Source organism: Aedes albopictus, chromosome 1, assembly GCF_035046485.1.
Source record: "Aedes albopictus strain Foshan chromosome 1, AalbF5, whole genome shotgun sequence".
Taxonomy (NCBI): domain Eukaryota; kingdom Metazoa; phylum Arthropoda; class Insecta; order Diptera; family Culicidae; genus Aedes; species Aedes albopictus.
The window spans coordinates 65,780,204-66,068,561 of NC_085136.1; the positions used below are offsets into that span (position 1 = coordinate 65,780,204).

At 41.1% G+C, this 288,358-nt stretch overlaps 6 protein-coding genes and 1 long non-coding RNA gene across 16 annotated transcripts in view; 3 read left to right on the forward strand and 4 right to left on the reverse strand.

Moving 5' to 3' along the window:
- Positions 1-9,958: 9,958 nt before the first annotated feature.
- Positions 9,959-12,088, reverse strand: LOC134285056 (mucin-19-like). The gene has a single exon (XM_062845054.1). The coding sequence runs from the start codon at positions 11,796-11,798 to the stop codon at positions 10,827-10,829; it is 972 nt and encodes a 323-aa protein (XP_062701038.1). The 5' UTR covers positions 11,799-12,088; the 3' UTR covers positions 9,959-10,826.
- A 38,212-nt stretch (positions 12,089-50,300) lies between these two features.
- LOC134284981 (uncharacterized) lies at positions 50,301-60,933 on the forward strand. Its single transcript, XR_009996042.1, has 3 exons — positions 50,301-55,840; positions 55,880-60,506; positions 60,803-60,933. It is a non-coding gene; the product is annotated as an uncharacterized LOC134284981 (long non-coding RNA).
- Positions 60,934-63,624: 2,691 nt separating this feature from the next.
- On the reverse strand, positions 63,625-156,090 carry LOC109401910 (adenylate cyclase type 9). Of its 2 annotated transcripts, XM_062844705.1 has the most exons (6): positions 99,205-99,480; positions 98,719-99,066; positions 71,740-72,020; positions 70,497-71,681; positions 66,750-66,850; positions 63,625-66,687 (listed from the first exon to the last, which is right to left on the reverse strand). In XM_062844705.1, exons 3-6 carry the CDS (start codon positions 71,988-71,990, stop codon positions 63,635-63,637), a joined length of 4,590 nt encoding a protein of 1,529 aa, XP_062700689.1. In that variant the 5' UTR covers positions 71,991-72,020; positions 98,719-99,066; positions 99,205-99,480; the 3' UTR covers positions 63,625-63,634. The 2 variants fall into 2 exon arrangements, with proteins under 2 accessions (XP_062700689.1, XP_062700688.1); XM_062844704.1 differs by lacking the exons at positions 98,719-99,066; positions 99,205-99,480 and adding an exon at positions 155,826-156,090.
- LOC134284979 (uncharacterized) lies at positions 133,549-138,765 on the reverse strand. Of its 5 annotated transcripts, XM_062844694.1 has the most exons (4): positions 137,775-138,765; positions 137,645-137,715; positions 137,520-137,591; positions 133,549-137,458 (listed from the first exon to the last, which is right to left on the reverse strand). In XM_062844694.1, the coding sequence occupies exon 4, from the start codon at positions 137,377-137,379 to the stop codon at positions 133,549-133,551; it is 3,831 nt and encodes a 1,276-aa protein (XP_062700678.1). In that variant the 5' UTR covers positions 137,380-137,458; positions 137,520-137,591; positions 137,645-137,715; positions 137,775-138,765. The 5 variants fall into 5 exon arrangements, with proteins under 5 accessions (XP_062700678.1, XP_062700677.1, XP_062700681.1 ...); XM_062844693.1 differs by having other exon boundaries at positions 133,549-137,591; XM_062844697.1 differs by having other exon boundaries at positions 133,549-137,591; positions 137,645-137,711; positions 137,767-138,765.
- A 33,696-nt stretch (positions 156,091-189,786) lies between the features above and the next one.
- Positions 189,787-196,938, forward strand: LOC109401894 (clusterin-associated protein 1). Its single transcript, XM_019674504.3, has 3 exons — positions 189,787-189,959; positions 195,486-196,649; positions 196,716-196,938. Exons 1-3 carry the CDS (start codon positions 189,938-189,940, stop codon positions 196,841-196,843), a joined length of 1,314 nt encoding a protein of 437 aa, XP_019530049.3. The 5' UTR covers positions 189,787-189,937; the 3' UTR covers positions 196,844-196,938.
- The window catches only part of LOC115266760 (uncharacterized), a 147,222-nt gene continuing 55,562 nt past the window's right edge, over positions 196,699-288,358 (reverse strand). For 3 of the 5 annotated variants that reach the window (XM_062844706.1, XM_062844708.1, XM_062844709.1), the window contains 4 exons: positions 235,491-236,517; positions 235,232-235,341; positions 198,355-198,622; positions 196,699-197,585 (listed from right to left, as the gene is read on the reverse strand). In XM_062844706.1, the coding sequence (XP_062700690.1) occupies positions 197,079-197,585; positions 198,355-198,622; positions 235,232-235,341; positions 235,491-236,426 (1,821 nt within the window). In that variant the 5' untranslated portion in view covers positions 236,427-236,517 and the 3' untranslated portion in view covers positions 196,699-197,078. The remainder of the gene's footprint in view (positions 197,586-198,354; positions 198,623-235,231; positions 235,342-235,490; positions 236,518-288,358) is intronic. The other 2 variants (XM_062844711.1, XM_062844710.1) reach the window with 2 other exon arrangements.
- On the forward strand, positions 218,465-221,841 carry LOC109401893 (protein phosphatase 1H). The gene is made up of 4 exons (XM_019674503.3): positions 218,465-218,651; positions 218,791-219,094; positions 219,542-219,756; positions 219,814-221,841. Exons 3-4 carry the CDS (start codon positions 219,624-219,626, stop codon positions 221,430-221,432), a joined length of 1,752 nt encoding a protein of 583 aa, XP_019530048.3. The 5' UTR covers positions 218,465-218,651; positions 218,791-219,094; positions 219,542-219,623; the 3' UTR covers positions 221,433-221,841.

Consider the following 288,358-nt stretch of genomic DNA (forward strand, 5'->3'; position numbering starts at 1 on the left):
CGGTAATCTCGTCCAGGTTTTTACACTGGAGAGTTGCCTCCGCCGTTAGGGCTCTTACCTGCACCTTTTCGCCAAGTACCTCTTGGGCTAGTGCTTTGTAGAAAGTACCTTTACTGGCTGCTTTTTTCTTCAGCACTAGCATCATCTCTTCCGTCCTGGTGCGCCGGATGCTTTTTACATCCGCGCCCAACGGTGAGAGACGATTCTCGCCTCGCATGGCCTTCAGCACCTCGGCGTATGTGTCTGCCTCGGTTTTGAAGACCGTCGCTCCGTTCTCGCTTGCAGGCTGGTTTCACTTTTCTCAACTTCTTCTTATTTCCAATCGTAATCCAAGGGTTCTCCTTCCCTTGGTCCGGTTGGCCACCGTTCCTCTTAGGGTTGGCCTCTAGGGGCTTGGTTTCTCACCCCTTGCGCGTTTCGTAACCGGCTATTGGCAGCCTGGTTACTCGCACTTGCCATCCCTTTCTTCTTTGGATTTTCGCCCGCCTCTGCCGGACGCTTCTTGAACCACGTAGGGCGGTTTGACCTATCCGTTACGGCCCCGGCGAGCTGCACGGTTTCGTGCTGCAGCGTCGCGTTGCCAGCAAAGAAAAAGCTGTCCGTTTGGGTAGACCACTCCTTCCTTCTTGGACAGAGCCAGCTATTTGCGGAGCTTCTGCAGGCCCTGTTTCAGGTCCTTGCTGATGGTAGTCCGCTCGCTCGTGTAGCCGATCAGCCCGTCCAGCTGTTTCGCAAGTACCAACATCTTTGGAAGATCGCTCCTGTTGCGGTAAAGCGCCCGCGTGAGATCCGCGTCAGTCATCTGTGCTTCCTCAGTCGATGCTGCGACGCCTCGGACTTCTCCCGTTGAACCTCCCGTTGAACCTCCTACCTGCTCGCTGATGGGTACACCAGACCACCTACTCGTAGAGACGATTTCGCCAGTCCTCCTTGCGCGAACGGGTTCAACGCCGTTCCCTCTGCCTCTCCACTCTCGATGACATTGTTGTCCCCCTCAGAGCCGCTATCCCGCACTGCAAATGAAGTAGTCACCAATGATCCTGGTGGTTGTCTATGCAAGCAGAGAGGCCACCCGAGGGTTGGTCCAGGCCCTTATGGGGACTGAGCTCAGAGCCGTATCAGCGTTAATCAGGAGTGTTCATCTGAACCTACTTCCACCCAGTAAGTTGCCTAAGCTGGACACAGGCCAGGAACGTACTTTAAGGCCACGCCACGGTTTTATGGGACGGAAGACAGCGCCGACGATAGCCCATCTGCCGTTTCAAGTCAGTGTTGCCTGACCTTTCTAAGAGGATAGAATGCCGTCGCTACCAGCTCACTTGTACGTAGTTATATAAGCGTGTAACTAAGACCAGTATGCCGTAATCTGGAACTTACTCGCGTTGTTCCTGATGTGCCCGAGGCACTCCTAGTTGGGCTGTGACACTTTGGAAGCGGTGTCGTATCGCATGTGCAGAGCTGCTTCCGGATGTGTTGAAGCTCTGAAGAAGCCCAGCAGAGCCCACTGCTGGGCCCCCGCCACGCCTAGGCTCCGTACCGCCGCTTGAGCAATCCGTATTCCTCGGTGCTCGGTCACCTCCCGGTTCCAAAGGTGGTAAGTCCACACTTGGTGTGTGGATTCATTCATTTCATTTATTTAGTTCACATCAAATTCATGATAATACTGAATCAAGCCACGATAGGTCCTGACGTCGATAATGTCGGAGAAGTGCCGTCCATCAATCAGAACGTGGTCGATTTGCGATTCCGTTTGTTGTGGTGATCTCCAGGTGTAACGATACGGGAGGCTGTGCTGGAAGAAGGTGCTACGAATGGCCATGTTCTTGGAGGCGGCGAAATCGATGAGGCGTAGGCCATTTTCGTTCGTCAGCTGGTGGGCGCTGAACTTTCCAATCGTCGGTCTGAATTCCTCCTCCTGGCCTACCTGAGCGTTTAGATCCCCTATGATGATCTTGACGTCGTGGTTTGGGCAGCGGTCGTACTCGCGTTCGAGCTGCGCGTAAAATGCGTCTTTGTCATCATCAGTGCTTCCGGAGTGAGGGCTGTGCACGTTCATTATGCTAATGTTGAAGAATCGGCCCTTGATCCTCAACCTGCACATTCTTTCGTCGATCGGCCACCAACCGATCACGCGCCTCTGCATGTCGCCCATCACTATAAAAGCTGTTCCCAGCTCACGTGTGTTGCCGCAACTATGGTAGATGGTATGATTACCTCTAAACGTTCGCACCATAGATCCTGTCCAACACACCTCCTGCAGCTCTACGATTCCGAACCCGCGGTCCTTCAGTATATCGGCGAGTATGCGGGTGCTCCCGATGAAGTTGAGAGATCTGCAGTTCCACGTACCGAGCTTCCAATCGCAAGTCCCTTTTCGTCGCTGTGGTCGTCGCCATTGGTATCGGTTCGCATTCTTCTCTTGTTGATTTTCCGGTGCTAGTCTTTTTTACGGCTGGCTCGCAGGGCCTGACACCAACCCACTAACCCAGGGAGCTGGGCTTACCTTCCCGGAAGCTACGGGTTCTGCATTGGCATTTCCTCCAACTACAGTGCTAAATAGCTAGGCTCGAGCGCCAGTCTTCGCCGGGGGTGGTGTTTTTAATGGGCGCCCAGGAGATAATATTTTACCTGAGCTTCCACCCCCTGGTGTGTGGATATAGTTCGCTTAGAAAAGAATCCTAGGCTCCCATTTACTGAGGGCCTATCAACGGTCGCAACCCCGTGTTCCTTTCCATCCGGGACAAGCCAGCCTTTTCAGGCCCACCCTTCCCAGCTTTCCAGGACGCCTGGCTGGGGTCCGACTTACCGCCATTTCGGCGGAGTTAGTAACCGCCTATCCTTGCGGGTATCACCAGGCAGCTCCTCACCTGACGGCTGCCTCATCAACGTCGCGTGTGTTCGAACTTATACGCGCGGACGTGTGCGGCTTCTTGACGCCAGTTGGGCTGTTGGGAGTGCGATAATTCGTCACGTTCACGGATGACTGGAGCCACTTCACAGTCGTATATCTGATTCAGTCTAAGCATAAGGTGGTGGATTACTTCGAGGAGTACGATTCCTTGAATACGCCGAATTTCGGACATAAGATTTTCTGGCTCCCGTGACACAAAGGAGGGGAATATAAAAACAAGCGATTCCTTAAATTCTGCAAGAGTAAGGGAGTTCAGGTCGAATAGGCCGACCCGTATACTCCCCAGCAGAATTAGCTAAGCAAACGACTGAATCGGACGCTCATCGAGAAGGTCAGGGCGATACGATGGCGGATTCTGGAATCGCCAAGCGTTTCTGGGGACAGGCTGTGCTTACTGCGACTTTTCTCACCAACCGTACACTCAGGCAAATAAACCTAAGATTATCATAAGGTCTTACTTATGAAATGGCCTTTAAACAATTTATAACGGCTAGAATGAATTTCATAATGAAGATTTATGGCGCAAAATCGACTCACAGTTTGGCTTTCATACACATTTAGCTACACGAAATTCTCAAGCGTCGATAGCCGCGTGGGTTGGGCAAGAGCATAGTGATCTTGACGTTCATGGATAGATTCAAGTCTGCATCATTTCACGATTTTTCTGCTCTTTTCATAAGTTTATCTTATGTAATTAGGTCATAATAAGCATGTTCAATTTTCAAAAGGCATTCTTATGACATCCATACTTTACAGTTATGGCTAAATTTCATAAGGTATTTTGATAAATTTCGGTAGTTTACTTCGCTACGTGTAGTCCGACGCGCTCAGCACGAAACAAACATCGAACGTGAAAGTGTTTGGCTTTAAAGGGTTCGTTCATGTTCCGGATGTACTGCGGCGGAAACTGATCTCCAAAGCCTGAAGCGAAATCTTCCTGGGGTACAGCCACAACGGATACACAGTGTGGAATCCAGTGAAAATACAGATTGTCGTCGCACGAGATGTTGACTTCGTAAAAAAGAGCACCTCGCCTGTGAAGAAGAGGCTACCTTCGGAGCAAGTGGTTCGCGCTCCTGCCGACGAAGAAGAGGAGGCAGCTGCTAGTGTTGAAGAGAAGCAGTGCTGCTATTGGTCGTGGCCATTCCATGATGATGAACAAGTAGGCCTTTTCATCGTCACAAAATGAAACGAGCACTCGCGCACTTCTTCATGTCATTTTGCAATAATCAAGCGTCATGACGAATATTTCCATATTGTTTTGAAATTAAAATTTTCACCTGATCCAAGCTAATTTAGGCTAGTCGTTGTATTTAATAGATAGAGAGGACATATATTCACGATTTAAAGGATTCAAACAATAACAAAATTTATCGATGTGCTAGTAATTGCTTTGTTTACAATCATGTCACGCTACGTGATGACCGAAAAATGAGCGAATATTGACCAATCCAAATTCCTGTGTGGTAGTGGTTTGTGTTCAGATTTCCCGTGTTCAGTGATTCAAAATTCAACCATCGCGCAACAATAACGACAATGTCGCAACCTGAATTTGTTGCGACATTCTGCCCAATGCGACATAGCTTTGTCCCAACTTGAACAGAATAGGACAAAGATCGTGCACCACGAGTTTAGAGATTTTTAAGCCTTGCATTGTGATTTTCGAGCAGTATATTCGAGTTAGTAAACACTGCAACGCTGCTGAAGATGTATCACCAAAAATTTTTGAGTTTGGGTTAGTAATAATTGATTATTCGCGAGTTGAAAAGAACGCAACAAATTCAGCCTCCGTTTTGTCTGCAACAAAAAAATTCGAGATCATGTCATTATCTGTTACCAGTTGGGATAAAGAGTAATCGCCGCGTCTTCTTTGTTGCTTGTTTTGTACCTCTTTTGTCTGACAAATCTCTTCACTGCCCGTGTTAATCTATCTGTAAGAACTTTGTAAACATCTTTTGTTCTCACGTATATGGATAGGCTTGCAGTAGGTTTCGTTAGATTTTTTTGGACAACTCAATTGTTAGACTCTCTTGGTAATCGTCTCCCAATTCGATGTCATTGATAGAGGAACTTCTTTAAAAATCACGTGAGTACTCGTGTTGACGCTGACATTTTCCAAGCCTGAACAAGCCTGAAGAGGAAAAGGGACCCGCGGAGCAAGAAGTAGAGGAAGCTGCTGGTGGGAGATCACAGCGGATCCGGTCGGCGCCGTCATGGCACAAAGGTTTCGAGCTGGAGTACGCCAGTTTCGCTCTCGGTGTAGTCAACTACGTCGACGAGATTCCGGGAACCATCGCTGAACTACAGAAACGCGATGACTGGAATTAGTGGAAGGCTGCGATCGAAGATGAGATGAATTCACTACAGCGAAACAACACTTGAACGCTCGTGCAGAAACCGGAGGGACGTTCGGTGGTGTCATGCAAGTGGGTGTTCCGGATGAAGCATGGCGATGCGGGAAGGCCGACGAAATACGAAGCTCGGCGATTACGCCAAAACCTATTTTCCCGTAGCGTAGATGGATACGTTGCGGACAGTGCTGGCAGAGGCGAATCAGAGCGGAATAAACGTCCATCAAATAAACGTGAAGACCGCGTTCCTCAACGGCGAATTGTCAGAGGATGGCTCAACCAGACGGGTTTTAACAGGGGAGGGTTTGTGTGCCGGCTAAATCGAGCCCTAAACGGGCTGAAGCAAGCTTTGTGAGCTTGAAACGACAAGTTCCACCGATTCGTGCAGAATTGGCCTTTGTGCGCAGCGACAACGACCAGTGCCTATACACGCTTGGATCCGGGAGCAAGTCATACGAGTGCTATACGTTGATGACGTATTGATCGCTAGTCCGGCGCTGAAGGTGATGCAGTAAGTGAAACGTATAGCTCGTCAGCTGCCTTATGTATGCGTCGCCTACTAGAAGACCAGATCTGTCGGCCAGTTTCAAGCGTTCCCTAGCGACGAACACTGGAACTACTTGAAGCAAATTGTCAGGCACGTGAAAGGGACTCTGGATGTTGGGCTCGTCTATCGCAAGCAGAAGAATGATACCTTATTAAAAGCGTTTTCTGATGCCGATTGGGCCAATAGTAACGTAGACAGGCGATCTGTTAACGAATGTGTGTGCAAGGTGCACGAGTGCACCATGAGTTGGACGACCCGGAAGCAACAAACCGTTGAGTTATCGTCCACCGAAGCAGAACTAGCTGCACTATGCTTGGGTATCTGTCACGTCATCTGGATGAGGATACTGTTACGCGATATGGGTTGAAGGGCCGACCAAGCAATATCAATGTTTGAGGGCAACCAATCCACAATTCGTATAGACGAGGACGAGGCTGAGGACTCCTTGGACTACACTCGGCTGAAGCACGTGTACACGAATTTCACTTTGTACGTGATCTTGTGCAGCGTGGAGAGATCCGGTATGTGCGGTCATCGGATTGACTGGCGGACATCATGACAAAGGGTTTGCCGATGACTGTTGCTTGTCCCGACATTGATCAGCGTCACGATGTTCGCCTCTCAGACGTTCGCCTCTCTCCATCACGTTCAACTTGAGCTCTTCTGCAACTTTTTCACCTTAAGCCGCAACGTCTTCAGGACGTAACTACCGAGGAACTCGGCACACGGATCTTCTTTCTTCTTCTGCTTCTACTTATCCCCGTTTTATCCTTGCATACAAACTCGATGACTCACGATACTAAGCGAACGCGATTTGGACATTCGAATGAACATGGCATGGCATTCGAATGAACAGCTAAAACGAAACTTCACGCCACTGTTCACTGTTTGCGACAGAAAACTCACTCCTGGCAAGTAACCTTTGTAATCTAACCGGGCTCTCGACACTGCTTACACATTGCAACATGAAGACCACGACATTGGAACAATTCATTCCTGCAGCAGTTCTTCGGGATTTTTTCCAAGAGATTTCTGGGAACTTCTGCAGAGGATCTTCGAGATTTTTTTGAGAGTTCCTCGGGAACATCTGTAGGAATTTCAAGAAAATTTCTCCAAAAGTTCCCTGACAAAGCCTCCAGGAGTTTCTCGGGAGTTTCTTCAGGAGTTCTCCAGAAAAGTCTCAAGACAGGAGCTTAAATAAGAATTTCTCCAAGAGTAAGCCGAAAAATCCTCCAGGAGTTCCCTGGAAACTCCTGAAGAATTTCCCCGGGGATTCCTGCACGAGTTTTTTCGGAAATTTGTTCAAGGAATCCAGGACTTCCTCGAAAATTCTTCATGAAGTTTCTCGGGCTTCCTCCAGAACTCCCTCGACAATTCGTCCGGAAGTTCCTTGGGAATTCCTTCAGGAAATTTACGATATTTTTCCAGGAATTTGTCGGAAGTTCATCCAGGAGCTCCTAGGTAATTGTTCCTGGAGTTCACAGGGAACTGCAGTAGAAGTTTCTCGGAAATTTCTTAAGCAGTTCCTCGCGAACTCCTCCAGGAGTTCCTCCGGGATTCGTCCAAGAGTTCGTCGTTCCTTGAAAATTGCTCCAGAACTGCTTCGAAATTCTTTTCCAGGAAATCTTCGGGGATGCCTCCAGGGTATACTAGTAAATTGCTACTGGAGTTTTCCGAGAAATATTGCATTAATTCCCAGGAAATTCCTCCAAAAGTTCACCGGACATTGCTGCAGTAGTTTTTAAAAAAATTACCAGGAGATTCCCAGGATTTTTAATAGAACTTTCTCGGGAATTCGTCCAGAAGTCTTTGAGATTTTATCCAAAAGTTCCTCGAAAAAATCCTTCAGGAGTTTCTCAGATTTTTTCCAGAAATTCCTGCAAGAGTTCACCGGGAATTGCTACAGAAGTTTCCCGAAAATGTTTTCAGGAGTTCCTCGAGGATTCGTCCAGAAGTTCATCGGAGATTTCTTCAGGAGCTCCTCGGGGAATCCTTCATGAGTTATCCGGAAATCTCAGCTGGAGATTATCGGAAATTCCTCCAGGAGTTCTCCGTGAATTCTTCCAGGAGTTTTCCGTATACTCATTCAGGAGTTTCCAGGAAGTCCTTCACGATTCCCCCCGAAATTTCTCCAAAAAAATCCTCAGGAATTTCTTATGGACTTTCTCGGAAATGCCACTGGAATTCGTTCAGGATTTCTTCAGAAATTCCTTTAGAAGTACTTCTAGATTTTTTTCCAGGAGCATCATCGGGATTTTTACCGGAAGTTCCTCGAGAATTCCTTCAGGAGATCCTCGGAAATTCTTCCAGGAGTTCCCCGCCATTTTCTCCAGGAATTCACCGGAAATTAGTGCAGGAGTTCCTCGTAGATTTCTCTATCAATTTCTCCAAGAGATCCTCGGGAATCTCAGGAGTTGCTTGAGAATTTCTTAACGTCTTCTTTGGAAATTGGTCCAGAAGTTCCTCTGCAATGACTCCATGAGTTCCTCGAGATTTTTTTTTAAAGAGCTCCTTGAATTTCTCTCGAAGTTCTCCGAAAATTCCTCATGGAGTATCTCGGAAATTGCTGTGCGTGAATTTATCCCGTAGTTCGACGAGAATTCCTCCGGGAATGCTCCGTTAATTTCTATAAGAGTTTCTCGGAAATTCCTTCATGAGTTTCCCAAAACTGTTGCAGGAATTTCTTTAGAAGTATTTCAAGATTTTTTTTTAGAAAATTCATTCCTGGTGGAATTTTCTGGGAAACCGTGAAGGAATTTCCGGGGAGCTCCAGGAGGAATTCATGGTAACTCTTGGAGGTTATCATCTGGATGCATTCTACAAGAAGTTCTGATGGAATTCTTGGAAAACTACAGGAGAAATCCCAAATGAACTTCTAGAGGAAATTAAAAGGAACTCCTGTAGGAATTCTCGAGAACTCCTAGAAGGTTTTCCGAGGAACTCGTGGTGGATTTCCCGAGAGACTCGAGAGAAATTTCGAGGAACATTGAGGAGTTGTTGGGGAACTTCTGGCGGAATTCTTCTAGGAACTCTTTGTGGAATTGCTAAGAAAGTTCTGCAAGATTCCCGAGGAACTCCTGGAGGTATTTCCGGAAGACATTTGACTCTATTTCTTGGGTACTCATGGTAGAATTTCCGTGAAACTTCTGGAAAATTCCCGAAGAACTCCTGGAGAAACTCCCGAGGGTCTTCTTGGGAACTCAACTGCTGTATAAATATCCGTGGAACTCCAGGTGGAAAGCTCCGAGGAGCTCCTGGAGGTATTTCCGGAGAATATGTGAATGAATTTCTGAGGAACTCCTAGAGAAATAACTTTTAAACTTTTGGTGAATTTCCGAGAAACTCCTGAAGGAAATTGCCGAGTAACTCTTGGAGGAATTTCCGAGGAATTCTTGGGGTTTATTTTCGAGGAATTCCTTGAAGAATGTCCGAGGATTTCCAGGATATATTTCGGTGAATCTCTTGGAGAACATTTTCAGGTAGTGCTGGAAAAAATTTCGCGAAACTGCTGCAACAATTCCCGGGGAGCTTCTGGAGGAATTACGAAGAAACTTTAGGTGGAATTTCCATGGAATTCCTAGAGAAATTCATCGGAAAATGCTGTGGAGTCTTCGGCAAAGTTGATCAGGACATCGACAGATATCCGATAGTGAGCTAGTTGATTCTAGGTTCATCCGCTAGGTGGATCTAGTGAGTCTTAGAAATTTTAGACTGCTGTGTCTCAAGAATCAAACCACATAGAAGAATTTTCGTATTTGGCAAAAATGATCAGGATATTAAGAGCTATCCAATAATGAACTAGTTGATTCTAGATTTATTCGCTAGCTGGAGCTAGTGAGTCTTATAAATCCTAAACTTCTGTATGTCGTTTTTGGCAAAGTTGATCAGGACATCAAGAGCTATCCGATTAAATCAATTGATTCTAGATTTATTCTCAAGGTGACGCTATTAAGTCTAAGAAATTCTTAACTGCTGTATTTCCAGAATCAAACCACACAAAAGAATTTCGTCTCCGGCAAAATTTATTAACGCAGTGTCGTAGCTGGGGGAGGTGGGTTAGGGTTACTATTTTTAACTGCTGTATCTCGACAATCAGACAACAAAGAAGAGTTTCATCGTTGGCAAAGTAAACAACTGGCAATCTTGTAGTAATAATTCAAATGATCTTTTATTAGTATCACTCCCTACAAATAATTTTACATAGTAGGTTTATAAAAAAACAATAACAAATCACAACTACTGATGATAGTTTTCATTGCATCCCTGCTGCTTCCGACGTTGAATTCCTCAACAAAAATTTAATCCAAATCGCGACCTATACATGCATTCAGGGTTCCTCCTCAATCTACACGAACATCTAATTAGGGAGGAGAAACAAACTGAAAAAAAAATGTTATGGGAAAACTTGTCCTAAACACTTCCATCGTCGAAACAATAAATCTTTCACTTATCACTTGGCTAGTATTCTAATATTGATTTCTGTTTCTTCCTCAACTTTACGTACGTATGTGTAAACTCATTCGAAAAGGCACTTCGCTCCTAAACTCAAAGATCCTACGTGATCCGCGTTTGATTTTTCCTATGATTAATTTTCTGATATCGATTTGTTTTAGCTAGATTATTACGACTGTTTTATGTGAATACCTGTATGTGTGAGCATTGTTTACTAATTTGCGGAATTGCTACAAGCAAGGACCGTTCCAAAGGGAAACATGCTCCATATTGGCTAGTATGTTTTGAATGGGTAAGAAACAATAATGTAAGATTTATACATAAAAAAAACCTCAAAAAAGTGTATTGGCATAAGATATTTCCTTCGTTTCGCACAAAAGTTCCCGGTAACTTCGATAAGAATTCGATTCGGGTGCAATAATCAGTCGTTGGTCACTAGATCGGTATTGCGCATTTCAAAACATTTGAAATTTATTGTCAGAACTCTTGTTTCTGCTGGAAAGATGAGACGCGCGCTGATTATTGCACGGCACCGCTGCTCCTTTGGACCCTCCTGATGCTCCACCTAGTAGTTATACATCCCGTCCACGAGGAAGTCCATCCGGCGGTAGTGCCGGGTTAGCCAGAACTCCTTCGCTCGCCGGTAGGACAGCAGGAACAGACCCATCAGCAGGGGAATCGCAAAGATTAGCGTCACCACCGGGACCACGTACTCCCGGTGACCTCGGGGCGGTCCCATCAACGCCGGAGGGATGTACTCCTGCGAGAGTTCCACCAGGGGTTCATCGACGTGCAGCCGTCCGTTGGCGTCGCTCGCCGAGGAGGAGGATCCCGCGTTGTAGCCGGGTTTGGCCGCTTGGAGAAGTTTCGGTTCGTCATCCACGGAGTAGGTTATTTTTGGCTTCTTTGGAGGTTTTGTCGTAGTTGTTGTTGTGGTGGTGGTTGTTGTTGTAGTCGACGTTGTTGTCGTTGTCGTCGTCGTCGTCGTCGTCGAAGGAGTTGTGGATGTTGTTGAACTCGCAGTCGAGTTCGCAACAACCGCTGGAAGCTCAACGCTGGAAGTAGCGTTCGTAGCAGGCACCGACGTAGTTGCTTTCGTTTTCGCAACCGTAGTCGAGTTGACGACGGCGGCGCCGCCTACTACAACTGGATTGCTGATGTTAACCTGCGGCACTGGCGGCGGTGGTTGCTGCGATTTGGACGCCGCCGTTGTAACATTGCTCAGTTGTTGCGCTTCGCTGGCTTTCGGCGCTGTTGCAGCAACACTAGGTGTCGAGGTCGTAGTCGTAGTTCCATTCATGTCTACGCCTTTCCTCGCGAAGATTCGACCCCGCTTCGAGTGCTCCTGACTGCTGTCTCCATGATATGGGCTGTCCCCCAACGCTTGAATCACTTGCGATACAGTCGCATTCAGTTCACGCCCTTTGCTCAGGGATTCCCTTGGGGAATCCCCACTGTTCGCAATATCCCCAGAATTCACCAGAAACACCCAACTCAATCCGAACAGCAGCCAGAAAATGGCCTTGCCGTACTCCATTGTTGCGTTTAAAACTGGTACTGCGTTGTCACTGCACTGATGATGCCTTCGATCGACTCGAAGGGTCAATATCGCATAGTTAAAGTTCCAAATTTAACACTTTTTTCCAGTCGAATTGTCTCACATCCGTGTCACTGTACGGCACTACGATTTTTGCAATGATTTTGACAGAAACAGAAGTGCTGTATCGCGAAGTAGGCGATTAACAGTGTTCAAACACACATTCGTCTCGGGCTACTATGTGTGCGGTTTTGTTATGGCACTGACTGATTGGTGCAATAAAACTTCGTGTGCTCTCGCTACGGCTTGAATCACATAGTCATGAATGGATATTTGTATGGTTGTGCTCAATGCGTGATAACCAAGCAGCAAGGCTAGGAAAAGAGAGGAAGTAGAACGAACGGAGCATGTTTTCGTTTTTATTTTTGTTTTGACTATGGCGCTGTTTGTATTGAATAGGGTTAGGACGCCTTGATCTAACCTTCGCTCATGTTGAGGTTAAATTATTCGTTTAATTGTGGATTCATGCTAAAATCTACACGTGTTCATCCATAACATTCATTTTTTAACGAATATAATTGAGATTTGTAAATACATCTGGTTTTGGCAAGCATCTTTCGAATCAATCCTTATCAGAAGTAGAAATTGCCATGACATGAGCAGCTTCCTTTACCCTTCGATTACCTTCTGGCACGGGTCGTCGTATACAACTACTCTACTTGTGAATGTGTGTTAGAGCTATACTTCTACACCGTACGCAGCCACTTTGAACGAGGGGCAAGTTGTGGTTGAATTAAGGGTTCTTCATTATTTCGGAAATGAACGTTGAAAGGTCGGTTTTGCCTATAACCCTAATGAGTCTGCATTTGTTTTTGTTTTTCAGTTGTGGTGATTTGGGAACCGTCTTGTCAGGTCGTTGTTCAGGTCTTTCTTCAATTCTAAGTCGTCTAGGGACCTCAGGAGAGATTTAGGGACAACTCCAGGTGCCAACTTTGTTGTGACGATCAAGGTAGGCTGCTCCAGCTAACACTGAACAGCCTGCAACGAAATGCTCGATCGTTTCTAGAAAAATACTGAATTGCACTTCCTACTGCGGTCCTCCGTCACGTCTTCGTGCAATATGTCCCGCCGATAATTCTTCGTCCGCAATAACCCGGTCCTGGATGGCCATCATGATAACACCGACGAACCGACGTGCCAGCTAGTGCAAAGGTTCTTGAAATTCTCGTCCAAAATTTTAAAATAAAAACCGTTGTAAACTAGCGCCATCTTCGAATGAGTGTAATCAGTTTCGTACCTTTTAATTCCGCCCTATGTTGCTTATCCTTTGACAGATACGCGTATTTCGACTACCACTTGTAATCTTCCTCAGTGTCAGTTATCCACTAAGCGCCACGATGTTGCCACTTGTGTTGTCGATTTCAAAATGCCGTTAAATTCCTTACACAGTTTCGGAACTGGACTTGGATGTTTCTTCTCTGTGGTGAAGCTACAGATTGATAATACTGTCCATCGCACCAGGGTGCGATGACGTCACGTTTTCGATTCCCGCATCTTGTACCAATGTTTAGGGAACTCAAATGCATTGTCAATGGGGGAACCCAATTGATGTTGGCTGCAAACAATCCTATTGGGATAGGGATGTCATATACGTGGTCCATCGTGTGTTTTTGTTTACACAGCGTTTGATCAAGACGTCGCGACGCCGGCTGTATAAATGTCATGACGGGCTAAACGTCACTTTCAATTTGACACTCGCGATCACTGCTATTTGAATTTACCGTGTAATGTTTTCGGTCAACTCTCGGAATCGAGTGGCACGTCGGTTTAGTCGATGATGAAACCTTCTCTTTCCGAGATGAGGTCACCCCGCACCAGTCACGTGTTTGACGCTGCTTTATCGATGTGCTCGAGCTCCAGTTGTTGGGTGTAAGTCCTATGTAACTCCTTCTGTTTCCACCAGGCCCCTGACACGGCCTATATCAATGCAATGGAATCATGGTAGACGGGATGTCCTGGGCGCTAATAAATAGCGCCCACTGTCAAATGCAAAAACATCAACAATTTTTTGTTTGACGTTTATTTTGGTTTGTTGATCAGTTTTTGGAATCATTTTTTCCACCTGTTATGATCACAAAACACTTCAAACTCGCTTTAATATTAATGTACGGTAAGAGGAGCATGCGATTAGTTGAATAAAGCAACCCAGCAAACACGCATTGTGAATGTGATTTCGTGTGTGGCTCACAACATCAAACAAAAGCTGCGTTTGTTGATTACACGCTCATTTCAATTTGCACGAATATGAGTATAAGGCAGTTAGATGTTGGCTACGATATATTTCATTGATGCCAGGGGCCTGGTTTCCACGTTACGATCATCTTGTTGATGGCCTTGATGTCACAGTTTATTAGCTACACTGGGAAAAAAAATCTTCATTCCTTCTATGTGTCCGGGACATGGATTTTTGCAATGGGGGTAAACAAATGTTTTCCATTAGTGCGACTCATACTTTTGATGAGGCACCATACAGCAGCGACTCATACAATTTAGAGCACATATTATTCATGTGCTAATTTGCCTGCGTAATCGGGTATTGGTTGCATATACTTTGGATGTGGTTTGGCACATGGATATTTGCCATTAAGTATGAGGCAATTTTCCTGAGTGTAGTAATCCTCCTGCGTCAGATGCAGGCACTAGCGTGCGCAGGGTTCTTGCTTAGGGGAGGGGGGGGGGGGGGGGTGGTCACTACAATGGTGGTGCAATATATGATCATGGTGCAAAATAGAATCATGGTAGTACAAGCAATATAAATTCCGAAGAAGGGGTTTCAGCATGAAGTGGTGCCCACATCGCCAAGTATTGAAGAAGGCTTGGGATGGTGATGATTTCAAGGCAATGCGAAACTATATATGAAGTCATTATCTCGACTCTTATAAAATTTTATAAACTTATCACATACCTATAATGGAAAATATCGAGAAAATTATCAATTATACAAGAAAAAATGTCGTTATGGAAGAATTCCAATCTTGGACAATTAGTGATGTTAGAATTAGAGAAAACTTCATAGATTGAGTCAGAATTCCTTGATAGAAAATTTTGATCGGAATCCTTGTTGCAATCTACAGAGACTCCTCCGCAGATATGTGCATGAATTCCTCTAGGAATTCCACGATAAACTCTTCAAGAATTTCTTCCAAGATGCCTCCAGGGATTTTTTCCAGGAATTCCTCCACGGATTCCTTCAAAAAATGCTAAAGGAATTTCTCCGAGAACTCTTCCAGAAATTCCGCAAGGAATTCCTCTAGGAAATCCTCCAGGATTTCTTTGAGAAATTCCTCCAAGGATTTTTCCATGGATTTCTCCAGAAAGTTATCCAAGAAATTCTCAAGGAATTTCTTCAGGAATTACCCAAAAGTTTCATCCATGAATTTCGTCAGAAAATCCTTCTAAAATTCCTCTAGAAATTCTTTCAGAAATTTCTCCAGGAAGAACTCCAGAAATTCGTCCAGTAATTTCTTCAGAAAATCCTCTAGGAATTCCTCCACGGATTTCTGTCAGAATTTCTCCAGTGATTCCTAAAGGAATATCTCCCAGAACTCTTCCAAGAATTCATCCAGGAATTCCTGGAAGAAATCCACGAGGAATTTCTCCAGGAAATCCTCTACGGATTTCTCCAACATTTTTTCCAAGAATTTCGTCAGGAATTCCTCTAGGGATTCATTACTGAATTTCTTCAGATGTTCCTCAAAAATATCCTACAGGGATTCATTGAAGAATTTCTTCAGAAACTCATCAAAAAATTCCTCCATGTATTCCTTTAAAAATTCATCGAGGAGTTTCTTCAGGCATTCCTCCTGAATGTCCTCCAAGATGCCTTCAGAGATTTCTTCCAGGAATTCCTCCAAGGATTCCTCCAGAAAATTCTAAAGGAGATTCTCTGGGAACACTTCAAGGAATTCCTCGAGGAATTTCTCCCGGAAATCCTCCAAGGATTCCTCCAGGAAATTTTCCAGAATTTCTTCAGGAATTTCTCCAGGGATTCATATCTTCAGAAAATCATCAAAAAATTCCTCCATAAATTCCTTCAGAAATTCTTCGACGAGTTCCTTCAGAAATTCATCGAGGAGTTCCTTCAAATATTCCTCCAGAAATTTCTCCAGGAAGTCTCATATATTTCTCCAGAAATTCCTTAAATAATTCCTCTAGTAAATACTCCAAGAATTCTTTCAGAGATTCCTCCTGAAATTTCTTCTAGGAAAAATATTTTAGGAATGTCTGCCAGAGTTCCTTTAATATTTCCTACACGGATTCCTCCAGGAATTGCTCCACGGATTCCTCCAGAAAATCCTAAAGGAATTTCTCACGGAACTCTTCCAGAGAATCCTAAAGGAATGTCTCCTGGAACTCTGCCAAGAATTCCTCGATGAATTCCTCCAGGGAATCCTCCACAGATTCCTCCAGGAATTTCTTTCAGAAATTCTTCCAGGAATTCATTAATGAATTTCTTCAGAAATTCCTCAGAAAATTCCTCAAGAAATTCCTTCAGGTACTCCTTTAGAAATTTCTCGAGGAGTTCCTTCAGACATTCCTCCAAGATGCCTCCAGGGATTTCTTCCAGGAATTCCTCCATGGATTGCTCCAGAAAATCCTAAAGGAATTTCTCCCGGAACTCTTCCAGGAATTCCTCAAGGAATTCCGAGAGAAATTCCTCTACGGAATCCTCCAGGAATTTGTCCAGAATTTTTTCCAGGAATTTCTTCAGGAATTCCTGCAGGGATTTATTAATGAATTTATTCAGAAATTCTCCAAACAATTCCTAAAGAAATTCCTCCAGAAATTCCTCTACAACACTTCTCCAGGAAGCCTCATATATTTTTACAAAATTTCCTTAAATAATTCCGCCAGTAAATACTCCAAGAATTCCTCCAGAAATTTCTCCTGATTTTTTTTTGGAAAAAATATTTTAGGAATGTCTGCCAGAATTCCTCCAATATTTCTTCCACGGATTCCTCCAAAAATCCTATAGGAATTTCTCGTGGAACTCTTCCAGGAATTCCTCAAGAAATTCCTCCAAGGATCCCTCCAGGGTATTCTCCAAGAAATTCTCAAGGAAAGGAATTTCTTCAGGAATTCCTCCAGGAATTCATCCATAAATTTCTTCAGAAATTCCTCTAAAAATTCTTCAGAAATTTATCAAAAATTACTCCAGAAATTCTTCTCGTATTTTTTCTGAAATTTCTCGAGGAAGAAGTCCAGAAAATCTTCCAGGAATTCCAACAAAAAAATCCTCCAGGGATTCCTCCGAAAAATCGTCTAGGATTTTCTGCCTGAATTCCTCCTAAAGGAATGTCTCCCGGAACTCTTCCAAGAATTCCTCGAGGAATTCCTCCAGAGAATCCTCCACGAATTCCTCAGGGATTCATTATCGATTTTCTTCCGAAATTCCTCAAAAAATTCCTCCAGAAAATCTTGCAGGAATCCCTTCTGAAATTCATCGAGGAGTTCTTTCAGACTTTCCTCCAGAAATTTCTCCAGGAAGCTTCAATTCTCTAGTATTTCATCAAATAATTCCTCCAGAAATTCGTCTAGTTAATACTCTAAGAATTACTCCAATATTTCCTCTAGGGATTTCTCCAGGAATTGCTCCAAAGATTCCTCCACGGATTCCTCCAGAAAATTCTCAAGGAATTTCTTCAGGAATTCCTCCAGGGATTCATCCATTGAATTCTTAAGAAAATCTTCAAAAATTCTTCCAGAAATTCATCCAGGAATTCCTCCAGGAATTCCTCCATATTTCTCCTAAGAAATGTCTCCTAAAGAAATGAACTCCTTTAATAATTCCTCCAGGAATTCCTCGAGGAATTCCGCGAGGAATTTCTCCAGGGAATACTCCACGGATTCCGCCAGGATTTTTCCAGGAATTTCTTCAGGAGTTCCTTCAGGAATTCATGAATGATTTTCTTCAGAAATTGCTAAGGAAAATCTCCAGAAATTTCACCAGGAATTCCTTCAGAAATTCCTCAAGTTCCTTCAGACATTCCTCCAGAAATTTCTCAGGCAAGCCTCCAGGGATTCCTTCATGGAGTCCTCCAGGAGATTCTCAAGGAATTTCTTCAGAAAAGGATACAGGATTTTTCCAGAAATTTCTCAAAAATCCCTCCAGAAACACCTCCAGGAATTCTTCCTGGGATTCCCCCAGAAAATCCTCTAGGAATTTCTGCCAGAAACCCTCCAGAGAATCCTAAAGGAATGTCTCCCGGAACTCTTCCAAGAATTCCTTCAGAGATACCTCCATGGATTCTTCCAGAAATTTCTTCAGGAATTTTTCCAGTAATTCCTTCAGAATTTCCTCCATGGATTCTTCCAGAAATTTCTCAACGAATTTCTTCAAGGATTCCTTCAGATAATCCTTAATTAATTTCTCAAGGAACTCTTCTAGAAATTCGTCCAGGGATACCTCCATGGAAATCCTATAGAAATACCTCCAGGAATTCCTCCAGAAAATTCTCTAGGAATTTTTACCCATTCCTCCAATATTATCTTTAGGGATTCTTCTAGAAACTCTTCCACGGAATCCTCCAAGAAATCTTAAGGAATTTCTTTTCTGGAACTTTTCCGTGGCTTCCTCAAGGAATTTTTCCGGGAAATTTATCTAGGAATTTCTTCGGGAATCCCTCCTGGGATTCATCAATGAGTTCAGAAATTTTCACAAAAAAAATCCTTCAGAAATTCCTCGAGGAGTTCCTCCAGACATTCCTCCAGGAAGTCATTAATATTTGTCCAGAAATTCTTCCAGGAATTCTTTCAATAATTGCTCCAGGAAGCAGCAAATATTTTTACAGAAATTCCACAAAGAGTTCGTTCAGGAATTTCTCCATAAAAACCTCTAGGAAATTCAAGAGAGATTCTTCTAGGTAATTCTTCTGAAATTCCTCCATGGAATTATTCAGGGGATCCTTCAGAGATTCGTCCAGAGATTAATCCTGGACTGCAAAATGGTGAGTCGATAAGGAGAACGTTCCTCCAGGGATTCCTCCAGAGATACTACCAAAAATTTCTCTTGGAATTCTTCAGGAATTTCTCCTGAAATTTCTCCAGGGATACATCTTAAAATTCCTTTTCGGATTCCTTCAGGAATTCCTCCTAGGATTACAGAAGGGATTTCTCCAGGAATTTACCAAAGCTTCCTGCAGGATTTCCAAGGATTCCTTTAGGGATGCCTCCAGAGATTCCTTCAAGTATTTCTCCTAAAAATCTTCCAGGAATTCATTCTGGAATGCCTCCACGGGTTGTTCCAGAAATTCCTCCAAGTAGTCCTTCAGAAGTTTCTCCAGAAATTCGTCCAGGAATTTCTCCAGAAATTCCTCCAGGAATTTCTCCACGGACTCCTCAAGATATTCTTCCAATGATTCTTTCAAGAATGCCTCCACGGATTCCTCCACGGATTTCTCCAGGAATTCCTCCTGGAATTTCTCCACGAATTCTACCAGGAATTTCTCCATGGAATTATTACAAGAGTTTTTCTCACATTTCCTCCAAGGATTCCTCTAGAAATTTCTTCTGGAATTCTTGCAGGGATTCGTCAATGAAGTCCTCCAGGAATTTTTCTAGAAACTCCTAGCAATTTTTTCAGGGATTCCTCCAGAAATTTCCCCAGGCATTCTTCCAGTAGTTCCTCCAGGAATTTCTACACGGAAAACTCCAGGCATTCTGCCAAGGATTCCTTCTGAAATGCCTCCAAGGATTTCTCCAGAAATTATTCCAAAGATTATTTTATGAATTTCTGCAGGGTTTCTACCAGGGCTTCCTCCATAGTTTACTTCAGGAGTTCCTCAAGAGATTTCTCCGAGAATTTCTCGAAATATTTTTCCAGAAATTCCTCCATGAGTTCTTCCAGGAATTCCTCCAGGGATTCCTCCAAGAATTCCTCTACGGATTCCTCCAGGAAATTCTTCAAGGATTTCTTTAGGAATGCATCCAGCGTTTCCTCATGAAATTCCTCCAAGGAATTTCTTTAAAAATGTCTCCAGCAATTCCTTTAAAAGTTCCTCCTGGTAATGAATTTCTCTAGATTCCGCCAACAGTTTTTGAGAGTTTCCTTTAAGAATTCTTGCAAGCACTCCTTTAATAATGCCTCCAGGGAATCCTCGTAAAAGTTCTTCAGGGATTCCTCCTGAAATTCCTCCAGGTATTTCTCAAGGAATTCCTCGAGGTGGTAGAGTGATTCTCAAAATGATCCAAGGAATGTTATTTTGATACGCGAATTACAAAAATGGTATAAAATTCAATTGTGGCGTATAGGGTGCCTGGATGATACAATGAACACCTTGATGAGCACCAAGAAGGTGCATGGAATTTGAAAAAGGTATGTGATGTGAGTATGGTGCATCATATACCTTAATGATCAAGGGAACGTCAAGATAGTGCATACGTGGCAAGTAATTGCAATTTCATATATAGCATGCTTTGTTAAAGCAGGGGATTTGGAGATGGTGTTAAATTAGTTCCTGCATAAAAATCAAATTGCGTGCGGCAATAAAGGTGCATGATGTCACCGTGGTGTAAAGGATCCCTAGATCATTGGGATGGTGCACGGAATGCTGATAGGAATTCAAAGATGGTGCATGATGTGCATTAGAGTTGGCATGGGTCATGGTATATGAAATGCTATTTTTATGTAAGAAATTTCATAGAATAACAATGGTGCAATAGATGCCTAGATGGTATAGTGAACGCCACAATTACGCTTGAAAAGCTTCAGCAGTGCATGAATTTCAACGATGGTGCATTAGACACATATTTGATTCAAAGATGGCGCGTGAGATGGTGCCTAGATGATTCTGTGAACATCATGGTGGTGCATGAAATGCAAAGAAGCTGCATGATGGTGCATTAGTCTCACTATGATTCTGTTATACTCAACATGTTTAATATTATGGTGCATTTGCAAATCGTGCAATGGTGCAGGAAACTCAATGTGGCACAGAAATCAACATAGTCCAGGTACATGTAAGGCTATTTTGTATGCGAAATGCCAAAATGGTGCATCGAATTCAAATGTAATCCACATCATAATGGTGCCTAGATAATATAGTGAATGCCAAAATGAAGCATGGAAAGCTTTGAAGAAGGCGCATGATGCTAGTGTGCTGTATTAGTTGTCACCATTATTCAAAGATTATCATCATGTTGCATTGTTAGGTGCACAAATTGTACAAATGGTGCATAGAATACAAAAATAAAGATATGTTATGTGATGCTCATACCATAATGGTGCATCACACGCCTAGATAATATAATTAACGCTGAAATGGTGCATGAAATTTCATGACGGTGCATATCAGTATGATGCATTAGATTCCTAGTTGAGTAAAAGACAGTACATTAGATACGCATGAAGCGTAGATACCTAGATGATTCTGTTGACGCTTTGAAGAAGGTGCATGATGTTAGTGTGCTGTATTAGTCGTCACCGTTATTCAGCGATACTGGTGCTTGGAATTCAATGTAACCCCGAAGTCGCCATGGTTCACGGACATGGAAAACAGTTTTGATTACGAAATGTCAATATGGTGCGTTATTCAAATATGGTGCTGACATTACTGATAAGTTAAATAATGGTGCGTGAGTTCAGCATGGATGCCTATATGGTTCTGAGATCATCATGGTTGTGCATGGGATACTAAGAAATTGTATGTGTCAATGGTGGATTAGTTGCCACGTGGTTAGATCTAAGGTACAAGAATTGCAAAAATGGTGCGTAGAATTTAATGTGGTGCGGAATTCAACATGGATCAGGTATATGGAATGTACGGTATGCAAAAATGGAGCCTATAAAATTCAAATGTGAATTAAATGCTTAGATGACGCGTGAGATGGTGCTTGGATATTTTTGTGAACATCATGGTGGTGCACGGAATGCAAACAAGCTGCATGATGTCTGTATGGTGCATTAGTATCACCATGATTCTGTTATACTCAACATGTTCCATATGTAGGTGCACGAATTCCAAAAATGGTGCAGGAAACTCAATGTGGCACAGACATCAACATGATCCAGGTACATGGAATGCTATTTTGTATTCGAAATGCCAAAATGGTGCATGGGATTCAAAGTGAACCACATCATAATGGTGCATAAGATGGAAAGGTTTGAAGAAGGTGCATGATGCTAGTGTTCTGCATTAGTTGTCACCGTTATTCAGTGATTATCAACATGTTGCATGGTTAGGTGAACGAATTGCAAAAATGGTGCATAGAATACAGAAAAAAGTATTTTAAGTGATTCTCACGCCATAATGATGCATTAAATGCCTAGATTATATGATAAACGCAGAAATGGTGCTTGAAAAGCTTTGATGGTGCATGAAATTTCATCATGGTGCATATCAGTATGATGCATTAGATACCTAATTGATTAAAAAACATTGCATGAGATCAGCATAATGCGTGGATACCTAGATGATTCTGTGGTCACCATGATGGTGTCCTGAAAGCTTTGAAGAAGGTGCATGGTGTTAGTGTGCTGTTTTAGTCGTCACCGTTATTAAGTGATACTCGATATTTTGTATGGCTAGGTGCACGAATGGCAAAAAAAAGGTGTTCGGAATTCAATGTGGTGCCGAAGTCACCTTAGTTCACATACATGGAATACAGTTTTGGAATACAAAAGGCCAAAATGGTGCATGTTATTCAAATGTGGTGCAGACATCACTAATTAGTTAAAAGATGGTGCGTGAGATTAGCATGGATACCTAGATGATTCTGTGAACAACATTGGTGGGCATGAAATACTAAGAAATTGCATGTGGTGCAATAGTTGCAACCATTATTCAGTGATTCTCATCTTTGCATGGGTAGATGCAAGGTGCAAGAATTGGTGAAAAATGGTGCATTGAATTTAATGTGGTACGGAAGCCAACATGGTTTAGGATCATGGAATACAATTTGATAATACTTGTATAACTGTCATACCATGTGAAACATTTCAACGAAACATTTAAAAGCGTGACGAAAGGACATACATCTCTAGGATTTCATATAGCTGATTTTTATTCACAGAATCTTCTAGAAAGAAACCTTTTAAAAGATTCCACGAAAGCTATTACATCAATGTATATGTGAAATATTTCACAGCATTGGGCATCTCATTGAGAAGCGCCAGAAGCAAGCCCGTGCACAAGGGGGGGGGGATTGGGTGTTAAACCCCCCCCCCCTTGCCGACGCTCCATACACTAGGTGCCCCTCCCTCCGCCTTTTGCCGAAATTGGGAAACCCCCCCCCCCCCCTTGGCACCACTTCTGTGCACGGGCCTGGCCAGAAGGTATACTTCCAAGTATCCACCTTTTCACTGTATATTACTGTTGTAGGGTTCTGATCCCTAAGAATGGAAAGAAAATTCTAGACAATGCTGAACTGATTGAGCAAAACATTACTTCGCAAATCCTACGATGCGTTGATGTACGACCAATACAACGACGCACAGTGGCGGGCCTCCATACAAAAGTCGGACAAAACCTCAAATGTTAACCGAAATTGCTAAAATTCACAGGTCATGATGATTTTAGCTCCCTAAATCTATTTCTGATATGGAACTTATCATATATTTTGATTTTACTATATTAGGGTGGTTCAAAATTTTGAAATCTGCTGATTATGGAGAGCATGTAAAAATAATCGATAATAAGCTATCACGATGTGCTTTCTGAACGTAGGTTTAAATTAACCTTTTAATTTGGGGGTTCTTAAATCATGTATTGGTATTGAAATAAACTATAATTGTGTATTTGTTGCTGTTAGGGTGGTCCAAAATCTTTAAAACTACATAAATCGTTAGAAAAAATCGTTTTTCTACGTTTTCTTTCAATGTATCAATTCAGATACACACAAATGTTGGCTGACAAGACGTGGTCTATTCTCAGGGACTGCGCATAGACCACGTTACATTTTACGGTGGGTGCACGGAGGTCGTTATGGGGTCAGATAGTCTAATATAGTAAACTGCGTAAAATTTGAACTGCTTTTTATCAATCTCGTTTTAACAAACAATTTGCGTACGCTCTTCCGAGTTTGGGTTTTAAAATACATCGATCCCTGCTATCACTTGTCGAAGCAACCGAAACAACCCTATCTATTAAGAATTGGCAATTCCTATTCGCAATATTGAAGGGAGTTTTTGATAAACGATCATCAGAGATCGGTAATCATATTTATGAACAGTAGTTCCAACAAATATTTTCAAAATCTTTATCACTCTGTTTGTCGTTCAGTAGAAATGTGTTTAACTGAACTGCATGAATAACATACAATAAAACTTCAAGTTTAAACAACCAATATAAGGGGTTTCACTAAAGAGCGTAAAATGTTCGTTTCATAAAATTGCGATTAAAATATTCAAAGATTGCCTTGGTGATCGCGACGTTAATGCAGAAAAATATTTAACGTAGCGTTTAACGCCGTTTAGTGAATTCCTTTTATATTTTATAGAGGATTGTTGCTTTGAACTGTATCGATGTGCGTGTAGAAAAGAAACACGTAGATGTCGACGAATTTGTGTCACTGTATATTGAAACTTCGATAGAAGTTCGTGAAGAGATTGCTTCCAAGGTTGTTGAGTAATTCTAACGATTAAGGTGAATCAAAGAAACGACCAGTTTAAGAAAATCAACGAAAAATAGTTTGTAGTTATTTTTACATGTTTTCACGGTTGTTTTTGTCATTCTTTTATTTTGAAGGTTAAAAGAGTTAGTTGTATCTGGTGAAGCAACATGTGGTTAGTGTCTAAGAAAATAAAGGCTTATTCATACTTAGTCATCACTCCTTTCCTCACCAGCTTACTGTTTTTAATTGGGGCACCCACCTTCTTGTGTTCTTCTGTCAAAATATAAAATAATGTTTACAAAAAATAATAAAAAAATGTTAAAGCTGTGGCCATTACATTATCAGACACACCCACACCCCCCTTATGACCATCCGACTTGGTGAAAGTCTCTTACAAGAATGAAAATTACACTAAATTGTTAGTATTCTGAAGTCAATTTGAAGATGTTAAGATAAAATTTAAACTTCAAACAATATCACTTCCTCCACAACCATGCGGCTCCATTGTGACCTGATAGAAAAAAAATATTTTCGCGCTTAGCGCAAAAATGCGCAAACAGTGACCTATATAGCCAAAAACTAGACAAAATTGCACGTAAGATCCGGGATACGGCGTCGTTTTCTGATGTTTCCTAAACAAGTACTGGATCTCTTTAATACGAAGTTTTTCTCCAAAATTTCATAAAAGTCAATATGTTTGCATATTGTAAAAACATAATAGTTTTATGATTGAATTTCAAACAATCCCTGAAATGTAATGGTTATTCATACCCAAAAACACAAAAAATATTGTCACATTATTCAAGTCTTCCTAACTCTTACAACGAACTCATGAAGGAAGCTCATAAAATAAAGACAATAAATACTAATATTGTAGCACATAAAACTTCAACTTTGAAAAAATCTACAAGACTCAATTTTTGACCAAATGACTTAAAAAATTGGGGTTATCTTAGTTGAAGTATCTATAATGGAAGAAAAATATTAGAAAAATAAAATATTGAAGTCGATTTTTGAGGTTTTGTCCGGCTTCCGGCCACTGTGCGACGCACCAATTCAACACAGGTGCAATGCTACAGTGCAATGATTAGTGTAGCTTCCATTCTGTGAAACATTTCAAAGCGTTACGGAAGGACAGAAAACTCTACACACCAAATTTTAAATTTCTCATCCAGCAAAATGAATTGCTGAGACGCAATCAGCAAATTCTAGTTTGCTGAAACATCTGTAATGGTAACTGATGAGTCAGCAATGACTTTAATTGCTGAATCAACAGCAAATCAGTTGTCAAACACTTGTAGTTTTTCGGAAATAATGTTACGCACTCCTCGTCTCCTCAACACTGGATCACCATGCATTCAAAGGAATTCAGACAAAAAGCCCCTTGCAGCCCGAAATGTAAGGCATCGCATCCGTTAGGGATATTTCCAGCCTTTGATCATTGATGGATAGCTGGAAATGGTTGAATTTAGTTATAAAACAAGACAAATTGTAAAAAAAATTGAAAAAAAAAAAACAAAAAAAATCAGCCGGAGCCGAGCGCGGACAAAATTGCTGGTCAACCAGCAAAATATGCTGTCAATACACACTGCTGAAGATTCAGCAAAAATATTTTGCTGGATGTATTGCTGTATTTACAGCTTGTCAAAAACCAGCAAAATTTTGCTGGTTTTCAGCGAAATTAAAATAGTGTGTATATACACTACCCGCCGTAAATATGGAATCGCATCGTCTAGTATTGCAACCAGGCCCCTGACACGGCCTATATCAATGCATTGGAATCATGGTAGACAGGATGTCCTGGGCGCTAATAAATAGCGCCCACTGTCAAATGCGAAAACATCAACAATTTTTTGTTTAACGTTTATTTTGGTTTGTTGATCAATTTTTGGAACCATTTTTTCCACCTGTTATGGTCACAAAACACTTCAAACTCGCTTTAATATTAATGTACGGCAAGAGGAGCATGCGATTAATTGAATAAAGCAACCCAACAAACACGCATTGTAAATGTGATTTCGTGTGTGGCTCACAACATCAAACAAAAGCTGCGTTTGTTGATTACACGCTCATTTCAATTTGCTCGAATATGAGTATAAGGCAGTTAGATGTTGGCTACGATATATTTCATTGATGCCAAGGGCCTGACTGCAACACCCCAATTAAATATTGCAGCACCCCGAAAAGTTTGGCATCATCTGAAAACCTTATGATTTAGAAAACTGTATCTCAAAAACCGTATCCTCTGCAAAGTTTAGACCTTCAGCAAAGTTGTTCAGCAGGTTTATGGCTATCAAATGGTGGAATGTTTGGTACGTAATTCCACCGCTATGTGGCACTAGTGCGCCATTAAAACGAAGTACTTTGACATGGTTTATCTCATGATTCTGACCATTCTAGGTGGTCGTGTCTTCAGCAATGTTGACCTGAAGGTCTATGGCTATCAAATGGTAGTAAGTTTAGTTTAGTGCGTAATTCCGCCGCTATATGGCGCCAGTGTGCGTTTAAAACGAAGTACTTTGACATGGTTTAACTCATGATTCTGACCTCCTAGAAAGTTCGTGTCTTCAGCAAAGTGGATCAGAAGGTCTATGGCTATCAAATAGTGATATAGTGCGAATTCCACCGCTTTGTGGCGCCAGTGTGCATTTAAATCGAAGTACTTTGACATGGTTTATCTTATGATTCTGACCACCTAGTACCCAACCTACTTATAATTAACCTATTTATGTTGAACATATAAATGAAAATCCTAATCAACCAGCGCTCAGATGACCGGGTGTTCTGATCGAGCAGCGCTTTCGATGAAGCCGTCGATTGTCTCTTCTATCCGTTCCTTGACGGTCTTGAATCCTGCGTTTCGATGCAACTCGCTGATCCTTGTATCGTAGGGGTCGTTCAGGATAAGGCGAAGCAGCCGATTCTGAACCACCTGCAGCTTCTTCTTGTGGGTCTCCGCACACGTTCCTCCAACCAGCATGGCGTAGTTCACTACTGGCTTTGAAGACGGCCAGCTTGTTCCGTCGCGACAGTCAAGACCGTCGGGAGAATAGCGGGTACAGGAACTTTAACAGGCCTATGTACCTGTTCTTCAGGTTCTCGGTGTGCGTCCGGTAGCTCCTCTTGTTACCCATGATGACCCCAAGGTATCCGACTTCGTCCGACCAGGGAATAATATGGCCGTTGATCCGAATGTAGCAGTCCCCAAGCAACCAAAAGTTCGGATTCCACTTGAAGAACGAACTCAGAAGTTCAAGTTCGGTTCAATTCCGGTTTCGTTGAACCTAATTCTCCAAAAAGTTACTCTTGTATTGTTTATGAACTTGGAAGTACATGTACAAGCTTTTGACTTCTCTTCAAAACGACATTAAAGTCGAAAAAAGGTTCAAATAGAACTTATGTTGAACTTTAAAATAGAGTTCAATAAAATATTAACCGAACTCATGTTGAACTTTTGCGCGCCTTTAAAATTCAAATACAGTTCATTTGGACATATTCCAACAACTTGAAATCATCCGGTCCGAACTTGTTTCGAACTTGTTTTGAACTTACTACTCAAAGTTCGGATAAATATTAACCGTACCAAAAGTGAACTTCATTTGAACTTCGGCGACAGCGGGGCCGGGGAGAAGTTCTCATTCAATTAAATCATTCGGAAATCGAGCCCAGCAGCCACAGCTTGTGTTAATTTCACAAGTACACTTTGTTCCACTATAATATTTCAACGTACTTACTTGTAATTAACGCAAAAGATCCGTATTGTGTGGCTCAAAGGCTGCCCCGCAGTGGACGACTGTTCCCCCCAGGATTCCGCCGGGGGTTTTTCGGCTGCGCACAAATTTCCAGCTTTGCTGGATGTTTTCACACCCGTCTCACTTGTCGCTGCAGCGCACCGGTAATCGACGCAATCGTAGTCACTGGAAACCAAGCTGAAAACTTATAATCTATCCTTAAAGTCGATACACTGGCTCTAATTTATTGCTTTGCACTGCGAACCACAACAAACTGAAAATGTCAAACTGTGTAGGTTCACAAGAAGTTCCACGTGAACTTCTTTCGAACTTTCGACTTCAAAAAGTATTCCAAGTTCAGGGAAAGTTCACACGCGAACCTGATTGAGCTCTACTATATGATATCAGCACATTGAGTAAAATCCCACAGTGCCCAACAACACATACATGGAGTAGTAGTTAGGCACCGACTTTCAACGAGGAGAACCCGAGTTCAAATCTCAGTAAGTGAAAAACACCAAAAATTATTTCAAGGTATTAGTCAATTTGGATTCCACATGAACTAATGTTCCTTAATAATAAATTACTTTTGAGGACTAAACACATTTTTTTCATTTTTTCGAAGTTTATTTTTAAGCTGAATAGCGTTCCTTTCAGCGACACAAGTGTACTTTTTGTGAACTCAAGTTCGGTTAATTACTTAAAAAGTGAGCTGAATAGAATGCTTTTCATCTTCCTTCTAATAGCTGATTAAGCCCAAACATGCTATTTTATCCGAACTTTTGGTTGCTTGGGTCCCGTGGAGAGAGGAGCTTCGGTGATGGTGGATGCCGGAAGACGATGACCTGGCTGTTGGCTTCGTTGTCGTTTATTTTCCAGCTCGAGAGGTAGCCGACGCCTGCTGGAGCCGGGACCTGCAGTTCATGGGCGTGCGACCGTTTGCTACGATCACACTATCATTGGCGTATTTGTGCCAATATACACCCACCGTGGAGTGGCGGGATGTTCGACGTGTACAGGTTGAACAGTATCGGGCCCAGGAGACTGCCTTGGGGAACTCCTGCTGGGACCGCTTGGAGTTCTGTGCACTCTGTTCCTGCGAAGTGGACTCGGAAAGATCAATTTACAAGATCATTTCTAACCAGTCCCGAAGGGAAGGTCGGAAATCCTGTCTGCACCAGCTTATAGACGAGGCCGTCGTGCCAAAATTTGTCGAAGGCCTTCTCGACGTCCAGGAGGACCATCGTCGTGTTGTTGGATGACGCAATGTTGCAGTGCATGGCATTTTCAACTCGAACCAGGTGGTGAGCGGAACTACTGTCGGAATCCGAACTGCTCCGGATCGCTGAGGTCGTGTACATCTGTGTGCTCCATCATGCGTTGGAGAATGATGCGCTCAAAAACCTTGCTAGTTGCTGATACCAGGGTGATGGACCAATAGCTTGACGCGTTGGTTCGGTCCTTCCCGGGCTTCGGGATGGGAATAACTTTGCCTACCTTCCACCTGGTTGGAAAGTAGCCCAGTTGAAGACATCTGGAGAAGACCGCCCTCAGGAAGCGTCAAATGGTACGCCTTACTGGAGAGCTTCTTCAGAACCAGGTTGAAGAAGTTTTCCTTTCCCGGAGCCTTCATGTTCTTCGTCCATATGACCGCTGCCCTGACTTCGTCCTCTGTGATTTGTCCGTCAAACGGTGCGTCGTCGATCGCCTCGAGTTGGGCGATGGTTTGCAGAGCCGCTACTTCGTGGGGGCTCTGCATGTTCGCACCGAGGTTGTGCGTTTCGACCAACTTGTGGGCGGTGGCGTTCGCTTTCTCCGACGAGGAGACCAGGATGCCGCCGGTGTCGTCCTTTAACGAGGGTACGGGGAGAGACTTCTTTTTCAGGATTTGGCCACCTTCCAGAAGGGTCTTGAGTGTTCTGGTCACTCAGCTGGCTGAGGTGGATCGAGAATTGTCAGTTCCTGATCACGTCCATCCGGTCCTTGATCTGGCTGTTTAGCAGCCTTCAGGTTTTTCAGCAGGCAGCCGGTACGTTGGAACTGCGTTCGGACGGTATTCCGTTTTTGCATTAGCTGACGGGTACGGTCATCGATGTTCGGGAATTTGTATCTCACTGGGACCCACCGGATGCAGGAGTCCTCGGCCGAGTGGATGGCGTTCTCGAACACTTCGATGGTTTCGACAGTTGGGAGATTCTTGGGAGGTTCTTCTGGTAGTTGAGAATCTGCGTGGGGCTGCCAACTGTAGCTCCGACAGAAATACATCCAGTGTTGATGTTGAGCCTGCCGGGGAGACGAACGAGTGAGTCCCATTTTTGTTGTTGGTGTGGTTTCGCCACAAGGAATGGCCGAGCATTTAGGTCTCCGCCCACGACAAAGCCCGTTCTGTTGTTGGTCAATTTCCGCAGGTCATCCATGAACTGGCTCGATGTCCCGTTCCTTGCCTAGGTGCGTAGACGGCGAACAGCGTAACGGCACCACGAAGGGTGCTGATTTCAACACCGATGACTTCGATGACGGTAGTCTTGGGATGAGGTAGAATTTTGTAGCGCAGGCTCCGTCGAATGAGGACAGCCACACCACCCCGGGTAGAGGTGAAATACTGACGATCAAAACGTGATATTGGTTTGATTGATATAAGAGATAAAAGATCTGAAAATAATATCTGAAAAATGTTCCTGGAACATCTAAACAATATCAAAATTTGATATTTTAAGATCAAATGAATAGCTTGCTGCTATTGGTTAGATCTTACAAGATCTAAATATGATCTGATGATGATGTTCCAGGAGCAAATTTCAGATATTATTTTTAGATCTTTTATCTCTTATATCAATCAGATCAATATCACATTTTGATCTCAATATCAAAATATGCTATTATTGAGCTCTTTTCCTCTACCCGGGACCACCGCTGGAGTTTTGTCGGTTTAGTCGCACCACGATGTGTGTTGGTAGCGACAAGTTGATAGTTGGGTTGAGTCGTGAGCCGTTTGTACAGGCTTATGACAAGCGCTACCTCCGGGGGGTAGAGTGTGCCATCGTCCAGCGGGTTGGCGCTACGTCTTTGGTTTCCCCAGCCAGGAGGGGTACGGTTCTGCTCAGGCACAGCAGATGCAAATCAAAACTTAGGTGGAAGTAGTGGTGGGATCAACCCCTTCGACAAGGAGAAGTGAGGAGATAGGCTCTGGGAGTTTCGTACGCAGCTCAAGCGTGGGTGCTCCAGTCCACTTCCCGGCAAGCCAGCTGGTGGAGGTTATGGACGGAGCGTGGCTGCTGAGGGCCGTCAGCCAAGAAACCAAAGGACGGTCCGCAATAGAGGTGGCTGAGCAGCAGCTTGGCAAAATCATCGACTTTGCGTCCACTAAGTCGAATATAAGCAAGGACCTGAAAACGGCCTTGCTTCGACTTAGGATGTCGATCGACGATGCCAATCAGGAGCACGCGGCACTCGCGTTGCTGACTGCTGCAGTAGCGGATCCTGCAAATGAGAAAGTGCCGAAGTTTACCCAAACGGAGGCCTTCTCTTTCGCAGGAAGTCCGAAACAGGCGGAAGCGACTGCTCGCGACAAACGGGGCAAGCATTCGCAGAAGCGGGCGAGGCAGCCGTCAGGCGAGGAGCTGTCTGGCGGTGCCCGCAAAGCCAGGCGAATCATTACCCCGAAAGTCGGTAATAATGCCGGAAGGTCGGACCACAGCCAGGGTTCCCGGAAAGCTGGGAAGGGTGGGCCTGAAAAGGCTGGCCCGTCCCGGAACAATCGGAACAAGGGGTTGCGACCGCTGGTGGGCCCTCAACAGCCACAGAGTAGGGCGATCCAAGGGGAGGATCGCCCTTGGACGAAGGTAGAGCGAAAGAAGAAGAAGACGAATCCCCCGGTAGTAGTGCAGCACGTCAAGCCAAGGCGTAGGAGGGCAGGTGCCAAGCGCGAGAAAGGCGACGCGATCGTCATCAAGACGGAACAGTCCAAGTACTCGGACGTCTTGAAGATGATGTGAAGCGACGCCAAGCTTGAGGGTCTTGGAGCCGACGTACGCAGTATTAGACGTACTCGTACGGGCGAGATGATCCTGGAGCTGAAGCGCCAGAAGGAGCACAAGGGCGCCGCCTATAAGAGGCTGGCAGAAGAGGTCCTTGGTGAGGGTGTGCAGGTGAGGGCTCTGACACATGAGGCGACTCTGAAGGTCAAGGACATTGATGAGATAACCGAAGTGGAAGAGCTCGTTACGGCACTGCGGCAACAGTGCGATGTGCAGGTGGCCGCCGCAGCCGTTAAGCTACGGAAAGGGCCAGCAGCGACACAGATAGCTTTGGTTCAGCTACCTGTGGCGGACGTCAAAAAGTCCGTTAAAGTAGGGAGCATAAAGGTGGGTTGGTGTGTATGTCACCTGACATTCCACGAGCCACCAGAGGTTTGCTTCAGGTGTCTGGAACCAGGACACAAGTCGTGGGACTGCAAAGGCCCTGACAGGCGCAAACTGTGCAGGCGATGCGGCGCTGAAGGTCATAAGGCCCAAAGCTGCACGAGTCCGCCCATCTGCATGATCTGTACCGGGAAATCCTCGAACAACAGACATCCGATGGGTGGTCCAAGGTGCCCGGCCTTCAAGAAAGCCGCAGTGAACAACAAATCACAGTGCAGGTACCGCAGCTGAACCTGAACCACTGTGATGCGGCTCAGCAACTGCTTTGTCAGGCAGTTTCTGAGTGGGAGACGGATATCGCCATCATATCGGACCCATACCGAGTACCCTCCGGCAACGACAACTGGGTCGCGGATGGGATCAGAAAAATGGCGGCGATATGGACGACGGGTAAATACCCCGTCCAGGAGTTGGTGTCTACTACCTATGAGGGCTTCGTGGTCGCCAAAGTAAACGGGGTCTTCTTTTGTAGCTGTTATGCGCCTCCGCGGCGGCCGATCGAGCGGTTCACGCAAATGCTGGACCGCTTAACGACCGTGCTAACAGGGCGAAGGCCGGTGGTAATAGCGGGTGACTTTAATGCCTGGGCCGTGGAATGGGGAAGCCGTTGACCTTTTGTAGTCCTGGCTTAACAAGTAGTTCGAACTGGAGAGTAGATGATGGCTACACTCACAGCGACCACCTGGCGGTTCGCTACAGGATCGACTACAACAACAGCAGGCAGCGGATAGAAGAAGAGGCGGCTAGGCCAAGGCCAAGCCCTCGCAGGTGGAAGACATCATACTTCGACGAAGGGGTATTTAGGGAGACGCTCCGCCGTGAGCGAAACTTACTCGGTTTAGACGGCGACGAGCTGGTAGCGGTGCTCTCACGTGCGTGTGATGCGACCATGCCTAGGCGAGTCCACATTAGAAATGGGAGGCCACCGGCTTACTGGTGGACCAACGCGATTGCGGACCTGCGCCGCGCCTGCCTACGGGCGAGGCGGCGGATGCAGCGAGCACGATCAGAGGAAGAGCGAAACGAACGGCGGGTGGTGTTCGCCGCTGCAAAAGCCGCGCTTAAGACCGAGATAAGAGCAAGCAAAAAGGCCTGCTTTGAGGGTCTCTGTCAGAGTGCCAATGCGAAACCGTGGGGTGACGCCTACAGGATCGTTATGGCCAAGACGAGAGGTGTGATGAGTCCTACAGAGCAATCTCCAGAGATGTTGGAGGGGATCATTGGAGGACTTTTTCCGCGTCATGATCCTAGTCCTTGGCCTCCTCTTGTAGGACAGCCGCGGACTGGGGCTGGCGATGAAGAGAGGGTCACCGATGTGGAACTTGCGGGGATAGCTAAGTCCCTTAGCGTAGGTAAGGCCCCAGGTCCGGACGGAGCTCCGAGCCTGGCCTTAAAAGTGGCTATTGCAGAGGCTCCCGAGAAGTTCAGGTCTGCTATGCAGAAATGTCTGGACGAGGGAGTTTTCCCAGAAGCTTGGAAGAGGCAGAGCCTGGTACTATTGCCAAAGGCGGGGAAACCATTCGGAGACCCGTCGGCATATAGACCAATATGCTTGATTGACACGGCGGGGAAGGTGCTCGAAAAGATCATCCTCAATAGAATGTTGAGGTTCACCGAGGGCGAAAATGGTTTTTCGAGCAACCAGTATGGCTTCCGGAAGGGGAGGTTCACCGTAGACGCTATGTTGTCGGTTACAAAAACCACCGAGAAAGCACTCGAGCCTAAGAGGAGGGGAATTCGCTTTTGCGCGGTAGTGACTCTGGATGTAAGGAATGCGTTTAATAGCGCCAGCTGGTCTGCTATTGCCGATGCGCTCTTGCGTCTGGGGATACCGGAGTACCTGTACAAGATTCTCGGAAGTTACTTTCAGAATCGTGTACTAGTCTACGACACGGAGGTGGGTCGGAAGTGCTTTCACATAACCTCAGGAGTCCCGCAAGGTTCCATCCTGGGTCCGGTGTTATGCAATGTCATGTACGACGAGGTGTTGAGGTTAGAGTACCCAGTGGGAGTGGAGATTGTTGGATTTCCCAACGACATTACGCTCGAAGTCTACGGTGAAACGATCGAGGAGGTGAAGTTGACTACCGACCACTCGATCAAGGTTGTGGAGGCGTGGATACGGTCCAGGAAACTGGAGCTGGCTCACCACAAGACAGAGGTGACGGTTGTTAACAACCGGAAGTCGGAGCAGCAGACGGAGATTAGTGTAGGAGAGTGCACTATCCTGTCAAACACTTGGGCGTGATGATCGACGATAAGCTTACCTTCGGTAGCCACGTCGATTATGCCTGTAAAAGAGCCTCCACAGCTATTGCGGCATTGTCCCGGATGATGTCCAATAGCTCTGCGGTGTACGCCAGTAAGCGCAAGCTTCTGGCTAGTGTTGCTACGTCCATACTTAGGTATGGCGGTCCGGCGTGGGGCACCGCGCTGAGTACTGAATGCTACCGACGGAAGCTGAAAAGTACTTACAGGCTTATGTGCCTGAGGGTTGCGAGCGCGTACCGTACCGTATCACACGACGCTCTCTGCGTCATTACTGGTATGGTGCCTATCAGCATTCTTATCAGTGAGGACATGGAGTGCTTCGAAATGCGCGGCACAAGAGGCATACGCAGGACTGCCAGGATGGCCTCCATGGTCAAATGGCAGCGCGCGTGGGACAGTTCCACCAAAGGAAGGTGGACCCATAGGTTGATACCGAGGGTAGCTAGTTGGATTAATAGGCGCCATGGGGAAGCTACATTCCACCTGACACAGGTCCTTACAGATCATGGTTGCTTCCGACAGTATCAACACCGTTTCGGGCATGCGGATTCTCCCGAATTCCCAGCGTGCAATGGTTTAGAGGAAACGGCGGAACACGTTTTGTCCGTGTGCCCGCGTTTTCGCACAATGCGTGACCGCATGCTTGCCACATGCGGGGAGGACACAACTCCGGACAATTTGGTCCAGAGGATGTGTAGGGATGAGTATAGCTGTAACGCCGTTTCAACGGCTATCACCCATATCGTCTGGGAGCTACAGAGGAGGTGGCGCGTGGACTCGGAGAATGGCTAGTCCAGATGCAGTGCAAGAGGTGGTCCAGGGGTTCGAAGTCGGCTTCGTAGGTCATACCGGTGCCCTGCGGTCGAGATCGACCCTTACAGCGATTAAGTGGCTGCGGAGAGGAAGTCCCGGTAGCGGTGCTGTCGTGGCATCGGTCTACTGGGTTGGATCCGAGCCCGCGGTTGGAAAGGGGTCCCCGGCAAGGGTCGGGGTAGGTGAGACCCTGCTGTCTGCAACCTTCGGGTGCATCTGATAGGGCCTGAAGGGTAGTGATACCCTTCCTTTGCGGGCAGGTCAGATCGGGTTGCACGTGGGCATCAGTTCTTGATGTCTGCAAAGCAGTTGGGCGCGGGCGGGGTTGACCCTGCCCGCCTTCCGAGGACAAAGGGAGTGGCAGGGACCACTCGGGACTCTGGCTAAGCGCCAGCATGTTACCGTGATGGACTCTCCAGAGCGAGTCATCGATGTTCAGTGATGCTAGGCTACGCAGCTAACCTTGAGGGTGCGATGTGTACTAGCCCCTCTCTGAAGCAATACCTTCTTGGTGGTTCCGGAGAGACGTAGGGTTTGGCGGCCATAGGAATGTGTTTAGTGGGTCGAGGAGAGAGTAGTCCTGGCTTTTACTAGTGTTGTAGAAGACGGCCTTAACCCCACACTACCCTAACCTTCCTGTTAGGGTGTCTGTTGAGCAGATTCCCCCCCCCTATGTTTTAGAAGAATAAAAAACAAAACAGCAGATGCATGGGGCGTGAGTGGGGGCAGCAGGGATCATAGTCTCGGGGTGTGAAGAACACCCCCGCTTGCGAGTCAGCCGCGTAGTCGCCGGCTAAGAATAGGAGTAATAATCCCAATTCAAGGTGTCAAGCGACCCGTGTCGAGGAATGAGTGATCGAGGGGGTGAAAAAGATGCTTGATCTTTAACGGAGCCTAAGGGGTACCTTAGCACCCCCCACAGAAATTCGTCCCTTACCGCGTTAATGCAGGGTTCTGGCGTCGTGAACCTCTTTTCCCGTGAGACACGTGAGGGATTCCACGGAGGCACGCAAGTCGATCCTGAGCGACCATTTCAAAAATATCTGAAACTTTGCACAGTTTTTCAATTTCATCTAAAACGTCATTTTTCGATATCAAATCTTCATATAGAGTCACGTCTAACTTTTCAAAAGGGTGTATGTGAAAATGGTTGAAAAATATTCAAAAAGCTGCACAGCAAAAACGGTTCGTTCGATTGTTATGATTTTTTCAGCAAAGTTAGATAACTTAATGGGGATTGCTAAGAAAATATACACTGTAAAAACATTTTTTTTTGCATTAAAAAATATCATTTTTGTCACACAAACTCAAATATCTCAAAACCCTATCTTTTTACCAACGTGATTTTTTCAGGGAAAACGGTCCATTATATTAGCTATCTACCATAAAAATTTGGTGATGGTAAACTAATAAACAAAAAAGTTATGATATTTCAAACATTTCACAATTTTTACATTTAGTAAAAAAAAATATGTTTTTTTTTACCGTGTACATTATTCAGAGAATCGCATTATGATGCTGATTTTATTGTTAAGGCTACCGCATGAATTAAACAAGTTATTTTCATGATATTTTTATTTAATTATTCATAACTATTATAGCATCTATTAGAAACTTAGACGCGATCCAGTGTAGTGATCAAAAGTATTGATAGTGTCATTATTTTTATTGTACGTGACTGGCGAAAAATTCTGTTAATAGGGTTAAAACCTGTTGATAATAAGAAACATAAGTAATATTATTTTTAAGATAAAAGCTGCAAAACAAAAGTTTTATATAGACGAATGCGTCTAGTTTACCTGCAAAAAACTTACCTCTTAGATAATAGATTTTATGATGGAGAGAAAGCGAGTAACTGCAACACCAACAAATACATAATAGGTGCATACCACGACAATGCTCTAGACGTCTAGTTTACCTGCAAAAATTTACCTATCAGAGAATAGAATCATAAATATCGGGAGGAAGCGAGTAACTTCAACAACAACAAATGCATGATAGGTACCATGACAATGCTCACGAAAAAGCAAAAAATTACTACCGCTATGGTTATTAAGGATTGTAAAGTAAAAGTTTTCTTCAGTCAAGTAAACGACACCAAACTAGTCAGTAAAAACTTGAAAGTGATTTTGTTTATTAAAATCTAACGAACAACATGAGTAGTCGCTTTCTCAACTGTTGTAGGCCGTTTGCAGAAAAAAAGTGCTCAAAAGAGTTACGAAATCTCACCGAAAGCACCATAGATAAACTGAAAGCGACAGGTTATGCTCCAATGTCCACATTGAATACAAATTTACGCATTTGCACGTCCTGCCGTCCAAACGTTGACAAACGAGCAATCTGTATATCATCGGAAGAGCAGGGCGCAGGAAGTTCGAAAACGACAACAACTGAGGAATTACTAGAAGTTCCAAGTGCAGAAGAGCCTTGCCACCGTACCATCAGCGACATCTGTTTCAACAAATCAATCGGAAGATGAGTGTATTCAAAAGGTAAACATCGAACGCTTTAACGAGGGCATAGCTGGGATAAAAGTGACTCCGATTAAATGGACGAAGATGGACTACGTTTATTATCCAGAGAAAAAATACCGTGAAATAAACGAAGCTGTACGTAGAAACCTCTTCAAATTAGGACCTGAGGATGTGGAAAATACAGACTACGATGAGGTAATTATGAATATGAAGGAAAGGTTCTCGAATCCAGCCACGACAAGGAAAGAAAAATTATTGATTTTGTCGATGCTGCCAAGTTCGTGGTCTATTCAAGATGCCATTGATGAGTTCGAAACCAATAGATATACAGTAAAAGAGGCAAAACTATTTAAGAATAACTGTCTTTCAACCAAAAATACTAGGTCTAGTAATGCGTTAACAGACGAGGCAAAAGAAATAGTAGTTCAATATTTTGAAGATGATGAAGTAAGTCGAGCTATGCCTGGCCAGAAAGATTATGTATCAGTAAAACAAGATGGAAAGCGTCAAGCAATCCAAAAACGATTAATGATGACGACATTGAAAGAAGCTTACACACGCTTCAAGGAAATTCACAATAATATTAAAGTAGGTTTTTCCTCATTTGCAAGCCTTCGGCCAAGGCAATGCAAGCTTCTTTCCAATTCAGGAACACATAATGTTTGTGTGTGCACAACCCATGAGAATATTAACCTTATTTTACATAGTTTGAAAAGAATAAATTTAACAAAGGATATTAAAATGTTAACTGGTAGTCTTTTGTGTGAAAATACAACATCAAATTGCTATCTACGATCTTGTTCGGATTGTCCAGATTCTTCATTATTGGAAAATACTTTATTCGGTGAGTTTGAAGAAAAATATATTGATCAGTTATCATTTGAGCAATGGGTAACCACGGATAGGTGTGACCTAGAAACAATTGTAAAACCTGTAGATGAGTTTGTGTCATATTTTTGCTTGAAATTAGAAAGTTTAATCCCTCACGATTTCATTAAAACAGAGCAATCCAGCTTTTTAAAAAATACGAAAAATACGTTACAAAATGGTGAATTTTTAGTCATTTGTGATTTTTCTGAAAATTACAGTTTTGTATTGCAAGATGAAGTTCAGTCCCATCACTGGAACGTGCAACAAGCTACAATTCATCCATTCGTTATTTATTTTAATGGAAGTTCGCAAATTGAACACTTTAGTTTCATTGTAATTTCCGAAGATTTAAGGCACGATTCAATATCCGTAAACTTGTTCATTGCCAAAATGATTAACTTTTTACGCGTTGATAAACATAAAGAAGTCAAAAAGATATATTTTATGTCTGATGGAGCAGCGTCGCAGTACAAAAACCGTAAGAATTTTTCGAGCCTATGTCAATTTAAATCAATGTACGGAATTGATGCAGAATGGCATTTTTTTTGCTACGTCACATGGCAAAGGTCCTTGTGATGCTATTGGAGGAACAATAAAGCGCATGGCCACAAGAGCAAGTTTAGCCAAAGAACGTGAGCATCCAATTAAAACTGCGAAAGAACTTTTTGAATGGGCGAATCGTAGAAAAGAAGAAGATTTAACCAAATTATCATTTTGTTTTACTACTACGGAAGAGTACGAAATAAAGGCTTCAGAGCTCAGCGAGCAATATAATAACGCGAAAACGATCCAAGGAACCCAAAAATTCCATTGTTTCATTCCATTGTCAGAAAATAAAATTAAAGCAAAACTATACTCAAACTGTTCTGACAATAATGCCAAAGTGTTCGATATTGTAAAAAAATAAATAAAATCAAATAAAAAATAAGTAAAACTGTTTTCATGATCTCATAACCCATAATAAAATCCAAACCCAAAACTCTTAGCCCTCTCTTACCCCTATTGTGTCAAATCTATGATTATTGTTGTGTAATTTGAGAATTCATTTATATGTATAAATATTATACGTATATATATTATATGTATATATATTACATGTATATACATATAATATAAATACATATAATATTTATACATATAATATACATAATACAAATGAATACACAAATATTGAATATCGTAAAAACAACTTGTTTAACTCCCGCAAGACCCTTAACAAAAAAAACAGCACCAAACTGTGATTCTCGAAATAATTTACACGGTAAAAAAAATTTTTTCTACTAAATGTAAAAAATTGTGAAATGTTTGAAATGTCATAACTTTTTTGTTTATTAGTTTACCATCACCAAATTTTTATGGTAGATAGCTAATATAACGGACCATTTTCCCTAAAAAAATGACGTTGGTAAAAAGATAGGGTTTTGAGATATTCAAGTTTTTGTGACAAAAATTATATTTTTTAATGCAAAAAAAATATTTTTTTTTACAGTGTATATTTTTTTAGTAATCACCATTTAGTTATCTAACTTTGCTGAAAAAATCGTAACAATCGAACGAACCGTTTTTGCTGTGCAGCTTTTTGAATATTTTTCAACCATTTTCATATACACCCTTTTGAAAAGTTAGTCGTGACTCAACATGAAGATATGATATCGAAAAATGGTGATTTAGATGGAACTGAAAAACTGTGCAAAGTTTCAGCTCAATAGAAAATCATGAATTAAAAAAAGTCCTAAATTTTGATGCTGTTGCTTGGAATCGCTCACGTGGGATTTAATCATGAAGCAAAACGATCAAAATGCAGGAGTTAGCGGTAGTGGTGATGCTAACCCCTTTGCAAGGAGTGTGTTGGCGAGGTGTCCGGTAAGAAGAAGTGAGGATATACAGGGGATGGCCAAAATGTTTGGGATAGGCAACTTTTTTTCTCTCACAAAAAAGTTCAACATGCTGTAACTTTTCATAGAGTGCATCAAATATTCTCAAATTTTGACTGTTTGTCAACCTATTATATGTGCATCATTGGTACAAATTTGAGCTTGATTGGTTAATCTTTCGCGAAGTTATAACCGTTCTGGTAAAACACTATTTTTTAGACAACTAATTTTTGAGCTGTCATATCTCGGAGACCAGTGAACCGAATTGAATGAAATTTTGAACTTTTATCCACAATATGTTAATGCTTGAAAATCATTTAAAACATGGGTATTTTTTGAACGTTGAAAAAAGTTATGATAGATTGACACTTTTTGGATCTTTTTCGAAAAAATGCAATTTTTTACATCAATGTCATAACATTTTGTTTTTGACATCCAAAGATTTTCCACTTCTGTTCATAAGATATCTATAAAAAAGATATATTAGAGCCTATTTGAATTAAAGGAAGAACACATTTAGTAATTTCTGTGCAGTATGGTAAATTTGACTCATTTTCCTCTAAATGGGTGAAAATGTCAAACCATCATAACTTTTTTCAACGTTTTAAAAGTATCTATGCTCTGATGAATTTTCAAGATTGTTATATTGTTGACTAGCTATCCCGGCAAACATCGTACTGCCTGCCTACTGTGTTTTTGACATGCAGCTCCGTAGAGACGTCCCCCGCAAAGTCACCTGTATGGGAGCCCCCTGTTCTAGAGACCGGAGAGGTCTCACACCAAGCTAAAAACCTTCCCCGGCCTCAAACATTTATTTATTGTATTGTATGACATCAACAGACAACACAGGTCCTAATGATGTATAAATAACTTAACCTAACTTATTTCCCTATCGTTGTTACAATAAAAGTAAAATAATAAAATTACATACAAAAACACGCACACAAAGAAAAAATAATATCATTATTCGTCATGAAGAAAAACTAAATACAGCCTTAAACTTCCGCTTGATCGTTTCCCTGGAAAGGTTGAAGTCGAACACAGAGGCTACATTGTTAAACGCCCGTTTCAAACCAGTAATGGCACTCTGCTGTCCGTACACAGTCCTACGCAAAGGAGGCCGTAGCCAAGGTCGCAACATCACGTTATTCCGCAGTGCTCTTGGACGAACATACAAATCGACGGACTGCAAGAGTGCGGGGCAGTTCATCCTTCCCTGCAACAAGTCCGCAATGACCATTGCTCGTGCAACGTTCCTGCGCACCTGTAGGCTCTCTAGGTCAATCAATTGGCACCGACTTCTGTAACTAGGCAGTCGCAACGGATCGCGCCATGGGAGTCGGCGGAGAGCAAAGCGGATAAAACGACGCTGAACAGATTCTATCCTCTCTATTCCTCTTAGATGATGGGGATTCCACACCACGTTACAATACTCGAGCGTCGATCGAACTAGCGAACAATACAGAGATTTCAAACAATACACGCTTGTGAAGTCCTTAGCGATCCGAAATATGAAGCCCAACGTTCTAGACGCTTTTTCAACGACGAAGGAAACATGTTGTCTGAAGCTTAGTTGTGAATCCAGAATCACTCCCAGGTCCTTCACATCATGTGCACGCTGAATCACGGTGTCGAAGAGCTTGTACTGGAAAATTATAGGTTTACGAATTCTAGCGAACGAAATCACGGAGCACTTCACGGGATTTACCACCATTCGGTTTAATATGCACCAGTTCATGAATGCATCCAGATCCTGCTGGAGGCAAATTGCGTCTTCGATAGAGCGAATCATCCGGTAGATTTTCAGATCATCTGCGAAAGACAGACGGGGTCCTTTCAACGTGTAGTTGACATCGTTGAAATAAATTAAGAAAATCAACGGCCCCAAATGGCTGCCTTGAGGAATTCCGGACGTGGCATGAAACTCGGCAGATTGGAATCCTCCGATCGAGACAGTCAATTTCCTAGCAGTTAAGTATGAACTAAGCCAGCGCAGGATATTTCCGCTAATGCCAAATCTTTCTAATTTGGCTATTGCTATTGCGTGATTGATCTTATCAAATGCTGCAGATAGATCTGTATATATGGCGTCCGTTTGTACGTTTTGTGCGAAGCTATCGCCGATGAATGACGTAAGACACAGAAGATTGGTGGTTGTAGATTTGCCTGGGACGAATCCATGTTGATCGCTGCTTAGATGACTTTTGCAGTGAGACGACAAAGGTTCCATTACTACAAGCTCGAACAATTTGGAAATGGCACACAGAGACGAAATTCCTCGATAATTTTCAACGTCCTTCCGTTGCCCCTTCTTATGTACGGGAAACATGGTCGCATTTTTCCAAATGGACGGGAACACTCCAACTGACAGAGATAAGTTGAACACGTGGCGAATAGGAACTAGCAGAGTTTCGATATTCATCTTCAGGAAAGTTGATGGAATACCATCTGGGCCAGGTTTCCTTGAAGATTTTAATCGCGAAGCGGCGCTGGAAATCATTTCGTCCTCAACGACGAGCGTAGCCCAGGAATCGTTAACCAGCGGAACGTTGTTAATGGCCTGATTAACGAGGGTTTCAGGAATCGTCTCATCGCAAAACGTACTAGCAAACTTCTGAGCGAAGAATTGGCAAATCTGTTGAGGTTCCGAAGCGGTGTTTCCATTCAAAATCATCGTTGAAGGTAGTCCAGACTCCTTTCTCTGCTCGTTCACGTACCTCCAAAAAGACTTTGGTTTCGATTGGAGACTGCGTTGAATTCGTTGTTTATAGTGGCTGTAGCAACGTCGACTGGTTATCTTATAAGCCACGTTGACCCTCAAGTAATATTCACGTGCTGAAAAAGTACGGTACTTAGAGTAGTGCCTCAAAGCGGCTCTCCTATCGGATTTCAGAGTACGGAGCTCACGGGTTTGCCAAGGTAGACGGTTAGGGACATGCACCTTCTTAGGAACATGTCTCTCGATCACATGTCCCAGAATATGAGAGAGAGTTTGCGCAGCTTGATCTACATCATGTGCATCGAGAATATCATTCCATTGAATAGATTCAAGATATTCCAAAATACTTCGGTGGTCGGCTTTTTGGAAATCGTAGGATACCGGAGCAACTATTTCAGTATCGCAGGACTGGTGGGCAATGAGCTTAAGCATCAACGGAGGATGATGATTAACCTCCTTTACCAACGGCGATGGAGCAGTAGCTATGAGCGGAGCAACATCTTGTGCACTAACGAAGCAGAGATCAAGACTTCGGAAGTTCTCGTTGATAATGAAGTTGATTTGTCTGAGAGTCACCGTGCTGTAACCATCAAGAAGTCGAGAGGCAGCGGCATGCAAACTTGAATGGTCGGGATCTAGGTGAAGAAAGCCGTTGTCGGATGCTGCCCAGGTTACTCCGGACATATTGAAATCCCCTAAAACGACGATCTCGTCCAACGCCTTCGCGTGTTCGACCACGGAGTAGACCGATTCCAGGTGGGTTTCGATAGTAGTTTCATCACGAGCTCGATCGGGAGGAATGTAGATGCCGCAGAGAAATAGGGTACGACCAAAAAACTGAATACGCACCCATAATTGCTCGACGCTACCCCAAAGATCGCTATCTATGACACTTGCCTTCAATTTCTTTTTTACCGCAACTAGAACGCCACCACCGATGGTTTTCAAACTATTTCTTGGGCCACGATCGCAGCGAAACACTTCATATTCGGTTCCGAAAGCCTGAGAGGAAAGAGTCCGAGAGTCAAGCCAAGTTTCTGTCAGCACGATTATGTCATAGCAAGCATCGGACGTCGCCAGAAGGTAGTCATCCACGATGCCATTCATTCCGCCGACGTTCTGGTAATAAATAAAAACGTCTTCCATTCTAATTCGACTTGCGGCCGATGAAACCGGCTCGACTGTGTTAGACGGGTCGAAGGCTTCTATAAGGCAGTGGATCGTGCGGCCTGATGAAGCTGCTGTGGATGTCGGTGGAGGGATGTGCTCTTGCGATCGGGTTGTGAAACGGTCAGTAGTTGACGCAAGCTTGTCGGAGTACGGTAGCGAGAATTCGTTGCTGGAAGTGGATGCCGATTCAGAGTACGAAGGGCGGATGACACAATGGTACTTGCCTGACGAGGCACTTTGGAAGCCTCGTTCCACAGTCTCAACAACAGGACCAGGACGGCTGTGTTGACGCTGGCGGCAGGGCTCGACTGTGTTAGACGGGTCGGAGGCTTCCATAAGGCTGTGGTTCGTGCGTCCTGGTGAAGCTGCTGTGGATGTCGGTGGAGGGATGTGCTCTTGCGATTGGGTTGTGAAGCGGTCAGTAGTTGACGCAGGCTTGTTGGAGTACGGTAGCGAGAATACGTTGCTGGAAGTGGATGCCGATTCAGAGTACGAAGGGCGGATGACACAATGGTACTTGCCTGACGAGGCACTTTGGAAGCCTCGTTCCACAGTCTCAACAACAGGACCAGGACGGCTGTGTTGACGCTGGCGGCAGGGCTCGACTGCGTTGGACGGGTCGGAGGCTTCCATAAGGCCATGATTCATGCGTCCTGGTGGAGCTGCTACGGATGTCGGAGGAGGGATGTGCTCTTGCGATCGGGTTGTGAAGCGGTCAGTAGTTGACGCAAGCTTGTCGGAGTACGGTAGCGAGAATTCGTTGCTGGAAGTGGATGCCGATTCAGAGTACGAAGGACGGATGACACAATGGTACTTGCCTGACGAGGCACTTTGGAAGCCTCGTTCCACAGTCTCAACAACAGGACCAGGACGGCTGTGTTGACGCTGGCGGCAGGGCTCGACTGTGTTGGACGGGTCGGAGGCTTCCAAAAGGCCGTGGTTCGGGCGTCCTGGTGGAGCTGCTACTGATGTCGATGGAGAGATGCGCTCTGGTGATTGTGTTGTAAAGCGGTCGTTGATTGGTGCAGACTTGTTGAAATACGGTAATAAGAGCTCGGTGCTGGAAGAGGAGGCCGATTCAGAGTACGAAGGGCAAATGATACAGGGGTACTTGCCTGACGAGGCCTTTTGGAAGCCCCGTTCCACAGTCTCAACGGCAGGACCAGGACGGCTGTGTTGACGCTGGCGGCAGGGCTCGACTGTGTTGGACGGGTCGGAGGCTTCCAAGAGACCATGTTTTGTGCGTCCTGGCGAAAATGGTTGCATGATGGCGAAGTCGGCGTATTTGGGATGAAGGCGTATTGTTGTAGAATCTTGAGCAGTAGATGGTGGTGTTTTTATGAGGAATCCATCGACGTTGCCCCCGTGTCTGAAGCTGGTGACAGGAAATTCGATGAAGGACTGGGTCCTGGTGCTGGAGTTAACTGAACACGAGGTGTTAGCTTGGACGCATTGATTCCTGGTGGCGCCCAATAGTTTTTTGTGCTCGCACCCTCAAACTCTCGAAACAGGATTCCTTGAGGCCATGTTGCTGGGTTTAGAGCAACGTCGCGATATTTCACGTCCATCCCGACTTTGAAAGAAATAAAGTTCAAGGATGACATATCGGCATTTTTCTTCACCAGCGAAATCACATGGATAGGGTCGTCGCACTGCAAGCATTCCTTCACAAGGGTCTCCACTGCTTCCCCTTTAACGCTCGGATGAATTCTGGAGAGATAAAGCCAAAACTGTTCCCTCGGCGGTGGTACAGTCAGAACAGTATTGGCGTATGAAGCTTTAGTGCCACCGATAAGGGGCTTGGGATCCTTTAGATGTTCTTCTCGAGGACGTTTTTGAGGAGGCTGACCTACGGCGGGCCTCGAACTTAACGGGGTAGATGCAGTAAATTTTCTTGAGAGCACTTCGATTTTCTTTCCATGATCCGAGATGGCTTGTTTAAGCTCAGTACTAGGAGCAACTGCAGTAAATTTACTGGAGAGCACTTCAATTTTCTTCCCATTATCCGAGATGGCCTGCTTCAGCTCAGTAGTTGAAGTAGCTGTAGTAAATTTGCTGGAGAGTACATCAATCTTCTCTCCATTATCCGCGATGGCCTGCTTGAGCTCGCTAATTTTTTCATTGTGGCTATCCGTGATAGAGGAAATGGCAGCACCCACCTGGGACATCACTTTCTTGAATCGTATCAGGCTCATCAAATGTGAGCATTGTTTGCACATCCAAAATAAGCAGCTTCGTTCCTGGATGCATTTCATATACGGCTCTTTAAGTTTGATGCATTTTATATGAGCGACCTGTTCACAGAACCCCATGCATATTGCGTGATCGACCTCCGACTGTACTTGTATGCCACAATGCTCACAAGCATAGTCACTAGAAGTAGCTGTTTCATTAGCCATGATTGGTTGAGAAACTCTAACTAGCACACCGTTGGAGATGCTCTAATAAGTGAAACCGGCGCGGATGCTCTTATTTGCAAATCTACGGTAGCCCGAAAAGTGCACCGAGGAGACAGTCAGCGAAATGAAGCGAAATAGGTGCGCCGTTGCAAGAAGCGATTTTGAGAAATTTCTCGATATATTCAAGATCTATTCACGAAACACTATTGCACTTGAAGATAGTTTGTGGTTGTCAACAAACGGTCACTAAAAACGTCCCAATTTGGTTTGGTAAACACCGGTAAAATTTGGAAGTAAAAAGCCGCCTCGAAACATAAACAACGTAGCACTATCAATCGCCATCTACCCGCATACAAAATTTCACACCGATCGGTTCAGTAGTTTCCGAATGCATAGCGGTCAGACCGACAGACAGACAGACAGACAGACAGAAATTCATTTTTATTATATTGTTGATAATCGCTCAAAATTTCATTCAATTCGGTTCACTGGTCTCCGAGATATGGCAGTTCTAAAAATGATAGTATTAAAATAGTGTTTTACCATCCGCCCTGGGCTGAAAATCTCGTTAATAAAGTGTTTTACCAGATCAGTTATAACTTCGCGAAAGATTAACCAATCGAGCTCAAAATATAGGTTAATAAACAGTCAAAATTTGAGATTATTCGACGCACTCTATGAAAAGTTACACCATGTTGAACGTTTTTGTGAGAGAAAAAAGTTGCCTATCCCAAACATTTTGGCCGGAAACTGCGTACGCAGCTCCAGCGTGTGACGACGAAAGCAGGGACGCCAAACCAAGAAGGCGTAAAAGAGTAGGTGAAGATCAAGGTGGGCTGGTCAGTATACCATCTGACCTTTCACGAGCCTCCGGAGGTTCGTTTCAGCTGTCTAGAACCAGGACACAAGTCATGGCACTGCAAAGGCCCAAACTGTGTAGGAGATGCGGTACCGATGGCCGTTAGGCACAAGGCTGCATGAGACCACCCATTTGTACCGGGAAATCCGAGAACAACAGGCACCCAAGGTGCCCGGCCTTAAAAAAACGCAGTGAACATATCACAGTGCAAGTAACGCAGCTGAACCTGAACCTTAAGCTACTTTGTCAGGCGGCAAAACGTACTCGGCCTAAGCGGGGACAAGCTGGTAGCGGTGCTCTCGCGTGCGTGTGAAGCGACCATGCCTAGGCAAGTCCACCCTAGATATGGGAGACCACCGGCCTACCTACGTCTGCTTACGGGCTAAGGAAGAGCGAAACGCATGGCGGGTGTTCGGCGTTGCTAAAGTTGTGCTTAAGCTGAGACAAGAGCAGTCTTAGTCAGATCGCCAGCCATGATCGTAGTTTTTCTCCTTCTTTCATAGGGCAGCCGGGGACTGGGGCTGGTGATGAGGAGAGGGTCACCAATGTGGAACTTGCGGGGATAGCAAAGTCCCTTAGCGTAGGTAAGGCCCCAGGTCCGGACGGAGCTCCGAACTTGGCCTTCAAAGTGGCTATTGCAGAGACTCCCAGGATGTTCAGGTCTGCCATGCAGAAATGCCTGGACGAGGAATTTCCCCAGAGGTTTGGAAGAGGCAGAGCCTGGTTCTATTACGAAAGGCGGGGAAACCACCCGCAGACCCGTCGGCATATATGCTCGAAAAGATCATCTTCAATAGAATGTTGAGGTACACCGAGGTTGTAAATGGTCTCTCGAGTGGCCGGCTTCCGGAAGGGGAGGTCGTTCGTAAACGCTATCCTGTCGGTTACAAAACCCGTCGAGATAGCGCTCCAGCGTTAAAGGAGAGGGATTCGCTACTGTGCAGAAGTTACTCTGGATGTAAGGAACGCGGTTAATGTCGCCGATGCGGTCCTGCGACTGGGAATACCTGGGTACCGGTACAGGGGCTGTCCATTAATTACGTAAGCGTTTATGGGGGAGGGGGTGATTTGGAAAATCTTACGCGCCATACAAAAATATTTAGTTTCATACAAAAAATCTTACAAGGAGGGTCGAAAAATCGAAAAAATGCCTAACGTAATGAATGGACAGCCCCACAAGATTGAGTACCTAATTGAGTACCAGTTAACGGCACAGAAGTGGGTCGGAAGTGCTCCCACATAACTTCAGGGACTCCAAGGATCCATCCTGGATTCGAGGTTATGAAATGTCATGTACTACGAGGTGTGGTGTTGAGGTTAAAGTTCCTGATCGAAGTGGAATCGTCGGCTTTGCTGACGTCACTGGTGGTCTACGGCAAATCAATCGAAGAAGTGGAATTGACTGCAGCTCACTCGATCGCAATTGTGGAGGACTGGATGAGCTCCAGGGAACTGAAATTGGCTCACCACAAATCTGAGGTGGTGGTTGTGAACAACCGAAAGCAAGCGCTATCGCTTCGATTGATGTATTGAATCAGCTGACTTTCCGGATCGTTGAAAGTTCTTCAATGAAGATGGCAGGTCCGTCTTGGCAGCTGTTGTCCAACTTTTGTAGACAAATATATACACGGACCTGTCATATGAAAAGACCTGATCATCTTCCGTCGTCTGTCACCTGAAACGAATGAATCCATGGGATGTTATCGAGCTGGCTCCATCAACGGCCGGTCGACAATGGTGCATATCTTCACCGTTCAACAAATCCTCCAAAAACTCCGTGAACGCCAGATCCCAACTCATCACCTGTTCATCAACTTGCCTACGCTAGCATCGACCGCACAGAGCTACACACCAAAAATCGAATGAGGGTTTCAGCAAAATTTTGCTGAATTTTGCCGAGCTGAAGGTTTCAGTAAACATTTTGCTGAAATTCAGCAAAATTTTGCTGATTTGTTCAGTAAGCTCTACTGATCACCAGTAACGTTTTGCTGCAATTCAGCAAACTTTGCCGAAAGTTCAGCAAAAAAATTTGCTGAACCCTTCAGCTCGGCAAAATTCAGCAAAATATTTCTGAAAGCGTTTGGTGTGTATGGATCAATAGACCTTTTCATGTGACAGGTCCGTGCATGTATTTGTTTACAAAGCTTGAACAACAGCTGCTAACACGGGCGTGTCATCTCCATAGAAGAACTGTTAAAGGCCCAAAAAATCAGCTGATTTAAGACGTCAAATGAAAAGGCCAATGTCGTCAAACTTACGAGAAGGTAATGAATAACAAACCCAACTTCAAACAAGGACATTTCTTTCGCAGTGAAACTCCAGCTGATTTCATCATCATCATTGATTGGAATATCATTGTTTTCAAATGTTTCAATATATGTAGGTATAGCTGTGTTCTGTTTGTGTTGCTTTCTGTTCTTTTTGTTGTTTTTCTTGTTAAAAACGCTTTGCTTGTTCGAGTAAAATTTCTGACAGAGCCACCCGCCCAACAGTAGTCATTTTCTTGGTCTTCTCTCCTCTGGTCCTATCTAAAATCTTTTCACACTAAATCACATTCCACAACGGTAAGCCAGCATCATCGGTTGCGCTTTTCCTAGCTATATTCTCTGTTGTGCTATTCTCTTCGATTAAAACTTCCCATAACATTTGAATGGTGTGTACAAGTCTTTGTTGCTTTTTGCTTCTTTTGAAAATCCCCAATTAAAACCACTACTACGTGCGCTTCCAATTCACTCATACGACACCCACACACAAATCGGTTCAATCGTTATTTTGAGCGAAAACTAAAACTTCTTTTTCTTTGTCAACTGCAAATTGCTATTCTTGAATTCAAGTGATTTTCCACCGTCGATTTGTTCAAGTTCGTTTTAAGGTGAAACGGGACGCCGTGTTATTTTTCCTATCTTGCCTCTCTTTCTAACAATTTGCCTCGCGATTTTGAAGATGGTAATCTCGAGTTCTATCGCACTGAAGATGCTGAAAAACAATCAGCATATGCACTGCAAGTGAGCATACACAGTGATAGGTTTTTGTTGCAAAATATGAAGTAGAATCTGAGATTACCATCTTAGTAGCAACAGAGCAATGGCGGATATTTCCCCGACCGTCCCGTCCGCCCTTAAACGGTGTACTGCACACGAATCAGTAACGTTTCCGTGGTTGCTTTGATTGGCTTTGAGTGTGAGGACTGAGGAGCTCCTTGTTTATGTTTACAATTTTTTAAAGTTAGAGGACTGATTGTTGTTGATATCTTGTTCGGATTTAATATGCTTGGCAATATAATAAACCATGATTGATCTGGAACACGATTAACATTTATTCAGTGTCTAAAAATGAAAGTCTTGCGTGATTTCTTTGCAATGTGAATGCGAATGTGCTTTTGTGGGGGCAAATCAAACTGTTTCAACGCCTGGTATGAGTGTGTTTGTGATGGCGAATTGTACTCGTGTATTCTCTATTCAGTGTATGTGTGAGTGAGTTCAGTGTGAAGGTGTTCAATTTAACTTAGAAATTGCTCTGCTCTGTCCGTAGAAATCCATTTACAGTTGTAACAGTATTTATCTAATATATGACCAAGACACTCATACATACAAGTATAGTTGTATAACAATATCGGTCTTCCGACTAATTTGGTACTGGATTTTGTTTCAGTGTATATCAATATGTAAGTATGCTTTGCGAATTGTTTCTCATTTGATGTATATAATCTCAATATCGATTTATAGTTGGTTAAACAGATGCTAAGCGTGATTCAATTTCATTTAACACCTATACAAAATGATAATCACGGTTGAAATTTGTTCGTAAACTACTACATATAAAACGGAGGCGTTATATTTTCAGTGTAGGCCCTCCCACTTCTCCTCTCTGAATGGTTGGTGATGTGCGAATGTATTGCGTGAGAACAACATTCAAAACAGGTCTGTGCGATAGCGAGCGAGCCCATGCACATGCATTGCACATTTACACATGTATTGGTGCGATAGCGACGACGACGCGAGCACGATCCATTCAAGGCTTACTTTGATATGCTTTTTTCTTCTGAATTCCTACACGCACATGGAATGAACTTAAAAACTACACGTTGACAGATGATGCGGTTTATCATTCTACTAGTGACACGGGAAGGCGCTTCTACATAACGGTGCAAAAAAAAACCAAATCTTTTTGTTTGTTTTGAGAATTTTCGTCCCGGCTTCGACAGTTTAGTTAAAATGGAAACCGCGTAATGACACTTAAAGCGTCTGTTCAGATGACACTTAAATACGAAACAGGGCAAGTGGGAATTGGCAAGATCTCAAGTTTCCATCCCTGTAACGATGGTAGTGCTGTGCTGTCTTCCGCCATCCGTCACTAGTGAGTTTTAGTTAGTGTGTGTGTGTGTATAATGCTTTACCGCGAGCACAAATATCATTGGCACGAGTTTTCTTCTCTTTCTCAGTGTGTTAGAGTTAACATTCTAGTAGCTTTTAGTCCCATTGTTTTGTTGTTTGTTACAGTTACTGCTATTCACGTTGCTATTATCAATGTTTCAGCTTAATATCGGAGATCGGAAGTTCAAAAGAAATCAATCGATGCACTTGCTGTAGAGCTCGTATGCAATACAATAGAGGACCAAAACTACACCTAAAAGATCGGAATAAAAAACTTGTTTTTTTTTCAAAATTTTTCTTATTGTTCGTTCTATTGTGCATTCTTGATGTTTTTACTTAGTTGATGTGTCCGTTGTTTTAAAAAGAGGAAAGTTAAGTTAGAACCAATGGAATTCCTTAGTGTGTGTGTGTTTGTTTGTTGTTCAAAGATTTATTCTTTCAAGAGAAGGCACATAAAGTACATTGTTGTTAAAATTCCTTTCGTCGAAAAACTTCCGAGTAGATTTGTTAGTTCTTTCGCTTTGCGCTCGTGTTTTTTTCTTAGCAAAATACAGTTTAGTATGCCTTCGAGTTTGTTTTTCTTCTTAGGAATCGTCTTTAGACATAACGTTGCCCTATTACTGGAAAATATATTTATGTTTGTGTGTATTCGAATAATTACAAATATCTTAAAGTTCTACTAACGCTATTACTGTGTTCTCTTTTGTTTTAATTCTCTTAATGGCAAGAATGGAAATCTATAAACAATAGGTAATAAAAATTACACCACATGTTTTTTGTTTGTTTGCTTCTTTTGTAAATTGGAGGAGAAGGATTATCGGCTTTACTAAAGACAGTTCATGGTTGACACATTCGGGAGGAGTGATCGTTTTCTACTACGAGTTCATTTGCTTAACCCTAAAAGGGATACCTGGGGTCCATTGGACCCCAGGCGCCTTTCAGAGCTCGTCTTTGATGGAACACACTCAGCGAGGTGACGAAACTGAGGCCATGAAGGTATCCCTTTTAGGGTTAATAATTCTATGGATCTGATCGTGGTTCATGAGGTCAGTAGTGAAAAATATATTCCAATGTAAATCATTGATGGATGTTGTTGGACTTAAGCTAGTTTACGTAACATTCATTTTGCTAGAGAAATGATAGGGCATATAGTCGTGGCAACTAGACTTACACAAAACGTGTTGCCATCAATAACAATTCAACTGTTTGAATTTAAAAAAAAGGTCGCTCTTATACTAACTTTAGATTGATTTAAAAGTTTGTTCCCGGGTACACAAAATTAGGATAATTTGGGATTCGGCGCAGATTTGCATACAGTTTTTCACAGCTGAACTTTCTAGCTAGATAAGTTTTGCAGCATCAGACTGCATAACGTCCCCAGGAGCAGCTTAAACAACTTTCAAAAGAAAACTCTGATAATCGAATCACCCGGATATTCATTTAGCAGTATTTTTTCTTTTTTTGCCATCTAGTTTTTAAGTGTAAAGACAAGGAATGTCGAAAGAACTCCTCGATTATTTTCAGAACTAATCATTGAGGAATTCTCAGAAGAAAAAACTTCTGGAGGATTCCCAGAAGGAGCTTTCGGAGGAGTTACTGAAGGAATTCTGAGAACAATCCCAGTAGAAAATCTTAAAGAAATTTGGCCGTAGCACAACACAAACTTTTGGAAGAATGAAGCAACGGATATCCAGCTGGAATTCCAAAAAGAAATTCTGGAAGATTTCCAGAAGAAACTTTTAATCTTCCCGGATTCTAGGATCTTGCGACCTTCTAATTCTTACTAATCCCTCCATGATTTAGGGAAAAAAAACTGGGAAAGGGAGTGGACCTGTAGTGATGGTTAAAGTACGTGACTATCACGCCGAGGACCTGGGATTGAATCCCACTCCCGACAGACTCGCAAAAATGTGAGTTCTTCCTTCGGAAGAGAAGTAAAGCGTGGGTCCCGAGATGAACTAGCATTGGGCTCAAAATCTCGTTGATAGAGAGAAAAAAACCTGGGTAATCCCAAAAGGAAAATCATGTGAAAACACCATACAACAGAAGCTCTTGAAGGAATCCAAGAATATGGTTATGGGTGAATTCCAGAAGGATATGCACTAGAATGGGTCATCGGAACCTTTTTCTGAGCATAAGGCTTTTTCTGGTTCCATTATGGGTCCTGCACAACTGTTTAAAATTAGAACATGATCGATTGCATCTACAGTTTGGCGTATTGCATGCAGGATTCCAGGAAGTAATTTCTGGAAGATTCACAGAAGGAACTTTTGGAGATATCCTTAACCAATTCCTGAAGTTTTGCAGGAGAAACTCCTGCTGGATTCCCTGATTAAAATTTCCAGAAGTAACCCTCAGAGGATTCTCATAATGAACTTCTCGATGATTCCCAGAAAGTACTCCTGGAAATCTCAGATGGAACTCTTGAAGAAATCCAAGAATTAAGTCATAGATGAATTCCGGAAGGAACTCCTGTAGGATTCCCAAAAAAGGGCTTGTCCATAAACTTCGTCAACTTCTCGGGGGAAAGGAAAGGGTCTGGATGAAGTCTATGGTCCTTACAAGTTTCGAAAGAAGGGGGCCTGAGAGGAAACCCCAAGGGAAAACCTAAAATTAGTTCTGGAGAAATGTCCAAAGTTCCACAATTTAATTCCATGAGGTTTCTAGATTACCAGCAGAAACTACTGCAGAAATCCAAAAAGTGATTTCTGGAGAAATCTCAAAAGAAATTGAAGGTGAAATTCCTGGTGTAACTTGCGGCAATTTAAGAAGATACATATGGGTGTATTCCAAAAGGAACCTTTGCAGGAATCTCAGAAAAGCTTCTCAACGTACTGCAAGTGATAACCAAGCAGATACGTACAAGATTACCTATACGAATGGTCGAAACATTCTTGGTAGAATCCCTGAACAAAGACTTCTGGCCAACTGTCAACTGCTAACTGTTTGCCAACTGTCGCCGCAGCCTTACAATCTTCTTGCATGCCTCGGATATCGCAATGTTTTCAGCTTTCATAGAAACCTTCCGCGGAAACGTTCGCCAGCTTCCTGCTAGTCCAGGACACCGTTGCCTGTCCAACTTGATACACATACCCTTTTCTGTCTGAGCTATCGCTAGTTCTGTGCGCATGGCAGTAACCGGTCAGTAATATCGGTCCTGCTCTGTTCGTCGACAACTTGTGATGGCTTGTACTCAGAAGGTACCTGACGACTTGCAAGTAGCATATCGTCAACATATATAAACTAGACTCGCTCCCCGTTCTGCAAATTTTTCACATACAGGCATGGGTCAAAATGTGACGCCTGACAGCCCAACTCCTTTGACGGTCTCGTTTTCGTTCCACACTTTCGTCGCCTTCATCCTAGCTTACAAAAAATGTCTCCTATCCCGGCTCTATGAACTCCTTCGTCCTTCGGATAATTCGTTTGTGGTCCACCAAGCTGAGCAGAATTTGCAAGGTGTTCTGATAAGCCACTGGTGAGAAAACCTTATCGTAGTCTTTACCAGGGCATTGCGAGAACCACTGTACTAGACGGGCCACGTTACCGAACCGATCCTACTTTTTTCTGAATACCTACATTCATCCTATGAGGCTTTTTCCGCCCAATTCACAAATTTCCACACTCTGCGATGTGCGAGTCTTGTTCCTTTTTCATAGCGACCTACTACTATATTTTCTCGGAACTTCTGACATATAGCGTCCTCATACACACTTAAAACTGATTCACGAGCTCGGCTGAAATATTTGCTTCATAACGGCAATTCAAAATTTTGCTGACATTTCGGCAAACAAAATGTTTTTGCCGAGATTGTTCAAAATATTTTACCGAAATAACAGGAAACTGCTTGAAAAATTGTAAAAGTGACAGCATTTTTTGCTGATTCTGGCAGTGATCACGGATTTTGCCGAAATCAGTAAACGAGATTACCGAGATATCAGCAATCAAGTCATCCTTTGCTGAGTTTCAGTAATACAACTGTCATTTTTGCAGCCACCATGTTTTGGCAAAAAAAAAACAAATCAGTGGTGGTGTGTGGTGCTGAAGGCACATGAAGTGCATTCTTAAACGAAGTCCAAATGTGTAAGAATTAAAGACACTCTGTAAGTAAACTATTGCTAATTTGCTTCATATTCAATTTATTCTAGAATCGCAGTAACGCCTATGTGTAGCTGTTCGTCAAGGAGCAGTCTTTGAGGAGTAACCAATCTCGAAATGAAAGAAGGAACCCTGAGATGAATGATTGTATGCGGCAACAAATTCTATATTTTTAATATTTTTATGGACCAATAAATGTTCGAGAATACAATTTCTTTATTGTGGTTTCATACGGAATAAGACTAGGCTAAGAACTCATAATTTTATTTTTTTTACACGCAAAAACGGCTACGCTCAAAAATGTGTTCGGCCTGCACATTTTTAGTAAACATCCATGCCGCACATGACTGTGTTGGAAACACACATTTTTTTTTAATTGCTCGTACGCTCACATGAGCATGTAATTTGCAATAATTTCGACATGGCAACCTCACTGGGTTTATAAACCACCTTCAAATACCGAAAAATATTGATATTTTGCAAAAATGTGAGCGTACGAGCAATTTTAAAAAATGTGTGTTTCCAACACAGTCCCTGTGTGGCATGGTGTTACTCAAAAATGAGAGTTTTTATTTTAGAGAGTATTTTTTTATTCATTTCAAAAGAAAACAAATGAGGGGGTTAGAAGCAAAGGGGTGTAAGTGATAAAAACCCACTTTCGAGTAAATGAGGTCTAAAGTTTTTGACCAATTTTTCATCCCATACAAAATGTATGGGATTTTAAATTAAACCCAATTTTCGCTGATTTATTGTATTTTTTCCAATCATCATAGAAACAATCTTAAAAAAGTTCCTGAAAGCTTGAAATCTGAAGAATTTTATGATATGCTCAGCTCAAAATCGACAAAATGGTCACTTACACACTTAATTTATTTCGCTGAATCTCGGTAATTTTTCTTGCTTTTTACCGAGATTGGCACCGCCGAGCACTCAGCAAACTTGTTTTTCAACGGGATCTCAGCAATCATGATGTTTGTTTGCTGAGATTCAGGAAATGTTTTGCCGAAATTCAGCTAACAAACGTAATTTTCAACCGAGATTCAGCATAAATATTTGCTGAGCCACGGCGGTGCCGGCGTTTGCCGAGCTCATCTTAGTGTGTACACCCCTTTGATTCTGGGCCCCTCAAATAAGAAAAAAATAAGCCGAGATTCAGCAAATCCATTTATGCTGGCAAATGATTTTGCCGAGCTTCAGCAAATGTATTTGCTGAGAATCTCGGTAAAATATCACTAGCTGTCAATTTTGTGATTGCCGAAGTCCCGGCAAATTCAATTTTTGCCGAGCTGTTTGCCGAGCAGTCGGCGGTGCCAATCTCGGCAATTGGTTTGCTGAGATTCGGCGAAAAAAACTAAGTGTGAGAGTATATTACAGGTGAGGAAGAAGAAGAGATGGCTATGTATTAGTAACCAAAGAAAAATGTAAACACAAATAGTGACGTCACTATTTGACACGCGTTCTTATGGGAGCTCGCTTTGCTTGTAGTAGTGACATGTTTTGCACCAGACACGGATCTCACGCACACGAAGTATCTTCTTCCCCACCTCTATTAGACTCTCATTGCACACTACTCATTTGGACCATGCTGCGGATTGGTAAAATGCTAAGCTGGTGAAGATTCTACACAGTTAAACGCATGGGAGTCCATGTACTTCGCCACAGCGATTGCCCCGATACAATCACCACTCTTCAACCTGACAAAGCTGAGAATTCAGTAGAACAACGACATTTTCGACGAGTACTGTGCGCACTGGCAAGTACAATACACTATGCCCAGGGAGCCGAGAAAATTTTCCCGACTGGAACTGCGACGATGCATCAATGTGACAATGCACCAATGCAACGATGAAACAATACAATGAGTTGTATAGCTTTCATACTGTGTGAAACATTTCAATGAAACATTTCAAAGCGTGACGGAAGGACAGACAACTCTGGGATTTTATATATATAATAATTAGCACTTTATAACTAGTAGTCCTACATTATAGAGATGTGTGGAGGCGGCCATTGTGAGCCAAATGAACATGTTTATTGTTTGTAGGAAGGCGTTGTTTGAACGGTATTGCAATCGTCTATAATCGTATTACAAATACTTATTTTTATTATCGAGAATTTGATGGCATACGTAAATTTTGTGAGAAGATAATATTAAGGACAGACTTGTTAGAATCCCAAAATGGCCGCCACAATGGCCGACTTTGGCACCTACTCACGATTTTGAGGGCACAAATCTTTTCGTAAACAAAACCAGCGCACCTGATCTTCTTATTTTAAGCATATTACGAGTGAGCAAGAACAGAATAATGAAATGCATTGTTGTGTGAAGCTTGCTTTTTGAGATTTGTGCATATGAAGTTGTGATGCACTGTTGAAGCGGGATTTCAAGACGTTTGTCCTTAAATCAATAAAACAGCGTAACAAAAATTAACTTTTAGTCTGTCTCAAGAGCAAACATATGTGTCTCTGACAGATTTTGGGCCGCTGAATCGGAATCCGGGCTCAGATTTGCTCCAACACGTCACAATTTTGAGCTATACCTTAATTTATTGGGCAAAATATGTGATTTTGGGCTTTTTTGACTGCAAACCATTAGGCATGGAAATATTTTTTTTAACCAATCAAAGGATAAATTGGTCAATTTACATGTAAATTAACGACTCATGCAAAATATTTCGTTTTACCAAATCGAATTTGATAGTTTTAAGCGATTCATGTTAGGTACTATATTTCTCATACTAGTCACCCTCCAAAAGTTGCATGCAAGTTTACACACTGACATAAAATGCTTAAATCTATCAAATTTGATTTGGTAAAACGAAATATTTTGCATGAGTCGTTCATTTAGATGTTAATGGACCAGTTAATCCTTTGATTGCTTAAAAATTATATTTCCATGCTTAATGACTGGCAATCAAAAAAGCCCAAAATCGCATATTTTGCCCTATAAATTGAGGTATAGCTCAAAATTGTGACGTGCTGGAGCAAATCTGCTGCTGCTTGATTCACTTCTGCCGATGTGATTTGCGTTATTCTTTGCAATGCATTTCAGATTTCTTCGATTGCGCTGTTATCTTTTTCAAAATTTGGGGGAAAAAAGTTCGAATATAATAGCAAAATAATAACAAAACAACTTGCACCACAACAAAGTCACGCAAAAAGTTAGAACATCTAGCTTTGAGCATCTACCCAGATGAAAATTTGTTTAATTTATTTCATCTAGTTTTGGTGATAAAGTTGCAAAAATATGGGCTAGTGCATTAACTATATGCTTATGCATCACTTTAAACAAAACGTCATGCAAGAAATCAAAGAAAAAATTATCAAAAATTATCTCTGAGTAGAAGTTGTTGAGAGTCGACCCCGCTGTGCTGTCAAAAATTTTCAGGCTCAGTGAACTCAATGTTAATCGGTGCAGTCACAGAGAACAATAGAGATAATAAACTATAGAGGAAGAATGTCGCTGGCGTCGCTGCCGAAACATCGTTTGCTGGCGGGGATAGGCAGGGACATACACTACCCGTCAAAAGTACGGACTCACAAAAAGTATTGCAACAATATTGCATCACCCTGACTCACCTCGATATATCAAAAACCTGAAGACTTACAAAGATGCTGTCTTCAGCAAAGTTACTCAGAAGCCCAAGAGCTACAACTTTTCTGAAGGCGGCGTTTTTGTAGGTGTTCTGGTTTTAGAGATATCGAGGTGAATCAGAGTGATGCAATATTGTTGCAATACTTTTTCTGAGTCCGTACTTATGACGGGTAGTGTAAGTGTCAAAGCCAAAAAGTATGCAGTTTGACAGATAGGTACCCGGGATGTTCACGAACGAGAACAAAGGGAACAGCAGCGACATTCGTTCTCTATAGTTTCTTAACTCTATTCAGAGAACAGACAAGTCCAGTTCCGAAACTGTGTAAGGAAATTAACGGCCATTTAAAATCGGCAACACAAGTGGCAACATCGGTTAATTTCAAGCATATTTCAGTTACCTTAACAGATTTTGTTGTCGGTTGAGAATCATAGGTCTCTCTCTCTCTCTCTCTTCTTGGCATAACGTCCTCATTGGGACAAAGCCTGCTTCTCAGCTTAGTGTTCTATGAGCACTTCCACAGTTATTAACTGAGAGCTTCCTCTGCCAATGACCATTTTGCATGCGTATATCGTGTGGCAGGCACGAAGATACTCTATGCCCAAGGAAGTCAAGGAAATTTCCTTTACGAAAAGATCCTGGACCGACCGGGAATCGAACCCGTCACCCTCAGCATGGTCATGCTGAATACCCGTGCGTTTACCGCCTCGGCTATATGGGAGAATCATAGGTACGGTTAGTAATTTACTATGGAATCGGTAGTTTTCACGACAAAATTTATTTCAGTGTGCCAGCAGTGAAAATTGAATACAATTACTTTTGAAGCATCTAGTTTCCAGCGCTGACATCCCGATGGCGACACCGTCGCTTGTATTCAATGCATCGTCTGTCTTACTCTCGGTTGTCAACTTTTTCAAATTCTCACCTCAAGCTCACGGAAGCATGGTAATCAAGAACTGTCAAATCAATAGAGTTAATAAACTATAGAGGACGAATGTCGCTGCTGTTCCCTTTATTCTCGTTCGCAAACATCCCGGGTATCTATCTGTCAAACTGCATACTTTTTCGCTTTGACACTTATATCCCTCCCTATCTTCGCCAGCAAGAGATGTTGCGGCGGCGACGCCAGCGACATTCTCCCTCTATAGTTTATTACCTCTATTGTCAAATCGTATGGAAAAATCGCGAAAAACGTTAATTGTTAGATACCGGGATAGTTTTGTGAAAAGTTAGTGAAGATAAATCAAGAATGGTTTGAAAAATCAACTTTTTATGTTTACTTCGTGTTTCGGAACAACTTTTTCACCGAGAAAATTCGATTTTACTACCACACAAAAACTATATTTTAAGTTTGGAATGTCGATCTATTACAATAGTCACCTCCAGCATTGCCTCACCGACAAAATGATTGTTTTTACTAGTTTTGAGCAACAAATAAATCCACTGAATCATTTCCGCATGCTCTCCCTCACCGCAGCAAGTGAGCACAGGTCTCCAGTCAGTTTGTCTCAACAGCCATCCGACCGATGAAGAATAGCGGTCGCAGTTGGTTTGGTTTCTCTTTGCTCCCTGTGCGTGTTTGTTCGTAGTGGTGATTGACGGGATAACTGATCGTATTTTTCAGATTCACTCAGATTCATGCACTGCAGAACACAATGTCATTATCACTTTATCGCAGTGAATCAAAATTCAACCATCGGGAAACAATAATGACAATGTCGCAACCTGTATTTGTTGCGACAATCCACCCAATGCGACATAAGTTTGTCCCAACTTGAAAATAATAGGATAAACATCGTACAGCACGAGTTTAGAGTTTTTTAAGCCTTGCATTGTGATTTTCGAAGTTTAGAGTTTGCTCACGCAGGAGCGGTTCATGAGTGTGCTTTGAGTGTGATTTTACCAACACTGGATCTACCATCAAACAGTTTCGATTAAAGCTGCTCTATGAAATGGCCGAAATGGCGAAAAGGGGAAAACATTTGATTTTCTCAATAACTCTTTATTTTAATGAAATGAGGGGAAATATTGAAACGCCAGATCAAACTTTTCTGATCTCCGTCGATATTTGCATCAATATATTGATGTTGCCTTCACACGGCATCAGTATATTGTTGAGTTTTAACATATCAATATATTGATGTTGTCTAGGCGCCGCTCAACACGTTCCCAGTGTTCCCAGTTTTGGAAACATTGATGTTTTCAACACCGCTATATTGATAATACTGCTACGGGATTGTCCATTAATTGCGTTAGGTTTTATTGGGGGAGGAGGGAGGGAATTTGAGAAATCTCACGTTCCACACAAAAATATTTACAAAGTGGGGGAGAGGATGTCAAAAAATCGTGAAAATTCCTTTACGCAATAACGTGCTCCCCTTCTCCCCTTAGCTGGCGCTGTGTATTGAAGATTTCTGAAGGACACTGTTCAGGATATTCGACGTCGAATATCTAAGAATTTCATGAATATCCGAAGCATATAACCAACAACATTTTCAAAAAACGTTTTATCAAATTATCTAAGAGTCTTGCCCAAGCTATTAACCTTCATCCAGCCAACGTACATTTTCCACCTTCGGAAAAGCACAAAAATGGTCACAACTGTTTTGTTTTTCGATGGATTGTGATGAAATTTTCACAACTTCCCGAAAAACTCTTCTAGTTTATGATGCCGGGGACATGCGTGCCTGGTCCACATGGTTCCGAAGTTATTCCGGATTGTCTTGGGGTACCAAAATTGGCCACATCTTTGCGCAACATATATCTCAAGATCCCGATGAGATAGAAGTATAGTGTCTTTGGCGAATTTATTGAGCAGGTTAAGAACTGACTGGCAATGGCGTCTTTGGTTCAAGAATCGTCCGCTAGATGGCGCCAGGGTAAAAAATCTTTAAAATTTTGCTCAGGATTTTTTTCAAGAATTTCTCCGGGCTGGATTTCTCAGAGAATTTTTCTAGGAGTTCCTCCAGGAATATCTCCGGGAATTTCTTCGGAAATTTCTTCAGAATCCTCCAGAAATTCTTCCGGGAATTTCTGCAGGAAAACTTGCGTTTTTTTTTTCAAAAAAAAATCCTCTGGGAATTTCTCCAGGAAGTGTTCCTTCAGGAAATCTTCCTTCAGGAAGTTTTCCGTGACAGTTTTTTTAAGAAAACCCTCTGAGAATTTCTCCAGGAATTCCTCTGGGAATTTCTCTAGGAATTCCTCTGGGAATTTCTCTAGGAATTCCTCCTTTGTTTTCTTAAGGAATTCCGCCGGGAATTTCTTCGGGAATTCCTCCGGGAATGTCTCTGGAAATGCTACGTTGGCTGGATGAAGGTTAAAAATCTGCATCTTTTCCAAGAATGCTTCACATATGTACACAAACCATCTGACCACATGATCCAACCTGATCCTTTCAAGAACTTCTACTCTATCCCGGCTATTCTCCCGGTTCCCGATTGCTGGACTAAAACAACACAAAAACATTCAAACCCGCTCCTGAGGAGTGTATCGTCGCGTTTCTATCTGAAACCGGTTATGCTTGTTCAAAAATCCTATCCCTTCCATCACCCGCCTACCCGCCCTACATCGGGTCCCTATCTAGCTCCGGTGGTCCCAGCAGATCTGGCTTCTTGGCTACCAGCAGGTACACTTCCATGTGGTCCTTACCCTTGACGTAAACCTTCCCCCGGGGCTCGAAATCGTACCGCTCGGAGAGCGTCGGCACGCACGCACTCCCGACCTGTATCCGCCCGGGGACACCGGTCGAATCCATCCGGGAGGCCACATTCACCGAATCACCCCAGATGTCGTAGTACAGCTTGCTGGTACCGATCACCCCCGCCGTCACGTCCCCAAAGTTGTACCCCACCCGCATGATCAGGTTGAACTCCAGCAGGTCCCGGTTGAACGAATCCACGACCTGCTGCATCGCTATCGCAAAGTCCAGCAGCGTGTACAGATGTTCGCTGTCCTCGCCTCGGCTACTCGGGTCCAGTCCGGATGCCGCCATGAAGGTGCTTCCGATCGTTTTGATCTTCTCCACACATCGGAACTCCGGCCTTGCCAGCAGTTCGTCAAAATCCCCGATCAACTCGTTAAGTACTCGCAGATACTCCTTCCCTCCCAGATACGACTCGTCGTACATCTCGTTGAAGTTCACGATGCTGGCGAAAATGATCCCGATGTTTTTGTGGTTCTCGGAATACTTGGCCGTATTCTTCAGCTGCTCCGCCACATGCTTCGGAATGATATTGTGCAACAGCATGTCCGCCTGGTTCTTCATACTCTGCACCCGTATCTTGTCCTGATTCGCCACCGCACTACCGTAGAAACTCAACCGATAGCTGATCTCGAACTCCCGATTCAAAAACCACACCAAGATCAGCAGCAGAAACAGATCCACGTAGATCTCGATCCGGTAGTCGTTGAACCAATCGAACTGCGCCTGTTTTAGCTCTGGGGTAACCCGTAAGGTCTCGTTGACCCCAACAATCGTCTCCAAGACTTCCACCCCCACCGACCCATTCCTCAGCTCCAGCATGTGTCCAATGGCGATCCCGATAAACGCCACCGACGTCAACAGCGCCAAACAGTTCCGCATCCAGCAGTTCAGCTGCGTAAAGTTGCAAAAGTGGATCACACAGATGAACATCAGGAACCCGTAGTGGAACTCGAAGATCTTGAACTTGCTCACGTCCATCATGGCAAAGTTGGACAGGATCGAGATGACCGGCAGGGACATCAGAATGGCTCCGCAGATGTGCCACGGATACCAGTTGGACACGATCCGGAGGACGCTGTCGTAGCAACTCCGAGTAACGATCGGGCGCGATCGCCGGTACTTGTGAACCCTTCGGCAGACCTGCTTGGTGCAGATGAACAGAGCGAACAGCTGCAGCGTGCTGAAAGCCATGAAAATGCAGACCCATATTTTGTACGACTCCAGATAGACCGACGGCGACAGGAGGAATAACGAAGTGGACGTGGCGATGTAGATGAGGAAAGATACTAGGATATCTATGTAGGTGTTGTACTTCGGGGTTGCGAGGGTTGGCGGGCCGCCTTCCAGCTCAGATTCGCTGCCGAATCGGTGAGCTTTCGAGCGGAATTCGTGCTCCATTGGTCGAGATTTGAATCGAAGGGAGATGGGTAGAAGAGGCGGCTTCACCAGATAACTCCGCTGACTTCGGGCGTTGTCCCGAACACAGCGGATCAACTGGAGATCTGATTGCTTCCGAAGTTGCTGCAGACACGCTGCCAACGGATCCGGGTGAGCTTCTTTGATGACGCAGCGAAGATCGCTCACATCGCCGTTGGTTTTCAGCGCCAAGACCGGGTCGGTAGACGAAGCACCGACTGCCGCTACGACCGCCGAAAGACTAGATTGAGAACTGGTGAAGTAACCGCTAACCCGATGAGCTGAAAGAGCCGCACTTTGGTTCATCAGCATGATGTGCTGCTGGATGCTCGATCGTCGACTGTTCGACCGAATGCCGGAGTCCTTCCGAGAAGTCGCCGACGGACACAAGCTGGCCCCATCGCAGAGTAACCTACTACCAGGACACACGGAACTATGCCTACTGTTCAAGTCTACACTATGCGAAGCGATCGTAGAACTTCGAGGTCTCCCACTCGGAACCTCCGCGATCAACGAGGCCTTTTCACACTGGGATCGGTAGCTTCCGGTCCGGGCAAAGGGTGAGATATCGCTACGACTTTGGGAAATGTACGACCTTACGTCGATGATGTCGTCAAACACGGAATTCTGACTAAGGTTGGAATTGTTGTCGCCGCAGGCACCGACGCTCATCGATTTCGAGCCCTCACGATCACGCGACCGAACACTCCCCTGGGCCGGACCACCTGACACTTCCAACGTGTGGCAGCTCGGCCTCGGAGTGACAATCACTATCGGTAACTGCTGGTAGCCTCCTACTCCACCACTACTGTTCTGCTCTACTACACATGGCACTTCTTCGTCTCTCCTACTACTATCACAGTTTTTGTTGCTCTCCAGCTCTGAGCCTAAACTTACCAAGGTGGCACCCACCTGACCGTTACCGCTTCCATTCGTAATCGGCGCCGTCCCCGTAGACTCCATCTTCTTCAGCAGCCGTCCCATCTTCCAACTCTTGAACTTGGACCCCTTCTCGTTGGCCACTGTAGCTACGGCGGACGCCAACTCCTCATCCCCGTCGTCCGAATCCATCCCGTTGGGCATCGACTTGGTACTGACGATTATCTTCGGCTTCTCGACATCTCGGTTTTGCTGTTGATGCTGCTTACCTTTGAGAAACTTTGTCACTCTCGAGAGTGACGCTATCCGTGGCCGCGGGCTGGACACCGGCGAAGGATTCAGCGATGATGACACCGGACCAGCTGGGGAAGCCGGCGGAACTGCCGGATGTATCGACGACAGGTTTGTGGCACTTTGCGATAGGCAGCAGGTCCCGGGCTCGTGACCATCACTGGGGCTGTGGTTATGGATGAAGGAGTTCCGGTGGCTGTTGCCATCTAGCGGAGAGGACGTCAGCATGGCACTGCCGTCTCCAGGTAGGCCGAGACTCGAAAGGCCTTCCGTGATGGAGCACACGGGATCTGGCTTCTTGCCGAGGACGAAGTACGTTCGATGACCTGCGGAACATAATGGTTAGATTATTGTAGAATTCTTTAGGGATCTTTATCAGGGAACTCACCATCGACCTCTTCGCCCTCTTCGATGACGTAGGAATCGCCCAGAAAACTGCATGTTTCTTCCGAAACGTGAACTTGGTCTGGTCGTCCACTGGATTCCATTCTGGAAGATTATCGGGAGTTAACAAAAGGAATAAACAGATCTTTGGTAGAGGATTGAAGTGGAATTCTTCGTCGGAATTCGAGCAGAATGCTTTGATGGAATTCGAACTGAATGTCTTGGTAGAATTCGAGCTAAATCTTTTGGTGAAGTTCTAACTGAATCCTTTGATGAAATTCGAGTGGAATTCGATTCAAGTAGAATCCCCCTGCGGGATTCGAGTAGAATCCCCCTGCGGGATTCGAGTAGAATCCCCCTGCGGGATTCGAGTAGAATCCCCCTGCGGGATTCGAGTAGAATCCCCCTGCGGGATTCGAGTAGAATCCCCCTGCGGGATTCGAGTAGAATCCCCCTGCGGGATTCGAGTAGAATCCCCCTGCGGGATTCGAGTAGAATCCCCCTGCGGGATTCGAGTAGAATCCCCCTGCGGGATTCGAGTAGAATCCCCCTGCGGGATTCGAGTAGAATCCCCCTGCGGGATTCGAGTAGAATCCCCCTGCGGGATTCGAGTAGAATCCCCCTGCGGGATTCGAGTAGAATCCCCCTGCGGGATTCGAGTAGAATCCCCCTGCGGGATTCGAGTAGAATCCCCCTGCGGGATTCGAGTAGAATCCCCCTGCGGGATTCGAGTAGAATCCCCCTGCGGGATTCGAGTAGAATCCCCCTGCGGGATTCGAGTAGAATCCCCCTGCGGGATTCGAGTAGAATCCCCCTGCGGGATTCGAGTAGAATCCCCCTGCGGGATTCGAGTAGAATCCCCCTGCGGGATTCGAGTAGAATCCCCCTGCGGGATTCGAGTAGAATCCCCCTGCGGGATTCGAGTAGAATCCCCCTGCGGGATTCGAGTAGAATCCCCCTGCGGGATTCGAGTAGAATCCCCCTGCGGGATTCGAGTAGAATCCCCCTGCGGGATTCGAGTAGAATCCCCCTGCGGGATTCGAGTAGAATCCCCCTGCGGGATTCGAGTAGAATCCCCCTGCGGGATTCGAGTAGAATCCCCCTGCGGGATTCGAGTAGAATCCCCCTGCGGGATTCGAGTAGAATCCCCCTGCGGGATTCGAGTAGAATCCCCCTGCGGGATTCGAGTAGAATCCCCCTGCGGGATTCGAGTAGAATCCCCCTGCGGGATTCGAGTAGAATCCCCCTGCGGGATTCGAGTAGAATCCCCCTGCGGGATTCGAGTAGAATCCCCCTGCGGGATTCGAGTAGAATCCCCCTGCGGGATTCGAGTAGAATCCCCCTGCGGGATTCGAGTAGAATCCCCCTGCGGGATTCGAGTAGAATCCCCCTGCGGGATTCGAGTAGAATCCCCCTGCGGGATTCGAGTAGAATCCCCCTGCGGGATTCGAGTAGAATCCCCCTGCGGGATTCGAGTAGAATCCCCCTGCGGGATTCGAGTAGAATCCCCCTGCGGGATTCGAGTAGAATCCCCCTGCGGGATTCGAGTAGAATCCCCCTGCGGGATTCGAGTAGAATCCCCCTGCGGGATTCGAGTAGAATCCCCCTGCGGGATTCGAGTAGAATCCCCCTGCGGGATTCGAGTAGAATCCCCCTGCGGGATTCGAGTAGAATCCCCCTGCGGGATTCGAGTAGAATCCCCCTGCGGGATTCGAGTAGAATCCCCCTGCGGGATTCGAGTAGAATCCCCCTGCGGGATTCGAGTAGAATCCCCCTGCGGGATTCGAGTAGAATCCCCCTGCGGGATTCGAGTAGAATCCCCCTGCGGGATTCGAGTAGAATCCCCCTGCGGGATTCGAGTAGAATCCCCCTGCGGGATTCGAGTAGAATCCCCCTGCGGGATTCGAGTAGAATCCCCCTGCGGGATTCGAGTAGAATCCCCCTGCGGGATTCGAGTAGAATCCCCCTGCGGGATTCGAGTAGAATCCCCCTGCGGGATTCGAGTAGAATCCCCCTGCGGGATTCGAGTAGAATCCCCCTGCGGGATTCGAGTAGAATCCCCCTGCGGGATTCGAGTAGAATCCCCCTGCGGGATTCGAGTAGAATCCCCCTGCGGGATTCGAGTAGAATCCCCCTGCGGGATTCGAGTAGAATCCCCCTGCGGGATTCGAGTAGAATCCCCCTGCGGGATTCGAGTAGAATCCCCCTGCGGGATTCGAGTAGAATCCCCCTGCGGGATTCGAGTAGAATCCCCCTGCGGGATTCGAGTAGAATCCCCCTGCGGGATTCGAGTATAATCCCCCTGCGGGATTCGAGTAGAATCCCCCTGCGGGATTCGAGTAGAATCCCCCTGCGGGATTCGAGTAGAATCCCCCTGCGGGATTCGAGTAGAATCCCCCTGCGGGATTCGAGTAGAATCCCCCTGCGGGATTCGAGTAGAATCCCCCTGCGGGATTCGAGTAGAATCCCCCTGCGGGATTCGAGTAGAATCCCCCTGCGGGATTCGAGTAGAATCCCCCTGCGGGATTCGAGTAGAATCCCCCTGCGGGATTCGAGTAGAATCCCCCTGCGGGATTCGAGTAGAATCCCCCTGCGGGATTCGAGTAGAATCCCCCTGCGGGATTCGAGTAGAATCCCCCTGCGGGATTCGAGTAGAATCCCCCTGCGGGATTCGAGTAGAATCCCCCTGCGGGATTCGAGTAGAATCCCCCTGCGGGATTCGAGTAGAATCCCCCTGCGGGATTCGAGTAGAATCCCCCTGCGGGATTCGAGTAGAATCCCCCTGCGGGATTCGAGTAGAATCCCCCTGCGGGATTCGAGTAGAATCCCCCTGCGGGATTCGAGTAGAATCCCCCTGCGGGATTCGAGTAGAATCCCCCTGCGGGATTCGAGTAGAATCCCCCTGCGGGATTCGAGTAGAATCCCCCTGCGGGATTCGAGTAGAATCCCCCTGCGGGATTCGAGTAGAATCCCCCTGCGGGATTCGAGTAGAATCCCCCTGCGGGATTCGAGTAGAATCCCCCTGCGGGATTCGATTAGAATCCCCCTGCGGGATTCGAGTAGAATCCCCTGCGGGATTCGAGTAGAATCCCCTGCGGGATTCGAGTAGAATCCCCTGCGGGATTCGAGTAGAATCCCCTGCGGGATTCGAGTAGAATCCCCTGCGGGATTCGAGTAGAATCCCCTGCGGGATTCGAGTAGAATCCCCTGCGGGATTCGAGTAGAATCCCCTGCGGGATTCGAGTAGAATCCCCTGCGGGATTCGAGTAGAATCCCCTGCGGGATTCGAGTAGAATCCCCCTGCGGGATTCGAGTAGAATCCCCCTGCGGGATTCGAGTAGAATCCCCCTGCGGGATTCGAGTAGAATCCCCCTGCGGGATTCGAGTAGAATCCCCCTGCGGGATTCGAGTAGAATCCCCCTGCGGGATTCGAGTAGAATCCCCCTGCGGGATTCGAGTAGAATCCCCCTGCGGGATTCGAGTAGAATCCCCTGCGGGATTTGAGTAGAATCCCCCGTCGGGATTCGAGTAGAATCCCCTGCGGAATTCGAGTAGAATCCCCATGCGGGATTCGAGTAGAATCCCCCTGCGGGATTCGAGTAGAATCCCCCTGCGCGATTCGAGTAGAAGTCTTGACCTCTCCAGGCTGTCAAGGCTGTCTCAAGGGTAGGATTCAGGAAGTTTCAACCACAATCCTTGAAACGCTATTACGCAACCCGTATTGTACGACCTATCTAGATTCTTCACTTACTTATTCGCCAACGTCACGTCGTTGCTCCACACGTCGAACTTGACCCGTTTTGTTCCCACTATTCCGCACAGCACCGTTCCAGTATGAACCCCAACTCGCATCTTCACTCCCTCGTGCCGTTGCGCATCAAACGTCCGTATCGACAGAATCATACCCAGACCCATCTCTACACAACAGATCGCATGGTCCGGCCTTGGTTCCGGACACCCACTTACACAGTAGTAACAGTCCCCAAGCGTTGAAATCTTCTCGCACCCATTCATCATACACAGATCGTCGAACCGCTCGAACAGATCGTTCAATATCTCCACCAACTGTTCGGCCGTTTTCGTCGAGGACATCTTCGTGAACCCAACGATGTCCGCGAACAGAATGCTCACATTGTCCATGCTGTTCATGTGAAACGGCCTGAACAAGCTCTTCAGATCCGACGGAGTTGCCCTCCGCGGTGGACATTGCTCGAAGCTCATCCCCTTCACTACACTCCCACTCTCCTTCAGCAGCAGGTCGGCCACCTTCGGAGGCATCATCGAGTGGATCATCTTCTCCTTCAGCTGCTTCTCCATCTCGAGCTGCCTCCGAACTAGCAGATTCTGCCCAACCTTCATGAACGTCCCCCGCATCCGGACCACGGTCATGATCAGAATGTGCACCCCTAGCAGGTGGACGCACAGCTGGATCAACACCCGGATTAGCACTATTTTGTACACGAACCCACTGGAGTCCTTATCGGAGGAGTTTGTCTGCGCGTGAAAACTGAAGTCCACGTCGTCTACTTCCGGTTCCTGGACGTAGTGTGGCTGGTGGAAGAACGAAAGCACTTCGAAGCACACGGAGTAAGCCGAGGCGATGCTGCAGCACAACCACAGCGGAAGTGGGATGATGGTGTAGATCAGCATCACTATCTCGATGCAGATTGAGAAATGGCCCAGTGGGCTGAGGGCATCCTCGGTGAACAGCAGCAGGAACAGCGAGAACATGCACAACAGGATGGCACAAGCGGACGAGATCAGGTTGGTGTAGGCCCGGTAGATGTCCGTGTGGGTGAGCCACATGCCCACCAGGCCGACGATCAGTATTAGGCCGATCGATCCCGTCAGCAGGTGGTAGTGGGTAGGGCCACCGTCGAACAGGAAGTACAGCAGCCAAACCAGCGAACACAGCAGGATGTAGAAGAGGGCGAATCTGGAAGATAGGGAGGTTAAGTAGAAGGATACGTTGGAAGCGATCGAACAAACCTCACCTGAATTTGAGTCTAATCTGAGGGAACACACTGGCCTGGAACTGGCCCTCCAGAACGGGCGAGTCGAACCGTGGGTCGAACCAGGAACGCGGGGCAGCCCGCTCGAACGCTACCGGAAGCATGACGCTGCAACAGGAGTGGCGCCGGCCGGTTTGGGTCAGGTAGCTCTGGATGTACGGCGCGAGCGAGATTTGGATGTCTTCGATGGAACCTTTGTGGCTGTCGGTGAGCACCGGGGGCATCGTCGTCATTGACGTCGACCGCCGGTGGTTGGATGTGGACTGGAATAGAGAAGGAAAGAGAGACGAAAGGGCAGTGTTAGGTGACTGTTACATATTGATGATATTCCTGCATTGGAACTGTTTTGATAAATTAGATTAGATTAATAGATCGTTAGAGCAGAACGAATTCTGCATGAACACATGGAAGGACACAGCAAAAACAAAAATAATAAGAGTTCTTAGCCTAAGGACGAAGAAGCAACGAGTATGAATCGGAATGATATGCTTAGAATTTACTGAGTTTATACCTCTTCACAGAAGTCATAAAGTCATGCGGTGATCACCTAGTAAATATACTCTTCATTCGATTGCAGATTGACAACATAAGATTAATTATTGAACTGAACATGTGCCTTGGTCACCTGTCGAGGACCTGTAATGATGGTTTTAATTGCTGAAAGCTTTTCGTGCGTAGTCCTTGGATATACGACCTAATCCTCCCTGGAGCCACCATACAATAGAGAGGTAGCCGGCATTATATTGATTTAAATAATGTGATGCAGCGTCTAAGTTCTTTTGTACTTGTTTAAGATATCCCACACTGGTTGTCACAGAACATCGATACGCAAACTCGCCAGTGTATTGAAGGACTAACTGTGGGCAAGTCATCCAAGTGCTACAAAAAGTGTTCTTCTCAGGATCCATGGTCTCCGCCTACCTTGCACCTTTCCGGGGACCCCTTTCCATGTCGCAGGCTCGGGCCTTTCGCAGTACGCTACATCCACGACAATGACCTACCAAGGAGTTCTCAGCGAAGGGTCGGGTTCTACCGCAGGGTACGTAATCGACTTCCGAACCCTGCGACCACCTTAAGGTTGCGACTGACCTTGACTCTCCTCGAGTCTCCGCGTCACCTCCTCTGTAGTTCTGATACAATATGGATAGAAGTCGTTGGAACGACGACACTGGCCAGTAGCTTGCGCTTACTAGCATCCACCGCAGAACTATTGGACATTATCCAGGACAGTGGCACTGTAGCTGAGAAGACTCTTTCACAGGCGTAACTGACATGGTTACCATAGGCTTGATGAAGCACTACGCTAACCACCGCGGTGCACCGCTTGCTGCTTCGACTGAAGTTGGTTCACAACAAATTCCACAGCTTCGTGGTGAGCCAATACCAGTTCCCTGGAGCTCATCAACTCCTCCACAACAGCGATCAAGTGAGCAACAGTCAGCTCCACGTCTTCGGTTGATTCACAGTAAAACTCCAGCGTAGTATCGTCAGCGAAACCGACGATGGCTACATCCGATGGTAGTTGCGACTGGAACTTGATGTTTACTTTTATGTTCGGCTATCTCAGTCATACACTTAATTAGACGTTATATGTTTATTTTACCCGACGTTTCGGCCATTGGGTGTGGCCTTTTTCAAGGGAAAAAGACGAGAAACCATTTTTCCCTTGAAAAAGGCCACACCCAATGGCCGAAACGACGGGTAAAATAAACATGTAACGTCTAATTAAGTGTATGACTGAGATAGCCGAACATAAAAGATAGCTACATCATTGGGAACTCCAACCTCAACAGCTCGTTGTTCATGACGTTCCATGATACTGGACCCAGGTTAGAACCTGGCGGAATTGCTGAGGTTATTTGAAAGCACTTCAACAATAGGACTAGGCTCTGCAGATTATAAACCTGTGGAAAGATTTGCACGTCCAAACATGTCTGCATGGAAAGATCTGGTCAACCCGGAAGCTTCTGCAATGGCGATTCCGTCCGGTTCTGGAAGCTTGCTCACCGCTTAAGGATTTTGTAATCCCCTTTAGTTTTTATCGGTCAATCTTCGGCGATCTTACGAAGGGTGGCCAAGGACTAAGGCCATTTCTGAAGACTGCTCAGTGGGAGCCGTTACACCTCGTATCTTGACCATCACGACTCTGTAGATATCACTCCACGGGTTCGTATAGGCAATCTGACAGATACCTTCATAGCAGGCCTGTTTGCTTGAGTCCACCACTCCGCCGGAGGTCTTCAATTCCTATGATAGACCTGCCCGGGCATGGTGGCATCGCCTATCAACTGGTTCAAGCTTAGGCCGAGTAAGTTTCACTCATGACCGAGCGCTTCCTTGGATACCTCTTCGTAGTATACTGTCTACCACCAACGAAAGCTTGGCCTAGTCGCCCATTCCTCTACCCACTCTACAGCAGGCCACGTATTTGATACATAGCATGCCCACTGTCCAGTGCCTCTAACAGGGTCTCACTCCGCAGATATGTGAAAGCGCTTCCTCATTCCACGACCCAGACGTTGAAGTCACCCGTTATTACCATCGGGCTTCGCCCTGTCAGAACGGTTATCATACAGTCTAGCATATGTGTGAACTGCTCGATCGAACATCGTGGAGGCGCATAGCAGCTACAGAAGGAGGCCCCGTTCTTCTTTGTAACCACGAAGCCATCATGAACTACACCGTTAAGAGTTTGCCGTTCGCGGATTTTCCGGAAAAATCAAGCTCTTAGGAGGGTTCGTGTAGCCTTGCAGCTTATGGCCTTCAGCGATACATTACCAACAAAGCATGCTCTTGCCAGGGACTTTACAGTCCCATGATTTGTGTCCCAGTTCGAGACATCTGCAGCAAACCTCAGGTAGCTTATATATGCTCAGCTTGTGTATGCATACCGTCTAGCTTACCTCGAGCTTCCCAATCTCAACGGACTTGTAAACGTCTGCCACAGCTAGCGGAACCATGTCCACCTGTGACTCTGTCGGATATTTGCGTAGCCGAACAACTGCAGTGACCACATCCACCTCGCACTGTGTGCCGTGACAAGCTCTTTTGTGTCCTCGATCTCGTCTAGGTTTTTAAGTTTAAAAGTCGAATCCGCGGTGAAAGTCGTACCCTCGTCACCCTCACCAAGGACTTCTACCGCCAGACACATAATGGCGACAGGCGGTTTGTCTTGTTGGAACCCGAGGATCATTTCGCGGTACGAATACGTCGAATATCACGTACGTCGGCTCCAAGATCCATCATCTTCAATAGTATTTAGGTTCATCCGTCTTGATAATGAGGGTGTCGCCCTTTCCTCGCTTGGCCCTCCCTGAGCTCCTGATCCTCTTTGTTCTTTCGCCTATTCACTAGGGGCCAGAAGTCGTGCTACCGTAGTTTCGTTCTGACCTATCATGCCTGAGGACCCACATAGCCCTTTGAGACACTTGGTGGGGCCCGACCTATGTTGCCCTTTCATTTCGGCTTTACACTTTCCTGGCCTTGTGTTGCCTCGCACGCGACTACGATTGCGTTGTGTATACAGTCGTATCTGGCGTCCTTATCGGGCACCCGCGATTCAGAAGTTTTCAGTCTGAGTTGCCATTGGTCCCTTCAGCATCACGGATTTCGTTGCTACGATGTTTCAGCAATCCTTATTTGACGCTCTTGCACCTGGGAGCCTAGACGACTCCAGAGAAGTACTTTGAAGATACGGAAACAACAGAGATTTGCTTACAAGTTGGCAAAAGAAGTTGAATTATTGAACTGATCGCGAGCTTTGGTTACCCTCCTGCCACGAAATCTCATATTGTTTTCATTGCTGAAAGCTTTCGGCACATACTCCTTGTACACAGGACCTAATCCTCCCTGGAGCCACCATACATTTAGGAGGAAGCTAGAGTAATATTACTCGCTCATCTTGATCTAACTACCCACTAGCTGCTTTCTTGTAGGCACTCCACGTATTTTTTACAATATCTAAGTATTCAAGTAACGTTAACAGCTGAATAACAGCTTATACAGGCAAAATAATCAAATTCAAGCTTAAGAGCGGCTTGTTCATCTGTTAAACAGCAATAACGTTTCCCAAGTAACAATGGTAGCTGAATAGTGAGAATCATAGCTGAACAATGGTTGGTTAATGGTGTCAATAGCTGAATAAGCTGGAAGCTGAATATCAAGTTGAATAGTAGCTTGTTGAGTGTATAACGTATCTCTTGAACAGCCTATCATCGTAAGCTGAATATGATACTCAATAGAAGATAATCCATCTACTCTACATTTCTTTATTCAGCTTATCTTCAATATTCAGGGTTTAGCATTAAATAAAATAAATATTAAAAACAACACTGTGGCACTCAGTACCACTACTTAAAAAAAATACTAGAGCAATGTGAAAAAGTCTTATTTTCGAAAAACATAGAAAAAGGATTTTGTCCTCTCCGATCATCGAACGCTAGATTTCATAACTGCAGCAGAAGCCACCGTATCCAAAAGCAACTTACACGGAATAGGCAAACGATACAGTATCAAGCGAAATATTTTTATTTGAATAATTGTAAGGCATCAATGATATCCCTAGTGTTAAACAATTACCAGGGGAAAGAGAATCGGCAGGCTCCAGTTCCCTGGGCAGTGAAGGTGGTGGTTCGTGATGCGCAACTTGATGAGCCGTCGGAAGAGGAAATCGATTGCTTGTCAGAAGTACTCGGCACTTAATCAAACTTCTACAATGAACTAACTAGAAAAGCATAAACATTGTCAATTGATCATAATGTTAGGCATCAAGGATTAAAAGATCTTTCACGGGGTATAAAACACCAATACCGAGATGACGAAAGAGATGTGGGGTTTTCACGTCGAAACTGCCAGCATTCCCTAAGAATAGATAAAAGAACATGTATCTATCCACGCCTTAGTAGTATTTTAAGGATATTTACCTGTATTTTTTTTATTCATTTTGAGTAACTTCACCAGAGATTGATTGATTGATTTAGCTTTATTTGAGAAACTTTCAGCCCATTCACCAGAGATTCACGATTATCATAATCGAGAAGCATTGAACTGTAAACAAAACAATGATGTTTTGACAGCTAATGTATGCGTTCATATCCAGCACTTACATCGCTTATTCAACCTTAGCACAGCCTTTGTTCAAAGCCGTTCAACCTTTAATCAGACATGGCAGTATATAACTTGTTCTCCCACGAATCACTATGCCCGTACCATTCCAGGTGGAGCAGATGCTAAGGTAAGTGACTATAGATCAAAGCATCCAAGTTCGATTCTCAATTATAATAAAAATTTGTATGTTTCTCTTTCAGCCACCATGAATTGTATCCTACATCTACGCCTACAAGAGCCTAATGGTAATTCTGACTAGAACTCTGTGGGACAAGTTTCATTTTTTTTGTTAGTGCTGCATAAGTGATGATTAATTGCTGAATTAAAGATGATTAAGCGACTCCATTGCTTCATCTGATCCTTATCTGTTCTATAAATAGAATAATAAATTATTCTCATTCAGGATATAAGCGCTTCTTCAACCTTGATTCAGCCACGCGGAGAACTTAAATCAACTTATGGCTGAATAAAATCACCAAAATTGGATGTTTAAGAGCTGAACAAACGATTACAGTTCTTTTGCGCAGCTTTTGTTCAAATGAAGGCTGATTTGCACAAGCTACAGAAGCGCTTAATCAACATCAAATTGTTACCTGGGTTGTTGGGTAATCACTGACGATGCAGACCTTATTTTGCTTACTTAATACTCAACTATCCCACACACATTTTGCTGTATAAGAGTGGAACAAACCACTCTTAAGCAAACTTCAGCTTAAGAAGCTCAGCTGATTCAGCTAATTCATTTGCTCGGGTAGGTTATTGGGGTCAGTGTCATTACCGTACGTGGCCAACAATCCTTTTCCTGTATCCTTAAAGAATGGTCACGCCGACGCAATTGAGATCGAGCGGGAAAAGCAATACTGACAAATTTGATATAAACATCACAGTCTATCTGCTCTTGGTAGAGTTGTCCCACTCTGGCTGTCACCTTGCCATAGTGGCGACCTTTACATTGAAGTCTCCCACTATTACCACCAGCCTTCGCCCTGTCAGCATGGTCATTCAGCATCTGCGTGAACTGTTCGATTAACCACCGTGGAGCAACTGTCAAAAAACACTCCTTTGTTCTTGGTGACTACGGATCCATCGAATCTTCGGCAATCATACCGATCAGTAATTTTATAAAAAAAAAACGCTTGGAGGTGGGAATTTCTAGAGAAGCTTTTGGAGAAATCCTAGAAGGCATTCCTAGAGACAAGCTCTGGATTGAGACTCAAAGAGGTACTGTGGAGGGCAGTCCCGGGAAAATATCTATCAGAAATTCTAGAAAAACTGCCGACGGAATCCAAGAAAAATGTATGAAGGACAATTTGGGAAGAACTGTGTGTTAATTATCAGGTAGAACGTCTACAGAAATCCTTGAAAGAGCTTCGGTAGGAATCCCAGGATAAGCTCTAATAGGAAATTTAAAGAAATTTCAAAAATAAACTTTTAAATAAACTTCAGGAGAAACTGTTTCCGAAATATCTGTACAAACTACCATAGAAATCCCCGGAAAAAAAACTGCGTATAAAATACCACAAGGAAACCTGTTGGAAAACGGAAAACTTCAAAAGATATCCTAAAAGGACCTTCAGTTAAATTCGGAAAAAAAATTAATGGACAGAGTGTCTGTCGAAATTCATTGAGGTACCCCAAAAGATTTTCAAGTAGGAGATTCGGAAATATTTCCTGGAGAATTCCTGTAGGACTTCCCTAGAAACTCAGGAGAGAAACTTGCGAAGGAAACTTAGAAGAACCAGCATGATAAATTGAAGAAGAATTCCCAAGAGAATTTAGGGAGGAAAATGTGACAAATCATGGAAGAAATTTCAAGAGGAATTCAAAAATAACAATAATCCCTGAAATAATTACTCTTGAAATCATTGAGGAAGAATTTCTGGATAAATTTCCAGCTCGCAGATTCATCTTTCAGTCTGATTAAAGAACTCTCCGTTTGTTCCACTGGCACCGTTCTACTGATTCTTTCTGGATTAAACCGAATGCAAGCGGATCAGATAGCTGTATTCTGTAAAGGATAACATTAGCAGAAATAAAACGAATGCTTATCCATAGAACGAAAAAAAATAGCATGGACTGGAATGATATGCGCAGAATTTACTGGATTCTTTAGCAATTCGATTGCAGATTGACAACAAAAGATGAATGATCGTATAGCGACTCTGGTTACCCGGCTAAGAACTGTGATGTTTTTTGTCGTTACAATGGGGGAGAATCGGTTCTTAGACCGCGATAGGGAAACGGAAGACATTCGCCAGCTCAATAATTTACTCATGAGATGCAGGCCCTATTCCTCTTTGGAGCCACCATACGGTAGGGAGGGAACCAGTGCAATATTATTCATCATCTCGTTCTAATCATCATCCAACATAAAGACACTAATGTATAAAATATATGTTTCCTTAAGGTAGTCAGGTCCCGGATAGAGGTAAAGAGCTGAAAAATAGCATATTTTGATTTGGAAATAAAATTGTGATGTTCACTAGATTGATTTTAGAGATAAAAAATCTAAAAATAATATCATAAATTTACTCCTGGAATATCAGCATCATATCATATTTAGATCTTAAAAGATCAAACCAAAAGCAGCGATCTATTCGTTTGAAAACTCAAATGTTGATATCGTATAGATGTTCCAGCAATACTCCTGATCGTCAGTACTACACCTCTACCCGTGGTATCACGCAAGGACACTCTTCAAGTCAAATTAGCATTCATTCATTTGCAAGGGTCACGTCATCAGGATTCAGGATGTCGGATAGCAACCCAACTGAAATGGTTCTCGAAAGTAATCCAACCGGTACAAGAGACGTGGTGCGCAGTGAACTATAGCTATAGGTGGGTCGATCAAGTGGAGGACGATCTGCGGACCCTTCGCAGAGTGCGAAACTGGAGACACACAGCCATGGACCGAGCAAAATGGAGACGACTTCTATGTACAGCAGAGGTCACTGAATTTATTTACCAAGTTATGCAGGTGCCGACTTCTCTGTAAAACATGAGTGCAGGTCTAGATTTATGTGAACATTAGGAATTCTTTCTTGAATTCCTCCAGATACTTATTCTATGATTCCTCAAGAATGACTTTTCGAGATTCTTCAAGAAGATTCTAGTGGAGTTTTCCCTGGAGCTAATTCTGAAACTTCTCATCCGCTGAAGGAATCACAGAAAAAAAGTCCAGGAAAAAATCAGAAGATATGTCCGAAGGAATTCTACAAAAGAAATATACTAAGAAAATCTTTCGGTAAAAAATTCAAAAACAAAATCCTGACGAATCTTAACCCTCTAATACCCAATCCCGCCTTTAGACGGGGTATAGTTTGAGCATTTTTGTAATTTTTGTTTCGTGAAAAATCAATTTTTTAATATTTTTGGCTGAAATTTAGGACTGTTTTGTATATCTCAAAATATTTTTTGGTGTATTTTAAAGCGTATTTACAGTTTTTAAAAATCATTGAAAAAATGATGTTTGAGTCACCTTTCAGAAGTCAATGTTTATTTAGTATTGAATCGCTACAATTAACATATTTTAAATTTTTCCCAAATCATTCTATCCTTGTTTAATGGTTTAAGCGAATTGAATACACTCTAAAATTATTTTCCTTAAAATTACACGGAAAACAAAATTTTCTGTGAAAAAAATTTAAAATAATAATATTTCAACAATAATCATAAAATCTCAAAAATTTTTCATCTCAAAAAATCCGTACCCCAAATTGGCTTCCAGGAAAAATATAAAAGTGAGAGGATGTTCAAAAATAAAAATTAGAAAAATCAAAAACTGAAATTCACGAAATCGAGAATTAAAAAGAATCATCTTCCAAAACATGTTTAAATCGATTTTAGATGGCGAAAAATGATATTTAGATCAAAATCAAAAATTTGGGTATTAGAGGGTTAAAGAGGCCTTCTGGAGTAATTCAGGAAGAAATTTCTTGAGGATCACCACGAGCAATTTTCAAATAAATCTCAAAAGGAACACCAGTAAAAAAAATCCAGAAAAAAGTTTTGAGGAATTTTTGATGGAACTTCTTAACAAAAAATACTCATTAAAACTTCAAGAGTAACCTCAGGGAAGAAATATCTGAAGGAATTCGTTTGTGCCAGGAAGCTATACCTAAAATGCATTAGAAGTTTGTGCAAAAAATGTGCAAAACGTGTGCAAATGTGCGTTCTATCGATTGAACGGTTATTTATACACGAAAATTAAAACTGTTTGGTTTGTTTGACTGCCGAACAAACCTTATAGAACGCAATAAAATTATTTCGTACTCAGAAAAACGTGCGCTTTGGACCCTAGCTTAGTCCAACATTTTAATCACCACACTATCCATTTTCTGGAAAAATCAAGGAAGGATCTCCAGGAGCAATCACAGAAAGAACTTAGTAAATAATCTCAGCAGGTACTGTTCGACAAATATCAGAAGGAGGGTAGAAATCTACTTCGTCATATGCGCTGATTCCCGTCATGTCAGACGGGAAATAGCAAATAGCTATAGATATTCCAACTTGCCTTTGCCAATGGCTCATCAGATGGAAGCAAAAAGATGTAGACTATTAATAACCAGCACCTACAGCACTGAACATCGAATAATTACACAAAATTCCACGTTTCAATTCCACTTTACCTACGAGTTGAAATTTTTCTCGTTTTGAGTACGACGAAGGCAACTGCACCAAAGCAGGAGCTACCTTACCATAAAATTTTCAATTCGCCATGATTCACTGGTCGAACTGACCTTCAATTCAAACCCAATAAAAACTCTGTGGCACACAATGCGATAAAAGCTGTTCAATTTATCAAATCAATCGCTTTTCCCGTCGGTAAAATGTTTGTTTGCAGTTGTCTTCATCTAGCCAGGATGCAAGCAAATATGTATGTAGATTTTGTACATACGAAACATCGCATTTCACAACTACAGAGACAGGTTTCTTCGTAGCACTGTGATGGCATATTATGATCTGGCGGGCAAAAATATTAACCCTCTAATACCCAATCCCGCCTTTAGACGGGGTATAGTTTGAGCATTTTTCTAATTTTTGTTTCGTGGAAAATCAACTTTTTTATATTTTTGGCTGATATTTAGGACTGTTCTGTTTATCTCAAAATGGTTTTTGGTGTATTTTAAAGCGTTTTTACATTTTTTAAAAATCATTGAAAAATTGATGTTTCAGTCACCTTTTAGAAGTCATTGTTTATTTTGTATTGAATCGCTACAATTAACATATTTTATTTTTTTTTTTTCAAATCATTCTATCCTTGTTTAATAGTTTAAGAGAATCGAATACACTCTAAAATTATTTTCCTTAAAATTACACGGAAAATAAAATTTTCTGTGAAAAAAAAAATAATAATTTTTCAACAACAATCACAAAATCTCAAAATATTTTCATCTCAAAAAATCCGTTGCCCAAATTGGCTTCCAGGAAAAATATAAAAGTGTGGGGATGTTTAAAAATAAAAATTAGAAAAATCAAAAACTGAAATTCACGAAATCGAGAATTGAAAAGAATCATCTTCCAAAACATGTTTAACTCGATTTTAGATGACGAAAAATGATATTTAGATCAAAATCAAAAATTTGGGTAGTAGAGGGTTAATTGAAATATTTTGGCCATTATCCCAAAGCTACATTCATCTCAATTGAAAAGCTTTCTGCTCAAAAGTAATTTGAACACATGATTCGATTTGGATTGCGAAAAAAAATACCGACTAGTTGAAAAAATACCTATGGTCCGATCATAGTTTCTAACCATCCTATGACCATAGTGTCACGTAGAAGGTGTGGCGGGAATTGAATTCAGGTTGTACCCGAAATAGACGTAGACTAAACGAAACCAGAACTCGAAGGGTAATTATTCTATATTATTATGTTAAGAAAATTGTAGTTCTGTCATACTTGAAAGGAAGCTAATTTATAAATTAGTATTTTTTTCCAAATTGACCATGACACATTAGGCAAGGTGCAAATATAAAATCGATCATTATTCGATTGCGCTTAGTTAAACGGGAATTAGATAAAAAAAAAACCTACTTTTTGGAGGCGTAACAAAGAAATTCCTGGAAATATATCCGAAGGATTTTTTTATTCGATGAAAATCTTTTTTTTTTGTTTCTGCTTAGGAAGAAGATTTGGTTGGATTTTTATTGTCTGGTTCTTTTATAATTGAATGACTTATTTCAGTACAGCAATATCCTCAACCCGTTCATTGGGTGCAGTAAATCCAACAATTACTCATATTCCAATCGCCACCTTCCTTCGGCAATATCTAAAATCAACTCAACCGACACTCAAATTCGAATCGTGACCATCATAAACTCTGAACATTGAACAACCAGGCAGCGCACAAGCCACCAATCCCCGTCGTTCGTCAATTAAAACCGGGGCAATTTTAGAACGATTTGCATCTGGCTGCAAATAGCGCAACGGGAAACATTATCGTGCAGTTGCCGCCGCCACCACCGCGCCGTGATTCGCGTGTATGAACATCACGATCGTGTGGCTGAATCTCCTACACACCCCTTTGAGAGCTGGTGTTTCGACTAATGTTGAGCGAAAACAATCCGACGTAAGAGAACAACAAATGAATGTGAGTCAAACTGTGCTGCGATTTGGTGACTTTATCACTACCTACTAGTGGTCCAATATCTCCTCCGTGACAGGACACGTGCTGTACTCTATACTCACCCATCTCCCAATCTTCACCAGGTCGCCCAGTGAGCAATCGCTCAATCTCACCTCACGTATGACACTATCGTGGGCAGTAAATCTTCCTTTGAAGAATATCTTTTCATCTGGAAATTGATTTATCTCTGTATTTAAAATTAGAAACGGTGAATGCGATACGATTGAACGGAGGAGGTAATGCTGATAAGAGAAGATTTTGAATAGGGTGACTAAGGGTATCCTCGGCAGGTTTGTTCTCTTCGTCAAGGAGGAAGGTTTTTGTAGGCCAAATTGCTTAAAATTTGGTTGTACAATTCAACTTGATTTGGAAAGATTTGACGCCAACTTTGAGTTCAACATTTACTATTTACTTTCAGTCCTGGGTACGACTTGCTTGATTTCGTTGTTGAGGCTGCTCCGCCTTGAGCCTCTGGGTCTGCCTCTGATGCGATGTCCTGCTGGGTTCCAATCTAACGGTTGCCTGCAGATTTCGTTTCCACCCCTGCGGAGAGTGTGGCCGACCCACCTCCATTTTCGCTCCCGAATTTCTGTCGCTATTGGCTTTTGATGACATCGACGATGGAGCTCTACGTTGGAGATCCAATTGTGAGGCCACCATGCACGAATTATATACCACAGGCAGGGCCGAATTTACAAATGTGGGGGCCCGGGGCCACAGTGTTGTGGGGGCCCTCTTTTTAGAGGATACTTTTTTTTTCATTGTAGAAAAATCCAGAAAATATGGAAAATTCTTCCAAAAATAAGGGTTGTTATTGAAGAAATGATAATCTAGCTTAACAAGCGTAACCATAATTAAGGCATCTACTATAAACTAAGCATAACAGAGATCCAGATATGAAAATCTAGTCTGAAGTAAAAGAAATTTTATCAAGTAAATTACGCTTTATCCGAGAGTGTTCATAGTACAGTAGACGTTCGATAAGTGCAACATGTTTACGTTTCAGTTACCGAATAAAATTCGCTAACTGCAACGCCTGACAGCCGTCAAACAGTTGTCAATTGCTGTTGGACGCAGCCAGAATGCACTCAAAAACATCGCAATGCAGCTGTAGTGCATCCAAAAAACATCGCAACTCTGTTGACGTTTTGTTTTTGACAGATAGCGGTGTGATAACTGCAAAATTGTTGCACTTAGCGGACATGCAGTTAAAAAGCACTGCAGTTAAACCGTTTGCACCGAGCGAACGTCTACTGTATTAGATTTCATTGATCAAGTAGAAATTCACGGGAAAGTCCTTTAAGAAATTTAAAAATAGATTTCATAGGATACATTTTCGATAAATTTCAGATAAAATTTATAGCGCTATCTTTAAGGCCAACCTCGAAATAGAATTTCTGGCGGAATCATTGATGACATGTATAGAGTTGCTGACCGATTACCAGGTTTCTTTTTTTTGTGGAACTTAAGCATAAACATTCCTAACGCGAGTTCGGGAGGAGTTTCTGGTGCAGAATAATTGTTAAGAACTCCTTGTGAAACTTCAAGAAACAAAAAATCCATAGTGGTATTTAAGCGGAAATTCTACTAAAAGCTGTTGAAAAAATTTCATCGGAAATCGATAATGAGTTCCTGATGGAATTTCTGTTTTACTTTGAATAGAAATATAAGTAAAATTTCATAATATTCTTCGGCGGACGAATTTATAGTCAATTTAAACAAAAATGGTTTGGAAAACTTTAAATATTTCAGGATCTTTCAATAATTTCTCCACAAATATCTACTGCAATTTTCATACGGATTTGTTAAGAGTTCGCCTTAAATTACACATTCAAGCCAGGAAGAAAAATTCGTCATGGGTTTAATCATATTGAAGAAAATCGGATCTGATCTCCGCCTAAATCCGACCTAAAATTTTTGCTTGTTCCTTCAAAGAAATATTTAAACAATTCTGGAGTTCGATTTGAATAATTTATAAGTTTGGTAAGCGAAATCAAACTCTACAATGAAAACTTTTCTTTATTCTGGTGGGAAAACTTGCAAATCTTAAGGCTCAATTGAGGATGGCAAAGGCTCCAGAACTAAAAAGCACTTTTCCCAAAATGATTCACAAATCGAAGAAAATAAGAATGTCCGATTGTTTATATAGTCAATTATGACAATCGGACACGCTGGTTTTGTTCGCTTTTTCGTCATTCTGGTGAAAAGTGCTTTTTCTTTTTTTTAATAACACCAATAATTTTCGACCGAAATAAGCACGAATTGTCAGCAGAAACCTTTTGACTCTCTATTCTATAGCGTTCAAGATTTCATTTAGAAATCAGGTGAAGATTTTCTCATATATTTTCGTTAAAATTACTTGTGCCATTCACAAGAGTCATCAATTCAAACCATAAAAATCTTAACTACTTTCTGGAAAAGTTTGAAATTTTATTAAAAGGCAGACATCTGCTTCTTTCTAATTTGAAGCACAATATTTCACACACATCTTGAGAGTAGAAGTACTTGTGATAAAAATTAAATCAAGATGTTTCTAGCACTATTTTTTTTTCGGTTCCCATTTGAAGTAACATTTTGTGGGGGCCCCTGAAATGTGGGGGCCCGGGGCCATGGCCCCCCTGGCCCCCCCTTAAATCCGGCCCTGACCACAGGCATCTATCGATGAAGACCTGCACCCGTTCAGTATTCTCCACTGATACACACCAGGTTTCACTGGCGTATAGCAGCACAGATTTCACGTTGGAGTTGAAAATTCGAATTTTGGAGCGTCGACTAATCTGGTTGTTTTTCCATACATTTCTCAAACTCGCAAAAGCAGCCCTCGCTTACTTGAGCCGTGCACCTATGTCGATCTTGGTGCCACCATCGGTCGCCATTTCGCTACCAAGATATTGGAAGCTGTCAACATTCTCCACTGATTGCCCAGCTACCGTAAAGCTGGAAGGGTTGACCGTGTTTACATCCAACGCTTTGGTCTTGTTGACGTTGATGGTAAGACCTGCCGCTGAGGAACGATTGGTAAGATCATCGAGCTTGCTCTGCATATCAGAGCGCCGTTGAGCTAGGAGAGCAACGTCATCAGCCAGTTCGAAGTAATTTAGGTGCTCCATGGTAATGGGCTGCCACAGCAACCCACGATTTGCTTAACGATCAATCGCACCTACCAGGATCTTGTCGATTACGATGAGGAACAGTAGCGGTGATAGTATACATCCTTGCCTCACATCAGCAACGACCCCGATGGGATCGGACAAAACACCGTTGTGCAGTACTCTGCACGAAAATGCCCTGTACTGTGCTTCAATGAGGCCGATGATTTTCTCAGGGAGACCTTTGCGCCTGAGGTCTTCCCATATGTTTCCGTGACGGTCGAAAACTTTTTCGTAATCAATAAACACCAGGTAGAGAGACTCTTGGAATTCATTGATTCGCTCTGTTAGATTTCATACTACGGATGGCTGTTTCTATCTCCTGCACTGATGGAGCTTCGGTGTTGACACGGGTAATGCGTCGAACACTTGGCGGATCATGTTGAGGTGTTGATGGCGTGACCGACACTTGAAAAAGGTTTTAAAGTGCTCGAACCAGCGTTTCAACTGGTCAGCCGGGTCGGTCAGTAACTGTCCAGACGTGTCTTTCATGGGCATCGTAGCATTTATCTTAGTTTCACTAAGGTGACGTGAAACATCGTTGGATTCCTCTAGAAAAATCAAAGACTCCTTCAGAAATTCTTATAGAAATCCTTCAAACAATTATTCTCGAATTCTTCCAATGATATCTCTGGAACTTCTTTAAGTGGTTTATCCGGGTATTTGCAAGGATTCCTCCTAACAATCTTCCAATGAATTCTCCAGAAAGACTTCAAAGAACTCTTCTAGGAATTTCTCCAAGCTTCATTACTGAGATTAATCCAGAAGCTTTTTAGCACTTCCTCCAGGAATTTCTTTCAAGAGCATCTCTTCAAAATAAATTAAATATATATTGCACGACATCTTCAACTGGGAACTCTAGCACTCTTCCAGAAATTGTTCTAATAACTTCTTTTTATGCTTTTTGCAAGTGTTTCTTGAATTGCTTCAAGAATTTCTCCGGGGGATCTTCCAGAAGTCCTCTAAGATTCCAGAAATAATGACATATATGTCCACGGATTTATCCTGAAAACTCCCAACTAATTCTTGCACAGGATACCTTCAAGGATTTCTTAAAAAAAATCCCTACAGGAATACTTTCGAAGATTTCTTCATAAGTTCAACCAAGAACACTTGTAGGACTTCTTACATAGAATTTCTTTAGTAACTTCTGTAGAAAGCTCAACAAGAATTTCTGAAGAAATCCTTGGGAGAATTTAAAAATAATCCCAGAGATGTCTTCGTAAGCATTCCGGAAAAAATCTTCGAAAAAATTCCTTTGGAAGAATTTCCGGAACAATTTTTGCAAGAACTCCTAAATACATCTTGAAAAAGTTGCCTAGAAGAATTTGTGAAAGAATTTCTGAGAAAATCCTAGAATGAAATGCTTGAGAAATCTTTGGAAGTATACCTGTAGAGATCAGTGGAAGAACTACTGGAAGTAAGAATAATTTTTTAAGGAATTTCTTTTTGCCTTTCTCGTACACTAAGTGTACTGGAAAGGCTATATGTTCACTTCAAAAATGACTTTTTGATAGAAGGCTCGGAGGGTCAAGTCACATATACCAATCGACTCAGCTCGACGAATTGAGGTGATGTCTGTGTGTGTATGTGTGTATGTGTGTGTGTATGTGTGTGTGTATGTGTGTGTACAAAAAAACTCACATCACTTTTTGGCAGTAAACCTCAACCGATTTTAATGACCGACGGTTCATTCGACGCGGAATCTGGTCCCATTGTTTCCTATTGATAATGGTTCGGATCGTTCCAGCCGTTCCGGAGATATGGCCATTTAGGTGTTCCGGACCGGTACCCCAGTAAGGACCCAGATATGAAAACACTACAAACCCATCCATGCGACACACCAAACTACGGCATTTTCGATAACTTGATGAACGGTAAGCAGAAAAATAGTCTAGGCCATATCTGAACCGGTAGTGTCCCGGAACCGGTTCCGGGTGTCCATCCGGAAGTGGCCAAACATAAAAGTGGACTAAACTCATGCATGCGACATATCAAACTGCGGCTTTTTCGATAACCTGATGAGCAGTAAGCAGGAAAACATTCTCAGACCATATTGGAACCGGTAGTGTTCCGGAACCGGTTGCAGATGTCCCGCCGGAGGTGGCCAAGAATAAAATTTAACCAAACCCATGCATGCGACATATCAAATAGTGGCTTCTTTGATATCCTGATGAACAGTAAGCAGGAAAATATTCTCAGACCATATCTGAACTGGTTGTGTTTCGGAACCGGTTCCAGGTGTCCGCCAGAAGCGGCTTAATATAAAATTCAACCGTATGGGCTGAAAGTCTCTTTAATAAAAACAAATCAATCAATAAAATTAAACCAAAACCATGCATGCGACATATCAAACCGCGGCTATTTAGATAATCTGATGAACAGTGAGCAGGAAAGTATTTTTAAACCATATTGGAACCGGTAGTGTTCCGGAACCGGTTCCAGATGTCCCTTCGGAGGTGGCCAAGTATAAAAATTAACCAAACCCATGCATGCGACATATCAAATAGTGGCATTTTTGTTATTTTGATGAACAGAAGCAGGAAAATATTCTCAAAACATATCTGAACCGGTCGTGTCCGGAACCGGTTCTGGATGTCCCGCTTGACATGGCCAAATATATAAGTGAACCAAACCAATCAATTTGCGACTTTTTAGGAAAACTGACTAACAATTTGCATGAAACTAGTCTACGACCACATCAGGGACAATCGGTAAGTGATAAAATGTGAACCGAAAGCGGTCAAATGTGAAATTGAACCAAACCCATGCGTGTGGTACCATAAAACCACGCTAATTCGATAATGATTGCTGTCAAATCACCTAGGTAAAATTTTAATATAAACTAACTATATTTTAGCTTTTGGTTAGATCGTAGGAATTGTTTTTGAATACAAATCCTACAGATATTGTGGTGGTACGAATTGATAGCATGTTCCTTTTACGATTGTTGACTTCCGAAGTTCACTGCGGATGATCACAAAACGGATCAGGTGTCGCAAAGCACCAAATTTGAACTTCCGGAAGTAGCAGCTGCACGAGGAGCCGCTGCGGGTGTGAGTAACAGCACAATATCGGATCATTCGTATTGTGACATTGTCGAATAAAAAAAATGTCGTATTAAAGAGTGATGAATACGCAGGGTATGACAGTACATGAAATAGCAGCTTTTTTGATAACACAATGATCGATTTGTAAGAACATAGCCTCAGATCATATTTTGAACAATCGGTAGTGTCCCGAAACCAGTTCTGGGTGTCCCACTAGAAGTGGTCAAATGTAAAAGTGATCCATTCCCATGAATGAGATAAAGCTAATCATGTTTTTAGGCAACCTAATACTCGTTAGCAATGAAATAGTCTCAGGCTATATTTGGGAGACCCGGTAGTGCTCCGGAACCTGTTCCGGTACCGCATCTATAGTAATTAAATGTACCATGCGATACACTACATCACGGCTTTTTTTTAATAACCTGATGAATGGTTAACTAGAAAATAGGCTCATACCACATTAGAGACTGCCGGTAGAGTTGTACGCACAACCAGCGTTTGGTACATCTCCGGAACTACGAAAGTAAATAAAATCAATGCAAGCGATAAATATGTGTAAGAGAACAAATCCTTGACAAATTAAACCCACATATAAACAGACGTCTCACTATACTTCCCAAGCAACACACATGTTATATAAGAGTTACGACACCGCATGTTTTGGTTGTATAGAAGTTAATTTGACGTAATTCTAACATTATACTGGAATAACGTCAAATTAAATTCTATACAACCAAAACTTGCGCTGTCGTAACTTTTATATAACATATGTGTTGCTTGGATTACTACCTATCATTCTTGTTTTCAACGGTCAATAGAATAAAGCCCAAAATGTGCCGAAAAAGCTTTGTCGAAGACCGCAAAGTGATCTGTGATTGCGTAAAAAGTTACATCTTAGCTTGTTAGAATCGTCTTGATATTGATCAGCCTCCAGTGTTGGTAAAGGTGCTCAAGCAGTCAACTGAGAAGTCTTACATTACTCAGCTCGCTTATACGTTAAACATAACGACTATGTGCCATCAATATGTTTTATGTCAATTCAATGATGGCTTTGATAAAATGCTTGCTTTTCTTAAAAAAAAAATCAGGACTTACGTCGACGGAAAGATCGTGAGAACATATTCGACGAGAAAGGCACTATCACCACTAGGTGGATTAATTTGGGTTTTTTTTAAATGAAGCTTGGAAGAACATTTAGAATTTTTTTTGTAATATTTTTGGCAGGAATTTGTAAAATGATTTTCAAAGAAAACCTTGGAAAATAACATGATTAATCAGAGGACAAATTTCTGGAGGAATCGTTTTATTATTTTGGATGAATTCTTGGGTGAATAACAAAGCTAGCCCTTGAACGATTTCTTTGAAGAATTGTTTTGAGAAATTCTTAAAAGTTCGTTGAAAAACACAAGGACAAAAATTGAAAAGATTTCTTGGGGATTCTTGAAGACATTCTTGGAAGAATTTACAGAGTAATCTTTGAATGAATTTCTAAACAAATCCTTGAAAGAACTACCGAACTTTTTTTAATTCTTCGACCACTTAACAACTAATTTACAGCTGTTATGTCCACTAGGGCACTACGTGAGCGATTCCAATTGGCGGCTGCACTTACACTTTGTACAGCGCTATTTTAATTCCACTAATTCTAATTCGAACTGGTAGCCTTTGCGCTGCTGTCACTTTTCTACCCTGACCGTGGTAGAATGATGAGCACGATGTTGCTGTGTGGCTCCTGTTCCATTTCCAGCCCGATTGGGGGTCCATTATGAACTGCCATTAGCCGATATCCAAGTTTCTGGGTTCGTTAGAGCATAGGTGCTCAGAAGAGAGGACACCTGACCCCGCTCTCGGGGGGAAGAGCAGCTGACGAAAAATTGCTGGGATCGAACCCATGACCATCCACTTATGAAGTGAACGTGTAGCCACTACGCTACGGGCCCCGACTACCGAACGTTTTTATCGACAACATATTCTTGAGAAACCCCTTGAAGAATCTATGTAGAAATCCTCATGAGAATTCTTGGAAGAATTGCAAGAAATTCTTGGAAAGTATTGGAAAAATCTTCAGATATTTTTCTTGAGAATTCCTGGAAACAATAGAAAATGTGCCTTTAAATGGGACTTAGGAATCATATGTGCCCCCGGCGATAGAACCGAGCATAATACACTTATATGCGGCAAGGATGTTTTCGATCATCTGGCAATCATTTGACTCATTTGTCTATAACTCAGTTCAGAAGCCTAATATTAAAATGTGGTGTTCGACAAACTTGTAGATTATTGTTTTCCTACAATTATTACCAAGGACGCCATATTCTAACTCTTATACTTTTGGCGTAAGAGTGTTAGTACTACCTACTCATACTAAACGATCGGATTTTTCGGATCACCGGAAAAATAATCCAGAATGTTAAAGAATTACAGAAGGAATTCTTGGAGATCTTCTTGGAAGAATGTCTGGAGGAGTCCTTTGAAGAATTCCTAAGATAATCTTAGGAAAAAAATCTTGAGAAATCCTGAAATGAAAATTTTGGGCTAGGCCTTTCATGAATTACCGGAGGAATCTGGAATAATTTTGTTAAGGATTTCTAGGAAATGTTTGTAAAACAATTCTTGTATTTTTTTTATAAGAAAATCTGGAGAAATTCTTGAATGAATGCTTGGAAAGGTCCTTTGAAGAATTCTGGATAGTTTTTCAAAAGAATGCTTCAAGAAGCTATTAGATAACCCATCACGCGGTTGCTACAACCATCATTACCACGCGGATTCTGTGTTTAGCAAGCGAAAAATGTCTGAGAAAATACTTCGAATAATGCCGGAGGAATCTGAAGATGAGTTCTAGAAAGAGCATTTTGAAGAATTTCCCAGAGTAACTCCTGGAAGAATTTCCGAACAAATTCTGAAGAATCTTTGGAGAATTCCTGGAGAACCATTGAAAGAATTCTCTTGGTAGATTTTTAAAATTGTACCATTGAAGGAATTCGTGGAATAATTCTTAGAAGAACTCCCGAAGTTTTTTAGAAAGCATTCCAGCATATATTAATTTAGAAGTTCCTCGAATGATTGTTTGAAGAATTCTGGTAGGAATTACTTTAATCTCTAAAAGGAATCCTAGGAGTTATGCCAAAAGGAATTATACAACGAATGCCTGAATGAGTCCTCAGAAGAATTCTTGGAGGAGTCCATGGAAAAATCGTGGGAGATGTTCAAAAACTAAAGCTTGAAAGAGTTCCACGATGCATCCTTAGAAGAAGCATTCGCAGCTTAACTTCTGAGAGAAATTCCTTGTAAAAGTTCATTGAGATATGTTTGGGATAATTCCTTAGAAGACTCCTGGAAAAATACCTGGAGAAATCTTAAAAAGAAATCCTGAATAAGTTCTAAGGAGAATTTTTGAGGGAGTTATACAAATAATTTAAAAAAAAAACCGTGGGTGTATTCCTAAATAAATTACCATAACAATTCAATAGGAGAGAGAGACCCAAAAAATTTCCAAATTAATCCTGGAAGGAGTTCCTGACGAAATTCGAGAAGCAGAATCATGGAAGCAGTTCTTGAAGCAATCCCAAAAGTAGTACCCGGAAGGAGCTCCTGGAAGAATTCCGAATAAGTTTTGGGAGGAATACTGAAAGAAGTTATTGTGAGATTCCTGGAAGAATCTCAGAAAGAATTCATGAAGAAATCCTGAAAGTCTCACCTGGAAGACGACGGAGAGAACTCCTGGAGTAATCCAGGAAGAAATCCTGGGTAAAATTACTGGAATTCCCACGAATATTTACCAGGAATACCTTCTGGAAGTAAAAAACTTCTGAAGACATTCTGAAGGAAATTATAGGGAGAATCTATGATGATGTTCCTGGAGGGTTCCCGGAACTCCTTGAGAAATCCTGGAAGAAAACCCTTTGAAGTCCCAGAAGTAATCTCTGAAGAATATCTTGAAGGAGTTCCTGGAGGAACCTTTTAGGAATCTTAAAACGGATCCCAAAAGGATTTTTTAAGGAATTCCAAAAAGAATCCCGGATGGAGGAATAGAACACATATGGAAATCCTAGAGATACCCAAGAATATATTTGTAGAGAAGCCTTGAAGAATCTTAGGAAAAATGACTGCGGTAGTCCTAGAAGGAATTCTTCAGAACACATTTCAAGAGAAACTTCGGAAGGAGTTTTAAAGAAACTCCTGAAGTAATCTCAGAAAATATTCCTTAAGAAATCCAGGATAGAATTTCTGGAAGAATCCCGGGGGTACTTTCTGGAGGAATCCTGGCCAAAGCTCTTGAAGGAATTCTAGGCGGAACCTCTTTGGGAATCTCAGAAAAAAAACTCCTGAAACCTCAACCCCCATCTGAAGGAATCTCAGAAAGAATCTCATCAAAAACTCCCTGAAAATCCCAGAAGAATCTCCTGGAGGAGACTTGAAACAAATTTGTGGACACACCGTGAAGGGGGACATTGCAAGCCATGGTTGGTAGAATACATTTTTCTTAGTCTTTGACGTTTCGTGATCTTGTTTTTTTACGGTTTGGACTTCCGGAGAGATTTTGTTTTAGGTTTTCCTCCACATGTTATTCTGGGAGAACTATTCCAAGGATTTCCTCGGACATTACCTGTATAATTCCTCCATGAATTATTGCATAACATTTCTCAAGAAATTCCTCTAGAAAATTCTCAAAAGGTTCTTTTAAAAGTTTTTTCAGGGATTTTTCCTAAACTTTCCCCAGATTATAGGATATATTAGGATTTACTCGGGCTTTTCTTCGTGAATTCTTCCAGACATGTCGCATGTGATCCTACAGGAGTTTTTCTAGAGATTTAATCCTTAACACTTCTCAAGAATGTTTTCAAGACTTAATTCTAAAAGTACCTGGAAATGGTTCTTTGGCTTTCCTAATATTCATTTAAATCCTTAAAAACATCTTTTCCTTCAGAACTTTTCTCAAGGATTCCTTGAATGACTCCTTCAGGACTTTGGTTTTTAAAAATTTCAGCACATCTTGAGAAATTGTGCAAAAAATTCTACCAAGCATTTCCCCTTAAGGTATCTCCAGGATTTCTCTCGGGGATTGCTTTAGAAATTTCACCAGAGGTTTCTTCATAAACTCCTTAAGTAATGTCTGTACATAGTGTTCAGTTACAAACCTCTTCCGGGTTTTCCTCAGAAACTACCCCAAAAATGTCTTTAAGAAATGTCTCCAGAAGTTGCTTAAGAAATTGCTAATGGAGTTTTTCCTTGGAATCAGTTCCAGGTTTTTTTCCAAAAGTTCCTCATGAAATTCTTTAGGAATTTCTAGAGCGGTAACTCGGCAAATTCCTCCAGGTATTCCTCCAAGGATTATTCCAGGGATTTTTCCAGAAAGTGCTTTAGAAATTTCTTGGGCATTTCTTCAGAAAATCCTTAAGGAATTTCTTCAGAAATTCAAAAATTCCTCTATCATTTGTTGTGCAATTTCTGGAAAGACAGCTGAAAAAAAATATCTGCATCAATCTTTAAAGGAATCCCATCCTGCAGAATCAAAAGCAGTTTCATAATGAACTTTTGTATGAATTTCTGCTGAAATCTTTGGAGTATTTTCTGCTATAGAATCATTGAAAGTAATAATGCAAGAATCTCTGGTGCAATTTTTGTTGGATTTTCTAGAGCCATTCCTGCGGATATTTCCCTGAAGAAATTCTCAAGGAAATCTTCGGAGGAGTTCGTGAAAAAATACCTGCAAGAATTCCTAAAGAAACCACCGGAATATTTTCTGAAATATAATCGATGATTGAAGGAATTTTTGAAAAATCTTCAAAAGATCTTCTGAATGCGGAGATGAACCAGCTTTGGGGCTGGATAAAATTATGAAGAAATCCCTGTAGAAACTTCTGATTCATTCAGAAGGATTTTCTAATGGGCACTCTAGAAGAATGTCTGAAGTAATAACAGGAGAAACTTTAGAAGGGATCCATGGGGAATTTCCAAAACGAATGCATGTTGAAGTTTCTGAAGAAATTCTTAATGACATATCTGAAGGAACCACTGGAGAATTTTTTAAAGGATCATTGAAAAAAAAATATGAATGCCATAGGGCAATTCTTAAAGGAATCCATAAAAAATCTAAATAATCAGTGGAGAAATTTCTGAAGGAATTTCTGAAAGAACTTCTTAAGGAAATTTTAATGATTTTAACTCTTCCGTTACCAACCCCCCCTAATGAGAGTGCAAAAAAAATACTCATTTCGTTATAACTTTTTTGTTTTCCAATATTGTTCGACCAAATTTTGACACAATAAGCGGCTGGTTCCGGAGTTATTCCGGAATCAAAATGGGTCATTCGACTTGGCCATTTTAGAAAAAGTAAATTTTCGATATGAGAGCCGTTCAGTTTTCAGATCTAAGTGCACTAGAATGATAGAAAAATTTGTCTGAAAGTCCATCCCGGTCCCTACGTGCCTTGAAACCCGTTTTACGGATGTTCCGGGCAACCGGTCCCGGGGTCAATTTTTGAATATGATTCAATACCATCATGCGACACCTCAAACGTCGTGGTTTTTCAAGATGCATCATTCTATACTATTTTGGTGTTGCCTGAAATACTGTTGGCCATTTTGGAACCGGAATTCGGATTTCCCGGGAATCGGTTCCGGTGATTGCTATCCGTATATTTATGCTTTTAACCAGAAACTGCCACTGTTGGGTATTCATTCTGAGAATGCATCCAGGAATGCCTTCCGGAGATTCCTCATGGAATTCCGCAAACTCTCCAAAGTATTCCCTCCGGAATTCATCCAGGAGATTTCATTTGAAGGATGTTCATCCAGTTTATTCAATCCAGCGAGGTTACCAAAAACTCATTCCGAGGATTACCCTAGGAGTTTCCTCCAAAAAGTGTCAGAGGAATTCCTTTTCGGAATTCCTCCAGGAGTTGCTTATGGTGATTTGATTCCGGGGTTTCATCCAAGAATTCCTTTAAGACATGCTTCCTGGATATTGTAAGGGTTCCTCCAGAAATTAATTACAGAGAATTTTCCAAAAACTCGTTTCGGGTGATTTCGCGTAAAATGCTTCTGAACGCTCTTGCACAAGTTACCTCCACAAACCCCGGAGGTTCCTCCAGAAGTTTCTTCCGAAAATTCAAACAGGTATCACCTAAAGAATATCTCCAAAATTCCACCAAAGATTCCTTCAGGAGCTCCTCCGTGAATTCCTCCGAAAGTTCCTCCAAGAATTTCTCCAGGAAGTTCCCCCTGAAGTTTTTATGAGTTTTTATGAGGATTCCTCCGAGACTTCCTTCGGGAAATTTTCCAAGGATTCCACCAGGAATTTCCTCAAAATATTCCGCCAGGAGTTTTTTCGAAAATTCCTCCTTTTTTTGTGAATTTTTACTTAATGCTTCACAAAAAAAAAATCCTCCTATAGTTCATTGAGAAATTTCTTCAGGGATTCTCCCAGTAAGTTCTTCCAGGAGTTCCTCTGGGAATACCACCGAGCATTCCTCAGGGAATTCCTTCAGAACTTCCTCCCGGAATCCTTCCAGGAGTTCCTCTAGGAATTCCTTTAGAAGTTCTTCCAGGAGTTGTCCCAGGAAGTTCCTCTAGGGACTCCTCCGACCGAAAGTTTCTGCACGAGTTCCTCAGGAAATTCCTCTAAATTTTCCTCCAGGAGTTCTTACAGAAATTTCTCCGGGAGTTCCTTAAAAAAATATTCCGGGAATTCCTCTAACATTTTCTCCAGGAGTTCCTTCGAAAATTCCTCTGGGAATTCCTCCAGGAATTCTCTCTGGAAATTCTTGCGGGAGTTTCTTCTGGAATTGCCTCAAGAGCTCCTCCAGAAGTTCGTCAAGGAATACTTGTAGGAGTCCCTCCGGGTGTTCCCCCAAGAATTCTTCCTGGGAGTTCCACCAATCGTTTCCGGGAGGAACGCCTGGAGGAACTTTCAGAGAAATTCCTGGAGGAACTTCCAGAGGAATTCCTAGAGAAATTTCCGGAGGAATTCCTAGAGGAATTTCCGGAGGAATTCCTGGACGAATTTCCGGAGGAGTTCTTGGAGGAATTTCCGGAGGAATTTCTGGAGGAATTTCCGGAGAAATTCCTGGGGGATTTTCCGGAGGAATTCCTGGAGGAATTCTCGGAGAAAATCCTGGAGGAATTTTTGGGAGGAATTCCTGGAGGAATTTCCGGAGGAATTCCTAGAGAAATTTCCGGAGGAATTCCTGGAGGAATTTCCAGAGGAATTCCTGGAAGAACTTCCGTAGGAATGCCAGGTGTTCATCTTCGAAAAATTGACCCCGGAACCACCGGAATCGATTCCCGGGAAATCCGAATACCGGTTCCAAAATGGCCAACAGTATTTCAGACAACGCCAAAACAGTATAGAATCTTGAAAAACCACGAAGTTTGAGGTGTCGCATGATGGTATTGAATCATATTCAAAAATTGACCCCTGAACCGGCTCCCCGGAACATCCGTAAAACAGGTTCCAGGCACATAGTGACCGGGATGGGCTTCTACACAAATTTTTCTATCATTCTAGTGCACTTAGGTCTGAAAACTGAACGGCTCTCATATCGAAAATTTACTTTTTCCAAAATGGCCAAATCGAATGACCCATTTTGATTCCGGAATAACTCCGGAATTAGGTGGCCATTCCAATAATCCCTAGCAAATCCTTAAATAAGAAGGATATCCACTTATTGTGTCAAAATTTGGTCGAAAAATATTGAAAAACAAATAAGTTATAACGAAAAGAGTATTTTTTCGCACTCTCGTTAGGGAGGGTTGGTAACGGAAGGGTTAATGATTTTTAATAAATCTCTAGAAGGTGATCTTAAGAAAACTCGTAAGGATTTTCTAAATCAATTCCTTAAAGAATTTTTCAAGGAAACTTTGGCAGATGGAACTGATTCCTCCTGAGTTGATGGATTAGCTATATGTTGTACTGATTGTACTGGGTAAACATTGAATTAACACATGCCCCACCTATGAACATGGTAGTAATTCAAAAAATGAAGTTCAACGATATTTTCCCCCAAAACTGCACTTCCAGAAGCTTACCGCAAGATCATATCTCTCCGAGCCCGCATCATCCTGGCAAAAGAGTCAAAAAACACTGACACCATCTAAATCCATCCAGCGGACAGCTCCGTTGATTGCAATTTCATCAAGATAACACCACACCGTGGTTCGTTTTCGTTGATTAGCGCGCGCACGATGGTCGTTTGACTGACACACGAGCGTATTATTCAGCGTACCTAACTGTGTCGATTGTCCTCCACTGCACTTCACTCACTGACTCTAGGCACACTCTAGGCATGGGCAGCGTACTCGTTTTAATTAGTAAGCATTTCTTCTAAGTTCACTTTCCAACAATACGAATACGACACGGAGCAGCACCATGACGATCTGAAACGCGTGTATTATTACTTGCTTTTTTGTTTAATCATTCCACGGTGAACACGGTCTTCTTCTTCCCCACCACCACCGTCGTCGCCGGCTTCTTCTCGGTTTCTTCTGATAAGACACGATAAGACAGCAAAGTACCACTAATTGGTCTCCAATGCTAATTTACTGCTGCGTTGGTGCTGGGTGCTGCTGCGGCAAAATTCCCGGGTTCGATACCGTGTTCGGAAACAACCCATCCTTCTGGCCTCACTTGGTCGTCGTCGTCGCCGTCTTCCTCGGTTTCAAACGCAAATTGGTTGTTTTTGTTTTAATTGCGATATCAGAATCTTACTCGTTAAAAGTTGCTCCCCTTGCGACCGTACCGACCAGCCCGAACCGAGCGAGTGCCTGCTTGTTCCTATGGTAAGTGAGGCGTACGAAATACTACGACGAACGGAGCGCAGCAGAGGAATTCCACGGAGTCATGTCAGTCGATCCTGAGCGACCATTTCAAAAATATCTGAAACTTTGCACAGTTTTTCAATTTCATCTAAATCGCCATTTTTCGATATCAAACCTTCATATTCACTCACGACTAACTTTTCAAAAGGGTGTATGCGAAAATAGTTCAAAAATATTCTAAAAGCTGTACAGCAAAAACGGATTGTTCGATTGTTATGAATTTTTCAGCAAAGTTAGATAACTAAATGATGATTCCTTAGAAAATATACACTGTAAAAAATTTCTTTTTTTACTATAAAAAAATATGATCTTTGTCACAAAAACTCAAATATCTCAGAACCCTATCTTTTTACCAACGTCAATTTTTTAGGGAAAATGGCCCATTATATCAGCTATCTACCATAAAACTTTGGTGATGGTAAACTGATAAACAAAAAAGTTATGACATTTCAAACATTTCACAATTTTTACATTTAGTAACAAAAAAAAATTTTTTTCTGTGTAAATTATTTCGAGAACTATATTTTGATGCTGATTTTATTGTAAAGGCTACCGCATGAATTAAACAAGTTGTTTTCATGATATTTTTGTTTGATTATTTATAATTACTATAGTATCTATTTGAACCTTACACGCGATCCAGTGTTGTGATCAAAAATATTGAGATTGTCATACTTTTTATTGTACGTGACTGGTGAAAAAATCCCTTGATAGTGTTGAAAAGCTGTTGATCATAAGAAAAATGGAATTAAACTTATTTTGAAGACGAAAGCTGCATAATAAAAGTTTTATATATACGCGTATACGTCTAGTTGATCTGCAAAAAAATACCTCTTAGGGTCGATTTCTTCACCCTGGCTTAGGCGTTAAGCCAGGTTTAACTATATGGGTAAGCCTGGCTTACGGGTTAAGCCGAGGTGAAGAAATCGGCCCTTAGAGAACAGACTTTATGATCGGAAAAATGCGAGTAACTTCAACAACAACAAATGCATGAGAGGTACATACCACAGACAAACAGACAAAACGCCTAGAACAATTTTCGTGAAAATCCATCGCCCAGTTCACACTACCACCACCTGGTGGAAATGTTTCACGAAACACTGCGTTGTGCAATATCGTCATCAGAAGGCGCTAGTGTGAAACGTCAAACGCAAAGAAAAACGATGGGCACTCTTCTGGTTATGAAAGCCACATCCAAGATTCAAAATGATCGTTAAAGGCGTGGTCAATGAAAATTTCGTCAGTGTTACGTTTGTTTGTCTGTATACTAGGGTGGCCCACACTTATATGAAAAGCAAAAATTTCGAAAAATGCTAAGTCTTACCTTCTAAATAAGTTGTTTAGGACTCCCAGAAGCTACGTTCAAAATTTGAGTAAAATCGGTTGAGCCTAAGGGGGCGCTCAAAACGCTTGAAGTTTATATGGGAAAACTTGGCCAAATGTAGAAATTTTAAGTTTTCTAATTTTGCCGCTAGGTGGCGCTGTAAGCGTTCAATAATCAAACCCTTTGGTATTATTGTAGGTGACTATATGCCAAACAACTTTGTCGAAGACCGCAAAGTGATCCGACGCCTGTGAAAAAAGTTATACCCTAGGCAAAGTGAGGCAAAGTAGTGAGATTTCATTATTGATATTATTCTTTTACATGTATTGGAAAAACAACAATAAAGTTTATCCTCACTTTACCAAGGGTATAACTTTTTTCACAGAAGTTGGATCACTTTGCGGTCTTCGACAAAGTTGTTTGGCATATAGTCACCTACAATAAGACCAAAGGGTTTGATTATTGAACGCTTACAGCGCCACCTGGCGGCAAAATTCGAAAACTTAAAATTTCTGCATACATTTGGCCAAGTTTTCCCATACAAACTTCAAGCGTTTTGAGCGCCCCCTTAGGCTCAACCGATTTTGCTCAAATTTTGAACGTAGCTTCTGGGACTCCAAAACAACTGATTTAGAAGGTAAGACTTGGCATTTTTCGAAATTTTTGTTTTTCATATAAGTGTGGGCCACCTTACTGTATAAAAATTTTATAGTAAATTTTTTCTTCGTCCAAGCAAACAACACCAAACTAGTCAGTTAAAACTAATAAGTGATTTTGTTTATTATAATCTAACGAACAACATGAACAGTCGCTTTCTCAAAGGTCTTCAACTCAACGCTCTCTTGTAGACCGCTTGTGAAAAAAAAATGTTCAAAAGAGTTACGAAATCTCATAGATAAACTGAAAGAGACTGGTTATGCCCAAATTGAATACAAATTTACGCATTTGCACGTCCTGCCGTCTAGACTTTGACAAACGAGCCATCTGTATATCATCGGTAAAGCAGGGCGCAGGAAGTTCGAAAACGACAACAACTGAGAAATTGCCAGAAGTGCTAAGTGCAGAGAGTCATGCCACCGTACCATCAGCGACATCTGTTTAAACAATTTAATCACGCCTCTTTTCAAAAATGCTTTGAAATATACTTCAACATTTATACCCATTTCAATATTTTTAACGTTGCAAAACACGCTTTCAACATTCATCTTGAAGAAGAGGGAAAACACTTGTCCTCAAATGTAACAGCAAATTAATCAATAAACGACTAATGCGCGGAGGGCGTGATAAAATCGGAACAGTACTGTACATATAATATACATAATACATAATAAAAACAGATTGTTTTACTCACGCAAGGCCATTAACAATAAAATCAGCATCAAACTGCGCTTTCCGGCCGAAATAATTTACACTAAAAAGAATTATTACTAAATGTGAAAATAGTGGAATGTTTGAATTGTCATAACTTTTTTGTTTATTAGTTTATCATCACCAAATTTTTATGGTAGATTGCTAATACAATGGACCGTTTTCCCTAAAAAATTACATTGGTAAAAAGATAGGGTTTTGAGATATTTGAGTTTTTGTGACAAAAATGATATTTTTTAATGTTAAAAAAAGATTTTTTTTTCACAGTGTACATTTTCTTAGGAATCACCATTTAGTTATCTAACTTTGCTGAACAATAAAATCTGCATCTAACTGCGATTTCTGATCGAAATAATTTACACAGAAAAAAATATTTACCAAATGTGAAAATTGTGAAATGTTTGAAATGTTATAACTTTTTTGTTTATTAGTTTACCATCACCAAATTTTTATGGTAGATTGCTAATACAATGGACCGTCTTCCCTAAAAAAATTACGTTGGTAAAAAGATAGGGTTTTGAGATATTTGAGTTTTTGTGACAAAAATGATATTTTTTAATGTTAAAAAAGATGTTTTTTCACAGTGTATATTTTCTTAGGAATCACCATTTAGTTATCTAACTTTGCTGAAAAATTTATTGCAATCGAACGAACCATTTTGGCTGTGCAGATTTTTGAATATTTTTGAACCATTTTCACATACACCCTTTTGAAAAGTTAGTCGTGATTCAAAATAAAAATTTGATATCGGAAAATGACGATTTAGATGGAACTTAAAAACTGTGCAAAGTTTCAGTTCAATAGAAAATCATGAATTAAAAAATTTCCTTAATTTTGATGCTGTTGCTTGGAATCACTCAGCAGTACTACCCGTACCCGTAGAGTCGTGTGATGGTTGCATACATATCTAGGGTTCATATAATTTCCTTACCGTATTCTTGCGAGCAGTGGTTCTCAATCTCAGTCAGTTGTGAATATTAAATATGTATTGTGATAAGTGAGTCTCCAGTTAGCCTAGTGGTTAAGGCTATGGATTGCCAATCCGGAGACGGCGGGTTCGATTCCCGTTACGGTCGGGAAAGTTTTCTCGACTCCCTGGGCATAGTGTATCATTGCCTCACAGTATACAAATTAATGCAATGGCAGGCAAAGAAAGCCCTTCAATTGATAACAGTGGAAGTGCTCAAAGAACACTAAGTTGGAGAGAGGCAGGCCAAGTCCCAGTGGGGACGTAAAGAAGAAGAAGATAAGTGGTTGGTTGAGTAGGTTTTAGTCATTTGTTAGACCATTCTCAAGAGCTAGTTTGAAGCAATAAATGTAAGAATATCTCGAAGATTTCTGGAAATAACTCAGCAGGAATTTTTGGAATAAAATTCAAAGATGTAGCTAAACAAATTCTCCTCCAAATGTTGATCAATTCTTGTCAATTGTTGAACGGTTCACACTGGTAGTTGAGATACAAATAAGTCATATTGTTCAGAAGAATTTCGGAGGGAATCCCTGGGGTTCCAGGGAGATTCGAAGGTGAGTTTCTAGTACGTTTCAGAGGCGTACAAAGGCTTTTTTATGAAATTTCAGCACAGTTCCGAAGGGATTTCCGTTTAATTTATTGGAGAAGTAAGACGCTTTCAAGGAATTTGTGAGATCTTAAATCTTACAAATTCCTTGAAAGGAGTTCCAAGACGCTTCAAGACCTTCAAGTGGTGTTTAAGTGGACTTTAGCAGGCTTTCAGAGGAATTTCAAGGGATTTTTAGTCCGAGTCTAGTTTATCTCGAGACTCATGGCTTTATGTACTTCCTTTCCGAAGGAAGAACTCACATGTTGTGAATATGTCGGGATTCGATCCCAGGTTCTCGGCCTGATAGATATGGGTTTTAACCATCACACTAAGCCTGTTCCCCAGTTTATTGGCATTACAAGGCGTTCTAGGGGATTTCAAGTGGTTTCAGGGCGTTTCAATAGAACGGAACTGGTTTTCGGAGGTTCCAGGATACTCTCAAGGAGGTTTCAGGTAAATTTCAGCGAAGTTTCAATGCGTAGTAAGGCGTTTCAAAACGATTCAAGAGGCTTTTGGGGGACTTTGAAGGAAATCTTTGATGGAGTACTAGAAGGGTTCAAGGAGTTTCAGGGCATTTCAGGTGGTTTCAGGTTGTTTTGTAACGCGCCCTAAACCTTATGAAAACCTCTGAAACCCTATTAAGCCCCCTGAAACTTCTCTGAACAAACCCTGAAGACTCATGGAACCCCTTTGCTCGTCTCTGAAACTGAATGCTCTTGAAACCACCTAAAATTCCTTGTTATACTATTTGAAGCCTCCCCCAAAAATGCTGCTGGAATGCCCCTGCAATCCCATGAGACCCTTGGACGTCCCTAAAAAGTCCTTGAAACCTTCCAGAACCCCCTGAAACTTTTGTGAGAGCGCTTGAAACCCTTTGGAACCCCGAGCAGAAGGGCATACCTTACAAATACCATGCGAAGAGCAACATGTGCTCTAATACATAAATTGTTATTGCTGCGTTATTGTACGAATTGTTATGAGAACAACACAATAACAGTTGGAGGTATTTGAGCAGAGTTTGGTATTGATGTAGTATTTGTTAGTTTGGCAGTGAAAATAACCGAAGAACAAGATTTGCTATTACATCATGAAGTCATCGAACATATGAAACATTTAATAACAAGAAATGTTATTAGTTTGTTATTCAAGAACTTTGGAATAACAAATACAGCAATTGAAATTTTAGGTATGCATTCATTATTGAAATAACAAGACTTGTTATTTTCTAGGTGTTATTTATACAAAATTTTGGTATTCGTTTTTGTTATTTTGCCTCTTATTACCACCTAATGAAGGGCATATCAAGATATGGTAGTATTTAAGATAAATATTTACCTTGATATGTTATTCACTTGTTATTTTCTTCTGCTCGGGACGCTTCTCACCCTTTTGAAACTCCCTGAGATTGATCTGGGTCATTGACCCGAACGCCGTTTGGTCGAACGCCATTTTGCCGAAAGGGTCATTTGACGGAATACCATTTGGCCGAATTTTGTTCGTCCGAAAAATGAATGATGAACTTAAGGGATCATGCCACTGTTCTCCGTATCAGTGAACTGGAAATAACAGCTTCCGATTCAAAGAACGAATTTTTTTTTGGTAAAATATTGGCAGTTTCATTGCCAACCAATTCCTGAGTGGCAAAACTAGAAAGAATAGCCTATGATTAAAAGAAGGAAATATTTCTGATGATCATATTGGCAATTATAGTGTAAAAAACTTCCTTTGAATGCTTCAGATCATAATTTGGCCAATCGGCATACGGCCAAACGACCCATTCATCCAGATGGCATTCGGCTGAACGGCGTTCGGCCAAATGGCCGGACACCCCCTGAGATCCTCCGGAATACTCCTGGAACGCCCTGAAACCCCCAGAACACCCGTAAAATGCTTTGAAAATCCCATAATGCCCCTGAAACGTCCTGGAACACCCCTGGAACCTTTCGAAAACCCTTTGCACGGCTCTGAAATCCCTTGAAAGCCTCTGAAATCTCATTGAACACTCTGAAAGTTCACTGAAGTACTATGGAACACCCATGAAACTCATAGAAAACCCTTGGAATACTCCTGAAACCCCCTGGAACACGCATGGAACCCTCGCCTCGGTACGCCACTGAAATCCCCTGGAACGTCCCTGAAAACGCCTAGAAAACCCTGGAACTCCTTATACTGCCTCTGAAACGCGCTGGAACACCCCTTATTCCCCTTAAAACAATGGAAACTTGCCTGCTACCCCTTGAACACCCATGTAACACCGCTCAAAACCCGTGAACTCCCTTGGAACCCTTTGAAAACCCCTGGAACGTCCATGCAAGCCTCTGGAACACCCCTGAAACACGTTGAAAATCACAAAAACGTCCCTGAAATCCCCAGAGACAATGTGGAATGCCCCTGGAATGGATCACTCCTAAACCGCCCCTGAATTCGAAAAAAAAACCTGCCTGCCAACAGCCTCACCAACAGTTTAGGTAATGACAGTGTTCAATATTTTCTGTAACATATCTGAAACGCCACTAAAGTTCTTCTGAAAGCACTTGAAGCTCTTTAGAACGTCCTTAACCCTTCTTAAATTTCCTGAGTACTCCAGCAACGCCCTGAAACCACCAGAACTCTCCAGGAACGCTTTGAAAACTTCTGGAACTCCTCTGAAACGCCCTTGAACATCCCTACAACCCCTCGAAAGCCCCTGAAATCATCTTGAACACCACTGAAATGCCACTGATATCGTATGAAATGCCCTCTAGAAAGCCCTTGGAATGCTCCTGAAGCCCCATGAAACATGAAAATCTCGGAAATCATCTGGAACGCCCCTGAAAACGTCTGGAAACCCCTAACACATCTTAAACGCTCTGGAACACCCTTGAAAATCCCATGAAACCTCTTGAACACCACAGAAACCCCTTAAACTCCCTTGGAACCCCCTCAAATGACCTTGAAGCCCCTCGAAAACTCCATGGACCGTCCCTGCAAGTCCCTGAACGTCTCTGCAGGACTTTGAAACCCCTCGGAAAACCCATAAACGTCGCTGAAATCCCCTGAAACCATGTGAAATACCCCTGAATCGCACTTGTGATAAAAAAAATCGGCCAGTCCCTTTAGGTAATGCCAGACCATGGATGCCTCGTGATATTGTGTTACTTCTGGGATTCCTGAAGAGGTTTCATCTGGGATTTCAGGAACTCGTTACAGGATTTTTATGCATACGCAACCGAGTCTACCTATATTGGATCCCAGGACATACGAGTCTAGAGGGAAACGAGATTGCTGATGAGCTAGCCAGGAATGGATCTAATGAAAGGTTCATTGGCCCTGAGCCCTTCTGCGGGATCTCAGACTGCTCTGTAAAAATAGAACTGAACAAATATATGGTCACTCAAATCACATTAAACTGGAATGCACTTCCCCATACGAGTCAATCCAAAAGGCTCCTAACGATTAACCCCAAGAAAACCCAACAACTATTAGGTCTCAACAAAAGGGATCTCAACATCTACAAAAGATTGGAGCAATCCAAACCTCAAATTGCCGCTTCTGTGACGAGGAGAGGGAAACATCAGAACACATCCTCTGCTATTGCAGTGCACTCACCCAACGTAGGTTCAAAATTCTCAGCAAGTCCTTTTTAGGGCCTGCTGACATATGGATCATATCTCCCAAGGACGTGGTTGGCGTTATAAAGCTAGTCTCGCCAGAATGGAGGAATCACATACTGTAACTCAGGATCTCTATTCATCCATAATAGATGGTCTTGAGTTCAGTCGATACCAAGGTATCTCAGTAACAAACATGTTACTGAGATAACTTGCGTACCTCACAGCAAAAGGGTACATCACAATAGTTCTAAAATCTGGACGCAGTGATCTACACCCGACAAACGAGAGAAAAAAAAGGATTTTTTTTAGGAATTCCTCTTGGAGTTCCTCCAGGAGTTCCGACAAACTTCTAGGAGTTCCGGAAATCTTCCAGGATTTTTTCAGAGTTCTACTGGAATTCCCTTAGGAGTTCCTTCTAAGATTCCTCTACAAATTGCTTCCAGAATCATTCTAGAAGTTTCTGGGATTTCAAGCTTGAGTCCAAGAAGAAATGTGTGGAGGAAACTATTGGCACGGAGTCTCATAAGGAGCGGTTCCTTATAAAACTGTTGGAGGAATCTCTTAGGAAGTTACTGTAGAAAATCTTTAAGATTTTGAAAGAATTGCTGATCCAGATAAAATCACGCGTAAATTTTTTTGAGGAATCTCGAAAGGTGGAAACTCAGAAGAAGTTTTTGAAGTATCCCGAGAAAATTTCGGAGAGAAACTCTTTAAGAACTTTTTGGAGATTTTCAAGGTTTTCGTGGACACATTCCTGAATAAATCTCGGAAAAAAACGCCTAGGAAAGAATTCCGAAAAGAACTAAAGGAGGAATCCCAGATGGAAAAACCTCTGTCGGAATCACAGAAAGAACTCTCGGGTGAATCTAGGAAAGATTTCCGGAAAGATTTCAAGATGGAATTCCTGGAAACATCCCGGAAGGAAGTACTGGAAAAATCTCGGGAGAAATCTTAGATGAAACTTCTGATAGAATTTTAGCAGAAAATCCTGTAGGTATTCCAGGAGGAGGTAATCGCAAAAAGAGGAATACTCAGAAAGAAATCTCAGAAGCAGCTCCTTCAGCGACCTCTGACGGAACTCTTCGAAAAATTCCAGTAGGAACTTCTAGAAGAACCACAGGAAGAAACTACTTAAAAAATCTCTTAAAGAACTCTTCGGGGAATCTCAGAAAGCACTCCTGATTCTGGAGTTATTTTCAAAGTGGAAAAAACCTAAAACAAATTCTCTGAGAAATCCCAAAATTTGAAAAATTTCCAATTTCGTGAGAAAATCTTAGATGTCTCACAGGATTTTCCTCAACGTTTTCTTCAGGAATTCCTTTCGGGATTTTCTCGGGAATTGCAAGATTCATCCTTCCAGAAATTCCTTCAGTGATTCCTCCAGAAATTCTCCATAGAATGCCTCCGAAAATTTCTTCTTGGATTCCCTTGGGTGTTCCTTCTGTGATTATTTCAGGAGTTCCTACTGGAACTCCTCATGAACATTTTTCAGGAATTCCTCTTTTGAGATTCTGAGGAGCCCTCCAGGAGTTCATCCACGGATTCTTTCTGGAATTCCTTCTGGGATTACTCCAGACCTTCCTTTTAGGATTCCTCCAGCGGTCCCTTTCATGATTCCTCTTGAGGTTCGTTCTGAAATTCGTCAAGAAGTTTCTTCTGGGATTCCTCATCGAGATTCTTCTGACATTCTTCCTTTTGGATTTTTTTTTCTGAGATTCATTCAAGAACTTTTTCTGAGATTAATCCAGAAGTTCGTTAACCTGGATCCTCCCACAGTTCTTTCCTCCAGGATTTTCTTTTGCGATTAACCAGGAGTTCCTTTTGAGATTTCTCCTGGAATTTCGTCTAAGAGTCACCCAGAAGTTGCTTTAGCGATTCATCTAGGAGCTCCTTCTGGAATTCCCCAGGAGTTCTTTTTGGGATTTTTTACTTAATTCCTCTAAGCATTTCTTCTGTGCGGTAAAGCGATGAACTAGCCTAGGGCTGAAAATCTCTATAATAAAGTAATAATAATAATAATTACTTCTGTGATTATTCTAGGAGTTCCTACTAGATTTCTCTTGGATTTCGTTCCTTTCTGGAACTTCTTTCGAGATTTCTTCATTACCTCCTTCTGGGAATTCTGTGGGCCCTCTTTCTAGGAATCCATGGTCCCTTCTGGTTTTCCTCCAGGATTTTGTGCTGAGATTACTCGGAGATTCTTCCGGAGTTCCTTCAGAAATTCCTTCGCTAATTCCTACAAGTATTTCTTTCGAGTTTCCATCAGGAATACTTTCTACAATTTCTTTCAGAATTCATTCTGTTCTAGTTTTTTTTCTGTAATTTCAGCAGATTATTCTCGGATCCTTCTGGATGTTCAATCTGAAATTTTCTTAGATTTTACTCCAGAGGTTCTGCTTGGAACTTTTCAACGAGTTTCTTATAACATTTATGTGGGAATCCATTCATGAATGCCTTCAACAATTTCTCAAAAAATTCTTTCAGCAGTTTTCTAAGGCATTCCTCCAAGGGTTGTAGCTCTGTCACTAAACTACGATTACTGTGATGGGGGAGAGCGGGGGGTTTCTCTGACAAAAGTCTACGGTCCATGCACATTTCTGAAATTTGGAACTAAAGTCTACAAGGGGAAGGGGGATGTTGTGAGATGACCAAAAATGAATCTACCTAGCTTAAGTCGTGCTTATAGTTCCTAATATTATAGTGGTTTTACATATCTCTCCAAATGTAACAATTATTTTTTTACACATGCTTATAGAAATCCTCCCAGTAATCACCATAAAATTCCCACCGATTCTTTCTCAAGGTCACACCAAAGATCGTCCTTAGCATGCCTCTGAATTCTCCTGAAAAACTCAGAAGCTCCACAAAAACACCTTTCAAAAATCCTGTGAAACCCCGTAAGGCCTCTAAGAGGTCACTGAAAACACAGTAAATTCTCCTGAGATTTCCTGAAACCACTGAAACGCCTATGGAACCCTCTGAAATGCAGATTTCTCATAACGCTTCTGATACCGCATGCGAAACCCTCTGAGATACTCAATTTATTATCTCTTTATCGATCAACTTTTTATATTCAAGGCTCAATCGTCGTAAAGCTTTACGAAGCCATTCATGCAACTCATACACAGACAACAACGAGAAAGCACCTTTATATCGAAATTATTTCCAATATTTTCTCATATCGTAAATTTAGGGAGTTTTTATTTGTGTGTATCGTTAATATTCAAGGCTCAGCTACCATAGTACATAACAGAGCCTTTATCTGATGTAGCTTGTTAACATTTTTAATGCACGAAAGGAATTGTAAGATAAGGTATAAATAGATGCTATGCGCGCAGGCATTCAGCAAGACTACACTGATGATGTCTGAAGCCGATTGATGACCGTTCCAGAATCTTTTCTTATGGGAAATTTCATTGGCTTCTCAACTGTCTTTCAATTTGAGATCCCTTGAAGTAATGCACCTGCTCAGACCCCTGAAACTCCACGAGGCTTTCCGAAACGTCTCTAAAAACCCCCTATATCTCCGTTAGACCGCCTAGAGCCTCCTGACCAACCTTCTGAGATCTCCTGAAATGTACCACAAGCGCTCTAGAATGTCCTTAAAAACTCGTTCGACTCGTTCCAGAAACAGTTGAAATGCATCTAAAACCTCTCTGAAACCCTCGTGGAATCTCCCTGAAGCCAACAAAAACCCTTATGAGACGCTACGTTTATGTAAAATGTACCTTTTGTATGCCCTGCACAGAAATAGGGAGTAACAATGGCCACGGCTGCTAGGAGGGAGCAAAGGTAGGTTGCATGTGTGTTTAAGGGGTGGGGGGGGGGTGGGAGGGTTTGGCTCAGAAGATCTCAAGTGCGTTTCAGGGGATCTTAAGGGGGTTCTTTTTATACTTGTTCTCGCCTATGCTAGATTTGTATTCAAGCGCACTACATAGTGGGATTGAGCCCCGTGGTCATCGGTTTAGACTTCAATGCCTTGGTGATTGAGTGGGGTAGCTGCAAGACTAACGAGAGAGCCTGGGCTCTACTCGAAGCTAAGGCTAAACTGAACTACAGTTCATGAACGTGGATGTTGCGAACGTAGGCGACAGAAAAACCTACAGTGGAAACGGTGCAGAGTCCATCATTGATGTGACCTTCTGGAGGCCGGGTCTAAACCCTAGCTCAGGCTAGAGGGTCGACGGTGGATACACGCACAGTGACAATCTTGCGATACAGAGTGGGACACGAAGGCCACAGCCGAAGGTCATCGATCGTTATCGTAGATGGTTGACCTCGCGCTTCAATGAGCCGGCATTTGTGGAGTGATTGCTTATGGAGGATAACACCGACGACCTATTCAGCAAAGATTTAGTCGGAACCCTAAGCCGTGCATGCAACGCCGCAATGCCAAGGCAATCCCTACCCAGAAATGGATGCAAACCGTTATACTGGTAGTGTCCAGAAATCGAAGGACTACGCGCATCCTGTCTAAGAGCTAGAAGGAGTATGCAAAGAGCTCGCACCGATGAGGGTATCAGTAGGTCGGCGCCAGAGGCACGTTCTCCTCCATTTGGGGAATTTGTGCCCTCAAGCTTTCAGGAGAGAGAGGACAACTTAAGGCTGGTAGCTGGTGGAACGCTTACCAATAGAGAGTACTCATGTACGGTCCCCCTTTTCGAAGTCATCCCTAACGGGAGTACCGCGAAGGTAAGGAAGAGAGAGAATGAGTTTTAAGTGGATCAATCCCCACATAACCCGAGGAACCACCTCTTGGGTATCTGATCAGCAGATTCTCTCATTCTATAAAAAAGGGGAGTTCCAAAAGGTGTCAGGAGCGTTCCAGCAGGGAGTTAAGTTCCATGGATTTCAGCGGGCATCAAGGGTGCCTCAAGGGATCTCAGAGAATCTCAGGGATGTTTCAGGGGTCTAAGGGGCGTTTCTGGAGGTCTCAAGGGCCTTTCAGGGGGTTCCAGGGGCCATCATAGGGATTGAAGGGGCTCAGGGGCGTTTTAGGGGGTCTCAGGGAGTTTTGGAAGTGGTCAGGATAATCTCTTGCGCGTTTTTGGACGTCTCAGGAGCTTTCAGGGTGTGTGATGGGGTGTCATGGAGGCTCCAGGGGTCTTTGGGGAGCTTCACGCTCATGAAGCGTTTCTAAAATTCCCGTAATTCCCTTGACATACCCCAGAACGCTTTTAATCTCCTGAGACTTCCACCAGAAAAAAAGCCTTAAAACGCCTCTGAAATGCCATGAAATGCCCATTAAACCTCCAAGCTCACTGCAACCCCCAAAATCCCTTGAAATACCCTTATAAGGCTCCTAAACCCTCCCTTCGCTTGACACGACCCTGTAAAAATCCTTTAAGCGCTTTAGAAATGGTTCTGAACACCCTTGAAACGCACCGGAAACCACCTGAAATGCTCCCGAAAACCCCTTCAAACGCCCTTAAACCGTCTCGGAACGCCCTTGAAACTTTCCTGAAATCCCCTGAGAATAGTCAAGGTTAGGTTTAGTAGTGTAATGAAGAATAGAGTTTCTAAGAAGGGGAGAGCTTTCATTGCTAACTGAGTATTTTGCATTTTTATTTCGTGTAGCTGGTACATTTTGTTTAGACCTTTAGATCCGAAAACCCTCAACATTAGACATGTTCACATTTTAGAAAATGTCTCGAATCCCGCCGGTCATGTATGTTTCATAATTCTCATGCTAATATGCACTTCTGGTCAAATTTTCAGCTGCATTGGTAAAGATTTCGATGTGCTTTATGTTGATTTGGTAATTTAGGGCTTTTCTACACTTTAAAAAAATCATAACTGCTGAACGGAAAGACATATAATAAGGCCATTTTAATTTCCAAGATACAGTTTTTTCGGTACCACTTATAACAAAACTCAATGTATTACTGGTAAAACTTGCGAGAATTGTACAAGCATGTATGAACGACTTTTGTGGAATATGATATGCTTTGATTTTGAGCTATAATCATTATGTTTTTTCGTTCAGTAGTTGTGGTTTTTTAAAGGTTAGAAAAGCCCGAAATTACCAAATTGACTTGAAGCATATCCAAATCTTTACCAATCAAACTGAAAATTTGACCAGAACTTCATTTTAGCATGAGAATTATGAAACTCACTTGACCGGTGGGATTCGAGACATTTTCTAAAATGTGAACATGCCTACTAGGGTGTCCCAAAATAGAAAAAGTGTCAAAAAGTTAACTTGCTCACCTTAGAATGATAGATTAGGGTCCTAGAAACAATAGTTCCATAGATGAAAACTCAATCAAAAAATATTTAGAGGTGGCACGCATCGATTTAATGAAAAATGGACGATATTTGGTATTTTTACCAAAAAAATGCTAATATGAGTTGAAAAATAAAAGAAATAAAAGTCATCAATCAAAGGAAGTCATAGTTCTGGGTCCCGCAAACAAAGTTTGGAGGGAGTTTAAGTCATCAAAGCTGATTTTATATATTTGGCAATGGTTAAAATATCAAAAAATCGCGATTTTTTTCACCAAATTTTTCAAAAATGCTCAATTTATAAGGATTTTGAAATTTTTCCTGCGATTCACAATTCCCTTATTTTATAGCAAATTTTGTGTAGATTATTTTGGCTGCAGACAGTTTTGGGCTATCTCTATCATGGGCTGAGATATCGGTATAATAATGATAACACAATCAATGAAAAAATCGTGTTTTCTTACGTTAATCGATTTTTTTCACTAGTATCCATGACTACCACGCAATTAAAACAACACACGACAAATGTTTGACATAATATTACGTGCAAGTGTACATTTTTTAAGAATTTCAGGAATTATTTGGTTGCTTTGATTATTGCTGATTCATACTGCATGACAGTAACAATATGTAAAAGTTTTGAGAGTTTCATCGTTTTATATCTACATATGCTGAACATAACTTTTCACACCCGCTTTGTTAATACGAAAAGATATTTTTTTTTCTTAGATTTCATCTGTTGATCAAATAACAATAGCAAGCCACTGATTCAAAACTTGTAATTTTGGTTGAAAATTATGTTTTAATAAGTAAGCTGCGCTGCAGAAAGATTTCAACATTGACATTTCTTAGGTTAACTCCTCTTGTAGCATATTAGGCCAGTCACTAAGTTATATTTATTTAGTTTTTTTAAATAATAGTGGAGTCTAAATATCCTGATGCTTTCTGAAATCCAACCCTAGCTGCAATTATGTGCGCTAATGGCTTACTTTCAAAATCAAATTATATAATAGATCTCAATATTGTGTAAAGAATTAGCTTTAGTAAAAAATTCGCGAATAAAAAGTATCCTAATATACGTAACAATATCTTCCTTGTCATGCACATATTTAAAGTTTTATGTCGATTGGCTGAAGCTATAAAACTATATTTTTCTTTCTTACAGTATTTTTAAGCTATTTTATTTTCATTTTAGTTATTTTTAATGTTAGAGCAGTAGTTCTGATATAACTAGAAAGAACCTATAGTTTGCTTAACAAGAGCACCAAAATCTATTTAAAAAAGGTAAAAGTTGTTCAGCGATCTACACATCACTCAAAATATATCATAGAATTTCCATGTGTCACACATGGAATTTGATTGTCTGACTTGCGATCGCTTATGTTATTAAAATTTCACAGCGAGTCACTTTTTGAGTCTTTCTTCGAACCGGTAAGCACAATCAATGTAAAATTATCAAAGCAAACCAATTATTTCTGAAAATCTTCGAAAATGTGTACTTGCATAACATAACATGTCAAACACTTGTTATTTGCTTTTTTTTGCGTGGTAGTCATAGAAACTAATGAACAAAAACAAATAACATAAGAAAATCCGATTTTTTCATTGATTGTGTTATCATTATGCCATTATTATGCCGATATCTCAACTCATGAAGGAGATAGCTCAAAACTGTCTTCAGCCGAAATAATCTACACAAAATTTGCTATAAAATAAGGGAATTGTGAATTGCAGGAAAAATTTCAAAATCCTTATAAATTGAGCATTTTTGAAAAATTCGGTGAAAAAATAGCGATTTTTGCTATACATATAAAATCAGCTTTGACGACCTAATCTCCCTCCAAACTTTGTTTGCGGGACCCAGAACTATGATTTCCTTTGATTGATGACTTTTATTTCTTTTATTTTTCAACTCATATTGACATTTTTTGGTAAAAATACCAAATATCGCCCATTTTTCATAAAACCGATGCGTGCAACCTCTAAATATTTTTTGATCGAGTTTTCATGTATGGAACTATTGTTACTAGAACCCTAATCTATCATTCTAAGGGTGAGCAAGTTAACTTTTTGACACTTTTTCTATTTTGGGACATCCTAATGCCTACTCAACATGGTAGGTATAACCAAATAGTTGCAAGTTTACTCACAAAGCTATTGCAAAAATTGTCAACCATTTGGAGCCCGAAGGGGTCATATATGACCCCAACATAAAAACGGCTGTATAAATTCACACACTCAATAAAACAGAACACTGTCTTCAGCGAAGTTGTTGCAAATTTAGTCCTCTATTAAGGCAAAATGGAAATATTTGTATTTGAGACTTTATTGACAACCTGGAACATCCTTAACACCATGAAATTGGGAGAAACGAAATCATTGACATACCAGTTGTTCTAAAAGTTGATTTTGGATATGGTATACATTCATATGTATTCATTTAATCTTCGTCAAGAATGTTCTAGGTGTTCCAAACTGTCCAGTAGTGAAGTCCTTCAAACCTACAAGAACTATTTTAGGTGCTTCCGCTATAAATAATAGCATTGGCATAATCTACTGGGATCCGCGAAGCTCTTGGTATTTTTTAAGGTCAGCCAAATTACCTTAGAGTTCAGAACTTCAGATCTACACTCGTAACAGTAGCCATATCTATTGTACTGAGTATTGTTGCATAATCAACCACGGTTATTGGACCAATCTGAAGTTTACTGGATATTACTATCAACCTTTGGGACATTCAGAGTCTGTCCAATAATGAAGTCCTTCAAATCCACAAGAATAACTTTATGTGTTTTCGCCATAAATAATAGCATTGCATAATTTGCTGGGATCCGCGAAGCTCTTGAAATTTGAAATGTCATTTAGAGACACTATATAGGGATATTCCAGGTCTGCCAAACTATCTTGGAGTTAAGAACTGGTGGTCTACACTCGTAACAGTGGTAACAGTAGCCATATCTGCTATACTGAGTAACGTTGAATAATCAACCACTGTTAATGGATCAACCTGAAGTCCACTAGATATTATTATAAACCTTTGGGACATGTAGGGTTATCCAAACTATCCTAAATTTTAGCTCTTGGCAGTAACAGTAGTTATTCTCACAATGAACTGTAACATTAAAAAATCACATTGATTTACAACGGGCGCAAGGTTGAGAACCACTGCCCACGATAACCACACCACAAGATGCTCTCTCTCTAGCCCGGTTCGCAGTGTGCGCGCACTGCTGAAATCCGAAACCCCAAAAAGAAGCGGGTTTTTGGCGAATCTTCGCCACCAAAATTTTGCGCTCCCGTCCCGACTGTTTACATTAACGATAAGCGCCCACGCCCGCCTCTCCGCCCCACCTCCCTTCCGAACGAATTCACCTTCTATCGGTTCCACCACGCGCCTACCGCCGCACGCGACTCTTGCCCCGTTAAGACAAGTGTAAGACGATATCTTTCTTCTCCGTCCGGATCCGGCTCGGCTCGCATTTTTTTTTTCGACTATCGCCTCTAATGGTCACTACAAATATACGGGTTGGTGGTACCTGCACCCCGAAAAGAAGAAGAATACAAAAATTGAAACGAAACTGCTCTGGTTGTGATACACTTGCTGTTGCTGTTGTTGGTCTTGGATTCGATTCGATAACACCGTGTTTAACAGCACCGATAAACATCCCATTCGTTGAAAACTCACATCCCCACAGCGAGCAGCACTGAAGAAGGAGACGCATGGTTGGTCACTTACAGTCGAACAGCCCAAACGTCTCAGATCTCAACATTGCTTACACACGCGAGCATCATCCACCACCGTCACTACCCCGTTTTCCACGCACATTTTCCACAGCTTTTCCACCCCATTTCACTTATCATTCTTCGACTATCTATAATTCGAGTATCGATCCGTTCAGGAGATGCGATCGCTCCTTTACGAGCACATTAGAACAACACAATACCCACGAAACGGACGACGATGACGACGACGACGGCTGGGAGACGGTGGACAGACGTTTCCGAAAATAAACTAAATCCACTCGGGTGCGATTCGATCCGAACCCCGCGGTCTGCCACCGTCCCGGTTCCCGGTTGGGAGATATTGTTCGTTCGATATTATCTCTGATTTGATTCTCGCGGCGGTTAAGAGGGACGCGCGGTCTTACCTACCGCATTATCATCGTGCACGGTTCGGTGGCCAGCTACTTACTGAACTAATCCCGCCTGCGCATACGCTTATCCCACTTGTTGTTCGTCCCCGTTCAAATTTCTCGGGGAGACAGTCGTCGGTCAACCTCACCAGACATTATTCTCTCGCGTTTCGGTTTGCCCTAGGAGGAGAGCGAGACTCCGTTTTTTAAATCACCACATGACAATAAAAAACGGGTGGATGCTCGCTCGTATATTGTGGTAGTCTCTGCTACATCTACATCCATCCCATGGTCAGCGAAATGGATGATATTAGGGGTCTAGGGCACCATTCATAGCTACCGGTGGCCGCCGTCTGGCTGATGATGCCAGATTTATTACTGGGTTCATGAATGCCAGCATAAACATCTTATTCATCTGTTTTGTTGTCTGTAATTTATGACTTTAATGTGCCAAGAGCGCCTCAAAACAATACGATTTCGAATGTTCTGCGAATGGCAATGTGAATCAGTGATGTATTGAGGATGAAAAGGAAAATATTTACCTTACTCATGGATTTACTATAATTTTATGTTACTTCGGTATTAATTTTCATTTATCTAGTCGTCTTAATGTCGAGCCCTGAAGAAGGCCCCATCCCGGGTCGCAACGTAGGCGAAGATATAAAGGTAGTCGATGCAAAATTTATGACTGAGAAGCTGTAACCCACATGATAGTATAACAACTTTACATAGCTAAGAATGAGTCAACTGTTCTACGCCACACATATCGATCAGTTCCGCGTCATTTGGGCGAATGCTGTTTGGTCAAAAAGAGAGTGATGAACTTAAGTGATGATGCCACTGTTTTCTATATCAGTATAGCTCGAAATTTCCGACAAAAATGTTAACATTAACATCAACGCCTATTTATCCTTTTTAAAGTTAAACTAGAAAGAATCTGCCCATAATTGCATAACAGTCACATTCGACAAAAGTAGACATTGGAGAAAAAGGAGTTTGAAGTTCGCAACATGCGTTAGTAAGGAGACGAAGCGAAATTTAAAAAATTGCCAATAATTCAAAATTAATTCTTTTGCAATGAAGTTTCCAACAGCTCTTCTTGCATGCTGGACGAATAGTTAAAAAAAAATCAGACCAAAATATGACTGATGGTACGCTATGAAGCCAGGGTGTATTTCCAGTATGACAGTTATGCGGTTACATTCATGAATATTAGCTATTTGTTTCACGTTTTGTAGAACAAACCTATAAAGTTCATTTGGGTGAATAAAATTACTGATAATTAGGAGATGATCCCCGGTATTAACTCAATTTTGGCACACACTGCGAATGTTACAAATATACAGTTATGGGCCCAGATTAATCCACCTTATGGTGAAAGTGCTTCTCTCGTCGAATATATACTCATGATCTTTCTGTCGACGTAGGCCAAAGTGTTTCTGAAACTTGGAAATAATTTCATGCATTCCCCCTTCTCTAAAAGGCTTCGTCATTTATGGAAGGCCCCATATTTTTTTCCAAATTTCAACCACATTACAGAACGCGAAAGCACAAGCACAACTAATCGAATCAAAACGTTTGTATTTGATGAAATTGAAAAAAATATAAAACGATTACATTTCAATTTCTCCATACAACGTTGACTCATCACTTTTGATTTGTCAAGATATTGTTCTCCTACATATATTTATCGCTTGTATTTATTTTGTCCACTTTCGTAATTCCTTCGAAGCACCTAACGCTGGTTCTGCAACACTAGCGGTAGTCTTTAAAATTGTTTGAACCAATTTTCTGCTGCGAGCATGAGTTTGGTTCACTTTTACATCCGGCGGGACATCCAAAACTGGTTCCGGAACACTAGTGGTTACCCAAATATGATCTTAATCTATTTTCTTATTTACCGTTCATTTGATTATCAAAAATGCTGCTATTGGATGTGCCTCATGTATGAGTTTGAGTCACTTCTACATTTGACCACTTTCGGCGGGACATCCGGAACCAGTTCTGAAACACTTCCGGTAGTCTCTAAAACGTGATATCTAGCAAACCGTTCATCAAGTTATCGAAAAAGCAGCGATTTGATGTGTCACATGCATGGGATTGGTTCACTTTCTTATTTGGCCACTTCTGGCGGGCCACCCGGAACTGGTTCCGGCACACCACCGCGTGCTCCATACATGGTTTGAAATTATATTCTTGCAACCCATTGATCAAGTTACATAAAGAGTCGCGATTTGATAATTCGAATGCATGAGTTTGGTTCGCTCTTATAGTTGGCCACTTCCGGGGCGGGACACCTGGAACCGGTTTCAGAACACTATAGGTTCAGATATGGTCTGAGATTATTGATCTGCCTCTAGTTCATCAGGTTATCGAAAAAGCAGCGATTTGATGTGTCGCATGCATGTTAGAATTTCGATGGTTCGGTTGAAGTTTTGGCATGTTGGGGGATGGAAGCAAAAGTGAAGTGAACAAAAGTTAGCTGGGATGTTTGAACCGCTGCTGCTCCGAATTAGACTTCTGGAGCGGCGGTGGGTGGATGGTGAAAACCCAACAAAACATATCCTGACATGTGACATCAGAGACAAACAGACGTAACAGGTGACGTGACTAAATATTTATAAAAGCGATCACATATTCGTGACTGCTCGGGGAGTGTTGATGTCTTCGGCAAAATGGTTCGGAGGGTGGATGACTTACAGGGGACGGGTTGCTTCATTGGAAATTCAAGCACTATACTGAAAGGCGGCTTGCAGTAATGACAAGCATAAAAATGTTTTTAAATTTACCATGGCAAAACATGATCATCGACCCACCAACGCTTCTAGTGTGCGTTTTGTTTCTTCTCGCATCAACCGGTTCGATAGCCGAGTGGTAGCGTGCGAGCCTGGTGATTTCAAGGTTCTTGGTTCGAATCCGGTTGCCATCGGAAACTTTTTTTTAATTGAAAATCGAGTAAAATTGAAAACAAAATTCTGTTGAATTGAAACGAAACTCAGTCTGCACAAATTTAGTGGCGTTGTGTATTTAAATTGACCCTCAGAATAGTAATTTTCACCGCAAGCCACCGTTCAGTGTAGTGTACGACTCGTATACTTCCTATTTGTCTTTCTCGTACAGTACGAGAAAGCCAAATAGGAAGTATACTGATTTTATTACGCGGTATTTTACGCGTTATTTCAAAGAACATCGTGAAAAAAAGTTACGGTAAAAGTGGAAAGGTTTCAGGGGGTTCCACACACTAGTTTCAGAATACCCATTGAATGGGGTTTAAGTACCCATTTTTTGATTCAGTACTGCGCTGTCAAATAATGGGTGTTTTTCTGAAAACAAATAATGGGTACCGTAAAACGGGGTATCTTTGATAATGCGGGTAACTTTGATAGTGCGGCAGGCATTGTATAGTTTATCTTATAACTATGATTCCTTCAACCAGTCAAGAAAAAGGCAAACGTAAATAAATTCTATACATATGAAAGTTCATCTTAGACGTATTTTCATTAAAACCTAGTTTATATACAACTTTTTAGACAAAAAATAAAAATTGTTGATATTTTTGTCATTTGTCAACCCCTTCTGCTATACGACTTCGTTACAACTATTTTTCCAATGAATAGACTCTTATTCTCGATAGATTCATCATAGTAGATTCCAAATCTGGCCTTGAATCTCTTAACGAAATGTGTTTTTACGAAATGGAACCAATTTTGTAAATTAGGATATAAATTTCCATACATTGATAAACGCCTAAAAGTATGCAATGCCCTTGTAATTTCATGTAAATAAATCTGTGTTGTTCAAAATTTTTTAATAAAACATTAAAAAACTACCCAAAAAAAGAAAACTCTCCACGAATAGCATGTTATTATATGTTGATGTACCGTTAAGCATATATTATTACAAAGATAATGATTTTTGATAGCTGAATTCACTGTGTTTTCCACTCAGTAATCCACGAACTGATTTTTATATGTAAAATTTAGTAAAAAATCAATGTTTTGTTATAAAAATTCTATCTGATATATTCCGCAAGGCTTCTCTCATCATGTTCATACTCCTAAGCTTTTAATCTGTGATTATTTTTTAAGATTTTATGTGTTTTTCAGGGCATTATCAAAGTTACCCCAAAATGAAAATCTGATTCTCGCTCATATGAAAAACTGAAAGTTAGCCAAAATATTTCAAATTATCGAATCTTTCAATTGCAATTGTTAACTGATACCCCAGTACTTGTTTTAAAAATATAGAAGTCAGGGAAATACTGTAACAAGGAAAAATATTGAGAAAATTCGCTGAAAAGCTATCAAAGTTACCCCATTTTACGGTACCCAAGTAACCATGGAGCCGTATATGGAGCATTAGTATGACTTTATATTGTATTATATGACATGCGATATAAAGTTGTTTTGTCATAAAGGTACCATTAAAGTAGGTTTAAAGTCAAAAGTGGCGCTACTATTAAAGCAATTATTATTTTTTCTTATTTGAAAGAACTACTCTTTATATTTTGATTTCTAGCGTTGACTACGTAGATAAATCGGAAATAAAAATTATGCGACAGATAAAACTTTTTCATGTTTGACCGTGTTTGCCCACTTTTTGTTTACCTTGTTGTTGTAAATTTTACAAGCAAGGTAAACAAAAGTTTGTTTTCACACAAACAAGTATAATTAATGAATTCAGCCATTAAGTGGATTAAGTGGAACAATTGACATCATATAAAACAAACTCAAAATAGATGGAAAAAATATGCAGAACTGTTACCGCTCAGCAGCACAATTGTGTTGCTTCGTCACGAAAGGAATATAAAGCTTCATCAACAAACTTTACTATAGCCATTGCTAAAGTATTTAAAATGCTTGTACCAGAAACGTCAAATATAGCTAATGCAATGAAATCGTAAAGAATGTATACGTAAGGCATCATGAGAAAAGAGAAAAAAAAATCAATCTTCATCTAAGTGTTCCAACTCTATCACTTTGATGAGTTTTTTTTTGCTGTATCGGGAATCGAACCTAAATCGCTGACCCTGTACCATGATGAAACCCGAACGCGCTAACGCTATGTGCTACAATTACTTCGTATTTTCATGTGGAAAAATGCTCAATATTAGGCAACGTATACTCTGCTCAAATCTTACGGAGTTGTGGTTTCAAAATCTTGAAAAAAGTTGTGCTGATTCATTTTAATGTTCTCGGCGCCTGATTACCTTGACGTCCTACATCCTGAAAATGTAATTATTACTTTTCATATAGCAACATCTGAGCATGATGATCTGAGTGTGTCGCAATCCCTATAAATTGTGGTCCATGTATTTCTTATCTTTTGAATAATTATTTTCTCAAAAGCGATCCTCCAGGTTTCTCGAACAGAGAGGTCATTTTGTTTACAATGGATGCAAATGATGTAAACTTTAGTAATAGTACATATAGAGCATGATATGCTTGCATTATAGTTTGCTATAAAGCTTTTAATATGATAACGCAATGAAGCATTAAACAACGGCCATATAGAACTAAATTTAACTGCCAAAAACCCGTAATGCTTCAATGCATTCATAATGTAGAGTAAACGCTTCATTACTTGACAGATGTGGAGTAAATGATATTTTGCATTAGCCATACTATAATACGATTGAATTAATGTTATGATATAATGCTTGTGGTTACTTGGGTATTTGAGCCTCATTATGAAGTTTGCCTTCTTAATTAAATAATGAGTTATTAATACTCATCTTCTTCTTCTTCTTTATGGCTCTACGTCCCCACTGGGACTTGGCCTGCCTCGCTTCAACTTAGTGCTCTTTGAGCACTTCCACAGTTATTAATTGAAGGGCTTCCTTTGCCTGTCATTGCATGAATTTGTATATTGTGAGGCAAGCACAATGATACACTATGCCCAGGGAGTCGAGGAAATTTTCCCGACTGGAATGGAAATCGAACCCGCCGTCTCCGGATTGGCGATCCATAGCCTTAACCACTAGGCTAACTGGAGACCCCTATTAATACTCATGTCAGTGTGTAAAATTTCAAGAACGCCATTTCTCGACTTAGTATTTTTGTGGCTCTCACTTTGTAAAAAAAATATAAATTCAATAAAACATTCTTCACGAAGCAGCAGGAAGCATCTCAATAACCCGTAAGTTATATCGATGAATCTTTTAGCAAGTTGTTTTCACAAAAAAAAAAAACGGTTCTCATGCCTGAGTTCCTCGGAAGCAGTTGTGGTGATTCGCGCACGACATGGATTTGCAGGAATCAACAAGGGAAACATTTGGAGCAGTTCTTTGAATAACTTTAGATGCGAGAAATTAATCTGAAACTCTATGCTGCATAATAGAATTATATAATCATTTCATAAATAGCCTTTTTATTCTGCTTTTTGTCATTTTATTGGAGGTCATTTGAATTAACCTAACGTCAAACTGCAAAAACGTTCCCGGAATAATGGGGTATTTTTTACCCATTTTCTATTTAAAGATCATGTGCAACAAATACCCATTTTTGAAGTTCGAGACGAATACCCATTAATGGGTAAACGGTAAATACCCTTAGTTCGGTAAATAGCCACTTTAGTTCGAAATGGGTGCCAAAGTACTCATTAATGGGTATTTCTGAACTAGCGTGCAGGATGCAGTGCTGCGAAGTGTCAGTATCAACCGACATTTAAAGCTGAAATTGAGATAGGTAACGACTCATTTTTCCATTTCCCATCGAAATATCAATTGACTAGCCTCTGATCATTCAATTGACATCAGCCAGCATCAGCTCCAGCCTCAGTCAAGGCACATATCATTCGATTGAGCACCAGCTGTGGTGCTGCAGATTTAAAGCTTTTACCATCATTGATAACATCAACCCCGACATTAACCCATCATTTACCTATTTTTATTTTGGCCACCAAACCCAGCATAGACCCAATTGTTCGATGTTGGTCCGACAGTGGTCCAACATTCGATAAAAATTGACCCGACTTTGACGCGACATTTGATATTTGTTCAGTCTGGCGGAATTTCGCAGGGTTTTTCATGTTTCGTGCCCAGCTGCTCATTTGAGTGACAATTTATTCAATTGACAAGGATTCGCTTCTCATTTGATAGGTGCTCTGAAATCGTTTTAAACATGACTAGAAGAAAAAATGACTGAAAAGATTTGTGGGTTAGAGTTCAATTGAATGAGATGATTTTTTGCAACACTGCACAGGAGAGCTACTAGGGGCGTTTCTGGGGCGTTTCAAGGGGCTACAAGGCATTTCAGGGAGGTTTCAGAGATGTTTTTGTGGGTTCCTTGTTTAGCGGGTTTCAGAGCCGTTACAGAGGCGTTCTCAACAGTTCCATGTTACTGTGGGTTCCAGAGGGTGATGCATCTGAGAAGACCATTCGGAACACCCGAAAACGTCCCTGAAACCCTCTATATTACTTCTTAAACTCGCTGAAAATCGTTCGGAACTCATTGAAATCCCGTCGGGCCCCTTGTAACGTACCTGAGACTTGAAAACGCCGCTGAATCTACTTGATATACCTTCAAAACTCCCCTAAATCTCGCTTGGACCCCATAAAACGCCCTTAAATCCCTCCGAAACCCCGAAATGCCTCTGTACAGTCAAAAATAAAAGTATACAGTTGATGAATCACGACGCTTCAACACAGTCAGATCGGTAGATAGAATGATAATAGATGGAGGGTGAGAGAAATGTAGATAGAAAATGCATAAATAATAGTAACTCCATGTATACTTTTTTTTTGAGTGTAACATCTCTGAAACCCACTGATCATCCTCTAAAGCTTCTGAAATGCCTCCAAAATCCCCCAAAAAACCTCCTCGAACCGCATGTAACGCACTTAAAACCCTCCGAAACCCCCGAAAACGCCTATGTAACGCCTCTGTAATGTCCGCCGAGAATCCTCCGAAACTTCCTGAAGTGCCTCCGAAATTTCCCTAAAATCCCCTTGAACTCGGTGTAACGCCCCTGAAACCCCCTAAACCGCCTATGAAACCTTCCTGAAACGCCCCTAGAAGCTTCCCTGAAACCCATGAAAGCGAAACCTTTTCACATCTGCTGTAAAATAATGATGATTATGGTCATTTAGATTTTAGAGCGTCACAATAAATTTTACTTTGCATCCGGATTCTAACTGGAAATGCTTCTAAATTCTTTTAATCATAATTCGGTCGAACAGAATTCGGCCAAACGAACCTTTCGGCTACATAGCGATCGGCCAAATGGCCGGACACCTATTCTTTCACTGCTGCAGCCCTCCATCTTCTGGAACACGCAATAAACGCCAGATCACTCTCAACCCCGACGCGTCGGTTGCCGAGAAACTCTCTCGCGAGAAAATGAGGAGGCGATTTCGACGATTTTCTGAGAGAAAATAAAACTCAGAAATCACAACGCAAATCCTCAATATCACCTAACGCGAGGAGTTCGTCCAAAACTCATAATTGCTTGTTGTGTTTCTCACGTTCACACTTAAAAAGCACTCGCGAGTTCCACTCCCATACAAATAAAGACTCGCTAGGCTTAAAATACACTCTGATCATCGTTTGGTTCTACTCGATTCCCTCTTTCTCGCTCGGTTTGTTTGAACTCGCTGTTCGTTTGCTCGCTCGCGACGAGGCAGAAGCAACCTACAAATCTAGAGCATGTTGCAAATCTCTTTCGATTTTGTGGAGAATTATCAAGCCTGTTTGCTCCATCCAGATCTTATATGAATCCAAACTCTGCAGGGTTTTTGCCTGGCATTCTTGCCACATGTCCTGTCCATCGAATCTTTCCGACATATGCTATCGTCTGGATACTGGATTTCTCCACTAACTGAAATATTCCTGTCTATTGTGGTACACGTACAAGCAATGTATAAGAATTTTAATGCGTTCGCCTTCAAATTGCCGCAGTCTCCGGCGAGATCCAAATTAACTGGATGGTTCATCCGTAATCCTAACGAATGTTTTCACTCCGTTCGTCGTTGCTTTGACCAGTCTATTCAGCTTCCCAGGTAAGCCGTTTTCATCTATGATTTTCTATAGCTCTGTACAGTCGATACTGTAATATGCCGCTCGGAAGTCGATGAATAGGTGATGCGTTGGGACATGGTATTCACGGCATTTCTGTAAGGATTTGCCGTATGATGAAGATCTGGTCCGTTGTCGATCGGCCGTCGATGAAGCCGAGTTTGTAACTTCCCGGGAACTCATTCGTTTTATGTAACAGACGACGTTAGATGATCTGGGATAGCACTTTGGAGGCGGCATTCAAAATGCTGATCGCTCAGAAGTTCTCACATTCCATTTGGTCGCCTTTCTTGTGAATGAGGCAGATTACCCCCTCCTTACACTCCTCCAGTAGCCGTTCGATTACTCAGATCCTGACTATCAACCAGTGCAGACAGATTGCCAACTTCTCGTAGAACTTCCGTGTTTCATGGGAACGACACAGCAATTTCATTTCCTCGCACTCCGCTTCTTCCAGGCGGTGCTTTTTTCCCCGAATGAGGTGGGTTTGCTGTTTCCGCTTCTGTCTGCCGGGTTCCTTCCTGTAGCATTACCGCCCATGCAGCCTTCTTCTCCTCCAAAATCGCTCTGTACTTCTCGTCGAGCCATTCGTTCCGTCGACTCTTCCACGTACCCAATGGTGATCTCGTCTGCGTTGTTGATGACTGCTTTTATCGTCTGGCCCTCGTCTGGCAACGCTGCCTCGAGATTCTGCGCATATGCTGAGGCGACATCCGGTAGCTTTGGCGGTACATTGTTGATGACGTTTGGGCGCAGTCGTCAGAGTCACTGTGAGCGCCACGATAGGTCGTGCCTTCGACATTCGGAGAAGCACTGTCCATCAACCAGAACGTGGTCGATTTGCGATTCCGTCTGTTGTGGTGATTTCCAGGTGTAGCGATAAGGAAGGCTGTGTTAGAAAAAAAATGCTACGTCTGGCCATATCCTTGGAGGCGTCATAATCCATGAGTCGTAGGCCGTTTTCGTTCGTCAGCTGATGGGCGCAGAGCAATCGTCGGTCTGAATCCCTCCTCCTGGCCTACCTGAGCCTTTAGATCTCCTTTGATGATTTTGACGTTGTGACTTGGGCAGCGGTCGTACTCACGTTCGCGCTGCGCGTAGAATGCGTCCTTTTCATCATCGGTGCATCCGGAGTGTGGGCCGTGAACGTTAATTATGCGGAAGTGGAAGAATCGGCCCTTGATCCTTAACCTGCATATTTTCGTCGATCGGTCACCAACCGATCACACGCCTTTGCATATCACCCATCACGATGAAAGCTGTTCCCAGCTAGCGTGTGTTGCCGCTATTCTGGTAGGTCGATGGTATGATTACCTCTAAACGTTCGCACCATGTATCCTGTCCAACACACCTCTTGTAGCGCAACGATGCCGAACCCGCGATCCTTCAGTAGATCAGCGAGTATGCATGTGTTTCCAATGAAGCTGAGAGATCGGCAATTCCACGTACCGAGTTTCCAATCCAAGTCCTTTTTGCTCACTTGTGTACGTTGCCGTTGGTTAGTATTATTCTGTTGCCGATTTTCCGTTACAATGGTTTTTACGGTTGGCTCGCAGGGCCGGACAACAACCCCCTACTTTCTCCAGGACTATTCTGCATAGTTGAGTTTAGAGTTCTTCTGTGGCACTCGAACGTCGATCAGCCGCCCCTAACATGGGGATCGGATGCTGTAGTGTGTCGCTCCTCCTGGAGAACAGACGCTCAAGTTTGCAGAAGCAAAACCCCCCAACAGTCAATGTTCCCTCCGGAATTGATTACCCAATCTTCCCTAAGGATGCTCGCAGCTCAGCCGGTGCAACGCGGTGGAAGGGATAAGAATTTCTGGGTAGAGGTTTAGGGGTATCATTACAATTCGAATTGTGCGAAATACCCAGCCGTTACCGTGTGCAATAAGTTAACTACAGCATGCTAAAAACAAAACGTTTTTCGCTTATTTTTCATGTGACTCAACATTACAAAATTTCCTGGTAATAGCGTGGCGGCGGCACTTCTACCGAATCCACCGAATCTTAATCCATGTTTACAGTTACTCTCGCGGCCGCCGGTTGCGGAACGAGCGATGGCCGGCGATTAATACCCACCAACTTGTTGTTCGGTTCGGCTAAACGACGACCGACGGGACGGGTGCTACAAATCCATCAGCTCAAAATCGACTCGAAAATCTATAAACACGCTAAATAACTCTCCGCTTCGAGGGCGAGGGGAAGACTTATGATGATGAATGAATTGAGTGGTGAAGGGAGCTGTGGTCTAGTGGAAGCCGTTCCAACTCAAAGTGGTTGGTTGGTTGTTTTAGCTAATATCAGGCACCGACAACAAAACACTGTCGACTGTTTGAGAGAGAAAAACGTGGTCCACTTTTCAAAACCAAATTACACAATCGCCCGATGACGAAGTTCAGTTGGGAGGGTGGACCAATACAATCACGAACCTTCACATCTAAAAATCAGAGCATCTAACTAGGGGATGAAAGACCATCATATACCTACGGCACACAGTTACTTCATATGGTTAATTTGTAGCCAAACAGTCGTGACAAACTCTCCCGAAGCGACTCGAACCGATTGGCAATGAGTCAAAAATTTTAATAAACTGTCAATGGGTGAAATACTGACGACAACTGACATGGATTTGGCGAAACTAATCAGGGGCAGCAAGTACAAATTTTATTACATTTGTGAATCTTCTTCTCAGTCGCTCCATAGCACAAAAGACAAAATTAATCTCGGAATACTGTGATACTTGGTAGAAAAGTTGTTATGTCAGTGACCCCCAAGAAGTTTTTCATTAATTACTGTGGAAGGCCCGATTGGTATTCCTTCACTTTTTTGCATTCTTCCTTGATCTTGCTTGTAGTATTCTTTTTACGAATCTCTTTTGGGAATCGTGTAAAAATTTCTTCGGAGATTTCCCCAAAGTGTTCTTTTGTAATGTCTGTATGTTGTATGAGCTCTTTCCGAGATTTCTCAAAGAGATCCTTCTGTAATTTTTCCAGTAGTATATCCCGGTGTTTTTTTCTGGATTTCTTCTGTGCTTGATCAAGTATTCCTTCCGGACTTCCTTCCTAGAGCTCCTTCAGAGAATTTGTGAGGCATTTCTTGTCGAAGGGAACCCCTTTAGATTCTTCCAGTTGATCAGTCGTGTGTGTTCTTTTTATAGATCTTTCCAAGATTCCACAAGTAACACCTTGGTAAATAATAGAAGACACTACCCCAAATAACCTTTTGTTTAATCTAAAAGATTAGAAGATGCTATTAAAACTATCATAAAACCAAAATCAAGGTATAAGGTTATATGACGTTTCTGAAAACCTCTACAAAACTAATTGGTTATAAAAAATGTTACTTGGGTACTGAAGGAGTCTAAGAAAAGTACAGCAGGAACTCTTTAAGGAGTCTCAAAAGACATTTGTCAAGGAATACCGGTCAATATCCTAAGAAGAATTCCAGGACATTTAAAAAAAGTCTTTGAAAAACCCAAAATATCCTTTAAAAAGAGTGTCAAAGAATAAATATCTGGGGGAACACCAGAAGCAAGTTTTGAAAACAAAAACCTACCAAGAACTACAGAAGGAATACCAGAAGGATCCCTAAGAGGAAATCCTTCTGAAGCTTTCAAATAATTTTCATTCGGAATCTCTCCAAAAATTTCTTCTAAGGTTCCTGCAGAAGACCCGTCTGACATATGTATTTCTGGTGTCTTTTGTTTTTTTAGAAACCCCGTATGGAACTCATCCAGAAACTCTTCTAGGTGTTCTCCAAAGAAAAATGAGCTTCTGTAACATGGTTTTCCGGCAAAACTCTTAAGGCTGATACGCGTAATGGATCTCTAGTGTTCGGATCGAAGACGTCGTTCCTCCAAAGCAGGGTGTGGCACACTTTTTAAAATCAGCACTCGAAAGAGCAGTTAAGTGATCAGGCGGACAGAAGATCGATATTGAACGCATCGGTAACGATCGCAGGGCAGTGAAGAAAGCTATTGCTTTTGTTGATACAGGACAAAAAGTTCGCACTGATGTTCGAAAGCGGTTTATTAGAAGGTGCTTCAAAGCTGAAAATATGTTTGCGGTTATGGAAAGGAACATGGATAAGATCGTAGCTACTCTACTTACAATTCAGTGGACTTTCCGAATGTCCTATCCTAATATCAACCTTAAGTATTCGGTCTGCTAGACCTCCTGAAACTAAATTTAAGATCGTAATATGCACGTATTTAAGCAGTCAAGATCTAGCTTACTATATAGTACTATCAGCTTGGGCTATATAAATTCTCTCCACTAGTAGGTGTAACGGCTGCCTATAGGCTACCTACGAAAATATTGTTCATATAAATTCAATCACTTGTTCGTACCTTAATACCTACATACTTCTAATTCGTGAACCGGCAAACAATATTAATAAATTTAAACTAATTTTACAAATTCGATTACTTTTGATATTCAATATAAATAAATCAGTTCAGATGCAATGCATAATAATGCTTAGTCATTACGATCTATCACGATGACAGAATGACGTCTCAGGAGGTAGGTAGTATCCACGACCGCCTGTCAAATCAGGATTGATCCGTGTTGCCAGTTGGTTTCTCGCGCGCCAACATCCTCCCCCCGATGGAACCCTCGGTTGAGGTTCCATGACCATCTGAAACCTCCAGGACGGCAAGTTTTGAAGCCGGGCGTCGTAGAATTCCTCCTGCAGTCTGAACAACGGCCTGTCTAACAACCCCATCTTCTGCGGTAATCGTTTCTAAAATACGCCCCCTGTTCCAACTATTCCGCTTCTTATCGTCGATGATTATTACCAATTCACCAGGCTCTATATTTTTCGTTTTACCAAACCACTTGGTACGTTTTGTAAGCGTCGGCAGGTACTCGCGAATCCACCTTCTCCAAAAGCTGTCTAACTGTCGTTGTAGGGTGGTCCAGGAACGTCGAAGATCTTGAGTGCCGCTGATTTGTTGCACTGTTGGTTGTCGCACCCCTGATGAACTACCAAGTAGGAAATGGTTAGGGGTGATCGCTTCTTGTTCACTTGACTCCAATGGTAGGTACGTTAAAGGACGGGAATTAACAATTGATTCAGCCTCAATCAGCAACGTTTGGAGCGCTTCATCATCCAGCTTCTCGTCGCCATACGCCGTTGATATTGCAGATTTGACTGACCTCACCATACGCTCCCAACATCCCCCCATGTGGGGGGCCCCGGGAGGGATGAAGTGCCAAGTAGTGTTGGTGTTAGTGAATGTCGCCGCTAGACCGGCGTATATCTGCTCCCGTAGTATCCGTTCTGCCCCGTGAAAGTTGGTGCCATTGTCACTATGAATTTCGAGTGGTGCCCCACGACGACCCACAAATCTGCGCAAACTCATAACAAATGCTTCCGTGGTTAAACTATGTACGAGTTCCACATGCACCGCCCGGACCGTGAGGCATGTGTATAGTGCGATCCACCGTTTAGCGTTGTTTCTGCCGACTTTTACTAAAACAGGGCCAAAATAATCTACACCGGTATACGTGAATGGACGGATGAATGGTGATAATCTGGCTTCTGGTAGAGGAGCCATTTGTGGAAGGATCGGCCGGGCCCTTCTGATTCTGCAAAGCTGGCATTGGCTAGCAACACTTCTTACCTCTCTGCGCAACTGGGGTATGTAGAATTGTTGGCGTAACTCATTTACAACTGTTTCGTTATTACCGTGTAGAAATTTCCTATGCATATCTTCAAGGATCAGCTTGGTAACGTAGTGTTTCCTTGGGAGAATCACCGGATGCTTTACACTATATGACACACGCTTAGCTGCTCCGATTCGGCCATCAACTCGGAGCACTCCATATTGGTCGATTTTTGGGTTCAACTGATATAGAGCACTATTTCTTGGCACAGTTTTGCAAGTAGACTGTTCCGATTCATGTTCGACCATCAAGACGATGACCTCCTCCGCATAAACTTCTCGTTGGGTAAGCTTGAAAAGGGTTCTCTCTGCTTCTTGTAGCTCACTCCGAGTGAGATGACCGGTGACTCGTCCTGTAGGTAGCTTGCGAATATTTGTGAGGAACCTATGGACATAACCAGTTGCTCGCAGGAGTTTATTCCACGATGAGAAGCGTCTAACATCGACCATCATCTCTGGTTGATACAGCTCCTGATGTACGTGACATGCCCGTAGTTCTTCGTCCTCGCATTTTTCGGTAGGTATAGACAGGGTCCATTGGGTTTCGGGAAGTTGTAGAAATTTCGGACCATTGAACCAACTACTATCTTTGGAGAAGTGGGGTCCGACACCCCATTTGGTAGCTTCGTCTGCTGAGTTCATCTTTGAACGGATCCATCGCCATTCATCTCTTTTGGTGGATTCCAAGATTTCTCCTACGCGATGAGCGACGAATGGACGATATATACGTGGATCCTTGTGGATCCATGTATAAGCTGTAGTTGAGTCGGTCCAGAGATAGCGTCGGGCCACCGGAATCGTATGCCCATCTAGCACTAGCTTCAGCATTCGCGTCCCCAGGACACAGGCCTGTAACTCTAGTCTTGGGACGCTCATGGGTTTGAGCGACGCCACTTTAGCTTTAGCAGCTACTAACGCCACTTCGACTTCTCCATTAGCGTTGATTATTCGGAAATAGCAGGCGCAGGAATACGCAAGTGGGCTAGCGTCAACGAACACGTGCAGCTGGATATTGGTAAAGCTGTAGCCGTCTGGATTACGAAAGTAGCACCTCGGGATGCTCACTTGATCTATGTCACGAATCATGTTTACCCATTTCTGCCAATCTTTGAATGTGTTGTCATCCACCTGTTCGTCCCATCCGATTCCGGCGCGTCACACATCCTGGATAAGGATTTTTCCGAATATCAGGTAAGGCGCCAAGAGGCCCAGGGGATCGAATAGCGTCATTACACACTGCAATATCTGACGCTTGGTCGGTTTGATGTTCGTTTCGATGAGTATCCTTATGTTCGCACGCATAGCAGTCTCAAAACAGATTACGTCTTCTTCGCTCCTCCACAGCATGCCCAAAACGCGTTCTGATATAATATTATTCTCCAGATTCAAGCATTTCACTGATTTTTCTTGCCCTGCACCCAGGTGTTCCAATACCGCTTGACTGTTGGAGCACCAATTGCGGATTTCAAATCCACCGCTTTTGTGCACTTCTCGAACTTCGGTCGCTACCTGTTTAGCCTGTTCTTCATTGGGGAAACTATCGAGGTAATCATCCACGTAGTGGTTGTGGATGATCCCATCGACTGCTCTCGGAAACATTTCGACGAATCTCATGGCATTCGTGTTCTTCACGAACTGTGCAGTTGCTGGGGAACTAGTAGCTCCGAAAGTTGCCACATCCATCACCATTATTTCCGGTTCTGATGAGGGATCGGGTGACCATAAGAAGCACTGCGCATACCGGTCAGACTTACTGATACGTATTTGGTGATACATTTCTTTGATGTCACCAACTATGGCCACCTTGTGCTGCCGAAAGCGAAATACAACAGCTGGAAGAGACGATAATTGGTCGGGTCCTTTCAACAGCATGCTATTGAGAGATATGCCATCGACTTTTGCAGACCCGTCCCAAATCAATCGAACTTTAGACGGTTTTTTAGGATTGACAACCGCTCCTAAAGGTAGGAACCATTGCTGCCGTGGATCGATCGATGCTAATTCCTCGGTTGTGACCCTATGCGCGTACCCTTTTCTTATATACTCTTGAATCTGCCTATGGAGTTCTTCTTTCAGCACCGGGTCCTTGTTCATCCTGCGTTGTAGACACTGCAACCTTTTGAAAGCCATTGGATAACTATCCGGCAGTTCAAAGTGATCATATCGCCAAAGGAGTCCAGATTCATATCGTGTACCGACATGGATTGTAGTTTGTTGCAATATCTGCAGTGCACGTTGCTCTTCTTTCGACAGACCTTCAGCGACTGGGCGGGCTCCTACCTCCTCCGTGGCGAAATATGCAGTTATGGTGTTCTCCATCGATCTTCCGTCTTCACATTCACAAATATGGAAGCTCACAGGTTCTCGACGGCCATCTCGTTGTCCTCCATAAACGCACCATCCCAGACGTGTTTTCACTGCTACCGGATGACCTTGTTCACCTTCCCGTGTTTTCAAAGGCAGTGTCAGCCTCAGGTTATCAATACCAATCAGTAAGCGAGGTACAGCATCGCGGTACCCATCAATTGGAACTCCGCGGAGGTGGGTATAGCGGTGTCTCATATGTTGTATTGGCAGAGTTTGTACAGGCAAGTCCAGTGATGGAACTGTACCAACGTCGCTCATCCAATAACGTTTTTTGTTCCGTAGTCCTGATATCTCCAAGGCGATTCTGCAGGACTGTTTCTCCTCGCGCGTGATGTTACCTGTCCATTTTAGGCAAAGTGGATGTTCCTGCCCGTCGATTCCTAGTTTGTTCGCTAAACTGGTCTCTATCATCGTCAACGACGAACCTTCATCTAAGAAGGCAAACGTATCTATGCTTCCTGTCGGTCCATGGAGTGTCACAGGTATGATACGGAAAAACAATTTGGTTAGATCGATCTCTTGTTGATGTACATTATGTTCAACTGCTTGGTGCTGAGGAATCGAAATGCGAGAGTGTAGCAGTGGATGATGACGGAAGTAGCAACCGTCTACTCCACAGCGGTTCGTGCTACGACATGTTCTGCGCCCGTGTCCGAATAGACATGTTCGACAGAGTCCTTGGTTGTGTACCTGTTTCCAGCGTTCGTCGACGGTCAGGGCTAAAAAGGATGTACATTCCTTCGTTCGGTGCCCAGGTTTGCGGCAAAATGAACATACGATTTCGGAAACATTACGAGTTTCTTTCCTGTTTTCATGATTTAGAGCCAGATCGTTCACGTCAGTTTCGTTGTGTACAAAACTTCTATCGGTGTGTTGTTTGTCACGTCTCGGTGGCCTTTCACTTGGCGCTAGGGTTGACACGCTATATGCGTCCTCCACAATTCCTGCCATAAACATGCTGAACGTTTCTAGGTTAACAGCACCAGCCTGCCTTCGATAGCCCGCCCACTTCATTTTATAGTCCACAGGGAGCTTATTTACCAGATCCTTGAGGAGCGTTGGATTTTCCAGATGCTCTAACAGCTCTGCTGCGATGATATGATCACGGAGTCCTTGAACCAATGTTCCGAACTCTATCAACGTGTCTAGCTTATCAGCTCTCAAAGCTGAAGATGTTCTGACCTTTTCAATAAGCGATTCAATTAATAGATCGGCTCGGCCAAACCGCATCCGCAGAGATTCGATGACCTGGGGTACAGATGCTGGGAGGATCAGCCTACTCCTCACCGATTCCCAGGCGGCACCCTTTAGGCAGCGTTGTAGCCGAATCATGTTTTCGCCTTCACTATACCCACAGGCTTCAGTGGTGTAGTTGTAGTTGCTAATAAATACGGGCCAATCAGCTGGATCCCCGGAGAACACTGGCAAGTCGCGTGGGAGCACCTGCCTGGCCGTCAGTTGTTCTGGTGATAATGTAATTCTAGTCACGTTTCCATGGTGGGCTACCGGTGGAGGAAAATCAAACGATCTTGCCTGATTCCCGAGGGGCATCTGTGGCATCGGCATAGTACCAGGCCGCCTTTCCGGTGGTGGGCGATTCTGTACCGAATTGTTCGTGACGGATTTTTGTATGCGGTCTCTGTTGATCGCAGTAGTCGGAAGGCCTCGCTGTTGTTCCGTATCTACAACTGGAGATTCTTGATTCGGAATGGTGGGCATCATCGGGGCTCCTACATCCACTTGACCTCGGAATACGCGGCTGACCTGCTGTTCTGTTGCTACTGGTTTGGATGTTCCCATTTCTACGGGAGATATTTCCCAATCGATCGGGTTAGACTGGCGTACTGACACCGGAGGCACGTTCCGCAACACCGGGCGATGTTTTGGTATTGCTCCTCTTTCGATTGTTATTGAGGTCGTTTGATCAGCTCCTTTAGTTTGTAACTCGACTTGTAGTTTCTCGAGTTGGGTTTTCAGAATTTCGATCTGTTGCCGAGAATCTGCTTCATTCTGCCTCAACTTGTTTTGAAGCTCCTTGATGACTTGCGACTCTGATGGATCTTGACCCGCTAGCCACTGGTTACCGTTTACCTGTGATGAGTGGGCGCCCTGCTGGGGTAAGATTCCTCCCACTGCGCCACCTTCCTCGCACACAGGTACGATATCTGCATGTTTGTTGACCCACTGACTAGTGCGGGAGTGGACGGAACGACGACTACGAACGCTTTGGTTCTCGTCAGCTTCCTGCACTGACAATAGTTGGCGTTTTTGCTCCAGATGTTTCCGTTGCAGTTCATGCTCCTGTTGCAGCTGCTGCTTCTCTAACTGTTGTTGCTCCGCCAGGAGAGCTAGATGTTCTTCGTGACGCCGCCGCTGACTAGAAGTGACTGATCCAGCGGATGAAGCCAGTGATACTCGGGCGTGTGTAACTGGTAGACACCGTGAGCAGAGCCAATCACGATTTTCGACAGATGCCGTTACACCAGCGCACGAAAAGTGCCACCAGCAGTTACATTTATCGCAACATACGAAGTTATCCGCCGTATGCGATCTGTTGCACGCAACACATCCTGAGTTTATCGGATCGGGTGTGCCAACCGAATCCATGTCGTTTGCCATGAATTCTTTGAAGATGTTGATACAGGACAAAAAGTTCGCACTGATGTTCGAAAGCGGTTTATTAGAAGGTGCTTCAAAGCTGAAAATATGTTTGCGGTTATGGAAAGGAACATGGATAAGATCGTAGCTACTCTACTTACAATTCAGTGGACTTTCCGAATGTCCTATCCTAATATCAACCTTAAGTATTCGGTCTGCTAGACCTCCTGAAACTAAATTTAAGATCGTAATATGCACGTATTTAAGCAGTCAAGATCTAGCTTACTGTATAGTACTATCAGCTTGGGCTATATAAATTCTCTCCACTAGTAGGTGTAACGGCTGCCTATAGGCTACCTACGAAAATATTGTTCATATAAATTCAATCACTTGTTCGTACCTTAATACCTACATACTTCTAATTCGTGAACCGGCAAACAATATTAATAAATTTAAACTAATTTTACAAATTCGATTACTTTTGATATTCAATATAAATAAATCAGTTCAGATGCAATGCATAATAATGCTTAGTCATTACGATCTATCACGATGACAGAATGACGTCTCAGGAGGTAGGTAGTATCCACGACCGCCTGTCAAATCAGGATTGATCCGTGTTGCCAGTTGGTTTCTCGCGCGCCAACAGCTTTTCTGCAAAAAAAAATCAGCGAAGATATACAGTACTGGCCAGAATAAAATACGCATTGGTCAATTTTCATACAAAATGCTCAAGTTTGAAGCTCTGAATCTCAGCTTTCATTGCAAAGACTGACTTCAAAATTTAACTGGGCACACTTAATAGCTTGAAATTTAACTTTTTATGAAATTATGTGTACTTTATTCTGTCCAGTACTGTAGCTTGACGATAAATAAACTTACTAGACCAAGACAACGTACTTGTGGGTAGAGGCAGAGTTGAGCCGAAGTTTATGGGTGAATTTAAAGGCAGTTATAAGGTGATTTCCAGGGGCGTTTTGAATTGAGGCCTTTAGCTTGTTTCAATTGGGACGAGTTTCGGAATTCTTCTATAACTAATTTCTTAAGGAACTCCTTCTGGGGATCCTCTAGTTCTTCCTATGATCCCTCTCAAAGTTTTTCTGAGATTTCATCAGGAGTTTTCGGGATTTTTCAAATATTTCTCTTTGGCATCCATTCAGGAAATGCTTCTCGAACTCGTCCAAGAATATCTCCAAGACTTCCTTAACAGAATCCTTCAAGTTGTGAAATTTCTACAGGAGTTTCGTCTTGAACTTCGATCTTCGATTCCTTCAAATCATTTTGCTGGCTTCCCTATAGAATCGTCTTTGAGATTTCTCCAGAATTTCTAAATGAGTTTCCTCCAAGAGCTCCTCCTGGGAATCTTCCTGGAGTTTATTCTAGGAATTTTCAAAGAGTTGCTTCTGGGAATCCTCAACGAGAAAGAGATTTCTGGGAATCCTGCAGGAGGTCCTTCTGGAAATTCTAGTTTCTTCTGGGAGCATTCAAGACGTTCCTTCTGGAAATCGTTGCAGCATCATATTGTCCGAAAATGTCAAATCACTGCTCCCAAATAATCAAAAATTTTTAAACTGTAATCAAAAGGGTGTTTATTTATCTGAATTAACGAGATTTTTAGTCCCGGGCTAGTTCATCTCGGAATCCACGCTTTACTTCCCTTCCGAAGCAAGAACTCACATTTTGCGAGTTTGTCGAAAGTGGGATTCGATCCCAGGTCCTCGGCATGATAGTCACGTGCTTTAACCATCACACCAGGTCCACTCTACGGTAATCGAAAGGGATTTAAGGGGCACGAGGGGTCTCAGGAGCCATTTAATGGCGTTTCAAGGCAATTCAGAGAGTTTCAGGGTGTTTCAGGAACGTTTTAAGGGCGTTCCTAGTGGTTTTAGGGGCGTTTGATAGCATTTCAGAGGGATTCTGGAGCCTATTAAAGATGCCCAAAGGGGTTTCAGAGGCATTTCAAATTGATAATGATGATTTCAAGGGTGATTCAATGGTATTACGAAGGTTTCAGGAGCGTATCTGGGGGTTTTAAGAACACTTTTAAATCAAAGGGCATTTCAGGGGCCTTTCCAAAGATATTGTGATAAAGTCTCTGACAATCCTCTGAAACTTCCTGAAATGCCTACAAGATTCCCCTGGAACCTCATGTAACGCACCTGAGGTGCTCCGAAACCCCGAAAATGTCTCCGTAATGCTCCCGTAACGCCTCTGAATCCCACCGAAAATGCTCTGAAGCTTCCTGAAATATCTCCAAAATCCCCCTTAAACTCCCTCGAACCCCATGCATCTAAGACCCCACGAAATCCCTGAAAACGTCTGCGTAACGCCTCTTAATTCCGCCGAAAATGCTCTGAAACTTCCTGATATGCCTCCGAAACCCCCTTAAGACCCACTCGGACCCCATGAAACGTACGTGAGACCCTCGAAAACCCTTCTGACGGCTAGTCGAATTATGTTCGATTAAATTTTTGAACAACCTACGACCAACCTACCAACGACATTCGGGGAAAAGTAGCACAATCGGTTTATTGTATATCTATTGCAGATTTCGCTATTATCCACAATAACATAGACCCACTCGTCTCCCCACACCTGGCCAAGTCATAGCAAACATTCTTCACCCCCGCTTAGGCTATATGGGTAAACTAAAATAACGAATTTCTCTAGAAATTTCGTTAGAGTATTCTCCCGGCGTTAATTCAAGGATTCTTCTAGAAGTCGTTTCAGAGAATCCTCCAAAACAATCTTCTTGTGTTTCTCCAGGAGAGATTCCTCTAACAGTTCCTTCAGGAATTTGTCCAAGATTTTTCCTTCAAGGATTTCTCTAGGAACTGCTTTTAGGATGCCGCCAGGAATTTCTTCATGGATTTCTCCAGCGATTTCTCCATGAACTCTTCAGGGGTTCCTGCAGGAATTCCATAAAAAATATTTTTGGGTTTTTCCTGGAATTCCGTAAGGGATTTTCCCATATGCTCCTTCAGAATTTTCTATAGGAACTCTTTCAATGATCTCTCTAAAGATTCTTCGGGGTTTCCTCTAGGAGTGCCTTCTTGAATTCTTCCATGAATTTTCCTAAGCGTTTTGGAAGACCTCAGGTCTCGAGGAGATTATGGAGGTTTCAGGGGTATTTCAGAGATGTTTCAAGGGGTTCAAAGAACGTTCTAGAGGAAATCATGGAACTCCACTTCTGAGTTCCCCTGAAACTTCCGGATACTCCTTGAAACGTCAATAAAACACCCCGAAATTCTCTGAGATCCTGTGAAAACCCCTTTGTTGCGCACGGATGGAACCATTTAATAATGTTGTGTGATTTCATCATAAGAAATGAAAAAAAGAAGGATCTTTAGATGACTGTTTGGTCATGGTAGAGGTGTGGAAAATACTGATTTTATTAACTATTTCTTAAGTATGTGTGACAGCAGTGTGCGTATACTATAGTGTACTAGAACATATAATGAACTGCTTGTACGAACACCCCTAAAAATCCAGTTAAACGTCTTGAGAATTCTTGAAACACCGAAAAAACACTCTAAAGCTCCTTTCAACCGCACATAAAACCACCTTAAATTCTGTTCGGACTACCTAAATGTCTCTGAAATTACCTGAATGCTCCTGAGCCCCTACAGATATCTTAAAATCTTCTAAGACCTGCTGAAACACCATTGAAAGCCCCCTGAACCCCCAGCGAATCTGAAACGCCACTTAAAGTTTAAAGACTCTCTGAAACTCTCTTAAAACCTATGAAGGGCCCGTGCGACTTCCTAAAACCTTCGGAGATGACCTAAAACGCACCGTAAAACGTCTATATCTCCATTTAGACCACAGGAAACACCTTTGAAACCCCCATGGATCCCCTGAAATGCCCATGATATCCCCTGTAATAACCCAAAAACAAGGACTGCTAGAAGTCAACTAAAACCCTCCGTATCCCCATAAATACCCTATGAAAACCTCCGTAAACCTCCCTCTGAGACACCATTGAACGTGGCTGAGTTGCATCTGGAACGCCCATGAGAGCCCTTAAAATTTTAGTTTTCCTAAAACACCTTGAAAATTCCTTAAATTCTCAGAAACCCCTGTGAGATCCCGAGAATTTCTACTGAAACCCCCTGAGATTCACTAATACACTTCCGAAAATCCCCTGAATTTTCCTGGGATTCCCTGCAATGCCCGTGAAATGCCATGAATCCCTGATGCGCCTCTGAGACCTCTTGTAATGTTTTTGAAACACCTTTAAGCACCTCTGAAAACCTCCAGGATCCCTTAGACCTTTAAACGTTGCTGATCGCACCTGAAACGCCGATGAGAGCCCTTAAAGCACCCTGAAACGCTCTGGAGACTCTCTTAAACCAGTAGAATCCTTCTAAGACCGTCCGAAACGTCATAACACCCCCTAAGACTCCCTGTGAACTCTTGAAGTGCCGAGCCCTCCTGACATGCCTCCGAAACACCCCTGAGAGCCCTTGATATCTCTTAAAACATCTCTGAAGCCCTGATACCCTCTGTAGAGCCCCAAAAACTACTTTAAGGTCCACCAAACATCTATGTAACCCCATAATGACGCTATAAACACCTCTAAAGATACCCAGTATTCCACTGAGATTCTTTTAAACGTGGCTGAAACACCCTTAAAACCCCCTGAATCATTTTTGAAACGCCCATGAGACCTCCTTAAACCCCCAGAATCGTCTGAAGATCATCAAAAAAAACTCTTAAAGACTCTTATACACTCTGAAAGGCTCTAATCTCCTGAGAACCTCCGGAAACTCTCCTGAAATTGCTTTAAAAATCATATATGATCTCCCTCCTAAAAATACGTTGAAGCCCCCTGAATCCCTTTGCAACTCCCCTGGAATCTCCTAACTCCCTCAAAACGCCTGTGAAACTTATTCAAACGGCGCCGTGAGTCCCATAAAACCCCCAAAACCCCTTTGACACCCTCTGAATCTGCCTTAGAAACAGGCTTTCCAAATGTACATCCTTCTCGCAACAGCCCGCGCAAGGCTGAATCGACACTCTCTTATGTGTGCAGACCATCTCTCGTTACCGTGTGCAGCACCATCAGTGAGAAATGTATCGCCAACAGCACGCACACGCATGAGCGAAAGATGTATTGAAACAGCCGCTGCTTCGGCTGCTTGCCTGACAGTTGCATACTCGAGTCGTATCGAGCCGAGTGGGAAACGTCGTGAGTATTGTTGGCCACATGGCGATGACAATCTTCGGCTAACCAAGCCGGCTGTCGCGTAAAGGGTGTCATAGGCTGTCACGGGAGCACATGGCTTAACGCTAAATGTTATTCACAAAATATGTGCTCAATAAATATTTTTTTGCAAACATGATATGCCTTTCACAAGATGCCCCAGAAGCGAAAAGAAGTTTGTGCCAGCGTTTGTCAAAATTGTAATCTGGCTAAAATATACCACTGATGTGAGATTCAACTTTCTTTTATATTGAAAACATAGCAGTGCATTTCACATGACAATAAAAAAAATAATGCTATGCAAAATACTCTACTAGAATAAGACTCACAGGTACATATTCTCTATTTGAAAAAATACATGATACATGAAACGCATTGATTATTTTGAGCGTGGGATATACCACGATATTCGACACGTTCAACAGAAGTAAAATGCTCGGGCCGAGCGCAGCGATTTTCGTCACTTCGTGTCCAGCCAACGAGAGACGGTTTGTGTTAGAGCCGAGGTTGTCACCGGCGAACGAACGCACAGCGAAAGCAGACGGTGTGAGCAGTTCCCGACAGTAATGTTGTAGGTAGGCGAACTGGGGGTAAGACGCCCACGTTAAGGAAGAGTCCAATTTTAATCACGAAACACTTTATAATACACATTTTTTTGGCACTAACATGAAGCACCAACATGTTTCCTTCCAAATGGAAGAAACCATAAACCAGTTTTATGTTTTACTACTGAAAAATTCAAATTTGAAAAAAAGTTTGATTTTCAGAATTTTGGTTTTAATGCGGGGTAAAACGCGCCACTAGCCACAGCTAACGCCAGGACGCCAAATTGTGTACATATAGGGTAACGGTCGAATTTTGGACCCCTAGAGGACATTAGTTTGAATTTAAGTCAAAATCAAACAGATTCAGATGGTATTACACATAATGATGATGTAAGTATGATCGTAAAAGCCTCCGCTGTCCGTTAAAAATATATACAAGGTCATTTCTGGCTGAATATTTGATGAAAATGACTGATTTTTAAAGCATCAATTTACACTGTTTTGGACACCCCAATACATTTTGGACCCTCCTCAATATATATTTTGGACACCCGGTGTTTAAAATCGTTTGAAACTATTTTCGAAGAATCTGCCACTTGAATAAGTTGGATCACATCCTAATTACTTGATTGACAAAGGCTGATTAGACGCACTTTGCGAATTTAATGCGCTAGAATGATAAACGTTTTTGTTTACATCTGCAAGTTTCTTCAGCATCGCAATCTCTTTATGTAAACATGTTGCGACACTCGTATGGATGACCAGATTGATAAAATTTAATTTCAAGGCAAATAATGATATTTCCAGTGAGGAAATGATTGCTACCCGTGTAGAGCTATCTAATTTAGCGAATGATTCTAAAATTTTGCGTCATCTCTTCATTAAATCTGTGTAAGTTGTGATAATACGACCCAGGGGGTCCAAAATATATGGGGGTCCAAATTATATTGGTTACCCTACTTGCGCGCCTGGTTTATTGTCAACTGTTATTGTTCGTGAAGGGTATACAGTCATTACATAATTATGGATCACCTGTAATTATGGGTCAATTCCATGTAAACGTCATAGTGAGCTGTTTTATCAATAATTACTACAAAATGACGCATGGCTGTGTGATTAGTGAACTTATTAATAGTAAAATTGTGCTGTTGCTTGGTTCCAACTTGTGTTCTACATAATTTGTGTCAGAATTTGGATCTAAATGGCTATTTTAATGTAAATAACTAGGGGTGGGCATTTTACCCCACACATACCTCAGAAGTTTGGACCCTTGTAAAAAAGTTGTAAGGGTCAAATTTGATACTTTTTCCGCTTGGTACACAAACAATGGGAGTGTGCAAAATAGTTTGTGGGGATAGCGAGAAAAAAATTCTTTTAAATAATGTAAAAAAGTGCAAACATTTGACAGGCTAAAATTACATCAAAAGTAACCAAAATCTTTTTTCGAAGTTTTTGTACAATATTTTTAGTAAAAATATGTAAACTCAAATGTAAAAAGTCTCTGTAATAAAGTGATGATAATAATAATAATCTTATGTAGACAATACGAATATGTACTTATTTCAGAAAGCCTTCCATGAATTCCTTCAGAAAGTTTTTCGAGGGCTCTTCTAGACAATCATCCATTGATTACTTTAGAATTTTCTCAACGAGTTTCTTAAGTATTTTCTCTATTTTTTCTTAAGAAATTTATCTGGAGAAACCTCCAGAAAAATCTGCACAAAATCTCTAGTAGATCTTCCATTCCTTCTCAAGAAATTCCTCCATGGAATCTTTAAGATTTTTTCCTAAGCTTCCTTCAGATGTTTCTTGAAGAATTCAGGAATTCAGATTTCTTCGAGATCTCCTGGAATTTCTTCTCAAATTACTTTCTCTAGGAACATTTTCAGAGATTTCTCCAGGAACTCCTCCGGGTTTTTTGTCTAAGAACTCTTCAGAGGTTCTTCCAGGAATTCCTACATAGATTTTAGACTTTTTATGGGATTTATCTTGGAACTGAGGTGGAATTTCTTCACGTGATTTTTCTAGAAATTGTTTTAGGTACTCCTCTAGAAATTTGTTTTCGTGTTCTTCTAGGAATTTCTTCAGGATATATTCCTGGAATTCTTTCAGGGATTTCTTCTTCGAGGATTCCTCCAGGAACTTATTCAGGGATTTGTTCTCAAATTACCCCAGGGATTTTTCCAGGAACTTTTCTATTTATTTCCCCAGGAACTCTTTGAGGGACTCCTATGAGAACTCCTTCGGGTATTGCTCCAGGAACTTCTTGAAGATTTTTTTCAGAAATTCCTTAAATTTTTCTAATGGCGCTGTCCATAAACTACGTAGACTCAATTTTGGCAATCTCTGACCCCCCCCCCCCCCCCTCTCCCCTCGTACACTTTCGTTCATAAAAAAAATCGAATTTTTTATGGATCGTAGACATTGGTCAGACCCCCCGTTCCCCTTCCGAGCCTACGTAGTTTAAGGACAGGCCCTAAGAGGTATTTTGCCTGGAGTTTCTTGAGGGATTCTTTCAGGAACTCCTGAGTCATTCCTACAGGAATTTATTCAGGGATTCGTTTGAGAATTCCTTTGAACATTCCTATAGAAGTTCAATTGGGGGTTTCTCCTGGAGGATTCCTTGTTTTTTATATAAACGTGTATTTAAACGTTTGTTCAAGGATTCCTTTTGAAGATCCTTTAGAGATTTCTCCAGGATTTTTTTTTTTTTAATTTCTCTAGGAATTTCTTAAGGTACTCATCCTAGAAGTTCATCTTGGGTTTCTTCAGGCTTTTTTTCAGGTATTCATGCAGGGATTTTACGAGATTTCCCTCAGAGATTTCTCTTGCAACTATTTGAGGAATATCTCTTGAAGTTACTTGTAGAATTGCTTCTGGAATTCCTTGAGAGTTTTTTTCAATGAATTTCTCCAGGAATTCCTCCAAAGATTTCTCCAGGAACTCATGCAGGGGTTTCTCCTTGAATTCTTTGTGGGATTATCCTGGAACTCCTTGAAGAATTTCTTCATAAACGATTTTACGGAACTTCTTCTGTGATTTCTGCAGGAATTCTTACAGGATTTTTGCGAAGATTCCTCCAGATACTTTTTCAGAGATTTTTTTTTCTGGATTTCATAGAAGGATTTGTCGTGGAATTATTGGAGAGATTTCTCCAGGAGCTCCTTCAGAGATTTCTTCACAAATTCCCGCAAGGATTTCTTCAAGAACTCCTTCAGGCAGTTTTTGATCGGGTTACCTGTACGTAATAACAGAAGCCTGCATCGTTGATAATTTTCGATCGTTTCTGCGCGATAAATCAGGTGTTTAATCCAGATTTGTGTGCAAACTAGTCGGTAACTAGCCACGGTTTTCGTAGATCGTAAATTCCACTAGTTTCGCGGCGCGATAATCGACTTTAACGTACCTCCAGTTTAGTGAACACAAAGCCCTTTGCGGCTTCTACGTGGTGCACATTCTATTTTGTGTATTGCTTTGTTTTCCACGTCTACCCGAATAAACGTACCTGCTTTGAGTGACCGTTAAAAAAAACATCGCAATTTTTGCTACGTTCGTTATAATCTCCACTCTGAGTGCTGGGTGCTTCCCAAATAATTAGCTCAGCTTGATGGCTGCAGTGGCCCGCCCCCCACCATGGGGGGTCGCGGAAGATCCCCCTGATCTTACGTCGCTAGGCGGAAATCAGCCAAGTTGGATGTTACGATCAGACGAGATGGGTCAAAACCTAGTTCTCGTAATGCAAGTGAAACGAGACGAAAACGATATTGATTCAGCTGCTCTCCCCAATGTGCTAAACAGAACTGGTACACGTTTGCCTCATGCGTTCATCGTTGGGAAATCGATTGAAGCTGTTATCGGAGTAGAGGCTGCTCGTGCAATGCAATCCATTCGGGAGGCTCGCGGACTTCGCTATCTACTGCGGACAAACTCTCACACCACATATCAAAAATTGCAACAATTGGAAATGTTGGCTGACGGCACAAACGTAGAGGTCTTTCCGCATCCAACCCTAAACTCTGTTCAGGGAATAGTTTTTGAACCAGACACGATTGATTTGGATGAGAAAACTATTTTGGAATTCCTTACTCCGCAGGGTGTCAAGGCAGTAAGAAGAATCTCTAGACGGGTAGGATCAAGACGACAAAACACACCTTTAATTGTTCTGACCTTCCAAGGAACCAAATTGCCACCCCATGTATATTTCGGACTGCTGAAGGTTGAAACAAGGATGTATTATCCTGCACCAATGCTTTGCTATAACTGTGGTAACTATGGACATACGAAGAAAGCGTGCTCAAACGATAAAATTTGCTTGCATTGCTCTCAAATCCACGAAATGGTGGACGACATACCGTGTGCCAATGAAGCGCATTGTAAAAATTGCCAAGGTAGTCACTCTGCATTTTCTAAAACATGTCCCATTTATGTCGAGGAAGATAAGATTATGCGATACAGAGTTGATCAAAACATCAGTCTCGGGGAAGCTCGGAAAATTTTCCGAGATCAGAAGGCACAGCAAACATACGCAAATGTGGTGCAACAACGGCTTGTCGAACAATCAACAGAAAAAGATCAAATCATTCAGATGCTTCGCGAACAACTCGAGGCAGTAAGAGCCGAGCTTAACAGTTTGAAGGAAAAACTCCAAGAGCAGCTTCAAAATAACCAGGTACAGCCTTCTACCAAGAGCAAACGAAAGAAGCCCGAAGAAAAATCTCCTTCGTCTACGCAAAATACGAAACATCCCACACCTGCTGCAACGACTTCTTTTACCATGACCAATGAGTATCCTAACACTCGTCAATCAAGAAAAGATCTGACTACTACTTCAAACGGCAAAAAAGAGCATAAGAACACCACTGAGACACCCAATGAACACAGCAACGACCGGAATCGAAGCAGAAGCAACAGGAGAGACGGCGTAGAATTACGGTCGAAGGACAAAAAAGCTCTCTCTGGACGTGTGGTCTCCGGTGTTGCTGTAAAGAAGTGACGCCTGATGAAATAAAAGTCAACAGAATTCCCATCATTGAAGAACCTGCTATGAATCTGGACACGATTACGATTTCTCAACGAAGCACCAACCAAACCATGGATACGGACCCAGGCGCAACAACGGACTCTGCAAACGGAACTTTTCTTCATCATCAACTAGACTTACGTTTCTCTAACACCCCATCAACAGAAATCTACATGAACACCAATCAAAACACCAACGGCTCTGGAAGAGCCACGCATACAATATCGACCCCTGTGCGGAACGTCTCAGGTCCTCCTGATTATCTCCGTCAGGCGGTCGATATGGCTTGCCAACCCTCTCAGGCAAGTTTATCAAACATTCATACTGGTTCCCACAATTCCTGCCGACTCGTCTCCACGCTTCCAGCTAACGCGGACGGGCACAATGAAGTATCCTCATCCGCCATCGAACCACAGAACAGCGATCCATCACTCAACGGCTCCACTGGAGCATGGCCTTCCATATCGACCCCTGTGCGGAACGTCTCAGGTCCTCCTGATTATCTCCGTCAGGTGGTCGATGTGGATTGCCTTCATCCTAAGGCAAGTACAAACAACTCCGGTGATACGAATAGCGCCTGTTGCATATCAATTGTTCCAGAATTCAACTTAACAACTGCTGGTCCCACCGTGACTTCTGATCATTCTCGTGCTTCATATGCGTCATCAAGTTCCAGCGATCACACTCCAACATCGAGTTACATCCACCGGCATGCGCGTATTGCTGTTCAATGGAATATCAACGGACTTTATAGCAATCTCCCCGACTTGGAACTTCTAGTCAACAATGATCCCATTCCGGTCCTTGCATTACAAGAGATTCACAATTGCTCTCGAACAAATCTCGATAAAACGCTGCGTGGAAAATATCACTGGTACACCAAAAATGGATCAACAAGATACGCAAACGTCGCGTTAGCAGTTCATCAATCCATACCAGCTACACCGGTTGCACTGAACACTCCGCTGATTGCTTTAGGAGCCATAATCGAAATCCCTTTCCGTTTAACAGTGGTTTCAATCTACATTCCATCAAATGTGCCCAATCTTGAAAAGCAATTGTCTGATCTCTTCGATCAACTTGAGGAGCCTGTGCTTATCATGGGTGATATGAATAGCCACCACTACGCATGGGGATCACACAAGACTAGGGATGTAGTACCGGTAGTATCGGTACCGATAATACCGGTAATACCGGCCATTTTTTGGTACCGAAATACCGGTACTCAGTGCACCTTGGTACCGGTACTTTCGGTACTGAGAAACCATGCCTAAAATGCTGGATTTCAAACTTCAGAGTTGTGTAAATATTATTACTTCAGTATTCTCGCTATAAAAAAATCAATAAATCAATAATATGATAGACGTTAGATATGGACAGGTCTTGTCAAGGGTCAAACAAATGTACTAGCTTTGAAGAAAACTTGAAAAGTTGTACATCTTGAAGTTGTACAGTCTCAACCTTTCACAATTCAATTTGATGCACTCGTTAGAACAACAAAAAACTTGCGTATTTTCATAGAAATGGAATATTTATGTTTCTATAAATCTGTCCAATATTTTTCACGTATTTCTAACACAGCGTAATGCCAATATATGTAGGATAGTGTTATTTGTATTTGCCAAGTGCCCAAAATATGTTCGTTCCTCTATTCAGGGACTAAATATTGCTTCTTATTCGCTGAGTCTGGCTGATGTTTGTAGTGCTTAGCAGATATTGAATAAATAAACAAGGTAGGATACAAGCACTAAACTCTGCCCCTTAAAAATTCTGCTTTAGTCTTTGCCACTTTATACATAAGAAATCAAAATTGCATGGATATGGCGAAGACTACAGCAGTGGTGAAGATTAATAATTTACAAATTTTAGGTTTTACCAAGAAAAATAAACATTTTTTTTTCTTTGTATTGAAAAACATCTAGTACCGGTATTTTACCGGTACTACCGGTACTGTAAGCCGCAGTACCGAAATACCGGTACTCAGGAAAAGTGGACGGTACTGCGACCCCTACACAAGACCGACAAAAGAGGCGAGGCAATCTTAAAACTTTGTGAAGAAAGAAATTGGATTGTGATGAACGATGGTGCTCAAACGTTCATGAGAGGTAACCAAATGTCCGCTATCGATGTTACTCTGGGTAGCAGCTCCATCCTAACTAAGTTACGATGGAACATCAAGACAGATCCTATGGGAAGTGATCATTTTCCGATAGAAATATTTGGCAACGAAGCACCAACCCAAATTTCGCATCGTCGGAGATGGAAATACGAAGCAGCAGACTGGGGAAATTATGAGCAGCATATTCTTGCAGCAATTAGTCCTGAGAAGTCATACACCATTGATGAAATTACTCAAATCATGTTTCTGGCTGCCTCAGCTAGTATTCCGGAAACTAGTACTTTTTCTGGTAAAAAAGCCACTCTATGGTGGAATGAGGATACCAGAATAGCGGTCAGAGCTAGAAGAAAAGCTCTAAGAGCATATAAAAGATTGCCCGACGATCATCCAGATAAAGAAAAGGCTAAGGAAGAATTGAAGCTTAAACGCAGTGAATGCAGATCTGTCGTAAAAAACGCTAAGAATGAAGCATGGGAAAATTTTCTCGATGGCATGAATAGTTCTCAAAGTTCTGCAGAAGTATGGCGTAGGATCAACTCTTTGAGCGGCAAAAAGCGCACTGTTGGAATGGCCATCCGTAACGGGGATACAGTTAGCCGAGACCCTGTCACAGTTTCAAATAGTCTAGCCAATTATTTCCATAAAATTTCTTCAGATGAAGTATACAGCCAGGAATTCAAAACATTGAATGGATCAGCTAGAAAGGCTCTTGGTGACACCATAATACCGGATGATTTAGAAGCTGCAGACTACAACCAACCATTTTCTATAGAAGAACTGTTTTTCGCTTTGGATGCTGGTAAAGGTAAATCGTCTGGCTCAGATGAAGTGGGTTACCCGATGATCAATAGACTTCCGTTTAGAGGCAAACTTGCACTGTTGGATGCATATAACTCCATCTGGTCTACTGGTAACTTCCCCAATGAATGGCGAAATAGCCTCGTCATACCTATTCCTAAAAAAGGATCTGGATCAACGAAACCTGAGGATTATCGACCCATTTCTCTGACTAGTTGTATCGGTAAAGTTATGGAAAGAATGGTGAACAGGCGGTTGTCAACTGTTCTACGGGAGCGGAGTCTACTGGATGAGCGACAATATGCGTTCCAGAGAGGAAAAGGTGCCGGAATTTATCTAGCCAATTTAGGCCAAGTGCTTCACGATGCATTAGGCAAGAATCTACACGTGGATCTTGCTACATTGGATTTGGCGAAAGCATATAACAGGGTTTGGACCCCAGGAGTACTGCGAAAGCTGATCGATTGGGGTTTCTCCGGAAATATGGTTAAATTCATAAAGTGCTTCTTAACCAATCGAACGTTTCAAGTATTAGTTGGAAATCATCGATCTGAGCCAAAAGAGGAAGACACTGGAGTACCTCAAGGATCGGTGTTGGCAGTAACGTTGTTCCTGATTTCCATGAATAGCGTTTTTGAGCGGTTACCAAAAGAGATCTTCATTTTTGTATACGCGGATGATATTTTATTGGTGGCTGTGAGTAAGCATCCTAAAGCATTGCGGAGGAAAATCCAAGCAGCGGTGCGAGCTGTTGCAAAATGGGCAAACTTGAGTGGTTTTCACATGGCTACTGAGAAATGCGCGATTACTCATTGCTGTAACCAGAGGCATCATCCATGGAAAATCCCGGTAACTATAGATAACGTGGCGGTTCCCTACAAGAAAAATGTACGAGTGTTGGGAATTAACATCGACAGGCACGTGGATTTTGCAGAACATTTCGAGAAAGTTAAAAAATCCGCAGAAGCGTGGTTAAGAGTAATCCGCGCAATAAGCGGACGTCATCAGCATTGCAACAGGAACACTATCCTTCGAGTGGTGAATGCAACAGTGGTTAGTCGCTTGGTATACGGGATAGAAATAACGTGTGGTTCGGCCAATCGTTTGATTAATAAGCTAGGTCCCATTTATAACCGATGTATCAGATTTTGCTCTGGACTACTTCCAAGCTCTCCGACTCTTGCAACATGCGCAGAAGCCGGTGTGCTTCCTTTCAATTTTCTTATAACCAAGGTAGCATCGAACAGAGCCACAAGTTTTGTCGAAAAAACATATGGGGAAAGAGAAGGTGTATTCCTCCTAACGGAGGCTACGAACCTTCTCCAGAAGCACGCCAACATGAATTTCCCCCCGGTTGCTGAGATCCATCGGATGGGAGATAGGCGTTGGAATAAAGTGGGACCTAAAATTGACTGGACAATGAAAAAACATGTTAGAGCGGGTGATTCGAAAAACAAGGTTTTGCCTTGCTTCAATGCCCTAATGAATGATAAATACAAAAACTTTAATCGTATTTATACTGACGGATCTCGAGCGAATGGACAAGTCGGAATTGGTATCTATAGCGCAGTATCACGTGCAGCCAGGTTACCAGACTGCTGCTCAATTTTTTCGGCTGAAGCAGCTGCTATCTGGTGTGGCATCTCGTTGCACTCTAACAAGCCAACAGTTATCTTCACGGACTCGGCTAGTGTTTTGGCAGCATTGGAGAGTGGTAGATCAACACATCCCTGGGTTCAGCGTATAGAGAGTACGGCGCCCGACACTGTTACTTTGTGCTGGGTGCCATGACATTGCGGCATACGTGGGAACGAAGAAGCTGATCGTCTGGCGGCAGCTGGAAGAACGGGTAGACTTTTCGTTTCCGAAGTACCAGCACTTGATGTGAAACGTACGATTGCAGCTGGCGTTATCGATGCATGGAATCTTCAGTGGAGACAAGATCGTAGTGCATTCTTACGGAAAATTAAGGGTGACCCGGTCAAATGGAGTGATCGATCCAACTGGCGTGAACAACGTATCCTTTCCCGTTTGAGGGTGGGGCATACTCGATTAACACATGCGCAATACATCTCAAATGGCGAGCCACCACGATGTGTACCTTGTGGAGAACGACTGACTGTTGAGCACATCCTTGTAAATTGCATACAGTACCAGGAACAAAGAGATCTATCCAATTTGTCTACAACTATTAGAAATATCTTGTGTAACGATCACGACGAAGAAGACAAATTACTCAATTTTTTAAGAAATTGTGAATTGTACGAAAGCATATGAATTTATAACATAAAATAATTAGATATAGTGCGGAGGTGAACCAACCATTTGGTTGAAAGCCTCTTGAATAAAGACAAATAAATAAATAACTCCTTCAGAGATTTCTGCAGGAGCTCCCTCAGAGACAGAGATGCCAGATATACAGATTTTTCTGTATTATACAGATTTTTAACCTTCTATACAGACAAGATACAGGGTACAGAAAAATACAGATTTTAAGAATGTGATACAGATTTCTCCAGAAAAATGAAATTTTAAGTTTTTTCAATGCATTTATGAAAACTTTGTAAAATGCTGCTTAATTTTTAAAGAATTTATGAAAATTTGTACATTTTCACACAATTTTTTAGGAAAATCAATACAAGTAAAAATTAAATACCGTCAAACAGTAGTACTTTTTTTGTTAGTTTCTATTGAAATCTAGGACTCTCGGTGTCTAATATACCCTTAAATATGGCGATACAGAAAAATCTGTATTGATACAGATTTTTTGATCAAATAATCTGGCATCCCTGCTCAGAGATTCCGTCTAGGATTCTTCCTGGAATTTCTTGAGAGATATTGCAAGGACCCAAGCAACAATGAATACTGAACAGTTATAGTATCAGCTGAACAATACAACAACAATAACAGTTGAATATCGGTCTGAAGTATGGCATGTTCAACCACTTTCATAAGCAATACATAGATGACAGAATATGAAGTTGAACAGAATATTATTCATCTGTGTAACCAGCTTTCAAATATACAACCAATAGGTAGAATTCGTTATCTGTTGTTCGACCTTTAATCAAATACTTTTTGACAGCTGACCCGAGTATGTTTTCGTGAAAACCCACATCGCTACTTCAGCCTCAATACAGGCTTAATTCAACTTATGTTCTTGACTATTCAGCCACAAGTAATGCTCTTGTTTGCGAGGATAAGTATACAGTTGTGAGTGGTGTATGTGCTAAGGTGAGTGACTATAAATCAGGAGGTCCGAGTTCAATTCCCAGTTTTCCCATAGATAAATTTATACATTCCTAAACATCTCTTCTGGAAATAGAAGCAGCTAATGGTAAAAATAGGCTCGCGAAAGTGTTTTTATTTTTACATAATTAATGAATTAAATTGATTACTAATTAAGCGCATATTAAGCCTTAAAACAGCCTCTCAATGAACCTCAAATCGGCTAAAAGTTGAATAAAATCACCAAAATTAGAATAAAGGATTATACCTCTTGTGTTCAGCTTTTGTTTAAATTAGGGCTGATATAAAATAGCTGAAGAAACGTTTGTACAGCACCAAATTGTTACCTGGGGAATTTCATCAGAAATTCCTCCTGGAAATCTTTGAGGGATTTTCCCTGAAGCCATTCGAAGATTTTTATTTTTGAATTTCTCGGGAGACTCCTCCAGGAACTCCTTCAGGGATTTCTTCAGCAATTCCCTCCGAAATTGTTCGGGGACTACTCCTTTTTCAGATATTTCAACAGGAATTTCTTCTTGGAATCCTGCAGAGATTTTTCCTGGAATTCTTTGGGGAATTTCTCCTAAAGTTGCAGGATATTTTTTATTCTGTGATTGTTGGAGAGGTTTTTCAAGGAACTCCTTCAGCGATTCTTTCTGAAGTTCTTCTGGTTTCCTTCTGGATTTTCTTCAGGAATTCCCCATGAATTGCTAGATTCGTCCAGAAGCTCATTCAAGGATTTCTCAATGAGTTTCTTCATTGATCGATCCAGGATGATTTTCATGCTTTTCTCCAGGAATTTTTTCAAGAATTTTTCAGAAATTTTATCAAGAATTCCTCTAGAAAATCCATTTGGGGGTTCTCTTGGAGTTCGTTCAAGGATTCCCCTAGATGTTTTTAGATATTCCTCCATAAATACCTTCAGGCATTTTCCCTGGTATTCTTTGAGGAAATTCTTCTGGATTTACTGGACAGATTTTTCTTGAAATTTCTTTTTCATCAACTCTTTCAGGGATTCCTCCAGAAACGCCTTCTGAAATTCCCATAGGAACTCTCTCAGGGATTTCTAATGTCTCTTGGAATTGCTGAAGAGATTTCTCCTGTAATTTCGTTAGAGATTTTTACATGAACACCTTCGGGAAATTCTTCAGCGATTGCACCGGTAATTTATTCCAGAAACTCCCATGAAGTTCATCCAGTGATTCCTCCTGAAATTGCTTTTGTGATTTCTACATTAGTTCAATGGGAGATTCCTCATGGAGCTCCTTATATGGTTTCTCCTGAAGTTACTTTAATGATTCCTCCAAGAGTTTTCCAGAGATTCCCTTAGGTACTCCTGGTAAAATCGCTGAAGGTCTTAGGTAGGAAATTACGTTAAGAAAAAAAAACACACACACACAAAGAAAGGCTTATCATCACTAGGCGGATTGATGTAGCTGTCTTATTATCCACTGCATCGCACCTCCTATCAATAAGCGCAGACGGCGCAGACCAATTACAAAAGTAGCTATCATAAATCTGTCACATTCACTGATTCACTGAGAGACTTACCTCCGACATGACGACGCTGCTTCTGCTGCTGCTGCTGTTGCTTGATCAGATCCTTGCTTCCCACCTTCCTCAGAATGGTGTCCTTGAGACTAAGTTGTCACAGAGACAACTCTTGAAAATCTGTGGCTCTCACTTTTCGCTGCTCGATGGTGTCGCTCTCTCGATGTCTACCCGTGATATTACCGTCGCCGCTGCTGCCACCGCCTTCTTCGACCTTACGGCATCACTACTAGTCATCGTACATGTATCCCTGAGGGTTGCGGACTGAAATTTGACAGCAGCCAGGCTGCTACCAAACTTCCAGATTAGACCGGCCCACATTTGTATGGCGAAAAAGAAAAGTTGGAAAAATTCACGGGGCACCCTCTAGAATCGTGCCTTTGGATGAGAAGAACAATCTGTGAAAGATTCAGCTCAATCGGTTTAAAACTGAGCTGGCGCAAATGAGTTGAAGGTTTGTATGGGATTTTCAGTCCAAATATATGGGAAATTGGATGGCCTACAGTCTCTCACTCAGTACGCCGGTTCAACGAGTTCGATTTAGCTCAGAATTGAAAGAATGATAGTTGATACCCTAAGGAACAATTTTGTAGAAGACCATATCATGATAAAACTTAATTCAGTTGCGGTTTTAGCTAACGAAAGCAGGATAAGGACATCTTCCCCCGTTTACTCTCGGTTGTTACATGCAGCACGTGTTTGTCGGTCGAAGCTTGCGCGCTACATCATAGGCAGCTATGTAATTCTTCATTGTTTCGATACCCGCACACGTGCGTGAGCAATTGAAATGAAGGACAACATAGCCGCCTATGATGTAGAGCGCAAGTTTTGAACAGCAAACACGTGCTGCATGTAACAACCGAGAGTAAACAGAGGAAGATGTCCTCATCCTGCTTTCGTTAGCTGAAACCGCAATTAAATTAAGTTTTATCATAATATGGTCTTCTACAAAATTGTTCCTTAGGGTATCACCTACCATTCTTTCAATTCTGAGCTAAATCGAACTCGTTGAACCGGCGTACTGAGTGAGAGACTGTAGGCCATACAATTTCCCATATATTTGGACTGAAAATCCCATACAAACCTTCAACTCATTTGCGCCAGCTCAATTTTAAACCGATTGAGCTGAAATTTTCACAGATTGCCCTTCTCATCCAAAGGCACGATTCTAGAGGGTGCCCCGTGGAATTTTTCGACATTTTCGTATTTGGGCCGGTCTATTCCAGATTGATCGGAGTATGCCTGGATACAAGTTTGTTTTGCTTTGTCACGCTAAAACAAGTAATATGTTTAATGGCACACAAACTTTGCCATCACTTTTGAAAATCTTTTTCTCACGTTTTTCTGAGTGAAAAGTATGTGTAAAACTTGCCCAAAGTTTGTAAATTATTCTTCCAATCCCATATAGGTCTAAAGCAGCTGAATATATACGATTTCTTATAACATTTGCTGTAATCGATCTGTTTAAACTTTGTGTGGATTAGTTCGTAAGTGCACGTTGAAATTGATCTCCATAGAGATAAGAAACTCAACAACGGGGAGCACTGGAAGTAAAATTATGTGCTCAAATTGAATGACCAAAAAAGTTGAGTCCGCATCCCTTAGATGTATCCCACCCCTTCTTACGCACCGCGCCACGCTACCTACGATCTACCGATCTCACACCACACCGATTGCTACGATTGATTCACAGATGCTCTCGTCGCGTCTTCGATGAACGATTGTATGCGGAGCTGATGGACCCCACGCTACTTACTACTCAGTAGCAGCCACCAACGTGCACCAACCCTATAACCACCTGTATACTTGGTCTGTCTGCGGTCTGCGGATGATTGCTTCTGTGTTGCTTCAATCCCTAAAAGGTAAGAAACGGAGAAGAGAGAAAAAAATACGTCGTAAGTACAATGAATTAACAACGACGAACTCCGGTCCCAGGTGACCAAGGTGAAGCGTTGGAACTCGGGAGGAACGGCCGGCGGAAGCGCGAGAAGGTAAAATTCAATGTTCCTTGTCATCGTAATTCTTCGATCGATTTCGATTTACTCGCTGCTGCTGCTGGCTTGCTTGGATGGATGATGTTAAAAGGTTAGCCACATCGCCACCACCGCCTTGTCACGCCAGCTGAACTGAGCTTTTTGTAATTGATGAGGAATCGGAACACCATTGTTGTGATTGTAGGATGTCACAATTTATTACAACAACGCGATACGCGATGACCCCCGCCAGGAAAAGGTCGGGCTTTCATTCACGAACTAGCTAGCGACGATGACCTGTCTGGGCGTTATGATGATACAACGTGCTAGTGCTACTAACCGCTACTAGGTAGACAGACGGTAAGATTGGTTTCGTGACGAGCGGTGACAAAATTTAATTAGGTACACGCAGCGAGGCGTAAAATTAATCGAGATAGACAGCAAAGGTCATGTTTATGGTCGGAAAACAGGTGTCTTTAGATTCAGGTAGGTAACAACTTTTAATTAAGAAACAAATTCTTGCTTTTAACTCATATCCGCACAGCGTACTATTTATAGGACAATAGTTTTCTTAAGAATCTCTTAAGAATTAAACAAATTGAAGATGTTCATATGCTCAGATGTTTAATTGAGTATGCCTCCAGGAGTTTCATCGAGAATTACTCCTGGAGCTCCATATCCACTAGGATTTCCATCAGGAATTCCTTTAAATCCTTTGAAGCCGGAATTTTTCCAAGCGTTCTTCTGGAGTTTTGGTATTCAATAGAAAACGGTAGAATATTATGCGGAATATTTTTGCCATCCAAACTATTCTTGAGTTAAGATCCTTAAGCCTATGGCTGTAACGGTAACTTCTTTCATTATACAAAGCTGCGATTTGTATATCATGTCCAGTAAGTCTTCTGAAAATTCAAAAAAAAGTACATATCAGATCATTCGGGATATCCTAGGTCATCCAAACTGTTCTTGAGTTTAGATCCATAAGCCTACGGGTGTAACGGTAACTTCTTTCATTATGCAAAGCTACGATTTGTAATCTATCATGTCCAGTAAGTCTTCTGAAAATTCAATAGACAGTATCAGATCATCCGGGATATCCTAGATCAGCCAAACTGTTTTTGAGTTTAGATCCTAAAGTCTATGGGTGTAACGGTAACTGATTTCAGTATACAAAGCTGCGATTTGTAATCTATCATGTCCAGCAAGTCTTCTGAAAGGTAAAGAGACAATATCAGATCAGTCAGGATATCTTAGGTCATCCAAACTGTTCTTGAGTTCAGATCCGTAAGTCTGCGGGTGTAACGGTAACTAATTTCATTATTCAAAGCTGCGATTTGTTATCTATCATGACCAGTATGTCTTCTGGAAGGTTAATAGACAGTATCAGATCAGTCGGGATATCCTAGGTCATCGAAACTGTTCTTGAGTTTAGATCCATAAGTCTACGGGTGTAACGGTACCTTTTTCATTATGCAAAGCTACGATTTGTAATCTATTATGTCCAGTAAGTCTTCTGAAAATTCAGTAGACAGTATCAGATCATTCGGGATATCCTAGGTCAACCACACTGTTCTTGAGTTTAGATCCTAAAGTCTACGGATGTAACGATAACTGCTTTCATATCATTATACCAAGCCGCGATTTGTTATCTATCATGTCCAGTTACTCTTCTGAAAGGTATTTAAATAGACAATATTAGATCATTCGGGATATCCCAGGTCATCCAAACTGTTCTTGAGTTTAGATCCTAAAGTTTACGAGTGTAACGGAAACTTCTTTCATTAAAAGCTATGATTTGTAATCTATCATGTCCAACAAGTCTATCAACTAAGCTTCATAACAGTAAAAAGCCCATAATATCCCAAAAATATCATTGTTCTGATTTTATCACGCCCCTTTTCGAAAATGCTTTTAAATATTCTACAAGATCTATACGCATTTTATAACAACGCGTATTGTTTCTCTAACTGCTTTCGTAAGTACAGTGGATTATGTAACACCTTAACGTAGTGGCAAAAGATATTATCACAAGTGTAGACCTGAAGCTATGGTCTCCGGAGTAGTGAAGTTGATCTGGAATATCTCAAAACTATCATTACAGATTACAGTCTAAAGTTCATTGTGAGACTAACTACTGTTACTATCAAGAGCTAAAGTTCAGGATATTTTGGACAACCCTCAATGTCCTAAAGGTTTATAAAAAATATAAAGTAGACTTCAGGTTGGTCCAGTCGCCGCTATTGATTATTAAACGTTACTCAGTATGTCAGATATAGCTGATGTTACGAGTGTAGACCTGAAGTTCTGAACTCATGGATAGTTTGGCTGACCTGGAACATTCCCATAGTGTCTCTAAATGACATTCAAGATTTCAAGAGCTTCACGGATCTCAGCAGATCCTATGCTATTATTTATGGTGAAAACACAAGGTTTTTATGTAGATTTGAAGGGCTTCATTATAGAACAGTTTGGACGACCGTGAATGTCCCAAAGGGTTATAATAAAAATTAGACTTCAGATCGCTCCTGTAACTGCGGTTGATTATGCTGCTTAACTCAGTATAACAGATATGGATACTGTTTCGAGTGTTGACCTGAAGTCCTGAACTCCAAGGAAGTTTGGCTGACCTGGAATATCCCTGTAGTGTATCTAAATGTCATTTCAGATTTCAAGAGCTTCGCGAATCCCAGCAGGTGATGCTATGCTATTATTTATGGTGAAAAACATATTTTTTTCTTGTAGATTTGCAGGACTTCATTATAGAACAGTTTGGACGATCCTGAATGTCCAAAAGGTTTATAATAAAAACATAGACTTCAGATTGGTCCAGTATCTACAGATGATTACGTAGCGTTTCTCAGTATAACAGATATGGATACTGTTACGAGTGTAGACCTGAAGTCCTGAACTTCAAGGTAGTTTGGCTGACCTGGAATTTCCCTGTAGTGTCTCTGAATGACATTTGAGATTTCAAGAGCTTCGCGGACCCCAGTAGATTATTCAATTCTATTATATATGGTGAAAACACATAAAATTATTCTTGTAGATTTGAAGGACTTTATTATAGAACAGTTTGGACAACCCTAGATGTCCTAAAGGTTTATAATAAGCTCCTAGACTTCAGATTGCTCCAGTAACTGCGATTGATTATGTAGCGTTTCTCAGTTTAACAGATATGGATACTTTTACAAGTGTAGACCTGAAGTCCTGAACTCCAAGGTAGTTTGGCTGACCTGGAATATCCCTATAGCATCTATAAATGACATTGTTAATGTCAAGAGCTTCACGGATCCCAGTATCTTATGTAATGCTATTAGTTGTGGTGGAAATACATAAAATTATTCTTGTCGATTTGAAAGACTTCACTACAGGACCGTTTGGGACACCTAGAACATCCCAGAATATAAAACACCTTTTGATATTCTTGATGAAGGCTAAATGGATACATATAAACGAAACCCACATCCAAGTTTAGCTTTTAGAACAACTGGTATGTTTCGTTTTTCCAAATTTCATGGTGCTCAGGATGTTCTAGTCTAGATTATCAATGAAGTCCCATATACACATATCCCAATTTTTCCCTAATAGAGGACTCAATTTGCAACAACTTTGCCGAAGACAGTATTCTGTTTTATCGAATGGGTGAATTTATACAGCCGTTTCTATGTTGAGGTCATACATGACCCCTCCGGCTCCAAAGGGTTAAAAGTTTTATCGAGAATTCCTTAGGAAGTAACCATTCCTCTAGCGGTTTCACTGGGAGTTTTTTTAGGAGTATTACTATAGGAATTTCATCGGGAATTCCTCTACTAGCACTGGCATGTTCCTTTAGGAGATCCACCGGAATTCATTCAAAAAATCCACTGGGAATTCCTGTAGGAGTTCCTTTGAGAGTTCACTAGAGATGCTTGTAGGAGTTTCATCTGGAATTCGTCTAGAAGCTCTTCCGGGAACTCCTGTAGGAGTTTCTCAAGAAGTATAACTGTGTTTTTTATCGTTATTACAGAGACTTTCAGCCCCTGAGTCGAGTTCCTTTGGAAGTTTCGCTAGGAGTTTCACTGGGAGATTTACCGGGAACTTCCTTTGGAGTTCCATTGATCATTCCTCTAAGAGTTGTACTGGTAATTTCTCTAGAAGTTGTACCCGGAACTGTTCAAGTAGTTCCTCCGGGATTTTGTCTAGGAGTTCTTCCAGAAATTTCTGTAGGAGTTGCTCAGGTAGTTCCTTTAAGAGTTCCATTAATAATACCTCTACCTCTACTGCAGGGAATTCCTCCATGAGTTCCACTGGCAATCCTTCTAAACGTTCCATCCATCGAGAATCTTTCTAGAAGTTCCCCCGGGATTTCGTCTAGAAACTCTTCTGGAAATTCCTCTAGAAGTTTCCTTAGGAGTTTTACTGGGGATTCATTTTGCAGTTCTACCGGGAATTTTTTCTGAAAACTCCTCTAGAAGTTCCACTGGAAATTACATTTAGAGTTGCTATGGGAGTTTACTGGAGATACTTCTAGGAGTCAAACTAGGAATTCTTGTAGAAGTTCCTTTGGGCTTTCGTCTAGGAGTTCATTCGGAAACTCTTTGAAAAAGTTTCTTTGGGAATTTCTCCAGAAGTTATACTGACGATTCTTCTGGAAATTTCACCGGAAATTTCCTCCGGGAACCTCCCTAGCAGTTCACAGACTATTATTTTAAGAATTAATACCTCTAGCAGTACCACAGGGAATTTCTCCAGGAGCTCCACTGGCAATTCATCTAGCAATTCCCCCGGGAATTTTTCTAGAAGTAATTCCTGGAATTTCCTCTAAGAGCTCCACTGGGGATGCCTCTAGGATTTCTTCAAGAAGTTCTTCCGGGATTTCCTATAGGAGTTTTATTGTGAACTTCTGTGGTAGTTCCTTCGGGAGTTTCTCCAGTTGTTCTATCAGGAACTCTTCTAGAATTTCCACTGGCAATTCCTCTTTGAGTTCCACCGAGAACTTTTTTAGCGGTTCTTCCGGGATTTTATCCAGGAGTTCTCAGACTCTTCTTGTAGGAGTTTTTTTTTTTTGAAGTTTCGCTGGAACTTTCTCTAAAGGCTCTCATTCTTTAATTTGGAAAACATCTAGAAGTTACACTGGGAGTTTGTATAAGAGTTCATTTGGAAATCCTTCTAGCGAAGCTTTGTTGAGAATTTATCCAAAAGTTCCACTGGGAGTTTCTCCAGGAATTCATCTAGGAGTTCCATCAGAAATTTCTTCTAGAGTTTTACCTAGAATTCTTCTAAGAATTTCAATGAGAATTTCCAGTGTCTCTGAGCGTACCATCTGGAATTCCTCTGGGAATCGTTTAGAGGAAATACTTAAAAAAGTGCGTCCTAGAATTCCTGCGTGCGTTTCTGCTGGAAGTCCTTCAGAAGTTTCTCAAAAAATTTCCCGTTTAGTCCTCCAAGAGTATCGAATGGAAATCCTCTGGAAACTTGAACGAAGGCACCAAAAACTTCCTCCAATAACTCTTCCAGAAATAATTTCAGGAACTCACCACCAGTCCGACATTTGCTGATGCTGATTCACGCTTCAGGCGGGTGTAGAGTTTTGCCACCGTTCCAAATGCCATTATAACTATGTCATCCTCAAATCTGACAAATTGGCCGGATTTCGTGAATATCCTAACCCGGTTGTTGATCTCGGCTTGCAGTATAACATCTACAAGGTTCAGTAGATGCAACATCCAACAGGCCTATAAGGCATAGTTCTGAAGATATTCTAGGTCCTCCGCGAGTAAAGGCCATATGATCTGCCTGTGCTATCAATGAATTGTTACTACATTATTGCACGGTGCAACATCCGACTGGTTATGCTGGTGTAGTGAAATAATTTTCAAAGATGTTCCAGATCATCTAAGAACTTCTGCGAGTAAAAGTTTATGATCTACGAACATAATCGATGGATTGTTGTATCATTACTAGCACGGTGCAACATCCGACAGGCCCCTGGAGCGTTGTTCTGTGAAGAACTGTTTTCCAAAGATATTCTAGGCATATTCCAAGCACTTCCGTGAGTAAAGCCCTTAAGATCTACAAGCATAATCAACGCATTATAAAACAACAATTGCAGCACAACATCTTACTGGTCCATAAAGCATTGTTTTGAAAATAACTTATTACTAAAGATGTTCTAGGTCATCCAAGAAGTCCACCAATGGATGACCTAAGATCTTCAAGGGAAACCGTAGGTTTTTTTTATCTGTACTAACGAGATTTTTAGCACTAGGCTAGCTCATCTCGGGACCCACGCTGTACTTCCCTTCCGAAGGAAGAACTCATATTTTGTGAGTTTGTCGGGAGTGGGATTCGATCCCAGGTCCTCGGCGTGATAGTCAAGTGTTCTAGCCATCACACCAGGTCCGCTCCACCGAAACCGTAGGTGTTAAGCCTACGCGGAAGTTTTTGGATGACCCAGAACATCTTTTGAAATTAATTCTTTATAGAACCTTAACCCTTCTTTGGCATTAGGGTCATTTTTTACCCAAACCGTATACTATGTCAGCGAGCTGCGGCCAGCATGATGCAAAATGAAGGTTAATCAAACCTTTCTCTACATCCCTTTTGAACCCTTCAGACGCCAAAAACGTCGGAAAGCCTTCCTATAGTGAATTCTTTTAGTAGTGTGTCTAAGTTATTGGAGTTTAATTGGGAATTTATCCAAAAGTACTGGGAACTCTTCTAGGACTTCCTTCGGCAATTTCTCCAGGATTTCCATAGGAAACTTTTCTTAACCCTAAAAGGGATACCTTCATGGCCTCACTTTCGTCACTTCGCTAAGTGTGTTCCATCAAAGACGAGCTCTGAAAGGCGCCTGGGGTCCAATGGACCCCAGGTATCCCTTTTAGGGTTAATCATCCTCAATTTCTCTAGCAGTTTCACTAGTGATTCATCTATGAATTCCACCCGAAATTTCTGTATAGCTCTTCGAAGGTTTTATTTAAGTTTTACCGAGAATACCCTCTCCCCCCCCCCTTATTACCGATGTTTCATATACTGCCTTTTGCTGAAAATAGGAAAAAAAACCCCTCCCTTGCCTCTTCTGTGTACGGGCCTGCCTCTAGGAGTACCAGGGAATGTCTTCAGGAATTCCATCGGGAATTATTCCTGAAGTTCCTCCAGGAATTTCTCTGGGGGTTCCTTTAGAAGTTCCATGGCACGGTAAAGGCTGGGTTTGCTGCGCAACTCAGATCCCATTGTGATCCACTAGCCTCTGCCCAGCAACTCCTATCCCTACCTCCTCGTGGTACCGGCCGGAAACTATGAGCAACCTTAGGGAAGATCAAGTAACCAACCCCGGTGGGAACTTGACAGGAAGAGGGGGTTTGCTTCGGCAAACCTGAGCGTCTGTTCTCCAGGAGGAGCGGCTCACAACAGCGTCTGATTCCCATGTAAGGGGCGGCTGATCAATGTCCGAGTGCCAGGGAAGGACTCTAAGCTCAACTGTGCACTATGGTCCTAGCGCATCGTAGGTGTGTTGGACAGGATTCATGGTGCGAACGCAGATCTACCAGAGCTGCGGCAACACACGCGAGCTGGGAACAGCTTTCATCGTGATGGGTGATATGCAGAGGCGCGTGATCGGTTGGTGGCCGATCGACGAAAAAATGTGCAGGTTGAGGATCAAGGGCCGATTCTTCAACTTCTGCATAATAAACGTGCACAGCCCACACTCCGGAAGTACTGATGATGACAAGGACGCATTTTACGCGCAGCTCGAACGCGAGTACGATCGCTGCCCAAGCCACGACGTCAAGATCATCATAGGAGATTTAAAAGCTCAGGTAGGCCAGGAGGAGGAATTCAGACCGACGATTGGAAAGTTCAGCGCCCACCAGCTGACGAACGAAAATGTCCTACGCGTCATCGATTTCCCGCCTCCAAGAAAATGGCCATTTGTAGCACCTTCTTCCAGCACATCCTCCCGTCTCAAATCGACCACGTTTGTTTGACGGACGGCACTTCTTCGACAGTATCGACGTCAGGACCTATCGTGGCGCCAACATCGACTCCGACCACTATCTGGTGATGGTCAAATTGCGCCCAAAACTCTCCGTCATCAACAATGTACGGTACCGGCGACCGCCACGGTATAACCAAAAGCGACTGAAACAACCGGAAGTCGCCTCAGCATACGCGCAGTACCTCGAGGCCGCATTGCCAGACGAGGGCGAGCTCGATGAGGCCCCTCTAGAGGACTGCTGGAGTACAGTGAAAGCAGTCATCAACGACGCAGCCGAGAGCACCATCGGGTACGTGGAACGGAATCGACGGAACGAATGGTTCGACGAAGAGTGCAGAACGGTTTTGGAGGAGAAGAACACAGCGAGGGCGGTAATGCTGCAGCAAGGGACCCGACAGAACATGGAATATTACAAACAGTAGCGGATACAGCAGACCCACCTCTTTCGGGAGAAAAGGAGCCGCCTGGAAGAAGCGGAGTGCGAAGAAATGGAACTGCTGTGCCATTCCCAAGAAACACGGAAGTTCTATCAGAAGCTCAACGCATCCCGCAAAGGCTACGTGCCGCAGGCCGAAATTTGCAGGGATAAGGACGGAAGCCTCCTGACGGACAAACGTGAGGTGATCGAAAGGTGGAAGTAGCACTTCGACGAGCACCTGAATGGCGAAGAAAATGTAGGCACGGAGGACCAAGGCAGCGGAGGAAACGACTATGTTGGTGCTCGAGGACGGGAACGAACCAACTCCCACGCTGAGGGAAGTCCAACGTTTGGATCGAAACGTTGGAGCCAAGAAAATAAATTCGTGGGCCAATTATTAAGACTGCAAGCCAGAACAAATCATTCGAAATAATCTTCACAGTCGAAAATCGCAAGATAAAACTTATGGGAAGTTTCACCAAGTACTATTTACCCAAAATAGGTCTTCTGAATCCTTCCACTTTGTCGCACTTCTAAGGTCAATTTAGTTGATCCAGTTACCAACAACATGGTTCTCTATTGCTAGATTACTCCATCAAGCCAGCTGACCCTTATAAGTGCACCGGATGAAGTTAGCAGTCAGTGCAGTGTGGTACAGTGTGGTCGATCGAAGACCTAAATCAATACATTGTGAGCAAGCACACCCTCTTCACCAGTAGTAGCTGAGCTGTGGTGTGGGGGGGGGGGGGTGGCCCAGTGGAAGAGTGTTACCGCTACCGGCTGTTCGACCGAGATCGAGGTGAATTAAATTGCTTTTAATATAATATCGTCGCGTATTTATCTTGAGAGCAGGCGACAAAATGCTGAGACTGAAACTGAAACAGAGAGACGTGAGCACCAGTCATCGCCGTAGTCGCCACCGTTGTGACAAGATTTATGATTAGCTCCACTCTCATTACACATATGTACATAACACTAGACTTGCCAAAGTCTCTGAATCTAAGTCCCCGAGAAACTGCTCCCAAATTTCACAGTGGTCGAAATGTATAAAACGAGAAATACTTAAACAAGCTCACCAATTCATGTACACGTAAAAGCATGTTTGGAAGTTGTCGCGTTAAATTAAAAGTTAGAACTCAACCACTGTGCACCAAACCGCGGGCTGGTCGCTGCCTGATCTAGTAGTGCTTTGGTTGATTTCCTATGACCACGACGAACGGCCGGCTGGTAGCTGATAGTAGGGTTGGTTTCAGTATAGTTATAGATGTCATGCCTGGTAGCTCCAGTGCAATAATTGCAGCATGAGAGATAGCTAGAGAGATATGTACTGAAACTAAGAGACGCAAACTTGTGATTATTTACACAAGCCACACGGCGGCGCGGCCACACCACCGTATGCGGTGGTCGCACAGAGGCCAAGAGCGAACGCCATCGTAGGCATCTGACGATACGGTGGACAACGACAACGCGACGGACGGGAGCGGACTCGGACTAATTGGATCAAAATTGATAAGCGTTGTGGTCTCTCTGTGTGGTTGTTGTAGGCCTTTATCCAACCATCCGTCCGTCCAACACAACTCGGTGTGTAGATTGTACAACACTAAAGTAGATCTACCTAAAAAATCGGGCGCCAAAAATAGACTTGACACACATTGTGAGCAGGGGTGGCTGCTGGCAGGAGGAATTGATTTGTGTGATTGTGCGGGGTCGGTCTTTTTTGGTAAACCGTGGTCAACGTGTTGCTGGTGCTGAACAGAGTTACTTAGGCCTTAAGGTGTGGTTGAAGCTTTTAACGGTTTGTTTGGTTTCCTTTGGAGACATTTGACGACAATTTGTTCCGAAAAGGTTAATGTGATGTCAGCACGTGTTAAAAGCTATTTCTGTTTAACTTTTCAGCAATCAAGCGATTGTAAACTGAATCAATCAATCAACTTATTTCGGGTGTCTCTAGCGCAGCAACAGTTCTGTGAAGTCTAATCGGCAGGCAGATCAAAGGGATTGATGCTCTTAAACTGGGGCTTCGTCTGCCAGGTGGCGAATTTACTTTTTCTGATGATGATTTTCTGAAACGTTTATTCAATACGCACTTCACCGAACTTGCGGATATTACATCTTCGGAAGCCAACACACGATCGCATATGCTAAAGTGGAGGCGATATGCGTACACTTTACACGCGATTAAATGAAAGCATGTACGCATATGGCCTCCCCTTTAGCATCCTATTCTACATCATATACGACTTCATGTTGGCTGGGTTTTCTTGTAGTGGCTTCGGCTCGAAGTATCGTAATCATAGAATCGATTAGATGGAAACTATCACTAGCAGTCCCAATCAGCATACATTCTACAGAAGAGTCACGGCAACGAAAGTTTTAGTTTCACAGAAGTCACTGTGCATTAACCTTTGTGCATTGAGGTCATTTTAGCATACTGTTTTTTCATCAAGGAGTAAGATAGAACTCTAGCTGCACAACAGCGTCAAACATGATCCACCAGATAAATATATCAATTATATGGAAATTTCAGAACTTCATGAAACCCGCTGAAAGACCCTGGAACGTCCCGACTACCCTCAGGGCCCCTATAACCACAGCTGAGAATGCGTGGGTTTTCAGCATGACTGACCATGCTGAGATACACTATAGTGTATCATTGTACTTCCCTCACAATATACAAATTCATGCAATGGCAGGCAAAGAAAGCCCTTCAATTAATAACTGTGGAAGTGCTCAAAGAACACTAAGTTGAAGCGAGGCAGGCCAAGTCCCAGTGGGGACGTAGAGCCACAAAGAAGAAGAAAAAAGGGAAGAAGAAGAAGAAGAAGAAGAAGAATACCATGCTGAGAGTGGCGGGTTCGATTCCGGGTGGGTCTAGGATCTTTCAACAATGGAAATAACTTGGTATGGATATACAATGGTCATTAAGAGAGGATGCTCCCAGTTAATGACTGTGGAAGTGCCCATAGAATAGTAAGCTAAGAAGCAAGCTTTGCCCCAGTTGGGACCTTATGTCAAAAAGAAAAAGTTCAGCAAACTCCATGTAACGCCCCTGAAACTTCATGAAAATCAGTGAAACGCTCCTAAAATCCACTGGGACACCCTTAAACGTCTCTAAAACACCATGGAACACTCCTGAAACCTCTAGAATGCCCCTGAAGTACCTTGAAAACTTCGGTAAGGCTTCTGATACTTCCTGGAACACCCTGAAACGTCCCTGAAACCTCCGGTAACGCCTTTAACACTTTTGGGACGCTCCTGGGACACCCTTCAAACCTCCTGTAACATCCCGCCTCTAAAACCTCTTGAAACACCATGGAATGCCCATGTGAATCTTAAGAATTCCTGTTACCCTTTTGAAACCCGCTGAAATGCCCCTGGGGCTCTTTAAATCCTCATGAAACATCCCTAAAACGTTCCAGAAACTGCATTACTCTTCGGATTTCTCTGAGACCGCATGAAACCCCATGGAACAACCTGGAAGGCCCCTGAAACCTCTCCGAAGCATCTCTGGAATGCTTTTTAATTCCCGTGAAACTTCATAAACGTGCGCCCACGAAACCCCATGGAACTCCCCTTAAACCCTCCTGTGACGCCCCTGGAAACCGAAACGCTCTGCTAAACCCTGGAACGCCCATGAAACGCCCTAAAGTTCCATGCCCCCCCCCCTCGAACGTCCCTGGAATTCCCCTGGAATGCCCGTAGGACCCCATGAAACATCTTGGAACACCACGAGTGCGCCCCTGCATGATTGAAATTAAAAAGAAATCTGGCAGTCATGCTAACAGTATGCAGGGTTATGCCAGTGTTCAACAGTGTGCCAGTGTCTGAGGGTTACGTACAAAAGGCTGAAACACGAAAGGCTGAAATAACAAAAGGCTGAATTACGAAAGGCTGAATCACAAAAGGCTGAAAATGTCAAAAGGCTGAAATAACATAAGGCTGAAATAATGATTCAACTAGTTTCCAAACGGCGAGCCTAAAGGCAACATTAACATCACAGACAAACAGACATAACACTCTAATTATTCATATCGTACACTGATATAATGATCTTTATGAAAATTTGCTAGTTGGCCGACCACTCAGCCCTGACACTTGCATTGGCTTTGCTTGAGTTTGACGCACGCTACCGCTCATTGGTTGAGGGTTAATTGTATGCAGTATACAATATTGATCGCCTACATAACTATGACAGTATTTCTCCAAAGAATGGCATATATTTAAAAGAAGGAAAAATCTCTGATCACATTGTTGACAGCTGTAATGGCAACCAATCTCCATAACAGCATGATTCGAAAGAATAGCTCATGCTCAAAGAAGGAAAAATCTCCGATTGAAATACCATCAGTCATTTTGTGTGTTAGTTGGTATGCATCATTAGCTTCTTCACTAAGCACATTCTATGACTAGGACTCATATATGTAGCCGATCTGGTTAGCGAACGGGTAGTCATGCTGAGGGTGACGGGTTCAATTCTCCCTCGGGCCAGAAACATTTTGTAATCAAAAATTTCTTGACAACCGCGGGTATAAAGTATCTTTCTGCCTGTCACACGATATACAAATGCAAAGTGGTCATTGGCAGAGAAGGCTCTAAATTAATAACTGTTGAAATGGGTATAGAAGCTGAGAGCAGGCTTTGTCTCAGTTGGGACGTTACGCCAGAAAAAAAGAAGAAGAAGTACTATAACTCATTTCCTGCATTTTTGCAATTTCAGCCTTTTGTGCATTCAGCCTTTTGAAATTCAGCCTTATGTTACTTTCAGCCTTTCGTGTTCAGCCTTTTGTGCATTCAGCCTTTTGAAATTCAGCCTTATGTTAGCATCCCGTGTCTGAAATGTCTCCCTGGGGTTCTTTGGATGATTTCTTCAAGGATTGTACCAGAAGCTCGCGCATGTATTAGTTTGTATTTCTTCAAACATTTTTGAAGGAATTTTGCCACCAATTTTATCGGGATTTTCTCCAGAAGATTATTTTCAAATATTCCCTTCAAAGATTTTTTTTTCACAGATTCGAATTTTTTTAAAGAAATTACTCTAGGAAAGGTTAAGCTTTTTTTTGCTTTTTTTCCACGAACCTTTTTTAAAATCAAATGTTTCCTTAAAGATTTCTTCTGGTATTGCTACATATATCTAGAGATTCTCTCAGGCATGTATTTGGAATTCCACTAGAAAAATCTCAAGAGATTCTTCTAGAAATTCCTCTGGCGGTTTCTCCAGAAGTTCCTCCAGATATTGCAAAGGATTTATTCAAACCAAGGCATTGCTTAGCCTTTATTCAGACCTGTCTTCAGGGAATCTTTCAGAATTTGTTTCGGTGATACTTCAGGAATTTCTCTGAAGATTTTCTAGTCCTTTTTTGATTCTGCAGGTTTACCTCAAAAATTTCTCGAGACCCCTGAAGTAGGCTTTTGTGTACCTGTCTCTTCAGAACTTGTTCAAGAAAATCTTCTAAGAACTTCTCCAGGAGTTCCAGGGATTCCTTCAGAAAAGCCTCCAGGGATCCATTAGAAAACTAGCTATCCCTGCAAACGTCGTTCTGCCTGTCTAATATATTATAATATGAAGAGCAGTAGCCCCCAAATTATTATTTGAATTTTTCCCTATTTTTGTTGCTTTCCCGGTCGATTTTCACAATTATTTTTTCGTTCGAGCACGTTGCAGCCCTGTACGATTATATTAATGAAAGAATTATGTAGATCCGTTGACCTGTTCTAGAACTTACTTCCAGAGTTCCTGCAGAAGTTTCTTATGATTTATTTTGTGCATGAATTTCGGAAGTATACTGAAGAGTTTCTTCTTCTCCCAGAAATAACTTCAGAAAATACTTCAGGAGTTTTTGTCCTGGAATCCCTCTAGAAATGTTTCAACAATTTCTTCAGGGTATTTCAAAGGTATCATCAAGAGTGATTTAGACAATCCTCTAGGCTTTTTTTTAGAAACGGCTTGTAGGATTCTCACAAGAGTTTTGCCAGTTATTTTCTGTGCAACTTCTGAAGAAAAAAATCTGATAAAATCTCTGGAGAAATATCTGAACCATGAAATTACAGGGTGGCCACTCAATTTGCTAAAATAAATTCCCGGTTATTTCCCGGTTTTCCCCGGATATTCAACACCTGATTCCCGGTTTTATAAAAACTGATTTATATGGTAGGTATAATGGGAACACTGACAGTACTATTGTAAATTTTCTAAATTTAATTTAATATAATTCCTGAAAAAGTGAATAACTGAAACTGAGGAGGACTACAAGTGGTAGTCGAAAAACTCGTATCTGTCAAAGGATAAGAATTAGAAGGTGAAATTATGAGGTACAATTGATTACACTTATTTAAAGAGGGTATTCTGCTAAGAATGTTCGAAAATTACAAGAGGGTATCCCTTTAAGTGCAAATTCTGAAAAAGGTTATTGCGGGAATTCCATGGAATAATTCTGGGACAATTTTCTAGGTAGTTGAGTCTTTGAAAATAATCCTACTGGTAGCCAGGTTATAACAGAGTTATCGTTGGAAGAAAGCTCTACAGGAATGTTGATATGATGACTGATTTTGGTGGAACTTCTAATGGTTTCGGCTTGCAGTCACAGGAATAAGCGTTGATTATTTTAATTCATCGCCGACGTTTCGATCCTCGGGTTTGGATCTTCTTCAGGGCTCGAAGTTAAACAACTTGTGAAGTGCCGTTTTTACACGGATACATGTCGGGATTTTGGTGAAATGGCCTCATTAACAATTTTTGTACCCCTGCTAGGTTAACGGGAAAGTTAATTAATGGGGATTTTACACACTGTTCGACGTCCGGAATTTGGTTACGCTTTGAACCATTTTCGGATGTTTCACCGTCGAAGAAAGGGAGATCGAAACGACGGCGATGAATTAAAATAATCAACGCTTATTCCTGTGACTGCAAACCGAAACCATTAGAAGCTCTACAGGAATATTGTTAGATTCTTCGTATAACATCCTGCTAAAATCATGGTAAAGATTGCTAATGGAAATGCCAAATAAGTTTGTGGTATAGATCTGTTTGGGCATCATCGAATAAATTGCTTGAGAACCGAGAGCAATTCCTGGGGAATCTCTGGATTTCGGAATCTCTGGATCTCTTAATTTTTGGAAAAATCTGTGAAGGAAATCTGAGATTTAAAAGTGTGTGGAATCTCTGGAATAATTTTTGGAGGAATACTTGCTACTGTTTACTGTTGGTTTCGTTGACAGAATATTAATGAAATACCTAGAGTGACTCATATTAACATATTGCTAAAATTTCCATTTTTTAGAAATCCTAGAAAAATTCATAAAAAAAACTTTTAGGTACATTTTCAAAAATTATTGGTGGATTACTTTTAGTTGTTCAAAAATGTCTTAGGGTGACTTCTGAAACTGTTTTGAGCAAACCATGAAAAAAATGTCTAGTAAAATTTCTCGAGATATTTTAAGAGAAATTTCTGAAAAAAAACTATAGAGAACGTCTTGGTTGAACACCAAAAGAAATGCTAGGACTTGAAGAATCGATGGTATATTATCTGGAGAACATGTCCAAGTGTGGTGCATGAACAAATTAGTTATGAAATTTAGAAGACGATCAAATCACCTGGATGATTTTCAGCATCATAAATATCTGGAAATTTAAAGAAACATTGGGATACAATGTGTTGATATTTGATAGGAGTTTTCATAGGTAAGGTAGGACAATACATTGACTATCCTGACCAAGAAGTGTTGTGCGTGGTACAATGTACTACCTGTTCTAACTAATCCTAGCGCAACTGGATTAATAAATTATCAGATTGAAAATTATTATCGTTTTAATAGTTAAAACATCAACAGAAGTCTAAAAAAATGGCAGTATACAACACAAAAGATTAGTGAGTTTTTTTTACCTTAAGCTTCCTATTCCTACCTTATGCCATTTGAAATAAAGGATTACTCTCAAAAATACAACTAGAAAAGAATACTTCAAAGATCCCAAAACAATCTTTACGGATATGTCTAACTTAGAAATTTTCTAAGAAATATTTGTAGGAAATCTTTCCAATAAGTCTCGAAATCCGCATACGAAAAAAAAAGAAAATATATAGAAGAACAATCATGACTTGGTATATTTAGATCACAATAATATAGATCATGTTTTAGAAAAAAAATACAATAGTTGTCATAGATGAGATTATGCTGGACTTTCAATACCGAGGAAGGTTACTGTTCTAAGCAAATTCCCGGTATTTTCCCGGTTTTTCCCGGTTGTTTGCGATTCCCGAATAATTCCCGGTTTTCCCGGTATTCCCGGTTGAGTGGCCACCCCGAATAATTTTTCAAGAAATCTTTGTAGGATTTTTAAATATTTTTTCTAAAGAAAATTTTATGAAAATCAATGGAAGATCTTTTTACTTTTTTTTAAACTTGCTGATATTCATCAAGTGATCCCTAAATTTCTAAAGAAGTTTCTTGCGATATATTTTAAGCTATCCGTACAAGATATTCAGAAAGAATACATGGAAGAGTGTCTGAGAAAAAAATAAGTGAAGAAATTCCAGAAAAATCTCCGGTAGAATCCCTGTGGAAATCTCAAGAAAAACTCTTCAATGAAACTTTTAATGAATATCTCAAGAAATTCCAAGGAATTTCGTTAAGGAATTCCAGGAGGAATTTCTGTAAAAAATCCTGAAGAAACTCTTAGGGAGACCCTAGGTGGAGTTACTAGAAAAGCTTTTTAAAAAATTCCTGCTGGATTTCCCGAAAGCTATCTTAGAGCAATCAGTGGTTGTATTTTTGAAGAAATTCCAGTAGAAATACTTGGAGAAACGCCTAGATAAGCTTCTGTAGGGATCTCAAGGAAAAATCCTTTTGATATTTCTAAAGGAATTCCTGCAGAAATTCATTGGAATTATTTGAGAAAGAATTCCTCGAAGAATCCGTGGATAATATCCAAGAGTTGTCTTTAAAGGAAATGCCAGAGAAAATTCTGAAGAAATTCATGTAGGAAATTCTGTAGAATTGTCTGTTTGAACTCCCGCAAGAATCTCTGAAAAAATTCTCGCCTGAATTACTGAAAGAAGTAATGCAAGAATCCACAAATAATCACTGAATTGAATCAACCTAGAGCAATTCTTGTTCAAATCTCTGGTGAATTTCTTGAAGAAATACCTGTACGAATTCCTCTAGAAAACTTGCTGAAGAAACCACTGAAAGAATCTTTGATGGAAGTTCCAAATGAATCTCTGTAAAAACATCTGAAGGATTCCTTGGAGAAATTTAAAAAAAGATTTTCTATCAAGAAGATTTTCTGAAGTAATCCCTCTTGGAGTTTTAGAAGGAATCAACAGATAACCAACCTCAAATAATTCTTGGCGAAATTTCTATGGAATATCTTAAGGAAGCCCTGGCAAAATATCTTATGGAAGCACTAGAAGATTTGTGCTCATTCTGCGAATGGAGTGACGTGAGAAAAGTCGGAGTCGTATATCGAGGTGAGAAATCTCGACTCGAATGAGGTGACTCTCCATTTGATTTACACGGCGAGTCACTTCATTCGAGAGTGGATTCCTCATCTCGATATACGACTCCGACTTTTCTCACGTCACTCCATTCGCAGAATGAGCACAATTGTGTGATGGAAACTTAGGAAGAATTTCAAAAGGTGTCTGTGGAATATTCTCTAAAGAAATCCTTTGAGACATTTCAGATGGGATCCTGAACTTTTCATTTTCTGAAAAAAATCGCTGAAAGTATTTTTGAAGAAATTCATAGGCGATGTTCTTTAAGAACTCTTGTATGGATTTCTGAAAGAATCTATGGATGCTTTCTGGAGATGTTTTAAAGAACTTTCAAATGGAATTCCTGAAGAACTTTGTAAAGGAGTTATTACAGAAGAAATCTAAGGAAGGATTCACAAAAGAGTTTTAAATTAATTACTAGTGTTAACTCTAGGAAAGTTTCGAGAAAATTTCAAAATAAAATATCGACATGAAATACAAAAGTTCCTTCGGGTTATTTTTCTTATATTTGCAAGGGCGCTCATAGTGGAAGTTAAGAAATGTGTTTTGACTCATGAGTTGGTACTTATTGAGTAACTTACAGTAACCTCGATAACACCACTGCCACCGAGTACAAGCACCTGAAATTAAGAAAAACTTCATTTCTCCAGAAGATGTCTTCTCGTTTATCGAGCCATCTATTAAACCTGGGTAGAGGTCAAGAGAAAAGGCAAGTGAGCGGATATTTAGTGCCAGAATGACAGCCGAGCCCAATCCTGCGCTTATCCCGAAAACGTGATCAATCCCCAAAGATTGCGGACTCGAAATCGCCACCGCAAATCTACCACGATTTTGATTACTTCATTAAGCCCTTCAATTACTCATTCCATGACCCAGTCCGAAACCCAGAGCTCAAACGTCTCGAAGAAACACTACTAAGACACGGTGTGTGCTTGGCCTGTGTTGCTAAACCACTTACTTCCGATGTCGTCGTCCGAGTTGCTGGTGCTACCCGTCTTACCCTACTACCACCCGGGTCGAATCTTGAATCGCACAATTTGTCACGGCAGATTTGCACCGGAACCGTTAGACGGAGGAGGGGAAGGAGGGAAATGGGTGAGGTGGTCTATGTAGATGGCAATGGTTTGTTACCGACCTATAATTAGACCAGTAGAGCAGCGACGGGCGGGAGCGGTTGTACCATCTAGCTATAAGCCAGGCTAGGCATAACCGCATCGGTTTTAATCGACTCTCGAGAAGTGAGGTGGATGTGTGGGCTGAGGAGGTTGGCGATATAAAGGAAACCGCAAGGAGGACGTTTACATTCGATAAAGCGTATCTGGTGTGACGATTTTTTCTTCTTCTTGTGGCTGATTCCCGTGGGATGAGAAACCATGTCGCTGAGAAAGTTTAATTCGAATGAAACGCATGAAACAATAGACTAAGAAGTGAGTAAAGCGGCTTCGATTTGAGATAAATCGTAAGCTACAATTCATTCCCACCCCTGCGTAGAGTGTGGCCAACCCACCTCCACTTCCGCTCTCGAATTTCTGTCGCTATCAGCTTTTGGTTACATCGACGATGGAGCTCCACATTCGAGATCCAATTGTGATGGCATCATGAACGAATTCTACCGCAGACGACTATTGGTAACGACCTGCAGCCGTTGAGTGCTCTCCGCTGATACACACCAAGTTTCATTGGCGTACAGCAGCACAGATTTCACGTTCGAGTGGAAAATTTGGATTTTGGTGCGTTGACTAATCTAACTGATTTTCCATACATTTCTGAGACTTGGAAAAGCAGCCCTCTCCTTCTTGATCCGTGCAGCTACATGTCGATCTTGGTGCCGCCATCGGCCGCCATTTGGCTACAAGATATTGGGAGCTTTCAACATTCTCCACTGCTTGCCCAGCTACCGTAAAGCTGGAAGGGTTGACCGTGTTTACATCACACGATTTGGTCTTGTTGACGTGGATGGTAAAACCTGCCGCCGAGGAGCGTTCGACAAGATCATCGAGCTAACTCTGCATTCCAGAGCGCTGTTTGGCTAAGAGAGTCACGACATCAGCCAATTCGAAGTCATTTGGGTGCTCTTTTGTCCCGTCTACATGAGCGTTTCACTTCTTTCTCGAGAGCCGAGTAGTGCTGATGAGCTACGGCTTTGGCTCCTCGTGTTTTCGCTCGCTATATTATGGCTTTGGCGTTCCTTCGCTGCTCTATCTTCCTCCAGGTGTCATCTGTGAACCACTGCTTTCTCTGGGCCCATAGATCACCCAAACTATTTTCGCCGGTGACGATGAAAGCGTTCTTCAAAGTTCTCCATTGATCTTTCGTGGCTTTCGGAATATCCAGCACGGTTCTCTAGCTCCTCGACAAAGGGCCTTTTCACCGTAGCGTCTTCCAGTCGACGTGTGATGATCCGGCGTCCGATTTGTTCTTCCTGTCAATGGATCCTGGCAGCTGGATCTCGCCGATTAGAAGATGATGGTCGGACGCAACGTCGGCGCTATGTTTGTTCCGCACGTCAAGAAGGCTCCATCTCCATAGCTCGACGGTCGCTTCTGATGAAATCTATATCGTCCACAAAACATAGTAGCATGTGCGACCGTAAGACGATGGTACCGCTTCTTTGCACGTCATCTCTCCTAGTGATATTTGATTTCGATCCGTCAAGCGTAGCACGAATCAGCCTAATCAGTCTCGTCGAAAAACCGTGTTTTATCAATATCTGCCATAATTCATTTCTTTTCACTGAATCATATTCCGCTTTGTTACAGACCTGCTGTGCTGGTCCATATCGATACGCCGCACAGTGGAGCACCTAGTACATCAAAACTGATCAAAATTATTTTGACGCATTTTCACAACCCAAATGCAACCCAAATTAGTAATGAAACGTATTTCATAGCTTTCGTTTTTTTTATTTCGTCATTAGGGTGACCAATTTTATGATTGTAAAAGTCAAGATTTTTCGAAACTAAAATTTTTCAAAAAATCACAACATTTGAACCAGTTGACCGATTTTAAACTTCTTTTTTTTTTGCTTGAAAGCTGTTGAGTTCTAGTTTTCAGCAAAAATACGTTCAGAGGGCCAAATAGTGTTTTAAGGCAAATAATATCATATAATAATATAATTATCACGATTTTTTCAAAGTGTTGCAACTTTTGAAATCGGAAACATCCGGAAGGTTTTCTTTCTGCATTTGAAAGAGGAACAATAGTTTTATCATACACTAAACGCAGATTTTCCGGAAACAGCCGGAAAATCAACTTATTTCATTTTGAATGTACGGTAAAGGATTCCATCAAATTTTTTTTTTCAATATTTTCATATATTGTATGTAAATTCAACGTCAATTTGTTTGAGTTTCAAATTAACAGAATAACAACATTAACCTTCTTTAACAAACTGCATTGTTGAATTGATTGACTATCAATTTCATTCACTTTGTACGATCAAAACTAGCACGCGCTGTGAGTTATATCAAAGAAAACGGCTAAACTTCAGCTTCACTTAACCTCTTCTGATAAGCGTAAACAAAACATTTGTACACTGCTTAGCTGTCAAACGATTACACGATAACTACACTTGGCAAAAACACAACGGAAACCCCAATTACTTCATTTTGAGTTTTTCCACTTATGATCAGGTTTTGATGTAATTTACTCCAATGTGCGCCGCTTTGAAATCAATAAGCAGATGGTGGGTTTGCATGTTGTACTCCCCGAAATTTGTATAGGATTTGTCGCAGAGTAAACGTTTGATCCGTCTTGATCGGCCCTCATGAACACTTTGTCTGGTATTCGGCGACGAAAAAATCCTCCAATGGCGTCAATCTGATGATTGGAAAAAGAAAAATAACTTTGTACGCTGAGTTGAGTTACTGAGTTGCTCGGTAATTGGTGCACTCCAGTCGATGCCCTTTCTTGTAAAGAGGAAAAAAGAGACCATCTAACCAACTAGCAGGCAGTTTTCCTCATTCCATATGTTCAATACTTGCTTCATTATAATACGATGTAAGAGTTGATACAGCTGCTCACTGCCGTGCTTTGGAAGCTCCACCGGGAGTTCGTCCTTGTTGTTCTTCAGTCCTCTAATGACTGTCTTGGGATCTTCGAGCATTGGTGGTTCTACAGCTTGATAGTCGGCGTTGATCCTAATTCTGTCTGTAGCTCTTTCATTCCCACCGTTCAGCAATACCTCGAAGTGCTCTCTCCAACTTTGCAGCCGCCATTGTTTTAGCTGTCAACAAATCTCCATCACGGTATTTGTACATGACAGGAGAAGGCGCTTTTTTCTCCGCACGCCATTGTTTCTTACTCTCTTGCGCCTGAACAATCACATTTTCCTCATGCTCTCTATTATGTTTGCGGTGGATTCGTTTTTCGGCTGCACTTGCTCTTCTATATCGCTCCCTGCTCTGCCGGGTCCCCAACGACCGACAAACCGACGTGCCAGCTTATAGGGTATGTGTGCCATCAGTAATCTCACGCTCCCATATTCAACCTATTCTAAAACAAGCGATTACGGCACAGATTGATTCCGTTATTTTTGTTTTCATGGGTGCTCACTTCTAACAAAAAATACAAAAACAATAAAAAAAACAAACAGCGCTTTAATCCTTTGTTTTTCGTAGGATGAAAATGGGAGCCACATGCTTAATAAGGGAACCAACACCCTATGTACAAGTTTCCTAATTTTTCTTGGCAAATAAGTCCTTCTTTTAATCACTAGCTCCCACGGTGCTCCCCAGACCGTTATTATAAAATAAAAATCTCCATCCAATCGGTGCCCACCATTCGTTTTCTATGGCTATCCTGCATGTCTGGACAAAATTTGAAAAAAATCGTAGGGCCCATTTTTGAGTTACGCCCTTTTAAAGGGCGTAAAGCCCAATATTCAAAGAAAAAATCGAAATATTTAGTACTCAATTTTTTTTAACGATTTTGATGAAATATTTTCTTGAAGAATTGTATTGCATTGAGTATTAGATTTGTTTAGCATAGTTTTTGTTGACATAATTGAAGAAAATTTGACGTTTTTGTGAGTTGACATAAATAAAAGTGTATTTATATGAAAATATTTCAATAATATTTGTAATTTCTCAGGTTCAAATACGGTAAGAAAAACGTGAATGTATATAAACAAAAAAATAAAGTAAATGAAAGGAAAGCTCTTAAAAAGAGAAATTTAGCATAACATGTGAAAAGGGCCTAAGTGCGTTTTGTAAACAAACACGTTTCGATCGCTGTAGGGCCCAACTGTACCCACGAATATCTGCACCCTTTACCGATAGCCCGAAGATTGCACTTTCTGAAACATCATTGGCTAGCTTTTTCTTTTTTCTTACTCTCCTAAACAAACATGAGAAAGAGTGGGATGCAAGAGGGGGCCTGTGCCCCCTCTTTCATCCTTCTCTTTCTCGAGGTTGTTTAAAAGAGTGAGTGAGAGAAAAGAAAAAGCTAGCTACGCCAATGTGAAATATATTTACAAAAAAGCACGTAAGCCCTTTTCATATGTTATGCTAGAAACGATATTATGTGTGTTAAAATAAATGGAAGAAGAGCTGTTGTTTTAAGCCCTTTACATACTAGTTTTATTCGCACAAACCAAAAAAAACGAATCAATTATGTATGAAATCATGAACACCAATATGTGATGATTTACAAATTTTTAATGATAATTACATCTAATCAGATACAGTAGACGTTCGATAACTGCAACATGTTTACGTTTCACTTAGCGAACGAAATTCGGTAACTGCAACGACTGACAAATGTCAACAAGTTGTCAAACGACAAAAAATAATTGTGAACGTGATCCGACTGTTTATTTGGGCTAACATGGTGCACCATTTTGACGTTTGGCGGTGCGATAACTGCAAATTTGTTGCACTTACCGGACTTGCAGTTAAAACGCATTGCAGTTAAACCATTTGCACCGACCGAACGTCTACTGTATGTATTGTATTCGAAAACGTAATATTTTGAATAAGTGATTATAATGATTTTCACACCACAAACACCTCCTGGCAGCGTGTTATCTTATCTTTTAAAAACTATGTGGACATGAGATGCAATTAAAGAGACTTAGAAAAACGATAATGCCGAAGCAAGTCCTCATTTTTTTTTAAAGAAAAGTCTATATATTTGCGCGGCTTATTTCAACTTACACACTTAGTTGAGCTCGGTTAATTTTCATTCTTTTGCCGAGATCCGCACAGCCGAGTGCTCGGCAACCTAGATTTAACTGAAATATCAGCAAAAAATCAATTTTATTCATAGCAGCACCTATGGGTGCCGCTGGCATCAAACTTCAAACGTCAAGTTTTTAGCCGAGATTCAGCAAATGAACTTTAACCGAGATTTGCACAGCCGATCTCGGCATTCTGTTTTAAGTGTGTAGGCGCTGTTCATAATCTACGTAATGTATCAGTTCCCTTACTATGCATAAATGCTACCTTTTTCATAGTACTTAAACCAACCTTGCTATTTTGTGAAAACATAGGCGAGTAGCCTTGAGTCGTTTTCAGCAGTGAGCGAAAAGTCTCTCTCCACCACAGCACTTGTGTAACCGCCCGCACGGATAGCGCGCGATGCGATAATATGGTTTCTAGCATAACATGTGAAAAAGGCCTAAGTGCTTTTTGTAAACAAACATGTTTCAGAAAGTGCAATCTTCGGGCTATCGGTAGGGTAGGGTGCAGATATACGTGGGTACAGTTGGGCCCTACAGCGATCGCAACGTGTTTGTTTACAAAACGCACTTAGCCCCTTTTCACATGTTATGCTAAATTTATCTTTTTAAGAGCTTTCCTTTCATTTTACTTTATTTTTTGTTTATATACATTCACGTTTTTCTTACCGTATTTGAACCTGAGAAGTTACAAATATTATTGAAATATTTTCATATGATTACGCTTTTATTAATCTCAACTCACAAAAACGTCATATTTTCTTCAATTATTTCAACAAAAACTATGCTAAACAAATATAATACTCAATACAATACAATTCTTCAAGAAAATATTTCATCAAAATCGTTCAAAAATGATTGAGTACTAAATATTTCGATTTTCTCTTTGAATATTGGGCTTTATGCCCTTTAAAAGGGCGTAACTCAAAAATGGGCCCTACGATTTTTTTCAAATTTCGTCCAGACATGCAGGATAGCCATAGAAAACGAATGGTGGGCACCGATTGGATGGAGATTTTTATTTTATAATAACGGTCTGGGGAGCACCGTGGCTCCATCTGTGGGACGATTTACACAGCTTCTTTTTTATGTGTGCGTTTGTACAGGAGCTTTAACTTGTCAATTTTTTTATTTTAATTTCTCCTGCTGAAACATTTATGTTTGGGATATTTTTTGGGAATGATTGACTATTTTGCTTCATATCCAAGGATTTCTTTGAAGGTGGGCAGTGTGATGCTACCTTCAGGGGTGAATTCTGAAATTCCTCTAGGAGCTCCATCAAGAGTTTCTTTAGGACTTTATTCAGGAATTTCTCTTAGACTTCATTCGAGAATTCCATCAAGCATCTCTTACGGAATTTCTTCAAGAATTTCTTTTCAGAATTTCCTGAAAGAGTTCATAACTCTGGAAGTGCCATCAGGAATTTCTCTGGGAGCTCCTTAGGCAATTCTTAAAAAAAACACGGACACGTGCTATTCGCTCTTTGAAGGAAGCACGGCACTAGACAACGGAGTAGCATGCAACGCCCAGTGGCACAGCCGAAAACTTTTCCTGACAGCTGCGGCGGAAATCGTACCCGCGCTCCTCAGCACGAAGCGACTAAGTTCTTGGTGACACCAGCCGCACGACCACGAAGCCACAATTCCTGTTTTCGTTACTTTAGTAATTGCTCGAGGAGCTCCTGTTGGAGTTTCTTTCGAGATTTCTCCAAGGTGTTCTTAAAAACGTTCTCGAGAAGTATCTCCAGAAACCGTTCTAGACGTCCCTTTATGTACTTTTCTCGGAGTTTTTTATATTCCTCTAGGAGTTTTTTTTCAGTAGCTCCTGAAAAAATTCCTTCAAGTATTCCTCTAGAAAATCCTTTAGGAATTCCTCCCTTCTCTCTAGAATTCCTTCGGGAATTTCTCTAGGAGATCCTTTAGGAATTATTCAAGGAATTACCAGAGTAAATACATCAGACATACCTCTAGGAGTACAATCCCTAGGGATTTCACGCAGAACCTTAAGAACTTTTAGGAAATATCCTGAGGGATTTCGAGCTGATTTTTCAAGGGTTTTGAGTAGGCTCCACAAAGGTTTCCAACAAAATATTCAGTAAGTTCGAGAAGAACCCACATGGATTTCCAGCAAATTCTCAGGGATCTGGAGCCTAGCCGTCAGTGATTTAAGTAGAATTTTAAAAGAATTTGAATAACGTGCTTAGGAATTAACGAGCAGAGTTATCTGGGATATATGCTGGGAAGAATGCTTAAACTTTTCGAGTAAAATCGACAAGGCCTTCCAATAGAATACTTACAACTTTCGTGTAGAATAAGTAGTCAACTATCATAAGAATCCTAATATTTTTAGTAAAATTCTAAGAATATTCGAATAGAATCCACAAGAGTTTTTAATGGGAGGCTCAAACATTTCGAATAAATTCATCGTAAGTTTCAAGTGAAATTGTCAGGAATTTCGAGTGGAGCTCTCAGACATTTCGTGTGGAATAAGAATTTTTCTAGGAGTTCGTTCAAGAATTCCTCTGAACGTCCCGTCTGGTGTTTTTTTTTTAGAATTTATCGAGAAATTCCTCCAAAAATTCATTACTCTGTAAGTTTCATACCATTAGGAGTTCATGCGGAAGTTCCTATATGAATTCTTCGATGCGTTATTTCCTACTTAACCTCAACGTAAGATGGTAATTTGGTAATTGAAGAAGTTTAAATTCCAAACTCCATCCCTTGGGCATGCTCTAAGCACATCTCTAAGAGTTCCTTCTGAAAAATCTCGAGAAGTATGTATCTCCACGAAATCTTTAGGGCATTTCTTCGGTAAATACTTTCAAATTTACTTCGGAAATATCTCCTGGAGTTCGTTACAGAATTGCTGCTGAGTTTTTCATCGAGTTTTTGGAAGAATTGCTCTTGAAATGTTTTTCAGGGTTTCTCTCTGAGATCTTTCGGGATTTTGTTGAAGAATTCCTTTAGAAGTAACAACTGGCAGAGATTCCTCTAAGTAAGAGTACCCTCAAAAAATGATCTGTCTTCAGGCATTCCACCAGGAAGCACGCGAATGGCTAGCGGAACTTATTTCGGAGATTCTTCCGAAACTGCCCCAGGAGTTACTTCAGGAATTCCTACAGCAGTTTTGAACAAAAATTGCTCCAAAAATACCTTCAGAAATTTCTCTGATATCTTTTAGGAGTTTTTCGAGGAATTTCTTGAGAGATTCCTTGACGAGTTCCTTCTGGAATTGTTCTAGGACTTCCTACAGCAATTTTGCTAGAAGTGTCTTGCGGAGTTTCCCTAGGATATTCCTAAGAAATATCTCTAGAATCCCTCTAGACTTTCCTTCGCAAATTTCTTTCATAGCTTTTTTTGAAAATTTCTCTTGGAATACTTTCAGGTTAACTTTTGGAGTTGCTGTCGACTTTCTTTAAGAAATTCCTAAAGAAGTTTTTGAAGCTGTACGGTCAATAATTCCTCTCGAAGTTACTTCAGTTATTCCACCATAAGTTTTGAGAAGACCGCAGTGTACTGCGCGGGAATACGGACGTCAAAAAGTTTCTCGTGTCGTGTTTTTGCCCATGCTTAAGTAATCGGAGTTTTAAACAAGTTTGGCTGATGGGAGTCACTTAGAAGATTTTAGTGAGGAAAATATGGCGAATTGTGAACTGTTGCTGGTCAATGGGGACTGGTGGTAGTATTTTCCAAAGGACACGTTTTTCTAGTTATTGTGAATGTGCAGCAGTGTGCGCCAAAATAGTGCCAAGGACGGGAAGAAATGTGATGGCAGCTGATGAACGCAAGGATGTGCATATTAGGAGTTAAAGGCCGTTTTTTCGACTACAGCATCATCATCGTTGTAGAGCCTGGCATGCTTGCTGAAGATGGTGTTATTAGTATATCATTTCGAGAAATAAGTTTGGCTGATCAAAAGAAAAGGACATCCGTTTCTATTTAGAATTGATTAATTTGGTGAGTTCGTTTTGATTTGAATTATGTAGTTGTCTATATCACAATCACGATTGTAATTTCGATTACTTTTGGGATATTTTCCACATTATACACTTTTATTATATATAAAAACTTGGGAGAAGAAGAGCCTCGACGGAGTGACATCGTATTCCAGGATTCTTTCAATGAATGGTTGTGTGTGTGTAGACTTGACTAGACTAGAAACTCTCTAGAAATCACAGAAATTTCTCTACGAGATCCTTCAGGACATTTTTGAGAAATTCCATTAGAAACTGTTCTAGTATTTCTCTAAGCTACATTTTGGAATTCCTCTCGGAGTTACTAGAAAATTGTCTCTGGGAGTTTTTACTTGAAGAGTTCTTTCTGGAATTTCTCTAGAAGATTCTCCAGCAATTTCTCTAGATGCTTACAACCGCCTAGTACAATCATCAGATATTTCGAGCAGAATATTTGTTCAGTTTATTCGAGAATTTCTATAGGAGTTCGTTCAAGAAATTTTCAATGCGTCCCTTCAGATTTTTTTTTCACAGTTTCTTCATGAATTTCGCTAGCAGTTCATTCCTCTGGAAGTTCCATGAGGAATTTAGGGATTCTTTTTAAGTTACCCGTAGGAATTCCTCATGAAATGTTACTAGAAGTACTTCAAAAAATCTTCCAATACTTCCAAAATATTTCTCCAAGAATTCCTTTAGGCTGCGATGTCTTTCGGAGAACCATTGGAAATTCGTGCTGAAGTCCCTTCAGGAATTTCTGGTGGATTTCCAACTGAAGTTTTTATTAGTACATTCCAAAGGTATTCATTCAAAGCATTTTCCACAAGAATCTCTCTAGAAAGCCCTACAGGAATATCTCTAGGGGATCTTTTAGAAATTGTTCGTTTAGAAGTTACCTCACAGATTCCTCTAGGCATTCCTTTGGGAATTTTTATTACACTTAATTTATTTATTCTAATTTTTACAGCTCATTCGTTCATAAGGAAGCTACGTGAGCGGGGGACATTTTTAACTGCTGTGCTGTACAGAGTCTGTGCTGCTTCCCTTCTACTTCGTTGGTGGAAGAACGACGAGCGTTGTTGATGCCGTTCCTTGTCAGTTCCTAGGAGTTCCTTCATGAATTTCTACAGAAGCTTTTTCCAGGAATTCCAGGGTATTCCTTTCAGAGTTTCACAGGCAACTCCGAAATTAGAGTTTGTTCAGGAATTGCTGCAGGTTTTTTTTTGCAGTTCCTGAAAGAGGTTTTTCAAGAATTCATCTAGGAGTTCCCTTCTAGAAATTCCTCCAAGAATGTCAGCAAGAGAGTCTCTAGAAATATTTTCAGATACCTATTTCTCTAAAATACCTTTCAGGAAATGTTCGAGAAATGTATTAAGGAGTTAATTTGAAGATTTCTGAGTTACTTCAGAAATTTCTCTAGGAGTTTCTTCAGAAGTTTCTGTAGAAGTATCTCCATGAACTCCTCGAGGCATTTGTTCAGATTTTTTCCGGAATTTCTTCGGAAATTCTGTTAGGAGTTCCAACAGAAATTACTGCTGGGTTTCGTATAGTAATTCCTACAATAGTTTATCCAAGAACATCGAAAAAGACCTAATGCAGGAGTTTCTCCAGGAGATTCTGCTAGAATCTCCCTTGAAATTCCTTTAAGAATTCTCTCTGAGAGCCTTCAGGCTTCGATAAATGCTTTGGGAGTTACTCCAATGACTGCTCTAAGAGTTCCTACTGGAATTTCTTTTCTCGGGGAGTCTCTTTAGTCATTGCTCTAGATATTCCTTTCAGAAATTTGTATAGAAGTTTCTCTAGAAATTCCTCTTGGCGTATCTTCAGGAATTCATGTACTAGACCATTCAAGGATTCCCTCAGAAGATCTTGCAATTTCTTTAAGAATTGTTTGAGAAGTTCTTTTACGAACAACTTTAGTCTGCCCTTGTGTAGAGTCGACTCTCAATGTATCGGTGTTCTACATATCGATATCTCTCTCTTTCTCGATGGTTTTATCGGTCCCTTCATTCTGCTTACATTTTTCCTCTCTACATGTCAATATCCTCTCATCTCGATGTCTCTCTATCTATCTAGATGCGATTTCGTTCGTTTTTGTTCTAGATTTTCTCTCTATATGTCGATATACCCATTTTCACGGGTTACTAGACCTTTTTTCCTAAATGCAAAACATTCTGTTTAGGCGAAGTGACATCTGTTTGTTGTCGGTTTTTCCTAGTTACTGAGGTTCTAGTGTGCATTACGAGCTGGTTCTTCAATATGATCTCTCACTATCTCGATGGTCCCTTCAATATCGAAACATGGAAAGTCGACTGTAATAGCATAGGTCTGAGGTCTGATTCTTATTCGTGCTATCCACTTCGATTTCAAAGACAATTTGTTCAGTTCCAACTAAATCATATTCATTACCAGATTCCATACCGATAGATTATATTCCATATAAACTATTGCAGAGTGATTGAAATGTGTGCTGTTTTGTTAAAAACCAGCACAAGAATGAAAATGTATTTCTGACAGTAGGGTGACGGATTATCATCGACTACTATGATTGCTTGTTCTAATATCAACGAATTGATCTTTCGTTGTTATCATTGGTGATGCAAATCTGGCTTCGGTTGTCATCCTGCACTCCATTGACCTCGGTCGCTTGATCCCATGATGCGATAAACACTAGATAGATATCTGCAAATGAGTATTACCTTCACCGAGCGTTGAAAACCATTCGCCTGGTCAGCGAACAACAGCGCAAGAACAACGCAGAGGAAGGTGCCAATTTGCAAGCAATGAACACCGTCCGGTCCGGTTGGTCTGCCTATCGCTGTCTCCGCCTTGCACCACCGTCTGACACTATGTATGTTGCGATCGTTGTATTCTATCCCATCCAAGTGACCCGACGACGATGTCTGATGATCACTTGCACTTGATTCGATAGCACCGTTGTCGTCGTCGTCGCCTGCTCTGATGCAAGGACAGCCACTCACGAAGAGCTAGAGCGCTTATTAGCGCTTCTCACGATGATGATGGTCGTCGGTGAGCCAATCAACACCCCACAGAGTCCTTGACGAATCCTTCAAGATCTTTCACTTTCCCTGTTGTTTCCAGAAATCTCGACCCCCGATTTCCGCCCAATCACTGTCGCGCCTCTTCCCCCCGTGCACCCCGATTCCACCGGGATTCAACCTCTCGACCCAGTTGTCGATGAAGCAACAAATGACTTCAATTTTTTCGCACTTGTTACCTCTCCCTTCGGCTGCCCAAACACACACCCTTGCACTGCACACTACACACATCAAAACACTAGCACCACCTGCGCCACTTCAGTCGTCGGCCCCAAAACAACACTTCCTCTTGCTAGCCTTGTATTTCACAACATCCAACACCCTCGGGGGAACCGTTTTCACGCGAAATCCGTCCAATTTTCGACTTCGTTCCGACCGCACTGCCCTTCCGTCGAAGGTTCTGTATCTCACACTGCTCAATCACACTGCACCCCGCGCGCAGATAAAAGACGACAAGAGTCAATCACACAGGTACACTCCCGTCCAATCCGACGTCGTCGTTCCTTCGTTCGTATCGTTCATTCAGTCGTCCGTCCGTCCGTTCCGTGTGAAAATTTTCAATGTTTTGATTTGACGTTTTGATTTTGCTGCCCTGCTACTGTCCGTCCCTTGTGTCTGCAGAGTCGTCGTGGTGGTCTCTCTTCGCTCTCGCGCGAAGAACGACTCGAACGATCTCGTGACTGTGACTTCATGTCCGGAAATTAATCCAACGTCGAGTGAAACTCACTCGATTTTGTCCCATTGTTGGGCACTACTGTCATAAAATCACTCTCAGCCTCTCTCCAGCTGTACTCTCGCACTCTCCCATAAACAAAAACCGCTCTCTCGCACAACACGTGCCTGAGAACGTGTGTGTGCGCGCGCGAGCATGTTTTGTTGACATCGAACTGCTGTCAAACACTCGGTGACGGATGCCCGAGTAGAAATCGATGCGAGTCCGACAAGTTCGTCCCGTTGTCAAGGCAACCATTGTGGACCCAAACAAGAACGGAAACGGTGTTGAATTCGTTCATCCAGATTTGCAGCTCTCCGATCGGAAGTTAGGTTCCGGATTTAGGCGAAGATGTCGTTTAAAGACGTTCGAGGTAAGTTCCTAAAACCGCAAAGCGTCCTCAGTAGTGTCGAGTAGATTCTCCAGATAATCCAAGTAGACATTGCAGCGATTTTTGAGTAAAATCCTCAGTAATTTCAAGTACAATCCTAATGGATGACGTGTAGATTCTCAGTGTGTTCGAGATTAATTCTCTAGGAATTCGAAGGGAATCCTCAGGTTTTCGTAGTATTCTAGCAAAACCGTCTAGGTTTCGATCATCTTCCGTGGAAACTTAGAGTTGAAGTCTCTGGGATTTCCAGTAGAATTTTCAGAAACTTTTCAGTAGAATCCCCAGATATCGAGTAGAATCGCCAGTGTTTTCGATGAGAATGCTCCTGAGGTTTCGAGTAGAATCCAAGGTAGAATCCTCCTTAGGATTCGAGTAGAATCCTTCTGAGGATTCGAGTAGAATCCTCCCGAAGATTCAAGTAGAATACTCCCCAGAGTTCGAGTAGAATTCGAGTAGAATCCTTCCGAGCATTCGAGTACAATCCTCCAGAGGATTCGAGTAGAATTCTCCCAAAGATTCGACTAGAATCTTCCCGAGGATTCAAGTAGAATCCTCCCGAGGATTCAAGTAGAATCCTCCCGAGGATTCAAGTAGAATCCTCCCGAGGATTCGAGTAGAATCCTCCCGAGGATTCGAGTAGAATCCTCCCGAGGATTCGAGTAGAATCCTCCCGAGGATTCGAGTAGAATCCTCCCGAGGATTCGAGTAGAATCCTCCCGAGGATTCGAGTAGAATCCTCCCGAGGATTCGAGTAGAATCCTCCGAGGATTCGAGTAGAATCCTCCCGAGGATTCGAGTAGAATCCTCCCGAGGATTCGAGTAGAATCCTCCCGAGGATTCGAGTAGAATCCTCCCGAGGATTCGAGTAGAATCCTCCCGAGGATTCGAGTAGAATCCTCCCGAGGATTCGAGTAGAATCCTCCCGAGGATTCGAGTAGAATCCTCCCGAGGATTCGAGTAGAATCCTCCCGAGGATTCGAGTAGAATCCTCCCGAGGATTCGAGTAGAATCCTCCCGAGGATTCGAGTAGAATCCTCCCGAGGATTCGAGTAGAATCCTCCCGATGATTCGAGTAGAATCCTTCCGAGGATTCGAGTAGAATCCTTCCGAGGATTCGAGTAGAATCCTTCCGAGGATTCGAGTAGAATCCTTCCGAGGATTCGAGTAGAATCCTTCCGAGGATTCGAGTAGAATCCTTCCGAGGATTCGAGTAGAATCCTTCCGAGGATTCGAGTAGAATCCTTCCGAGGATTCGAGTAGAATCCTTCCGAGCATTCGAGTACAATCCTCCAGAGGATTCGAGTAGAATTCTCCCAAAGATTCGACTAGAATCTTCCCGAGGATTCAAGTAGAATCCTCCCGAGGATTCAAGTAGAATCCTCCCGAGGATTCAAGTAGAATCCTCCCGAGGATTCGAGTAGAATCCTCCCAAAGATTCGAGTAGAATCCTCCCGAGGATTCGAGTAGAATCCTCCCGAGGATTCGAGTAGAATCCTCCCGAGGATTCGAGTAGAATCCTCCCGAGGATTCGAGTAGAATCCTCCCGAGGATTCGAGTAGAATCCTCCCGAGGATTCGAGTAGAATCCTCCCGAGGATTCGAGTAGAATCCTCCCGAGGATTCGAGTAGAATCCTCCCGAGGATTCGAGTAGAATCCTCCCGAGGATTCGAGTAGAATCCTCCCGAGGATTCGAGTAGAATCCTCCCGAGGATTCGAGTAGAATCCTCCCGAGGATTCGAGTAGAATCCTCCCGAGGATTCGAGTAGAATCCTCCCGAGGATTCGAGTAGAATCCTCCCGAGGATTCGAGTAGAATCCTCCCGAGGATTCGAGTAGAATCCTCCCGAGGATTCGAGTAGAATCCTCCCGAGGATTCGAGTAGAATCCTTCCGAGGATTCGAGTAGAATCCTTCCGAGGATTCGAGTAGAATCCTTCCGAGGATTCGAGTAGAATCCTTCCGAGGATTCGAGTAGAATCCTTCCGAGGATTCGAGTAGAATCCTTCCGAGGATTCGAGTAGAATCCTTCCGAGGATTCGAGTAGAATCCTCCCGAGGATTCGAGTAGAATCCTCCCGAGGATTCGAGTAGAATCCTCCCGAGGATTCGAGTAGAATCCTCCCGAGGATTCGAGTAGAATCCTCCCGAGGATTCGAGTAGAATCCTCCCGAGGATTCGAGTAGAATCCTCCCGAGGATTCGAGTAGAATCCTCCCGAGGATTCGAGTAGAATCCTCCCGAGGATTCGAGTAGAATCCTCCCGAGGATTCGAGTAGAATCCTCCCGAGGATTCGAGTAGAATCCTCCCGAGGATTCGAGTAGAATCCTCCCGAGGATTCGAGTAGAATCCTCCCGAGGATTCGAGTAGAATCCTCCCGAGGATTCGAGTAGAATCCTCCCGAGGATTCGAGTAGAATCCTCCCGAGGATTCGAGTAGAATCCTCCCGAGGATTCGAGTAGAATCCTCCCGAGGATTCGAGTAGAATCCTCCCGAGGATTCGAGTAGAATCCTCCCGAGGATTCGAGTAGAATCCTCCCGAGGATTCGAGTAGAATCCTCCCGAGGATTCGAGTAGAATCCTCCCGAGGATTCGAGTAGAATCCTCCCGAGGATTCGAGTAGAATCCTCCCGAGGATTCGAGTAGAATCCTCCCGAGGATTCGAGTAGAATCCTCCCGAGGATTCGACAAGAATCCTCCCGAGGATTCGACAAGAATCCTCCCGAGGATTCGACAAGAATCCTCCCGAGGATTCGACAAGAATCCTCCCGAGGATTCGACAAGAATCCTCCCGAGGATTCGACAAGAATCCTCCCGAGGATTCGACAAGAATCCTCCCGAGGATTCGACAAGAATCCTCCCGAGGATTCGACAAGAATCCTCCCGAGGATTCGACAAGAATCCTCCCGAGGATTCGACAAGAATCCTCCCGAGGATTCGACAAGAATCCTCCCGAGGATTCAACAAGAATCCTCCCGAGGATTCGACAAGAATCCTCCCGAGGATTCGACAAGAATCCTCCCGAGGATTCGACAAGAAACCTCCCGAGGATTCGACAAGAATCCTCCCGAGGATTCGACAAGAATCCTCTCGAGGATTCGACAAGAATCCTCCCGAGGATTCGACAAGAAACCTCCCGAGGATTCGACAAGAATCCTCCCGAGGATTCGACAAGAATCCTCTCGAGGATTCGACAAGAATCCTCCCGAGGATTCGACAAGAATCCTCCCGAGGATTCGTGTACAATCCTTCCGAGGATTCGACAAGAATCCTCCCGAGGATTCGACAAGAATCCTCCCGAGGATTCGACAAGAATCCTCCCGAGGATTCGACAAGAATCCTCCCGAGGATTCGACAAGAATCCTCCCGAGGATTCGACAAGAATCCTCCCGAGGAATCGACAAGAATCCTCCCGAGGATTCGACAAGAATCCTCCCGAGGATTCGACAAGAATCCTACCGAGGATTCGACAAAAATCCTCCTGAGAATTCGACAAGAATCCTCCCGAGGATTCGACAAGAATAGAAGAGTAGAATCCCCCTGCGGGATTCGAGTAGAATCCCCCTGCGGGATTCGAGTAGAATCCCCCTGCGGGATTCGAGTAGAATCCCCCTGCGGGATTCGAGTAGAATCCCCCTGCGGGATTCGAGTAGAATCCCCCTGCGGGATTCGAGTAGAATCCCCCTGCGGGATTCGAGTAGAATCCCCCTGCGGGATTCGAGTAGAATCCCCCTGCGGGATTCGAGTAGAATCCCCCTGCGGGATTCGAGTAGAATCCCCCTGCGGGATTCGAGTAGAATCCCCCTGCGGGATTCGAGTAGAATCCCCCTGCGGGATTCGAGTAGAATCCCCCTGCGGGATTCGAGTAGAATCCCCCTGCGGGATTCGAGTAGAATCCCCCTGCGGGATTCGAGTAGAATCCCCCTGCGGGATTCGAGTAGAATCCCCCTGCGGGATTCGAGTAGAATCCCCCTGCGGGATTCGAGTAGAATCTCCCTGCGGGATTCGAGTAGAATCCCCCTGCGGGATTCGAGTAGAATCCCCCTGCGGGATTCGAGTAGAATCCCCCTGCGGGATTCGAGTAGAATCCCCCTGCGGGATTCGAGTAGAATCCCCCTGCGGGATTCGAGTAGAATCCCCCTGCGGGATTCGAGTAGAATCCCCCTGCGGGATTCGAGTAGAATCCCCCTGCGGGATTCGAGTAGAATCCCCCTGCGGGATTCGAGTAGAATCCCCCTGCGGGATTCGAGTAGAATCCCCCTGCGGGATTCGAGTAGAATCCCCCTGCGGGATTCGAGTAGAATCCCCCTGCGGGATTCGAGTAGAATCCCCCTGCGGGATTCGAGTAGAATCCCCCTGCGGGATTCGAGTAGAATCCCCCTGCGGGATTCGAGTAGAATCCCCCTGCGGGATTCGAGTAGAATCCCCCTGCGGGATTCGAGTAGAATCCCCCTGCGGGATTCGAGTAGAATCCCCCTGCGGGATTCGAGTAGAATCCCCCTGCGGGATTCGAGTAGAATCCCCCTGCGGGATTCGAGTAGAATCCCCCTGCGGGATTCGAGTAGAATCCCCCTGCGGGATTCGAGTAGAATCCCCCTGCGGGATTCGAGTAGAATCCCCCTGCGGGATTCGAGTAGAATCCCCCTGCGGGATTCGAGTAGAATCCCCCTGCGGGATTCGAGTAGAATCCCCCTGCGGGATTCGAGTAGAATCCCCCTGCGGGATTCGAGTAGAATCCCCCTGCGGGATTCGAGTAGAATCCCCCTGCGGGATTCGAGTAGAATCCCCCTGCGGGATTCGAGTAGAATCCCCCTGCGGGATTCGAGTAGAATCCCCCTGCGGGATTCGAGTAGAATCCCCCTGCGGGATTCGAGTAGAATCCCCCTGCGGGATTCGAGTAGAATCCCCCTGCGGGATTCGAGTAGAATCCCCCTGCGGGATTCGAGTAGAATCCCCCTGCGGGATTCGAGTAGAATCCCCCTGCGGGATTCGAGTAGAATCCCCCTGCGGGATTCGAGTAGAATCCCCCTGCGGGATTCGAGTAGAATCCCCCTGCGGGATTCGAGTAGAATCCCCCTGCGGGATTCGAGTAGAATCCCCCTGCGGGATTCGAGTAGAATCCCCCTGCGGGATTCGAGTAGAATCCCCCTGCGGGATTCGAGTAGAATCCCCCTGCGGGATTCGAGTAGAATCCCCCTGCGGGATTCGAGTAGAATCCCCCTGCGGGATTCGAGTAGAATCCCCCTGCGGGATTCGAGTAGAATCCCCCTGCGGGATTCGAGTAGAATCCCCCTGCGGGATTCGAGTAGAATCCCCCTGCGGGATTCGAGTAGAATCCCCCTGCGGGATTCGAGTAGAATCCCCCTGCGGGATTCGAGTAGAATCCCCCTGCGGGATTCGAGTAGAATCCCCCTGCGGGATTCGAGTAGAATCCCCCTGCGGGATTCGTGTAGCGGAATCCATTTAAGACTCGAGCCAACTCTGTTTTACCGAATATCTCTTATCCCTTTTCAGACCTCTCGGAGCACCTGAAGCTTCTTGGCTACCCGAACAACATCCCCCTCTCGGTCCTGAACACACCCTACGGCGGTCCGGAGAGCTTCAAAGCCTACTATGACGTCCTAACGTGGCTGATCGGCCGGCTTGAGCCCACTCTTACCCTAGCCGGTGGTATCCGCAGCGAGCAGGACCGTGTCCTGTTCGTCCGCTCGGCCACCGAATTTCTGGTCACCAAGTCCAGCATCAAGGTAAACCCTCGGAAGCTGTACGCCAGTTCGGCTGCCGCCGCCAAGGAACTGCTTAAGGTCACTTCACTGTTGATTGCGTCGCCGAAGGTGACCGGGGCCGACGAGGAATCGATCAAGTCGCACGTGGAGATTGACCTGTCCGATAAGATGGACGATCTGAAGAAGGTAAGAGGGTTGTCGTCAGAATTGACCAATCGGGGAGCTGCGCTGTACGATTTGCTGAAGAAGGAGCTGGTCAATAGGGAGACTCGAATGGTACAGTCGACTCGACCGCTGGAGTTGGCGACGGTCGAGAAGGTGATCAAGTCGGCGATCACCTCGTTGGATGGAAAGCTGGTGGCGTCGAAGGCATCGCTGGAGAGCTTGAAGGCCGAGAATGGAAATTTGACGTCCAAGATTCAACGGAAGTCGTCGGAGCTGGAGCGATCGAAGCAACGGCTGCAGGCGTTGCAGAAGGTTCGGCCGGCATATCTGGAGGAGTTCGAGAAGTTGGAACTGGAGTTGAAGAATCTTTACGAACAGTACATCATACGGATTCGTTGCGTGGACGCTTTGAAGTCGCAGTTGATCAGTAAGAATCGAACTCCGACACCGACTTCACCGATTGCCAAGATGACGGACAGCAGTATGACGATTCTACCCGAAGGACTGATGGATTCGGACGACGAGAATGAGGATGAGATCGACGACTTTGACGAGAGAGAGGACGTGAAACTGAAGTCGGATAAGAGAGTTCTGCGAAGTGAGCTGTTGAACAGAGATCGTGGATCTACGCGGTTCCGTACAAGGACTGCCGAAGGACCGTCGTCGATGAGTGGCCGGGATCGAGTCCGGATGATCGGCGGGATGAACGATGATCTAGGACCGTTGGACAGTTCGCTTGGAAGTTCGGCAGAGTCGGAAAGCGACCTGGAGATGGACGGAAACGGACGTAAGGGACGGTGATATTGAAGAACAGAAAAGGCCTTGATCGTTCTTGATTTTGGTTTTATTGCAGTTATCGACGAACTCCGCTCGGATGATGACGACGACGACGAGGATGACGAAAGTCTGACAAAGCTGACGAGGGAGAACTCAAACCTGGCGAGGAGTGCCAAGCAGGACCAAAGCGATGAAGACTTTTGAACCCCGTGATCTCTGTCGTCTCCATAATCTCCGTAACTAATAACTTAAAATTTTATTTTTAAAACACAATAAAATGTACACAGATTTATACACAAGTAGTAGTTCCATAATTGCAACATTAAAATCAACTTGAGCAGAGGTTCCTTACCGATCTACGAATGACTTACGTGCTAGCAAAGACTCGAATCCTTCCCTTAATCCTTCTTCTGTACCTTCCCGTCGATCACACACCACCTCACATCTGCACATCCTGATAGCGTTCGAAGTGATGTCGATGATCGATCAGCATCAGATCGTGATGGTAGGTCAGTGGAGGCGACGTAGCCCGTTCGACACCCTCCTTTGCGGGGTGACGGTTCAGGGTTTCCGTTCCGCCAACCGCTCCGGTATTCACGATACTGCTACTGTTCAGCTTCTCCTCCTCCTTCGCCAGATAGCTATCGGCAATGTCTCTGTCCAGTCCGGTGTAGGTGAATGTCTTCTCCTGATTGTGGTGATGGTGATGCCGATGACGGTGGCCACGCTGATCCTCCTGATCCTCCGAAGCCTGCTCGGTCTCCGAGCTGGAACGCATCGAACGCTTCCGGTTGACGCGAGCTATGTGGGCTTCCAGTAGAGCCGTGTCCGGATACATTGGAGGATATTGCGGGACGCCCGGAGGCATCAGATTGGAAGGATACATCATCCGCGGGTCGCCGGCTGTCGGCGGAGGCGACGGGTACATCTGCATCATCTGTGAAATCTGGGAAATAGAGAGGTCAGACCATAGACAGAAATAATTGCGGAATCCATTGCGGATTGAATTGTCCAATTCCTACAGAATCCTCGGTGGATTCTCTTCCGATTTTTGCAGAAACCTGTGGATTCTTGCAACATCCTCCATGGATTATTGCTGAAACATTTGTGGATTTTTGCAGAATCCACTGGTATGCTCTTGCATAATTCACTGGAATTCTCAAGAAGAATCCGTAGGGATCCTCCTGTAAAATCCGCTAGGATTCTCCTGTAGAATCCGCTAAGAATCTCCTGAAGAATCCGCTGGGGTTTTTCTGAAGAATCCACTAGGATTCTCATGAAGAATCCGGTGGATTTCTCCTAAAGAACCCACTGGGATTCTCCTGCAGAAACCGCTGGGCTTCTCCTGAAGAATCCGCTGAGAATTTCCTGCAGAATCCGCTGGGATTCTCATGAAGAATCCGTTAGGATTCTCCAGAAGAATTCGCTGGGGTTCTCTTGAAAATTTCGCTGGGGTTCTCCTGTAGGATCCGTTGGGACTATCCTGAAGAATCCGCAGGGATTCTCCTGAAGAATTCGCTGGGATTCTCCTGAAAGATCCGCAAGGATTATTCTGAAGAATTGGCAGGGATTCTCCTGAAGAATCTGCTGGGATTTTCCTCCATAGATACTTGCAGAGTTCTTCATAAATACCTGCAGAATCCTTCATTGTCGCTGACTACAGTTACAGTTACTACAGGAAGTTACAGCGCAAGTTCCGCCCCCCAATAACTTACCCCATTGCCTGCACAGGCAGGAACCAGCATGACGGGACGCGACCCGCCACCGCCGGTACCGTTGCTGAACGTGTCCGTTCGGTGCTTTTCGCCGTACACCGATCCGTAGCCACGCTTCAGCATCGATTGGTACATCATGTCCTTGATGGAGGGGTCCACCTGCAGCGAGTTGATGTAGTCTTCGACCTTCTGCTGGGACATGAACGCCTGCGAACCCGGCGAGCTGCTGTTGATGACGTTCTCAATCAGTTGGGACTTTTGCGAGGGCCTGCGAAGGGAAGATAAAGAGAAGAAATGAGAAGTGAATTGGAGAAACTTGAATCATATTTGGACATCGGTGGTCAATCTGAGGTACTACTAGAATCCCATATATTCTTGAGGAGTACACGAGACATGAAGATCTACCAACAGGTTTCCCATGTGTTTCCTAGATTTCCAGCACTCTAGAATTCACAGTTTGTTAAGCTTTATTGAAGGGTCTCTGCCCAATTAATCGAAGTTCCGTTTCCCGTGACAAAATACACTTTCAAAGTCAAAGTCGCAGTGTAGCAAATGGTGTTCAAGGAGGGGTTTCAGAGGCGTTTGAATTCAGAGCCGTAGTGAAACGGAGAAACTTAAGTTGAAATTTGATAAGGGTTTGAAAAAGCTTTTAAGGGCGTTTAAAGCAAGTGCAAGATGGAGTGGAGTGTCCAAGAACTCCCTAATCTAGTGGAAGTCCCTGTAGCCCTCTTGATGCCCCCTGGAATTCCTCTAAAACCCTTGGAAATGCCTTGAAACTCCTTGACACCTCTCTTTAGCTCCCGTGAAAGATCCTTCCTTCTGAAAAAACGCATGACATCACCTTGAATTTTCTAAACCACTCACGTTTCTGAAACTGACCAGAAATATTGAAATCTATTGTTAGTTACAAACTGATTTTATTGAGATAACACATCCAAATAGGCAAAAACTCTATTAGGACTCGTTGAAGAAGCTGGTGTTTCCAAGATATCCCTTGGAGATAATTTCAAGTATTTATCCAGAGAATCATCTAGCAATCCTCCAAATAATCCTTCTGGAATATATCTTATCTAGTTCATGATCTAGGGATCCTTATGGCGTTTCTTCAGGAATATTTCTACAAATTACTCCAGAGATATCTCCACGAATTTCTCCTGAGATTCCTCATAATATGTTCGATAGAATGCTCCATTACTTCTCCCATGAATTGTCCAGTGCTGCCGGCAATTCCATCAAAGATTTCCTTCCAGAATTCCTTCAGAGATACCTTGAATTCGTATCTTTGTGGGATTTTCCAAAGATTCTCTCAGGAGTTCATCGAGAGAGAAGTCCTCGAGGATTTCCTGCAAAGATTCCACCAGGAATTCCGGCAGAAATTCTTCTATGACCTCATCTAGAGATTCTTCCAATATGTCTATCACAATTTGTCTAGGAGCTCAACTTCAGGTATCAGTAGGTCGGCTCTAGAGGCACGTTCTCCTCAACTTAGAGTTTTCTCTAAAAATTGCTACAGAAATTCTTCCAAGTGTTACCTTGGATATGTTTCCAGTTTTTCTCTAAGAAAAAACTTTAAAAAATATTCCACAGATTTTTTCAGGAAATCCTACAGAGGTTTCTCTACGAATCTAGGAGTTCATTCTCCTGGAATTTATCCAGGAATATTTACACAAACCTTCTAGATTAGAGATTCCACTATGAAATATACAAAGAATTTCTCATAGAGATCTTCCAGAGCTGCAATCAGGATAGAAGAAATATTATCCAGAAATTTTTACTAAAAATTACCACAATTCATATAGGAATTTCTGAAGAGTTTTCTCTGAAAATGGCTTCAAGAATACTCCCAGGTGTTACTCTAGATATTTTTTCTAATAGTGGATTCCGAGATACCTCCGAAAATTCTTCCAGATACTGCTTTAGAGATTCCTCCATGAAGGTCATCACATTTTTTTTCCATGGGCTATTCCAATAATTCCACCAAGCGTTCCTCTAGAAGTTCCTCAAGAGATTTCCCCAAGAATCCTTTCAGAGATTCCTCCAGATATTCTTGGAAATTTCATCAAAGAAATCTATGGTGAATAGTGAAATTGAAGTTTTTTTTCAATCTCTGGTTGATTTTCCGGAAAAGCTCTACACAAATTTTTTGTCCAATTCTTGGAATCTCTAAAGCAATTTCTGGAGCGGAAATCCTGAAGGAATTCATTGTTGAACTCCTAGAAGAGCATCTGAAAAAAAACACATCCAAATATATGTCCATGGTTTGTTTTTAAATATCCCTTAAACATTCTCCAGAGATTTCTCCAGAAATTTATCCAGGAATTTTTCAGAAAATCCTTACGGAAACATCTTGCAAAGATTTCTTCAGAAATATCTTGAGGGTTTTTTTTTTCAAAATTTTTAAGATTTTTGAATCAGATTTTTTTTTCGAACATTTCTCTAAGAACCCCTTCAGTTACTTCATGAATAGCTTGAAGGATTTCCCAACTAACATTTGCAAGTGGCAAACAAGCATGCATGCTGAACTGTTGCTTTATAATAGTAATGATAGCTGAACTAAAATTATGCTGTACACATTACTATACAGATGATTTTTCAATTGACAAAGTAGCCCATGTTCAACCTTTCGTATTGGTATAACAATGATAATGTAAAACACTTTTCAAGCGTTTAATAAGATTTTTATTCGACTCGCTATAATTCCTTTACAAAATAATTTAACAAGACCTTTTTCTGCTTCCAGTTCAGTTTATGTACAAATAAGCACATGTATCTGTATAATGTGTTTTTTACAAGTCATATAAACGCTTTCGTTACATCATACTTCGACTCAGAATACCGAATGAAAAACACGTGTTTTTTACTGTACAGCAGCTGAATTAATGTGTTGTTCAATTGTTAACCATAATGTTGTGCTAATTCATCACTGCTGAATAGGAATCGAAGTTTAATCATTATTGAACCACGAAAAGTTTATGTTTTGATTTGAGCGCTGCAATTCATCATCTCTAGCATGGCGCAGATAGGAAGGCATGCGGCTGGCAATCGACGGGTCTCGAGTTCGAATCTTGATATAGGTAAATTTATGTGTAGTTATTATTTCTCAAAAAGTTGTTCACAGCATAAGTGCCAATTATAAACTCTCGTGGAAATTGAAAAATTTTGCATTTTATTTATTTTTGTTCACCTTTATGACGAGTTAATTCAGCATGATGCTGAATAATATTTTGATAATTTTCAGGTTACGACCTTTTCTTGGGTTTTATTCACACAAATTTGGAGATTTGGGTTATAAAGCATGGTGTTGTGTACCAATCGAACTGTTTGTTGTTAAAAGCGTTTAACAATTATATAGTAAAGATGTTATTCGACTTCAGCAAAAATGATTAAAGCAAATAAAATGATTTTTTTTTTCAATTTCCACGAGAGTTTATGATTGGCAGTTAGGCTATGAACAACTATCATGAAATAATAACTACACATAAATTTACCTAAATAAAGATTCGAACTCGAGACCCGTCGATTGCCAGCCGCATGTCTTCCTGTCTGCGTTATCCTTGAGATGATGAATTCATGCACTAAAATCAAAACATAAACTTCCCGAGGTTAAATAATAACCACACTTCGACTCCTATTCAGTTGTGGCGAATTAGCACAACATTATGGTTAACAACTGAACAACACATTTATTCAGCTGCTGTTCAGTAAAAAACACGTGTTTTCATTCGGTATTCTGAGTCGAAGTATGATGTAACGAAAGCGTTTATATGACTTGTAAAAAACGCATTATACATATGCATGTGCTAATTTATACATCAACTGAACAGGAAGCAGAAAAAAGTCTTGTTAAACTGTTGTCTTGTTTTGTAAAGGAATTACTGCAAATCGAACAGAAAACTTATTTAACTCTTGAAGTGTTTCAAATGATAAATAATTATACAAAAGGTTGAGGATTGGCTACTTTTTCAATTGAAAAAGCATTTGTTCAGTAATATGTACAGCATAATTTTAGTTCAGCTGTCATTACTATTACAAAGCAACAATTCAGCATGCATGCTTGTTTGTGGATTGCGGTTGTCAGTTGGGGCATGCATTGTGTGAAGAACTAGTCTAGGTTAAAATTCACGAGAATAAAAAAACATACATAAAAAGTTTTTTTTTCCAGAAATTCCTTCACTGATATTTCTAAGAATATTTGCAAATATTTCTTTACATACCTCGCCAAGGATTTCATCAGGGATATCTCCACGATTTTCTGAATCGATCTTTCAGTTGCTTCTCCATGTATTGCTTCATATTTGACTTCAGGGACATCTTCAGTAGTTTCTTCCCAACTAACAATCGCAAGCCGCAAACAAGCATGCATGCTGAATTGTTGCTTTATAAAAGTAATGATATCCGTACTAAAATTATGCTGTACACATTACTGTACAAATGCTTTTTCAATTGAAAAAGTAGCCGATGTTCAATTTTTATCTATCGGTATTAACAATGAAAATTGTCATTCGACTTGCAGTCATTTCTTTACAAAGTAGTTTAACAAGATCTTTTTCTGCTACTTGTAAAGTTCATGTAATTTGCACATGTATCTGTATAATGTGTTTTTCACAGGTCAAATAAGCGCATTCGTTTTATCATACTTCGACTCAGTGAACAGGATGAAAAAAACGTGATTTTTACTGAACAGCAGCTGAATTAATGTGTTGTTCAGTTGTTAACCATGAACAGAATGGTCCAATCATAAACACAATGGTCCAAATCCACGTTTTAGCAGGAAAAAATCCCTATCTCTGTTATCGTTAATTTTAGTCGTTCGGTGTCTACAGAGGAGTTGTTTGCTGCATCTTTTCAAAAAAAAAAAATATTAAGGGTGGCCCTCGTCTTTATTATTTTACCAACTCCATGAGATATAAGCATTTCAAGACATCGTTGTTTTTAAGTCAAAGCTGCTCATAACACGTGAATGACAAGACGTAGCAACATGCAATGTTCAGAAGAAATATGCGTCATTACTTGCTCTTCAAGTGCTCCGAAGCTCACATCTTCGAAAAAAAATCAAATAAAAAGTTATTGCGAAAAACCCGTGTTTGGAGGGATCACCCTAAGTCAAAACTTGAAGTTGACCTACTACGTTCAAATTAAGAGCTAGATAAAAGGTGTCTTCGGCGCAATTGCATTGTCTATCACTTTGCTAAAGAATTTGATCGCATATGACTCAAAATTAAAAAGTTCTACATATTCCAGATTTGAGTTAAGACGAGGACCATCCTATTTATTTATTTATTTTTTTTTTTTTTTTTTTGAAAAAATGCAGCAGACAAATGCAAACAACTCCTTTGAAGACACCAAACGCCTAAAATTAACGGTAACAGAGATATGGATTTGTTTCCTGCTAAAACGTGGATTCGGACCATTGTGCACTGCTGAATAGGAGTCGAAGTTTGATCATTATTAAACGACGGGAAGTTTATGTGTTCATTTGAGCGCTTCAATTCATCATCTCTAGGATGGCGCAGATAGGAAGGCATGCGGCTGGCAATCGACGGGTCTCGAGTTCGAATCTTGATTTAGGTAAATTTATTTGTAGTTATTATTTCACAATAGTTGTTCACAGCATAAACGCCAATTATAAACTCTCGTGGAGATTGAAAAATTTTGCATTTTATTTATTATCAAATATTTTGGCAAAAGCTATATAGATGTAAAACGATTTAACAACAAACAATTCAGTTGGTACACAAGCCATGATTTATATTTTCTCCAAATTTGGGTTATGCCCGAAAATTATCCAAATGTTATTCAGCATCATGCTGAATTAATTCGTCGTAAAGGTGTTTGTAAAACGAGTGATTGTTAGTTGGGTATGGCAATAGCTGCAGAGATTTTGTCAGAAAACCCAACAATACTTTAGCGAAGAATACCTCAAGAAATTTCTCCAGCAATGTTTGCATTGCGTTGGGAAGATATCGATTCAGGAATGTCTCAAGTAAATTATCAATAAGTTCCGTTGAGTTTTTCCTCATGAATCGTTTCTTTTTGGAAACGAGTCTCTCAATTAACTAACAATAGCTGAATAATTAACAGCTTATTAAGCTATTTATTGAAATCACTTATAAGAGCGATAACCATCTATCTTACAGTGAAAATGTTCTATAGGCTGTTTCATGATTATTAACTTAGAGTTCCAGCAATACCTCCAGCAATTTCTCCCGAAATATTTTAAGCCTCATTACACATGCCAAATATTTGGAAAAACAAATCGTACATTTCCCCTACAAAAAGCGAATCATGGCGAACTTGGTCCAATGTCGGCTAACTATGTTAAATATTTGTCCATGTGTAATGGGTCTCTTGGAGGGATATTTCCATGTATTTCTTAAAAAACACCTCAAATGATATCTAAGGATGTATCTGAAAGAACATCTTCAAAAATTTTATACACAATATGTACTTCCCAGCGGCTATTTCTGACCTCTTTACAGATGTTTGTTCAAGAATATCTACAGGAATACCTTCAAAACAACCCCAGGGATTTCTTCAGGGAAATCCCCAGAGATCCAATTATTGCCGAGTAAATGCTTAGTGGGGCCTATAAAGCCAAATAGATAAACAAGCGGGTATTCAGCAAAACCATGCCGAGGGTGACGGGTTTGATTTCTGCACGATCCAGGAACTTTTTAAATTCCTTGATTTCCTTTGTTTTTATCTTCGTTCATGCCACACGACATTCAAATGCTGAATGGTCATTGAGAAAGCTGAAAGCTCTCGATGAATACCTGTAGAAGTGCTCATTGAACACATAGAAGCTGAGAAGCAGGCTTTGTCAGAGTTGGTTGTTATGCTCGGAAAGGTAAAATAATACTCTCAATAACTGTACAGCAAATCGAAAAGGGGCTTCAGAGGGGTTCAGTGGTATCAAGAGTGATTGAGGTTTCAGACTGCAATGCACAGTGGGCAAGTTTGCATTCTATCTTTTTGGGTCCCTGCCTTACGATTTTTGAAAAGAATCGTATTAGGACGATCCCTAAAATTCAGTTTTCTTACAATAATTTTAAACTCTTTCGTTTCATATACATGAACCTCTAGAGATTGCTTTCAGGAATACATTCAGATTTTTTTTACACCTCTGGGGATTATACTGGGAGAAACTTGAAAATGAGAAGACACAGAATGTTTATTAATTGACAAATTGAGAGTTAAAATTGTGGGTAAAAAATCGCGTTTCCGTGGGATTTGAACTCACGACTCCATATTCGCTAGACCGGCGCGTTAACCAACTACGCCACAGAACTGGTAACGATTCTGCGGAATGAAATGGCAAACCAACATTCCGTGTCTTCTAATTTTCAAGTTTCTCCCAGTACCGTCTACCCCCGTTGGTTTGAACGACACCTCATGCAAACCAACGGGGTTCATTTTTAGTTTGAACTTCTAGCAACCCTGAAGGCGACAAAAAAAACACTGCTGGCAGCCTTTTTTGATGTTTTGTTTTGATTCTGTGTTCCGTTTCACCCCGTTCCATTAGCAGAATGACGTTTGAACCATTTTTAATTTTAACGATAAGCAGATTAGCGGGGGTCAAATTAAAAAGTGTTCAGATTAGATGCGGTCAAACCAACGGGGGTAGACGGTACGTTTCGTCGTTCCAGCAAACTTATACAGGCCTGTGAAGGAATATGTACATATTTCTTCAGAAACATTTGCAACGATTTCAACGAACATTTTTTTTTTCTTTTTTTGAATATTCTTTAACCAGAATACCGTTTACGGATTTCTTCAATGATACCTAGTGAATTTTCTTCAGAAAATCAAAGTCATTTTAATTGGAGTTCTAATTAACAAACACTATAATAGTTACACGACCAACTAAGTATTTTTTTTCATTAATTTCATCATAAGATGTTTCATGTTCGATTTTTCTATGGCGGCGGCACTAGTTTTACCAGACCGAAAAATCAAAAAAAAAGACGAAAACAAGTCGGTAATTCCGTAAAACTTTTTTGTCTTTTTTGCTTTTTTTGGGATATTTTGGCTTGGCAAAACTAGTGTCGCCCCCTGATTTGTCTGTATGAGTTGTCCCAGTGCCATGATCATTTTTTTTTCTATTTTTAATTCATACGCATCAAAAACAATCCCACAAATTATGAGAAATCCAGGAGTGAGAAGTGTACAATGTGTAGTGGGCTGTAAAAAGTGAAAAGTGAGGGGCAATGAGAAGTGAGATGTGAGAAATGTTAATCAGCGAGTAGTGAGCAGTCCAAAAACCAGTCAGAGATTGAGAATAAGTAGTAGCAGTGCTGAGAAGTGATTGCTGAGTAACGATCAGCGGAGAGTGAGAAGTGAGAATTGAGCAGTGAGAGGTGAAGAGTAAGGAGTCAGAAGTTAGTAGGTAGGAATGAGGAGCGTTGGAGTAGAATAGTGGCGAGGCCGGATCACAACCTCCGAGGCCATACTGTCTCGGTCGTTAAGTCGCGTTTTTTTTTGCGAAATAACGTCCAAAAGTTTGGATGCGTCATAATATCCTATGTGCCTTTTTTCCTTGGACTTGGTGACATATCTGCATGTGGCCTGGAAAAAATGCGCCATAAAGTCCTGGGACATTATGGCCTCGGACGTTATGATACTGCGCCCAAGCGACGAAGCATAAGCGCTAATTCGTATTCTGATGGTGAATGTTTATTTTTCCCCGGTCCGTACTAGTCCATTGTTGTAAACAGTCGATGTTATTAATATTTTCAATTCCACGCGAATCCCAAGACGAGTTTTGTGTGCAGTCGATCAGTTGACTGCGCTGGGATTCCATCAAGGAGAAGTAAGCATAGTATCGAGTGAGGAGTAGGATGTGAGCAATCAAGAACGGGCGGTGAAGTGAGTAGGGAGAAATGAGTTGCGAAAGGTGAAAAGTAGAAAGAGAGAATTGAGAAGTGATAGGCGAGGCATGGGGAGTGAACAGTGAGAAGTGAACTTCAGGGATTGAACAATGAAATAGTGAAGAACGAGAAGTGAGGAATGAAGTTTAAGTTATGGGGAGTGAGCAGTATAGTGTGAGTGGTGAGGAGTGAGTTAAAGGTCAGCAATAAGAAGCGAGATTTGAATAGTGAAGTGAATGCCAGATCTAAGAGGGGGACGCAGATGGATCATGTTCCCGGGGCGCCTCATTGCAGAGGCCCCTCAAAATTTGACATCACGTACAACATATGAAGCAAGGAAAATATAGTGCAAGAAACTTCTCCTTGATTTGATTTTTGTTATAACAGGTTATAACAACTTTTAAGTACTGCCTACTGTCGTATATGTGATATGTTGTGCGACACTCCCAACTAACATTTATTGTGAACTAGCTGTCCCGGCAAACTTTGTCTTGCCAATCTTGTGGTGGTTTGACAGTTTTTGTGCTCATTTAAGCAACGCACTCTAGATTGGTTTAATTTCGATCGTGTTGATTTTCTTCCCAGCTCATGCAAAATAAATACTTTATCATTTTTCCTACTTTTTCAGATGATTCTCGTAACTTTTTTGCATATAAACACAGCCACCATCACGCAGAAAAATAAATTGTAAACGTAATTAAATTCTAGTTCAAATCAACCGATTTTTCAGTTTACTATAGCGACAAACTGATTTCTAGTTTAAACTGAACTGTTGCAACTGTTTGATAATACAAATGTTTTCATTTGACGAAATTTTTGACAGTTTGTCAGAACAAACAGAGATTTGGTAGTTTCAACATAAAATAACATATTGTTTTAAACGACTGCACTTTTGTGACTAACAAAGCCGGAATGTGATTGTGTTAGTGACGGCAGCTCCTGCGGCAGCTCGGAAATCTATTTTTAGACCGTCGGTGAGCGGATGGGGAGGAGAACGACTAAAAAAAGACAAAAAAGGCGAAGCCGATCAACTTTTTGTGGATGCTGTCGAGAGTACCTGCGCGTTATCCATCACGACCAAAGCTGCACTTGGAAGTTGGCGTGATGGATTTGCTGCACCTTCTTCGTTGTGGCGATGTTGGGGTAAGCATTTTATAGGTGTGTGAGTGCTTTCGGACCAAGTTTCGGACCATGTTTATGGTTTTTATTTTGTTGAAACAAATGAAATTTTTGACATTATATGAAATGATGGTAATCGGTTGTTTTTATCGATAAACCCTAAATGAAAACAATTAAATATAACTTTGGAATAAGTAAATTCTCAGTTTGAAAATCAACCATGCGTTTTATTGTTTTAAACAAGCGCCATTTTTCTGCGTGATGAATACGAATCAAACCATGCAAGAGTCATCCTGATCGGTTCAGCCGTTCTTGAGTTTTGTTGCCTCAAAGGGACTTCAAACTCATTTTTATATATATAGATGTAAACGTCAACAAAGGCGTCCTCAATACGGCTTGATGTTGAGTTACTGTGTTATACATATGGCTTCTATGCAAGTCCTATACCAATGATTCTGGCGAACTTAATCCACATGTATACGCTGTGCGAGCAGATTCTATGCCACCAAGTCATAGCGTTTTTCTCCGCTACTATGTAACCATTATCTGGATAACATCTTGAGAAGGCGCTCTTTCAGCCTTTTCACAGTTGTTTAATAATAGTTAAACGACATTCCCAAACTATTCGATTAAATATAATCTTTGTATCCACTGGTCCCGATGATGTCCTCGCTGCCACACTGCTATAAATAAATAGCATAGAAAATAGCCCGTTTTGTTTTACTCCAGATAAGGCTTAAGAAACCTTACCCAACTTCAACTTGCTGCAAAAGCTTATGAAACATCAAACGCAATCATGTTTACATTGAACAAGCTGTGTGATTGCACCAACAGGTTCTTCGTCTCGGCTTCTAGCTGAGAGAATATTCCTTTAACAGCTACGAAGCGCTGCTGTTTTGTGTATTTGGCAACATTACAAAACGTACTGTGTAAAAGCTGCTGTTTTATTGGTTGGGACTCTTATTCGATTTGCACATCTTCCGGCAAATCTTCCCGAGTTGGATGAGAGTGCAATAAAAGCAACCCAAATTATTTCACAGTAAAGAGATGGATAGCTGTAAAGTATTTATTTAGTAGCTATATATCCCGCTTAAGGTTTGTTTTGACAATAATGTTTACATTTGACAAGCTGTGTTGGTATACCAACAGTTTCTTTATAAGAGCTTCTAGCTGTAATGATATAACGGCCATCAAAGCGCTGCTGGTTTATGGATTTGTCAGTATTACGAATTGTACTGTATAGTGGCTGCTGTTTTGTTAGTGGTGACTCCTATTCTATTTGTTCAAGTTTTCACGTCTTCCGGGAAATCTCCCAGAGTTAGAATAGAGTGTAGTAAAGGCAGCCCCAGTGACAAGTGATTGATTTCAGAAAACCAAGTTTGGGAGTTTTATGGTGCTTGTTTTGTAGCCGTGTAGTAGCTTATGGTTTATATTTGTCTAGCTTCCCTTTTATTCAGCGTTGACCGCTTCGATTCGATTGTTAAACAACAGAAAGTAAATGACTGAAGCTTATAGCGCTGAAAATGGTAGTTGGGTTGTCCATCAATTTATGAATTATTAAATTGTCCCTCTTTTATTTTATAACATTTGTTTTATTTGTTTTATCAATTGCTCAAGATAATCTTTCGGGAATCCTGGAGAAAACCTTCGTCTAAATTCTCCAAAACTCCATAATTTGAAAGTCTGAATTTTCTTGTTTTGTTTTTCTGTCTAAAATTTCTGACAACATTAGAAGAGGAGTTCTTGAAAGAATTAAATGATTAGATTTCTTAATTTGTGGGGAAATTTGCTAAAATTTGTCCAGATTTTCCGCTACATATATTGCAAATGAAGTCCATCAAAAATTTATAATGGATTCCCGATAAAATTTCCTCTGCACTGTCCATTAGAATTTTCTCGTTAAAGTCGGAGTTTCACGGAAGATTGTTTTGGGGGGTCGTCAGCAGTCGCGTTCGGCTATTATCGGCAGGTTTGTTTTCTTCGTCATGAGGGATTTTTTTGGCCAAATTTCCTGAAACGTTGTCGTATAATTCAGCTTTGTGGGGAAAGATTGAAGGTCAACTTTGTTGGTTTCTGAAAAAAAAAACCCTAAGACGAAGACATCAAAACGGCCGATTATACGTAAGTTCCCCTATATAGGCAAAAATATAAATAAGCCCCCACAGCACTGTGGTCCAGAGACCTCACCAGGGTTGGAAACACTCACTTGCAAAGAGTTTCACTCACTTTCAATTTTCTCAGTTCGGAAGCGTGCTATCAAGGATGGATGGTGCATGGAGAACTTTTACATTGTGGTTTTGTCTGAAAGTTTGCCGAATGAAGAAGGGGTCACAAGCGTATACTAAAGTCGGAAGGGAGCTGTGAAGGCGATTCCCCACGAGGTGAATATAAATTACACTCACCTCGTGGAGAGTCGCTTTCGTAGCTCTGTCACGTCTTTGGTATGCGTGGGCTACTCTTGCATTAGACAAAACTACAAGGTAAAAACACAGATAACAGAAATCCAAGTCCAGTTCCGAAACTGTTTAAGGAATTTAACGGTCATTTAAAATGGCAACACAGGTGGCAAGCCATTGATAGTGGTGAATATGAAACGTATCTATATATGTATACTCACCACTGATTGTGGTAACTTGCTGTATGATGGCACTAGTAGCACAGAGAACAGACGTCTATCTCCGCTTTCTGCCTTGTGTAAAACTTTGTAACGGTCATTTCAGAGTATGTGGTTATGCTCCCGTTGTGTGGCGCTAGCGTTCCATCACTTACATTGTTGTGTTGTCATATTTGTTTCCAGTGCTCGCCGTTTTTGGCCGTATGGTGCTCGTGTCGCTTTGTGGGTTAGTGTATTGTAGCGATGAACACTGCCATCGTGGGGTCAAATCGACTTTATATGTGGGGCAGTCTCCGTTGGTGGCGTTGAGGTACACTTAAATTCTTTACACACGATTTCGACATACTTTTGTTCGAGCTTAAATGTCTGTTCTCTGTGCTAGTAGTGTCAATGCTAAAAAGATTTGAGTTCTTACACAGCTTTCGATAGAAAAATTGTTCGAGCTTGGATGTCTGTTCTCTGTGGTAAAAGTTCTCTATATAATGTTTGTGATTTCATGCTTCTGAGATGAGAAATAGCAAGAGAGTATAACTCTTTGCAAGTGAATGTTACCATCCCTGGACTCCACATTTGTAAATCCGCCCTGGGAGTGTGAATCAGCAGAAAATGAGGAAGTGGAAATGTACTGTGAAGAGTCAGAAGCAAAAAAATGGGAAATGATAAATGAAAAATGAAGAACGAGCGTCGTGTAGCAGTGAGGAGTGAGAGGTAAACAGTGAGTCGTTGGAAGTGGGTAGTTTAGAGTGACCAGGAAGGAGTGATAAATGGAGAAAGAAAGAAATAAAAGTAAGGAATAAGAAAAGAGGAGTGAGAAATGAGCAGTGAGGAGTGTGAAGCAGTGAGAAGTGAGGAGTGTGATGAAGTGAGTTGTGCAATGTGAGAAATGGTCAGTAAGCAGTGACAAGCAAAGGAGAAAAAGTAAAATAAGCAGGAGTAATGATTGAAAAGTGGAAAGTGAGGAGTGTGAGTCAGTTTGAAGTGAGGAATAAGAAATGCACGGTGAAGAATCTGAAGTGAGATTAGGCATTTCTTTTTATAATAAGTTTACATTTATGTGTGGTCCAATCAAAATGGCACACAGAATCAACAGACAGAGCTTGGGAGTGTCTTTCCGTCCTCAATGCATATTTGAGAATACCAAACTTAAATAAGTTAATACTTACGTGGCGTGGCCCACGTCCTTCTGGTTACGGTCTTCGGGGATAGGTTACTCTTTTTTGTCTTCGTGACACTATGTTTCCACTGGTTGGCTGTCTCACTTAGTGTTCTTAGAACACACCCACAGTTATTAATTGAAGAGCTTTCTTTGCCTGCCATTATCTATATATATAAAAACGCAGTGGCATACGTGGGACCGCGCATAACTTGCGAACGGATGGTCCGATTTGGGTAGTCTAAGTTTTGTTCTGTTAGTTTTCACCCAAGGAAGGTTTATGAGGCCTAAAACATGGGAAAATTGAGAGTTTTTGAAAATCGGGTTTTCATGCATTTTGAACGGGGACTTCCCAAGGAACAATTCAAAGTCATAAATAAGCATGCATGTCGAACTATTGCTGGTTTATAACATTCGCAGCTGAACAAAGCCAAATGCTGAATAATAAGCTGAAATGATGCTATTTACATTGTAAATAAGCCAAAATGCAACATTTGGCACGTATGTGAACAGCAATTTAATTATAAGCTTAACAAACGTCAGCAGTTTTTGTTTGTTCGATTTGCCCTTACTAGCTTTAATATAAGCTGAAGAAGAACTTTCTTCTACGGGTTGAAAAGCTTATATTCCACAGTTTCCGAAAGCTGATTATTGTGGTCTACATAAGTTGAATAAATGCTGTTGATGTTTAATACTTCAGCTATTGTGGGAACGTTCATAATGGTTTAACAGTAAGCTGTATAAACGGATTTATGATTTATTTGTTAGTTTATCACTTTTCGATTGAACAACAGATCAAAGTGATAATAATAGAGCAGTACTGGAACGTTCTTCATTATTAAATATGTATTGATGTTTGTTGCACACCAATGCGAAATTTTCGAAGCATTTGCTAATTTTCGTAGCAATTTCGAAGTTGTAGCCATCTTCACAACTTTTTTTAAATAAATATTTACAACCTTTCAAAAATCTGAATATTGATCTTTCACAGCTTTGTGAAGATGTTTCACTCTCAGCGAGCAATTTGCTAATTCCAGGATGGCGTAGTCGGTAAGGCATGCGACGGGTGATTGGGAGATCACGAATTCAAATCCCAAGTTGAGAAATTTTTAGAAGAGCTTGTGTGTTATAAATGCATTTAAATGCGGCAAATAAATATGATTGTACTATAATTGCACCTCGCACTTCAATTTGTTTTTGTTTTTGCAGCAGGTTATTATAGCTGAATACAAGTTTAATATGAGGCTGATATAATACAGATTACTTCCTACCGTAAAGCCTGTATCGCGCTTGCAGAAAAGATTGCTGAATAACTTCTCCATTTTTGTTTGAACAACGCCTGATTACAAGCTGTGATGAAATAATGTTAAACTGTTATTCAATTAAATGTGGAATAAAAATGTCACTGCAATGTTGGCTAAATGAGTGATTGTTCCTTGGGTTGGGTGCTTGGCTAGGGATTTGGAACGTAAAAAACGCAGTAGGCAAGACAAAGTTTGCCGGGGACAGCTAGTATTGTATATTATGCATTGCGCAAAAATTTTTGAGCGCGAACCAGGGAGGGGGTGACACTAGTTTGGCGAGCCAAAATATCCCAAAAAAGCCGGTAAAACCCGCAAAAGTTCGTCTGTTCTCTGCTGACAAGGTTACTATAAGCACAGAGAACAGACATTTAAGCTCGAACAAAAAAACGTCGAAATCGTGTGTAAAGGATTTAAGTGTACCTCAACGCCACCAACGGAGACTGCCCCACATATAAAGTCGATTTGACCCCACTATGGCAGTGTTCATCGTTAAAATACACTAGCCCACAAAGCGACACGACCCAACTAACAATCACTCATTTAACAGGCACCATTATGACGAATTTATTCAGCATAATGTTGAATAACATTTGAATTATTTTCACGTACAACCTTTGTTCGGGTTTTGTTCACACAAATTTGGAGAACTTATAAAGCATCATGTTGTGCACCAACTTATTTTTTTGTTTCAAAGCGTTTTACAAATGTACAGGAAAGTTGTTATTCAGCTTTGGCAAAAATGATAGAAAATAAATAAAATGCAAAAATGTTGAACTCTCACAAGAGTAATTATTTGCTCTCATGTTGAGAACACCTATTATGAAATAAGAATCTATATATATAAAAATGCAGTGGCATACGTGAGACCGCGCATAACTTGCGAACGGAAGGTCCGATTTTGCTCGTCTTAGTTTTGTTCTGTTAGTTTTCACCCAAGGAAGGTTTATGAGGCAAGAAACATGGAAAAATTGAGAGTTTTTGAAAATCGATCTTGCATACATTTTGACCGGGGACTTTGACTTTGCCAGAAACTTGAACATCAAAAAACGCAGTAGGCAAGACAAAGTTTGCCGGGTACAGCTAGTTACATATAAAATTACCTAAATCCGGATTAGAACTCGAGACCTGTCGATTGCCAGCCGCATGCCTTCCTATCTGCGCCATCCTAGAGATGGTGAGATGCAGCACCCAAAGCAAAACATAATCTTCCCATGACTCAATAACGATCACTCCTGAACTTGTGTTCAGCAGTGGTGAATTAGCACAGCACGTGGTAATCAACTGAACAACGCCTTATACTCAACAGCTGTTCAGCCCAAAACACGTGTTTTCCATTCTGATTCCGCTTTCAGTATTTTTATCGCACGGTGAGAAAACTTGTATCGAATGCGACCAAAAAGTGTTGGTCCTTATTGAAGATATTGTTTCCAGACGTACTGATTGCGATATGAATATGTTTTTATTTTTATTATTAAATATCGATATTTAAAAATGTATGACAATATGTGGTGCGGTATGGTCTTGGACATGGTGTCGAAGAACCGTTAAGCATTTTTTTTTATTTATGCTTTTGTCATGGAATCTTGATGTTGTGTTCAATAAATAGTGCATAAGGATGTTTAGGGATACTTGAAATGTGTCGACTTCTGAATGCTGTTTGGTTGTCTTGGTGACTGTGGGAACAATATTCAGTAAACAGACAGCACTGAAATGTCAAATGCATCGATCCAAGCGTCTCGTACAATCGAACTGCTGCGGAAGATAAAACATATAATAATCAAGGTACAAGATATCTTGTTACAGACTAAATGCCTCATTTTTACGTTCATTACGTCTCTTGGCACTCAATGTTAAACCACCGACGAACCGACGTGACAGTGCACACTGGGCCACGAGCGCGATCTAGCAAGTAAAAACCTCTAGCACTTTGGGAGTTCATTTTTTTGTGTTGGTGTCTTCGGAGACTTGTGTTTATTTTGCTTGTACTTTAATGTGGTGATGAAAGTTAGTTGGTAACTTTGCCGCATAGGTGGCGCTGCGATACTAACTTTTTTGTCTTACGTCCTAGAGGTTTCCCGTCTTTTGCAAAGTTGTAGAACGTGCAAAAATAAGTAAAGTCGCCGAAGACACCAAAGTTGTGTGACTTCAAATAACAAAGATATATTAAAAATAGTAAAATTTAACTAAATTTATCACTATTTTTCATATTATTAGCAAATGTATCACTTTTCACGCCTCACACGTGTCAATCAAAGTAGCCTGCATCTAATGATACCAACTTTACAATTCTTTGGAGCATTTATAATGGTATTTTTAGCAAAATAGTAAAAATTATTATGATTTTGACTAGTAGTTTTTTTGAAAAAAATGCAAATTTCGGCAAAATTTGATGAATGCTTCAAAATGTACCACTCAAGATCTACCAGATCTGAAAATTTGACGGAGGTATAATTTGGTGTTTTCGAGATATCTTGTTTTAAAATATTGATGATTTTATACCTAAACAATTTTGAAAAAGAAGCAATTCTTTATTCCTGAATGATTTTGCCTTTAGATGTCCACAGATCACTTTCAAATTAAGAGTTTTATGTTGTTCTAAAGCTCTGATGACTAAAAATGGTCAACTATTTTTCACATACATTTGTTGAATCGATCGTGCTGAAATATTAAATGGTCGATTGAACGCATAATTTTATTATGGTTTTGCCCTGTGAGTTATATCAAACAACAATCAATACAATACAATAGACAACGGCCAGAATAACTGGCATTGACAAGGAAATCATTCATCGATTCGCTTCAATCCTATGCGCACTATCGTCAAAGTTGGAAATCGACGTCAACAAATTTGAGGTTTATGCAGAAAAAACAAGACAACTGTTTGTTCATCTCTACGACTTTTACCCTTTTTCACCATCGGTGTACAGAATCCTAGTTCATGGATCAACGATTATTAGCCATTGCGAAGCTCCGATTGGCCTTCTATCTGAAGAAGCACAAGAAAGACGGAACAATACGGTCAGAAAGTTTCGTGAACACCATTCTCGTCAGTTTAGCCGTCTGGTGAATATAACGGACGTATTCAATCGTCTGTTGTTGACCTCTTATCCGGTGATGACACTCCATAAGAATTACAAAGCTAATGAAAAGTTACAATTTCCAGAAGCGGTTCAACTGCTTTTGAAATAGTATATGGATAAATAAATAGTTGTAACTGCTTAAAAGTACACTGATTCTTTCAATCCAGATATCTCAAAAACACCAAATTATACCTTCGGCAAATTTTCAGATCTGATAGATCTTGAGTGGTGCATTTTAAAGCATTTATCAAATTTTGCCGAAATTTTCAATTTTTTCATAAGTCTGCTTGTAAAAATCATAGTATTTTTTACTATTTTGCTAAAAACACCATTATAAATGCACCGAAGAATTGTAAAATTGGTATTATCAGATGCAGGCTACTTTGATTGACACGTGCGAGGCGTTAAAAGTAATACATTTGCTAATAACATTTAAAATAATAATAAAAATGTTAATTTCAGTTAAATTTTACTATTTTCAATATTACTTTGTTATTTGAAGTCACACAATTTTGGTGTCTTCGGCGACTTTACTTATTTTTGCACGCTCTACAACTTTGCAAAAGACGGGAAACCTCTAGGACGTAAGACAAAAAAGTTAGTATCGCAGCGCCACCTATGCGGCAAAGTTACCAACTAACTTTCATCACCACATTAAAGTACAGGCAAAATAAACACAAGTCTCCGAAGACACCAACACAAAAAAATGAACTCCCAAAGTGCTAGAGGTTTTTACTTGCTAGATCGCGCTCATGGCCCAGTGTGCAGTGGTGTTTCAAAAGTGTCCCCCCTAAATTTAACGGTCGACCAGCAAAGCGAGCGAACGCTTCTGTCAAATCAGCTCAGGCGCGAACCTTTTCCTATATGAATTCACGGGGGTTTGGAGTCAAGCTATCAAAACAACGCGAACCGTTATAGAGGAGGCGGTAGTGTTCGGCTATTTTTCATCATGGCGTCGGGGACAACAAATTTGAATTTATTTGTTCTAGCTGTCACGTCGGTTCGCCGGTGGTTAAACTACATATATAATTCTATTCTGTTTTATTTTATGTGATTCGTTTAAAATAATGATTTTTTAATAACTTGGTTGTCTAAGCAGTTTTAGCCATGATTTATCCCATAATCCGAACAAAGTTCCGAGTCAAACTATGACGGGCTGAAGGCGTTTATTTGACAAGTGAAAGGCACATTGTTCAGGAGCATATGCTTATCGATACATCAGCTTAATAAGATGCAGACAACAGCTTAATAAGATGCAGACAAATGTTTTGTTAAACTCTTTTGTTAAGGAATCAATGCTTGTCGAATAAATTTCTTGTAAAACTTTTGAAAAGTGCTTTAATTTATCATTGTTGATACCGATGAGAAAAGTCGAACATTGACTACATTCTCAATTGAAAAATCATTTAAACAGTAATGTGTAGAGCATAATTTTAGTTCAGCTATCATTACCATTATTAAGCAACAATTCAGCAAGCTTGCTTGTTTGTGACTTGCAATTGTTAGTTGGGGAGCGCCAAACGGCCAAAAACGGCGAGCACTGGAAACTAAAATGACAACACAACAATGTAAGTGATGGGACGCTAGCGCCACACAACGGGAGCATAACCACATACTCCGAAATGACCGTTACAATGCTTTACACAAGGCAGAAAGCGAAGATAGACGTCTGTTCTCTGTGCTATAAGTTCAAAAAATGAATAATAATAAAATGTACATTTTTGATGTCTTCAATTTATAGTCTATCAAATATCCAATTTTCAATGTGAATCCGTATGTCAATCACTCGAAACGTGTCCACAACGATTCCAAAGCATTCAATAAGACATCATTGACAAACAAATAGATGGATGAATCACAAAACTCCGACACCGCAACCAACCGATGTCAGCGCTGCGCGTCGGTCATGGAGGAAACTACGCCTACTTGGATCCGCACTACTGACAGCTGCGCTGTCAACGCAGGCAGAAAAGAGAAACCTGGAAAACTCCTATCAAAACATCACCGTTCATCGTTCGATTGCGTGTATACTTACTGCTGTTGGTGCTGCAGAGCTACGCTCGAAGAGAAAAACGAACCGAAAAAGTGATTAACTGTGGTTGGATTCCGTCGAACGACCTTAATCCTGCGGTTAAGTCCGCGGCAAACACCCGAAAACAGGTAAGCCAGAGCTGCCAACTTGGAAGCATATGTCGCCCGAATAGAGTTGGGTCTTTGATTTTTTCCTTCCTTCTTCTACGAAAACATTATCGATTTTTGCATGGATTGAAAACCCGAACTCGGGCTACTGCGATTGCAGGCTACGCAAACGGCTGGTGGTGGTGGATTAGGAGCAGCGAGAACGGAGGCGGAGGAAGATGTAGAAGTGAGTGGCCAGTGGCAGGCAGGCAGGCAACATACATAGAGTGAGCAGCAAGAGGACGACGTCGACCGACGTTATCTCGACGGACGACTGGACGCAGTAATCGGGGTTTTGCCTTTGCGCTCGGTGTTCTTCTGCGTGCATCGCGTTAGCTTGCTTGGATGGTTGTTGGTTGGTAATTGCTCTGGGCAAACAGGAAGTTACTGATATTTTCGCGCGAGTGAGCGGATCGCGCTCCATGGTGAGTATTGTAACGGTGTGCTCAGCCCTCGAAGATTTGGGGGAAATTCTCCGATGGTTGGAGATGATTAGGGGAGTTCGGGGTGACACGCACCTCCTAAGGAATGACTCGATTTTAGCCATGAAACGCATAGAAGTGTTCATTATAGTGGCCGGCAGAGCAAAGTTCAATATGTTTTCTTCGTCCATACGGGGAAATATGTGCCGCCAAATGTTACACGCTAAGAAACAAGGTGGTTTGAGTGGTGTATACGACACAGTGTTTACTCTACGTTATTAGCTGCCGCTCTAAGGAACCAAGTGCATCTGAAAGGTTCTGATTTTCTGCTCTGTGCGTTGATTCACCCCAACCGAATTCCTCCTACGACTTCTTTCGGTGGATTTTTCTTTCCCCCATTTCTGACGTTCGTTTCTTCTCGGATGATTTGGTTTGTGTTATGATTTGTAGGAAAACCGGCGACTGGCGGTGAAGGTGGCGTGATTTGGAAATAATTGTTGGACGCGAGCGCGAGGTGGACGGACCGGTGAGGATGTTTAATCGATTGAAGAACCGGGTGCTGACGGTGGTTGGACCTGATCTTCCCGCGCTGCCGTCAACGGTAGGTTTGGGTAGCGGGAGTTCCCATCACGGACACAGCCGCGATTCAGATCATGGAGGAAAAGGTAAGTCAATGGGGTGACCGAGTTCAGGGACTGCTGAATCAAATCATTTTACCGTAGGAAACCTTCCAGAGAAGTTCCGCTATGCGAGGCCGCAATTTCTGCAGTTGTTGACGTATGACGAGCTGAAGGCCAGTGCCGATCATAACGTGCGTCCGATAATCGTCCCGAGGGACATCTCGCTGTTGCCGTGGAACACCGGCTACGCAGAGTGTGTCAACTCGGGAAAGTCCGAGTGGAACGAAGACCAGGCGGCGTTCCACCGGCAAGTCCTATCGCATCCCTCCAAGCAGTACCATGATCTACCGTACACGTACTTCGGGATCTACGATGGACACGCGGGGTACGGAGCGGCCTTGGCCGCATCCAACCAGTTTCACCATATCTTGCACGAGAAGCTAGTGGACATCATCGATCTGTTGATGCCGCGGATGGAAGGAGACGAATCGACGACGACCGGAGCCGGAGTAGGGTTGAACGCAATCCTACCGCATCCAATCCTGTTCCACAAGCAGGTCAGCAAGGACGAGCTCATAGTTGGTGCCCTGGAAGCGGCCTTCGCCGACATGGACGCCATGTTGGCGGAAGACCGCGACAAGTACCGGAACGCCGGCGGTTGCACTGCGCTGGTAGCCCTGTTCATCCTCGGAAAGCTCTTCGTAGCCAACGCGGGAGATTCTCGAGGCATCCTCTGTAAGCGGGTTCATCGGAAGACCCTTCCGAACGTACGACCACCCCCCGTTCATGAAGAAACCATGAACGGAGACGCAGCCACGGAGGAAGACGAAGACGACCACATCGTCTACGCTGAACCCTGCTCATTTGACCACACTCCGGAGACGGAGAGGCCCCGATTGCTCTCCATCGGGAAGCTCAATCCAAACCTGATGGGAGGCGAGTACGTGGCCATGGAGTACGCCAAGAAACCCATGACCAAGGACCTGGGTACTCGGATCCTCTACCGCCAGGGCACCATGAAAGGTTGGACCTACAAAACCCTGACTCGAAACGATCTCAAGATGCCGATCGTTACCGGAGACGGCAAGCGGAGTCGCCTGCTTGGCACAATCGGTGTAACCCGAGGCTTCGGCGATCATGACTTGAAGGCTCTAGGCAGCGGGCTGCCGATCAAACCATTCCTCAGCTGCCACCCGGACGTGGTGTGCATAGATCTCAGCAAGATCGAAACCGACCCCTCTGAGGACAATGTCGACGGCGACTACGGAGTCCTCGTCATGGCCACCGACGGTCTCTGGGACGTCACCTACTCCCAAAAGGTGTCCAATACCGTATTCACCACGCTGAAAAAGTTCCCTACCGAGAGGCATCGGTACACGATGGCCGCCCAAGAACTGGTGGCCAAGTCTCGGGGCCGAGCCAACATCAACGGCCACTGGCGGTTGTCTGATTCCCGAGCGGCGGCCACCGTCGACGACATCTCCGTCATCGTCATCCCCGTCTATCAGTACTACCTGGAGTATCTCGAATGGAAACGGTCACTCCAGAAACCCAAAGTTCCGGAGGTCGCCACCGAGGCCACACCGGCCGAGGAAGACACCCCCGTCCCCGATCTGAGCCACTTGAACAGCTCCTCGTCCTCGGATTCCGACCCGCTGGAGGACGCCCGAGAACAACCACCCCCAACAAACAATGATATTACGAGTTCCGCAAACAACTAGACCGCTCCCGTTTTTAATCTTGACTTAAACCTAACACACCGTTTTCCTCGACTTTGCAACGTGATTTTATTTTTATTCCAATAACAATGAACCTATTAGGAGTACCGCGGATTCAACCGGGCCCCCACCTGGACGAAAGCCCAGCTACATCGGTTCCATGGTGGCGGCCCGCTCTGGCAAGGTTGAATCCTTATGACTTATGAATGATAAATAGCACTACGCGTTTAAGTGATCCTAGACTTCAAGTACTACGCAACATTAGAAGCAAACTTCTGTCAAAGTTGAGTCAGAGTTGATGAGAGAATGTTGGCGACGATGTTGATTAGCAAGTAACCAATAAGCTATTATTCGTGCTGAAAATATTATAATGAAAGAAATAGCAAAATATAAAATTTATTTAAACTCCTCAGCAGGGTCTTTGATTGGAAGCTTCGAAAATTTCCTTGTAGTGCCAAGGTGTGAAATGAATGATAGTAACCCCTCAAATATATTGCTGAACGAGTAGGATTATCCATGACAAATAAAGCACTTACTAGAGGTTATCCCTACTTGTTTACAATACTTCCGTTAGAATTGAACGATAACTACCAATTTTCTTTTCTTTTTTTGAGATCTCTCAGCATTTTTTCGGCCATATTTTCTAAACATTCTTTGGAAATTTCTACATTATTGTTCTTTGGACTACGGTCAGCTATTTAGGGAAGGGATATTTCGGTAATGCCTCTAAAAATTTTGAAATTCATGTGAATTTTTCAGAAAATTTCTTTGTGAATTCTTCAGTGATGCTTTTGGATTTTTTTGCGGCTGTTTCTTTGAAAATGTCTTCGGAAATTCCGTTGGAACTTGCTTCGATACTTTCTTTAGGAATTTCGTCGACCATTCCTTTGAAAATTTCTCAGCCAAACATGATTGAGTTAGGGCTTTTTCCTCTTTCAAAATTTTTAGTTAAAAATAAATGATAACAACATGAATTTCCTTTGATTATTCCTTTGACGAGTCCGTTAGCAACTGCTTTTGGAATTTCTCTGTTATTGTCTTTGAAAACTCGTTCAGAAATTGCTATTGAATTCCTCGATCAATTCTATTGAAAATCCCTTCCGAAATAACTTCAGCATATTCTTTGAGAGGTCCTTCAGAAATTTCTTTGTGTTTACTTGAGATTTTTTTTTGGTGAAATCTCAACAAATTCCTTGGAATCTTTTGCCAAAGTTTCTTTAGGAATGATTTGGCAATTGTTTTTTTAGATTCCTTTGTCCTTTGGAAATTCCGTCAGTTATTCCTTTAAGGAATCCTTCAGCAACTCCATTGCGAATTTCTCTGGCATTGTCTTTTGAATAAAAAACCGCTTAGAAATTGCTTTTAAATTCCTCGATTATTTCATTTTTTTCTAAATACCTTCTCAAATAACTTCAGCATATTCTTTAAGAAGTCCTACAGATTTTTTTTGTGTATTCTTGCGAAAATTTCCTTTGGAATTTCGACAAATCCATTGGAATCTTTTTTCCAAATTTTTTAAGGTATTCCTTTGGAAATTCTCAAAATAATTCTTTCGTCAATTTTTTTTTTTCGAAAATTTCTTCGCGACTTTTAAGGAAATTCCCACGCCAAATCCAATGGTAGCTCTAAAGGCAGTTTTTTTTTTGAAAATTTCTTCGCCACATCCTGTAAGAATTGCTTTGAAAATTAATTTGGAAAATTCATTGTCAGATAACTTCGGTTTTTTTTAAATCGCATTCCTTTTGAAATAATTTTCTTCAAAACTGTCTTCAGTTTTGCCAATGGAGAATTTCTGAATTATATAGGAAATTGTACAAAGGAACTAACTGTCGAGGGAATTTTTGGAGGGGAAATTGCTAAGGAATTATGAAATATCTTTCAATCATGATTGCCTGTGAAGTTCCCAAATAGATAGCGGATGACATTTTTTGGTAATTTACTATACAATTTTTGAAAAAAAATAATGAAAAATAATACCAAGGGATCAAAAAACCGCCTTGTGAATTTCTAAAGAAATAATTAACTGAATTCCCGAAGAACCAGCTATATTTATTTTATTATAGTTATTAAACCAATTTTCAAAGAATTTGCCGAAAGGATATCTTAAGTGTTGCTTTAAATATTTCTCCAAAAATGTGTTCCTATATTACTCCAGAATTCCTGCAAGGATTCTTGTAGGTATTCCTAAAGACGCTCTTCTAAGTATTCCTGCATTAACTGCCCAATTGATTTCTCTTTCAGCTCATCCAGATTTTCAGAAATTCTGCAATTTTTTTTCAAAAATTTTTCAAAGAATTCAAATTTTTTTAGAAACTCGCCATTTGCATAATTTCAATAAAAATAAATAAAGTAAATAATGCAGGATTTCCGCAGGGGAATTTCAACGATGATTTCTGCATTTTCCTTGAGGGAATCCCTTCTGAATTTTTCCGAAAATTCCTGCAGAAAATCTTCCAAAAGTTCCACTTTTTAGAATATGTTGACAATTTCGCCATTTTTAAATCCCCCAAGCTCGGATACTTTTTCAAAACGACGTATCAACATACGATTTGCGTGTATTATACGTCGTTTTGAAAAAGTATCCGAGCAAGGTTTTGTTTTACAATTCATACACGACAAACTTGTATTTTTTTTCAGACAATTTTTGGAAGACTTTCCCAGAAATTTTTCCTTGCTTTCATCCCCCAGGAATTCATACTGGAAATTTTTTAAGAACATTTCCGAGTGAATCTACAAGAAATTTTGAAAAGCTTTCTTCATCTATCTTTTTTATTATTTCGTTTTAATCTTCCAAGGCTTTCTCCGGAAATTTCTGAAAAAGTTCCCTAAAGAGAGTCGTTCGGCAGTTCTATTAAGGACCATTCTAGAAAATATTCCAAAGATTCCTCTAAAAATATGTTCAAGGATTACCCTAGGAGTTCTTCCAAAAAATTCTGCTAGAGCTCTTCTGATAACTCTTTGAGGACTTTCTCTAAGGATGTACGCTTGAATTTTTTCAAAAATTTCTCAATGAATTTCTCGAGGTTTTTCGTTTCAATTATTTCTATGATTTTTTTTTCAAAAACCCTCCAGGAATGTTTGCTTAGCAAAAATTCTTGGAGGACTCCTTAAGGATTTTTTTTCCAATTCCTCCAGGTGTCTGCCAAAATTATTTTGAAAATTATAAATTCTTTTAGGTATTCCACAGGACACTCTTCATAGGGGTTTTCCACAAATTCCTTAAGGATTTCTTCGGTAGTTTTTAAAGGCCTCTTTCCGAATTTTGTTTTCCAGAAATTTGGGGAAAAAATCTGAAAAACTACTGACAAAAATCCCGGGAGAACTTGTAGAAAAACTTCCGGGAAACCGTCTGGAAGAAATTCCAGAACAATTCTTTGAATAATTTCCAGAGAAACACCTGGAGGAATTTCTAAAAAAAAGTTCGTAATTAATTTTCCCAGATATTTCTGAAAGAACTTCCGGAAAACCACGAAGAAACTCCAGAAAGAATTCTTGATGGCACTTCTGGAAGAATCCCCAGATAAGCATTTGGAAGAATTCCCGGTGTTACTTTTCGAAAAATTCTCCAAAATATAATTGAAAAAAATCGAAAAGTTGGAAGAATTTGTGATGGAGGAAGATTCGGGGAAACTTTTTCAGTGAAACTTCGAAAAGAGTTCCCCGAAGAATTTCTGGAAGACTAATGGATAAATTTCCAGAAGATGTATTTTCACATCGTGTGCCAATCATTGTTTTCTTAAATTTATCCAAAATTCAAAAATTTCTTCTGCAAAATAGTTTGAATGTTTTTCAAAGATTGTATGATATGGGAACTAGTTCAGCAGATCACCATTTGGCTTAATTCTTTAAAAAAACATCTATAAAATAATAGACTTCAGCATGACATTCTTCATGAATACTTCTAGATTCCACATATTCCTTAAGGAAATCCCTTCCCAATTTTCCCGGATTTTTTTTAGAAAATTTTCCGAAAGTTCCACTGCTGCGAATTTTCGCCATTCCCAAATTGTCCATGGCTTTATTTTGCAAATCATACAGGATTACAGACCTGTGTTTTTTTTTTTTTTTGATAAAAATTATTCGACGTCTTTCTCAAAAACTGTTTCACGCGTTCTTCCACGGATTCCCTCTAGGAATTTATACTGGAAATATAACAAGAACTCTTTCGAGCATTCTCCTCTAAGAGTTCTAGAAAGGCTTTCTACAGGATTCCTTCCAAACATTCAGGAAATATCCGAAAAGTCTCCTTACAAAAAGTTGTTTGGTAATCCACACCAGAAAGTATTCCGAGGATTTCTTTATGAATAAAGGATCCCTCCCAAAATAATTCCAATATGTTTTTCCTCGACCTCTTCCGAGGACTCTTTCAGAAGTTCCACCAAGAATGTATGATTAAGATCCCCACTGCTATTATCACGAGGATTCTTCTTAGGAGTATTCCAATATTTCTTCATAGAGTCCTCCCAAGAGTTTTCAAAGGATTTATCCAGAAATGCTTACACCAATTTCTGCAGGAATCATTTTTAGAACTTCCACTGGATTACTTTCAGGAACTCTTCCAGGATTTTTTTTTCTAAAGTTTACTCCAGGTATGATCCAATGATTTCTGAAGTGACTGTTTCAAGTATGAGGAAGTCACTCATACGTGGTTTTCATCTTCCGAATTTTTTAATTAAAAAATGAATAAATAGACAGACAAATAAATAAATACTTTAAGTGTTCCTCCAAGAGTTATTCCGATGATTGTTCCTTAGATTTCTATTTTTTTCTGATTCATGATCACAATTTTTTAAATTGTTATTTGTAGTTACTAAAAATATGTAATGCCACAAAAGTTCAGCCTATTGGACGCAGTGGCTTAATTTTCCCAACAGGGGAAGAGAAAAAAAAGAATATGTATAAGTTATTATTTTTCCTACAGATTCTTCCATCAATATCTTGAAAAACCATTCCGAAAACTCTTCAAAGTTTTTCTCCATTGCATTGTGCTGGAAATCCTCCAAACTATATCTGAGTATTTCGCGGGGAATTCTTTGAAGAATCACGCTAAGTTTTATTTCTTGAGAATATTCCAGGATTTTTTCCCTTGCCTATCTCGGGAATTTGTTTGAGGGACTTCTTGTGATTTTTTTTTTCGATTCCTCCAGGCATTCTTAAGGGATTGGTCCGAAAATTCTTCCAGGAGTATTTCAAGAACTTTTTTCATAAATTCCTTTCCTGCATGATGGAAATTCTATCAGAAATCCCTCTAGGAATTATGTTAAAAATGACTACAGCAATATTTTCAAAAAAAAAATATGCAAAATTCCCGGAACATCCTGCTGAAACTACTAAAAAACTCATGAAATAATCTCAGAAATAACCCCTGAAGAAATTTCTGGACACATTCCTTCGTGAATTTCCAATGTAATCCCCAAAGAAATTCCTGGAGGAATTTGTTTTGGATACCTGTACGAACACCTAACGTAATTCCTGGAAGATTTTCAGAAGAAACCACTGGAGAAATTCTCGTAAAAGTCCTTGGAAGAATGTCTACAAGAAGCACAGGAAAAAAACTGGCGAAATTCCTGGAAATATTTCTTCCAAAGAGGATTTGATAAAATTAAAGAAAAAATCTGTATAAATTTCCCGAGGAATTTCAGGTGCAAACCATAGAATACTTTCTGAAAAATCCTTGGAGAAATTGTTGAAGAAAGTCTTACAAGAATATTTGTAGGAATTTCCTTCATAAATATCCCTAAACGAATTTGGGGATGAATTTTAGGAAAGTTTTGGGGGATATCTGAATACTCTGATGTTATGAAGTAAGATTTTCAGAAAAGAATCCCCGGAGAGATTTCTGACCTTGGACAAATTCTTGAGGAAATCGGTGGAAGGTTTTCTGGTAGAATTCATGAAGAAATTTCTGAATGAATCTGTAAGGAAATTACTGAAGGTAAGTTCGAAAAGTTCTTGAAGAAACACTCGTAGAAATATTTGAAGCCATTCATGTAATATTGTCGTAAAAAAAAGCTACAGAACTATTTGCAGGAATTCATGGAAGATTTTCTGAGACGAATTCTTTGAGGATTTCCTGAAGGAATCAGATCGTAACTTTAAAGGCGATGCATGAAATATTCTATAAAGTGGTTCTTGGAGAAATTTCCGTAAGACGATACAATCCTCATCCTTATAAAGATTTTTTTTAAAATGAATTCTTGGAGAAATTTCTGAAGCAACCCATGGAAAATTCTCTGTAAAAATCTTATAAGAAATTTCTAAAGAAATGCCTCAAAAAAAAAATTTTTGAGGAATTTCTAAAGAAATCACTAGAGAAAAACTCCGAATGAATTCCTTAAATATTTTAAAACATCCATGGATCATTTTCGAAAGGACTTCATGCAGAAATTTCTAAAAAATATGGAAAGTTGTCTAAAAAAATCCTTTGATAAATTTATGAAGGAATTGTTGTGAAGATATTCTTGGAAAAAATTCTTAATCAGTCCTTCACAGACAGATTTGTCTGATCAATTTCTAGAAAAAAATCTTTAGTGGAATATTTGAAAAATAAAACCTGAAAGAAATCGCTGAAGAAAATTTACAAATAAATACCTTAAGATTAATTGAAAAAATCCATGAAAGAATTCCTGAAGTATCCACGGAGAAATTTCCTGCATCCTAGAGGAGTTTCTGAGGTAAATTTGAGTAATTTTTTGAACAAAAAAACGAAATAAATTCAGTAGGAATCTTTGAATGATTCCCTAAAAAAAATCCCTAGAGAAATGTCCTAATCAATATGTGAAGGAATTTTAAAAGGAATTTTGGACGAGCTTCTGTAAGAATTCCAGGAAGATTCTGGAGAAATTCATGAAGGAATGTCTGAAACAATCCATGCAGGGTTTTCTAAAAGAATTCCTAGTGAAAAATTTCTTGAGAAATTTCAAAAGCAAACCCTGCGGAAAATATTCGAATGAATTCTATGAAGATTTGTTTGAAAAAATCTGTTAAGGAAATGCAGAAGTTATTTATAGATCAATCCTCGAAAAAAAAAACTACGGAAGGACTATAGAAAAAAATTCTTCTTCAGAAAACTCATGAAAGAACTTCTGAAAATTCATTTAGTAAAACTTTTGGAAAAATTCCCAGAGCAACATTTGGAAGAATTTCCGAAGGTGTTGTTAATTCGCTGAAAAACTATAAGAATAAATCTAAGAATAGCTTTTGAAAGAAATCGTTAGAGAACTTCTTTTAAAATTCCCGGAGAGACTTCTGAAAGAATTAAATTTACGGGGAAAATTTTCGAAAGATCTTTTAAGAGAATTTCCGAACGAAACTTTCTGAAAATATCTCAGAGCAACTAATGGAAGAATTCCCAGAGCAACACTCTGACGAATTTCCAAAGGAACTGAGAAAATTCCCAAAATTCTTTCTGGCAGGTTTTTTCGATGAACTTCTGGAGGAAGTCCCAGAGAAACTTTCGGCAAAATTCTCAGTATATTTTCTAAGAGAGCTTTCAGGAAAAATACTGGAAGAATTCTCGGAGAAACTAGATATATGATTTTCTTGGATGAACATTCAAAATAATCTGCTAAAGAGGTTGGACCTGGGGTGCACATAAATATCACGCCGAGGGCTTGGGATCGTATCCCACTTCGATCAAACTCGCAAAAAGTGATGCCTAATTCCTGAAGGAAGATATAGATAGATTCTCAGACGGATGAATACTCAAAGGAACGTCTGAATGAATTTTCGGAGAAGCTAACAGATGAATTTGAGGAAAACATCGTGAAAGAATTCCCAGAGAACTTCCGAAAATATTTCAGAACAAGCTCTTGAAGAGTTTCTCGAAAAACTTCTTGTAGAACTTTCGCAAGAATTTCTAGAAGAATTATCAGTAAAACTTCTGGGATGATTTCCGAGAAACATTTGACCGAAATCCCGGGGAATGTACTAAAAGAATTCTCCATTATTTTTTCTGGAAAAAAGACCCCAAAAACTCCCTTGAGCATAAGTACACAACTTGTGTGTTTGAAGAAAATTCATGCTTCTTTGTGCTATCAATCGGTGAGTTCAATGTATGTTTGAGAATCTTCTAGAACCTCGAAATGGATATGAAATTGCAGAAAGAGTTAACGAATTACGGAAGGAAACATGGAAGGCTGCATAAAAGCTGGAAAATCTGGGAAGAAGATGTTTCCAGAGATTCCTCTAATTTTTCAAGTCATCATCCTTTGAAGAAATTCCATTCCAGAAACAGGGAGCTCGCAAACTATTTCCTTGGAAAAATCCTTCAAGTGCTGCTGCAGAATTCTCTATAAAGTTATTCCTGGATATCTCAAGAAATGCCTTCAGGGATGCCTGTTGGTATTCCCAAAGAAATTCTTCTAAGTATTCCTGCATGGTGAGACAATAGTTTTCTTTTTCTTAAATTTATGACGAAAGTAAAAATTTTATAGTATTTATACTATTGAAATTATGTAGAAGAATTTCTATGTAGGATTACGGCAGGACCTTCTCTTTGAATACTTCCAGATTATCCATATTTAAGGGTATATCTTCCAAATTTTCCCGAAGGTTTCTGCAGAAAATCTTCCAGAAGTTCCAATGCTAGGAATTTGCTTGCAATTTCACCATTCTGAGTTCCCCAAGGCATTATTTTAAGAAATCTACGGGATTACATATTTTTTTAGAAAATTTCTTGAAGGCTTTCCTAGAAACTGTTCCATGTATTTTTCCGAGGATTTCCGCCAGGAATGCATACTGGAAATTTTCCAAGAACTTTTCCGAGCAATCCTCTAAGAATTCTCGAAAGGTTTTATCTTTGAATTCTTTCAAACGTTTCTCTCAAATCTTCCGATTATTAATTCGGAAATTTCCGAAAGGGTTTCTTACCATGAGTTCGGTAATGCTTTCAGGAAATATCCCAGAAAAAAATCCTTCTGGAATATGTTCAAGAATCCCACTAGAAACCATTGCAATATTTTTCTCCTGGAGCTCGAGCACTTTTTCAAGATTTCCACCAAGGATGAATACTTGAAATCCTTCAAAAATTTCTCATTTTTTTCAATAATCACTCCACGATTTTTTTTTCTCGCAAATCTTTCAGGAATGCTTCCTATAACTCCCCAGGAATTCTTTCAAAGACTCCTGCAAGATTTTTTTGGGAGGATTTTTTCATAAATTCTTCTTAAGATTTCCACCGGCATTGTAACAAGGATTCCTCTTAGGAGTATTGCAATACTTTCTCATAGAATTCTTCCAATAGCCTTTTTCAGATGAATTATCCAGGAATACTTTCACCGATTTCTGCAGGAATTATTTCAAAAAATTTCTCAGGAGTACTTCCAAGAGCTCTTCCATAATTATTTTTCTTAAGATTGCTCCAGGCCTGATTGCACTGCTTCCTGGAGTGGTTAGGAAGAGACTGAATAGGGGTTTCAATCATCCAGCTATGTCACAAGTTGGCGCCTTCAGGGATTCACGCCAGATTTTTTTCCAGTGATGCTTCAGGGATGCCTTAAACGTTTCTTTCGGCAATTCCTCCAGAATGTATTCCTTGGATATTTTTTTTTGAGGAATTTCTCAAGAAATTATTCTTTAAATACATGTAGGGAGTTCTCCAGTTCTTTCAGGTATTCTTTGAAAGATCTTTTCAATAAATTCATTTTTTCAGCATTTTTTTCAAAGCATTCCTCAAAGATTTTTATTTTTTGTTACTGCAATTTCATCAAAAATTTCTTCAGGTAGTACTCCAAGGATTGTGTACTATTTCCTTCAAAAAATGTATAATACTATTTTTCGAAATATTATCTCAGAGGCATCTTCGTAGGAGAAGGAATCATTCAGAAAATTCTCCAGGGATTCCTCAGAAATTTATTGAAAAATCTGAAGTTTCAGCAGGGATGTTTTTAGAAATACCTTCAGAGATTCCTCCACGGATTTCTCAAGCAATCCTTGCTTTAAAAAACCTTATAGGAATTTTGCAGGGCTCCCTGAAGAAATATTCCAAGGACTTCTTGGACGAACCTTTGGAAGAATTTTCAAATAAACTAAAATAAATTTTATATGAATTTCTGAAAAACTCCATGGAAGAACTTTTGAAGAAAGCACTTGCTGTAATTTCTAAAAAAAAAACAAAACCCTGAAGAGGTTTCTGGAGATATTTTGAAGATATATCTGAAGGAATTCTGAAGAAATCTGAACAGGAATTTCTGAAGAATCTCTGAATGAATTTCTGAAGAAACCCCAAGTATAATCCTTATGAAAATCACAGAAACTACTTTAAAAAGAACCTTTAGAAGAATATTTGAAGAAATCTCAGGAAAATTCTTTAAGAAATCCCAGGCGCTGGCGTAGACTTCTATAGAGCTCTCTGAGAAATAGGGTAATTCGCTAATTATTGAACACCACCCAAATGTTGAACAGTTTCTGAAACTTTTATTATAAATCTAGCTTAAATAATTTTCGCTCAACGTAAACGTATGATGTAGATGCGTATACATGTGTGTCACGATATTGATCCAATTAAGTTACAAAATTATATATATTTTACATCAAAAATATTTATTGCAAATTTTGTACCGCTGATGACATGAAAACTGCACAATTCTTAAGATTAATTTAAAAAAAATGATCTTACGAAATATGCTTTGCTGGCAAATCGGCCATAAATATCAAAGTCACACCATAGTTACAAGAACTGGAAGGATGTCCTTAACAGTTTAACATTGTTTAAAACCACATTTTCATTGTAATTTCATTTGTAAAAAATATTTTTCTTATCACACTATCATTATGCATCTAGGATCCAATTGTTGAACACTGACATAACCTACGATGTTAGCATGACTGTCAGATTGTTTTTTCACTTTACCTAATCGTGCATGTCATAGGGTTTCAAGGGCGCTCCAGGGATGTTCCAAGGATGTTCCAAGGGTGTTGCAGAGGGCTTCAGGATGGTTCCAGGGGTTTTCAATGGGTTTCAAGGGCGTTCCAGAGGTGTTCCAGAGGGATTCACAGTTTTAAGGTGGTTCCAGAAGTATTTCAGGGCGCACACGAGACGCGAAATGAGACAAGACATAACACTTATCGTTCTTACAATCGTCAAGAAAAGATTAAAATTACCTTTCCGTCGACCGGTTTCGGGCGTGATCTAGCCCATCTACAGGACAATGTCCGACTGACTGCGTTGGTTTTCGTACGTTGTTCGTACACGTCCAAAAACGAAGAGATGCTACTGTATTGTCAGGTCAGTTAGGTCGAAAAGGCACGATACGATTGGGGGATCATCCTCATTCATCAATGGCTCTTTGCTGTTTGTGATGATCATGGACTCCCACGCATTCAAATGTGAAATCTTTTGAACGCTTTTTATTAGTTTTGCTTCTTCCCAATTTATGTTGTGGTTGTTGTTTGACCTGTAACTGACCTGACAATTCAGTAGCATCTCTTCGTTTTTGGACGTGTACGAACAACGTACGAAAACCAACGCAGTCAGTCGGACATTGTCCTGTACTGCCTATGATCGCATATCAGTCCCATATTTGCTGAGTTTTCTATTCATATGGGACATTTATGCGATCATAGGCAGTGTAGATGGGCTAGATCACGCCCGAAACCGGTCGACGGAAAGGTAATTTTAATCTTTTCTTGACGATTGTAAGAACGATAAGTGTTATGTCTTGTCTCATTTCGCGTCTCGTGTGTGTCGTGAAGTTCTTACGTTAGCAAAAACTGTAAAAGTTAATAGTGATATTTCAGGGCGTTCCAGAGGGGTTTAGGAGCGATCCACGAGTGTGCAGGGATTTCAGAGTCATAATAGGGGTGTTCTAGGGGGTTGAGTGGGTCCCATGGGTATCCAGGAGTGTTTCAGGGGCTTTCAAAGGCGTTCTTTTATGGAATCGTTTTCGCTTCTAGTCAAATCTTTTCAGTGAGTAGATGTAAAAACTACTCATGATGTCATGTGTCATGGAGCGATTCCCTGTCATTTGAATAAATTGCCGCTCAAATGACTTACTGGCCACAAAACACGAAAAACCCGGAAAAATTCCGCCAGAGTGAAAAACTATCGGATGTCGGGTCAAATTTTATCAAATGTTGGACCACTGTTGGACCCACATCGGACAACTGTAGGGTTTATGTTGGGTTTGATAGCCAAAATAAAAACAGGTCAATGATAGGTTGATGTTGGGTTATACGTCATCAATTACGAACAAAGCTTGAACCGTTCAACAATTAGCGAGAATCGTCCAACATTAGGATGAGCTAGTTAAAGGAAGCGTTCAACATTTGGGTAACAGACTTCCCATACAAATGTTCTATTTTTTCTTAGAAAATGGAATTTAAATTCAATGGGAAGTATAAGGAATGAGTGTATCTAGACGTTCACTGGATATTTTTCAAGTAAAGTGGAATTATGCACGGAAAAATAAACGAAAACAAAAATGTCAATACTAACCGTTCATCAATTGGCGAATTACCCTACCTGGATAAACTCCTTGGGAAACCCTTGGCGGAATTTCTAAAATAGTTTATTGAGGAGTATTCTAGGAGCAATCCCAAGTAACATTTTAAGTTTTATTGTGCTCTATAAGAGATTTTCGTGACCAACCAATAAAACTGATTCATACATCAAAACCTCTTGACCACCTCTTTAAGAGTATCTTCCGGCTAAGTGGACCGCTCTCGAAGAGGTTTTGCAAACTGAATTAAGTAAGAGTACCAATAAAACTGTTATAAAACTGCGTAGAAGAAGGGGCCCTTTGCCCCCACTTCTATCTCATTTTGCGTTTATCAAAGAGAATAAACGAGACAAAAAAGAGCTGCACCCGCTAGTGCTACAAGTTTCGTATCTAGCTCCACTGAGCTGTGTGATGTATCCCCAAGAGTACCTACTCCAATAGAAACCACTGGAAAAAATGCATAAAATCTGAAAGAATCTCTGTACAAAATTCTGAATGCATTAGAGAAATTTCCGTAGGACTTTCTAAACGAATCTCCAGCAGTATTTCCAAACTAATCCCGAGCGGAGTTTTGGAAGGAACCTCTGGAAATCTACCTAAAATAATTCTATGAGAAATTTTTGGAGAAATTCTTGAGGAAATAAATGAAGGAAGCCCTGAAGAAATTTCTTTTAAAAAAATCCTAAAATAATCCGATGGAAGAGTTTCTAAAAAAATTAGTAGATTTTTAGACCTAATTCCTGAAGTAATTTATGAAGGAACGAATGGAGCAATTTCTAAAGGAATTTAAGGAGCAATTTCAGTGGGAATCCAAAGGATTGTAAAGAAGTTCCTAAACTAATTTCTAAGCTAATCTCTAGAAAACTTTGTAGGAAAGTCTAAAGGAAACTATGGATTTGAAAAAGGATCCCTGAAAAAAATCCTAGGGGAATTTACAGAAATATCTTCAAAGGCATTCTTTGCAGAATTTCTCGAATATTCACTGAATGGAATCACTGGAGGAAATTATGATCCAATGATGTTTTTAGATGAATTCCAAATATATTAAATGTGTTTTGCGTTCCATAACTTAAATCCTTTGAAAATCTTGTAGGTGACCTTATGGCAAACAACTTTGTCAAAGACTGCAAAGTAATCCGACACCTTACAGCGTTACTAGTGTCAAAAATTTTAAACTCAAGAATTCTTCATAAATTTGGCTAACTTTTCAATAACAAGTCCGTGAAACAAATGATTGAGGAGGTAAGAGTTGGCATTTTTCGCATTTTTTATTTTTCAAATAAGTGTAGGGCACCCTAATTTGAATGTTATTGAGGTATTTCAAATCAGTTAACATATAGATTAAAAATGCTAAACACTTACCTAGAGCAAAGCTTCAGCGCCGAGTAGTATACTGAGAAGACGCTCACAAGGAAATGCAACGCCAGCGCCATCAACAGTCCGGAACCTGCTGTCACTGCGACCCAGACCGACTACCGGAACAAAGAAGAAAACAAAAGAAAGAAAGAAAAAAAACAGACAGAAGAAACCACAAAAGAAAGTAAAAGAGAGGACAACCACACACACGTCCCCATGGATCAGTTCAGAACGAAACAAAAATCGGAAACCTCATCCAACTCACCTCATCCTGCTGAGCCAGGTTGGCATCGCGCACGGCACCGATCCCGGTCAGGGCCAGGCCGAGCGTGCTGGACGCAACGCAGATCAGGTTCACCGCCAGGAAGCCCGTCTTGGCCATCTTGACGTTCATCAGCCCCAGTGAGCCGGCGATCCCGGAGATGGCACCACACCAGAGGCCCGTTCCGGCCATGGCCAGGGAGGCATTCCGCGCCAGCACCAGCCCGCCGAGGGCTGCCAGGGTCACACTGAACAGCAGCTGGAGCACCCCGAGGACCACCGTCGACGGAAGGCTCTTCTTCTTCAGGTGCGGAGATCCTGGTGGGAACAGAAAACTGACTAATGAGGAGTTCCCGCCATTGGGAGAATACTGATCAACACCGGCAGCAGTTTTGTTACCGGCAGCTGCTGCCGCCGCAGCTTTCTTCTGTTTGGCCGCCGCCGCTGCGGCCGCCTTCTTGTCCCCTTTGGAGTCTTTCTTGCTCTTGCTCTTCTGTTTGCTGTTGCCTTTGCTGGACTCCGTGAAGCTGGTGCTCGTCTCCGCCTTGGTGTCCTTTGTGCTGGTATCGCTGGTAACTCGCATCATCCCGCTGCTGTCCGTCATCAGTGTCCGGTCCCCGTCGGACATCGAGGTGCAGTTCGTCCCGAGCTTGTCGCAACACTCGCCGCTGCTGTCCGTGGTCGGCGTCAGCGGTGTCGCGTAAAAGTGTCCCGAGTCCGGATAGCCGTCATGCTTCGAAATGATCGAAATCTGCGAATCCGTCAGGCTGTTCTTGGCGTGGCTCGAGTTGACGTTGTCGAAGACGGCCCGCGTCGACGAGAGCAGCTGTTCCTGCTTCTCGTCGTCCATCGTGTCGGTCGAGTCGAGGCGATCGATGAGCGAAATGCTCGTGTTCAGCTCATCGATCTCTCTCCGTATCGCGAGCTCTAGCTTGTCCATGGTGTGACGTGGCGTGGCCTATGGGGATACGAGGGAGGTAGGGAGGAGGAAACGGTGCTGCTATCGCCCGGTCATAGAGATGGCGAAAGTGCTGGAAGGATAGAGGAGAGAAGAAAAATATTAAAATCTCATCGAATTTGATAAGGATTTTTTAGGAAGATTCTTTATTTTGAGAAATATTGTTCAACTGCCCCCTCAAAATGCAAAATTGTACAAAAAAATTGAGGGGCGGGGGATGTTGAAAAGTAAAAATAAAATTTGTATTAACCTACAAGAAATATTACAGTGATTTTTTCACAAACTCGGAGTTTCTTCAAAAGCTTGTATCTATATGAATCTTCATTTGGGAATTTTCTCCAGGAATTTATGTTGTTTCTTACAGGGAATAATTAAGATTTGTGGAGTGGATCTGTTGGTTGAAGCACGTGACTACCACGCTGAAGACCTGGAATCAAATCCCACTCCCAACATAGCATAGAATATCATAGGCGATTGTACACTTCGTGGGTGGCTAACAACCCGAGCAGAGGAAAATATCAAAATAATAACAACGGAATCACAAAACCTGTTTTTTTATCTCGGTTTGTTATTATTAACTTATTAAGTCATCACCGTTCCATAAAATGTTCTGTTGGGCAATCTTATTTTGTTATGATCGTGCTCTTGGTATATTTTCTTTAAATTACATTTCAATAACATGTTTTGTTGTAGCACAAGTTCAGTTATTATTGTGTCATTGAGACTAGTACAAATTGTTGATCATTAATATTACAACATAACTAGCTTTGCAATCAAAACTACACCATTCGAGATTTTCGTTGTTCACAGCATTCCGTGAGGAACTGTAAGAGAAAATATTATTTTGTCATCAGTTCCTCTTCTTACTGACATTACGTTACAGTGCCAACTTATCAGCCTTTTGTTTTATAAGCACTTTGAAAAGTAAACCTGTTTTTTTGTCCCAGTTTCAGTTAGGTATGAATACGGAAATAGAGAGTGTAATAGAGTGTTAGCCATTTTATGAAACATTTTGGATCAACTGGTGTGGAATTCAACGACGAACAACACATTTTCGACAAAAATGTAAAAAAAAATAAGTCATCAAGAACTCCATTGATTATTTTTAGAATTTTTTTTTAATGATTTCTCTGCATCGAGCCCACTTAGATTACTAGGATAAATGTGTCAATCAATAAGGTAATAATGTAAATTAACCTTATAAACAATGAAGCACCTAATAAAGGGTTTCAAAACGACGGTAGTTTTTCATCGTAAGTTGTTTGGAAAATGAACGAGAACTATTTTTCCTCTCTGTTTTCGATAAGAAATCGCTTGCGACAACAATAGCGTCCCAATTATGAATGAAACATTTAACAATAGATCCTATTGTTGCATATCCCATTGCATGCGTATGGGACTTTGGAGGAGTTCCTATCCGCAACAAAAAAAAGCAAATTTTGTATTCAGATTGTTATCAATAGCGTATTCATATCAAAATTTGTTATTAAAATATTTTCAAAATTCGCTGTTATTAAGTTGTTATTGAAACTAACAAAACATGTTATTAAACGGGTCTTCCAGGAACATTTTTTTTGTTATAATATTTGTTATTTTGCCGCTTATGACAGACATGTTTATAACAGGATATGTTATGTAAATAACATGAAAATAACTCTTTTCACTACTCAGTTATTTTTCCAAAATAACACATTTTATTATGCTGTTGCTATTCTCTTCTGCTCGGGAATGCTCAGCTTCATATGTTTTGGAAAATTTAACACGTAGTGTCGCTACAAGCATCACATTGTATACCTGGCCACGTCCTTACAACCGCTAGGAATGGGTAGGAATGTAAGTTTAACGTATACTTGAGAAGATACAGGGGACCCAAACTATCCCCATGGACGTAAAGGAAAACTATAGCTACACACTCTCAATGTGCACAACTCGAGAGTTCAATATTTGAAAGTCAATAACGGCGCCGGCCACGTCCTTATGGTCATCGGGAAAGGGAAGAAATGTTAGTTCGACAACCGTTGTTACTAGAAACAGTGGAATCCACAGCATCCCTTCAGTTGTCCCGGGAAGGAGTTACATATGAAAATACATGTCACGATTATGATTTATTTGGCCGCGATGACTAGCCCACACAATAGTAAGGGTAATGCATCATACGTCAACGCAACGGTCATTCAATATTAAACGCGTCAGCGCTTTCATCGTTTACTTAACCGTAAAAACCGACCTTTCACGAAAAAAGTCGCACACTTCTAATTCCGCATTCCACACTCGTGTCCTCATCACCCAACCGACCCACGAAAATAGTCGCGCACTTCTCCGCGTCACTTTTTCACAAGCTCCCCATCGCAACTCGATATGCCGGAAAAAGAGTTTATTTTTATGCAAAAATAAAAATGTAAATAATATACACATCTGCATTTCGATATTGAAGATATTGAAGGGGCGGAAGGATTACGGCAACCAATCATTGATTGACAAACACAAGATTGGGAAGGAAAAAGTAAATAAATAAATGAAAAAAAAAACAGAAACCGTTCGCAGTAAAAGTCAAAACATAAAAATAAAAAACAAACATTACAAAAAACACATCTAGTTGTAGTCAATTCTCCCACTTTTTGCAGGAAAATAGCAAGATTGAAACTTGATGTGTTAGATCTTACACCGTAACGCACCGTGCTAAGGTGATCTACCCACGTTACGGGATAGATCAAATTTCACTTCCAAAATACTCACAAAATATGAGTTCTTCTTTCGAAATAAAAGCCGCAGGTCCCGATATAAACTAGCCCCGGGCTAAAAATCTCGTTGTGATGATAAAAAAAAAATCAGATATTACACTAGCAATTCCTCCAAAATTTCATAAAAGGTTATTTTAGAGAATCTTACACATAAATTTCTTCAAAATATATATGAGAGATTCCCCCATAAATTTATCGAAGGTTTCGTTTAGAACGCCATCTATGGATATTTTCAGAAATTCATCCAAAGATTGTTGCAAGATATCCTCCAGGTAAGTCTACAGAAATAGCTCTTGCTTTTCCTTCAAAAAATCTGCCAGGGAATTTTTAAGAAATTCTACCATGAATTTCTTCTAAGCGATTTCTCTGAGAAATCTGAAATTTCTTCATAAAAGCAAATTTCTCCGAAAGTTTCTAAATTACCCAAGATGTTCATTTAAGAACTCCTTTATGAAACCTTCCTTGGATTCCTTCCGAAATTGCTCCATGGATACTTTTTGATTTTGAGAAAATCCTCCGGGAATTCTATTCAAAAACTCTTTTACTTATTTTTTTTGTGAAAGTACTTTCAGATCATCTTCCATGAACTGCTATAGAAGTGTAGTGGCTTTTCCCATTCGGTAAAATCGCCAAACACTTGACATGGGTTCTCAAGTGAAACAGAAGATGTAAATAGAAATCAAGAATAAAGGCCAGCTCTGATTTGACTATAAACGTACTCGGTCGTTTGATATTTGCATTTGAGGAATGCTTTCTCTTTATTTTAATTAACTGGTAGTAATCAGAAGTTCCATTAGAATTCTCTTCAGAGGATCCTCCAAAAAATGCTCAAAGAATTCCTCTAGGAAAACTTCCATGGATTTCTCCAGAAATTCCTTCTTAGTTTCTTTCAAGAATTCGTCTAAGATGTATTTTAGGAAATCATCCATAGATTCCTTCAGAAACATTTTCAGCGATTCCTTCAAAAAATCAAAAGTACAGAACTCTTCCAAAAATTTGCTTAAGGTTTTTTTTAGAGAACTTCATCTATTCCTAAAAAGTTACCTTTAGAAAATCTATCAGGGATTTCATAAGAAATTTCTCTGAAGATTTCCTCGAACATTCTTTATGGGGTTCCTCCATGAAATAGTCCAAGCATTCTTTTAAGAAATTTTCTAGAGATTCCTTCAGAAAATACTCCAATAATGCGGTCATAAAAACCAAGAAACTTCTCCATCGGTTCCTTTAAAATTCTTCCAGGGTTTCTCTCGGAAATTTCGGGAAGGCTTCCTCCAGATAATCCCTCTAAAATTTCTCCCAGAATTGTTTTAGGTAGATTTCCATGGGCTTCTTTTAAAACTCCACTAGGGAAAACTTTAAAAAATCTTCTAGGGATTTATTTAGAAAATCCTTCGCAAATTTCTCGAATGATTCCTTCTGAGTTTTCTACAGGAATTGCTTCAGAATTTTTTTTCTATCTGTATTAACGAGATTTTTAGCCCTAGGCTAGTTCATCTCGGGATCCATGCCTTACTTCCTTTCCGAAGGAAGTACTCACATTCAGGGATGGGAACACTCACTTGCTAAGAGTTACACTCACTTGCTATTTCCTCAGCTCAGAAGCGTGCAATCAAAAAACGATGTATGGACGACTTTTGCCTTGTGGTTTTGTCTACAAGTTTGCCGAATAGAGTAGAAGTCGCACACGCATGCCCAAATCGTAACAGAACGGTGAAAGCGACTCTCCACGAGGTGAGTGTAATTTACATTCACCTCGTGGAGAGTTGCTTTCGCAGCTCCCTCACGATTTTGGCATGCGTGTGCGACCTCTACTCTATTCGGCAAAATCGTAGACAAAACCACAAGGCAAAAGTCGTCCATACAACGTTTTTTGATTGCACGCTTCTGAGCTGAGAAATTAGCAAGTGAGTGTAACTCTATGCAAGTGAGTGTTCCCATCCTTGCTCACATTTTGTGAGTTTGTCGGGAGTGGGATTCGATCCCAGGTCCTCGGCGTGATAGTCAAGTGTTCTAACCATCATGAATCCTTCCAGTGTTTTCTTAAGAAAACCTTCCACACCTTGCATTGCTTCAGATGTTCGTACAGGTATTTCATAAATAAGTCCACCAGTGATTTGTTCGGGACTTGCTCTACGGATTAAATTGAAAATTCCCGCAACGGATGTAATTGAAAACCTGCAGAAAATTCTCCAGAGATTCTTACATTGTTAATTTCAATGATTCAAACAGGAATTTCTAAGGAGATTCTTGCAAAGGCTCATACATAGTTTACCTCAGGATTTCCTCCAGATATCCTTCCAGGTTTTACCGAAAATCCCTCCGGTATTTCATTTAAGGATAACTCAAAATATTATTTAAGGTATTCCTTTAGAAATATTTCAATAGTTTTTTTGAGGAGTCCTGAAGCCGAGTCTCGAAGAGTTCCTTCTAAAATATGTCCACGGAACCAAACACAGAATGCTCCAGGAATACTCTCGGAATGTTCTTCAAAAATTTTATCAAAGCAATTGTGCAAGAATTTTCATCAAAGTTCCTCAATAAACTTTTCTAGGAGACTATGAACTTAACCTGGACTAACGTAGTCAAAAACATGAAGTGGCGGTTGTGGATGAGTAGAGCACGCTCGTTGAATCTAATTCAAAAGACAGTCTTGATTAATACGTTCGTTTCATCCAAGATGTGGTATACAGCTTCAACGCTTCCATTACCTAAGAAATTTGAGCAACAAATTCTTAAGGAATACAGAAATTTCCTTTGGATTGGCGGAAAAAATCATATACGTCTAGAAACTCTATTTCTGACAAAAAATCGAGGAGGCTTGAATCTTCACAGTCCAGGGTTGAAATCTGTTTCGTTATAAACGAACAGAATTATAGAGAATTTGTACGATCTACCGTTTTTACGAGGGCTTTTAAATACGGACCAGATCCTTCAGATTCCAGCTGCTTACCCACAAATCAAGGTCTTTGCATTAGAAGTAGCAACGCTTAGCAATGAGGCTCTGCAACACCACTGTTCTTCGAGAATATACTCTGAACTACTATTAGCGGAAAACGATCCTGCTGTGCTGAGTGTAAATCGCCGATGGAAGCTAATCTTCAAGAACATAGCAGATCACCGAATTGATTCGCATCTTCGTTCCGTTTGGTACACGGCGATCCACGGGAAGATAAACCATAACGAATTGTTCTTCAAACAAAGACGTCGCAACTCCCCTCTTTGTGAACATTGTCCAGGAGTCGTTGAAACAATTGAACACAAACTCTTTTCGTGTTGTTTATCCAAACCAGTTTGGATTTTTCTAAAGTCAATTATTGCAACGTTAAAACCATCTCTTCGAAATAAAAATCATAACTACTTTCTTTTCCCTGAATTAAGAGGCATACCATCCAGAGATACACTCAAAATAAAAAAAAACTATTTGCTAAATTTGTTTATTTCATGTGTAATACTTCAACAGAGAATATTAATGTTAATAATTTTAAGCTGGAATTGTAATTTTTACAAACTTGTACTTTAATAAATCTAAAACTAGTTAAAAAAAAAAAAAGAGTATCTCGAGAAGTTTCTCCAAATTTTTTTCAGGTTTTTTTTTAATTCCTTCTGGCATTCCTTAAAAAAATTCCCTGGGACTTCTTCAGCTGTTGTTTAAGAGATTCTCAGAAAGATACTTCTGAGATTTTTACATGGATTGTGCTGTTTTTTTTTTTTTTGAACTCCTTTAGTATTTGTTCCAGAAATTTCTGATCAGATTTCATCTGAAATTCCTTCAAAAATATCTACAAAGACTTTTCCAGAATTGTAGGGATTTCTTCTATAACTCAAAAGTTCTTCTATGGGTTTTTTTCAGGAATTCCTTCAAAAGCTTGTTTAAAAGTCCTACAGAGATTGTTTCGGGAATTCTTCCCAGAGTTATTCCAATAATTGCTTGAGAAATTCCTTCAGAAATGCATACAAAAACTCCTACAAGAACTCTTTTCAGAAACTGCTGCTGTGGTTTCGTCAGAAATATCTATTGGGATTCCTTCAGAGATTTTAGCAGGAATTGCTCCAGATTTTTTGTCAGAAGTTTTCTCAGAAATTGCTCACAAAATTCTGAAACACGTCTTGAATTTTTAGGGAAATCCCTGGAGATCTGAATTCTGATGAAATCTCTTAAAAAGTGCCTGGTGTTACCTTTGGAGATTCCCAGAAGAAATTATTGAAAATTTCTGGAGGGGGTTTCGGACAAAAATTTCTGAAGCAATGTCTGACGTCATCTCTGTAGGAATTTTTGGATGAATACCTGAGAGAATACCTAAAGAAACTCCTAAAGATACCTCCTCATTTAAAAAAAAATATCGTGAGAAGGAACTCTGGAAGTTCTTCCAAAGAAAATTTTATTTGAAAATTTCAGCAAGAGTTCCTTCGCCCAGGAGTTCTCCCAAAAGTGCTTCCGAAAATTTTTCCAGGAGTTTCATTTTTTAAATATTGTTATCTGTTTTATGGTATGGCAACTTATATGGTGTTCACCCTGACGAGGCATCAGTTCCTTCTTAGAATTTAGAATTTAGAATTTAGGTTTCCTTAAGGAGTTCCTACTAGGAATTCCACATTGAATACCCTCGGTGGGTTCCCCCAAATTGCTTTATGGGTGTCTTTTGGTAATTTCTCCAGAATGTCCGTCAGGAACTCGATCTAAGGATACCTCCATGAAATCCTAAAGAACCGCCAAAAGAAGATCCTGAATATTCTGAATTTAATAAATTTCTAGGATTTCTAGAAAGAACTTCAGCAAGATTTCCTCAGAATTTCCAGAACTAATAACTGGAAGATTTCCATAAGGAACACCACGAGGGCTGCCAGCAGGAACCATCGTGTATTTTTTGAAAATGAAATAGGAAGTTATTTACTAAGCGTGTTCAAGAGTTCGTACAGTATGTCAAAAATCTCTATGGAAGAGCTCCCAAAGGGATTCGATCGGACCAAGGGAGTAAGTACCAGAATGAAATTCTAGATCGTTACTGTTGTCAAGAAGGTATCACCCAGCAATTCACCATGGCGTACACTCCGCAGCAGAACGGAGTTACGGAGCGTATGAATCGTTCATTAGTGGAGTTGACCCAATGCATGATTCTGGACAGACAGTTACCGAACAAGCTCTGAGCCGAAGCAGTGAATACGACCACATACGTTCGAAACCGTTTGCCAACAAAGCCTACACCGTCAACCCCGTATGAGATTTGAACTGGAGAAAAGCCTGATCTGAGCCACCTTAAGATACTTGGTTTGTGGGCCTACGTATTGATTCCATCGGATAAGCATGCGATCAAAGGGATCGCACCATAGGGGAGACTGAGGAGACTTGATCCCTGGGGAGACTTGTTCCCCCCATATTTGGTCGGAATCAAAAACATTTTTCCTCTAGCATAATTTTTCCAAAACTACTCCTGGATAAACGACTATGTTTTGGCTACAAATGATTTCGATTGTACATTGCATTATTTTTTAACGGCTGATGGTTTGTTTTCAGTCCTTCAGAAATCTTTTAGGCGATTCCGAAAAATCTCAATAACTTTGTAAAAATTGAACCAAATCGTGTCAAAATTTCACAGCACATAGTTTAAATAAAGTACTTTCAAACTTATTTATCCAAATGAGGTTGTTGTTAACATATTTTAACTAATTCAGCTTAGTATACACAACAATGACATGGGGACAGTGCTGTCATGGTAAAATCAGAGCTGGTTACTCAATGTTTTTAAATTTTAGCGCCCCCTACACCGGTACGCCCTAAGGAAATGACTTCAACATTATGCCTAATTAATATATATTTCGGGATAACCCTGTCATCTATATATATAAAAATGAGTTTGAAATCCCTTTGAGGCAACAAAACTCACGAACGGCTGAACCGATCGGGATGACTCTTGCATGGTTTGATTCATATTCATGGTGGCTGTGTTTATATGCAAAAAAGTTACGAAAATCAACTAGAAAAGTAAGAAAATAGATAAAGTGCTGATTATCCATGAGCTGGGAAGGAAATCAACACGATCGAAATGAAACCAATCTAGAGTGCGGTGCATCAATGACCTCAACAGTTGTCAAACCACTAAACCTTGGCAAGACAAAGTTTGCCGGGACAGCTAGTGTATTATAATTTATCGATTTTTATTATTTCCTTTGAGGCAACAAAACTCACGAACGGGTGAACAGATCAGGATGACTTATGCAGGGTTAGATTCGTATTCATGGTGGCTGTGTTTATATGAAGAAAAAGTTACGAAAATCACTTTAAAAATATGAAAATTGTAAAAATACTGATTTTTGATGAGCCGGGAACAAATTCAGCGTCATCAAAATTAAATCAATCTAGAGTGCGATGCTGCGATTACCTCAACAGTTGTCAAACCACCGCAGCTTGGCAAGACAAAGTTTGCCGGGACAGCTAGTATATATATATAAAAATGAGTTTGAAATTCCATTGAGGAAAAAAAGTTACGAGTATCAACTAAAAAAGTAAGAAAATTGATAGGGTACTGTTTTTTTATGGGCTGGGGAGAAAAACAACACATCAACACATCAAAATGAAACCAATCTAGAGTGCGGTGCCCTACAGTTGTCAAACCAGCACAGCTTGGCAAGACAAAGTTTGCCGGGACAGCTAGTACCCAAGCAACACGACTTGTTTCAAAGCCAGTACCAGCAACATCAGTGCAATTTATTCACTGTTCTAATTAAGGACAACACAACACAATTGCTTCTTCTTTGGAACGCAAAAAGCGCAAATTTTAAATCGTTATGCAACATGAGCCAGGGGGAATGATAAAAAAAATGAAAAAAATATATTCAAACTCGAACCATGGACACCAGGAGTATTAACCACTCCCCTTACATACTACACCAGAAGCTCTGTGAAAGATTTGCTGCTCAATGCACCATAAAAGCTACTGAAGTTACGCGTTACTTCATTGTACCGTCTTTGCCACAAGTTAGAAAGCTGTCAAAATGAAAAGACGCGCAAGTTTTCCGCAACACATTTGGAACCTAATCTGAACAAACAAACCAGAGTAAGATGTTTCATGAGTGTTACATAACACATTTAATGCAAGCTGACTGTATTGCCACTTGTGAGGAATATGTAAGCTCCGCCTCCATAAATCGATGTTAAATACGATGTTTTTTGTAGTTCCCATGAAACAAAGCTGCAACTTAACGATATTCGGAGTTTAAATGCAACTCAACTGACAAGATGAAAGTTGCGTGCGCTTTTATTGCAACTCTTTTAGACCAAAGCATAGAAGACCACATTTTGGATGATGTTGCAGGTGCTGCTTGGGTACCTAATATTCTTCAAGATTTCCTTCAGAGACATCGTAATAAATTATTTTTGGGGATTCTTTGAAGATTCGTCAAAAAATGTCTGGAATGTTCACAGAAGCAAGATACTCGCTGGATATCTTACAAAAAAATAGAAACGCGCTGTTGTCCATGGAATCCTTTGAAGATTTGTGCAGAGTTTTTTTTTCAGGAATTGTCCCAGTAATTTTCCTCGGCACTTCTGAAGGAGTTTCTACAGTAACTTCTCAAAAGATTGAAGCTGATCCACGGGATTCCACAGAAATTCATTCGACATTCTTTCTGGGATATTAAGGTATTCTATAGGTAATTTCATCAAGGCTGGATACATTATTAGTTCATGCTTGCACTCCGTCATGTATTACTTTTAAGCATTTCTGAAGATTCTCCAGAAATTCCTCCAAATGTTTCTTCAGAATATTATTTTACAAAGATTAAGGATCCATTCAAAAATTCCTTTGGGACTTTCCCCAAAAAAAACAGAGTTTTTTTTCTTGAAACTGTTTCAGAAAGTATTACTTGAATTACTCCACAGGTTCTTTCAGGTATTACTCCATTTATTTAAGGATTTTCTCGAGCATTTTTGTTTAAATGCTTAAAAAATCTCAAAGGCTTTTTCTGAAAGTTCTTCCAGGTTTTTCACTATAGTTTCCTCAAGGTTCAGATTTATGCTAACCTTCCTTCAGGGATTTTTTCACAATTTCCTTCAAATTTCCTAGGAATTTATCAATAAATTTATCTATGAATACCTAGAGGATGCTTCAGTTTTATAGGTATTTTTCCAAACATTATTTCAAAACCTTTATTTTTATTTTTTTCAGTTATTCTTTAAAGAAGTACTCCATGATTTTTTACTATTTTTGCATGATTTGCCTCATACTTATAATTTATTCCTATAGTAGCTAAGCGATTTTTGTGTACAAAACCCTTCAGAAACTGTGTAAGATTTTTTTCTGGGTATTTATTCGGAGGATCCCTCAGAAACTTTTTGAAGGATTTTTTCCAGAACTCCTCCAATACTCCAAATTTCTGACTCCTCCGATTTTGGCTGACATATTTTTAGAGATTCCTCCAGAAATTCCACTACGGATTTTCCAGGAATCCCTCCTGAATTTTTACAAGCATTTTTTCCTTGGAATTAGTTGCAGAGTTTTCAAAAAAAAAAATCAAGAATTTATACAAGGTTGAAAACTCCTGGTATCTCCTGTAGTATTAAAGGATTTCTTGAGACAATCCTCTATTGATTTTTTAGATTCATTCGGAGATTTTTTAAAGAATGTGCAACTTCTGGAGAATTTCTGAAAAATCCCTGCAGGAATAACTAATCTGCAGGTATCTCTAGCGCCATCCTAGGAGATATTTCTTATGCAGCCGCAGGATCATTTTCAAAAAATAAAATCTAGTAGGAATCTCTGCACAGTTGCAGAAACAACTGAAGGAATTTCTCTAAGAATTCTTTGGAGAAACCGTAGGAAGAATTTCCGAAGCAATGCAGGATTTGTAAAGAAATTCTATAAGAATTTCTTAAAAACTACATGAAAAAAAAACTTCGAAGAAGGGCTAAAAATCTCGTTAATACAGATCGAAAAAAAACTTCGAAGAAATCCCTTTCCCTGGAGATATGTATAAATATTTTCTCATAAGAATTTCTGGAAGAATCTCGTAAAGAATTTCTGAATAAATCTTCAGCAGAATCCATGTAGAAATATAATAAAGTACTTTTGAATGATTTTTCTGGAGGAATATCCAAAGAAATCTCAGGGACTTTCTTAAACGAATCCCAGGAGGAATTTGTCAACTTCCCGGAGAAAATACTCGGAAAATTCTTGTTGGAATTTCTTGAAAAAAAAATATTGAGGAACTCATAGGAAAAAAAGTATTGAGGATCTAATAAAAAATGAAGAAATATCTGGATGAAACCCTGAAGGAATCTCTGTCTGACCTCTTTCTGAACTCCTGCTGGAATCTCAGGGGGAATTCCTGCCTGGATCACTGAAAGTATTAACTCAAAAATCTCAGGAGGAATTCCAGCAGTATTTTTCCTTAATTTCAAAAGATTAATTAAATTATTAATCCCTGAAGAAATTTCTGGAAACATTCACGTAGGAATTTTCAATGGAATACCTAGAGCACTTTCTGAAGAAAATCCTTAAAGAATGTCCAGAGAAATATTTGGATTTTTTTGCAGTAAATACTGAAAAAAATACTAAAGAACCTGAAAAAACTCTAAAGAAATTCCTGTGAAAATTTCTGAAAAAATCCCTTGAGGAATTTCCGCTGATTTTTTAAACGAATCGCTAGAAATAACGTTCCTAGTGAAATAACCCATAGAAACCTTGAAAACAATTCTAGGGGAAATTCATGGGGGAGTATCTGGGGGAACCCTATGACAAATTTTCTATACGATCCCTGGATGAATTTCTCAAAATAAATCGCCGTAGGTTTCTGTTTGAGACTTTGGTAGATTTAAAGACCGAATTTCTGGAGTAATTTATGAAAGACTCTATGGATTAATTTTGGAAAATTTCCATTGAAGATTTCCTTGGAATTGGAATGCTTGGACAAATTTATGGAGGAATCTCATTCAGGGCTGGTAGCAGGAACTGATGGTCAAAATAGTTATTTTAGTGACCAAAATGTCTGAAATAGTGACCAAATAGTGACTTTCAGATGGCAAAAAAAGTGGCTAAATAGTGACTTTTGGCACAAAAATATGCTTAGTGAGGAAACATTGTAGAACGAATTTGATTCAGAAAATGTTTAAGTTTTATTTTTGACTGCGATATGTTACTTTTTCATGTTAGACTTTAGATTTAAGTAAAATCATTGGGGCTTATATAGAGCCTGTTGATTAGATAAATAAAATTACAAATTACAAAACCCTGGAGTACCGCATAATGAAAATGCTCAAGAAAAACTTTCATCTTCCATTCCTAAAATTGTACAAAGCTGTATGTATTTAAAATTTTATAGAATACATTGTGCAGAACTAGATGAGCATGGCATGAAAATTCTGCCAAGGAAAAATAAATAAATTATGAAACTCTTGGAAAACTTGTTGGATGTTTTCTGTCATGAATTTCACCTTGATGGAAACTTAGATAGATAAATGCTTAAAAATGTGCGAATGAATTTGAATAAGAATTATTCAAATATGATTTCTTGAATATTTTTGCAAAAATTCTCTCAAAATAAAAATAAAATGAATAACAGAAAGTAATTAAGTAATTTTGATGTAATACTTGAAATATTTCTCTACGTACCCCCTTGGAAATATTCAGAAGAATTACAAGAAGAAAACAATGTTTTTTTTTAATTGTCTCATAGTTTCTGGTTAAATTTTCATAATATGTAGTTACAAGCATTCTGGGAGAAGTTGTTAATTTTATTTGGGGACTTAAAATCAGAGCCGGATTTAGGAGGGGGCCAGGGGGGCCAGGGCCCCGGGCCCTCACATTTCAGGGGCCCCCACAAAATTTCGCTTCACGAAAAAAAATGTGAAACTAGAAAAAAATAGTGCAATAAACTTCTCTTGATTCGATTTTTAACATACGAACTTCAAATTACTGTCTACTGGCAAGATGTATGTTTGTGATTATTTTTAGAAAGACTGCAGTTACTAGTCCAGCTATTTATGAAATTTGAAATTTTGCCTCCAAAACCTTTTTGTGTAATTGCTTTAGAAAAACTACCGGAAATCCTGGGCAGAATCTTCGGCTAAATTCTAGAGGCACTCCAAAATTCTAAAAATTTCATTCATTTTCTATAAAGTTCTTGAAAGAATTAAAATTTTTTTTCTAAATTAAGAAGTATTTTTGGAACTTTTATTTTACTTAGGCTGCTTACGACTCACTCAAATCGGAGAACACCGAAGCTGTTGAAACATTTTTTAGAGGAAATCTAGCATGAATTTAAAACAGATTCAGTTTCAATTTATTTAAAATTTTGTTTTTTTACTGAAATAAGGCTGAATCCATGGCGAACTCCTGATAAAACCCATACATCAATCAGAAAAAAAAATGTGGAGAAGCTGGCTAAAAGTTTTTCCGATATTTGTTTTGGAAAATTAGTCAGAAATTTCTCCAGTACTTATCGTGGATTCCCACCAAAATATCTTCAGCATTTTCAATAAGAGGAATTCTTTTTGATTTCAGAGTTCTGTGAACCTCGCGTAATGGTAACTTCTACAGAGATTGCAGAAGATGTTCATTAGAAATTGTCTATCGATTTCGCTAAAACGACACCACAGATTGCACTACAAATTTAAGAGAAATTTCTTGAAAATTTCAGCTAGGGTCAATGTCCCAATAGTGGTGCTATTAGTAGCTCATTGTTTTAAAATAATTGAATAAAATAGATAACATCAAAAAACAAAAAGTTTGAAAACGTTAATTGATAGTTTTTCACTTAAATTTGCTAGGAAAAATGTAAAAACCATCGTTTATTTCATTTTTTTTTCTAAAAAATCACTTCCACCAACACCAACGGTTCCTATTGTGATGGTAAAATTTAACATTGGTTCCTATAGTGGCGCATCCCATTGAATCCTTATGGGACCCACCATCATAGGAACAATACCACCACTACAGATGCAAAGCATCAAAAAATTTAAGGAAAATAATTGTTTAAAATAGCTTTTCCAACAATTATTGAACACAACATTGAATTAATGTTGTTAATTAGGTATAATGCATCTATTAAAAATGACGTTTGGGAGCTTTTTGGTCGAAATAGTGCTAAATTGTCACTACCACCACTATTGGTACTACCTCCATTAAGGGAGCTTTTACTCTATTAATTCTTCTTGAAGTTTCTCTAAAAAAATATACCCTCTATATGAAGGGCCCCCACAACACTGTGGCTCCGAGCCCCCATATTTGTAAATACGGCCCTGCTTAAAATAATGACCAAGCCACTAAATAGCGAATATGTTTGCGTTAGTTTATAAAATTTTAAGGAACTCAGTCTTCCAATATATATAAAAGTTGTTTCGATACACGCGTACAGTGATTGAATTCCATTGATGTTGTTTTTTAAGGCATATGATTTGAAGTTTTCTATAACAGTTTTACTACTTTTAGTTCTACATATGATCTAGGTCGCCCCAAAACTCCATGAAATGTAGGTGCAGGATCTACAAGCAAAACTAGTATTATACGAATGACTATTCTATACGCCCCAGACCAATGACCCTTCTAATAAGTAGATGGAGTATTATATTAAACTGTATACATGGTACAGATCTTACAAGATCTCCATGGAATATAAGCCTTTGTATCCAGTCCACAAAACAACCAGTGCTTATGCAGGTCTGTGAAGGTCCGTAATGTCCGTAATGTAATAATGTCCGCGAAAGAATTTAGAGGTCCGAAAAGCGCAGTAACGGTCTTTAAAGATTATTCAAGGCCGTGCATGGTTTACTCTCATTATTTGAGGTGTTGTAAACATTTAAATAAACAATTTTAACACAATAGTTTAAACACTATGAAATTACAAGGGCATTCCTTACTTTTGGGCGTTTATCTGTGCATGAAGATGGCTGTTCCAGTCTACAAAATAGATTCCAAGTCGTAAAAACACGCTTCTCTAAGAAATCTAATACCAGATTTAAATTCTGCAATGATTGATCTACCGAGAAAAGCGGTCATGACGACCAAATGTTTCCTCAGAGGTATTTAATGGCTAATATGGTAATTTTATGTTGGAATATTTCAATCATCGCCGACAACTTGATTGAAATTGCAGGATAGGAGCAAGTAGTAGCCAATTTTCTTTCAATGTCCCCCATGGATCCTAAAGAAAGACATAAAAGTAGTTGCGAAGCGATTTTTTTTTGTATGGAACGGTTTGTATAGGGAAAATTTGACTTTTTTAATGTGGCATCATTTGATGGTTTAACATTTTTGAATATTTTTCAATCCGTATTTTATCAATTCCCCAAAAAAGTTAAAAAAAGTGACTTTTTAGGTGAAAATAGTGACTTTAGTGACCTGACCTTGAAAAAAGAGACATTTTAGTGACCAACCCAAAAAAAGTGACTAAGTCACTAAAAAGTGACTTGCTACCAGCCCTGCATTAAGAATGTTTGAAGTGGTCGGCGTTCAGTCAGAGTGGACTATGCGATTTTTCGGGCAGGAAAAGATAAGCTGAGGAATTCGTTGAACCTGAACTTTTCGATGTTATATTGATGCAGATGTGTCATTACATAAAATAATAATAGTATTTCTGAAAATAATGCCAGACATTTGAAATTTCAAGTGTTTGCAGGACATTTCCTGCATCCTGCAATCATTGAAAAATAGACGATCCGGTTAGCCTTAACGCCAATCAAGTAATCCCCAGGAAAATGCCTAAATGAAACCCAGAATTAATTTCTGGGAAAAATACGTACGAAATTCTGAAGCGATCCATGGAAGATCTTTCAGAAGAAATTCATGGAATATTTTCTAAAGAAATCGGAAGCAATACAAAGAACATTTTGTAAAAAGGTTTTTTTCTGAGTTAATCTCTAGAAAACTCTGGACAAAAGTCTAATGGAAACTAAGAATTTTCCAAAAGAATCAATGAATTTTCGGAGAAATCTCCGAAAGCATTAAAGGTAGAGTTTTTCTACAATTCCGTAGAAGGTTTTCGCTGGACGAATTCCTGAACAAGTACCTGGAGGATTTTTATATGAATTTCATGAAATATCAATGAGAAACTAAAAGCGACAATTTCTAAATGACTATTTGATAGATTTTTTAAAGAGCCAATAGATAAATTTGTGGGATAATCTTTGAGAAAATTTGACGAATTTCTGAAAGAATCCCCAAATACTTCTTTCATTTGCAGAGATTTCTGAAGATCATTGGAAAATGTCCCAATATCACAGAATTTCTTTGCACTTGTGGGGTCACAATAAAAATGGGAAAATCCACAAAGGTTATTTTTTTACATATAAGATGTCACAAAAAATCGTACACGGGTTCTTATATTTGGGAGGAAATATTTAGCAGGAAAAAAAAATACATGGATTATTATTCTAGGTTTGTGAAAGCGCAGAACAATTAAAAAAATTATAAGGTCGTTTTTATTGTATTGAAGGGCGTATTAAAAATTCCCTTGTATGAAAAAGGTTAACTTTGGAGAGCACAACATTTTGAAAGTTGTCACAGTTATTTTTTCTTGTTTTTAAATTAAATTTTATAAAAAAATCACATGGGCAAATAAAGTTAATATAAGAGGCTCTTACGCCCTTCCAAAATCATATAGTTGCTTTTCGTTCTTACATGATTTGGAACGAGAGCGCAAGAAAAAAATTTAAATATAATGTAGGAAGTTTCTTTATCGAGAATATCAAAGATGTTTTTTAAGGTATTCTTATACCATGAAAAGATGAAGGAAAAATCTGATTTCCGCAATCCATAAAAAAGCTTTTTTTAGACCTATGAGGGCGCTCAGTTTGAAATATTCATAAGGGTATTTTTTTTTCTTAAATTCGTGAGTGCGCAAACATATGAAAAACTACACAGGAATTTCCTTATATTTGAGAGAGCAGAAGACAAATATTCAACAACATAGTAATGTTTACACAAAAGAGGGTGCAAATAACACAAATGTCCCATATGGAGGATAACATGGCTTTGGAGTCGCCCTTCTGATGTGAGAGCAAAGCAATTAGATGTCATTTTTTTTCTTACATAATATGTATTATATGAGTGCGCCAAGCATGTGTCCAAAAAAACGGGGTTTGAAGGTCAAGTCCTTCCATACCCAAGTAAGCGCCCCTCCGCCTTTTTTTATTAAGGAAACCCCCTCTCTTGGCGCCTTTTTTCTGCACTGGTTTTATGGGCGAAAAAATATCGAATAATCACTTAGACTTAGGTGAATTTGTTATATGCAATAGGGCGGAAACAATTCCTATTTTCACTGAGAAGTTATATTCTTACATGTGTTAGAGCACAAAGCAATAAAAAATAGTGGTTCTTTTTATATTTGCGAGGGCGCTCATACTAAAATTTAAAAATAAATTGGGTGTGAGCTCAAGAGCTGGTTACTCAATGGGTAACTTGGAGTAACCACGATGACACCAGTGCATGGGGAGACTTGATCCCTCGAGGATTACACACACATTGTACATGTGAAAAATAAAATTCTATTCGGAAGCCTCTATTTACTTGGAATTCTTATCTATTCAACGATAAAATGTGTCAGATAATTATAACTTTAGTACAAACCAAGAAAATGGGGATCAAGTCTCCCCATTTTGAAAATACGGCATATCCTTAAAAATTTAAGGAAATCTTACAATTTCAAACACTCCATATTCATCGAAAATACAAGCAAACTCGATAAGAAAATGAATAGGAAGATTCTGGAATTATTTTCCCTTTAAATAAACCATGTGATCTAAGGGGGATCAAGTGTCACCCATTTTTGAAAAATACATCATAAGACATGCCTCCATAAAAACACAGTTTTGAAAACTTTAACAATAATTTAAAGGCCTTCTGTTGTGTATTAACTTGCAATAGATGTTTATCTGCCATTTTGCACGGAAATCGGATCTAGTTTTGTATTTTTTCTCAAAGTTTCAGGTAAATTAAGAAAAAGGGATCAAGTCTCCCCAGTCTCCCCTAAAGATTTATGACTGTCCAGGAGTACTGCGAGCCCCGTTTGTTCGAAGATGCAATGAAGTGCCCCGAAAGGAACTTCTGGAAGCGCGCAAAGGTGGAAAAGATTTCGTCCTTGCACGAGAATGCGACTTGGGAAGTCGTTCCCTTGTCCAAAGGACCGCAAAACCCTAGGGTGCAAGTGGGAGTACAAGAGGAAGATAGAAGGCGATGGCAATGTCATCCTGGCTGGTCGTTCAGGCATTCAGTCAGCGATACGGTACGGACTACGACGAAATGTTTGCCCCCGTTGCGAAGCAGACGACCGTCCGCACACTGCTTTCGATTGTCGCCAGAAAAATAAGCTGCAAGTGAAGCACGTGGACCTCAACTGTACGGAGTGTTAGAAGAAACCATCTATATGAGGGAGCTGACTGGGTTCCAAACTGGTGCCAAGAGCGATGTGTGCCTGTTGCGGAAAAGTTTACATGGACTGATCCGGAGTTTGTGATACTTACCGACGGAAGTAAATACTTGCCTGGACGTGACGAACCAACGTCGTCATTTATCTTTTATATTTTTGTATGTGGATGAGGAAAACAACAGGATTGTGAACACCCTAAAGATGCAGTTCATGCTGATAAGTGTAGAATTAGCATAAGGTTAAAATACACGGTAATAAAAATTAAAAAAAGTTTATGGAGACGTCAACAACTATATTGGTATCCGGATCGAACGAAGACAGGATGGATAATTTTTACACACATACGCAAGATCGCTGCAAAAGGCAATTTTCTAAGCTGTCGGAAAGCAGCAGTGCATTTCGCTGTCTTCCACTGAGGCGAAATACGTGGCCTTAGCTGCGGCCGGCCAAGAGTTGATCTGGTTGCTGAAGTTAATTAAGGACGTTGACAAGAGAGCAACTGGGCCGGTTGTCGTCCGGGATAATATCCAGAGCTGCATAGCGATGCTACAAGCTGAAAGAGGAAGCCGTCGACACACGGTTAACTTCACTAAACTTTTGTCGAGGATGAAACTGGAGTGCTACCGGAAGATAATCTACATCATCCGATCCTCTACCAAAAAAAATGTAAAATTAATTTAGATCATTCAAATATTTCAAGGAGGATAATTTCTGAAAATTCTTCTTCTAATCAATTCGGAAAATCACTGTGAACATTTCACGAAAAGTTTTCTGAGTTTCAGATTGGACATTGTTGGAACCTTGCAACAAGACGAATAAATCAACAACAAAATTCCCATCGCAAACTCCCCGAGTTTCCAGTACCTCTCTAAGTCGTGATTTCCAAATCAAATGATGGACATCAACTATCAAGGTGTCTTGACTTCCGTATAATCATCTTATCTAAGAGTTTTGAGAATCTCGGATCTTCGATCACAGAGCTTTTACAAACAGTTTACTCTTCCCAATTTCACGCTTCCGCGTCTGCTGGAAAATAGAATACTGGAGAAGATCACCCTAATCTCCAAGAGTTCTTCATGTATGACAGTCAGTGAAACGTGGTATGTATCAATGAGGAATATCGAGTAGCCCATGTAGATGCCGGCTTAGAATAGCACTACGGACCCCCTGTTCCGGGTGTAAAAGTCCACCAAACAGGGAACCCCAATCCAAGGTGTCAGGCAACCCGTGCTGATGGATGAATGGTTGAGGGGGTTTCAAAGATGCTCGATCGTTAACGGAGCTCGTAACGTGGGTAGATCACCTTTTCGTGTTGCGTTACGGAGTAAAATCTACCGAAACGAATTGCGTTCTGGCAATTCAAGGAATCATAGTATTTAGTCCTTGTCTCTGGTATCGTGGTGGCTTACGGTCTCTGAATAAAACTAAGTTAACCAACTTTACTTTGCAGATAATTAAAAACCTCGCCGTTCGAGGCTAAACTTGATGCCAAGGACATCAAATCGGGTTAGGGATCCATGTATGTACTAACTCTTCAGAGACTGGTAAGGGCTGGTATACAAGGAACATACTAGAATCCTTATTACTGAACATATGTTTCATTATTGGAATGGTATTGCTGTTAATGTTAAAACCCGGGTTCTAAACTTCTTACTGGGGAGAATTTAGCAGTAAAACAAGGGTGATGCTTGGTTTACGATGCATGGCCAATCATCAGTACTCTTGTTTTGTTTTCCACATTGCTCCTGAAGAATACAAAACAAAAACTGTATCAAAATCGATACTTTGTTGCCCTTCAATGGCAATTGAGTAATGTGACATGCACTACACTAAGGATACGGGTAATGTCATAATAGATCTAAAAACTGGTCGCAGTGACAGGCCCGAACAGGAATAAAAAAATAATATCGAGTGATTGCAAGTATTTAAACCTAGATGTACTGCAGTAACTACACAGGAAAAAATATATAATTAAAATTCAGCGAGAAATCATTCACATAAAGGGAATGCTAGAGTTAGTGCACTTTTACATGAGATATAATGTAAAGTTATATTACCATCGTGTAAATTTCCGCCAACCATCGCGTAAACCGTCATGGACACCAACCGGTTACGCGACTATTAGCGGATATTTACACGAACGTAACGTAATTTTACATGATATCTCATGTAAATATGCACTAACTCTAGCATTCCTTTTATGTGCATGACTTTTCGCTGAATTTTACATGAATATTTTTTTCTGTGTAAAACAATTGACATGAAAGATCGATCCACTTGAAAGCTTCGGTTACAAGCTGTAACGAGTGTTCCTCCAGAAACTGTAACCCAATGAGATCAAAGCAATTTTCGAGCGCGTTCAATGCACCGGAAAGCTAATCATTTCAGCACACCGCACCGGTTGAAAATACCCTCTCCGTCAGCTTCCGATTCCGATACCCAAAACACCATATGCTAGCTATTTTCATTAAAGTTCCACCGTTTCTGCGCGCATCCGCATGCTGCTTACTGTGCATGGTTTTCCTCTGCGCTTTTCCGGAGGCCCGCTGCCCGCTGAAAACAGCATCAAATCGCTCACAATTAACAGTTGACCGATTGACGCACCATTATCCGGACTTTCACCCAGCCGCCCCAGCTCAGAACATTCACTACGGACGGCAGATTCCCGTACGGACTTCCTCCGTGAGCATTTGGCTTCCAAAATGACCGCGTTTTTTTTTTTATTTCTTTCACCATACGAAGAAAAAATCCGATAACTGCCGTCGGCAGTGCCGTGAATATATGCAAATCCCGGAACAATCTGATGCGCACACCTTAATAACGGGGTAATTTACCACTCTGATGTGTGCAGCAATAATTACCCTCGGGTAGTTGAGAAGAAGAACCGTAGAAGGAGGCAGCTTTGATAGTTTGCAATTTAATTTTTGAAAATACAGGTTTGTTCGCATAAAATTTCTTTCCTGTGATCTTCGTGGAGCAGCAGAGGTAAGCCTGTGTCTCCAAAACAGGGATTCCAGATGATTTTTTAAATATGTATCACTCTTTTCAAAAATCTGTATCCTATACAAAAATAAAATAGCCCCTCAAGTTCAAAAATCTGTATTTCATATGAAATGAAATCTGTACAGATGCTCAAAAATCTGCATAATACAGATAAATCTGTATATATGGCATCCTTGCTCCAAAGTGACAAATGTCACTTATTAAAATGCATTTGTTTTCCAACCTTATTGCATGGACGTGGCCGAAACCGTTAATGAAACCGATGATTCCTAGTGTGGATCCACCGGTAAAAAGGCATATTTCGTGCATTACCGAAATTCAGATACTTCAACCGTTTCCAATGGAGCAAAAGTAACGATTGTACTACTATTCCGCCCCTTTTACATTTGGATTTCGTACTACATATTATACCGGTATGGTCAAAGACACCCCATTTTACAGTAACCATATTTGTTCGAGATTCAATTAACACGGCATCATCAGGTTGCCAGTTACCCACCAAAAACTCTCAGGAAGCGCTGATCGAAATCATAATCTGTTTGCTTTTGGGTAGCATCAGGTGCAACAGCCAGCACAGAGAGGCTCGTCGGACGAAACGACCCTATTGATTTGGGGTTAATAACCAAAATAGGAAGATCAATACCGACCGCAGCAGCGTGTCGTGTGTATTTGTGTCAATTACGTTCCCATTAGACTGCTTCATGATTGGTTCGTTCGATGGCAATAAATTCGATCAAACGAGGACGCGTCGAGTTTGAATTTTTCGGTTTTTAAAAACTAGGAAACAATGTTTTGGCTGAAAGCGAAAATTGATAATGTCTGGCTGGCTCGGCCGGGTCGGGTTTTTAAATCAGCACATAATGCGATCATGGTAGGCTGTGTTGTCGGGGACTTGTCCCGAAAGTGCCGAAGCGAAATCGAAATGCATTTGAAACACTTTTTCTTGCTGTTCAACACGCGGAGTTACAACATTCTCAGAGCCTACTGTATTAGGTTACAATCAATCGAAACAACGCACCAACTGTACTACTGGCAGCAGCCGGTGAAACAAATCACTTTAACGACCGCCGCCATTACTGACTTAGTTTCAGTTTCGCTCAACAACGCTGGCTGTGGTACCCATTTCATTAAAACATCTGTTTCTGCGTTCTTTTCCATATGGATATGGATCACAGCAAGCCGATCCATGGAGGTAAGGGTGTGCGATAACTAAATTACACGGGCAACCTCAATAAAAATATGTAAACAATAATGTTTAAAAAAAAAAAGAATAGATAGGGTTTCAATCTAATTCCCGTCTACAGGGGATAGACAAAATGATCGGGACAGGCAAAATTTTCACTTTTCAAAAAATGTTCAACTAGCTGTAACTTTTCGAAATGTGCATCAAATTTTCTCAATTTTTTACTGTAGGTTCATGAACTAGTTTTGTATCAGTGGTCCAATTTTGGAGAAGATCGGGCCATTGTTAATGAAGTTATAAAAATTCTTGAAAAAGGTTAAATTATCCGATAGCCAATTTTGAGCTGTTATATCTCCGGATTCAATGAACCGATTGCAATGAAATTTTGATCATTCATGGCTTATATAATGAACTCTGGAAAACATTTGACTTGATTTGAAATTTTTTGCAAGGGATAATGTTATTCACGATTTTTTAGTAAATTGGTCTATTTATTATCTATTTATTATTATTTTTCAATTTATTAACGACTATGTTGTTACTTCCCTTTAAAACACATTTATATATAAGTCATTTAGAGGGAAATTAAATGAACTATAATTTGCATCTTAAATTTTGAAATGATGTTGATATTTTGGAAAATTTGGTGTTTTATTGGAAAAATAATCTAATCGTTATAATTTTTCTTCCGTGTTAATAATTTTAAGTTAAATCAAAGGTTTTTCATAGCTCATTATATAAGTCACAAATGGTCAAAATTTCATTGCATTCGGTTCAATGAATCCGGAGATACAGCAGCTCAAAGTTGGCTATCGGATAATTTTACCTTTTTCAAAAATATTTATAACTTCGTGGAGAATGGCCCCAAATTGGACCACTGATACACAACTAGTCGATGAACTTACAGTAAAATTTTGAGACATTTGATGCACTTTTTGAAAAATTACAGCTCGTTGAACAATTTTTTAAAAACGAAAATTTCACCTGTTCCGATCATTTTGTCTATCCGCTGTATGTAAGCACTGACTAATAACACAGCGCAACATTTTTTTGTCTCAAGAGCAAACTTATGTGTCTCCGAAGGATTTTGGGCCGCTGAATCCGAACCCGGGCTCAGATTTGCTCCAACACGTCACAATTTTGAGCTATACCTCAATTTATAGATTTGACCTTTTTTGACTGCAAGTCATTAAGCATGGAAATATTTTTTTTAAGCAATCAAAAGGTTAATTGGTAAATTAACATCTAAATTAACGACTCATGCAAAATATTTCGTTTTACCTAATCAAATTTGATAGATTTAAGCATTTTATGTAAGTATGAAAACTTGCATGCAACTTTTGAAGAGTGACTTGTATGGGAAACATCGTACCTAACATAAATCGCTTAAAACTATCAAATTCGATTGGTTAAAACGAATTTTTTTGCATGAGTCGTTAATTTAGATGTTAATTGACCAATTAACTTTTTGATTGCTTGAAAAAAATATTTCCATGCTAAATGGCTTGCAGTCAAAAAAAGCCCAAAATCGCATATTTTGCCCTATAAATTGAGGTATAGCTCAAAATTGTGACGTGTTGGAGCAAATGTGAGCCCGGATTCGGATTCAGCGGGCCAAAATCTGTCAGAGACACATAACTTTGCTCTTGAGACAGACCAAAAGGTAATTTTTGTTACGCTGTGTAATGATTGAATTTACTCTTTCATCTCGCCAAATGTATCATGGCCAACTTGGTATAAATTACTAATTTGTAAATTAGCTTCCATATCATGTTAAACAATATTGTAAAAATAACTACCATTTCCTTAAAATAGTAATATTGAATTATTGTCCCTCAAATTCTGCTTCCGTCAAGTTCACATCTATTTTGGACACAATTTTTATATATTTATTTATTTAATACTACATTTTTGACACGAGTGCCACACAGACTGATCAAAAATTCTTAATTCTATTCTTAAAAACTACTTAACTACAGCCTACAACAGAAATCTAATGGATTAAACAGTTCATAGTGGTGAATTCAATTCCCGGCACATCTTCTACGCGACACTATGGTACATAGGATGGTCAAAAAATTTGATTTGACAAAAGGTGTTTATTCGAAATGTCGGTCAAATACTTTACAATCCAAATCAAATCATGTGCTCAAAGTGTGATTGAGCAGAAACTAAATTGAGATTCATGTAGCTTTAGAATAACGACCAAAATATTTCAATTTATATTATTGCCCACCAAATCATAATACGACATCTCAATGCAACGAAGAAATCGTTCTACGTATGTGGTTGTGAAATACGTTGATTCGTATGCAGAAAATCCACGCACACGCGTGCATCTTTTCTTGGACGAAGAAAACTAGTTTGTTTACATTTAAACGACGGGAAATAGTAATTTATTTGATAATTAATCAGCCTTTGCTGCATTCTACAGTAGTGAAAGCCGTCTTTGTGCCAAAAAGCTCATGTGGAGAGTGACTTCAATGTCAGTTCCATAAGTGAATCTGGCGAAGTGAAAATTAAACGCCGATGGAGAACAATTCGGCTAGCTGCTGCATCGATGCGGTTTCCTTCGTCATTCGCGAAACGAGAAAAAATGTTAACTCCCAAGTGAAGTGAAATTGAAATGAGAAATGTGGTATAATTATTCGATTTCCAGTGCTATAGAGGCAGGTTATTGATAGTCCACTTTTTTAACTGCCATCTAATGCGGCATTGGCAAAGGTAAGAAAGAATATCTGTAATAATTGGCTATTTTACACCTGATATGACGTGAATAAGCGCATGAGACGAAGTAAATTTTTACCCTTACATTATTTTGCTATTGTTAATGAACATTTTAAAATTTCAACTTCACTAGCAACAAGTGCAACATACATAGAAATAACGCACTTTTTTTTTCTTCCGCGAAGGTTCCTTTGAGGATTTTACAGAAATTCCTCATGAATCTTTCCTGGTATTCTTCCGGGGGGAGTTCATTTGTGTTTTCCTTTAGAAATTCCATCAACAATTATCCCATGCGTTTCATCTGAGCTACCTTTAGGAAATCTCATGGTATTTGTCTATGTAATCTCTTGGAATGTATCCTGAGCAATTTTCATGTTTCATTTCGAAAAGCCTTCTGGGATTCGTTTACGTTTGTCATCCCTTGGAAGTTTGGAAGCTCTTGAGAAGCTTTTGTTTGGATGCCTTAAAGCGTTGCTAATTCAAGACATTTTTCCCAATTTCTCCCTGGATTCTTCAGCTGCTCTTTCCTACAGCATCTAGGATTTCTCCGAGGGTATTCTCTGGTACCGTGATTTCGGGTGAAATTGATCACTTTTCACAGTTTTTGGCTTCTAATTTTTGAATAGTTATCGATAAGGTCAAACTCAATGCTTCAAAACAAGTACGACCACGGGTTTCATCAGTCAACGAGGTTGAAACTTTTACTGCAAATCATTTTATTGCAATAAATATCATTTAAAATAAAAAATCAGAAATTTTAGTTTCGGGGTGAAATTGATCAGTCATTGAAATGTCTTTGTAAGTGCTGGAAATAAATTTTCCATCTGAATTATCTACCCCAGAATGCGAAAAGCTTTGTAAAACTTATACAAGTTTAGTAAATTCTTAATTATTTCAATTTAAAGTTTATTAAATCTAACGAAAACGCCTAAAAGTATGCAATTATTATACTATACAAGTCACTACACTAGAAAAAGTCCAATTTTATGCATAAATATCAATATTTATAGAACTTTTGATGGCGGATTCGGGCTTAGCGAACACTTAGCAGCTATAAACATTCATTCGAATATTTATTCCATGTGCGATACAGCTACGGTAACAAAAGTTTGAAAGTATCTTCGAAAATCGCCAAACACACAGTATCGGAAAATATTAAATTTAATACAGAAATATGTGACTAATTATCTGTAAAACATGTAAACCCTTGAGCCAGATGATGGTCATTTTCTACAAATTGTTTCAAGTTCAATGCTTTATTTTTGACAAATAAAAATTGCCCTCACGTCGATCAATTTCACCCGAAATCACGGTAATTCTTCAGAAACTTCTTCTGGAGACCCTCGCGAAGTTTTACGGGAGCTCGTCGTAAGAATCAATGAGTCCTTAATTCTTCAGGACTTTTTATGTGCAATTTATAGATTATTCCTCAGAAGAAATTCTCGGAGAATTATCTGCCTTAGCTAATACAGGAATCCCTAGAAGAGCTTTCGAAGGAATTCCTGAAGAAATTCCCAAAAAAAAAATCAATGAATGACATGGAGAAAACCACAGAAAGAATTCCTAAAGTAATTCGCAGAAGGACTCCATGAAGGAATCTTCAAATGGAATCTTTGCTGGAATTCTGTAGAACAATTTCTGGATGAATCTCCAGCAGGAATTCATGAAGGAATGCCTCAGATGGCATTAAAGCTGAATCAGCAGGAACCCCTGAAGGAAATTCTTAAAAAGTCCCCAGAAAGAGTCCCTGGTTCATGAAATACATGAAGGATCATGATGGCATTCCTGGACAAATTTACAGATGGAGTTCCTGAATGAATTCGAAGTAAAAATTTCTAAAGGAATTCCCACATGGAACACCAATGAAATTGCCGTTCCACAAAAACGCCAAGCGGAAATAAAATATCAAATAGTTCGACTTGAATAGTTGAATTGTTTTGCAATCCCTGGATGATCGAGTCCGATCTGCAATAAATTTTGTCTCGCTAGCTTAGAAATTTGACATGAATTCGAAGATGAAATTCTGAAGGTGTGCAAGATTGCAAGACTTCATAAAGTAATCCCGGAATGAATTTTTGAAGGAATTCCACAAAGAACATCAGTAAGAATATTTGAACATTTGTTTTGGAAGAATTTGTGAAGAAGTTCGTGAAGGAATATTTTGAAGGATTCCTCAAGGCGTCTAAGATGAAACTCATGTGAAAATCCCTGAAGAAAATCATTGAGAAATTGTTTCGGAAGTAACACTGTAGAAGAAGATATGTGGGCTGAGATAACCATAGGGACAACAAGTCACGCAGTTTTTTTTACAAGTGCCCTCTCTTGCATCTTTCATGACTTTGTTTTGTTTTTGTGAGTAAAAAAAAAGTAAAAGTTGCGCACGCTAGTGGTATGAACATAGAGAATATTTTACCGAAAATGTTTTTGCCAGAAAATTTTCTCAAAATTCCGATGACAATTTAGATAAATGTTTAATCAAATTTTCAGAGGAGCTCCGAAACCGCGAGTAGTTGTCTGGTTAACTCCTGGAATAACTCCCAGATGATGTTTTGGAGGGGTTTCCGAATAAACTACTGGAGAAATTATCAGACGAAACCATTGATTAAGGCGAAACTGGATCCATTTCCTCACTTTTCGGTTTTTGATTTTTAATAAAATAACGAAGCAATATTTTCAAAATCGGTTTTCGTGCACATGTAGAGTATGGATCAAGGTATCTCCTGAATTTTTTCCTGGTGGAATAAGTTTTTCGTTTTTGCAGAAACCATTTTTAAACAAAATTGCACAAAAAAATGGTTTCTGCAAAAACGAAAACATTTTTCCACCAGGAAAAAATTCAGGAGATACCTTGATCCATACTCCACATGTGTACGAAAACCGATTTTGAAAATATTGCTTCGTCATTTTATTAAAAATCAAAAACCAAAAAAATTAAGAAATGCTTCCAGTTTCGCCTTAATGTTTGACAAACGTATGGTGGAGTTCCCGGGGCATTCATAGCCAAATCATAAGAAATCCTTGGTGAATTTCCAGGATGATAGCCCATCGGTTCTCTTGAAAGAATGCGTGGCTCCTACAAAATTCTCGGTGAAATTCTGGAGGAATAATCGGTAGAACTACTAGATAAATTTCCGAAGCGACATCTGGATTTCCTTCTTGATGTCCTGGAAGAAATGCCATTGAAACTCCTAGAGGATTTCGATACTGCACTCCTGCGAAAATTTCCTAAGCCACTGCATGGAACGATCGCCGAAGAGACTTTTGGAAGAGGTTCCTTTGAATCCCCGGACTAAATTACTGAATAAAGCCTGGAGTAAATTCTGGATGAATTCTTAGAATGGCTTCCGGGAGAAATTCCAGCGAAACGCCCGGAAAGATTATCAGACTTCCAAAAGCAACTTCTTGATCCCGGTACAACTACTGGAAGAAACCCCAGGGAAACAACTGCCGCAGGAATTCCTGGATAAGTTTCCGGAAGAACTTCAAGAACAATTCTTGAAGTAATTCCCAGGGAAAATTCGGAATGAATTATTGAAGGAACTTTTGAAAGATTTCTGGGTGAAGTTTCTGAAATCATTGCTGGTGGAAATTCTGAAAGAATTACCGGAAGAAATTCCGGAAGAATCCTCGAAGGAATTCCTCGAACAAATCTCGATGAAACTTATGGATTAGTTCCCCGGAGACACTTCTTCAACAATTTCGAGAGCAACTTCTTGAAGATTTCCTAAAGGAACCTATAGTGGAATTTCCTATGAATCTCCTGGAATAGGTCACGGAGGACCTACTGGTATAATTCTTGGAGGAATCTTTTGATTCTGGAATAACTATCAGAGAAACTTGTGGAAGAAAACCTGGGGGAACTTTCGAAAGAATTCCCGAAGGAATTTTTGAAACAAGTTTCTGAGGCATTTGTGGAAAATTTTTAGAAAGAATCTGTGAAGACATTGTAGTGCGAATCGCCGGTGGAATAAATTGAATAAATTTCCGAGGGAATCCCTGCTTGAATTTTTGAAGGCATGTTTGAAACATTTTCAGAAAAAAAAAATCGTGAAAAAACTTCTGGAGCAATCTTTGCAAGATTTTTTTAAATGTTCGATGGAATTTGTGAAGTAATCTCCAATGGAATGTCTAAAGTAATCCCTGAAGAATGAATCATTCGAAGATGTTTAAAGAAAAGAAAATTTCTGATGAAATACTCGGGCTTTCAAAAGGATTTCTGAAAAAAATTGGAATATTTCCTGAATAACCCCTAGGAGAATTTCTGAAAGAATCGTTGAAAGATTTTCTCAAGGAATCCTTAGGAAAAAATCAAAATACATATCCGGAGTAGTTTCTGCAATACTCCTTGACGAATTTCCAAATATGTACATGAATGTTGTTAGTATCCAATCTACGAAGTATACCGTAACTACGCTAACGCTAACTCCTTGGACGAATTTCCAAATAAAAAAAATCTTAAATAAATGTGTGAAGCAATTCATGGAGGAAACACTAAAGCAATGTATGCTGGATTTTATAAATGAATCCTTGTAAAATTTCTGTGAGAAAGCAATAGATGATTTTTTCAATGAATCACTCGAAAAATTTCTGAGGAAACCCCGACAACAATTTCAGAAGGAACCCTTTGAGGAATTTTCAAATCCTAAAGAAATATTCCAAATAAGATTCTAAATGTGAAGCGTAAAAGAATTCTAGTGGATTTCTAGAAAAAGTTTTCAGAAAAATCCCTGGAAACATTTCTGAATAATTTATTGAAAGAATTTTAGGAAGAATTTCTGAAGGAAGCCCAGAAGAATTTTCAAAATTTCTCTGAAGAAATATCTGAATAAGTATCCACAAATAGTTCTGGTAAATCTCTTGGACAAATTTCCAAAGAAATGAAGTAATTTCTGGGGAAATCCTTGAAGAAATTTCCGCTGGAATTCCTGGAGGAATTTCTGAAGAAACCTTCGGAAGGTTTTCTAAAAACCCTTCTGAAGAATTATCTAAAAGAATCTCTGGAGAAATTTCTGAATAAATATTTAGAGTCATTTCCTAAGGAATCCATGTAAGCAACTTTTGAAGCAATCAGTACATGATTGTGAGAAAAAAAACTGTGAAATATCAGGAGGAATCCCTAGTGGAAGTTTCTAATAAAATATGCAAAGAAAATTTCCAATTAAATCCTTGGAAGATATTTTTGAAAAAAATCGCGATGCAATTTCTGGTAAAAAACATTATCAATATTTTGTCATCACATGCACAAGTAGGGACAAAGTTGACAATTCTCTATACTAATTCAAGCAGGTGAAATGAAGAAATAGGTACAATAAAAAATTGCAGTGAATACAATTAAAATGGAATTACGAAAAAGGAGCGGTGGCGGAAGATAAAGAATGTCTAAACTTGAGTGTATGTTGGAGGGTTGGGAGGGCATTGGAATTGGGATCTTACTGACTAAGCACATCCAAGAATTCCCGTCAGTATAAGTATGAGTATTTACTGGATCTTCAAGCCTAATTCGTGATATCTGATTATAAAGATGAAAACCGTATAGGCAACATAGGCTACCCAGTTAGTCAAAAACAATTTGATGATTTGCCAATTGATTGGTGGTTTCACCACCGACAAACCGACGTGCCAGCTTATACAACTTTTCCAATTTTTCCTGGCGAATAACTTTTCCTTTTAATAACTAGCTCCATCTGTGCGATGATTTACACAGCTTCCTCTTTATGTGTGCGTGCGTACAGGAGCTCTAACTTGTCAAATTATTTTACTCATTTCGAAGTAATAGCCTTCATTCAATGTTTTGCGCATTTCGTTATAAATGTCGAAATATAATTTCATCCGCTGAAAGTATTTATGATTGGGATATTTTATTTGGGACTTATTGACTTTTTAACTTCATATCGGAGGATTTCTTTAAATAGCTCCATTGCATGGATGATTGTATCTTATATTGGTGAGATAGAAATAAAAGTGCATGTGATGTTTACATCGCTCAGCTGGACATTAGGGCAGTTCAGACTTTAAACATATCGAAAATCCAAAGCTCCCATATGTTCGTTACAATTTTTGGTGTAAAACTAGAGTCCTGTCAAATTTTCAGCCATTTTGGTGCTGATTTAATGGTGGCCCAAGAGCAAAATAGGTTTATATGGGAATTACTATAGAGAATTTTCGAAAAAGGTTCTACGCGCTGTAGAGCATTACCACATGGATGAAGTCATAGGGTCAAAGCCATATTGAATTCTTCAAATCTCAATGATGAATGTTGCCGAAGACCGGAACTTATTTCGACAATCGGGGGAAAAGTTATTAAACAAATTCTTACTCGCATGCGCATCTTTATACACGATGCACATTGGAGTAAATCACATCAAAACCTGATCATAAGTGGAAAAACTCAAAATGAAGTAATTGGGTTTTCCGTTGTGTTTTTGCCAAGTGTAGTTATCGTGTAATTGTTTGACAGCTAAGCAGTGTACAAATGTTTTGTTTACGCTTATCAGAAGAGGTTATGTGAAGCTGAAGTTTAGCCGTTTTCTTTGATATAACTCACAGCGCGTGCTAGTTTTGACCGTACAAAGTGAATGAAATTGATAGTCAATCAATTCAACAATGCAGTTTGTTAAAGAAGGTTAATGTTGTTATTCTGTTAATTTGAAACCCAAACAAATTGACGTTGAATTTACATACAATATATGAAAATATTGAAAAAAATATTTGATGGAATCCTTTACCGTACATTCAAAATGAAATAAGTTGACTTTCCGGCTGTTTCCGGAAAATCTGCGTTTAGTGTATGATAAAACTATTGTTCCTCTTTCAAATGCCTAAAGAAAACCTTCCGGATGTTTCCGATTTCGGAAGTTGCAACACTTGAAAAAATCGTGATAATTATATTATTATATGATATTATTTGCCTTAAAACACTATTTGGCCCTCTGAACGTATTTTTGCTGAAAACTAGAACTCAACAGCTTTCAAGCAAAAAAAAAGAAGTTTCAAATCGGTCAACTGGTTCATAAGTTGTGATTTTTAGTTTCGAAAAATCTTAACTTTCACAATCATAAAATTGGTCACCCTAATGACGAAATAAAAAAAATACGAAAACTATGAAATACGTTTCATTACTAATTTGGGTTGCATTTGGGTTGTGAAAATGCGTCAAAATAATTTTGATCAGTTTTGATTTATTTATTTATTTATTTATTTATTTATTTAAAGTTTACATTCATCTGACACAACACAGGTCTTAATGAATAACTATAAAACTAAAACACTTATAAAATATTTTACCGTGTACAAAAATTACATAAAAATACTAACGTCTTTGAGACAACTTAAAACGAAAACTATCACTGGACATATTAAAATCAAAAAGGTCGAAAACTAGATTGAAAGATGAGCACATATATCTTATCGGATCATGTTCACCGTACTGCCCATTGCGTGCGCCTAGTTGGAGAAAACCACGTTGTCTGAGTCTTCTTTCAGGGGCATACATATTGATTTGCTCTAAGATTAAAGGCGAGTCGATTTCTCCCTTCAAAATTTTAGCAACAAAGACAGCGTTGAATCGCCTCTGCTCCAAAGTATTGAGCTCTAAAAGTCGGCAGCGATCTTCGTAAGGCGGCAAGTTTACAGGATCAAGCCACGGAAGATTTCGTAGAGCATATTTTACAAATTTTTTCTGTACCTTTTCAATACGTTTTATCCAAGTAGTATGATAAGGACACCAAACTACATTCCCGAATTCTAGAACTGAACGTACAAGTGAGCAATAGAGTGAACGCAAACATAGAGGGTCTCGAAAATCTTTAGATATTTTGAATATGAATCCTAACTGTTTGTTAGCTTTGGTGATTATGTCTGTGTAGTGTGTCCGAAACGTAAGCCCACTATCTAAAGTGACACCTAAGTCTCGAACATCCTCCATTCGTTGAAGTGATTGTCCGCCTATGCTGTAGTTGAAGATCAGTGGTTTTAGCTTTCGGTGAAAAGAGACTACGTAACATTTCCCGACACTTAATGTTAAAAAGTTTCGTACGCACCACGCTTGGAAATTGCTCAGTCGGTTTTGCAGTTCCACACAATCGAAGAGGGTTTTGATGACCATGAAGATTTTCACGTCATCGGCGTAAAAAACGCGGCATCCAGGAGGCAGGAGTGTTGCAATTTCATTGACGAAAATGATAAACAGCAAAGGGCCAAGGTTGCTGCCTTGAGGAACTCCGGAGAGGTTACGAAATAATGCTGAATGTTCTGGTCCCATCCTCACACAAAGAGATCGCCCTGTGAGGTATGACCTAAACCAGCGGACCAACGATGATGACATTCCAATTTTCTCCAGTCTTCCGAGTAATATCCCGTGATCAACTCGGTCGAATGCTGCCTTCAGGTCGGTGTACACAGTATCTACTTGGAATCCAGAATCCATATTTTGTAGACAGGTTGAAACGAAGCTTACCAGGTTAGTCGAAACTGATCTTTTGGGAAAGAAACCATGTTGATCCGTAGAAATATAGTTTCTGCAGCTGGATAGAAGGGCCTCATTGATAATGATTTCCAACACCTTGGAAGTTGAGCACAACGAAGTAATGCCGCGGTAGTTCTCGATGTTAGATTTGTCGCCTTTCTTGAATACCGGAAACATTTCGGAGAGCTTCCATGCTTGAGGAAATTTCCGTTGTTGTAACGAAGCATTGAATAGTAACAAAAGCGGATAGATGAGCACGGTTGAACACTTTTTTAAAATGCAGGATGGAATCTGATCAGGACCCGTAGAGTAAGACAGTTTTAGCTTCTCAATGGCAGACTTAACTTGTTCAGCAGTTATTCGAAACATGCTAAAATCTATCACATCGCTTGGTGTCTCGTTCAGTGCTTCTAGGATCTGTGTTGCTGAAGCTGATTCGTTGTTGAATGCACATTTAAAATGAACGGCAAATAAATTGCACTTGGCCTGCAACGTGGTAGCAGTTTCATCTTTCAAGTACATTTCCACAGGTAAACCGTTTTCTTTTCTCTTGTTGTTTACAAAAGCCCAAAACTGTTTCGGGTTTAGACGAAGATTCTCTTGCGTACGTAACACATATCGTTTGTAGAGAAAACGATTATATAGTCGATACCTATTACTGGCATGGACGAACAATCGCTTCTGAAAAGGGCATCGTGATCTGGAATAGTTCCGCAAAGCTTTCGATCTCAAACGCTTCAATTTACGCAATCGGAGATTGGACCATACAGGTTTGGGAGGCGCTCGACGGGCAGGAACATGTTGGGCAATCACTCTCGTCACTTCGCTGGTAAAGTAATCTACTAAGTCGTCCACGTCGGCGGTACTTTCTAGAAAATTCCAGTCGATGCTACCAAGCGCTTCATGCAATGCTTCATAATTAGCACGGCGAAAATCTAGTGTGGAAGAGTCCAGGATATCTTCGAAAATAGTAGGCGGTGTCAACTTCATAATCACTTGAAGGGCTGGATGCACGGAATCTAGGTCAATTAATGGTTCGGTGGCTTCTGAAACAGTACACACGTCCAGACCAGCATCGTTCGATAATACTAAATCCAAAAGTTTTCCGTGGCGGTTAATTACATTATTGATCTGAGTCATACCATTCAAACTGAATCCATCCAACAGAATGGAGCTAGCTTCGGTAACGGTGGAATCTTGGACGTTGATAGAGGGGAGACCTTGCACGGGAGTAGACCAAACAAGACCTGATTGGTTGTAGTCTCCAAATTGAAGAACAACATCGGAAAATTTCAAATTGGCGACAACCGATCCTAACGAGATTACATGTTCTTCAATATCCGCACGGTTCGATCTACGATTTGGTGGGAGATACAAAACGCCGATGACGATAGTTTTATCTGGTGACCGGATTTTAACCCAGATTTGTTCGAGCTTTTCGCTAACGGGAGACATATCGATACTGCAGGACAATCGAGTAGACACGGCAATAAGGACACCACCTCCACGCGATTTTGTGCTATTAATCTGGTTACGATCGTTACGAAATACCGTGAAAGCATCACCGAAAAGTTGAGCCGAAAAAATTCGATCGTCTAACCAGGTTTCGGTAAGAACGATTATATCGTATGGAGAGTCCGAAACATTAAGCATGAAGCTGTCGATCTTCGTGCGGAGTCCTCTTACGTTCTGGTAGTACACTAGTAGCCCATCAGTGCACACAGATTCCACTATTTCCGGAGCGTGTTCAGCAAGTTCACTGGAACTGTGAGAAGGAAAATCAACAGAGCGGATGCTGTTCGTAGCTTGACAGTACTTGCCTTGAAGCGAAGGCTGGAAGACCCCATCGCCCACCCCATGCACAGGACCGGGGCGGCTGATGAGCGCAGGCTGGAGGGTCTGGACTGTGTGGGTGGGCTCCGGGGCTTCCGTAGTGCCACGCGTTGTGCGCCCCGGGTGTGGATCCTGTCCGTGGTTGAAACTTTCTTGATTGTGGTGGTCGGTAGGTATTGATCGATTAATCGTGATGTCCAAAGATCTGTCAGACAGAATTTCGTCAGGGCGGATAAAGTTCTTATTTGGTTTGTACTTGCCTGACAGCGCAGGCTGGAGAACCCCTTCACCCAACCCAAGCGCAGGACCGGGACGACTGAAGAGCGCAGGCTGGAAGGTCTGGACTGCGTGGGTGGGATCCAGGGTTTCCAAGGTGCTAAGCGTTGTGCGTCCCGATTGTTGGTTGATTTCGTCAGTAGGAACGAGCCATGAACTGCCAGAAGGAACTTCATCAGTGCGGGTATTATTCTTATACGATTCATACTTGCCTGACAGCAAGGGTCGGAAGGCCCCTTCACTCGACCCAAGCACAGGACCGGGACGACTGAGGAGCGCAGGCTGGAAGGTCTGGACTGTGTGGGTGAGCTCCAGGGCTTCCAAGGTGCTAAACGTAGTGCGTCCCGGGTGTTGGAAGGTTTCGTCATCAGGAACTGGTTGATCGTTGGGATTGATAAACGTTGTTTGGTTTGGTGTACCATCGTAGCTATCAAATGGAATGTCTTCAGAGCAGGTAAAATTCTTGTTTGGTGTGTACTTGCCTGTGAGCACGGGTTGGAAGACCCCTTCACCCAACCCAAGCACAGGACCGGGACGTCTGAAGAACGCAGGCTGGAGGGTCTGGACTGTGTGGGTGGGCTCCAGAGCTTCCATAGTACTGATCATCGTGCGTCCCGGGAGCGGCGAGGTCAAACGTCGTTCAACAAATTTTATTCCGGGATCGGAAGACGCGCAGCAAATTGTTTTTTTTGGTTGGGCTCAAACAACCGCACAGAAACTCCTTCCGGCCAATAAAAGGAATCTCCTACCACGCTTGAGGCGGATTTACAAACGGCAACTTTAAATGACACGAAAGAAAGATCCTCGATTCTTCTCCCTCGGGGAACTAACTTGGTCACTTTGACAACGGGCGAATGAAGATTAGAAATGTCCATTACGTATTTCTTTACTTCATCTTCACTTTGATCTGGCTCGAACGGAGTAACGTAGAATGTTTCCACATCGTTTGCAGATTGGGAACCATTCGCAACTTTCAAAGCAGTATTTTTGGGCCCAGAAAGAACAGGATTCTCTCGAGATGTGCTGGGCTTATTGCCCACAATGGAAGATTTTGTCGGTTGTGTGGGAACGGCCGGCGTAGAAACATCAATCCGTGTACTATTCGTTGTGTTCTCGGACGATTCCGGACGACTGGTGAGAATCTGAACCCGCTTATTGGATCCGACAATGAATTTGTCTGGCATACAAGCGATAGAGCTGTTCACTTCATCGAGCACCTCGAAAAAAGAAGTTTCTTCACACGATCGGGAAGGATTTACTGGATCATCAATGGTATCGTCTAAAGTTAGCTCATCAATACGTTGCAAAAAAGAAGTGTGATCCATTGACTTTGAATGAGACTGATTTTCATAGAGAGTCTTGTTGATCTTTCGCAGGCTATCACCGTAATTGCCGAGCCGAATGTCCATTGAGTCCGTTCGGATTAATAACTGACGCAGAGCTTTCATGATAATCTTATCACGTTCGTAGACAGCAGGATCGAAATTCAAGCGGCAAGATGTGCAAAACCACAGAAGTCCGATTTTTGCCGTCATGGATGAGAATTGAGATTTGGTCAATCCAACACATGTAGAATGAAAAGCTTTTCCGCAGGATCCATTGCAATGAATCGTTTTTTCGGGTTCCAGCGAAGAAGAACAGACGTGACATGACTCCATCGTGAAGTACAATAGTACAGTGTAACGCAATTCAACGGTTATAGATATACGAATTCAAGCGCCTACACTTATGCACAGTATGAAGCAACCAAAAGCTAAAGCTCAAATGGTTTCAATTATTTGCTGGTAGATGGCACTTCGGTGAAAGCAAATGCGTGATGGGTATGCTTATATACGTAAACACAAACAATGATAACGTCACAATATCACAATACCGCATCAAATTTTCACAGTCCACAAGCACTTCAGCGACAAAGATTTACGATTGAATGGCACTGAATTGCAGTTCCTAAGTTCTAACACTCACAGATAAACCGAAACAAGTAATTTAACTCAACAAATAACGTTAAAAAACGATCAAGAACGCGGAGCTTCGGTCAAGCATACATATTGCATAGCAGTGTTCGTAAACCATTCTGTAGCAGAGTGGTGTTTGCTCTCCAATTCTGTTTCAGGCGGCAGCGGTGTAAACATCTGGAGTTCCTTCCATACACTTAACACAAATGTTCATGTACTGTTCACAATTTAACGTACGATTTATTTAGAACTTGATCACTTCATGCACTTAATTTTATTTATTCGCTCAATCTAATTACTCTTAAAGCTAGTCGACATCAACACAAACATATTAAAATGATTGGGTGTAAAAGGCCCGAAAACTGCCGCGCGGTTGTGCGATCATGCTGCCCGTTGGAGGATCGAAAATGCACTGATCTCCAGTCGACCCGATCGATGGTGCCAAACCTCTTTGCTCACCGAGGTCGATGGAGTTGCTGTAGTGGTATCGTGTACTAGGTGCTCCACTGTGCGATGTCCTGAAAGGTGTGCAAGAAGGTAACACGCATACTATGATTGCGTGTCAAGCGTGTCGATCGAGCTGTGGTCTTATGTTCAAGCATGCATGAATGAATATTGATTAATAACTTCTGTCTCGTGAGTCGAAACGAGTTGCGGTCTTCGGCAACATTCATCGTTGAGATCTGAAGAATTCAATTTGACTTTGACCCAACGCCTTCATCCATGTGATAATGCTCTACAGCGCGTAGAACCTTTTTCGAAAATTCTCCATAGTAATTCCCATATAAACCTATTTTGCTTTTGGGCCACCATTAAATCACCACCGAAATGGCTGAAAATTTGACAGGACTCTAGTTTTGCACCAAGGATTATAATGAGCATATGGGAGCTTTCAATTTTTAACATGTTTAAAGTCTGAACTGCCCTACTCCCATATGCTCATTATAATCCTTGGTGCAAAACTAGAGTCCTGTCAAATTTTCAGCCATTTCGGTGGTGATTTAATGGTGGCCCAAAAGCAAAATAGGTTTATATGGGAATTACTATGGAGAATTTTCGAAAAAGGTTCTACGCGCTGTAGAGCATTATCACATGGATGAAGGCGTTGGGTCAAAGTCAAATTGAATTCTTCAGATCTCAACGATGAATGTTGCCGAAGACCGCAACTCGTTTCGACTCACGAGACAGAAGTTATTAATCAATATTCATTCATGCATGCTTGAACATAAGACCACAGCTCGATCGACACGCTTGACACGCAATCATAGTATGCGTGTTACCTTCTTGCACACCTTGCAGGACATCGTGTATAAAGATGCGCATGCGAGTAAGAATTTGTTTAATAACTTTTCCCCCGATTGTCGAAATAAGTTCCGGTCTTCGGCAACATTCATCATTGAGATTTGAAGAATTCAATATGGCTTTGACCCTATGACTTCATCCATGTGGTAATGCTCTACAGCGCGTAGAACCTTTTTCGAAAATTCTCCATAGTAATTCCCATATAAACCTATTTTACTCTTGGGCCACCATTAAATCAGCACCAAAATGGCTGAAAATTTGACAGGACTCTAGTTTTACACCAAGGATTGTAACGAACATATGGGAGCTTTGGATTTTCGATATGTTTAAAGTCTGAACTGCCCTAATATGGGAGCTTTCAATTTTTAACATGTTTAAAGTCTGAACTGCCCTACTGGACATTTATGCGCTGTTTTGTGACATCTTCTTCAATCAACAGACGAAAATGACAGAACGAGTTACGAATTTTAAACGGTGTGGGATTCAAGTTTCTTGCCAATCTTGAAAACAGAGTGCCACGTCGGTCTGTCGGTGGTTTCACCGCTAGGTGATGCTGATTATCAATTCATGTTTTATTCTGGTGATTCAACAATTAGTTTGTAATTTCACCGCTAGGTGGCGCTACCTGTCTAGTATAATTTTATGTCGTTTTCGTTTTTGCGGTGCAGCTACACCGGTGCAGCACTTTTGCACCGAAAACGTTCGTTTTTGATTTTCGTGCTACACCGGTGTAGCACTTTTTCTGCACCGCTCATGATAGTGCAGCACTCAGAAAATCGGGAGTGTAGCAGGTGTACACCGCATCCACCAATCAGCGTTTGCAAAGTTGTCAATATTTTGGTTTGTATACACGCATACCAATGCAACTACACCAAAAACGTTCGTTTTTTCAGCGAAAAGTGTAGCACGAAACGGTGTAGCACCGCCGCAAAAACGAAAACGACATTAGACTCTACTATCTTGGGATCTGAATCAGATAGAAATGTATCGTCTTCGGCAAAGTGGTTCAGAAGGACAAGAACATTATGTTACACAGAAAAAACTGTTGTGTAATATTACATCTGAACTGCTGCAACCCGATCAATCCGTCGGTTGCATGAATATTACACAGGACGATGTACACATAAGAACAAAAGATTTTACACCAAAACGATGTAATCGTACATAGGAATCGTGATTGCATTGATTATTTAGTACATCGGAATGAGTTACATCGGTCGGGTTGCATTTAGTTTTTGCTGTGTAGTTCACCAACAAGTTGGTGGTCTCGCTGCTAGGTGGCGCTAGTTATGGCGAGTAATGTTTTTGTTCTGTCAGTCAATGGCAGCATTTTTGTGTCGCAATTTGAACAATGTACTGCACTTGAGTGCTGTAAAACATTGTCGAACATTCGAATGGTCTATCTCACACCGAATCTGAGATATTAAGCATTATTTGAAACTGCATGATCAGTGTTGCCAGCTATTGCAAGAGTTCTGTGTTATAAAATGACGCCAAAGATGCCATTTATCCTCTATATAACCTTGATTGAAATTTCCAATCCAATATTTTATCTCAGAATCGTGTTGATCGATGTTAGACAGTATGCAAGATTGCCAGATGAAGAGATAATTTTATACAACCGAATTTTACAAAGACAAGTCAGGCCAAACATATCTAATGGTCCTATCTGCAGAAGAGAGGCTCTCTTTGGATTCCCTCTCTTTCGTTAATATCTCAGCTGTTTATTTGAATTATGATTGTCTCCTTGCATAGAACGATGGTCAAAGCAATCGTCTTTTGATTTGTACTGCAAAAGTAGTTGAAAAGTGTACCATCACTTTGCAATAATTGAAAGAAAAAGTGAACAAAGAGAGCCTCTGAAATGCAGATAGGACCTATTGAAATGTTTGGCCTGAAGTACTCATAGCAAATCAAGATGATTTTCTGATAATGTGTTACGTTCAATCAAACTACAATAGATATGGGAACTATCCCAATTCTTATGAATTATATATTCAGATTTTTATTTTAGTATGGCAGTGTTGCCAGCTCCTAGGAAAAAAAATGTGTAATAATATGCAATTCGTAACAGCATTTTACGCCCATTTGAATTATGCTTGAAGAGTTTGATGTATTGTAGTCATTTATATGCAAAAATTTAGCAATATTTTCTATTCTATAGAGGGATTAGGGGCATAATGGACACCCGGGGCGAAATGGATGCCCCTGTTTTCTTCCAAACCATGAAATTTGAAGTTAAAAAATTAATGCAGACGTGTGAAAGAACAATTCAGTAACAAATTTTGAAAACGACGTATAATCAATGGTGTAGCATTGATTATACGTCGTTTTCAAAATTTGTTACTGAATTCATCGTTCTGTTTTTCAAAGGTATCATTTATAATTCTTCGAAATAACTAAAATATCACTAAAATTGAAATATATCTTTCCTATGGTGGAATTCTTATAATTTCGAAGCAACAGCAAATAAGGAATTGCGAGCGTTTGAAGTGTCAACCATAAAAATGAGCGACGTATTACCTTATCTGCATGTATACGCAGATTTATCAATGGTTAACATAATAAAGTGTTATATTTTCGATCAGAATTTACAAAACATAGAAATTTTGATGTTGATGTCGCATCGGGGTGAAATGAACACCTGCAACTACAAGGGGGTGTAAACGCATTGCATACTGTTTAGGCGTTTTAGAAAGTTTTTAAAAAATCAATTTAATTATTTTAGCTTAAAGTTGTTATAATGAATTTGAGTTTTATGTAAATTTGTCTAAGAAGGAGTATCATATCTGTAGTATTGATCACACGGTTTACAATTTATTATTTCTTCCAAATAAATACATTCTACCTGCTGTAAATGATTGAAATACGTAGGTAACATGTTAAAGTTGTATGCCAACTGATAATATGTTGAGTTTTTCTCTGTTATACAGGCCTAACGTACTCATTTGCTTAGGGTGTCCATTATGCCCCTAATCCCCTATACACAGTGTACATAGCCATCTAACACCATAAATAATAACATCAGGATATGTCACTGGTTGACCTTTGTTGTCATTTAAAACTTTACTGAACATTACATGTGTATATTTGGAAAACTTTGCAAGTTTCAAACCATCAAAACGTAAAAAAAGATACCACACACCCTTATAATCCACCTTCCACCACTTTCTGGCATTGCCAGCGTTGCCAACCTTCCAGATTTATCTGGATTTATCCAGATTTTTGAGGTCTCATTTAACAAAAGTCTGGAAGATCCAGACATTTGTTTTCCGGATTTGTAAGGTTTTGCTCGGAATTTGTAAGGTTTTTGCCCGGAATTTGTAAGGTTTTTACGCAAATCCAGACTTTTCCAGACAAATCTTCCTAAATCATCCAGATTTTTCCAAAATTGACCTGGCATCCCTGGGCATTGCACTACATCGCTGCTGACAGCTGAGTGCTCGTTCAGCACGATCGACTTGATGATAGGTTTGCAAAATTTATTTAATACCTACCCATTCCCAGGCGGGCTTGCGGGCGACAAATTGGAACATGGTCACCACCAAGGGGTGGTCACTCTACACAGTTTAGTGTGCTTCTGATGTGCTGCCTATGTGCCGACTGTGCCCAAACTGTGCCTGACATAGTAGCCAGCGCATGTTTGTGAAAAGTCTGGAATGTTAATCAATCTGGTATTTTTGACAGATAATGCACTTATGCAGATAAGTTTGTTCATAATTTAATTTAATTTAGTTAACCCAATATTTCCATTGCAGCCTTTTGTACAGTTATTCTGCCATTGCTTGAACTTGAACGATCTAGCTGTGTGAACTTGTGTAACATACTGCACGAACGGCAGCAGGATACTTGCTAGAGAATGGCAACGGTACAAACATAGGACCATGAATAATCCACTGGTACATACCCAAACACCCAAACAATTTCTTTCGCTGATTTCCGGATGTACCGGTACTGCAGATTATAAGAACACATAAAAAGTCTAAAAGGGAATGTTTCGTTTCGATAATAAATTGTGCATTTAATGACCTATAATGAATATGTATTTCAAGATTTTTGTGTTCTGAGAAACATATTTTTGGTTGCTCTATGCATATTAATGCATGTGTATACAAAAGAGGAGTTCGTGTATACAATATTGAAGTATCGTTTGTATCAATAAGTTTGTAAATTATGCACAACCTCAAGTGCAAGCTAAATTAAAAGTTTTTTCAAACTTTCGAGAAACGGGTGAAGATAGTAATTTTAAAACCTTAACCCTCGAGCAGTCGCGTCTTCGGCCACCATCAGCGACACCGCGCACACGCTGTGTATCGCAAGCGAGCTTTTTTCATGGTGCGTGTACTCAGTACACGACGCGACCGCTCCCGGGTTAATAATGACTCTTCATTTCAAATGGACTCATTCACGGTGTTTTCAAAATCAAAAATTCACTGGATGTTCATCGGTTTTCGCCAGATGCCCGTAGTGATTATAGCAAACGCTGCTCGCAGTTACCGTTTCACATCTTGCAGTTCGTTGAATAGTGATGTTATCGTGTACATGTAAGTTCAAAGGGGATATGACGGCTTCTTTTTCCACTATATGTATTTTTTTTTATTTTTCTATTTTTATACTATTTTTTATTCTACAGGTACTGACATTATTTTTATGTTTATAACTATGGAACTTATTGTTAGTTCAGCTTATTCAAACGCTGAATCGCATCGGCCGATAGTATAAAACTCTTGGAGTTTGATTTCGGCTGCTCAACGTGCGACAACTATTCATTGACGTCAGCGTTCTTGTGTTTTTCGTTCTTCAGATGCAGTGCATGATCCTGAAGCTCATAAAAATTTCCCAAAACAAGAATGTCCCTCTGTTCTCCGTCCGCAGGGTTAAATATTGAATATTTTTTTGAAAGGACATGATTTCGTTTATATCTACCAGAGGAGTGCCACCTGCGATTTAATAATTGGTGATTGTTAAAAATCATAGAAATAAAAATGAAAATAAAAGTCATCTGAGGTTGCCTCCTCCTTCAACACCGGAGCAATTTGGGGCTATCTTGTTAATCCTTTCTTCGGTAAGCCGTGCAAGTGATTGGTTGCATAAATTTTGAATCCTTAAAATATGTTTTAGGTGCTTGCTTATGCTTCTAGTTTGCTCCGAAAGTCTGTCTGAAAAATATAATGATCTTCTCAAAGTATCTTAAAAAAAAAACAATGTCCATGGCTTGGTACACGGTACATGGATGGTTCTCCTAAGGGTCTAATGACACTCGGGATCACCAAGTATCCAACTTTCATTACCTTCTGAAATGACTCACAAAATCTATGGTTGTCTCCATATCGATTCCAAAAACATACGTCCAATACAGATCATAAAATACGCGGCAGAGCGCGACGCGAATGTTCTGTTTGCATTTGCGGTAACAGTTTTGACTAAACGGCTGTCAGCTTTGTTTTTAATCAAAGAAGGTTTGTTTTTCCAACGGTGCCTATGATTGTGATATATTGTGCCAAAGATGTGCCCAGTATGTGTTTGGCACACTGTGTAGAGTGACCACCCCTTGGTCACCACTGACTGTCGTCGGTCACCGTCGAAATTCCAGCACCTCCTCCTTCAAATTCGGTCCAAGAAATGTGCGAACAATCGAAATAAAGTGCACCCCATTAAACGCTCCATTTTTATTACCGTCCGATCCGCGCCCCGGTCTACTGCGCGGAATTGCTTTATTTTTCTGCTCATTTTCCATTCCAATTTTGTTTTTTTTTTTGGTTCCTCATTTCAAATCATCCGAACTCCGAACGAATTAAGTCGAGCATTGTTCGCTTCATTTGGCATTTTTTGGAAGGTGGTGGTGATGGTGCGAAAATTGAACGCCTCACGTCCGACTTGTGTTTTATGGTTTTGAGACAGTAGCAAACTGTCGTCGCCTTCGAGCACACAAATTACAATTTTTAATGCAATGCACAATACCCACGGGTCGTTTGCAATGACGACATGATGGGGTTGACTGGACTTTTCCGAGACATTAGCAATCGTGATTTTGGATTATCACGATACCGATCGGACGATGATGATCATCATCTGGGAAATGAGTTACGTAAGTTTTCACGGCAGATTAAGAGTTTGAGATTGAGATCATAAATCGAGTAAGTAGTGCGATGCATGCTCATGACTCTTATGCTCATACACACGGTGGATTAATCAAGCGAGTGAAATTTGATCTGATCATTGCAGGTGTATTTTCGGAAACGACATAACGTAACAAGTTTCCGATCATTTAAGGCTCAATTGAAAAAGGCAAATATTCCAGAACTAAAAAAGCACTTTTCCCAAAATTATCTATAAATCGAAGAAAATAAGAATGTCCGATTGTTTATTTAGTCAATTATGACAATCGGACACGACGGTTTTGTTCTCTTTTTTGTCATTCTGGAGAAAAGTGCTTTTTCAGTTTTGGATAACATGCAATTTTCATTTGAGCCTTAATGGCGGGTACGTGTGATGGTGGTTTTGTAAAAAGCTTCTCTTCTACATACGTCTTCGTTACACGCTTACATATTGCATTGTTTGAATTAGATGAACGCAGCTTTTGTCATCGTCCTCAATCAATTCCACAAAAGAGAGGTACTTTCTATCATTATGTCATGACTTATTAAAATGTTCGACCAGCATGGAAATGATAAGTTTTAGAATCGTTTTGCTTATTGACCAGTTATACTTCAACATAACTCAGCTGCAGCCTATAGGCTTCACGAATCCGAATTACAGAAACAATTGGGAATGTGAACAGGCAAAAAACAAGAAGATTTCAGCATGGATTACTGCACGAATTTATTCTGGCCTGCTTACTCTTACACGAAATTTGACGTTTGAGCGGTGTCGGCACCTCTCAAACGTCAAATTTTCTGTGAGAGTAAGCAGGCCACACGGAGAAATCAAACTACCTAATTTTTGGGTCGATTTTACTCAAAGCTGAGTATATCGAATAAACTAGTTACCCAAAATTAGGTTGTTTTCCCTCTTTCCCTCGCCGATGTTGTCAAAAACAAACAGAGATGCATCTACCCAACGGGGGTCCTTGAGCCCAATAAGCCAATTTTGGGTAAATACAGGTTTACTCAAATTTGGGTTGAATGAGGGGGGGTGTTAGGTTGAATTTACCTACTCTTAAGTAAATGTTTTTGCTGGAGGTGAAGGCAATTTACCTAGTGTGAGTTTAATCGATTTACTCAAATTTGGCTTATTGGGCCGAACTATGGGATTGCGTCAAAAGAACTCAATTTTGGGTAGTTTGGCGGTTCCGTGCAGCATAAATTCGTGCAGTGGACCATAGGGCACTGCATACGACGGTTGCTATAATAAGTCTTTGACGTTTCGTGACCTTGTTGTTTACAATTCGATTCGCTTCAATTTCGTCAGCTTTTCATAGGTGGTTTGATCAGATTCAAAATGTGGGGTGCACGTGCGTGGGAAAGTGTACTGATTTATGACATGATAATTGCACTGTGGCACCCTTCCAGTCGGTTTTTCTGGGATTCCACAGGGATTCAATCCGCGATTTCTCCAAGAAATCCTTCGCGGTTTCTCCACAAATTTGTTCCAGGACTCCTCTAGGAGTTTAAGTGGGATTACCGGGGAGCTCTGTATTTATCCAAGAACTCCTTCGGGATTTTCAGGACCTCCATCCGGGATTCTTTCAGGAACTACTTCTGGAATCGCATCAAGAACTCCTTCAGGGTAATTCTGCTGGGAACTTCTTCCGGGATTCCTCCAGAAACTGCTTCCACGACTCTTTCGGGAGCTCCTACCGGATTTTTTTTTCTAGGCTTATGCCTGGAATTGCTTCTGGAATTTCTTCAGGAACTCCTTCGCGGAATTCTTCGGGAGCTTTTTCCGGGATTCCTTTTGAAACTTTTTCTGGGATCCCTCTTGGAACTCATTTTGGGAAATGCACCTGGAAATCTTTCACAAAACTCTTCCAGGATTTCTTCAGAAACTCTTTCCAGGATTCATCTGGAAACTCTTTTCTGGATTCCTCTAAGCTTCGTTTGGAATTCCTGTAGAGCCTTCTGGAATTCCTCTGGAAGTTAATTCTGGAGTTTTTTTTTTCAGAAGCTTCTAATGAAAATCCTCCAGAAGTTTTAGGGAGTATTTTGAGAAGCCCTTCTGCAGTTTTTGTTTATGGGTTACTTCATGAAGTTCTTACACGATTTTCTTGAGCACATATTCCAGCAAGTTCCTTCTGATTTTCATCGGAAGCTATTTCTAGGATCTCGGAAGGAATTCCTGGAGGATTCTCGAAACTCCACGAGAGATCCCTTGAAGTCCCAGAAGGAATTTCAAATGAAATCCTGGAAAGATTTCCCGAGATGGAACCTGTTAGGCTTCCCAGAAAAAAAAAACTCCTCGAAGGACCGCAGAGATAACTTTGGAAGGAACTCCAAAAAGAGTCTCAGATATAGCTCCCTGAGAAAACACAGAAGGAAATCCTATAAGTGTCCTAGAGAAAACTCAGAATTAATTTCTAGAGGAATTTCGGAAGGATTTTTTACAAAACCCAGGAACTCCTGAAGTCGTTTCGCCAGCACCTCCTACAACCGCAACAATCTCAGATAGTATTCCTCAAGCAAACCAGGAAAGAATATCTGGAAGAATCTTCCAAGATGAATCTGGCAAGAGCTCTTGAAGGAGTCCCAGAAGAAACCTCTTTAAGAATCACAGAAGAAAGAGGGAACTTCTGAAGGAAACAATCATAAACCTCCTGGAAGAATCTCATCTAGAACTCCCTGGGAATCCTACAAGAGACTTCTTGATGAGTACTGGAGCAAATTTGTGCGGAAATTTCGAAAGATTCCTGTGGAATACCAACCATTTTTAATCAAGTCAAACCAATAACAAGAATCTGTGCAATTTTTAGTTAGGATTTTTGAAATTTGAGCAATATCCTGCAATGAGTTTATATCTACCCATGTTTGTAATTTTTGTAGTGTGAATGGTCTTCTGTCCGCGTTTGCTAATCATACTTTCCTACTTATTGTTTGGGTTATTTAGGATAATCGGGAAGGGATCGCCTATTTTTTTTTTTCACGTTTCAGAATGCGAGCAATGGCGATTAATCCTAGGCTTTCAAGCCATGACATAAGGAGGAAATTTAAATGTCCCTCCCATCCCAGGAAAATGAGCTTCAATGGAGTGACACTAAATTTCTCAGCAACGTCACTCCCTACGTATTTGTGTCATATCATCACATACGGTACGGAGTGGCTGGCGAGATGTCGCCGTTCTATAGTTTTGTTCAATTATTCAATGACGCTGCACAGTAGGCCTGGCTGCTTCAATACTTGAAATGCCCAATCTCCAATGCCTTGCAAATTACAAGAAAAATAAAAGAGTAGTCAATTTCATCATTTTCCAGGATTCTTCTAAAAAAAAGGCTGTGTTAGCCTGGGACACGGTTTATATTGGAAATTTAGAGGATTTAAAGGATTTGAAGGATTAAGTATACCTTCAGTCTTTTCAATTATTAAATCAAATATTTATTCAAGAACCTCTTCAAAAGTTGATTACAAAATTCTCTCAGTAATTTCTCAAAGTTTTTTTTGCGAAAATTCCTCCAAGTTTTCTTTCAGGAGTTTCTTCAGTTTATTTCTGGGAATTCCTCCGAAGATTCCTTCAAGAAGTTCCATATGCAGTAAGCGCACGAGCACTCGGCAAGACCATTCTGAGGATGACGGGTCGATTTCCAATCGGCTCAGGAACTATTAGTTATGGAAACTTCCTTGACATTCTTATGCTTTGTGCCAGTTGGGACGTTATGCCATTGTTTTAGAAACTCTCACACTAAGCAACTCCCCTGAGGGAACTTCAAGGAACTACTCCAAGGATTTCTTCTCATGAATTCTGCCTAGAGTTCATCCAAAGATTTCTTTTGGGATGCCTCCAGTGGTAACCTCGGCGTCGGCAACATCTTTAAAAGGATTACTTTGAGAACACCTCCAAGAATTTTCTGAGGAATTCTTTTACGGAATCTTTCAGGAATTACAACAAGGATTCCTTTAGCAACTTCTCCAAAAATCCTTTAGAAAATCTTCCAATTATTCCTTCAGCCATTGCTCTATACATTTTTCCAAAATTTCTCCAAGGATTTCTGTAGAAATATAATCATGGATTCTTTAGAAAATTTCTCCAAATATTTCATTATTAATTACATCAGCAGCATTGCAGCAATAATTCGTTCTCGAGAATTCCTCCAAAGGTTTTTAAAAGCCAGTAATTGATATGTGTATGACCAACGCTGATTTCTTCAGCAACTTCTTCAAGAATTCCTCAAAGAGTTTCTTCAAATATGTCTCCAATGGTTCCTTAAGAACTTTATACAAGGGTTCTTCCACAAATTCCATCGAGAATTGAACCCAAGACTCATTCCAAAATAGATTTTACTTTTTTTTTTTTTGAAAGTCCTTCATGAATTCCTCCAAATATTCTTCCGGGAATTCCAGCAAGAATTTGCGGTGGATTTACGTACCAAAATATCCACTGTTTGCCTTGAATGTTTTATCTCATCACCCATCCCTACTTTGCGCTCACGTTTATTCAATGAGTGCATTTTGACATGTTTTATACCATAATATGCCTTGAAAAATCCTCCAGGAGTTCCTTCTGGGATTTTTTTAAAAGTTCCTTCCTGCCAGAAATTCCAGAATTCCTCACGGAGTTTCGATCAGGACCGTTAGGAGAATCTAAAACAGAATTCCAGAAAAAAAATCTTTATGGAATCTCAGAAGGAGTTACAGGATGAATCACAGACGGAATTCCCAGAAAACTTAGCTTGAGGAATCTTCGAATAGTATATTCCACAGCATATATCTAGATAGATTCATGGAGGATTTTAAAAAGGGACGTGCTAGAAAAATTTAAAATGGCAAAATGCTTAAATGTCACCAATTGGCAATTGCCAAAATGCAGCCAATTCCATTTAAAATCGATAAAATGGAACTCTGACTATCGTAATACTTGGTGGGTTTGTAGTACGTTGAAAATAATGAGATCCGTAATTCTTGAATTTGTCGTAAGGGCGACAACATTAAAGATTGGGTAATTCAAAAAATGAAAGTTCTTCAAAACTAAAGATTTTTCAAAAAGTATATTTTTTGAACCAGTTGGCCTTTTCGACTTATTTTTCCTGAAAACTACAATTATTTAATGTCTTTCAAGCAAAAAAAAAAGCAAATTTAAAATCAGCCAACTGGTTCAAATATTAAGATTTTTTGCAAATTTTCGGTTTTGGGAAACTTTGATTTTTGGATCTCCTTATCTATAAATTGGTCACCCTAAGGCAGTCTGAATGAACTTATCCACGATGACGTCACACGCCAACTGACAACATGCTGTGAAACGGTAACTGCGGGCCGTGTTTACTAAAATCACACACTCAGCCAAATAACCTTAAGATTTCCATAAGGCCCAACTTATGAAACGGCCTTTAAATAATTCATAATGATCCGGGTGAATTTCATAAGATCACTCTATGACGTAAAATCGTCTCACAGCTTGGCTTTTATTCATGTTCAGCAACATGATATTCTCAAGCGTCGGTAGCCGTGTGGATAAAACACGGGCTCGGTGATCCCGACGTTCATGGATCGAATCCAGTCTGTATCATTTTAAGATTTTTTTTGTTCTATTCATAAGTCTATCTTATGAAATTTGTCATAGCAAGCACGATCAATTTTCATAAGACATTCTTATGGCATCCATAAGAATTAGTTATAGCAAATTTTCATAAGGTATTTCGATGAATTTCGCTAGTTTTTTTCGCTGAGTGCAGCTCACATCTTGCATCCGGCGAGATCCGGTGAACATCCAGTGAACTTTCGGTCGCTGGATGTTCATGAATATGTCATTTTTTGTAAACATTGCCCGCAGTTACAGAAGAAAAGAAGAAGCAATCCAAAGGAAAAAGAAGACCGTGGATAAGTCCATTCGTTATACACGGTGTATACCACAGTCCAAAATATTCCGAAAGTACTCCTGGACAAACATTATCCTTTAAGAATTCCAGAAACTACTTTAAGGTTTTTTAT

Excerpts from the sequence above, each read along its gene's own strand:
- LOC134285056 (XM_062845054.1), bottom strand. The coding sequence starts at position 11,798 with ATGGAGTACGGCAAGGCCATTTTCTGGCTGCTGTTCGGATTGAGTTGG.
- LOC134284979 (XM_062844694.1), bottom strand. The coding sequence starts at position 137,379 with ATGGCAAACGACATGGATTCGGTTGGCACACCCGATCCGATAAACTCA.
- LOC109401910 (XM_062844704.1), bottom strand. Across the intron at positions 71,682-71,739 it reads CAGATTAGACTCAAATTCAG|ATTCGCCCTCTTCTACATCC; the intron begins GTGAGGTTTGTT and ends CCTATCTTCCAG. Across the intron at positions 66,688-66,749 it reads AGAGGGCGAAGAGGTCGATG|GTCATCGAACGTACTTCGTC; the intron begins GTGAGTTCCCTG and ends TATGTTCCGCAG.
- LOC109401894 (XM_019674504.3), top strand. The coding sequence starts at position 189,938 with ATGTCGTTTAAAGACGTTCGAG. Across the intron at positions 189,960-195,485 it reads GTCGTTTAAAGACGTTCGAG|ACCTCTCGGAGCACCTGAAG; the intron begins GTAAGTTCCTAA and ends ATCCCTTTTCAG. Across the intron at positions 196,650-196,715 it reads GGAGATGGACGGAAACGGAC|TTATCGACGAACTCCGCTCG; the intron begins GTAAGGGACGGT and ends GTTTTATTGCAG.
- LOC109401893 (XM_019674503.3), top strand. The coding sequence starts at position 219,624 with ATGTTTAATCGATTGAAGAACCGGGTGCTGACGGTGGTTGGACCTGAT. Across the intron at positions 219,757-219,813 it reads TTCAGATCATGGAGGAAAAG|GAAACCTTCCAGAGAAGTTC; the intron begins GTAAGTCAATGG and ends ATTTTACCGTAG.